Source organism: Coffea arabica, chromosome 1c (assembly GCF_036785885.1).
Source record: "Coffea arabica cultivar ET-39 chromosome 1c, Coffea Arabica ET-39 HiFi, whole genome shotgun sequence".
NCBI lineage: Eukaryota > Viridiplantae > Streptophyta > Magnoliopsida > Gentianales > Rubiaceae > Coffea > Coffea arabica.
The window spans coordinates 50,792,523-51,057,379 of NC_092310.1; the positions used below are offsets into that span (position 1 = coordinate 50,792,523).

General features: G+C 35.9%; 22 protein-coding genes, 2 long non-coding RNA genes and 1 pseudogene across 40 annotated transcripts; 13 read left to right on the forward strand and 12 right to left on the reverse strand.

The window, feature by feature from the left end:
* Positions 1-16,764: 16,764 nt before the first annotated feature.
* LOC113726158 (uncharacterized) lies at positions 16,765-19,298 on the reverse strand. 2 transcript variants are annotated; one of them, XM_027249835.2, is made up of 5 exons: positions 19,126-19,298; positions 18,959-19,042; positions 18,722-18,853; positions 18,513-18,567; positions 16,765-17,015 (listed from the first exon to the last, which is right to left on the reverse strand). In XM_027249835.2, the coding sequence occupies exons 1-4, from the start codon at positions 19,276-19,278 to the stop codon at positions 18,514-18,516; spliced, it is 423 nt and encodes a 140-aa protein (XP_027105636.1). In that variant the 5' UTR covers positions 19,279-19,298; the 3' UTR covers positions 16,765-17,015; position 18,513. The 2 variants fall into 2 exon arrangements, with proteins under 2 accessions (XP_027105636.1, XP_027105558.1); XM_027249757.2 differs by having other exon boundaries at positions 16,765-17,040.
* A 53-nt stretch (positions 19,299-19,351) lies between these two features.
* LOC140035363 (uncharacterized) lies at positions 19,352-19,614 on the reverse strand. The gene is made up of 2 exons (XR_011839501.1): positions 19,509-19,614; positions 19,352-19,431 (listed from the first exon to the last, which is right to left on the reverse strand). It is a non-coding gene; the product is annotated as an uncharacterized lncRNA (long non-coding RNA).
* A 6,423-nt stretch (positions 19,615-26,037) lies between these two features.
* On the forward strand, positions 26,038-28,137 carry LOC113742017 (cytochrome P450 94C1-like). The gene has a single exon (XM_027269697.2). The coding sequence runs from the start codon at positions 26,188-26,190 to the stop codon at positions 27,712-27,714; it is 1,527 nt and encodes a 508-aa protein (XP_027125498.2). The 5' UTR covers positions 26,038-26,187; the 3' UTR covers positions 27,715-28,137.
* Positions 28,138-38,833: 10,696 nt separating this feature from the next.
* Positions 38,834-39,635, forward strand: LOC113726286 (uncharacterized). The gene is made up of 3 exons (XR_011814365.1): positions 38,834-38,909; positions 39,002-39,070; positions 39,564-39,635. It is a non-coding gene; the product is annotated as an uncharacterized lncRNA (long non-coding RNA).
* A 4,592-nt stretch (positions 39,636-44,227) lies between these two features.
* On the forward strand, positions 44,228-46,572 carry LOC140005921 (uncharacterized). Its single transcript, XM_072047231.1, has 2 exons — positions 44,228-45,636; positions 45,726-46,572. Exons 1-2 carry the CDS (start codon positions 44,228-44,230, stop codon positions 46,570-46,572), a joined length of 2,256 nt encoding a protein of 751 aa, XP_071903332.1.
* Positions 46,573-77,308: 30,736 nt separating this feature from the next.
* LOC113726700 (uncharacterized oxidoreductase At1g06690, chloroplastic-like) lies at positions 77,309-81,778 on the forward strand. The gene is made up of 9 exons (XM_027250563.2): positions 77,309-77,752; positions 78,881-78,965; positions 79,082-79,198; positions 79,656-79,720; positions 79,808-79,896; positions 80,377-80,456; positions 80,633-80,744; positions 81,119-81,238; positions 81,366-81,778. Exons 1-9 carry the CDS (start codon positions 77,389-77,391, stop codon positions 81,549-81,551), a joined length of 1,218 nt encoding a protein of 405 aa, XP_027106364.2. The 5' UTR covers positions 77,309-77,388; the 3' UTR covers positions 81,552-81,778.
* Positions 81,779-89,217: 7,439 nt separating this feature from the next.
* On the forward strand, positions 89,218-90,730 carry LOC140005922 (UPF0481 protein At3g47200-like). Its single transcript, XM_072047239.1, has 2 exons — positions 89,218-89,985; positions 90,077-90,730. Exons 1-2 carry the CDS (start codon positions 89,218-89,220, stop codon positions 90,728-90,730), a joined length of 1,422 nt encoding a protein of 473 aa, XP_071903340.1.
* Positions 90,731-97,373: 6,643 nt separating this feature from the next.
* Positions 97,374-106,865, reverse strand: LOC113742040 (replication protein A 70 kDa DNA-binding subunit B-like). 2 transcript variants are annotated; one of them, XM_072076062.1, is made up of 11 exons: positions 106,244-106,865; positions 106,003-106,021; positions 100,082-100,237; positions 99,496-99,766; positions 99,319-99,406; positions 99,111-99,235; positions 98,940-99,018; positions 98,714-98,846; positions 98,463-98,620; positions 98,256-98,376; positions 97,374-98,160 (listed from the first exon to the last, which is right to left on the reverse strand). In XM_072076062.1, the coding sequence occupies exons 1-11, from the start codon at positions 106,336-106,338 to the stop codon at positions 97,666-97,668; spliced, it is 1,740 nt and encodes a 579-aa protein (XP_071932163.1). In that variant the 5' UTR covers positions 106,339-106,865; the 3' UTR covers positions 97,374-97,665. The 2 variants fall into 2 exon arrangements, with proteins under 2 accessions (XP_071932163.1, XP_071932169.1); XM_072076068.1 differs by lacking the exon at positions 106,003-106,021.
* A 1,654-nt stretch (positions 106,866-108,519) lies between these two features.
* On the forward strand, positions 108,520-112,709 carry LOC113742061 (uncharacterized). The gene is made up of 6 exons (XM_072076076.1): positions 108,520-108,828; positions 109,715-109,864; positions 109,949-110,022; positions 110,158-110,276; positions 111,024-111,107; positions 112,206-112,709. Exons 1-6 carry the CDS (start codon positions 108,822-108,824, stop codon positions 112,300-112,302), a joined length of 531 nt encoding a protein of 176 aa, XP_071932177.1. The 5' UTR covers positions 108,520-108,821; the 3' UTR covers positions 112,303-112,709.
* LOC113726710 (DNA polymerase epsilon catalytic subunit A-like) lies at positions 112,637-136,477 on the reverse strand. Its single transcript, XM_072076072.1, has 49 exons — positions 136,147-136,477; positions 135,982-136,047; positions 135,814-135,873; positions 135,607-135,702; positions 134,283-134,443; positions 134,018-134,106; positions 133,698-133,915; positions 132,272-132,358; positions 132,055-132,189; positions 131,091-131,213; positions 130,508-130,591; positions 129,892-130,056; positions 129,441-129,617; positions 128,532-128,645; positions 128,129-128,233; positions 127,216-127,334; positions 126,988-127,129; positions 126,810-126,904; positions 126,565-126,670; positions 126,324-126,403; positions 126,044-126,220; positions 125,766-125,853; positions 125,515-125,595; positions 125,251-125,394; positions 124,134-124,229; positions 123,753-123,953; positions 123,256-123,310; positions 123,032-123,174; positions 122,486-122,958; positions 121,636-121,783; positions 121,360-121,557; positions 121,194-121,268; positions 120,154-120,344; positions 119,358-119,541; positions 119,214-119,278; positions 117,337-117,469; positions 117,141-117,242; positions 116,983-117,066; positions 116,708-116,782; positions 116,482-116,541; positions 116,126-116,388; positions 115,992-116,040; positions 115,574-115,734; positions 115,417-115,483; positions 114,885-115,031; positions 114,560-114,730; positions 114,256-114,462; positions 113,828-113,934; positions 112,637-113,547 (listed from the first exon to the last, which is right to left on the reverse strand). Exons 1-49 carry the CDS (start codon positions 136,306-136,308, stop codon positions 113,178-113,180), a joined length of 6,699 nt encoding a protein of 2,232 aa, XP_071932173.1. The 5' UTR covers positions 136,309-136,477; the 3' UTR covers positions 112,637-113,177.
* Positions 136,478-138,999: 2,522 nt separating this feature from the next.
* On the forward strand, positions 139,000-140,839 carry LOC113726728 (large ribosomal subunit protein P2-like). Its single transcript, XM_072076096.1, has 4 exons — positions 139,000-139,158; positions 139,304-139,393; positions 140,285-140,514; positions 140,606-140,839. The coding sequence occupies exons 2-4, from the start codon at positions 139,306-139,308 to the stop codon at positions 140,630-140,632; spliced, it is 345 nt and encodes a 114-aa protein (XP_071932197.1). The 5' UTR covers positions 139,000-139,158; positions 139,304-139,305; the 3' UTR covers positions 140,633-140,839.
* A 766-nt stretch (positions 140,840-141,605) lies between these two features.
* Positions 141,606-150,370, reverse strand: LOC113726735 (peptidyl-prolyl cis-trans isomerase CYP71-like). Of its 2 annotated transcripts, none has more exons than XM_072076088.1 (14): positions 150,156-150,370; positions 149,336-149,421; positions 148,473-148,561; positions 147,527-147,766; positions 147,296-147,417; positions 146,919-146,994; positions 146,601-146,708; positions 146,337-146,513; positions 145,974-146,191; positions 145,356-145,488; positions 144,618-144,841; positions 143,467-143,620; positions 143,117-143,291; positions 141,606-141,900 (listed from the first exon to the last, which is right to left on the reverse strand). In XM_072076088.1, exons 1-13 carry the CDS (start codon positions 150,332-150,334, stop codon positions 143,208-143,210), a joined length of 1,890 nt encoding a protein of 629 aa, XP_071932189.1. In that variant the 5' UTR covers positions 150,335-150,370; the 3' UTR covers positions 141,606-141,900; positions 143,117-143,207. The 2 variants fall into 2 exon arrangements, with proteins under 2 accessions (XP_071932189.1, XP_071932184.1); XM_072076083.1 differs by having other exon boundaries at positions 141,606-142,202.
* Positions 150,371-155,471: 5,101 nt separating this feature from the next.
* Positions 155,472-160,065, reverse strand: LOC113726718 (protein kinase G11A-like). Its single transcript, XM_072076090.1, has 2 exons — positions 159,187-160,065; positions 155,472-156,315 (listed from the first exon to the last, which is right to left on the reverse strand). The coding sequence occupies exons 1-2, from the start codon at positions 159,846-159,848 to the stop codon at positions 155,508-155,510; spliced, it is 1,470 nt and encodes a 489-aa protein (XP_071932191.1). The 5' UTR covers positions 159,849-160,065; the 3' UTR covers positions 155,472-155,507.
* A 9,580-nt stretch (positions 160,066-169,645) lies between these two features.
* LOC113726743 (serine/threonine-protein kinase D6PK-like) lies at positions 169,646-175,159 on the forward strand. The gene is made up of 3 exons (XM_072076103.1): positions 169,646-170,198; positions 171,033-172,956; positions 174,135-175,159. The coding sequence occupies exons 2-3, from the start codon at positions 171,248-171,250 to the stop codon at positions 175,000-175,002; spliced, it is 2,577 nt and encodes an 858-aa protein (XP_071932204.1). The 5' UTR covers positions 169,646-170,198; positions 171,033-171,247; the 3' UTR covers positions 175,003-175,159.
* Positions 175,160-175,762: 603 nt separating this feature from the next.
* Positions 175,763-180,943, forward strand: LOC113726753 (uncharacterized). Of its 7 annotated transcripts, XR_011839532.1 has the most exons (8): positions 175,763-176,400; positions 176,547-176,682; positions 176,920-176,987; positions 177,062-177,148; positions 178,099-179,497; positions 179,637-179,924; positions 180,030-180,092; positions 180,548-180,943. XR_011839532.1 is itself a non-coding variant. In XM_072076138.1 (5 exons), the coding sequence occupies exons 1-5, from the start codon at positions 176,008-176,010 to the stop codon at positions 178,192-178,194; spliced, it is 780 nt and encodes a 259-aa protein (XP_071932239.1). In that variant the 5' UTR covers positions 175,763-176,007; the 3' UTR covers positions 178,195-180,606. The 7 variants fall into 7 exon arrangements, 3 of the variants coding, with proteins under 3 accessions (XP_071932239.1, XP_071932249.1, XP_071932246.1); XR_011839528.1 differs by having other exon boundaries at positions 178,099-179,924; XR_011839533.1 differs by lacking the exons at positions 179,637-179,924; positions 180,030-180,092.
* Positions 180,944-181,387: 444 nt separating this feature from the next.
* On the reverse strand, positions 181,388-186,843 carry LOC113742072 (neutral/alkaline invertase 3, chloroplastic-like). The gene is made up of 7 exons (XM_072076119.1): positions 186,466-186,843; positions 185,535-186,242; positions 184,017-184,182; positions 183,700-183,911; positions 182,900-183,393; positions 182,769-182,817; positions 181,388-181,901 (listed from the first exon to the last, which is right to left on the reverse strand). Exons 2-7 carry the CDS (start codon positions 186,210-186,212, stop codon positions 181,578-181,580), a joined length of 1,923 nt encoding a protein of 640 aa, XP_071932220.1. The 5' UTR covers positions 186,213-186,242; positions 186,466-186,843; the 3' UTR covers positions 181,388-181,577.
* A 639-nt stretch (positions 186,844-187,482) lies between these two features.
* Positions 187,483-193,315, reverse strand: LOC113726762 (histone deacetylase 9). Of its 4 annotated transcripts, XM_027250634.2 has the most exons (14): positions 193,130-193,315; positions 192,915-193,027; positions 192,699-192,816; positions 192,217-192,291; positions 191,912-192,131; positions 191,051-191,114; positions 189,824-189,916; positions 189,548-189,656; positions 189,365-189,414; positions 189,187-189,277; positions 188,822-188,892; positions 188,487-188,585; positions 188,055-188,121; positions 187,483-187,921 (listed from the first exon to the last, which is right to left on the reverse strand). In XM_027250634.2, the coding sequence occupies exons 1-14, from the start codon at positions 193,164-193,166 to the stop codon at positions 187,836-187,838; spliced, it is 1,293 nt and encodes a 430-aa protein (XP_027106435.2). In that variant the 5' UTR covers positions 193,167-193,315; the 3' UTR covers positions 187,483-187,835. The 4 variants fall into 4 exon arrangements, with proteins under 4 accessions (XP_027106435.2, XP_071932254.1, XP_071932261.1 ...); XM_072076153.1 differs by lacking the exon at positions 193,130-193,315 and having other exon boundaries at positions 192,699-192,826; XM_072076160.1 differs by lacking the exons at positions 192,699-192,816; positions 192,915-193,027; positions 193,130-193,315 and having other exon boundaries at positions 189,534-189,595; positions 192,217-192,357.
* Positions 193,316-194,465: 1,150 nt separating this feature from the next.
* LOC140005923 (uncharacterized) lies at positions 194,466-198,251 on the forward strand. Its single transcript, XM_072047242.1, has 3 exons — positions 194,466-196,494; positions 196,633-197,375; positions 197,490-198,251. The coding sequence occupies exons 1-3, from the start codon at positions 194,466-194,468 to the stop codon at positions 198,249-198,251; spliced, it is 3,534 nt and encodes a 1,177-aa protein (XP_071903343.1).
* Positions 198,252-205,784: 7,533 nt separating this feature from the next.
* Positions 205,785-208,514, reverse strand: LOC113726769 (uncharacterized). The gene is made up of 3 exons (XM_027250643.2): positions 208,356-208,514; positions 206,156-206,312; positions 205,785-206,060 (listed from the first exon to the last, which is right to left on the reverse strand). The coding sequence occupies exons 2-3, from the start codon at positions 206,309-206,311 to the stop codon at positions 206,013-206,015; spliced, it is 204 nt and encodes a 67-aa protein (XP_027106444.1). The 5' UTR covers position 206,312; positions 208,356-208,514; the 3' UTR covers positions 205,785-206,012.
* Positions 208,515-221,771: 13,257 nt separating this feature from the next.
* On the forward strand, positions 221,772-229,618 carry LOC113726779 (pleiotropic drug resistance protein 2-like). The gene is made up of 20 exons (XM_072076178.1): positions 221,772-222,427; positions 222,649-222,769; positions 223,146-223,234; positions 223,385-223,469; positions 223,558-223,848; positions 223,931-224,021; positions 224,265-225,165; positions 225,262-225,422; positions 225,597-225,700; positions 225,812-225,968; positions 226,076-226,153; positions 226,492-226,640; positions 226,768-227,100; positions 227,231-227,521; positions 227,601-227,684; positions 227,782-227,915; positions 228,019-228,246; positions 228,353-228,524; positions 228,639-228,893; positions 229,041-229,618. The coding sequence occupies exons 1-20, from the start codon at positions 222,051-222,053 to the stop codon at positions 229,311-229,313; spliced, it is 4,374 nt and encodes a 1,457-aa protein (XP_071932279.1). The 5' UTR covers positions 221,772-222,050; the 3' UTR covers positions 229,314-229,618.
* A 594-nt stretch (positions 229,619-230,212) lies between these two features.
* Positions 230,213-237,048, reverse strand: LOC113726788 (uncharacterized). Of its 2 annotated transcripts, XM_072076185.1 has the most exons (4): positions 236,744-237,048; positions 233,943-236,471; positions 231,659-231,963; positions 230,213-230,872 (listed from the first exon to the last, which is right to left on the reverse strand). In XM_072076185.1, the coding sequence occupies exons 2-4, from the start codon at positions 236,408-236,410 to the stop codon at positions 230,532-230,534; spliced, it is 3,114 nt and encodes a 1,037-aa protein (XP_071932286.1). In that variant the 5' UTR covers positions 236,411-236,471; positions 236,744-237,048; the 3' UTR covers positions 230,213-230,531. The 2 variants fall into 2 exon arrangements, with proteins under 2 accessions (XP_071932286.1, XP_027106460.2); XM_027250659.2 differs by having other exon boundaries at positions 233,943-237,047.
* Positions 237,049-244,960: 7,912 nt separating this feature from the next.
* On the forward strand, positions 244,961-246,897 carry LOC113726803 (uncharacterized). Its single transcript, XM_027250683.2, has 4 exons — positions 244,961-245,342; positions 245,835-245,945; positions 246,227-246,307; positions 246,422-246,897. The coding sequence occupies exons 1-4, from the start codon at positions 245,085-245,087 to the stop codon at positions 246,494-246,496; spliced, it is 525 nt and encodes a 174-aa protein (XP_027106484.1). The 5' UTR covers positions 244,961-245,084; the 3' UTR covers positions 246,497-246,897.
* A 1,863-nt stretch (positions 246,898-248,760) lies between these two features.
* LOC113726814 (flavanone 7-O-glucoside 2''-O-beta-L-rhamnosyltransferase-like) lies at positions 248,761-250,475 on the reverse strand. The gene has a single exon (XM_072076189.1). The coding sequence runs from the start codon at positions 250,289-250,291 to the stop codon at positions 248,939-248,941; it is 1,353 nt and encodes a 450-aa protein (XP_071932290.1). The 5' UTR covers positions 250,292-250,475; the 3' UTR covers positions 248,761-248,938.
* Positions 250,476-253,733: 3,258 nt separating this feature from the next.
* Positions 253,734-255,116, reverse strand: LOC113742091 (flavanone 7-O-glucoside 2''-O-beta-L-rhamnosyltransferase-like; annotated as a pseudogene).
* Positions 255,117-256,069: 953 nt separating this feature from the next.
* On the forward strand, positions 256,070-261,055 carry LOC113726823 (tRNA dimethylallyltransferase 2-like). Of its 4 annotated transcripts, none has more exons than XR_003457635.2 (11): positions 256,070-256,388; positions 256,511-256,565; positions 256,675-256,754; positions 257,907-257,975; positions 258,241-258,313; positions 258,412-258,518; positions 258,721-258,795; positions 259,140-259,541; positions 260,098-260,232; positions 260,315-260,423; positions 260,533-260,604. XR_003457635.2 is itself a non-coding variant. In XM_027250704.2 (11 exons), the coding sequence occupies exons 1-11, from the start codon at positions 256,188-256,190 to the stop codon at positions 260,650-260,652; spliced, it is 1,419 nt and encodes a 472-aa protein (XP_027106505.1). In that variant the 5' UTR covers positions 256,071-256,187; the 3' UTR covers positions 260,653-261,055. The 4 variants fall into 4 exon arrangements, 3 of the variants coding, with proteins under 3 accessions (XP_027106505.1, XP_027106513.1, XP_071932302.1); XM_027250704.2 differs by having other exon boundaries at positions 256,071-256,388; positions 260,098-260,173; positions 260,263-260,423; positions 260,533-261,055; XM_027250712.2 differs by having other exon boundaries at positions 256,071-256,388; positions 260,098-260,173; positions 260,266-260,423; positions 260,533-261,055.
* Positions 261,056-264,857: the final 3,802 nt, after the last annotated feature.

The following is a 264,857-nucleotide window of genomic DNA, read 5'->3' on the forward strand; positions in this document are numbered from 1 at the left end:
AAAATTTAGCTTCAATTTAGGTTTTGACAACTTGTTACCATGAATCCATCATGTAACCCATACATAATCATATTTTGGGAGCAAAAAGGTTAAATTTCATTTGTTGTTAAACAAATTACCTGATCCATGATCATTTTTACCTTTAAAAAAGTAGGATCTTGTGGGGACTCGCAAAATTTACTTATTTAAATTTCTTATTTCTAATTTTTTTAAATTATTTAATTGCCCGTTTGCTCCAAATATTTTATTTCAATCTTTTTATACCCAATTACATGGATTTATGACTTGCATATATTTTTAAAATGATTTGTTTCCAAATTTAATATTTGGAAACTCGTTAAGCGAGAATAGTGAATACGTGTTTGGAAGCAATAACCGATTTGAGAGTACAATGAGCCTGGAAAATTGGAGACTTGTACATTAGTCTTAAAATAGGTATTTTTATGTTTAATGTTCAAGTGTTAGATAGTTATACTATCGTTATAAGAATTTCTTGAAAATTTCACTTTATCGCGCACAAATCAAAAGTACGCGTTTTTACGTGCGCAATTAATTAAGGGACTTTAGACCTTTATTTTTAGACTATTAAGAATGAATGATAATAATATGAATGTAAGTGCATTAGAAGTTTAGTGTACTAGTGTAACAAACTTGAGGGGAATCGAGTACAAAACGCGTACGTGCGCGCGGGAAAAAGAGTTGACTTTTGAATTAATTAGAGCCATACATTTTAGCTTTTCTTGGAAGCTTCATTAGACCCCAAAACACTCTCTTTTCTGCTCCATTCCAGCCGTGCATATCAAGAAGAAAAGAACCAAATTTCTCCTCCAAGTTCTTCTTCATTGCATCACTAAATTTCCACCAAATCACCTTAAACTTTAACCACACTTTGCTATCTATTTGGAGAGCAACTCAAGCTACAAAAAGAGCTTCAAATCCACGGTTTTTCTTGAGCAAGGAGGACCTAAATTTCTGCCTTAATTGTCTAAAAAAGTAAGTGACGATCAACCTCGCAAATCTTGACTTATGTAAGTTGTTTAGCACTTATGAGTTCATAATTTCTTATGGATAGCTTTAAATTGTTGAAAAATTGGTGAGTGAGCTCTATGAACTCCCACTATGGCTTGATAGACTGATTTTGTGAGTTTTGATGTTAATAATGTTGGATTAGTGCTTAAATTAGTAGAAATGAGTGATATTATGGATGAAAGCTCAAAGGAAGTGAAGGGGAGAATTTTTCCATTTCTGCCCCTATGAATGCCGTGACCTTTAGAGCATTTTTTTGAAGTCCTATTGACTTGTTTATGATGTATATATATTGTAAGGGTTGTGTGGAAGGTTTCCACAAAAAATTACATGATTTGGTTGATCAAATGTGGTGATTTCGAAAGTTCATTCAAAACTGTAATTTTTCCCGTATTGCACTGGCAGTATTTTTCAAACAGCTATAACTTTTTTCCCTGATGTTAAAATCGAGTGCTGTTTGTGGCACTGGAAACTAGACATTCCCAGCTTTCCAACGGTATAAAATGCACATTCTGATTCCATCTGAGTAATCCATACCAATCGTTTGAACGTGACTATCCTGTTTCGCTAATTCACTGAAAGCTCTGTTTTGAGCAGCGAATTGATGCTCAAATGTGAACTAATTGTGGATAGATTTTGAAAACGATTTCTTCTGAGAAATTGTAGCTTTATGAATTTAGTTTTCAACACCACCAACCACGTTCAATTCCAAGTTGAATTGAGTGAGTTGTGGCTGAAGTTCGAAACTGATTCAGGGATTGAAAACCCTCTTTTGGCTAGTTGATGCCTTAACCTTGATTGGGACTTGTTGTTTCAAAATTCTTGGTGTTAATCACCTACCAAACACATCTTGGATGCTTCTTAGACAATGTCTATACAAATGAACCATATTTAAGATGTCTTCATTGGCCAAACGTTTGCGAAAAGGAAAACTCAAGTACAAGGCAGATTTGCTTTAGAAATTTGGAAACTTTAGTGATTTATTTAATCAACTTTCCGTACGTATTTTTCTATGAAATCTGACAGAGGAATAGCCCTTATATGGTAGTGTAATACCACTAATTTTGGTACCATTCCAAGTCCGTTTTTCGATGTTCAACCAAAGTCCCAACGTTCATGAATTAAATCTGGAATTTAGCCTAACGGTCTCACTTTTTAGTAACTTTGAGCCACCATATCTTGGTGCTCAAAACTCCAATTCTTGTTTTACTTATTTTGTTTTAAACTCTGATTGTAACTCTAATTGAGTTTCAATTTGAGAGACTAGTTCAAATTTTGTAAATTTTACCGAATTTTCAAAGTTGGCAAAAAAAATCAACCCCGAAACTGCCTTGATAGCCTAAAATAGTAACTTTGAGCCAAATTTTGAATATCTTTCATTTGGAATCATGAAAAAGTGTCTTTTAGTACTTTGGAAGGAGTTTCCAACGGTACCAAGTTTTCTAATTTTGGACTTGTAAAGAGTGAGATACGATTTTTCAAAAATCTCGTATCAAAACTATAATTTTTGAAATTTAAGAAAATGGAGTTTTTTGAATTCTCATTTTCCCTTCGATATCACATGATCGTTTTACACTTGAATTTAGAGATGAAAACCAGATTTCTCTTGTACTTTAAAACCCCGCCTTTGAGTCTCGATTTACGAGTAAATAGGGCTCATTTTCATTAGATTTTCTTAAATTGTAATTTAGTACAATCTTCTTCGATAATTAGGGTTATGAGTGATAGATTATTATTAATTGTTCAGGTACTCAAGAGGATCTCACAGGAGACGCCTAACTTATCGCTTGTACTTGCTACTTGAGTCATTCAGTGAGTGTCAATTGTGTGAAAACGTGTTAATTGCTTTGATAATAGAATATTTTGAAAATGCTGAGTCGAGTGTGTACTTTATCACACTCGTTCTCATTTAAGTGAAGTATACTTGAATTTCGTGACATGAAATACTTGAATTGCTTGAAGTGACTTGTTAAGTGAATTTAAGTAAAGTATTTAAGTGATTAATTATGCTATGGCTGCATAAGTCGATGGGAGTGAATCTCCTCGACTCTTAAGTGTTAAGTGGGGGACACCCAAATCTCATTGGCTAACCCTGAACTCGAGCCTACATGGGTTTGGTCGGACTCCTTGGCGAACCATGAGAAAATAAAAGGTTGGCCTATTAAGAGGTCTTGCTTGGCATACTCGAGTAGTATCGCCTCAAACAAAAAACAGGAGGGCCCGATACAGGGATATGTAAGGTGAAAGGGGACATGATAAGTGAAGCTCTACGGACTAAATCTACCCGATTGACGGAATGTCGACTCATGAAGGTTCGTGATCGCACAAGTGGAAAATAACTCTTGAGAGCTTCTATATTCTTGAATTGTTTCTGTTTACTTTTCTCGCTCAAATTGTTATTTATTGAAATATTATTGTTCTATTTGTTAAATTGGGATTGTTATTTGAACAACGTGCCTGCATGTGTGTTCTTGACCTCACAAGCGTTTTGCTTACCCTATAGTTTTGTTTTTCTTAACAGGAAAGGATCGGAAGTGAATTTCGGAGAAATCCCTTTTGAATGTACTTTTGTGTTAGGGTTTTCAATGTACTTGACTAGACTCTGGATTATTGCATATTTTGGGATTTGATGTAACTTTTGTGAACTTGATGTAAGGATTAGATACTTGATGTATTTTGGAACTCGTGATGTAAGTTTGAATGTTATTTATGGGAGTGACATTCCTTTCTTACTTATATCGTCGTGATGGCTGGTATTTTCATTAAACTTGAACGAGATTTGTCTTGAGTCCTGGCGAGAGTTGGGCAGGCGTCCCGCGGATACCCTTTGGTTCGCCTTAGGGAGAAGTGGGGGCGTCACAGATCTAACCTAAATTATGTTCATTTTTCATTCATACTGATTCTTACTTCTAAAAATGTGGGATTTGAACCTTTTGTATATAAAAAATGACTGCACATAGGTCACATGGTGATTTCAAGCAAAAAAGTAGTCAGAAACTTAGTTTGGGTAAAATTTTGCTAATTTTAATGTGTAAGGGATATAAAATTAATATTTTTAGAGTGAAAAACAGAAAAATTTATTTGACGAAATGTGAAGGATATTTTAAACAATTTTTCCTTCTTTTAACTTAAAAATAAATGACTCAATTTAGACATTTATTACAATATAGTAGATCTTATATTTTAATATTCTAGGAGTAACTAGTATATTTTGATCCTAAGGTATATTTTGATCCTAAGGGCCTGTTTGGAAGCTAGGTTTTTGGACAAGTTTTTTACCTACTAGTTTTTTAACAAATTTTGCTACAGGAACCCCAAAAAACTTCCCAAAGTTTTTTACCTACACACTTGAAATATCCAAAACACAAAAAAAAAAAAAAATCCCTTCCCTTTCTTCTTCTTCTTCCTCCCCCACCCCAACCCACCACCACCTTCATCGTCGGCCACCACCTCCGCCGCCGGTTCCGACGTAGATCACCTCTTCCGGTGCCGATCTTTTTTTTTTTTTTGCCCTTTTTCCCTCTCCCCCTCATCCTCCCCTCTTTCTTTTTTTTTTCTCTCTGCGCTTCTCCTACTCCCCCCCACCACTCTTCCCCTTCCTCTCTGGCCAATCTGGTCGCTAGACTAGATTGCATGGAGGAGGGTGAGGGTGGCGGAGGAAGGGGAGGAGGGAGAAGAAGGAAAATTGCCCAAAAAAAAAAATTTCATTTCGCTGCTTCATTTGCCGGCAAGAGCAAGGAGAGGAGATGGGAGGAGAGGGCGAGGGCGAGGGAAAATGTAAAAAAAAAGAAAGGGGTAGAGGGAAGGTGAGAAGCGGGAAGGGGAACAGGGGAGGGGAAAGGGGCAGAAAGGGTGGTGGGGGAGAGAGGGAAGGGACAGAGGGGGAGGCCGGGGAAGGGCGTGGCAAGGAGAGAGGGGTGGTGGGGGAGAGGGGAGGAAAGGGATGGTGGGCATAGGGGGTGGCAAGGAAGGGAGTGGGAGGGGTGGCGGCCCAAGGGAGTGGCGGGCAGAGAGGGGAGGAAAGGGGAAGGGAGTGGGAGGGGGTGGTGGGGGAGAGGGGAGAGGGGCGGAAAGGGGTGGTGGGGGAGGGAGAGGGGAGGGGGAAAGGATAAAAAAAAAAAAAAAAAAAAGAGATGTGGTACTGGCGGAGGTGCTGGAGGTGAGAAGCAGAGGTAACGGGGAAGGGGGAGGGGGAAGGAAGAAGGAGAAGAAGAAGAGAGGAAAGAAAAGAAAAAGGAAAGAAAGAAGGAAAGAAAAAGAGAAAAAGAAAGAAAAAATGAAAAGGAAAAAAAAATTTCACCTTACAAAAACTTCTACAAAATTTTTCACATTACAAAAACTTCTATAAAAATTTTTCAAAAACTTCTACAATGTACTACAATAAAGTTTTAGACAAACTCTCAAAAAACTCAGGTTCCAAACAGGTCCTTATAACACACACCATCTTATATTTGCCTAACGGTATCGCATATTTTCCCAGGTTACGTGTCAATATATTCGATTCGCATCGTGGCACTAATGTAGCACACACTTCACTTATCTTCTATGGAGAAGGGGTAAGAGGAGATAGTCAACTAAGATCAGCCACATATTGTGGCAAATTTGAGGGAGGTAGGGGTAGAACCCCTGACCTTCAGCATCACCAAAGAGGGTGATGATCACTGGATCAAATGGCCAGGGTGATGACCACTTATCAATGGATGACAATAGGTATTAAAAGAGGTGGATTAAAGGACACCGACAAAGCATTCGACACCTGTTTTCTTACTCATGGATGTGATAATGATCATATGCTCTGGTTATTATCTTACGCAACACATCGTCTTTAATATGATGTAACATATACTCTAGATATTATCTTATGCAAGGCCTGACAAATTCAGTAAAGTAGATCTATCAAGTGAAGAGATCGTACTTACAAGGTTATAGTTTATCGATGCCCTTAAGTTATTTTCTGACTTTAGTACATCAAGTACACAAACCTGTTTTCTTTGCAATCAATTAAAGGTGCATTAACAGGATTTGGTGGGATTGGAAGTTTACCAACATTAAGCGTTAAGATTGCTACGTAGCTGAATTATATATTGATTTTCAATAGATTGGACTGGATTTGTTATGCCTTAATTAAGGAATAGGTTGACTGGGGTCAGATCACTTGGATTGACACTACAATTATTTGGCATGGCCACAATTAATGCAAGGCTTGTCCATCTTAAATCCACACATTAAGAGAGAATTGGCCTCAAGATGCACTGGAATGAATCTAATATATGAATCTTAAATGACACCGGCCCAAGGAAATTACAATATGAATGATGGATGGTTATCCACGGTTTAATTAAGTACAGCCTCATTTTTAAGTTCGCGTCTTGTTCCTTGAATGATGAATCCTTGTCAAATTAGTATAAATAAATGGGTCTTAAAAAGGTGAAAATGCCGACTTAAAGAGAATGAGTTTCAATTAGAAAATTCTCCAGCAATGGCGGAGTTAGAAAAAATTCTTAGTAGGAGCAAAAGAAACATTAAAATTTTTTACCTACTCTTTTTCTAATTTTTTAAGCAAAAAAAATATTCACCAATAAATTAAAAATAAAAAATGTTTTATTTTAGCTTATTTCAAATGAAACTTTGTGGCCCACGTATCCTTTTAAAATATTAATTCATAAATCAATTTAGAATATCATTCCTTCATAAGAAAATTTCGACGGTGCATTTGAAATTATATTAAAGTTTTATGTGTACTATAAGAATTTAAAGAGCCCCATTGCCCCCACCTTAAATCCACCACCCTTCTCCGGGGCAAGGTTGCATGGTTGGCCAAACACGTACTTTTTCTCCAAGGCAATGGGAGCGATGCTTTTTGAGCAATTCGAGGAAATACTCAAGGGGGTCATTGTACGTCCAACAATTGTCACTAGTACTTTCAAAGAGCCCTTTTCCTGGTTGGATTGAAGGGATTAGGTAACACTTTTTGCTATTTATCTATTGCAGTTGATTAATTAGATTGATGCAAAAAAGTTTTTCAATCAAATTGCGCACCGACATTATAGCTTATTTTACTCCGATTCCCTCGCCTGTTTATATTCGCCATTGTCATGCTTTAGCTTTAATCACACTATATATACATTGTAAAAAAGATGTGGAGAGTATGGATTTAATTAGCTCATTCCTTTAGACCTCTTGTACTTTTTCATATGTGAACTATTTGTTGCCATCAAGAATGTCTTAGCAATGTTGTAGATGATGGGATGGTAAATGCAATTTTGATATCTTGATTACTAATAATTGGATGGATGGAACTTTAGAAAATATGGACCCATTTGGATGGTATGTTTTTTTGGGTATTTATCTAAAAATTTGCTGTTGCTTATTGTAACTGTTCTAGAAAAAATTTTACCACCCATCACCGGCAACCTTCATCACTCAGTATCAGTACCCACCTCTACCGCTTGTACCTGATTCGATTGTTTTATATTTTTTTATAAAACTAGTCGGTGTTTTTGAGTGAAACTGTAGATGGTATTCTAAACAAGTTTTATTATTATTTTTTTTTAAAACATGCAAAAATAGACCAGTCAAACAGACCCATTAGTATGTTTAAATCTCAAGTGTATTAGCAAATTTAGAAACACGGAAAGCAGCATACTTTGATGTAGGAAATAATTAGTCAAATTGGAAATGTAATGCACTTTTCTTGAGAAATTTTGTGGTGACCTCTTTGCCTTTTTTTTTTTTAGTAATTTCTTAAAGACTAAAATTAAAGGGAAAAAAATGGCTCCAAAATAAGTACACAATTAAAATCTGTCTGCAAGTGCTTGGATGAAGAGTCACCACAGACTTGTACATAAGGTGTATGCATTTGTATGTACCTTTTATCCTGAATTAACTATGTCCAGTTGAATTCCCCTCATAGGTCTCTGGATAGCCATCTTGTTGCTTATGGTAAAGGAAAACTGAAATGTTTTCTCGGGGATCCAAAATCAATACAAGATTTGGTAGGTCATGGCCAGTAAATTTTGTCACCAGACTAATTCATTGGGACATATATTCCTTGCTTTCTTCACTTTCTTTTTTAACTTCTATTTTCTTTTTCTTTTTTTTTTTCAAAAAAAAACCCACTGCTCCATGAAATTCTGATGCAGTCTACTAATTGAATTGCATGATGGATCTTCAAAATTTCCCACAGATACCAGGCGATATATATGGTGGTGAACTGCATCCTTGTTGCGATTGTGGTCCATGCAAATCAATCATGATGGTTTTTCCCTAAGAAACCCTCTCAAATATGGAGAAAATTCCAAATTTATGATGAATTTCAAAAAATTTCTACAAATGGGGCATTTTTGGTATGGAATTCTGTCCAAGGGGACATCACATTCAGCAAATGTGAGACCCACAAAGTCCCAAAAAAAAAAAAAAAAAAACAGACCTCGCAAATTTGCTCGAAAGAGTGGAACTTTGAAAGGAACTTTTGTGGAAGTCATTTTGCTAAACGTGAGATGTAAATTTTTTTTTTTAATGTTAGAGCTATCATGATATAAAAATATTGTTCCATCCGAGAAAATAATTATTTTTTAAATATTTATTGTAACTGCGATCATTTTGCTCTTTTTGACCACTTCGCATATTGTCATTTACTAAATGCGAGCTCCTAAAAAAGTTAAAATTAAATAATATTTGTTTTCTTCTAGCGAGCTTCTACAAAATTAAATTTAAAAAATATTTGTTTTCTTAGAGTACTAAACGCGAGCTCCTAGAGAATTAAATTTTGCACAATATTTGTTTTGCAGATCTCTCATTTACTGAAAGCAATCTTTAGTAAAATCTTATTTTTTAAAAAATAATTGTTTAGGCATTCATTAAGTGCGAGGAGTAAATATTTTGGATCTCGCATTTGATAAATGCGAATTCATAGAAAACTACATTAAAAAATTGCTAACTTTTTTATTAAGGAGCTCACAATCATTTTTGTTTTCGAATTGACATTTATCATAGAGGGAATAAATCCTTTTTCTTTTTAATTATAGATTTGTGAAAAAAATCTATAATTTGAACATAAAAAGTTGTACGACAACACTACAAAATTTAATTATTCAAAATCAAAATATAGTTCTTGCAGATAAAATAATCAATCAAGACTAAGTCCAAAACCAAATTAGCCTCGATTGGAGTGCTAATCGCGACTTAGCAAGGAAAGTGAAGAAAACGCGACTTAGCAACACAAGTGGAGAAAACGCGACTTAGCAAAACGCAACTTCAAGTCGCTTTTTGTGAAGTCGCGTTTTCATTGATGCAAGAAAAGCCAACTTAAAGTTGCGTTTTGTGAAGTCGCATTTTCATTTCTGCAAGGAACTTGAAGAAAACACGACTTATCCGATTATGATATTAGATCATATTGAGGGATTGTATGTGAAATTCAAGATCAATGGATAATGACCTAAAAATTCATTCTCCGTAATTTGATAAAATAAAAAGCAAAACCCACACTCAAAAGAAAAACAAAAACAATTTGCTTGAATTTATAAAAAACAAAAAAAAAATGATGAGCTTGAATTTATTAATATTAAAAAACCAAAAGGTCTAAAGCAAAATTCATTCTGGGATATGTTTGCCTTAGGGCTGCAAATTAATCGAGCCGCTCGCGAGCCGAGTCAAGCTCGAGTCGAGCTCGAGCTCAGAATATTAAGCTCGTTAGAGCTTGGGTATATATATATTTTTTATTTTTATTTTTATTTTTATTTAATAATAAAATTACGTATATTATATATATTTTTTTTATTTTTTATTTTCATAGTAAAATTACGTATATATCCTTAATATTTTTATTATTTATTAAGAAAAAAATATTATTTTATTTATTTTTTAAAAAATAAAATAATTATTTTTTTTTCGAGCTCGAGTTCGAGCTCGAGCTCGGCTCGACTTGATTCGAGTCGAGCTCAAGCTCGAAATTTGCCGGCTCGTCGAGCTCGAGCTTGATAAAATTTAGTCGAGGTTCGGCTCGATTAGCTCAAAACTCGACTCGGCTCGATTAGTTCAAAACTCGACTCGGCTCGACTCGTTTGCAGCCCTAGTTTGCCTGACCTCGCATTTGACAAATGCGAGGTCAAATGCGAAGTCTGAAGCAAATTTTTTCTTTTTAGATTTTTGCAAAACCAGAAATTCAATAATAAATTGCATTTGTCGAATGCGAGCACAGTGAGCTAGCATTCGGCAAATGCGAACTACCTATTCTTAGAATCCCCAACACAAACAACCCCTCAAATAGAAAACTTTTTTTTTTCATAATAGTTTTAGAATTTTCTCCTCAAATATGCTGATATTCACTATATAGTCTACTCTTATTTCATCAAGAATCCTTGGGTAAATGATCATGGGAAGCCTGTAATGGTAAAAAGGATTAAAGTATTGACAAGCTTCAATAAATACATTACTATTCGCTACTTACTACTCTTGAAGGTTAGTTCCTAATCTTTCACTAATATGTCTTGCCTTGTTTATCAAGCAAAGGGCAACAATATTTTCCCTTTGTTTTTGACTAGTTATTTTCTTGCCCATATTAGTTCTTGTTTCAGAAAAATGGTTTTTTTTTATTCGGTGCGAGAATCTCAATTTGACATTCATATATAACCATGGATCGCCATCCCGGGTCGCGGTCGCGTCGCGGTATTGATTGTTCCACATCCGTCACGGCATATCGGTTGAATATCGGGTGATACGCATATTATAGCACTTGAAAGTTTTAAAAAATTTTGAAAAAATTATTAAAATTAGAAAATACCAAAAAATGCACAATTTAAAAAAAATCCTAGTCGACTCCGAGTTGACTCGGATATATAGGCCGATATCATGTATCATGGATTCGAATCAGCTAATATCGGCCGAGTCAGAGCTAGTCATCGCATATATGATAATATGCGCAATTCGGGGATCAATATCGTACCACTCCCTTTCGTTCCGATTACGACTCGGCCGATATTACGAACCATGTATATAACGTGATTAGATATTTGCAAGTCAGATCTGTCATCGATTTTTTCTTCTTATTCTCGATTAATTTTTATTGATTACTCGACCTGGAAATTGTCGTTTTTTCCTCGTGTAACAATAATGTGTAGGATATAAGATTTTTTAAGCTGTAAAGACATCTCAATACAGTCAAATATTTATGCAATACAAGACTAATTTTTATGTCAGCATTAATTAAAGTTTATTGCAGTTTATAATAAACACCTAAAGGCGATCAAGCACGAATTGTTTCCAGTTGGGCTCTTCATTCTAGGCCGAACTCTTGTCAGCTTGAGGCTTGGCCTTATATATATAGAGTTAAAAGGCTGAACCGGATGTATCGGCCCAGTTCTGTGATAAATGAAATCCAGTAATATTTTGTTGTAAAATCAATTTTTCTCTATGTCGTTTCTCTTATTTTCTTTAAAGGATGAGGGGCCATTTTTTTATTTTTTTGCGTTCTGTTTTTTCGGATAGTTAAACTTAAAATTTCACTAATCCTATGTAGCAAAAGTTTGTGAGGATGCTTTACTTTTATATTGAGATAATGTGAGTATCTTTATTCTCGAATTCACCCTCGTGAAAATATGATATGCATGGAGGATGCTCAATATATCATGGGGTTATTAAAACCAACCCGAGCATCAACCCGGCAGGAGGACCGAATTGGCTAGTCAGTGGTTCAACCGACGAGTCACCGTCGGGTCACATTACATAATAAAACAATATAAAATATAATTAAATAAACATATAAATTATAATATAAGTACAAAAATGCTTAAATGTTAACAAGCCATAATCTATTCATATTTCATAGTTCATACACACAAGTCATACCCATACGTGTTCCTTAATTCATTAATTCATATTGATTCCATACACAAATATAAATGATAGATCTAAATGTCAAAGAAAGAAAGAAATCCTAATTCACAAATTCATTTTCAATTTTTCTTATCTAATTGTCAAAAAGACGACAATGCCGAGCTGATGCGGTAGGTCAAATTAAAAAATTGGGCAAAAAAGTAATTTCAAAAAAATTTTCAAATTAAGACCGCTAGGTTTAGCGGGTTAGCGATTCGACTGTCCGGATCAAACATTTCAAAGCGAGTCATCTGCAACTTCGATCCAATTGCTAAACCTGCCCAATTCCATGGTCGGTCCATCGGTTTGACCGATTTAACCGCCGGCCGGGCTGGGTATAATACTGCAATATTGAGCACAGTCTCATGTTGTCGAACACGTAGAAACTGCAGAACTTGGACATTAATTGGGTTTTAAGTTTCAGTGTATGGACTTGGTCCATTTTGGCTGTGGATTTGTGGCAATTTAAGACGGTAGAACCTATACAAACCTCATTGGCTTTTACATATTACTTTCTTAATTACACGGATGTAGCAAAGGTTAGCCTAATGGTATAGCACATTTTTCTTTTAAGTATATCAAAATTTGACTCCCGTTATGTCATTAATATAGGGATCAACGTTCTCTAGTGACAACAGGGTACAGTGCAGACTCTAATTCAAGGGATGTAAACACTATTATAATAAAATATATATACTAGTATACCAACATGTATAAACGTAACAAAATTTTTGGATACAAATTTCAATGAGAGAAAAAATTTATTGTGTTTTTTGACCTTACTGTGTTAGTGTGTACAATTATTATATCAGTATCCACATCTATTATAAGTAGTGTCTATAGGCCCTGATCCTTAATTTAGTACCCATTCCTGGTCTTAATTTTCACTAAATAAAGAAGTAATGCATTCCTTTTTCCTTTTTTTTTTTCCGAAGCCATGCATTCTAATTTTATTTTAACTTGACAATTGTTTTGTGGTCCATGAATTGTATTGCAAGTTCACCACTCCAAGTTCAAAAGTCTGTTTTCATGCAATCAATGGGAACTGCATTATCAGCAGAAGGTGGGATTGGAAGTTTTCTCATTTGAAAAGTTAAAGATAAATTCAAACGGGCCATTAGTTATTTGTACAAAACGCTAGGCAGGGAAGCCCCTTTAGGGCTTGCGTCTATGGCAGATGAAAATTAAATTCCTTCAAAATTCGAAGTCAAATAGTAGAATTAGTTTACCATAGGTAGTCTTTTTTTTTTTTTTAAATCTAATTCGTTTTCTTGTAATTCTTTTACTGCAAAATATGAACAGTTTTTCACTTTTCATTTTTTCTTTTTACTTTTTTCTTTTGTGGGGTGGTCAAAGTTTCAATTTTCTTTTATCTAGGTTTCGTTTTCTAAACTTTAGTATTGGATCTAGAAGATAAATTTTATTCCACTTATAGTCTTGGTCTTATGTAATTTTTTTTCCCTTTTTCTTTGTTACATAAATGTAAGTGCAAAGAAAAGTTACACATGGAAAAACCAACTAGGCAAGAGCAAATTATGTGACCGACATGCAAGCCGTGTTCAATTTTGTCTGGTAGTTGCATGTGGCAGCATAAAGCCCAATGGTTTGAGCTAACAAAGTCCAAAATTGATTAGATAACCTTTATCTGCACGGCTGCGTAACTACTGCCTAGAACGAGTCTCCCTTATCCAGCTCAATTTTGGATAGTATTCTTATCTTGGGGATTGACTCTTGAAGTCTTTCTCTTTTTGGCTTTTTTTTTGAGCGAGATTTAGGTTGCATCTGATAAAATTGAAGTTTGAAATTTGAAATCTGAATTTATTAGATTGTTGAATTATAAATATTGATTTCCTAACATTTTGAGCGCATTCTGTAATAAGTGACAAGTGAATAAATTACCACTTATTTTTTTAAATTTTGCCTACACAATTAAGAGTCAATTAATTAATTAAAATGCTCTGTTTTTAGTTATCAAACACGTTTGAATATATTAAGATTTGAATCGATTCACTTAATTAATTAAGATGTTCTGTTTTTTGTTATTAACACATTTGAATATGTTACAATTTGAATATATTAATTTTAAATGATAAATTGAGTTATCAAACCGGGTTTTACAGTTTCTCTTCAACCAAAAATCACAAATTAATTACGAGTCTTTTCGCATTTGTGTTGTGTCACTAAACACAGAGTTAAACATGTTTATATGAAAAAAAATGTTAAATAGCCGCAATAGTCCCTAAATTTCTGCAAGAATGTCTAGCTTCTAATCTTTTGGGTAATTTTGTATTAAAATCCTTAAAATGAAGCAATCAGTCAAATTTTTGTTCACATGGCAAAGCCAATATAATCGAAAATGAAGGAATCAGTCGAATATTTTTTTTTCACATTGATAGGTTGCATTTTTGTCATTAATTCTATGATTATTTTCCTCTTTTATTATACCAAATATTGTATTAATTGATAGATTGTACTTATATTTGGTATTTGATACAAATTGTAGGAAGGTGGAGCAAAAAGAGATAAAAGATGTGATTTTTTAAGAGTTTCTCAATTCAAAATGGAGTCTACGAGGATTATTGGCGGAAGATTAGGAGGAAATCTATTTAATTTCAAAAAGCTAAAAATTAGGAAAATGATAGGATGGCCGGCCCGTGTGATTAATACTCGAAGGAGTCAGCTATTACGTGGACTAGAAACTTGGCTTTCATATGACCAGCAGTTGTTTCCTTAAACAATTGATCTTTCTTTTTACTAGAAAAAAAAAAGAGCATTGTACTTGGTCTGGACTTCTCTCCTTTAGCCGACTTTGGGGAGGAACGCGGGGAAGAAAAGGACGGCCGTCACTTGCTGCGGCTGATTTCGGCTTGCTCTTAATTAGTTTGTGGAGAAGGAACCAATGGTTATCAAGAGAGTCCTGTGGATTCCCCTTGAGAATGTGTAACTAAATTTCCGTTTTCTAGGGAAGCCAATATAATCTACCAACTGGCATCAACAATTGCCAAGTAAAGCATCAAAAACTCTTTTAGCAGACGACTGAGGAGTTTAATTACCAACCCCTGCTATTTCAATCCCAGAAATTTAGACAAGAAGTACTCTAGGCTTGCGTTTCCCTGTAAGCTCAGCTGGGTCACACGAGGTTAAGTTAAAAACTTAGAATAGATGCTGGCTTGCTGCATTTTTCTTTTTCCTTTTCGTCTTAAAATATAACTTCTTGTTGGTAATTTACTGCACACATGGTTATTAGATCAAGAGATAATTTTCTCAACGTAAACGTGATAAATTTCTCTACCAGGCACCCAATTGCAAATCGCAAATATGAAAAAGTTTTGAAAACATGGATTGGTGGAAATTTACATATAGTTACTCTATATATATTTAGTAACACGGCTAACGTAAACTCATAAATTACTAATTAAAAGTGTATAACTTTCACCGATGCTCAAACTCTATGTATTCTATTTTTTAGATAGACAATATGATACCAATATTTTTTGAATTAATTTTTTGTACATTAATAACATACGTTAAATGAATGATAATTATGTAAAATTTAAGTTAAAACTTTTACATATGTATTACGATCCAACAAAGTGATCACGTATGTACTGTAAATATATATATGGGTGATGTGACATGTAGAATATTACAGAAACAATTTTACGATATTTTGACAGAATATTTATGCGACATAACACGTCACATCCACTTCAATTCATTGTATTATAGTATCACAATCATAGTCCTAGCTAGTCTAGTTGTCAACATCTACGACTGGCAGCTGACAATGTCTCATTTAAAACGTGCAAAACATGTTTCCAAATTGTGGACCTAATGCTTCGTTGTACATCCAATCCCAACAACACTATGAAAGCAACTCGACTTGTTCTCTACTTTTTCCCGACATCGAGATGTGGAAATTCATCTTGATTTTTCTCCCCATTGGTTTATCTTTCCCATTGGATAAAAAGATGCACACGGGATGGCTGTCTGTGGACTTTGTGTAGAACGGGTGTCAAAGTTGGAAAAAGATGGTGCAACATCAATCCTGATTTGTAAAGGTGTAAACCCTATTCAAGATATGAAAATATATTTTTATTTTTTTATGTAAGGTGTGAAAATATTACTTCTATCCCTAAATTCATAGTCTATTTTTTGAGTAGTAAACTGGTCTCTTCATTATAGTCTATGCCATGCAAATAAATGCGGGAGTTGATTCTTCGTTGTACCGTCAATTTCTAGTTTTGCACTCTAGACTTTACAGACACGTCCATTAGGCATCATTAGGCAACAGTCTAGCTTTATTTTTGTTTCTTCTGATGTAACATACGTACAGGTAAATGAGTGATCTCTGTAATAACATTGCGTAATTATATATATATATATATATATGTTGCTTTGCTAGAGATTGGAATGTATTACCAACTTCCATCTGACAACTAAATAGCTATTGTTTTTAGGTAAATATTTCTCAAGCGTTACCAAAAAAGCAGTACCACACATTTACAAGGGCTGGCATCATCTTTTTTTTTTTTTTTTGGGTAAAATACACTTTGCACCCATGTGGCACTACAAGAAAACTGACTTTTCACGACGCCAGAAATATGCTGCAAAAAGTCCAAAAACCGCCGCGAAAACCTTTTTGCGGCACAAATGCGACGGAATTAAATTGTGTCACAAAAGTAGCCGTTACAAAAGAAAACGACACAATTTTTCAACATGTCGCATGCATTTGCATCACTCTACTTGCGGCACAAAAAATGCGCTACAAAATATCCACAATGTCATGCGACAAAAACTTGCGTCGCAAAAAAGTCACCAATATAAAGACCAGAAATCAAATTTTTCATGGTACAATAATTATCATGCTCAAATATCCTAAAATCGAATATTATAACAAAATATAGTTCCACAATACACTAGAATAAAGTACCATACATTGTTTTAGTCAAATTCTACAAACTTTATCATTTAATATTGTTCGCTCCAATTACAAGATATTTCATATATTCCAAAATGTGCTTGTCTTCAAAAGTACAACACTTCATCATACATCTCTCAAAAACATCTTCATATCTCCCAATCCGCATGCTTCCAATGTACCATCAAGTCCAGGGCTGCAAAGTGTATTCTATTAGTCCCCTGCTCATATAACCCCAACCCATTAAGCATGAAGAAAACGTTAATATAACAATAGATACTGAAACGGAATTTGTAATTCAACCTTTTCACAGACACTGAAAAGGGGCAAACAGTTACTATTATAAAGTACATGCTGAATTAAAGAAGTACAACTAATTTAAGTATGTGGAAGACCCAAAAAAGTGTATGGTCACAAACACAGATGCAGAACCATGAGAGTTGCTTTCAAGAACTGTGAATGGAATAAAGGCAGCAATCCATGGCATCATTCATATGTGCGACTTGCCAAGTTTAATATGTTAATTAAGGCAAAAAAGTAGGCTCACGAACACATGCACAAGAGTGAGAGTTGCTTTCACAAAATCTTGGTGGAGATCCAAGAAATTCAGCAATCAAATCTGTTCTTGATCAGTACTAGCCAAGCCAGGATTTCCGAGACACCTTGACTTGCCAAACCAATAACCATGCTGTCTCTGATTAACTGTGTGTAACTCAAACTCAAAGTCCATAATGACTCTGTTCTTTTCGTAGATGCAACATAAAAAGCAGGTTTTTAGTTAACAGCACTGATCATTTTCTTAGTTGGAAAGACACGAACAGGAGCAAAAGTTTTTCTCGTGAAAATGACATATTCCTAACAATGATCACTTTCCACTCGAGACTAACTCAAGAATCTATTGCACCCTTTTAACTCAGCTTTTATGGTGGATTATAAAGGTCAGCAATTTTACTTTTGCAATGTATTTGTCTTTGATTATATGGCTCTGCTTGGATTATGGAGTTTTCCATATAGTTATTTTTGTTTTTGGAGTGTACAATAACACATTTCAAATTTACACAATTTCAAATGCACTAAAAAAAAACTATTATCTCTTTCTTCTTACACCCGCCACCGTCATCCCCGATCTTCCTTTCTCCTCAACGCTGCCACCCCCTCCCCCTCCTCCTGCTTCATTCTCTCATTTCCTCTCCCTTCCCTCTTTCCTCCCTCCTCAAAATACATTTCAAAAACACTTATTCCAAATGGACCAGTAGTCTTTCTACATTCAAGGCTGTGACCCCAAGTGATCACAAGGGGCCATAAAAGACAAACGAAGAAGGAACCAAAATCTAGTTCCTCAGTAGAAATGTCCAAATGTAATTCCACTTAATCAAGTTAACAGGCATATTCATTTCCATTTAAATGCCTGAGTGGACAGAACTCTTGGTACAAAGTTTAGACAGTCATTATCCTATTTTCCCCACTCTTGGACATTGATATCTTGAATTACCAAGACACTGCCTAGCTTGGTAGCTACGCTAGTTGGCTGCCTGAGTATGCTAGTGTACCAGAAAGTCTTAGGCCACTCGTACGCTAAAAAGTTCCCTAAGGAAACATGGGGGATTCTTCGTAGTTCATACCAATCCATCAAATTGTTCAACATTTGGAAAACTTGACAGAATAGAGTTATTTCCAGAAACTTTTCCAGTACCTCAAGCAAGTCGTTTGCAAGTAGTCCTGCTCCTTTTCTTCTTTGTATGATGGTTCTGGTATAACAAAAGACTAGTCAATTAAATATCAACAAGGAGCTTATGCACAAATAGTCATCAACAAGGAAGTCATGCACAATTCAATATCAACAAGGAACTCAGCAAAATTGGTCTTCTATAGAAGGACCAACTCAAAGTACGCATACTATACCTCAAGAATATCAGCAATTGAAGAAACTTTTTTATTCATTTCACACTTGTTTATTTCAGCATCATTTGTTCCAACTTCCTTGTACATTTCAGCATCATTTGTTCCAACTTCCCTGTTCATTCTATCACCAACCTGTTACATTATCAACAAAGTGTGAAGAAAAGAAAATCAGGCCATAGCTGCTGATATTTCAGAGAGTTTGAACACAAAATCGAATTGTATGAATTAATATACAACCTCTAATGAGTCCGAAATTTGAGATTGTTTTGCTGCATTCATTTCTCTTCTTTGGAGTGATGCCAAGTCACATGTGGATGCCCTCTGGAAGAACAAAGACCAATAGTAACTAAAGCAATAAAAAAATTAGAAAAACTATAATATTTAACAAAATAGTTATCCCAAACCATTCTTGCTTCAAATTGAGCAATCAACTCCTCCTTAAAATCTGCCAATTTCGAATTCATTTCTTCTCGTAGTTCACCACGTATGATTTCCACTTTCTCATTCACTGCATCCTCAAATGCTTTCTTTTGTCCATCATTCATGTTATCTGACATCCTATACACGTCTTTTGGAGTCGCACATACCCCATAAGTTCGAAGACGACCTGGTTTTTCAGGTCCAAGAATATTTTCATAGAGTATATCTTTCACAAAATTATCATCCCTGGATGTCTCTGGCAGTTTTTGTATTTCCTCATTCATAGTTGCCTAAATTGAAAAACAGACAGAAGAAAGAATTATTTATGAAGTAAAACCAATAAAAAGTGACTAAAAGCTATTCTTACAATTGTTTGTGAAGTCAACTCATCCATTTGTTTTCCTTGTCTTGAATGAATAAAAACGTCTAGTTTCGAAGGCTCTTTTCCAGTTTTAATCCGAAGCTGCCACATATTCAATGTACAAACTAAAGTGTTAATATTTCTAAATAAGACTATGTAAATGAGTGATCTCTGTAATAACATTGGGTAATTATATATATATATATATATATATATATATATATATATGTTGCTTGCTAGAGATTGGAATGTATTACCAACTTCCATCTGACAACTAAATAGCTATTGTTTTTAGGTAAATATTTCTCAAGCGTTACCAAAAAAGCAGTACCACACATTTACAAGGGCTGGCATCATCTTTTTTTTTTTTTTTTTGGGTAAAATACACTTTGCACCCCTGTGGTCTAGCAATTTTTGACATAACTCTCCTATAGTTTCAAAAATTATATATGACCCGCTCATAGTTTGGATTAAAATCAAAGTAACAGAAATAATCATTTATAACGAAACACATAAAAATGTCGAAATTACCCTTGTTCAGAAATTGAAATGATTGAATTGACCAAATGATATAAATATAATATGCATGATACTCTATTACTGTATAATTTTATATTTTACTATATAACCTCCTTATGATTTAGTACTTTACTATAACCTCCTTATAGTTTTCAAAATATATACATAACCCTCCGTAGTTAATAAATAATTTTCAACTTTACATACGAATACTTTTGATATTTTAGTTGACTCCATTATAGAATGCAAATTGCATCATTTTGACAATTTAATCCAAATCATGAGAGGATTATGTATAACTTTTGAAATCATAGGAGAGTTATGTGAAAAAACAATAAACTACATAGGGTAAAGTGTATTTTATACTTTTTTTTTTAAATGTCTTTCCTTTCTAGCACGCAGTGCAAAAAGGCATTATAACTCAATTAAGTGCCCCCCTCAGGAATCTCATTTGTTTACGTATCAGCTCTTCTTGTTAGTTTTAGTTGCAATGGTCCCCAGAAATCTTTTCGCGTGAAGGTAATCTTGTTTATAATTATCAATTGAGATGGTCCAGGAAACACTGGCTTGTACGAATCTGATCACACGAGACTACATCGTCTGTTAACGTGTCATTTTTCCACTCCAGTAATAGCAAATGAGGACTCATACCCCAAATCGTGTTGATGGAGAACCCTTTTGCTGACACAGTCCAAAGATGAAATAAGTATGTCATCCCGTTCATTTAAACATAAACGTTGTTCCAACAGGTGTTGTATGTTTCAAAATTTAATGCAAACGCAGAGTTACAGATTAGCAGCATTTTCCGTGAGTGAAACTCATCATAACATATTTCTTTTGTCAAGAACCCAAGAAAAGTTTTTTGGGCATGACATCTCATGAAAACCCAAGATTTTTTATAGACATCTCATGAAACGTTCAAAGCTCCAACACCACAAGCTAAGATTGGATTGCACCACCAAACATGATATTGCCATATTTTGCGTGTGTGAAGAAACCTTGCTAAAATGCTACCCACCAATTTTTGATTGCGGAGAACAGGCAACTGGACAGGATGATTCGAAAATAGCAATGGCTTAATTTGATGAAGTTACTGAGCATTGGAAACAGATTATATCGCTTGCCCCATATGCATGAATGAAGCCATTTGCCTCACATGCCCATTTCTAAGTTGTTTTTGAGACTAAAAGTTTTCTAGACAATCCGAGAAATCTGCCTGTGGAGGGGAAATTTAAAGGAGAATTACGTCTCGGGTTAATATGAATTACACGCATCTAAGAGAGCTCTATTGATTTGATTTCTAGACAAAAGAGGATTCTACCAGCTAATTCTTTTTCAAAAATTGATCACTATGACAAGTACGTTTAGATGGTGGTGTGGGACTTTGAAAAGAACGGGAAAAAAATTTTTATTATGCTTTTTCTCAATTTTATTAAGGTTAATGATGTAACATCTATGGACAATACTGGTTTTTAAAAAAAGAGAGGTACAATAACATGGTATAATTATTTATTAAGAGTGGTAAGTAGACGCCCGGTTTGGTTTTGATGTATATGGAGGACTAAATCATCAGAAATAATGTGCAAATTTGCTTGACAGATGCTATTGTTTTGTGGTTGCTAGTTTGGTATCATCTTGGTGCTTACGACTAGATCTAAAAAGCAATTACATTTAAGAATGTGAGGCAACTTTTGGGAGGGGAAGTTTACGTGGTTGATGGTTCTCCACGATTATCTATGAAAAGTATATTGTTATCACAAGAATCAGGCTACTCCTCTTGCTTTTCAAACCTAGCATATGAAATTTGGAGAAAAAAAGGGGAAAACATGCAAAATATGGTTTTGAACGTTTCTCCATTCTCCTTATCATCTAGAAAGAGAGTTGATAAAATTTACCAAAAAGTTTGCTATGTGGGATCCTTACATCTATTTTATACATCATGTTCAATACTATATTTTATACGTCATGGTCAATTCTCACTTGGGATCCTCGGTGACATGTTTTCTATGCCAATCCAATGCCACCAATAGTGTTCTGCCAAGTGTCTTGTTATTAATTACACTTTAATTTTCTAATAATTCAACTTGACTTGATTTAACACAAATGTAAATAATAACATGACACTTGGCGCAATATTATTAGTGTCATTGAATTGGCATAGAAAACATGTCACTGAGGATCCCAAGTGGTCAATTCTATACGTAGTTCGAGAAAATCAAACTTTAAATGCAACTTAATTACTCGCAAAAGAAAGTCTTTGCACATATTCTTGCCAATCAAAGTTTATCGATGATTTGTAACAACAAGCTTCTTCATTTGGAAGTAATTGGTTTTTTTTTTTTGTTTACTTCTCAAATCATGACAAATATTTTGGAATGGATTAAAATTTAAAAAAAAGTACGATGACAAATAAGATGGATAGGAAGGAGTATAAACAGCAAGTCTTGGTACGGGTTTATGCTTTGGTTTCATTGTTCCATCAGAATATGTAGATGAATATCATTGTCGTATATAATGTACGTAGGGGTTGGGTATTTCACACTGGATATTTGTTCAAAAGTGTAAGAGATTAAAAACATATTTGATAATCCAATTCAGTATTTAAATTTAATGAATTTATATCTTGATATACTCAGACACGTTTGATCACCAAAATAAAAACATTTAAATTCATTAAATGGTATTGAATTTACTAGGTAAAATTTGCTCCAAAAAATTAATATTAAGTTATTTACTTATCATTTAATGTGATATACACACAAATGTATCAAATTTAGTATTTAACAATTCACCAATTTAATGGATTCAAATTTTAGATTTTAATTTTATCAAATGCACCTTAAGAGTTAATCCCATCAGAAATCTCATAAAAAAAAAAAAAAATCTCATCAGAAATAAAGAAAAGGTAAGATTTAGACAACGGTTAACTATTTTTGCCTTTTCTAGATCGCAAACCAAATGGCAGGTTTTGACTAGCGTCAATCCCTTCCATGTGTCCCCCTGCATTGTATCAACGAATGATACCCCACAAATTAGTACTGTATAATCTGCTGCACGTCCATGTTTTGACCAAATGCATTATGAAATGGGGGCTGAGACGTTAATCAGTATTTAGATTTGAAGTTCAGTTCTTGACCTGATAAACGTACCTAGATTCTTCGTTTAAGAAACTTTCAATGTTTGAAGTTCTCCGCCAAATGCGAATTTTTCCACAGCATAATTAAGATTCAGCAAAGAGCTAGAAGAAGTCAAAACCGAAAAGTACCGCTTTCTTTGCGTTTGATCAACACATCATTATAATGTGAGACGTGCGCAGTCAATCATTTCACATCCCTACCTTGATAGCATTTGTCGCAAACTTTGATTAATTAGGGCAAACGTAAAAGAGAGTTCCTTTCATATTTACAAACATATTTCTGGGAATTGACAAATTCATCATGGGCATGCACGTTGTCCCCACTTCAAGTTTACATTTTCTTTTTCTAAGTAGTAACATACATGCATAGTTATTAAACTTGCCCCGGAAAGGAACCCGACAGAAGGATCGAATTAATGGATCATTGGTTCAATCAATAAGTTACTGGTTTAACCGATGTGTATTAATTTAATATTTATAAATATAAAGAATAATTTTAATATACATAACTATCTAATAAAATATTTTTAGATAGTAATTATTGTACTTAGAAAGATGTATAATGAATTTATAGATATTAATAGAATATTTAATTTCATTTATCGTACTTTTACATAAATAAATAATATAGTCAAATATAAAATAAAATCGTGTCACCTGTTTTAAAAAAACATACAGCATTATGTTTTCACTATTTTATTTTTAAAATAAAATAATTTTCTAACGACTCAAATATTTTTAGTTTGAAAGTTAAAAGGATTAATTGTTTAATAAAAAAGTAAACAAGTTTTTTAAAAAAAATTTTAGTTATCAAACAAAACTAAACAAGTGGTAAAGTCTTATATATATTTAGATGGAGATCCAATGTATATATACATTTTGTTTCAAAAAATAAAGACCCACAATTGAAAAAAAAAATTAGGATCAATTGGAAAACTCGGCGGATTCCAATTGAACTAACGGGTCAAATGGATTTAATCTGATCTATTTCTTATCTGATCAAACTAAATTTTCCGACTTGACCTAATGGCCAGGTCATCAGATCGACTAATTCAACCATCAGGCCGAGCCGATTTAATTACTTTGCCGACATGAGGACTTGTTCTTCATACCCAAGCGCTTGAGAAGAATTACAAGGAATGCTAAAGCAAAGCGTCATATCCCCATACATGCAAAATTCTGTGGCGTACACAGTATCACTTGATTAAATTAGCAAACATTTTACTAATAAACTTATTTAATATTGGACTGGTAGCGTAAGTTCGAATCTTAACTTCTACAGCTAAAATCGACTGTTAATGTGATAATTAACAAGTTCATTCGTGCATGGTTCTTCCAAGGTACAATTGTTTCAAAGATATTAAAATATAAAATTAAACAGGACTCCACTAAAAAAAATTACTTTAAAAAATTTAAAGCCAAAAACTCAATATAAACATATAATGTTAATGTGAACTTCTCTTTATCAATTTATGGATACGTTATTGCTCCTATTTGCCAAAGATCCTAACTCTGTCACTGAATCACACGACTAGGGCAACAAACGAATCGAGCTGCTCGCGAGCCGCTCGAATCAAGCTCAAGTCGAATTCGAGCTGATTCGAATCGAAATCGAGCTCGAACTCGAGCTCAAAATATTAAGTCCGTTAGCTCGTGAGCCGGCTCGCGAGCTCGAGTATATATATATATATATATATATATAATATTTTTTATTTTTTTATTTTAAGTATATATATTTTTTATTTTTTTATTTTAAGTATATATATTTTTTATTTTAAGTATATATATTTTTTATTTTCTTATTTTAATAGTAAAATTACATATATATTCTTAATATTTTATTATTTATTAAGAAAAAATATTATTTTATTTATTTTTTTAAAAATAAAATAATTATTTTATTTTTTTCGAGCTCGAGCTTTAAATTGCCGGCTCGTCGAGGTCGAGCTCATTTTAATAGTAAAATTACATATATATCCTTAATATTTTATTATAAGAAAAAAATATTATTTTATTTAATTTTTTAAAAATAAAATAATTATTTTATTTTTTTCGAGCTCGAGCTCGGCTCGAATTGATTCAAATCGAGCTCGAGCTTTAAATTGCCGACTCGTCGAGTTCGAGTTCGAGTTCGAGTTTGGTAAAATTTAGTCGAGACTCGACTCGATTAGCTCAAAACTCGACTCGACTCGGATCGTTTGCAGCCCTACTCACAACTAATATTATTGGTGCAACAACTTGGTCTTTAAACTACCATAATAGGATGCTTTGTCAATTTTTTTACTAGAAATTAAACTAATAAGATACTTTATCTGCACAACCAACAGATTATCATCTAAACATATATAAAATATTTCACAATCTTGGCCGACTTGCAAAGTAGAAACAAAATGGAGGATGCAAAACAACAAGAAAGTACCAAATAAAAAATAATTATTTATCATTTTTCAGTTATTTGTAAATGTAAAGAGAATCAGAAATCCAGCGGAGTGACAAAACAAAACAATATGTCAGCGAATATGTTGAAAAAGAGCAGACTACTAATTACTATTATTATACAGATACGTGACATAAAGCACGTGATTGAATTGAATGCCTAAGTCGACAAATCGGCACCCCCCGTTAAAAAACGCTGTTGTGACCCGGGACCCGCTTTTTAAATTCGGCACGCGTTTTTTATGCCAGTTGATCCGTCGAGCTCGTGTTCTTTACTTTTTGACGTGAACTAGTTGACACTTGACAAGGTGCCAGTTGCAGTTCGCAGTAAACTTTTAAACTGGAAAATGTCTGAAATCAACTAACTGTCTCTTGTTGTCTCTTTGACTCCACTCGTAAGCCTACCAATCAAGTTGCCCATCCAACCTACTCTATATATATGTGTGTGTATATATATATATATATGTGAATTGGAAACTGAAAGTTGAAACCATCCCATATATTTCCAGCATCAATCATCTACCTTCTTCTTGCTTATTCATTTTGCTCTCCATCATATATCTTCTCGTCTTTCTAATATTATTTTGGTCATATATGGCTTCTGTTGAATATACCTTTTGGTTGCAAGTTCTGCAAAAAGGGTTTGGATTCTTGTTCTTCGGTTTCACAATCTTGTTTTCATTTTTATCAGTTTTGGTCTATATCTTGAGATTGAAGCCATGGTGTAGCTGTGATTCGTGTAGAAGTTATCTGACTTCGAGCTGGTCGCATGAGTTTAACAATCTTTGCGATTGGTATTCTCATCTTCTGCAGAAAAGCCCAACTGGGACAATTCATGTTCATGTTCTTAGCAACATCATCACTGCCAATCCCAAGAATGTTGAGTATATTATCAAGACACGGTTTGAGAATTTCCCAAAAGGAAAACCTTTCTCTGCTCTTTTGGGTGATCTTTTGGGCCGTGGAATATTCAATGTTGATGGCGAATCGTGGAAGTTTCAACGCAAAATGGCCAGTTTGGAGCTGGGAAGTGTCTCAACAAGGTCATACGCGTTCCAGGTTGTTGCAAATGAAATCCGGACAAGGCTTGTACCCCTCTTGTCATCAGTTGCAGGTAAAGAAGGCAAAGTTTTGGATTTGCAAGATGTGCTTAGGCGATTCTCCTTCGACACAATCTGCAAATTTTCATTCGGGATGGATCCTTCTTGTCTTGAATTATCCCTCCCGGTTTCGGAATTGGCAAATGCATTTGATCTGGCTACACAATTATCAGCTGCGAGAGCAATCTCAGCTTCCCCCTTGATTTGGAAGCTGAAGAGGTTTCTCAATACAGGAAGCGAGAAGAAGCTCAAAGAAGCCCTTAAATTGGTGAATTCCCTCGCGGAGGGAGTCATCAAACAGAAGAGAAACATGGGTTTTTCTTCCCAGCAAGACCTCTTATCGAGATTCATGGGCAGCATTGAAGATGACAAGTATCTAAGAGACATCATAGTTAGCTTCCTTTTGGCGGGGCGAGACACGGTTGCTTCTGCCTTGACCTGTTTCTTTTGGTTACTGGCAAAGCATCCAGAGGTTAAACAAGCAATTCTTGACGAATCAAATCATATCATGGGTGAAAATATTTCAGCAGACAACCTCGCGAGCTTCGAGCAAATGCAGAAGATGCATTATTTGCAAGCAGCAATTTACGAGAGCATGAGGCTATATCCACCAGTTCAGTTTGATTCGAAGTACTGTCAAGAAGATGATGTTCTTCCTGATGGTACTTTTGTCAAGAAAGGCACAAAGGTGACTTATCACCCTTATGCAATGGGTAGAATGCAAAGCATTTGGGGTCCTGATTGCCTTGAATTCAAGCCAGAAAGATGGTTGCAAGATGGGAGATTCAAGCCAGAAAGTCCATTCAAGTATCCAGTTTTTCAAGGTGGCCTCAGGGTTTGTTTGGGCAAGGACATGGCCCTGGTGGAGATGAAAAGTATTGCTCTCTCATTAATCAGGCAATTTGATATCCAAGTTAACGCCCCAACAAGTGATACGCCTAGATTCATGCCAGGATTAACAGCCAGTGTTAGAGGTGGACTTCAAGTACAGATTCAAGAAAGAAGAACGAAATCCAGCTAGGCAGACCATCTGGTCCATTTTAGCCTCGTCAAGAAAATGATCGATCTTCAAATTAACGTGCCAACCATTAATCGGCCGAACATCTTGCAACACAAGTATCATATCACCCCCAAAGCAAAATCAAGATCTTTTTTTTTTTTTTGGGGGCATGAGATTTAAGGCGTGAGATTGTCCTTGAAATGGAGATTGAAGGCCAAATTAATGCTCATTCTGGCCTTGAAGAAACCTCTGAATTTCACACCACAAAGACCAGAACGCGAGTTGTAGATTTAGCAGGAGCAGATTTGTAACCAATAGACATGTTGACATGGACTAATATTTTACGTATTATGCAATGGGTACAAAAAGAATATACTAGTATATAATCTGTGCCATTGTGGATCTGGGCATGACTTGATCATTACCTATAAAAGAATATTACAATATTGCGGGTTTCGTATTGGGTGACCTCATAATTCTTGTACACGTCCGAACAATTTATGTGGCACCTGCCTGGGTTGTGTGGTACAAATTTATCGAAGCCTGTCATTTGTTTTTTTTTTTGTTTTTTTTTGTTTTTGGCCTTTTGGCTTTGTCATTTGTTTTTATGGAAATTGTCATCATGTATACATCAAACGAATAATGGTATGAGGACAAATGCCCATTATCTGCTGAACTGAATATAATAAAATTTGGTTGGAAGAATGCCCGCAAATTGTCTATCTATCTGTCAGAGTTGGAAGAATATGATAAAATTTGGGATCATAATTCATGTGGGATGAAGATGCCATGTACTGATCTTGAGATTCTTGAAGATTTTGCTGCAAGGCAACCTTTGTTTATTTGGATTATTTAATTAAACTTTATAGACTTGACTTAATGGTTTGAATTCCATTGGGTGACATTGTACAATGGACTGCCGCCTCCGTTATTTAATTTCTAGAAGTAATTGTTTATATATATATATATATATACTCAATACTGGGTTAATTACATTTATCTCCCCTGAGGTTTGATCATATTATCAATCAATCCCTGTAATTTGTCCAAATAACGGTCTCACCCTTTGAATAATCAAATATTTAACAAAAACCCCCTTAATGTCGAAAATGCCCTTATTGAGGCCATGTTACATTAAAAAAAGAACATATTTTTATTCTATTAATCCTGAAGCAATCCAAAAAAATAGGAAAAAGTTTTTGCTTATTATTTTATAAAAACCATCCATAAATAGTTTTGAATCAATAATTATTTTAAATCTTAAAAATGAATATTAAAAATTAGATAAATTAAAAGAAAAATAAAAAAGAAGCAATTATTTTAAATCCTCAAGTATGGTTCGAATTTGTGGTTCAAGGCATGTTACGGAGAGCACAAGGCATGTTTTCCTCAATTTGAACCATACTTTAGGAATTAAAATAATTTCTTCTTTTTTTATTTTTCTTTCAATTTATCTAATTTTTAATATTCATTTTTAAGATTTAAAATAATTATTGATTCAAAACTATTTATGGAAGCAAAGATATGGTTTTTATAAAATAATAAGCAAAAACTTTTTTCTATTTTTTTGGATTGCTTCAGGGTTAATAAAATAAAAATATTTTCTTTTTTTAATGCAATATGGCCTCAATAAGGGCATTTTCGACATTAAGGGGGTTTTTGTTAAATGTTTGATCATTCAAAGAGTGAGACTATTATTTGGACAAATTATAGGGATTGATTGGTAATATGATCAAACCTCAAGGGAGGTAAATGTAATTAACCACAAATTTTTTAGTGAAGATGTAATAAAATTCAAGGGATAATTTCTGAAACCTCCCGTGAGGTTTTTGATAATTGTAACTACATCCCTTGAGATTTAAAAAATTACAGAAACCTCCTTTAAAAAGTGTGTTTTGATTTTTTTTAATTTACCTTTACACCCACTTTTTAGAGTTGTCAAGGCTATTATAATCTTTTCACAACATCAAGAAAGGTAAGTGCAATATTTTAAATCTCAAGGGAGGTGACTGCTATTATCGGAAACCTCATGGGAAATCTATCAACTTGTCCCCAAAATCAATGGTCCACTTTAGATCAACAATTCCCAACCACCAAAAATGGGGGCAGCCTGGAATTCACGAGGGTCGGCGTACAGATGATGTCGGTTGGTTTATGGTATTCTTTTAATAAGCATTCGTGTTTCAACTTTCAACCTGTGAGCTTTCAGAATGGTGCTTGGCGGTGACGCAGTCGACAAGTCAACTGAAGATATTTATGTGTTAATCATGACTAGGCTGAACCAACAAGTGTAATTAATGATAAAATAATCCACTTAAAAAAGGTACATTACGCACGTTAATGAGAATCATTGCTCTTAATCTATATCAGAATTAAGAAAAGGCAAAAACCATTTTTCCAAAAAAAAAATAAAAAAATCAATTTGGTATGCGAACAGAGGACTGCTTCCCAGATCTCAAATTGAGTCCCAAAAAAAAAAAACTTTTTTTATTTCATTTGGCAGTTGCAGAAAATTAAAATTTTGAGAAAAGGGATTCATATTTAGGTAAATTTAAAAGTGACAAGGCTGATTTTTTTTTTTTTTTTTTGCTGTGAAGAGGACAGGAAATCAAACCTTGGAAGGCAAAAATGTATTTGCATCCCTAATTAATTCTCTCTGTCTGCTTCAGACGTGATTAAATTAATGAGCCACGTGTGATTAACTAGCCTTCCTAGGTAGGACCTGTGTGAGATTGAGTGGAATAGTTAGATTTACGACAAGAATAGAAATTGGTTTTAGCTATTTATAGAGGTATGGTACAAAGGTTAATTGTTATTATTATTATTTTAACAATGGTTAATTGTCACTTTTGGTATCAAGTATTAGGGTATGGGTGGTTAGTATCAAGTATCAAGACAAGACATCAGCCTAATGCACGGGGGGTATGGGTTCCTATTTAGGGTCTAGCAGGCTCCCTTGTGGAGGTTGATATCCCACATCGGGGTTGAGAGGGTTTGGGTGGTTAGTATATTAGTCTCCTGTGAGACCTTCAAAAGTTGCCGGCTTTTGAGGGTTCTCATGGGGTTAACGGTTAGTAAAAAAGCGTCCAAAAGTCTGCTGACTTTGACAAAAAAAAAAAGTATCAAGTATTAGGGTCCTACTGGTGCAAAGATAACATACTTTTTGCACAATCATTGATTGATTTAGTAGTAGGAACAATAATAAAAAAAAAAAAAAAAGGCTAAACACTTCCACAAGATTGATGCTTTGATATTAGCATAATGTTTTAGATTAGCATAATTTCTAAAACGGCATAATGTTCCTAAGAGGATGTGTATTTTCTTTTCGTGGGAAAGCACATGTATGGAATGAAAAAGAAAGAAGAAAAAAAGTTGCTATAAGTATAGGAAGAGGCAAATGACATTGGCAATTTGTCATAGTTAAAATTTCAATAGTACATTAAAAATGAGTGAAAATGGCAAGACAACCTATTTCAAATCAATTTTTGGTGGTATTTGGTTTGAATTAAAAAGAGTAACTTTGTGTTTTATTAAAAAATTATTGTAATATTAAACTTTTGAATTTTGGTAGACCTGGGAAATGACAAAGGATTGCGAAATTAGGCCTTAGAATGAATTAAATCTAAAGGGGGACCGGTTGGGTCACCAAATTTGAGAAATCTGTATTTGGGCCATGAGGCCTCCCAAATTGGATCTTATTTCTTTGTGCTCTGGGATTGTCAACGCACGTTGGTACGTCAATGGATAGGGTTTGAATTGGATCATTTTGATACAGATTAAAACCTATTAAATTTAGTTAGATCCAGATCTAAATTCGAACCTTTATGGGTCTGAAAAAATAATTCTAGTCTTAGACCCTCATAGATCTAAGTATCCAATGGATATCCATTGCATTTTTCTAAACGTATTAAAGTAAAAATATTTTAAAAAATATAGAGTTGAAAAAATAACAAGAATACCATTCAAATTTTATTTTCAAATAATAAATTTAATATTTAAAAAGTTGAATGCAATATTATGAACTTAAAAAAGAATCATAATCGACCACTTCTATTTATTTTTAAAACTTTAACTGTATCCACGTCCAATCTTTCATTTGTTGCCTTTACTTTTTCTCCTTTTCTTAAAAAAATTTATACCAATTATAATGACAATTAGAATTAGTTTGACAAAAGAAAACAATCATAAAGTGTTGGTGCATTCGATCCAACAGTCATAGAATATTAAACTATTTTATAAATTTACTAATATACATACATGCATACATATATATGTCTATATGTGTGTGTGTGCATGTGTGTATATACACACACACACATCCATACATACATATACACATGAGTCTGAATAGAGACTGATATGGAATTGGATCTTGGTATGAATTATAGAAAATTAAACCCTACCCAAACCCCTAATTTTCTTACGGGATTTGAGTCTGAGTAGAGCCTAGGTTTGAAAAATCAAATCTAAACCTTATTCAAGTATACTAGGTTTGGGTTAGATTTGGGTAAAATTTGACGTATATATTGACATGCCTAAACTCACAAGCTGCATAGATTTCAAATTGATCCATGGCCTATTTTCAGACAAATGCTTACATTTTTTCTTGAAACAGTAAGTTGACAAATGTCAAACGCACCATTTTGTATATTTCTTAGTTTGGATGATCACTAATTCCCCTAGCCCTCTTGCCACAAACACCATACAAGACCAAACAAGGTCCAATTTATTCAAAATTTATACTAAAAAAGAAAAAAAAAAGAAGTTGACAATAAAATTGAGCTAAAATTCTCTATCCCTGCAAGTTTCAACTTGTTCCTCTGTGACTTCAATCTTCTGATTTCTGGGAATGGCATTTTAGATACATACAAATAAGCGCATTTAATTCAAATGATACAAGAAGAGATACACAGAAAAATAAGCACCCACACACACACATTTGGACATCCAACATTTTCCTTGCTCTATCTGAACATTTTTTTTTTGTTTTTTTGCCTGTATTTAGAAGAATATGGTAGATGATATAGAAGAATCGACTCTCATTCTTTACTCAGTTGAATAAACAATTGAACTCCATTTTTCCGTTCTTCAGTTCACGTATTTGAAAAGGTAACAATCAATAATTACAAACTGAAAAGATAAATCCATAAATCCGTCAACACAGTTTCTTCTCCTCCCCCATCCTTCCCCCCCAAAAGAACGCTGAAACATTTCCATTCGAGTTTGCTTCACAAGCATGAATTCCTATTTATGTATTTAGGTACATGAATATTATAGAGAGTAAAAATCTTTTCTGGGAAGGTGTCAAAAACTAATCTTTAAGAGCTCAAGTATCATCAATAGCCAGTAAAAATGTCAAAATACTAGACATTCATCGTGCACTTTTTTTTGCAAATTTATCCAAAACTAAACCCAAATAAATATATAATTAACGAAACAATAAAATCATTATTTTCTTAGCATAATAGATTTTATTAGAAAAATCCACTTAAAATGAGTCTCTATGGGATACTTTTTATCTAATTGTAGGCTCCAACAAACTATTATTATTTTTTTTTTTGGATGGACGCTCCAAAAAAAGTTAAGTGGATTAAGAAAACAAAATGCATACATAAAAACGATGATAAAGATAAAGCCTTTCAAAAGGGCATTGTGATGAATTTGAGCGCCACTTAACTAATATTCTTGTTAGCTAAATTGGGTTTTGATACCACCAAATCTCACCTAAACATTCTTACCCCTAAATCTCACCCTAGTTCTTATTAATGAGACATTGGGTAAAGTATGAAGATTGGATAGTGAAATTAGATTCACTAAAGTATACAGTGAGAGTGCCAATAACAACATTAACTAAAGAAAATTCGAAAAATGGAAATAGGAAGATTCCAAATTTCTGAAAAGAAAATAAGTTTTAGAAAATTTATAAATGAAGCTTGGAATATACTATTCACAAATTATTAGAAAATTAAAATTACAGACGAAATCACGAAATTACTCTTATGTAAACACACTGGCACTCATCATTTGAATATACCCATTTGCACCTATATCGATTGAGATGTACATATTTGAATATTTGTATATGTTCAGCCAAGTGTAAATTTTTAATTCGTTATCTGATAAGTGCACATTGTATGGTCGGTAGTTTGTTCATTTAATGGTCTAGTCATTTAGTAGTAAATTTACTAGTTATTATCAGTAAAGTAAATGGTACCCCATTCACAAATTAACCAAAATTTTCACGTTACTTATGAATTTTGAATCTTTTTACTTCCATTTTTTTCTTAAATTTTCCCTTCTAACTATTAGACAACCTTTTTTTATACGTATAGGTTTGAACTGATTTTGTGACAGATTCTGCTTCATTCATGTTATCACTACCATGCTTGCCAGTTTGAAAGTTTCTTCGATTCCATATACCAAAATATCTTGGGCAAAAGTTTCAAGCATACCATATATGGGAAATCCATGTCTTTTGGTACAAAGACATTTATTTTCTATCTATACTCCTTTTTTCTTATTTTGATCATGTATAGTAAGTGACTATTTACAACTTATTACCATTTTCATTTCTTGTCACTAATGTTCCATGTTATGTAACTATTTCTTGTCACTTATATGTGAAACACTTATGAGTTTAGTTGGCTGAATGTTTGAGTGTCTTCCTTAACTTGTTTCATGGAAATTTCAGGAGTGCTACAGCATTAATGAGTATGAAGAGTGCCTTTTGCAGGCTTCAATAGAAGCTTGAGAATTTTTTAGGGGTATATGATAAATCACTTGATATTTCTTCGACCATGTTGCTATTTCTATTTTTTTTTTTCGATTATACCTCATTATCAAATATCAACATATTGCGAGAAGTTACTCTTATTCTTTGTCTACGGTTAAAGTGTGTTGCATACACTATTTACGAACAGTTAATTTGATAACTGTCCCTAACCCCGTCCCATTTCACATAATGGACACATTTCGCTTTAAAAAAAAAAAAGTGAAATTCTTTTAGTTAGAATAACTCAAAGTAAAATATGTCAAATAAATCATTTGATATTTCTTCGACCATGTTGCTATTTCTATGTTTTTTTTTTCGATTATACCTCATTATCAAATATCAACATATTGCGAGAAGTTACTCTTATTCTTATGACATAGTTTGTCTACGGTTAAAGTGTGTTGCATACACTATTTACGAACAGTTAATTTGATAACTGTCCCTAACCCCGTCCCGTTTCACATAATGGACACATTTCGCTTTTAAAAAAAAAAAAGTGAAATTCTTTTAGTTAGAATAACTCAAAGTAAAATATGTCAAATCTGACCTTATATACTTGGCGTAAAGATCGATGAAAATATAGCTTTTGAAGGATGTTGAATTTTGCCTTTGAAGCTCTGATCCATATATTTCCACCAAGAGCTTATTTGGTAAAATTAATGACAAAGCAAATTCTGAAATCTGAAAACTAAATTTTGATTGTTGAGAGTTTAATTTTTCAAGTGAAAACAAACTTTCATAGTGTTCAATGAAGGTGAATCTGAGCGTTAATTGATATATCTCAATTAACAAGCATATTGATTGATGCATCTAAGTCCTTCAGCATGATACGATTTGAGCTAAAGAAATTTCATTTTATGTTTATTCTTTTCTTTCAACCATCCTCTTAAATTTTCTCAATGTTACATTGACATTGTGCCGTTTATGTTCAGTTTCTCCTATGTATTTTCATCTTAGGCTTACAACTATTAATTGAAGAAGCTATATTGATAACTCTTAGTGATAAATTTGTGCTTAATTTGAGTAATCAACAAAAAGTTGACTAGAGAAGCTCCTTATCTATTTAGTTTCATCACTAACTAAAACATGCATTAAACTGCTAAACGTACCATCTTGTTTTGTATTCTCGTATTAATTATGTGAACTAATCAAACAAATGCAATCCATTTTCTAGTGCATTAATCCATATAGTAAGCACATCAGCCAGGCCTGAAAATTGGAGATCTTATCAGCAAAGTTTGATGTATATCAATGTTAACTCAGGAACCACATCATGATTTTGTTTTTTTTGTTTTTCTTTCTTTTTTCTGTTTGTTTTTTGGTAAGTGCCATGTAAAGAGTCATTACTACATGCAGGCAGTTGTAGACCATCCATACATATTTTGTCTGCATTCGTACCTATTTTTAACGTTAACAAGCCAGCCAAGCATCATCAATCACAAAAACTTCTTGTTTTGCTTGAAAAAAACACATTAGTGTATGTTGCTCCAGTCGGTGCTTACTTAAGCCTGCCCCTGCCCCTCTCTTCAGTCAAACACAGATCAGTAGGTGAAATTCAAGGGCTGAGAACTTCAATTGAGGTGAGAAACTCACTTAAAACCTCGATCAAATTGTTGAAATGGTGATTCTCTTGATGCTATAGATACATTCTTTCTTTTTCATTGATGGGCAAGAAATTTGTTTCTTCTGTTTAGGTTAAGAATGATTTTTATGGTTTGGCTACCCTAGAGATTTTTGGAAGAAATGCTCTCTTTGCTTTAGTTGATCTTTCTGTTTCAATTTTTATTTTGGGTTATTAGTGTAGGCATGTGGATGCATCCTCTAATTTCTATAAATTTTAATCTTTTCCCAATATTTTCTAATTTCTAATCAATCATGCATGTTAATACATCCTTTAAATCCTATTGATTTTAATCTTTTCCCAAAATTTCCCAATTTCTAATCAATGCTAAAGAAGAAAGTAAAAGCTGAATTGATCTTGTATTTCATAGGCATGTTGCTGTTAATCAGAATCGTTTATCCTTCAAAATTATTTTTGGCGTGAGAAACAGTGTTTGCCCCAACATTTTTCTTATATATGTATGAGATCTTTGGTTGGTCATATGTGCTTTTCAATTTGACGTGGCAAAGTATTATTCATTCTATGGATGTTGTTTTTCCAGCCAGAAAGATTCATATATTTAACAGTTTTGGGTATGTTTTGTTAGCTGTTCAATTCATAATCTTCCTCCCTTGATGTATTTATTCCCATTTCTCGCTTGCTTTTCAGTGATATAAATCATTTTTGAGTTTGCAAACAAAGTCATTTCAACAACGTATGACAATTTCCTGTCTAGTTCTTTTTTACCAGATTTAATTGACGGTGCTCAATAAGGGTGGCAATTTTCGATACGACCTGAAAACACGATACGAATCTAACACGAAATTAATGGGTTTGGGTTGAGGTTTCGGGAATTCGGGTCAGAATCGGGTTGATCCCGATGAACCCGAAAAGAAAACATGTCGATTTCGGATCAACCCGTGGTGACCTGATATAACCCGATATGACCCGTTTACGAATTAAAAATAATTTAATAAATATAAAAATAATTTTATCTAACTAAACTAAGTTATTCTTTTTTTCAAAGGCATTAATTACTTAATCCTAAATGAATTTATTTAATTTGTGTGAAGTTGAAATTATTATATTTGGACAAATAATATATTATATTATTTTTTACTTTTATACTGTTTTAATTTATTTTATATTTTGTTTGGGATAAAACACTTTTACGGTGTTTAATTTATTTTAGATTTGGTTTGGAATTATTTATTTAAATTTTTATTACTTGATTATGTAATTAGTTTTGTGAGAAATTAATTTTATTAGAAATTACAGTGATAAATTAATAAATTAAAATTAAGTTTCGAGTCATTTCGGGTCGACCCGCCAACCCGTCAACCTGAAATTTTCGGGTTTGGATCAGTATACCTGACCCGTCACGGGGTTGGCGGGTCGGGTTCGGGTCAACATATTTTTAGTGGCAATGAGGCGGGGTTGGGGCGGGGGACCCTCCCGCACCCCCGCCCTGTTGCCCATTAATTCCCCCCCGCCCTCGCCCCGCTTCCCCCCGGGGGCACCCGTGGGGTTAAAAAATTTTATTATATAATTTCATTATAATTAAATTTTAGCAAATAATCAAGTATTAAAATATCAACACATCATCAAATTATTATTTATTGCAACTTCACAATTGAAACTCATAAAAATGATTCAATGAAAATTATTTGAATACAATCTAATATGATAAAACAAATATAACTAAAATAATCAAATTTTTACTTTTGATACATATACAATCACTAAATTATTATTGTATTTTTTTTAGAAAAAAATGTTATTGTATTAAGTATAGTTAGGAATTTAATATAAATGTATTAATTAATTTAGTATAAATAATTAATAATTTTTATTAATGGACATGTATAATTAATAGTATAATTGATAATAACAATTATATTACATATACTAATATACATTAAATGATACATATAACTAATAATATCATTATTATAAATTTATAACTAATTAAATTAAATATTATATATATAATTATGTACATATATATATATATATATCTTTATTTTTTTAAAACGGATGACGGGGTCCTCCCGCCCCCTGCCCCGTTTTTAAGTTTTTTCCCGCCCCAATAGCCCCCCGCGGGCCCCCGCCCCCATTACCGTCCTTAGTGCTCAACAAGATATGCCTTATGCAAAGTTTCTGTTTATGGTTCACAGCAATTATAGAGTTATTTAAATAATTTTCATTTGCTTGTTTCACACTATTAATTGAATCAACAATTTTGGCGTATTTTCCTATTCTATTACTAGATATATATGTTTGGATTCGATGTGCCCATAAATCTCATAAATGCTAAGATTTTACAGGTAACAATGAAGATATCATATCCATGTAGTCTTTATAGATTTTTTTAAAAAATGTAAATGTCTAAAAAATGACAGAATAACTTTTGTTCAAAAACAATGAATTTTAAGGTCAAAGCTTATCATAGACACCTTCACGCTTGTGTTAAATCCTGAATGACTGTGATTAACAATATCTACCATAAATCACATATTTATGATTTCTTTTTTCTCATTCTCTGCAATTGCTTTCCCAGCTAGCCATGAATTTCAAAAGGATAAATGAAGGGTTTCGACATGGCCAACTCCTTCAGATGATTGATGAGGTATAAGTTTAAAGAATCTTTCATACTTCAATTCATGCAGTGATGAACCAAAGTTAATTCCTTGTTTTCATTTTTTATTTTCAGGGTTACATAAACCTTGACTTTTGTGGGACTATGCGCGATGCATCAGCAACTGATCCTTCTTCTGTTGTGCAAATAATCCATATTTACTGTGCTGAAATGGAATCCCTGCTTTTTCGACTTAACAGAATGATGTAATGCTTAAACCTTGACATTAATTACTTGAATTTATTTGTTTTTTATTCAACTATATATGTTGCCTCATTGATTTTTATTTTTCCCCCAGTAAGGATGATTCTGCTGATTTAGCTGTGGTGACTGAACTATCTCGCACTGCAAAACTGAAAAGCGAAAGGTACCTTATCTTCTTCAGTGGTATGTATATTCAGATGTTGATGAAACCTATTTAATGATTATAGAAATTGTAACTAAAAGTTTTGCTGGTGAACTTAACTTTTAGTCATGTATGTATAATGCTAAAATAACACCCAAAAAAAAGGACAAAAACAATCTCCAATATAATCTAAAACTATATTATCACAAGGGTTTTCAAATTTTATACTTGTATGCTGAGACGATTAATTTATCGATATCATTTTGGTGTTTTATACGTGTGTATGTTTGGTTATAAACGTAGTCTCTATATGTATTTTAGACTGAAATTGGAACTCAAATGGAGTAAAACAATTAATTGCACAAGATTATGTAACATAGCAAATGCACCAAGTTCCTCTCTATCTAGTCTTTTCAAAGGAACGTCCATGCACGCGCTCGCACACACACACAGAGATATGTATATACAATGATCACGGTTTCAAAATCTTTTATTTATTCTTTTGAGTATACAGAATTGGTGCTGAGCGTGTGCTGCTTGAATGCTCGAACCTCGTTCAAGCTTGTGAGAACAAGGACATAGATAAGTAAGAAATTCCCCCTTTATCCATGTTAAAAGTTGATATATTTCAATAGCTAAGGTTTCTATTGAGTAAATATTCAGAACCTATAATTACCTTATTCTTGAGTCTTTGTCAAGCTATAGTACATTTGAATTCAAATGTTTTAAAGAGAAACCCTATCTCAATTGTTAGCTTTAGCTCAGACAGATGTTATTGATAACAATAGTTATTGTACTTTTATTGATACTACCTTTTCTTAGCATCCATGAGGCCTTGTTTTATGTGAAGAATGAGTTCAAGTACACAAAGACCAAATTGTTAGATTTTGCCAAGGTAAAAAACCACTATCAATTTTGTCAACTTAAACTTCGTTTCTTGGTATATAATGCTACGCTTCAAAACTTACGATTTATGCCTGTTAAGTTAACTGCTCAACTACTTACTTCACATATTCAATCTTTCCGTGGCATTTGCAGCTGCAGAAACGAATTGTCAACCTGGAAAATGAGGAGAAGAAAAAATGATCTCGATCCCAGCTTATGATGCTTTTTTGTACCTACAGTTTCTGGTGGTGTGTCGCTTATTTGGTCATGATGGACCCTAATAGGAGTTAGACACCTGCTCAACGCCACAAAGATTTTCACTATTCACTTCTTAATCAGAACAAGGCATGCGCATGCATGCATGGAAACAATGGTAAAGGACGGCCAAGATCGGAACCTCAGAAAATCCAATGCCTTTTGTTCTTCTTGGCATCTGTGATTTTGGCACGAATCTCTTTAATTCTTAATGGGAAAGAGGTTGAGAAATTTTAATTCTAGACTTGCAATTGCTTGTTTATACGTTTCCCATAATGGACTCAGCAGCCAGTTGGCTCGACCTGTTCATTTTCTCCGACCAAAAGCTCTAGAGATGGTGCTAAATTCAACTTCTGGGAGAGAACTCGTGAAGACTTCTTTTATCAAATTGAACCGAACGAGAGTTGATGAGATATATCGATCTAGCACAAGTCAAATATTGGAGCTTCTACTATTTTGCTCGTACGTTAACTGGATTGTCGGCTATAATTTTTTGCACGGTAATTTGACTGTCAGATAATTGTGTTAGAATCGGAAGAATGAAAAGATTTCACGAAATTTCTCTAGGATACGCTTCTAATGGTACATGGCTTCACTTTCCCTTCAATTCATACATGACATGGGATTCCATTAATCCTTACTGTAGTCTGGTCTGAAGACTGAAACGCTGATCCTGTTCATGATAAATCACAAACAGTCAAGTTTTAGTTTTTTTTTCACCTATATATAGTCTGTAACTTTTGAATTGTGGTTATTTGATCCCGTGTACTTGGATTGAACTGTGTGCGTCCATGATTAGCTATTAATTATGATTACCTTGAAAAAAGCTGCCTGTCATGTAGAAGAGTATGAAAAAGTATATCCTGTATTACATCCATATCCAATGCAAGATAATTAACATTTGCTCCAGGATTGAAACTTTGTTTTGCTCCAAGCATTTCACGCAGCTGATAGCTTGAGCTTTCTTTTTCACAAACTTATGATTGGCACAATTTATTCTTCACAAGAATCACAAATTAATAAAATTCTATTATATTAGCATAATGTTTCGATGAGGGCATGATTTTCAAAACTAAAAATAAATAAAGGGTTTCTATCAGGGCATAATGCTCCTAAGAACATGTAACAGGACTAGCTTAACAGTCTTTTCATTTCGTGGGAAAACACATATATGGAAGAGAAAGAAAAACAAAAGGTTGCCATAAGTATAAGAGGCGGCAAATGATATTGGCAAGCTGCCATAGTCAAAATTTCAATAATACAGTAAATACGACTAGACAGCCTATTTCAAATCAGTTTTGGTCGGTGAAAAAGTTGGGCAGCCTCCGACCCGCAGAGGATTAGTTGGGTCATTAGGTATTACCAGTCCGAAGACCCAGCTACCTCTGTGTTGACAAAAAAAAAAATCAGTTTTGGTGGTATTTGATTTGAATTAGAAAGGGGGGACTAATTAGTTTTCTATGAAAAATTATTGTAATATTAAAATTTTGAATTTTAACAAACCCATCGAAAAATTGGGCCAAATGATTGAAATATTGATGCTTCCCAAAATTAGCCGTCAAATGTGGTTCTTGAGCTGGGTGGTATAATTGTATGCCCGTCGCTCCTACATGGCGCGACGGGCAGCAAAATTTTTTTTTTTTTAAAGTTCTTCTGGCCGTCGCGCCATGTTGGAGCGACGGTCAGAGGTGTCAGAAATTTCTGACCGTCGCTCCAACATGGCGCGACGGTCAGAAATGTTTTTTTTTTTTTTAAAATCCTCCTCCTTATTTTGAAAAAACAAATTTTCTCAAGCATCTATAACCTTTGACCGTGGCTTTATTGATAGCTTTTTTCACGTGAAACCTTTCCGTGAAACCTGTGTAAGTTGCCATTCGTTCATCATTGTTAGGTTGATGCATGCAATAGACAGACAAATGGACTCGATTATTGATCTTCCTCATTTAGTATGGCCTCTCCTTGTAGACATGTCCTGCAGGACATCTGCCAGACGTATACAAAATTTATTGGGCAGAAGCCTGCAGCCTTTGACCGCTTGGGACTGCAGCTTTATTTTTTTGGCTTGTTTTGTGTCAGGAATAGGCGTAGACAGCTTTTGTTTTATTTCTCAATGACACTTTAGTCACTTCAACATGGAGCAACGGGCTAGAGAAATGCACAATTCCTTCGCTTATAAATTGTTCTTCAGAGCAACTCCCAATTCCATTTCCATAAGCACAACTTCAGTCGTATCTTTTTTTTGCTGAGACTTTCGTTTCTCCCTCTTCCCTCTAATCATAAACGGAGCTCCGCATCTCCATTTCTCATGTCGATAAAGCCTCTGCATTCTGTTCAAGCTTGGGTGTGTGAAGTGAAATAAATATTGTTTGAAGTTACAAACAATATTTGGACGGAGACAGAGATCCTTGAAACTTAGCTACATTCTGAAGGAATTCTGAAGGAGCTCCTCCAGTGAAGTCTGAAGCTATAATATTTGAACGGAGATAGAGAGCTTGGGATTCGGTCAGTAGAGGGCCTTTGATTTGAACAGTCGTGTTTGCAAGTTTCGACAGGCGAAATTCTCGCAGAAACTCCATCATTGACTAGGGAAAAACAACAATAATCAAGTAAGTAAAATACTTATCTATTTTTTTTAATTATTATTCATAAATATTGTTTACTATAATTTGGAACATATCATTCATGATTATTAATTGTATAATATTATTTGTTATGTTTTAATGTGAATTCTATTTTTGTGTTATATTATATATTATTTGTGAAATCTAAATATGACATGACATTGTTTATATTTTATTTCGTATTAGTGTTTTTTAATTGACATGGTAAATTAGAGTATTTTTTGTGTTGTAGCATGGTGATTAGTTCAAATTAATGAATGTAGTATTAATGAATTGTATAATACTAGGTATGTGGAAGAATATGTGATAACCCAGTAGAGTAGTTAGTTAGTGATTAGTTTAATTAATTAGTAAGGTAAATTATTTGATTAGATATTAATTAACCATATCACTAATCATCCTATTAAAAAAGGATAAATTTAAGTGTTGTTACCAATTAATATACTTTTAACACATGATTAAAGTTAACAATAAATTAGTATAGTTTTATCACGTGATTAATACTTTAAACAATAGGTGCAGACATATGGATATGTTAATAGATGCTATTAATTTTTTTAATATTACATGTATATCGAATTAAAGGTAATTAGTGTAGATATTTTACAAAACTATTTATAGTTACAAATATATCTTAATATTTTAAATTATTTGGAGAGAAATTTTTTATGATTAATTTATCAATAAACTTTTAGACTCCATATTAGTGTTGTAGCATGTTAAATACATGCTGTTGAACTAGTTCGTAATACAAATATATTAATTAGTTTTAAACGTAATTAACTTAACATAAATATGTTAATTAGGGTTGAACTTAACATAGATATATCACTCGACTGCTTACGTAATTTAAATAAAAATACAAAAAGTTGTAAATTCTATGCACTGATTAGGTATAATAATTATGTTAAAATAATATTAAATTATATAATTTACTCCATTTTTATTATATAATTTACTCCATATATTATATTAACGTCTTTAGTAGATTAGGTGAAACATGTCAAGCGGTAATTGTCTGATGATGCAATTCTATTGGGGAGGAAAAATTGTGTATGCTGGCGGATCAATATCATATGATCCACCGTTGCCCAAAAAGGTCATGTTCCTCACAGAAAGGGTGAATTTTGATGGATTGGTGGACATTGTATATAATATGATGGAGTTAAACCGAAATACTCATAAAATTAACTTGATATTTCGGAATTGCATGTAAAATGGTGTGTTCGATGCCACGCCCTTGGTAGATGATAATGGAGTTGATGGAATGTATTTTTTGAAAGCTAATAGTGGTCATGGGACAGAGATATATATCGAGGTTGAATCGATTCTAAATTTCAAACATGATGATATGCAAAATTTGCATATTACAAGTTTGCATGGTAATCAAGACCCAAGCATATATGGATCGGAACATATGGATGTGGTGGGGACAATTGGCTTATATGAGAGTCAATTGACCCAAGTAGATTGTGAAAATGTTCGATCGGCTCGAAGATCTAGGAGAAAGGGTAATGGACGCCGCATGGAGGCTAATCGTCCCAGTAGTAGTCACCCAGTGATGGACACGGAACCCATTATAAGTTATGGTGTGGACATTGATACGTGTACAGTTGGGGGATTCGGGGAAAATAACGACATTGAATTTGTTGATGTTGATGCTGATGTTGATGTTGACTCCGAACCCGAACCAGATGATGATTCCGATGATGACAACCCTGTGTATGGTTCATTTCCCCATACAGGGGATCATCAGGATCATAATAGTCAATGGACCTTTGATGAAGGACCACAACTGCGATATAAAGCCGGTGTTGATGCTGCATTAACGTTTGATCCACTGGATGCATGTGGGGTTGAGAAGCTAAAATTGTGGAATGAACGCACGAAAGAGTTAGAGCTTGGCCAGCTATTTGAAACCAAAGACCATGTAAAGCGAGCAGTTAAATTGTGGTCTATAAAGGAAAATAGGGAGTTTAAAGTCCGTGAAAGCACTCCCACAACTTGGTATGTCAGATGTCGGGCTCGCACCTCTGTACCTTCATGCAATTGGCAACTTAGGGCAACCCTACGGAAATCTCACAAGATGTGGATGATCGTTACACTTGCTGAAAAGCATACATGTGTCCGTGTATGTGGCAACAACGATCATAGGCAACTGAGTGGCGACATAATAGCTGAGCACATTATCCCCCACATAATGAACGGGCCAGTGTATAGGATCAAAGAAATACAAACATCAGTGAAAAAAGAATTTCACGTTGACATTTCATACAAGAAAGCCTGGTATGGCAGGCGTAGGACTATCGATATTGTTTATGGCGATTGGCCTACGTCCGTTGCACAACTCCCAACATATGTCCAGGAATTACAATATACCAATCCGGGTACGGTGGTTGTGTGGGATCATCATCCACTGAGTATTTCGAGCAGTCCGATATTTGACTATATCTTTTGGGCATTTGCTCCTGCCATTGAAGGATTTCGTCATTTAAAACCCGTCATTTGTGTGGATGGTACATTTCTTAAAGGCCCGTACCGTGGAAAGATACTAACTGCTGTTGCTTTCGATGCTGACAATCATTTATTTCCTCTGGCTTTCGCATTAGTAGATGAGGAGAATAATCGCAGTTGGAGTTGGTTCATGAGACTATTGCGTATTCAGGTGTGTGGTGATATTCAAAATATATGCGTAATTTCAGATCGCCACCACGGAATAATTAACGCAATGAGGACGCTCCCAGAATGGAGAGAACCACTAGCAGTTCATCGATTTTGCCTGGTTCATGTGCGGAGCAATTTTACGCAGAAATTCAAGAATCAAAGGTAACATTATTTCTCAACTTGTTTAGGGCTTAATTTTGTTCATAGAAAATGAAATACTTTTAACGCTTTTTATAATCACCAATGCGTAGGCTTAAAGAGCTTGTGTGGGCTGCTGGATCAGCAAATCAACCTCGAAAGTACGAGGAATACATGCAACAAATATTCACATTAAATGCAGAGGCATATGCATGGTTGACAGGAGGTTCAGTTAGACCCGTACAGTGGGCCTTATGCAAAGATGGGGGCTATCGGTGGGGACACACATCTACAAATATGGCCGAATGTTTTAACAACTTAATGAGGGATACTCGGATGTTGCCGATCACAGCTTGTATTCGGTTTACACTGAATCAGACAGTTGATCTATTTGTCGAGAACCTAAAGATCACAAAGGATCAGGTGTACCCACTCCCAAAAAAAAGTTGGAAAAAATATTTGGCTAATGAAGAAAATGGGCGAGCACACTCCGTTAGAGTGTATGATCCCGTTAGGGGAGTGTTTTGTATTACTACTGCTCATCGACAAAGTCATCGGGGTGGCAATGCGCAAACTGTTGACCTTACAAATCAAACGTGCACGTGTGGAAAATGGAGGGAATTACGATTTCCGTGTTCGCATGTGTTCGCAGCTTGCTTTAGGTCCAGAATTAATCCGATGACTCTTGTGGCGCCGGAATACACATTTTCTGCATACCAGTCTACATTTGCAGGCCATTTTTATCCGCTTAGGGACACAAAATATTGGTCGACAGCAGATTTACGATTGCATATCCTAGATGATCGTTTGAAACAAAAGACTCCGGGGCCTTTGAGAACGGCTAGAATCCGGAATGAGATGGATCGAATGTGTCCTGATGCTCCACGTCGGTGTAGTAACTGTTTGCAACCTGGACACACTGCACCTAACTGTCCATATTCTGGTTACTTTTATCAATAGAATATTAGGATTAATTTGTTGTGAAATAAACCCACCCATATTTGTGTACTTTCTGAACATTTAAATGAAATGCATTCTTCTGTTATGAATATTAATGTTCTGTTATGTTGTATATGCTATTTTTCTCTTGTTGCTTTTTAGTGGCATTTATGTATTTTGTAGGCCATTTTTAATAATGCACGCTTAATTCGACTAATAATAATTTAGTTGCAGGCAGAATTGTCCATGGATTATTGGACAAGTGTGCAACCCCCGAGTCAAGGGCCGATTGACCCTTCTATATTATATTTACAGCCACACCACAGGTCTGCTGCTGTATTTCATGGCGCATATGGCGACCTAGATGTCAGAAGATGTGACAAAGAATTTTTTAAACCCTTTATGCATATAGACCCTCGAGTATCTGATTACATCGATAGGGCTGGATTTGGCGGGGTACGTAGAGCCGGTTACGTTCATGTGGATCATGGATTGATTACTGCACTTGTTGAGCGTTGGAGACAAGAGACACACACATTTCATCTCCCTATTATAGGCGAGGTTACCATCACCTTGCAGGATGTTGAGGTGTTGTGGGGCCTGCGTGTTGATGGCCTTCCTGTTACATTAAATCATATTAGGCGGAGTCCCTTACAACGCCAACAAATGGTTTCTGATCTTTTAGGAATTTGGCCAGAGAATAGGCATTTTCGAGATGGCCGACTGAAGATGTCATTCATAAAGGCACGATTACGGGTAGCATTGGAGCCCGATGCCTCTGAGGAGATAGTTCGTCAATATGCTCGGATGTACATACTGATTCTATTGGGAGGCCTACTATTTGCAGATACCACGGGCAATGTTGTTAGTACAAATTGGCTCGATTATGTACAAGACTTGGAGGCCATGGGCGAATACAGTTGGGGAAGTGCAGTGTTGGCCTGTTTATACTCGCGGATGTGTATTGCTTCTCGAGCAGAAACTAAGAGTACTGGTGGTCCTTACTTATTACTACAGGTAAATAAAAATATATTACATACATTATTTTTGCTTAAACACACATCTTATTCACTGAAAATTACCTTGATATTGAGTAGCTTTGGGCGTTGGAGCGAATCCCACTTATTCGTCCTGATATATATCCTCGATATGAGGTTGGAGATTACCCAAGAGGTGGGAGATGGGCAGATGATCGTTTAGATTATGAGCCTCCTGGTCGGCCTGTTGTGTATTATCGAGAGCAGATAGGGTTACTAAGAATGGATCAGGTATGTAATTATTTTGTGGATAATTATTATTTACATTTTTTTGAATTTCTATTCAAAGCAAATGAGGATTGAGTATATCTTTTTCCTGTTCTATCAGTTCATCTGGATGCCATATAGTGGTGACATACTGCCATCTCTACCCGCGTATTGCAGACGGGGAGAGCGTATATGGCGAGCAAAGGTCCCGTTGATATTTTGGCACATAGTTGAGTTTCATTGTCCAGATCGGGTGATGCGTCAGTTCGGCATGGTGCAAAAAATTCCTGAAGAAATTGACACTGATCAAAAGGGTTTGCACCAACTTGGTCTAGCTGGTTTTCCTGGAAGAAATTGGACTCAGTTTCATAGGAGTTGGATAGTTTATTGGGATCGACGCTACGAAGCTGAGGTCCCGGGACAGCCTACAAATACATTTAGACCTTCAGAAGAGTATCTCAGATGGTACCACCGTCACACCATCTTGTACATTACCTCTCCTATCCATCAGCAGACGCAGCCCGGGCACATGCTCTACGGGGTATCAGGACAACTTGAATTTCTGGTCATTACTACTCCTACAATTTTTACTCCGTCACTATGTATGTTTTGTGCTAACATTTCTTAGTCAATCTTGTACACTATATTAATTTGTCTATTTTCTTTATATCAGATGGATACCATGCAGCGCATTGGACATCAAGCGCATGAAGCCCTCAATGTTGAAGAGCAACGATATGCTCTTGACCCGCGTCTTTTGACAATCATGGATGGTGCATTTGGGTCTATGCAGCACCTTCAACAATACGATCGTATGAAAATTGGTGATTGGGACCCATTTGAGACCCAAACACAGTGTCAGCACGTTCCCTATGAGAGGCCAATTGGACGTGTCCCTCGTCAAGCTCGAGCATCTTCCAGTGGAGTTAGACGACATAGGCATGGCTTGCATGATGAGGACAACAACGAGGCAGAGCATCGTGACCCTGAAGTGGACCCTCAAAATTGCACTAGGTCGACCGGTACACATTTTTCTACATCACTACATACACCGGTTTCGACTTTGCCACAGTTTACACCATTCACTCACTTTCCTTTTTATGGTACACAATTCACTCCTTCCCCACACGTACCTGCGTTTGGTTCACCATTCACGCCTTCGCCACATATACCTGTATTTGGGTACGATGCCACTACATCTGGGGGTTCCTTAGATGCAGACTTTAGCCAAATAAATGATTTGCTTGGTGCCACGGGAGGTGGTTCTACTACTGTAGATCTTCCGGATTATAGCACTCTTGGTCAGACTATGTTCATGCCTACTCATACCCAACCAATGGGCATGTCAGGACACACTGTTCCAGGAAATTTTAACGACTATCGTTCCAAAGACACTGATGACAGTGATGGGACAGCTGAGTCGACAGGCGAGGATACCCTTGTCTCTGATAACGCAGATGAAGATTATGGCCCATCTACTGCAGTTCCACAAGTTCCTGCTCTAGTTATCGGAGATCGAGTGCAACGTAATCGTCAGAGAAGGCCTGCTACTAGATATTGTTGTCCCCCGACGATATCTCAGGAGAAGGATAAGGGCAAGGCTAAGGGCAAGGCTAAAGGTAAAGGCAAGAAAACTGCGAGACATTGATATTATTTTGTCTTCGACGATATTTTATATCTCATCCATTTAATTTAATGCATTTCACATGACATTTAATTTAATTTTGTTGTCTACTTTTTCTGTTTAATCCAATCACTTTTAATTTGAATAACGTTAAACATTTTCAAAATAAAGAAGTACAAGTTATTTTATTAAACCCTATAATTGGATAGAAGGGTCCCTATACGATAATACCTACAAAACAAATAAATACTAGTCGTTTTATAGCTATTTTAATACATTAAATTATTAAAACTAATTATCATATATCAAATAATGAAACGCAAAAAATTCTTCATTTCTACAAATATGTTATTAATATTTTTATATCATTACATTTTATATGAAAATTCAAATATATAAATCGTAATTCATAATATAATTTTTCATTTTTTTATACAATTACGGTTCCTTTAACATTTTGTGTGCATGATACATAATAAAGTTAAAATTAACAAATCATAATAATATTAAGCAATACTTTCATCCATTACGCAATCACTTCAATTTAAATCATATTATTAAATTATTTTTTAAATTTAACAAATCATAACAGTTACGCATGTTATATAACTTAAACTTGATAAAATGGTAAACATTAATTCTTTAACAATTCCCTAAATCCTTTAACAAATGGATCAAAATTTTTAAATCTAATCTCCTTTAAAATACTTGTTTTTAAAATTTTGTCAAACTAAATGCATTGTTTTAAAACTTTTCATTTTAAATAATTTTTACAAAAAATTTTTTGAGAAATTTCCAAATGAATTGGACAAAGATTTAGAATATTAACATTTCTAAATCACTGAGTTGAAGGATTTTTTATTAAAACAAATTCTAAGTTATCTGTAACGTAAACCCTAACCCTAACCCTTACCGTAAGTGTAACCCTAACAAAAAATTTTCTTTTTTTACTGAGGAAGAGGATTTTTTAAAAAAAAAACATTTCTGACCGTCGCGCCATGTTGGAGCGACGGTCAGAAATTTCTGACACCTCTGACCGTCGCTCCAACATGGCGCGACGGCCAGAGAAACTTTAAAAAAAAAAAATTTTGCTGCCCGTCGCGCCATGTTGGAGCGACGGGCATACAATTATACCACCCAACTCAAGAACCACATTTGACGGCTACTTTTGGGAAGCATCAATATTTCAATCAATTAGCCGAAAAATTGGGACTTGAAATGAATTAAATCAGGGGGGGGGACTAACTGGGCCACCAATCTTGGAAAATCTATGTTTGGGCCGTGAGGCCTTCCAAATTGGATCTTATTTCTTCGTACTAAGTTGAAGTGATGGCGGAAGCGTACAAATTGGATTTGTTTTACTGACGAAATCTACAAAAAAAGAATAAGCGTCGATTCACAATCAAGTCCAAAAATAAGATCGAAATAGAATCTAAATCCCAGGGCGTGCTCAAAGAAACGTAGCAAAGCCCACAAACGTCGCATGTGTTAAGAAAATCGATACTATCATCAAATATCTGAATTACAATAGTCTTAATAGCCCATTTATAGAGTTGAGTTATTTCTAGTAAAGACATAATAGGAATAGAAAATCTATAATAGAAGGTAATTATCCTAATGAAAAAAGCTCCTAAAACACCTAATTAGGACTATAACACAAACTAGTACTAAAACCCTAAGAAAATACAATAAAAAATAAGAAAATAACTAAAAAATAAAACTGGTGCGCCGATGACGACCAAACAAAGTCTGGCTCTCTATTGAAAGATCCGTTTGTGAATCTTCAGAAATAAAGCCTTGGAAACTTGCTTTCCGCTACGCCACTTTGCGCTCCACTTAGATGTGAAAACTTGTTCTACACCAAACTTCCCCACTTGAAAAGAACCCATCCTCGAGTTTCATGGAGAAGCTTGACGGATGAACCATGAGACAGAACAGCCAAGACCCTTCAGCGGATCTAGTAAGGACAATAATGGCGATGAAATCTGAGCAATTCGTACTAGAGATATAGAGGATTTAGTCCCTACTTTAACTCGTGATGATTTCATAATTAATTTTCCTTGAAAGTAAGTAACACAAAAGAATTCATTTGAATTCAACACTTTTTGACTTTTCATTTGGTACATGTACCAATAGTAACATGAAAACATGAATTTAGTACTTTAAGTGCATGAATTAATAGTTCCATAAATGAACTAAAGAAAATACATGAATGGTACTAATGAATCTTGTAGAGAGATGAATGTTCTTATGTATCGTGGAAAGATATATGGGCATCCACATTTATCATTTCATTAATTTCACAACAAATCAACAATTTTGGTGTATTTTCCGATTCTATATATATGTTTAGATTCGATGTTACCATAAATCTCATAAATGCTAAGAATTTTTTACAGGTAACAATGAAGATATCATATCCAAATAGTTTTTGTAGATGTAAATGTCTTTTTTTTTTTTTTTTGGTATTTGTAAATGTCTAAAAAATGATGGCATAACTTTTATTCAAAAATACTGAATTTTAAGGACACAGCCTATCACAGACACCTTAATGCTTGTGTTACATTCTACATAGATTATTAAGTCTTGAATGGCTATATGATTAGCAATATCTACCGACACTCCCGTACTGACATACTTATGATTTTTTTTTCATTCTCTTCAATTGCTTTCCTATAGCTAGTCATGAATTTGAAAAGGATGCTTGAAGGGTTTTGATATGGCCAACTTCTTTAGATGATTGATTGAGTTTAAATAATCTTTTGTACTTTATACAGTGATGATCCAAAGTTAATTCCTTTTTTGAATTTTTTATTTTCAAAAATACACAAACCTTGACTTTTGTGGGACTGTGTGTGATGCATTAGCAACTAATTCTTCCTTTGTCGTGCAAAAAATCAACGTTTACTGCACTGAAATGGAATCCCTGCTATTTTGGCATAACAAGATGATTTAGTGCTTAAACCTTGACATTATTTACTTGAATTTATTTGTTTTTATTCAACTATGCTGCCTCATTGTTTCTTTTTCAGTTTTTTTCCCTACAGTGTAGAAGGTTATATTGATTTTGCTGTGATGAACAAACTATCTTGCACTGCAAAACTAAAAAGCAAAAGATAACTTATCTCCTTCAATGATATATTCAGTTATTGATGAAACCTTTTTAATGATTATAAAAAGAGTAAATCTTACATGCACTGATAGTGTATACACTATCACGATTGGATGCACGACACATATGCAAAATTTTGGGTTCAAATTCAAATTTGAATTATGTGTCATGCATTTAATGGTAAAAATGTATACACTGTCAGTGTATAGAAGATTAATCCTTATAGAAAGAGTTATAGAAATGGTAACTAAAAGTTTGAACTTAACTTTTAGTTATGTACATATAATGCCAAAATGACACTAGAAGAAAAGGGCTAGAACAATCTCCAAATTAATCTAAAGCAACATTATCACAAGTGTTTTCAAATTTTATACATGTATGCTAGATAATTAATTTGTCAAAATCATTATGTTGATTTATACATCTGTATATTTGGTTATAAACAAAATCTCAATATGCATTTTAGACAGAAATTGGAACTCAAATGGAGTAAAACAATTGATTGCACGGGATCATGTAACACAGCGAATGCACTAAGTTCCTCTCTAGTCTCTCAACACACAGATACATACATAAATACATACATATATACATATACATACATATATATATAACGATCATGGCTTCAAAATCTTTTATTTATTTATTTATTTTGACTGTACAAAATTGGAGCAGAACGCGTGCTGCTTGAATGCTCAAACTTCGTTCAAGCTTGTGAGAACAGGAACATAGATAAATAAGAAATTCCTCTTTTTTCCATGTTAATAGTTGTTCAATTTCTATAGCTAAGGTTTGTATTAACTGAATAGTCAGAATCCAATATGACCTTATTCTTGATTTTTTTGTCAAGCAAGAGCACAGGAGTTCAAATATTTTAAAGAGAAACCCTATCTCAATTGTTAGGTTTAGCTCTAGGAAACACGAAATTTCTCTAGGATACGCTTCTACTAGTACATGGCTTCACTTTCCGGACGTTCATACATGACATGGGATTCCATCCCTTAATGTAGCCTGTACTTTGGTTAAAAATGAATTGAAGGCAATGCAGTGAAAATGACTAAGTAAAAGCCAATGTGTATCAGAGGAATAAATTTCAGTCAAGTTTTACTTTTTATTCCGCCTATGTAGTCTGTAACTTTTAATTAAATTGGGGTTACTTGATCCCGTCTACTTGGATTTGAAATGTGTGTTCATGATTATTTATTATGATTATTTTGAGAAAAAAAAAACTGCCTGTCATGTGGAAAAGTATGAAAATGTATATCCTGTATTTTATCAACATCCTATACAAGAGAATATTTTTCCATCTTTGATCAACCAAATAAATATAAAACTACAAATTCTCAGAAAAGAAAGAAAAACAAAGATGTACAAGTTTGCAATGTTTATAAACTTGCACAAATCTTGAATCCATCAAGTCAACCATCCAAGAAATGGATGACAAAGTTAACGACCTATGTATTCACGCACGGGCAACCCACCGGGGAATTCAACAACTACTGCAATCCTGCGACCATTGGCAAATCGGCCACTATTATAAGGACCTCCAAAGTAGCCTGTAGAAATAGTTGTTGTAGCTGGCCTGGGAGCTGGTACGTCCTCCAAATTGCTGTAACTAGGATCTCCAAAGTAGCCTGCAGAAGAAATTGTTAAAGGGGTAGCCGCCCTCGGAGCTGGCCTGCCCTCCAAATCGGTATTAGGACCTCCAAGGCCTGCGGAAGTAGTTGTTAACGTTGTAGCTGCCCAACCGGGAGGTGGGGTGTCCTCCGAATCGACATGATGCACTTGAATAGGAGACATTTTCCTCCTCAGCCTTTGAAGAATGCTGACTATAGAACCCTTTGTGAATAGAAAGCATCCCTTCATGCAATACCAAAGGAGGATCAAGTAGCCCGGTCCAAATACAAGTATAGCCAGAATAGTCACTGCATCCAGTCCGCCCATTACCTTCCTCGATCTCAAAGATTGCAAAATGGTATTAAAGGAAATTCAAACGTTAATGAAGCTTACAAGTGTTCGTCGATACATTATATGAATGGGAGATCTAGTTGCTACAAGTTGGCTAATACTTTATTTCAACTAGGTTTGGAATAATAAGAATAGAAGAGTCAAGAAATTAATTTTGAAGTTGACTTAGGAAAATGAGTTTCAACTCATTAGGCAACTTCCTAACTTGTTCCTTTCTTTCTTTTTCTTGTTTGGTAATTAAAAGGAAAAAAATAAAATTCAATACACCGACTACTGATAATTAACCTAGTTTTGGGCATCCGGAGAAGGGATTACATGATACCCAAGTGGGCAAATCAAGGAATAGAGTTAAAATCGGACCAGCCTCTAAAAAGAGAGAGTCAATGCCAGGCAAGAAGTGAGGCTACACCACATATATATATATATATATATATATATATATATATGCAGATGTCCGATTTCGCATGGTAGTCTTTCTCTATATGGCTAGGTGGGCTTGGTAGGGGTGTGCACTGTGTTTTAAAACTCGGACCGGACCGGGCGGTCGAACCGAGAACTGGCCAAGTGTCCGGTCCGAGTCATGCTTAAAAATCGGATAAGTAAAAGCCTTGTTAAATCCGGTCAAAAATCGGGTTTGACCGGAAAAAACCGGATTTTTCCGGTTCAAACAACATTTTAAAAAAAATTTTCAAACTTTTTCAATATTATGTTTTGACCCCTAGATTGTTAAAAATTATTAATATACCTCAAATATTTCATACTTTATCAATATTTTCTTAAAGTTTGGTATTATTTTTCAATTAAGTCCATAATTTTAATTCTAAACTTGTTAATGCTCATTAAATAATATAAGTTGTTACTTGATTGTTATAATTTCTTTGTATTTTCTTGTTAAATATATTTAAAACATCAAATATATATGAATATACATTTATTAATATTTACATGTTATTAGGTATTTTACATATAATATTTTAATTTTTAAATAATTTTTATTTATGACGTCATCCGGTTCAACTCCTATCGAATCTGGTTCAATCCATTGACCCCTGACCCATGAGTTTGACCGAGTCGATACCCGGTCCGGTTCTGAAAACATAGGGTGTGCAGGCTTAACCTAGCGATCCGAAAAATTCTGTGATCTGACCCAAATCCGATCTGAATTAGCGGTTATTCAATTCGTCTAATCATATGTGAATGGGATCAAATTCAGATCAAGAACTTATATGGATTGAATTTAGATATCATTTTTTTGTCATCTGCAGATATCCGATCCAACTTGCATAGCATTTTTTTAAAGAATTTTTTCATACATTAAATCCACTAATTTATAATAGTTTTATCTCTTGTTTCTTATTTTTATATCTATGTCCTTTTTCAAAATAGACTTTCTTTGTATATGGTGTTAAGTTTTTAAACATATTATTATATAATTTGTTGATAAAAAAATTATAGATGAAAGAATAAATCTTACTCGTTTGAATCAAAATAAGAAAAAAAATACGAAACCTACTTTATATTGCAACGAAAAAAGATTAATTTCAACTAAAAACTCTTTTTTTTTTTTTTTACTAAAACTCATATTCAAGTACAACAAATCACTTACAGGATATTTTTTGAAACTTTAATACATTTAAATTTCATTTTATCTTTGGAATTTATAATTTTTTAAAGGAATTTTTAAAATTAGATATGAATAGGATATCCGATTGATTTGATCCGCATAATGCAGATATCCAAATATCCAAATATCCGCATTATGTATATCTGAATACGGAACACAAAGTGACTAATCCGATTTTTTTGCAAGTTGGGTCAACATTATCCGACCCATGAACACCCCTAGGGTTTGATAGTTCTCTGAAATTATCGATGATTAGACTGTATTGGTTCATTTTTTAAATATGTTTCTGAAAAACTCAATTGACTTAATATTAAAAGCTAAAGGATTAAGTTAAATTTAAATGTAATAGGAGTATATCAGTTACTAAATGACAAATTTTCCTCCAATTACCTCGTCCTATTATAGAAACACGTTTTCACGTGACATTTTGTTACAATTTACCTCGAGAAAAGCAACATTTCACGATACACAAAAATATGACACAAAAAAAAATCAATTAGAACATATTCGTATTAATTGATGATATCAATATTCAATATGCAAGATACCACCGTTCCGTCTTCACATTTCATTCCTGAAAAATGATTTACTACAATTAATTCCAAAGTAGCACCAAAACATAATCAACAATTTTTTTTTTTTTTTTTTTTTTTTTGTAATCAACAAACTTTTCTAAACTTACATACACGAATGGAAAATATTCTAACTAAGAACTATTCATATGCGCACAGGCTTTCCAATAACCACCGCTAAAGTCCAAATCAACCGCCGTTGAGGTAGCTAAGCCAGCAAGAATTCCCACCTTTTGCCGCCACTCCACCTGTTATCAACGGCCGTCTGCAGCAAGCAGCTGGCCGCCTGATCAAGTGTTATTTGGTGCATCTTCGGCCGGGATAGCCACTATATGCACCGGTCCATTTGTTTCCGGCGGGGTGTCGCTCATTTGGACATGATGCACCCGAGCAGGAGTAAAACACTTCTTCAATGCCGCAGCAGTTTTTAATATACAGTTCTTGATCAGAACATAGCATGCAATGAAACATAAGCAGAGGACGAACAAGATCAGAAGTCCTGTACTTAAAAACACTGCCGTAAGAATCACTGCGCGGCTAGGCTTTTTCCCCGGTACAAACCCCGAAGCTTCTGACATAGTGCTAAACTGAACTTCTTCATGACTTCTTCATTTATATATCAGAAAAGAAGAAAGCTCGTGAAGGTTTGGTTTAACAAACAAGAGTAGTTGCTTAATATAGCATAATTAAAAGGGTTGGTGGCTATGATTTGGCAATTTCGTTTAACATACTTGTTTGAAAATGATGTTTTTAGAAGTAAAAGAATGAAAAAGAATTTTTTAGGATGACTTCAGGAAACACGAAGTCGGTCGAAGATACGCTTCTAGTAGCTCAAAACTTGACTTGCATCGTATATATGACGCGGCATTCCTCGTTTGGATTAAATAATTTGATGAATGATTTGAAATCCGCTCGAATCACTCTAATATTTTAGATTGTTTAAGAGGCATTTAGATTTATAATTCATCAATTATTAAAATATATTTTAAAAATTAAAATAATTGATGATTTTTAAATTTAAATACCTCTTAAATAATCTAAACAACTAGAGAATTTGAAGAAAATTTCAAATTTTTTTTTCAAATCTCTCAATCCAAACAGAATCTAATTTAACTCTAGTTTGGTATTGGTGAAGATAATCTGGCTATAGTTTGGTGAATATGGAATAAAAGCGATGCTGTACGTGAAAGTGTCTAAATGAAAATTCATATGTATTTGAGAAATAATTAAATGGATTAGTTTTTAGTTTTTGTTCCACCTTGTCCGTGACTTTCGGGTTCGGCAACTTTGTCAACTCTAATAATTGGGTTAAAACTTGTCAATCTCGATCGCCTCAATTTTGTCAACTGGACGATTTCCAGCAAATTTCACACTAATTTTTTTCTCTTTTACCAATAAGAAGTCTGTTACTTTTGATTTCTGATTATTTTATTCCACGTACTTGGAATTAAATGTACATGTACCATTTTATTAGAATTAGGGCAAATTACACTTTATCTCTCTGTGATTTAGCAATTTTTCACATAATTCCCCTTATAATTTCAAAAACTATACATAACTCCTTCATGATTTGTATTAAAGTGTCAAAATGACGGAAATGATCATTCGTAATGGAATTTTTAAAAATGTCAAAATTACCCTTATAAATACATGACATACTAACCCCTTATGATTTTATGTTTTACCATATAATTCCTTTATGGTTTAATACTTTACCATATAACTCCCTTATGATTTTCAAAATATACACATAACCCCGCTTGATTAATAAACAATTTTCAACTTTACATAAAGATATTTTTGACATTTTAGCTGATTCTATTACGAATGATCATTTCCATCACTTTGACACTTTACTCTAAACTATGTGAGGGTTATGTATAGTTTCTAAAACTATAGGAGGGTTTGTCGAAAAACAGTAAACCATGGAAGGTAAAGTGTAATTTGCCCTTAGAATTATCTTGAGAAAAGTTGCATATATCATGTAAAAGTGTTTACAAAAAATATATTGTGCATTACGTTCGTATCCAATACAAGCATTATCCATATCCAACACAATATATTTTCCATCTTTAATCAATCAAACCTTGAATAAATTTTTTTTTTTTGGACATATACAGTTCCGATAAACCTACATCTTATAACAACGTATCTGAACTTGCACGAACAAAAGAATGTCCAGTCTGGTAGTCTTTCACCGCCCATTTCTATCTGAAATTTACAATCTCAACCACCACTGTGGTGGCCGGTGATGCACTAATTACCACCCTTCTGCCACCATTCTGGCTGTTTCAGGCCATCTCCACCAAGTTGGCCTAGCTAGCTACCTCCTCAAATAGTAGCTGCTGCCACTGCCGGCATAGCAATTATATGCATCTCATGGCCATTGGCATCTGGCCAAGTACTGCTGCTTATTTCGACATGATGCACCTGAACAGGAGAGACCCTCTTCCTAAAAGCTGCAAAAGTTGTAACTATGCATTCCTTAATAAGAAGAAGGCAGCGACGGAGGCACTGATACAGGACGATCAAAGCAGGAACTCCGAATACAACTGCAGAGACATAGGTCAATGGATGCATTTTCTCAAAGCTTCAGAACCAGCTAGGAAGTACTGAAATTACGAGAGGAGTTCTTGATGATGATAAATCTTCCAATTATTTACTCATACAATTTGGCAATTTGCATTCCTAGCTGGAATTTTTTAGAGTTGACTTCAAGGAAAAGACGAATTAATTTCCTCCAGTGTACGTTTCTGTACATTGTCATTGACTTTCCGATCAGAGATGGCCTTGTGGGTTGATTGTTTGAGAGTCAATGTTTGGACAAAATCATACAATGTCGGCGTCCAGCTTCTGTAAAGACATAATTGTTTTTGTTAATGTTAATTTTTCATGTATTCTCATTGTTTATCTTTGAAAACTTCATAGAAATTGATAATGTCTGACAATATACCATTCGACAATTGCTTTCTGGAAATTGTAACCTAAACAACAAGAACTTATGAGAAAGTAGATTAAAAATTAAAACCATGGCCATGCTCCGGTCTATCTCCTTTTAATCTTTTTTTTTTCTGTTGTTTCCCTGTCTAATTCAATCGAAGATAGCATTGTTTCAATTTACCTTTCAATCAAAATCTTAAATAAAAATTAGGGCAAATTACACTTTACTCCCCTATGATTTAGTATTTTTGTACATAACCTATCTATAGTTCCAAAAACTATACATAACTCCCTCATGGTTTAAATTAAAGTATCAAAATAACGGAATTTGCAATTCATACCGGAGTCACCTAAAATGTAAAAAATACCTCTATATAAAGTTAAAAATTATTTATTAATCGCAGGTGGGGGTATGTCTATATTTTGAAAACTATAAGAGAATTATATGGTAAAATATTTAACTATAAGGGGGTTATATGATAAAATATAAAATCATAAGGGATTAGTGTGTCATGTATATTATGTTTATTTATTTTGGTCACTTCAACCATTTTAATTTTTAAATAAGGGTAATTTCGATATTTTTAAAAGTTTTGTTATGAATAATCATTTCCGTTATTTTGATACTTTATTCCAAATCATGAAAGGGTTATGTATAGCTTTTGAAACCATAAGGAGATTATGTACAAAAACACTAAACCATAAGAAGGTAAAATGTAATTTGTCCTAAAGATTAATATGTAACTAATCTTACTATTGATAAATTGTGAAAAACCTTATGGTGTTGTTTCGTTTGATGTTATTCCTAATTTACCATCAATAAGTTAGATGTAAACTGCTTACCACTAATTACGCTTAATTTCTACTAAAATATTAACTTTTCTTTCTCTTTTTCTTTATATTTTTTTCCTTTTCCAGATTATCTACTGTATATCCATGAATTATAGTTACCTTTACTAAGTAGCAATCATGATTATAACTTAGTTATACACAGCTATCCTTCCACACATTTTTATTTTATCAAATTATCTAAATATTTATGATCAAATCTACAATAATTTTTTGTGGAAAAAATTCTAAAAATTCTTTTTATTAGATGCAAACATCGAATGTGTCATACCAAACTAGTTGCAATTATGCTACAACCCAAAATTTTCGCAGGTAAAACTAAAAATTAGAGCTGTTAATTCTTTACAATTAAATACAATTGAAAAAGAAATTAAAAAAAAAACTAAATATAATTTAGACGCAAGTCAACTCTGAACATTTACAAGATATCGATCTCTTCTGCACATTCTATTTCCCTGGCCTAAAACACCGGTGGTGGACGCAGCCGGTGTGGCTGTCGGTCAACCACGACCGGCGGCTTCCCCCGGGACCGCTTTCTGGGGTGGTGATTCATCGCTACCTTCTTCAAGCTGATCGCCACTTGCTGCGGCAGCCCTGATAGCCATTACATAAAACATCGCCTGTCCATTTTCAACATCACGATCCACTGGAGAAGTGGGCTTACGGCTCCACCTCTGCCTAAACCATGCAACAGGAGTATCAATAATACATGCCTTCAGCAACAAAGCGCATCCGTAGAGGCAATAACCGAGCAAGATCCACACCGGAATTGCAAATATAACTGTTGACACAATTGTTAGTGCTTTCATCGGCTTCTAGCTGGCTGGCTAGCTTTAGGACCACCCAAAGAACTTGTGAGTCTTTTTTTTTTTTTTTTTTTATGTTTAGTAATAAAAAGACAAATGTACTGGGAGATGGTGGGGATTCATTTTCTGTTCAGTGAAGACTCTATGCCTCTAAGGCTTAGTATGGGAGATGAAAATTCAAGGAGAAACGAAAGGAAAGGGAGAGAGAAATGAAGAGGCACTTGTTTGAGAGTTTCCTAGGGACGAAAAGAGGAAGAGAATGCGGCTGGTTTGGAGCGATACTCTCTCCATGCTACCAGTACTAAAAAAAAAATTCGCCCAGTGGTGGGCGGAAAACGAAGGAAAGCTTGCTCTAGCTTTTGAAAATTTTCCAAAATGCCAACTCTATCCTTGAATGCTTATTCAACAAACTTTTAATTATTCCGTTTCTTCCCTAAACTCCTAATACATAATATTAAAATCTTTTCCCTTCTCTTCTTTTATTTCATAACTTTAAAAATCCCTTCTTTTTCTTTTTGTCCTAAACTCCCAAACCAAGCCTAGCCTTTTAAAGAGGGAGAAACTAAAATGTAAGAGACCTGAGAGTCAAATTAATCACCTCAACGTGATTCGACTAATGTCTTTACCAATTAAAATGACTCTTGGGAGGTTTCTTGTTGATTAAAAAAATAAGGTGGCGATGCAATTTTTTAAAGGTGGCAATTGTTGAGGATGGTTTAAAGACTAGTTTAAGTGCAAATTAGGGACTTCATCATCCTAGAGTTGACACTTAGAGATAAAAATGGCGCTTGAAATCATGTGTTCGGAGTTTCGTTTTTCTCTGTCCCGTTTATCCCGTACATGTTTAACTACCAAATGTATTAATTAATAACTATTTGATTGTGGATAAATCCAACAATCAATAACTTTTAGAATTCTATTGAAAGATAAATTCAGCAGTACAATACACATGACAATTAAATAAACATGAGACAAACACGACAGAAACATAAAATAGACAGGACAGAGACAAAATTCGAAACAGATGATTTGAAGTGATAAAAAATGTGGGTTAAGGGGTGGACGGATGAAAAAAAAAGACCATATCACTTCAGCTCAATCTAAATTGTCAAATACAATTTTTATATAAAAAGAAAAAAAAAGGAAAAATTAATGTAAGACAAGTTGTGTTGGCCTATTTAGGGCTGTGAACCACTCTCAGTGGGCGAATTTCTTGCAATATTGTCAAAATTAAAAATCATCACAAAATTGGAGCTGCTTGAAGGGGGTTTCTAAATGAAGAGTCGCCGCAAATCGGACGTGAGGCTTCCAGTAAAAATGCTTTTAATTTTTATTTATTTTGGGTTGCTTTAGTTTTCTTTTTTCATTTTTTTTACATTTTTTGCAAAAGCTTCGCCGCTCATGCAGGTTTTTCTTTTTTTCAAAAGCTTTAGTTTTATTTTTATTTTATTTTTTCGCAAAAGCTTCGCCTCTCATTAACTCATTTCATGAGAGGCAAAGGTTTTTCTATTTTCTCATGACATCAGCGGCGATACATTTCTTTTTTTTTTTTTTTAATAAAACTAACCAACGAGGAAGCTTTTTTTTCATAAAGCGTAACCTTTTTTTTAATTATGGTTTAGGGTTTAATGTATTACCTAACATGAAACGCTAATTTCCAAGCCGTCACAGCATAACCCTTAATATAAATATAAACCTTTTAACCCAAATTTTAAAATCAAAATCCCTAAACCGTATTACTAAAATCCTATTATAAACCAAAATTGTCAAAAATTTAATATATGATATTATGTTAATTTTATAAATTTAGTAAATAATCAAGTATGCTATTAAAATACTAATAAAATTTGCCTAAGTCATATTTTTGAAATCTTTTAATGTTAATGTTAATTTAAATAATGATAAATAATGCATAATTGAACAATATTTGTAGGATGTAATAATTAGCATATGAACTTAAATGATAATAAAAAGAGAGGTTCGATAAGAAAAATTCGAATAATTTAAATATCACCCATCAATGCACATCTTGCCCTTATCGTGCAAAGTGGTTGAACAGCCACATTTCCAATGAATCCTTCCGTGTGATAGATTTTGTCCTAATTGGAGTAGTGCTACTTTGACTGGAAATTGTTTTTGAACTAAATAAGTACCTTTGATTTTGTAGATCTGGTGGATAACTAAAGTCGCAAATTCAAATTGTGGCATTAGTTTTTTTAACAAAAATTAGTGCATCGCCGTCACTTTTTTTTATAAAAAATAAAAAAATTAATAAGTTGTGGAACTACAACCATTGGTTATGTGATCGATTGTGGGAAAACTATCGCGGCAATTGAGATTTGCAGTTTTACTTAAAAAAAAAAAGCATAATCACTTCCAAAAAAATTGTGATTTCACTTTAAAAAATATTATTTTGGCCACAATCTCTGCAATCATGGTCCATGGAAAAAAAAAAAAAAAACTTACGCCACAAATAAAAAAAAATGGCTATGGTAAATGCTTCGCCGCTCATCAAATGAGCCGCGAAAGCTTGCAAAAAAAAAAAAAAAAGAAAGAAAAGAAACTCCAGCCAGCCAGGAAAAATGAATGCAAAAGCTTCGCGGCTCATTTGATGAGCGGCGAAGCTTTTGCAAAAAATAATTTAAAAAAAAGAAAGAAAACTAAAGCGATCAAAATAAAATGAAAATTAAACGCATTTTTATTGGAAGCCTTGTATATCGGCGACCCCTAAATTAGCAACGCCCCAAACTGCACTAATTTTATAACAATTTTTTATTTTAACAAATATTCTGAGAAACTCGCCCTCTCAGCACTGTTCTCCCACAAAAAAAAAAGCAATATTCGATAATGGGGTTTGACCTTCCGTCCTTTGGGCTTTGGGGTGCAGCGAAGTGCATGAAGCTTTTCTCTCAATTTTTAAGAAAAGTCAAAACTCACCTTGTATTGGGCTTGTTCACAAACATTTGATTTTTATAAACGCAAATTTTATAGAATAAATTTTTGCAAATCATGTTATAACTGGTGTGATTTTGTTTGCTGTGGGAAAAAGGTTATTTAAATAAATTCATAGATACTTTTGACAAAAAAGTTATAAAGATAATTTTGACTAAATAGAAATTACAAAAGATAATTTTGACTAGTTAATAACGAAATTTGCCTTAGATTATGTGGACTTGGGTATTTTGCTAATAGTCTTCACCTTTTTAAGGTATTTTTGTCCGCATCCAAAAAAAAATTGCTCCCAATAAAAATTCAAAAGCAACATAACAATTGTTTTTTATTTCAACTTTTTTGGTGCCCCTAAATCTAAAATCAAGATAAGAAAAGTAGTTCGGAACACAATAATATAGATTTAATGAATATCAATACCAGAATCAAGCTTTAAAAAAAATTCAGTTAAAAGCAGATGATAATTTGCACAGAACCATCCCATAATTTTTTCCCGTTATTTTGAAAAATTTTATTGAAGTTGAAATTTTGCATTTGCGATGAATCATTTTTCTTACTCTTTGCATTATCACCTATTAATACATGGAACCATAATTTTTCCAAATATTTAAAGTTAGTATCTAAATTGATGAATTGAGAGAATCCGAAATTTTAACAAAAGAATTTTTTATCATATCGAAATTAGCATAGTTAATGGCACTTCAACTATTATAAAGGGGATAATTTCAATAACCTCCTCTAAGGTTTATGATAATTTCATGAAGCTTCTTTGAAATTTATAAAATTACACTTGTGAGACCCCCGAAAATTTTCTTATTTTCATGGCATTTAATTTGGGCTTTTGGGTCTAATTTTGGGGCTTTCTTTTATCTGTGGATTTTCTGGGGAATTTTATGAGAAAATATGAATTTTGCATCATTTTCTGGGTTTAGATCAATTTCTGTGCTATTAAGGGTGTACAGTGGTTGCGGGACCCACTAAGGCGATCGGTACAGTTAAATGTAACTTTGGAAAATTTTATATACGGAAGCTTTATGACCTAGTGTTATGAGTTAATTAGAGGTTAGTTGGTTTAATTAAGTGTTGTAAGACAAAAGGAAGAGATAAACTTGAAAGACAAATGTTGCAATTTCATTGGACCTTGGATTTTGACTTTTCCTACACCTTTACTAATTCAATTTTTGACCAAAATTCCTCTTCATTTCTTACCTTCTTGGCCGGCTGCTCTAGAGAGAAAAAGAAAGAGAAGCTCTTCAACTTTTGCTTCACTTCCTTGCCAAATCTTGTAAACCAACCATTAATCTCCCAAATCTTTCCATAAAACTTGCTTGCTAGGAGTGTTTGAAGTACTTGGTGGATTTTGTTTGAAGAGAGGGACTTTCATCTACCTTGTATCAAGTATTTGTAAGGTAAATAAATATGGAATTGTTTCTTTGTTGTTTGTAAGATGGAATTGATAGGTGATAGTGATTAAAGATGCCATTTTGTGGATTATTTCAAGACTTATGGTTGAGTTATGTCAATTTTCTATTTATTGAGGAATTTTCTGGTTTATATGATATCTCATGGTTGAGTTGAGTGTGATGGATTTATATGGTTTGATATAGAGCCTTTGTGTGTTAATGGTGGTTAATTGTGGAAGATTTTAGCATTTGTGGGAAAATTTCGGTTTTAGGGTTTGGTGAAATTGGGGTTTTTCCATGTATGGTTTTCATGCTAGCAATTGATGTGTATTTGATTGTATTGTGTTTCAAATGAGGTGAATGGACTAATTTATGACTCATAAGTGTTTTGGTATAAGTTGGGTGTTGTTCCTTAGGTTGGAAATGTGAAGAAATTAAGGGGAAATGCCGCCCAATTGGTTAGAAATATGGGTGGTCTTGAATTGAGAAGGAAAGGAATAGAAATGGAAGAATTGGGGAGTTTGTCCCCATTCCACACTTTAGTTGCTCTACTTGTTATTTTGAGTAATTTGTATTAGTAAGTTTAACTTGTACGTTGACTCGTGATTGGGTCTCAAATATGTTTGCTTGCTTGTTTTAGGTCGTACCGGTGGACCGGGACCTACTCCTGACTCGAACGTGTGATTTACTTGATTGCTTGGTGAGTGTACCATACAATGGTTAAATGTACTTGCTATGTGATTTGAATAGGTCGAGGGTGTATTTTATCGCTCTTGACCACTTATGTGCATTACTGTTACTGTTGAACTATTGAATTTCATGTGTATATGGGTTGATAATTGCTAGGGCTATGCCCTATTATTACTGTGAAAATTGAGCTCATTCCCTTAGACCGTTATTCGAGTCGGGCCGGCAAGGGCTTGGGCGATTCGTTAACGAGCCTTTGGGACACTAATAGGCGAGTGGAGTGTTAACTCCTCGACCTTGTGGTATACTCGAGTATTACCTTTTGAAACTATGAGGTGTGCGGGCCCGATTAGGGGGTGAATGGTGGAAGGAAGCGGTGAGAAGAGGTGTCTACGGTTCTTGGTTATCTTCAATGGTTGACGGAGTGTCAACGAATATGATCAAGTATGGAAATCGGAAAACGGCCCTTGAGGGCCGACTGTATCCTTTTATACATGGTTGAGTTCAGAAAAACACTTATGTGTGTGTTCGATGGATTGTATGACTTACTTGTGAAATTGGTACCTCACGAGCGTAAACTCACCCCCGTTGTTTTGTTTTCCTTACAGGGACACTGTTGGACTCAAGTTTTGAAAAGGGTTGAGCTAGTTATGTAGTTAATTTTGAATAGCTCCTCGTACATTTGAAAACCTTGGTGTATTTGAATTCAAGTACTTTTGGAATTGTATAATGAAATTCCCCTCATGTGTATATGACATGTATATATACCTATATCAGGTCTTGGATTGATTGCATTGTGTGTTGGAAGCATTTTATACAAGAACTGTTTTCGAACAAAGGTAGAAAAGAATTTTGACGAGGTTACTGTTCACGAATCCGGCCGAGAATCCGGCCAGTTTCTGGCCGGATACAAGGCCGGATATGCAGGGGAAAAAGAAAAAAAATTGGTTTTTGGCTTCGGGTGGCAATCCGGCCGAAGCAATCCGGCCAACTTCCGGCCGGATTGACAGGGGAATTTCGACCCCTTTGGGGTCTAGCCTCGGCCTCCTATCCGGCCGAGAATCCGGCCGGGTATCCGGCCAGATTCTGGCCGGATAGTGACGTGGCCGGTTACTGTTCATCCGCGGTAAATTTTCGTTTTTCGTTTTCTTGTCCGATTGAAGTGCTCGAGCGCTATACTTTCTTGCATAATGATATTATGGTTATAGGAACAAGTTAATGGGATAAATCGTTCACTTTGTTGAATTTTCCTTTATATATTAAACGAAATTCGATTTGTTTGCGACCCGTAGTCCTGGCGAGAGTTGGGCAAGCGGTCCGTCGACCCCTCTGGTTCGCCTTAGGGGAAGATGGGGTCGTCACAAGTGGTATCAAAGCCTAGGTTTAGATTTACCTGGGCATGGGAGAAATTTCTTGATTTGGGACTTGTATTTGATTGTTTTCCTAAGGGTGTTTGAGTTTAATTACGTTTTCGTGTAGGATGGACGCGCATAGTGGATCTAGTGAGATCCCGACCGTGGAGCAGGGCCGTGGAGTACTTCCGGTGATCAAGTACCAGATCCGGCTGAGAGGGTCAGCGGTACGCTGGAGTCCGGCTAGTCGCCTACGGCGTTGTAAGTGCCGTCACAGGTTTGCCTACCCCAATACATTAGTATTGGCCGTGGACAAAGAAAGGAAGGAGTTGGCCAAGGATTGTGGAAGGCTAGAGGCCGAAGTAAATCAATTGAGAGAGGCCAACAAGAGGCAAGCCGAGCGAATTAAGGAGTTGGAATATGACCTGGGTGAAGGTCAAGATAGGGTGGACGACCTGTATACGCAATTAGGAGAGACACGTGAACGAATGGTCAAGAGGGTGAGGCAAATGAAGGAGAAGGCCGGATCGATTCTGAACATGTGTGATGACCTATTAGGGGACGAGAGTGACGAGGACTCTTGCGTGAGGGGTTCGGTCGGAGTCGAATCCGCTCAAGCGAGTAGGTCCTCTAGTCCCACGGTAGGCTAGGGTATGGATTTTAAGCCATTTTGGGAAGATTTTGACTTTGTATATATAAAGGGCACGGAATGGTAGGCCGGGAAGGACTCTTAGCTAGTCGCGTTGTATATAGGACTAGTTTTGTATATATTACTTTTGTATCGCCATTTCCGTAAGACACTCCCTGTTTGTACCTGACTAACTATTTTGGTGTAAATGTTTGATCTTGTTGTGAATGCTATGAATATGTGGTATGTGTTTAAGAGTTTTATGAAGTACTTGTTTGGCTGAGTGTTCATGTTTATTGTTATACACAAGGGTGTGTACACTTTCATCTTAATGCTATATTTATGTGTATATTTTGACCCTAGATTGACCTGTAACGATGGAAGGCACGCGTAGGGGCCGAGGTAGAGGACGTGAGGGTAGACAACCCACGACTGAACAGGGTACGGGAACTGAAGTGCCCGAACCAACACCTGAACCCCAAATCGATCCTAATGTGCAAGTAGCCGCTGCTATCCAGCGGATGACTGATCTCCTGGCCCAGGTGGTGCAGCAACAGGGCCCCAACCCTAATCCACCCGTTGGCAACCCTGGAAACCCTGGAAATCATGTCGAGAGCGAAGATCGAGCTCTCGAACGATTCCAAAAATTTTCTCCACCTAAATTTCTTGGAGGAGCCGATCCGGACGTGGCGGAGCAATGGTTGGAGAAGATGATAGACATTTTTGCCGCCCTACGTTACTCGGAAGAGAGGCAAGTGACCTTTGCGGTTTTTCAACTCGAAGGGGCTGCACGCTCTTGGTGAAACATTATTCGGACAAAGTGGGAGCGAGAACAGACACCAAGGACATGGATGAACTTTGTAAGGGAATTCAACGCCAAGTATTTTCCACCATTAGTTCAGGAGAAAAAAGAAGACGAATTTATTCGTCTACGTCAGGGTACGCAAACGGTGGCCGAATATGAAAGTCAATTTACACGCTTGTCCAAGTTTGCCCCTGAGCTCATTCTGACAGAGCAAAGGAGGGCGAGGCGTTTCCTTCAAGGGCTTAATGTGGAAATCCAAAAGGATTTGGCTGTAGCCCAAATCACCACTTTCAGTGATGCTGTGGAAAAAGCATTACGATCCGAAAACGCAAGGCTCCAGGTGAGGAATTTCCAGAATAGGAAGCGGGGAGCTGCTGGGAGTAGCTCAACTCAAGGGGATAAAAGTACCCCTCCTAAGTTTGGAAGGGAAGCTGGAGGGGGACGGTTCGCGAGTCCGACCCGAGGGGCTCCCTCTCGAGGAAGCCAACCCGGACGAGGCCAACAGAGGAGTGCCTCACAAGGGAGTTCCGCTACTGTTACGCGCAGGCCGTGTGGCTTCTGTGGGAAACCAAACCACACGGAGGACGACTGTTGGAGGAAGCAGAACAAATGTCTGTGGTGCGGAAGTGCGGAGCACCGGTTCGCTAGCTGTCCGGTCCAGGCACGAGACATGAGAGGAATTATACTGACATCTAAGGCTACTTCAAGTCAATCACGGGTAGATAGTGCCAAACCGAAGGTGCCCGCACGTGTGTACGCCATTGAACAACGGCCAGTTCCTGATTCCGCCGAGGTAGTGGAAGGTACGATTCCTGTCTTCCATCGCCTAACTAGAATTTTGATAGACCATGGAGCCACCCATTCCTTTGTTAACCCCGAGTTTATGTGTGAAATTGATATAAACCCTGTCACTCTTCCTTATGAGTTAGAAGTTAGTACTCCTACGGGGGACCACTGTTTGATTTCTAGCAAAATGTACACGAATTGTGAGATCTGGGTAGGTGAGCGGAGGTTATTGGGGAATTTGATAAGTTTAGCCATAAAGGGATACGATGTGATATTAGGCATGGATTAGTTGGCTCGATACGATGCCCAACTGGACTGTAGGAGGAAAACTGTTGAATTTCGTATTCCGGGGGAGGCAACTTTGAGGTTAGATGTGAGGGGTAGTCTAGCCTCATCCGCTATGATTTCGGGTATTCCAGTTAGGAAATTATTGAGTAGAGGGGCACAAGGGTTCCTAACTTTTCTTATTAATACTCCTGCCGATAAACTGAAAATAGAAGACGTCCCAGTAGTGAGTGAATACCCCGATATTTTTCCTGACGAGTTAGTAAATCTGCCTCCAGAAAGAGAAATTGAGTTTGAAGTTAACCTATGCCCAGGGGCTTCCCCTATTTCCAAAACTCCCTACCGAATGGCACCTGCGGAACTCAAAGAGTTGAAATTACAGTTGCAAGACCTTCTAGAGCGAGGGTTTATTCATGAGAGCGGATCACCTTGGGGGGCACCTGTTCTCTTTGTTAAGAAGAAGGACGGGACCTTGAGACTATGCATCGATTACCGAGGGTTGAACAACGTGACCATTAAGAATAAGTACCCCCTACCTCACATTGATGAGTTATTTGACCAATTACAGGGTGCGGTGGTCTTCTCGAAGTTAGATCTTCGACAGGGGTATTACCAACTGTTAATTAGAAAGGAAGATGTACCTAAAACCGCCTTCAATTCTCGGTATGGGCACTACGAATTTGCTGTGATGCCTTTTGGACTGACTAATGCCCCTGCTGCTTTCATGGACCTCATGCACCGAATTTTCAAACCTTATCTCGACCGATTTGTTGTTGTTTTTATCGATGACATATTGGTTTATTCAAAAACCCGTGAGGAGCATGAAAAACATTTGAAAGAGGTCCTACAAACCCTGAGGGAGCACCAGTTGTATGCCAAATTTAGCAAATGTGAGTTTTGGTTAGAAAGAGTTGCTTTTCTGGGGCATGTGATTTCAAAGGAAGGGATTGCTGTGGATCCGGCCAAGGTAGAGGCGGTAACTGAGTGGAAGAGACCCGATAACCCTACTGAGATCCGGAGTTTTCTAGGGTTGGCAGGTTATTACCGGCGATTTATTAAAGATTTTTCGAAACTTGCCAGTCTCTTAACTGATTTAACCAAGAAGGGTGGACGATTTCTGTGGAGTGATAAGTGTGAAACCAGTTTTCAAGAGTTGAAGCGGAGATTGACTATGGCCCCTATTCTAGCTTTACTTAACGGTCCGGACGGTTTTACTGTTTACACTGACGCCTCCAAAGAAGGTTTGGGGTGCGTATTGATGCAACATCAAAATGTGATAGCTTACGCTTCAAGGAAATTGAAAACTCATGAGCAAAATTATCCCATTCATGACCTAGAATTGGCCGCAGTTGTCTTCGCTCTGAAAAAGTGGAGACACTATCTGTACGGAGTGACTTTTGAAGTCTATTCTGACCATAAGAGCCTTAGATACCTCTTTTCCCAGAAGGAGTTGAACATGAGACAGCGCCGTTGGATGGAATTCTTGGAGGATTACGATTATACTATTAACTACCATCCTGGTAAGGCTAATGTGGTAGCTGATGCCTTAAGTCGAAAGGCTCAAATTTCTGGATTGATGGTGAAGGAGTGGGAATTACTGGGAGCTGTTGGAGAATGGAATCCAATGCTGGAGCATAATAGAATAACCTTTGGGAATATCCGAGTGACGTCCGTGTTTTTAGAAAAGATCAAGGAAGCTCAAATTAAGGATCCGACAGTTCAAAGGTGGGTAGAAAAGGTGAAGAAAGGAGAAATACCCGATTTTAATTTGAGCCCTGAAGGGATTTTAAAATTTTGAAATCGAATAGTGGTGCCCGAGGATGAAGCGTTGAGAAGAGAAATTTTGGAGGAAACTCACCGATCTAAGTATACAATCCATCCAGGAAGTAACAAGATGTATCATGACTTGCGACGATTGTACTGGTGGGACAGGATGAAGAGAGAAATAGCTCAGTACGTACAAACCTGTTTAGTGTGCCAGCAAGTTAAGGCTGAGCACCAGAAGCCTTCGGGACTACTGCAGCCTTTGGAGATTCCCGAATGGAAATGGGAACATATCACCATGGATTTCGTTTCTGGACTACCTAGAACTCAAAAAGGATATGATGCCTTTTGGGTAATCGTTGATCGATTGACCAAGTCGGCTCATTTCCTACCTGTGAATATGAAGTATTCCATGGATAAGTTAGCTCGGGTATACTTGGAAGAGATTGTAAGATTACATGGAGTACCCGTGAGCATCGTTTCCGACCGAGACCCTCGTTTCGTGTTCAGATTTTGGCAAAAGTTTCAGGAGACCTTGGGGACGAAGCTGAATTTGAGTACTACTTATCACCCTCAGACAGATGGACAATCAGAGCGAACGATTCAGACCCTCGAAGACATGTTACGAACGTGTATCGTAGATTTCGGAGGTAATTGGGGACAGCACATGACGTTAGTAGAGTTCGCCTATAATAATAGTTACCACTCATCAATCCAAATGGCACCGTACGAAGCTCTGTACGGGCGAAAGTGCCGTTCACCGATATACTGGAATGAGGTAGGAGAAAAGAAGATCCTAGACCCTACTATCATCCCTTGGATGGAGGATGCACAAGAAAAGATTAAGTTAATCCGTCAAAGACTCCAGACAGCCCAAAGTCGCCAGAAGAGCTACGCCGATAATCGAAGGAAAGACCTGAAGTTTGAAGAAGGAGACCAAGTATTCTTGAAAATTACCCCATTGCGGAGTGTCACTGCCGGCAGAGGAAAGAAACTCCAACCCAGATTCGTGGGACCTTTTCCGATCCTTCAACGGGTTGGAAAAGTAGCATACCGACTTGAATTGCCGCCGAGCCTGTCACGGATTCATGATGTATTTCACGTGTCGATGCTCAAAAAGTATTACCCCGATCCAACTCACCTGGTCCAGCCGGAAGAGATTGAAGTTGACGAGGCCCTTTCTTATGAAGAAAAACCTGTGCAAGTGCTGGATAGGAAAGTTAAGGAACTGAGGAATAAACAAATTCCACTGGTGAAGGTTCTGTGGAAAAACCACGGAGTCGAGGAGGCAACCTGGGAGATGGAGAGTGAGATGAAAACCAAATATCCCGAACTGTTTAGTGATTCAGGTGAGAAATTTCGAGAACGAAATTCTTCAAGGGGGAGAGAGTGTGAGACCCCCGAAAATTTTCTTATTTTCATGGCATTTAATTTGGGCTTTTGGGTCTAATTTTGGGGCTTTCTTTTATCTGTGGATTTTCTGGGGAATTTTATGAGAAAATATGAATTTTGCATCATTTTCTGGGTTTAGGTCAATTTCTGTGCTATTAAGGGTGTAAGTGGTTACGGGACCCACTAAGGCGATCGGTACAGTTAAATGTAGCTTTGGAAAATTTTATATACGGAAGCTTTATGACCTAGTGTTATGAGTTAATTAGAGGTTAGTTGGTTTAATTAAATGTTGTAAGACAAAAGGAAGAGATAAACTTGAAAGACAAATGTTGCAATTTCATTGGATCTTGGATTTTGACTTTTCCTACACCTTTACTAATTCAATTTTTGACCAAAATTCCTCTTCATTTCTTACCTTCTTGGCCGGCTGCTCTAGAGAGAAAAAGAAAGAGAAGCTCTTCAACTTTTGCTTCACTTCCTTGCCAAATCTTGTAAACCAACCATTAATCTCCCAAATCTTTCCATAAAACTTGCTTGCTAGGAGTGTTTGAAGTACTTGGTGGATTTTGTTTGAAGAGAGGGACTTTCATCTACCTTGTATCAAGTATTTGTAAGGTAAATAAATATGGAATTGTTTCTTTGTTGTTTGTAAGATGGAATTGATAGGTGATAGTGATTAAAGATGCCATTTTGTGGATTATTTCAAGACTTATGGTTGAGTTATGTCAATTTTCTATTTATTGAGGAATTTTCTGGTTTATATGATATCTCATGGTTGAGTTGAGTGTGATGGATTTAGATGGTTTGATATAGAGCCTTTGTGTGTTAATGGTGGTTAATTGTGGAAGATTTTAGCATTTGTGGGAAAATTTCGGTTTTAGGGTTTGGTGAAATTGGGGTTTTTCCATGTATGGTTTTCATGCTAGCAGTTGATGTGTATTTGATTGTATTGTGTTTCAAATGAGGTGAATGGACTAATTTATGACTCATAAGTGTTTTGGTATAAGTTGGGTGTTGTTCCTTAGGTTGGAAATGTGAAGAAATTAAGGGGAAATGCCGCCCAATTGGTTAGAAATATGGGTGGTCTTGAATTGAGAAGGAAAGGAATAGATATGGAAGAATTGGGGAGTTTGTTCCCATTCCACACTTTAGTTGCTCTACTTGTTATTTTGAGTAACTTGTATTAGTAAGTTTAACTTGTACGTTGACTCGTGATTGAGTCTCAAATATGTTTGCTTGCTTGTTTTAGGTCGTACCGGTGGACCGGGACCTACTCCTGACTCGAACGTGTGATTTACTTGATTGCTTGGTGAGTGTACCATACAATGGTTGAATGTACTTGCTATGTGATTTGAATAGGTCGAGAGTGTACTTTATCGCTCTTGACCACTTATGTGCATTACTGTTACTGTTGAACTATTGAATTTCATGTGTATATGGGTTGATAATTGCTAGGGCTATGCCCTATTATTACTGTGAAAATTGAGCTCATTCCCTTAGACCGTTATTCGAGTCGGGCCGGCAAGGGCTTGGGCGATTCGTTAACGAGCCTTTGGGACACTAATAGGCGAGTGGAATGTTAACTCCTCGACCTTGTGGTATACTCGAGTATTACCTTTTGAAACTATGAGGTGTGCGGGCCCGATTAGGGGGTGAATGGTGGAAGGAAGCAGTGAGAAGAGGTGTCTACGGTTCTTGGTTATCTTCAATGGTTGACGGAGTGTCAACGAATATGATCAAGTATGGAAATCGGAAAACGGCCCTTGAGGGCCGACTGTATCCTTTTATACATGGTTGAGTTCAGAAAAACACTTATGTGTGTGTTCGATGGATTGTATGACTTACTTGTGAAATTGGTACCTCACGAGCGTAAGCTCACCCCCGTTGTTTTGTTTTCCTTACAGGGACACTGTTGGACTCAAGTTTTGAAAAGGGTTGAGCTAGTTATGTAGTTAATTTTGAATAGCTCCTCGTACATTTGAAAACCTTGGTATATTTGAATTCAAGTACTTTTGGAATTGTATAATGAAATTCCCCTCATGTGTATATGACATGTATATATACCTATATCAGGTCTTGGATTGATTGCATTGTGTGTTGGAAGCATTTTATACAAGAACTGTTTTCGAACAAAGGTAGAAAAGAATTTTGACGAGGTTACTGTTCACGAATCCGGCCGAGAATCCGGCCAGTTTCTGGCCGGATACAAGGCCGGATATGCAGGGGAAAAAGAAAAAAAATTGGTTTTTGGCTTCGGGTGGCAATCCGGCCGAAGCAATCCGGCCAACTTCCGGCCGGATTGACAGGGGAATTTCGACCCCTTTGAGGTCTAGCCTCGGCCTCCTATCCGGCCGAGAATCCGGCCGGGTATCCGGCCAGATTTTGGCCGGATAGTGACGTGGCCGGTTACTGTTCATCCGCGGTAAATTTTCGTTTTTCGTTTTCTTGTCCGATTGAAGTGCTCGAGCGCTATACTTTCTTGCATAATGATATTATGGTTATAGGAACAAGTTAATGGGATAAATCGTTCACTTTGTTGAATTTTCCTTTATATATTAAACGAAATTCGATTTGTTTGCGACCCGTAGTCCTGGCGAGAGTTGGGCAGGCGGTCCGTCGACCCCTCTAGTTCGCCTTAGGGGAAGATGGGGTCGTCACAACACTTACCTTCCTTGACTTGATAGTTTTAGTAACCGAACCTTAAAATAACATTTGACTTGGTCAAAATTTTAAATGAATATCCTAAAAAATTCTTGTGTAATGAGTTTTAATTTACTTCCCTATACAATTATAAAATTATCTAGCACAAATTATAAGGAAAATGTGCCAAGCTTTTCAAGTCTGTATTTATTATTTGAGAAACAACTATAATTACAACTTTATTACTATGATAGAATACTTTCAAAGGTATTTTACCATGGATTTAGATTTATAAGATAGAAAAGAAAGTGTTAAAAAAATTCTTTTAGATTTTATGAATTTTTGGAATAGCAAAATTACCATAGTTTAGTAGTAGTTTTGGGCTATTTCTTTTGGATTTATTATGGATCTTGATACCCAAAAAAGAAAACAAAGATTAGTAAAAGTTGGATTACATATAAAGTTAATTCATCAAAAAATCACTAGCTTGACATTTTTTTTTTGTCAATCGTCACTTATCTATATTAAACCTACTCCTACTTTTACTCATACTTCTACTCTAGTCTATTCTAGAGGAAGGGCTCAACTGAACCTATAAAAGAATCAATGGGAACTAAACCACTATCAGATACCATGCATCCATATGGATTTAGAGGAAACCACTTAAAGTAACAAGCCACATATAGTGTCAAGTGATGAAAAGTAAGTTTTGAACCTAACCTTCTACCCCACCAAGTGTTAAAGACTTTGGTAATGAACAACAACCAAATGACTGTTGGTTCTAGCTCAACATTTATAGTTACAATAGAAGTTAGGGAGAATAACGGTAGTTCTATAGTAGTGGTGGAGTCAGAAAAAATTTCAGTGGGGGCAAAAGTAATGCTAAAATTTTTTACCTAGTCTTTTTCTAGTTTTTTAAGCGAAAAAAATATTCACCAAAAAATTGAAATAAAATTTTTTTTTTTAAGTTTATTTCAAATGAAACTTTGTGACTCACATATTCTTTTAAAATATTAGTTCATAAACCAATTTAAAGAACCACGAAAACTTTTCACTTCCTTTCGTAAAAAAAACTCTGAAAGCACAGTTGAAATTATATCAAAATTCTACAAGTATTGTAGAAATTTAAGGAGGACAGCGGACTGAGCGGAGCGGTGCCCCCACCTTTAATCCGCCACTGTTATACAGTATAATAATATGGTGACATTGCCAAAGAATATGGTGACATTGCCAAAGAATAGGAAAAAGGGGACAGAGAGAGGGTGGAGGGGCAAAATCGTCATTTAACAAGTAACATGCTATCAGTCACACAAACTAAATTCATCTTATCTCTGTTGCATATATTTTCGACAACAAACGAAGAGAAACAGAAAATAAAATAACGAAAAAAAGAAGTAGAAAAAACAAATGGCAGCAGCTTCGACCACAGTTTCATTGCAACACCCCCAAGCCATAAATCCCGCATCCACTTTTATCAGCAACACTAATTATTTCAAGGCTCCGGCGCGTCGGAGTTGTGGTGGAGTGAGGTGGAGGCTCGGAGGAGCTGTGCGGTGCGAGGTGGCGGCGGAAGTTGGAGGGGTGGTGGCGGAGAAAGAAAAGCGGCTGTCGACTTTAAAGAGTGGGAATGATTATCTGGAGATATGCAGAGTGCTCAATGGGATGTGGCAGACGAGTGGCGGGTGGGGCAGAATTGATCGAGACGACGCCGTTGAGGCCATGCTTAATTATGCTGACGCTGGTCTTACCACCTTTGACATGGCTGACCACTGTCAGTTCACTCTCTAATTACTTTGTTACTGCTACTTTTGTCAAATTACATTTCTACCCTTCAAATACTCTTCCTCTGATTTTCTATTGCTAGTTTTTCCTTTTCTTTAGAAAAAATTTTAGTAGTTGATGGGATTTATGACTAGGTAGGTATTATTTTAATTGAAGAAAAAATGCGTCTGTCTTTTTGCTATCTTTTTTTCCCCTTGATCTTTTTTGATCATTTGGTGGTCTGAGTAATTAGCAAGGGCAATATAATAAAATCATAAGCACGAAATATGCCATGTCAGACAAAGAGTAAGAAATTAGATAGAAATGCATATAATATGGATAAAACTCCAGTAACATGAACCAAGACAGATGCACTCGATATTTCCTTTCCTTTTTAAGAACTCGGCTCATGGGCAAAAGTGTAATTTAGACAAGAAAACACTCCAGGTGGTGGTTCGGAGCTGAGACATAGATGAGACAGGATTTATTCCAGTTCCACTGTTCCATTACTACTTCTAGAGTGTAACAGCAAAGAAAGAGTTTTTACAATTTAGCAAACAAAGGTTTGTCTATGACATAAGTCAGCTACTCTGGAAGCCAAGGCTAAGTACAGAATCACGATGGCAGAGTACTTGAGCCACTGCTTTACCCAATTTAGCATAAACTCAATCAAGATAAGGTCTTTCGGAGTCACTGAGGCAAGAAAAGTTTTTTTGAGCTCAGTGCAATGTGTCTTGACTGAAGATAAAAGGAGGGCTGTGGTTAAAATCGGAAAGATTCATTGGAGATTTGCAGGGTAGTTAATGGGATGTGGCAGACTAGTGGAGGATGGGGAAGAATTGAACAAAATGCTGCAGTTGATGCAATGCTTCAGTATGCTAATGCTGGATCAAACACCTTTGATATGGCTGACATATGTAAAGCATCATAGACTAGGACTTATATCTTTTCTTTACATTTGTATCTGGTTGAACCATAGTCACAAATCTTTGCCTTACACACCGTTCTAGATTGACTACTATCAGTGAAATGGTGCACTTATCAGAGATCTACTTGTTTCTTTAATGGGATAACAGCATATGAGTTATTGTCACTCTGTATTTGAGTATGTAGTTCAGTGATTATGTCTATGTTGCAGATGGACCTGCCGAGGATCTTTTTGGGATCTTCATAAATAGAGTGCGTCGAGAGCGCCCTCCTGAGGTTCTGGAAAATATCAGAGGGTAAGTCACAACCATTTTAATGTTAAATTGCTCATGGATAGCATTGCTGAGATGAGAAGTATTACTTGCTAATAGAGCAATGCAATCTGAGTGCACTTGTTTCTTCTTCAACGCAGCCTAACGAAGTGGGTTCCTCCACCGGTGAAGATGACTAGTAGCTTTGTACGTGATAGCATTAATGTTTCGCGAAGGAGGATGGACGTTTCTTCTTTGGATATGCTGCAGTTTCACTGGTATCCAATATTTTTCCTTGTGTTCCTTCTTCATGGTACTTGAGATATTAAACCTTTAATTACTAGGTCTAGGAGACAGGATCATTCTCAGGCTTAGGATGCTGAAGGTGTCTGCTGAGATAGAACTGAGTTAGACAATATGTACAATGAATATTTACTCAGTCCAGTGAATGTCTTTGATCTCAGGAATAGTTTGTTTTTGGTAGTTTTTAAACCTTTTAGCAAAAAGCCACCTCAATCTTATATACGGTACTGATAGCTCATTTCTGATTGCGCACTTTTAGTGAAGACAGTGATGTGTTTAGTGTAACTCATCTGTGAAGATTTCTTAACCTTATTATAGATAATTCAAAATGCTGTACTTTAATTTGAAACAAAGCAGCAATCTTAGTATCGATGACACTGGTAAATATCTTCCAAATTGTTGTTGACCCTTTTTCTGGACTTTCTGAACCAGGTGGGACTACTCTAATCCTGGCTACCTTGATGCACTTAAACACCTTAGAGACCTGAAAGACGAAGGTTAGTGTCAGACCAACAGCTGTACAGTCTCATCTTTGAAGTGAATTCCTTGTTTAAAATGGGATTATATCAGTGATTCCCATGCAGGTAAGATCAAGACTGTTGCTTTGACCAACTTTGATACTGAGAGATTACAGAAAATTCTGGAGAATGGTATTCCGGTAGTAAGCAATCAGGTTAGCCTAGTATAACTTAAAGATCTCTTCTTGTTTTTGTATATTTGTGTATACATTGATCTCTAGGGGCTATATACACCAATACTGCTAATTTATTCCAAACTAAAGAAATATTGAGAGTTTTATTCAGTTTCCATACTTGAGAAGGTGATTTCTCAAAGTTACTTTAAAAGTCAACTTCAAAGTTGATTCCATGAAATGGGCTTCTCCTATGATGCTCTGCTGATGCCTGACATGTCTAAGGATGTTAATATGAACTGCAAAAGAAGAAGAAAAGTAACGCAAAAGGAGGTGTAGGCATAGGAGAATTTAATTTCTTAGATACAAGACTTTAAAAGTCAATTTGTGTAGTCGACTTCCATACTTGTAGAGGCCTGAAAATGAGCACCAATATTTCTTTAATTTGGAATGAAAATGGCAATATTATTGTCTATACCCCATGTCTATCTTACTAAGTTCCAGAGACTGTTGTTTCTTCAGGTACAACATTCAGTCGTTGACATGCGTCCTCAGCAGAAAATGGCAGAGCTTTGCCAGCTTACTGGAGTAAAACTTATAACGTCTCTCTCTCTCTCTCTCTCAGAAATGAAAACGTATTTCTGGACCTAACAATACAGTTTCTGAATGTAGAAGACAAAAATGACTTGAATGAGTTAAATACTTAGCATTATGGCTTTATTGAGTTACATATTACACTTCTTTAGCCATTTCTTGTTCTTATACAGCTAATGTGCAGATATGGAACGGTAATGGGTGGCCTATTATCTGAGAAATTTCTTGATACCAACCTATCAATTCCTTTTTCTGGCCCTCCATTGAATACCCCTTCACTGCAGAAGTACAAAAGGGTATGTCTTCTTGCTTCCAAATTTCCTCTTGAATGATGCCAAATTCCAATAGTCAAAACAAATATTAAAAAATGGATCTGGAAATTCAACTCGGGAACATTTTACCTAAGGCACAATGGGAGAATTGCCTGTACAAATTGTTAAAAAACAAAAAAGCAAAGATCTTCCAAGGATATGCCACTAAATTACTTTGCAATTGCATTCTGAATACTTCTTTTCCATGGACACAAAAGAATTTTGTTCCTTTTTGAATGATGGGAATTTAAGTAACTCTATTAACAGATAGGCAAGCAGGTATTCTTTAAGTTTATTCGTATTATCATACGCCTTCTGATTCCCATGTTTAATTTACTTGTACGCATTAAAAAACATAGATGGTTGATGCATGGGGAGGATGGAGTCTCTTCCAAAATTTGTTACAGACACTAAAACAAGTAGCTTCTAAACATGGAGTGTCAATTCCAACAGTTGCTGTGAGATACGTACTAGATCAGGTAAGGTCATTCCCAAGTTTTGAAGTTGGATATCTATGTTCCAAAGCTAAACATAGAAAATGTCTCTCTTAGAACTGTTTAGATCCTTGTCTCACATATTTCCCCTTCCGCTTCTCCATAATTGCAGCCGGCGGTGGCTGGATCAATGGTAGGTGTTAGGCTTGGCCTAGCAGAGCACATTAAAGATACCAATGCTGTTTTTTCACTCGTTCTTGATGAAGAAGACTTGAGCAGCATCCGAGAAGCTTCAGAGAAAGGGAAAGATCTTCTAAAAGTGATTGGGGACTGTGGAGATGAATACAGGCGTGCATAATAACCGTAATGGAGTTGTAGCAGAAAATACATTTTCCGACAAACATGATGCAGTAATTTATATTTTGTACATCAGAATCATCTTCTGTTGGTCAGAGGAGGTATAATCTACCATTTGTAGCTAATTCCCTTGTAATTGTAGCTTAACAAATGCAACTCTTCCATGACAATCGATGCTTTAACTGCTCTGGCTTCATCAATCTTCAATATATTTCATTAAAAAACAAATAGATCATACTCCATCTTTGGGTATCTGCCAGTTTTGCTTGGGAAAAAGTTCCACACATTTATCTAGCTAATAATCAAGTCGGCATCTCATAATATTGTCAGGTTAACAACACATGCTTCCTAACAAAGAAAAACACGCTTTCTAGCAGACGTAGGATTGACCAAAGTCTCAAACGCTTGCTAATCCAAAGCTGATTAGGAAACGTCTGCTTATCCAAAACATGCTAGGATTCTGCCAAAAATTGGATTTGGCTATATATATACAAGTTATACCTGACCCAATTGCTAAATAATCATCATCATTATTGCTTGCTAAAGAAGAAGTCCGAAAGGATTCTGAAGAAAGTCCTTGATCAATAATTCGGGAGCAGCAAGAAGTTCTTGATCAATAATTCACGAGCAGCAAGAAGTTCTTGATCAATAATTCACGAGCAGCAAGAAGTCCTTGATCAACAATTCAGCAGCAGCAAGAAGAAGAAAAGTAAGAAAGTAATCCTACAGAAGTAATAGTTTCAATTATGCAATCTCTTGGAACTATGCATCGTCAGCCAGTTATTTTTTCCAACCAAACAATCGATGACCCTCTCCACTTCAACCATCTGATGATGGTTCAAGAACGCTACATGCAAGAAAATCGTCCACACAACCTCCGATCAGCTTGGGATGATGATGATGATCATCCAGAAAACTACTCAATTCCTCAGGAGGATTCCGAATATGGGCGAGAAAACATTCCACCCTCCACAGAGGATGAGGTTCAGAGGGAAAACTTTCTAGCCTTGGATAACCATGTTGAAGAAGAAGAATCTGACGATGATGAGCCACAGCCGCTATCGGTTCTCTTTATGATCTTGCCTGTTGGGGATGAGGAAAAGCTGGATAATTTGGATGTAGAGTTCATCAGGATTTCAGAGATGTCTTTCCTGGAAGCATCGGAAAGATCGGATCAATATAGCAATTTGAAAGAAGAAACCATCTTGGAGCATCTCAGAACAAGAAAATATCGAAAGACAGCTGATCACGGTGCAGATGAAGAGGGTGAAATCTGCGTTGTATGCCAAGGGGAATTTGAAGATGGGGAGACAATAGCAGAGCTTGAATGCGGACATGAATACCATTCTGATTGCATCAAAAACTGGTTGCAGCGGAGGAACTTTTGTCCAATGTGCAAGCGCACAGCAATTGAACAAAAAGCTGCTAAGTAGTCTATAGTTTGTTGGACGATATGGGGTCTTCTTACAGAAAATTTATTCAGTATTGTAATTCTAATTTCTTTGTACAAGCATTAGGAATTGCTTGTAAAACCGATTACCTTTGGTGGTGATAAAATTTGAATGTTTTGGCTAGTTAGACGGGGAATTAGAAGGATCCTAAATTTACAATTCTAATTTGTAATACAAACTTGAATTACTGATTGAAATTTCTTCTAGTTGCAATTCCAAGTATATAGTTAATGTCGTCCAATGTCTTTATCCTCCTGAACAGTCATGGTTCTCTCTGTTTTGTGTTTGCTCATCTACCACTAAGTATTCCAGGTTGGATAATCCCAATTCTCATCAGGGATCTTCTTAAATTGGAGAACCAACTGCCTTTTCTCGTCCTGAAGGAACTGTTTCGCCCGTCATGGCTTCCAGAAGATAAAACTCAACTCACTCCCTTTTCTAGCCTTGAAAGTTTTCGACCTGTTCTTGCCACTGCCCTCCGAATCTTCTTGAAGTGCATGGCGTTCAAACCTTTGCATTTACTGGATTTGTTCTACTTTAGTCTCTTACCCTCAGATCAAGAAACAAAACCAAAACACCTTGATGCATATCGTCCATCATGTCAATCAATACAAAGTGTAACAGAATTAAGGCCATCAGGGATCAAGTTGAAGCCACGAAAAGCCGAGAGTTTCTTGGTCATCAAGTTCCACAACCCGGTCCTGGAAATCCCAGCGATAACTGTGAATGATTTCACAAGCACCCTTCTCCTGAACTGTGTTGCCGGGGAACAATGCCAAGAAGATAAACCAAGATACTTAAGACACTATATATTTCTTTCATGAATTGTCCCATCCATCGGCCAAGAGATGCTGGATTACTGTGCCTAGATGGGATTATCACAAGATGGCATATATGTGGCTGATTTGTTCAACAATCTCGGAAAAAATGTTGTGATCAATGCCCCTAGTTGTTACCTCTACATGGAGTTCAACGAGCTGGATGCATAGTTCAATAGCTATTGGGCAACTATGATGAGGGCTTATTTCAGAAGTCCATGGTCATTTATTTCTGTTTACTCTGCCTTCCTCATCATTGTTCTTAATTTTACACAGACCATCATGTCTGTACTAACTTACCAGCGCCAATTTGGATAAGATTAACAAATTTGCCTACGTTGTGATTCCATCATCATCATCATTGTGGTTATTTTGATTATCATTCTTGTTTCTGATCAGTAGTTGAGAATTTTGTAAGGTGTATTGTCAATTTAACCTTCTAATGTTCTTTCTGGATAATATATTGCATCATGTGAGTGTGGCCGAAACAAAATGTTTATTACCTTTTACAAATGAATCTCGGTCTTAATAAAATAGATTTAAAAATAGGAGTTTAAAAGAAGTAAAATAAAAGAAAATATGGATTTGGGTATGCCAAAATATGGCCGTAAACACTTAGAAGCAGCATAGTGAACTTGAAATTTTGTAGTATTCTTTGGCACAAGATTTGTCAATTTTGGTGAATTTTTTTTTTTGGTCAAATTCAAAAGTCATCTTTATCATATATTTCAGTAAAAGGATAATCACAAGAATCCTTATACTATATAAGAATGAGTTTGGGTCAAAGAATGGCTTTGAATTTCAACCGCAAGAGTAGGGGTATTTTGGGATTGTGAGGTTGTTTTGAATGTAGTTATAATATTGGGTACTACTTTAAATAGCATGTGTATTATTGTATTTACTGAAATGTCCTTGTATTATAAAAGATGCAGTGATGATTTGTTCAAATGTTTGGATAGTTTGGGAATGTGAGATTATTTGATTATCTTTTCTATAATGGATACAACCCATAATAGCTTCTTTATTGGTGTAATTACTTAAATGTCCTTGTAGAGACATTCATTTTGGTTTGTATCAATTATTATTATTACTTTGCTATTATAACTTGAAGAACTTCAAACGTCATTTTCATCTCAATTAAAGCAAGGACAATGTGGTTTATTAAGGAATTTATGATTGAGCATTAGTTTCAATTTCAATTCTTCAAATGTCTGCCCCTTCATATTTTTCTATTATGTTCCTTTCGTTTTCCGGTAAATATTTATTTGTATTGCCATTGTACTCTGGATTTCAATAGGTTTCTCTGGTAGAATTATTCTTGGTGGTTGAACTTGAGGTGAGGTTTCATTCTTTTTTTTAATGGTATGATTTGCTTTGTAAAATCGCAATTTCTATTGTTAGCTAAATGCTTTCATTCCAAAATTGGATACTCTGTTAGCACAATTTAATGTTGATATTATTGTTTCCCCACAAAGTTAGTTGTTCTATATAATTTAAATGGTGTGGTTTTGTTGGAATAGGTTTCAATGAACAAAAATGTTGGCTACTTTGATAAAAAAGAATGTTGGCTACTATGATCAAAAAGCCTCCACTATAGTTGACTACTTTCATCAACAAGAATGTTGTGTAGATGCATCTTTAAGTAGATAATCACTTTGTTTATTGCCATTATCTAAATCGTTTGGGTATCTGTTTAAAGTTCGTTTAGTCTTGTTAATGAAAAGCTTATCTACAAGTGTTTGTTTCAAAATATATGAACTGAGCAAGATAGCATGCATGATTTCCTTCTCCATCTCCCAGTATACATTAGATATTTTATTACTTCATTGTGTTATTCAATATGCGTGAGTTTTTTGATATTCACTTAAATTACCGTAAAATTTTTTTTAACCACAGGCACCAAACACTCGCGCGATGCACGGGCATTCCCCTCCTAGTAATCATATAATAATAACAACTAGTATAGAACTATTATCATCAGCAGAGAAGAGAACAAATTTATTCAAAAGTTCAATGTTATCTATTACTACATTTAAAGAAGAGCTACCAATGCATCCATGATTAATTCTCTATCAATTAACACATTCCTTTCAGAATGACTTGATGAAATTGGCTGCCGGAAGTTTCAGTTTAGAACAAGATTCATCAGCCACCATTTTTGTGAGTGTGAGGGAAAAAAGGGCCAAAGAGAACGAAGTTTTGCAACTCCAAGACCTTGATCGGATGGTGATTTTAAAAGCACGATCCTCACGTCAAATTCTAGTTCTCTACATGTCCAATTTCAAATTTCCACTTTGTGTGGTAATATCCTTCCAAACTCAATTCTTAGAATGTTGTAGAATTTGGGAGATGAATTTGTAGTAGATCCACTTGATTGTTGTGGTTGATGTTATTGCCATGCTGATGCTCCGAATAGGCTCGTATAGTCCCATTATTGTAATAGTAGAGATTTTTATTAGATTAGTTCTCGCAATTTTTCCCAATTTGGGTTTTTACTAGATTTGTAATGTGCCTTTACTTTTCTATATTTTGCTGTTGCTATTGATATCAGTGATTTGATTTGTTCTTATTTTAATTGATACTTAATAAAAGAGCAATTGTCCTGAATTAACTCTAATATTGTCTGCTTACACCGGTACCCTTTCTCAACAAAATTATATGGGAGCAGAGTATTAACTTCTATTAGTTAACACTAAATAAACATACATACATGAGTTATTACATACTAGAGGATACATGCAGGTTTGCATCTAAAACTATTTTCCCCATCTCAAATCAACATTGCAACAACAGGATCTTTCACTCACTGAGCACTAACCATCTTGAAATTTTTTCTTTACTTACTGGCCCTTCTCTTATCCTCCTAAATTGTTCATGTTCAGCAGCTGTTTTCCTTCATGCTTGGCCTTTTCCTTGCATTGATACCAAAATTTTTTATGAATCGAAATGAGTATTGGAGTGTTTAAGTACTTACGTGGGTCTTGTTTGTGAAAGTCTTCAACATAGGTCTTTTGATGAAAGCAATCATCTATACAGTTTAAGTAGAATTCAAAAGTGCCATCAGTCAAAAGGAGAAGGATTGTAATGGAAGATACACAAAAAGGAGAAATTTTGGAGTACCTTTGGCTACTGCACCGCGGCACAAGACGTGTAATCAATGGAAACAGCTACATGGCTTCCTTCGAATGTTCATATTTGTGCTCTTTTTGACATTGAAAGAGCCATCTTGGTCCGCAATGAACATTGGAAAAGGGGTCCAATAACTATGAACCAGTAACAACAATCTACACAGTTAAAGTCTGGAAAAGCAGTCTTCTAGATTGGTAGAATCTGAAGCCTGCAGAATATGCTAATTTCCCAGAATTTCAATACCGGTGTTTTCATCAAGTTTTCCCATGTCACCTACAAGAGTAATTCTATTCTAGCTATGAGATATTTAATCTTCCCAGCACATGTTACGCTGCTAGACATTTTAATATGATTCACATTGTTCTAAGAATATAGTTATTCAAGTTCAAAATCCATGAGGTCTAACTATTTAATTCTATTACTATATAAGAGAAAAAAGTTGACAGGCGACAGGGAGCCTCAACTCATACAACTTATGAATTAAAATTTAAGATCTAAGAACTTTCCATCCTATAACCACAGCCAAAAGTTAAAGAAAATGGAAAATATGTGCTATATGTCATTTACAATGGCGATATTCTGCCCTGGTCTTCGACTAAATTTGCTTTCCTAAAGGCATGGTGAGAGCATAGTTGTCAAAATCGCGATCCGGATCGTAGGATCGTACGATCCTACGATCCGGATAATCAAAATCGATCCGGATCGTATATAGAGTCGCAAATCATATTAACGATCCTACGATCCGGATAATCAAAATCGATCCGGATCGTATATAGAGTCGCAAATCATATTAATCTGTGCAGGATTGCGTAGGATCGTAGTAGGATCGGTAGGATCGTATAGGATCGTAGGATCGTACGATCCTACAATTTTTTATAAATCTGTGAAATACGAGCTCCAGTTTGCAAGTAAATGAAAATATTTGTGGTATATTTGTAATTTATCAAAGAATTGCAGCCTTTAATTGCAATTAAGAGCTTTTGGTAGGATCTTAAGATCCTACGATCCGATTCTGTGAAATTAAAATCGATCCTACGTAGGATCCCGATTTTATAAACCTTGGGTGAGAGGCAAACGGTCTGTCCAATTGTAGTCTTTGAAGTTTGAATAAGATGTAATGCATAGTCCAAAAGTGCAGAGTAAACGCGACTGACCACGTCAAGAAGGATCTTTGAGTCCATATACGCCTAACTGCGAAGTAACTACCTTGAAAATAATGCTTGATGCTATCCAACAAAGCAAAAGCTGTCTTTCAAGTTCAATTCAGAGCATGGATGCTCAAGAAAGCAACAAGTTTTTTTTACCTAATACAAAGGAAGAAAGACACGAGACAAACTTCCATAATATTTGTTAGGTTCATGAGTAAAGATTTGTTAATCTGACATTGGTTCGAGACAAACTTCCATAAGATTTGTTAGGACATATAGCTTAATTGATAATGGATCAGTTGTAATGAGATTGCACAACCACCTTGAATCCAAAACTAACCTAATTGCCTCCTTAGCATGCAAGAAACTATATTCAAGTACATTTGTACGTACATGTTTCTTTAGAGTGTGTTTGGATTGCTACAACGTTTTTCGTAGACATATTTTCCAATCATTTTTTTAATTCACATATATCAAATCGTTACAGTAATTTTTTACAAAAAATCCAGAAAAATGCAATCCAAACAAAACTTTAGTACGAGACATTCTAGTTATTAATGAAATATGTCTCTTTTGTAATATTTGCAAAAGACATGAAGAGAATGGAATGCCATTAAGAGACAATAGAGTGCCAATAACATCATCGCCTACTGTCAATTTTGCAACTTTTTACTGCCGCAATAATTTTACTTTGTGCAGTCAATAATTCGTTCGCCCATGGTAATACAAATGCACTAAGTGATTGACATGCAGGTCCCTTGATAGGGACTGAGCCACGGTGTAGCTGTTTTCCCACTCCAATATACCTCAAATCAGTAGCCTAGAACTATAAAGGAGATAGTAGCTAATTTTCCAAGAAATTTGAGAAGCCCCCCTGGAAACTGCTTGAAAATTGCATCTATCTTCGCTCATACCTTGAATATATATGTTGTTAAGTAGGAATCTCATAGTTTCAGATTTGCAAGTTCACCAAATTTTGTACTCCAATTCCTTTCTTGAGTTCTAGCTTCCAACTATGGATAAACTGAGAAATGTTTTGCGGAAGTGAGAGGCAGAAAACCAAGAAACCATGGAGTATCAAGCTATTAATATAGATGAGTCTGAGCAGGAGAAAAAGTTAGATGAAGATAAAAAAAGGCAAGAGGGCAATATCACTGCCCAATGGAAATAGTTCAAACGAGATAAAGGCGGCAGACCACAAGGATGATAATACCCTTGAAAGAAGATCAACTCATGAACCTGAATCAGGCTCATGGCGCTATCATGAATATGCAGATTCTGAAGGACTAACAAGCTGGAAGCAGCAAGATCAAGCTCACTTTGAAACAGAAGATCAAGCTTCAGTTGAGTATTCCCTAAATCTCATAGAAGGAGGCCTGGAGAAATGGCGTCAAGTGGCAAGAGAAGAAGGCAATACCTCATCCATATGCATATTCAAACTTCCATGTGGCCTAACAGGTACAAATGAGAAGGCTAAAGAGCCTGAGCTTGTGTCAATAGGTCCTTATCACCGCGGCAAAAATCATCTACTCAAGTTTGAAGAGCACAAATGGTACTTTCTAGACAAGATTCTCTCTAGAAATCACAATAATCATTTTAGTGGTCTAAGCACTTACCTTAGATGCATGAGGAACTTAGAAGCCAGGGCGAGAGCTTGTTACTCTGATAAATTGCTCATGTCTAGCCATGATTTTGTTGAAATGATGTTATTAGATGCCTGCTTTGTTGTTGGTCTCCTTCGCCATCTTGGTTCTAGTGAAGATTCGGTTGATAAAGATGATCCAATTTTTACCAAGCCATGGATAATACCAATTCTCATCAGGGATCTTCTTAAATTGGAGAACCAACTGCCTTTTTTCGTCCTGGAGGAACTGTTTCTCCCCGTCATGGTTACCAGAAGATAAAACTCGCTCACTCCCTTGTCTTGCCTTGACAGTTTTCGACCTGTTCTTTCCACTGCCGTCTGATATCTTCTTTGAGTGCATGGCTGCTTTCAAACCATTGCATTTACTTGATTTGTTCTACTTGAGTCTCTTACCCTCAAATCAAGAGACAAGACCGAAATATCTTGATGCATATCGTCCATCAAGTCAATCAATACAAAGTGTAACAGAGTTAAGGCCATCAGGGATCAAGTTGAAGCCGCAAAAAGCTGACAGTTTCTTGGACATCAAGTTCCACAACCGAGTCCTGGAAATCCCAGCAATGACTGTGAATGATTTCACTAGCACCCTTCTCCTGAACTGTGTTGCCTGGGAACAATGCCAAGAAGATAAACCAACATACTTCACAGACTATATTTCTTTCATGAATTGTCTCATCCATCGGCCAAGAGATGTAGCATTACTGTATCTAGATGGGATTATCACAAGATTATCACAAGATGACATGTATGTGGCTGATTTTTTCAACAATCTTGGGAAAAATGTTGTGATCAACGTCCATAGTTGTTACCTCTACAAGGAGTTCAAAGAGCTGGATGCATACTTCAATAGCTATTGGGCAACCATGATGAGGACTTATTTCAGAAGTCCATGGTCATTTATTTCCATTTTTTCTGCCTTCCTCATCATTGTTCTTAGTTTTACACAGAGCATCATGTCTATACTAACTTACCAGCGCCAATTTGGATAAGATTAACAAATTTGCCTACATTGTGATTCCATCATCATCATCATCATCATCATTGTGGCTATTTTGTTTTTTATTGCTGTTTCTGATCAGTAGTAGAGAGTTTTGTAGGATGTATTGTCAATTTACCTTCTATTGTTCTTTCTGGATAATGGATTGTACAACGAGAGTGTGGATGAAACAAATTGTTTATAACCTTTTACAAAGGAACCACGATCTTATAAACAGATTTCAAAACAGAGGCGTTAAAAAAGGAACGGGGAATAAAAGAAAATATGGGTTCAGGTATGCCAAAACATGCCCGTAAACACTTAGAAGTAGCATGGTCAACCTGAAATTTTATAGCATTCTTTGGCATAAGGTTCGTCAAATCTAGTGATTTTCGACTTTGAAATGTGGAGAAAGGCTTGAAAACATTGAATAAGAAACAGTGTGGAAATATTTGTGACAGTGTCAGGCAGAAGAAAGACCAAATAATTACTTTTCAAACACTATTGCAAGCTGATCCTTGTAACATTGAGTTGGGCAAGGTGTAAATGTTGGAATCCAACAAATGCACAACAATTTAATGATAAATAAACCATAAGTATAAAAGGTAAACAACATACAATATTTAACATGGTTTGATTGCATCATTGAATCTACGTCCACGGAGAGAAATTCATTCTTTATTATGAAAGGAAAACTCTATACAAGAATATAATTTGAATCTAAATCCAGCTCTTGTATACCATTTCTCATCTCTCAAGAACCCTATTTCATCTCCATGTATAAGGCTACATGTTACCCTTGTATGCCCCTTATGTGTCCCTTATATAGTATGTCAACCCACCTATTTATGGAGAATATTATTTGATCAAAATCCAAATAACAACAGAAAATCAGTGCTAATTTCTAAATTTGTAAAGAATAGAAAATAACTTCTAAATTCTAAATGAAACAGAAAATTTCTTGATTATTATTTCAAATAATTAAAATCAATTAGAAAACTAATTATTTTCACAAAAAATAAAAAATCTGTTTAAAAAAATTAAGTTAATTTCCTAATAAATCGTCACCTTAGCAAATATTTCTTTTAGCAATTATTTGCCTTCACTACATGATACTGAACTACACATCCGAATTAATACAGTTCTGATACCAAATTGATTCGATCGACAAATGAACATGTATAATTACTCCGAATCTAACCTCCTGGTGACTTGCGAGAAGTTGCCTCAATTCACCATTTTCTTTTGCAGGATTTCTTCTCACCACCACTTACAACTCGAGATCCCCTTTTATGAATTCTAACCCTAATCAATAAAGCAACTAAGTAGTAAAATCACCAAATTTTTTTTTCATTCTCAGGACTGTCGCGCCACGTATGGTTTCTAAAACTCCACCTAAAATAAAAAATTCATAACTGTTAGAATCAGAATCTTCTGACACATGAAAATTATATCTCTTTATTTTTTTTAGGACATGTGTCACACCACCCAAAGAATATAACAGAGATCTAAAAGTTATCGGGATAAAGTATCAACCGTTGGAGTTGTGAGAAAATCTTCATCGATTCACGTCCAAAATCAACATTAAACCTTACCTTTTTCTTGACTCTTAAATCACCTGTCTAGATTCACAGTCAAGTATCTCCTTATTTTTTGACTTTTCATCCTTTACTATCAATGCTTTTTACCAAATCATTGAAACAAAGATATTACTCATTAAATTATTTAATTGGTAACAGTCACCAACCCACTTGATCTCAATAATTAACCAGGATTCAACTATGAACAACAAAACTCTTGATCTAACCATTCAGTTTATTGGGATCCAAGTGCTTGTGAGCAGGTCAATCTCACAATCTGACTCTGATGCCAGTTTATTTGGATCCAATCATTGAACACACAGCTATTAAGACATCAATTGCCCAATAATTTAATGATAAATAAGCCACAAGTATGAAAGATAAACGACACATAATATTTAATGTGATTCGACTCCATCATTGAATCTACGTTTATGAAGAGAAATCCGTTCTTTATTATGAGAGAAAAATCATATATAAGTATACAATTTGAATCCAAATCCAACCCTTGTTTACAATCTCTCATCTTTCAAGAACCCTCTCTCATCCCCATGTATAAGGCTACATTTTGCTCTTATGTGCTCCTTGTGTGTCTCTTGTCTAGTATGCCAACCCACCTAGTTATAAAGAATATTATTTGATCAAAACTTAAATAATAACAGAAAATCAGTGCTAATTCTTAGATTTGTACAGAATAAGAAATAACTTTTAAATTTTAAACGAAATAGAAAATTTCTCAACTACTATTCAAGTAAGTAAAATCAATTAGAAAACTAATTACTTTTACACAAAACAAAAAAGTTATTTAAAAGAAATTAAACCAATTTTCTAACAGTAAATATGCCACTGGTGAATATATACAGCATTACTTATAGCAGAGAAATGTTCTTTTAAGAATAAGTCCAGGACTAAACCGTTAAAAAGAAAGTGATAGAAACATGGCTTCCTTTTATAGAAAAGTCCAGGGGCATAATGCTAGAAAATAAATTCTATCTTTAACTACTGAATCAGGAGAAAAGGTGGAGGACTACAATCAGATCAAGAATATAGCCGTTCAATCTTATCAGAATTTATTCAGCAAACAATAGTGTTATAGTTTCTCAAAAGCTAGTAAGCTAGAGTCGATACTCACTACCTTTTTTTCTGAAGAAGAGAGGTGTCTGACAAAAACGTATAACAGATGAAGAAATAAGAAACGCTATTATTATTTTTGAGATGAAAGCTGGTAAAGCGACTGGGCCTGATGGCTTTACTGCTGACGTTTTCAAAGGGTGTTGGAAAATTATTGCTAATGAGGTGCTGAATCTGAATGTAGGCAAGTACTGTTTTAAGTAAGAGTATATGTACTTTCCTCTAAATAGTACATGTTGGAGTATTTTAATAAAATAGTTAAATTCTCAATTAAATGTGTAAGTTACAAGAAGAATAAATTATTTTTTAAAAAATTTATTAGTGTTTGAATGATCTTTTACCAAAGATTAATTATATGAAATTATGACTTTTCAATTACAATAAATTTTATAACCTACAATTCAATTGGGATGTGTCTCGAATAGCTAATAACTTTCAATATTTACTTAGCATATTATTACTATAGTGTAGGTTATATTTGACTAATTTTTTTCACCTATAAATATGTGTAGTTGAGATAGGAAAAAATAATATAACAACTTATATTTTGTGAATTACAATTCATAAAAGAAAAACTACCTACTCTTCTATTATTTTTCTATCTCATAATTTGGCAAGAAAAATCAATGTTAATGGAGTTATACTTTTTTAGTTGTGCAGACTAATGAGAGTAATAGCACATGTGACTGGGCGGTTGTATTTTGAGGGTGACAAGTCGGAGAATTTGCTGTACTGGAGTTGGTTGCTTTGTAGAGATTTGAATCACCTTAAATAAAGTGAGATATCCCTGTCTCAACTCTACACAATTGTATATTATTATATTATCACTTTAACTATTTTATTATATTTAATTTTATAATTGTTATAATTATTGTTATAACTATTGTTGATTTTGATATTTAACATTTGATTTTTGTTCTAACGGAACAACAATTTTAAGGGTGATTCAGATCAAGATGGAGTTTAACTTACAAGTCCTTACAATCAACTCAAGTGACTTGAATAGTCTACCTATGGACCGAAAAAAATGAGACGATCTCAACCAATGAGAAATATGAAGTATAAAAGAATGCTTGTGAAAAAAAATTTAGGAAAAAAGGAAGTTGTTGAATTCCATTACTAGTATTATAATGACTTTTATAGTTTTTATGAAACTTCCTATCCTAATACCAAAATTTTGGAATGCTTAATAGGAAAATATGGCGTCAGAGAAGTAGATTCGAGAGAGTTTGAATTATTGAACAATTACAACTTCTTGTTGCACTAGACAAGTTACCATCATGCGTTTCGGAAGAAATTTTAAAGGTGCCTTCTAACAATTAAAAATGAACTTCCAAGGGGTATGATTAATTGAGTTATTTAGTTTAATTACAATAGATATATACACTATTGCATGTTATAAAGTTGTGACAAACAGTGGGGATTCATAGTAATTTCCTATGCTAATATGCATAGGACTTGTTCTTTGAATGTGAGGATATGCATTTAGTTGTGTATGATTAAACCACTAAAATAGTGGGATTTTTTTCTTTGCTAAAAATTAATGCAAAGAATCTGATATATTATTGAAGATTCTCAGTAACATGGATTTTTATTGTGAATAACAAAAAAAAATATTTACAAATCTCATGTGATACTATGTTATTTTTGCAACTTGTGAGTATGAATTTTAAAGTTGCAATTAAGTGCAATGTTAAATGACATTGAGTATCATGGTTTTGGATTTCTTATTTCTTTCTTTGAGTTTGTGCAAATGGATACACACTAAAAAATGTGAATATAATGTGAAGATACTTGAATTGAGTATTTCATATTCTTAAAAAATGAAGTTCTATAAAAATTTCATGAAGATGGCAAAAATGGTTCCTAGTAAATTTATGGACTACTGGTCTACTAGATGAAATTGAGAATTTTTAAGAAATAAAGTAGCTCCTAGTTGCAAACTAATGGTCATCTATATTGATAAATTTCTAGTGAGACTACTGGCTACTAGGATGGAAAAAAATTGAAAAACATTGAGCCTTCACTTGAAGTGGATATAATTGCGTGTATGGCAATTATGTGAGAAATATTCTCACAAAATATTAGTATTATCACTGCATTATTGTGCTACTTGATGAAATATTTTAACTCGACTGTGAAATCATATCTTTATTTATGTTTTTGTGAAAATAGTAAATAATTCAAGATTGAGGCAAAGATATGATAGACCATGAGAAGGATGTGATAAAAGTTTATAAATTCTAAATTACATGTAAGGATACCCAACCTACTGATTGGAGATCCTAAGAGTTAGGTTCAGAAGAAAAAATGAATTACATGGTGATTTAAAAAGAAGTATGCACAACTGTTGGTAATTATGGTCTATCCCTATGGCATATGTGCATACATCTTGTAACAAAAGAAAGGTTAAGTTATATTTTTTTTTTCCAAACGATAACATCAAGGTTAAGTTATATTGCACTTAATAAAATCTGTAGTTCCTATGAGTAAAATGTTTAAGTTATAAGAGCACTTATGTTGATTTTGTTCACTAGATATCCTTTTTTTGGACAAAATATACTTTACTCCCTGTAATTTAGCACTTATTCACATAATCCTATATTTTCAAAAACTACACATAATTCCCTTATGATTTGGATTAAAGTGTCAAAATGACGGAATTTACATTCTATAATTGAATTAACTAAAATGTCAAAAGTACCCCTATATAAAGTTAAAAATTATTAATCACAGGGGGTTATATGTATATATTTTGAAAACCATTAAAGAGTTATATGATAAAACACTAAATTATAAAAGGGTTATATGGTGAAACATAAAATCATACGGAGTTAAAGTGTGATGCATATTATATTTATATATTTTGGTCGTTTCAACAATTTTAATTTTTAAACAAGGGCAATTTTGATATTTTTATGGGTTCTATTTCCGTCACTTTGACACTTTAATCCAAACTATGAGGGGTTATATATAACTTTTGAAACTATAAGGGGATTATGTGAAAATTTGCTAAATCACAGGGAGGTAAATTGTATTTTGTCCAAAAAAAAATATCTAGTGATTTTCTTTTTTTTTGTCAAAGTCATCTTTATTATATATTTCAGTAAAAGGTTAATTACAAGAGTAATTATATAATAAAGACAAGTACTATAGAAATATTATGTGCCTCTTTAACAAGCCAGACAAGAAAATAATCATTTCATCTAACATTATTAACAAAGTTAAACGGTAAACTTTAGCAAACCAAGGCTATAAATTTTGAGTTCCCTTTCATCATGAGAAGCTAAGGGAAGAAACAATGTCAAATTTATTCAAAAGTTTAATATCATCGATTACCACATGTAAAGAAGAGACCAATGCATCCATGACTAATTCTGTCAATTAACGCCTTCCATTCCGAATAAATTAGGATTGAGGTCTAACTGGGGTTTGTGGGGGGTAGTTACTTCTTAGCAGCAGCAGCCCTTGGAGGTAAAAAAAGGCCCAAGAGGCTTGGCCCTTGTCGGGGTTTCCATCCCACATCGGTCTTGAGGGAGTATGGGTTTGGGTAGATAAGTCTCCCTGGGAGCCTTCAAAAGTTGCCGACTTTTGAAGGTAATCTTCGGGGGATTAGGTTTGTTTGCCGAAATTCTTACTTTCGTAAGAAATTGTAAGAAAAAGGTCTAGTTCTCATCCATTGCTCTGAGCATTGCAGTCCGAGCTTTGGAGAGAGATGCGTTGGTCCCATTTGGGACTGGCATTGATCATGCAGTGGTGAGTCTGTCAGGAGATCCTTAGCATCTTTTATATATACATATACTAGCATGGTTCTGGCCGTGATATGCAGCGGCCTATCCACTAATATGATCAACTAATATCATATTTATCACAACAACTCAATCACAGTTGGGCAATCGAGACCATATATCTATATGACCAACTGAAAAATGAAGAGGTAAATAATGAATATGCAAATCACAACCATAGATTACATAAACTCAATCATTCATGTCTTAGCAGAACACACACTTCAGTTCAAGCCACAGTTACATATTAGGGGGTATAAATAAGCTTCATTGCCTATTGAATTACAACATTGATGGTTAAACCATTCATAGATATATTAGGATCCATTACTTTATAAGTCAAAAGAATAAGGGATCATAATATAATTCAAAAGGTATTATCTAAGCAATCAAGACAGTCATCAAGGCAATGAACAAAAGATATAACAAAAGTACAGAATTAGACCATATCAGTCTTCCTTTGCTTTAGCTTTCTTTGCTGGACTATCCTTCATATTGCCAGGTGGGTTATATGATTTTGCATGTTCTTTGGCAAACTGTTCAGCAGTCTTTGTTGCATGTTCAGGAAGTGTGTCTGCTGGTAAATATTCTGGAAAGTCAAGACTTCTTTTTGCTCCACTGGTTGTAGACGTCTGCCCTTCTTTGTAAGAACTGGCTCCAGCAATTTCTTCAAGTACCAACTTTGTTGTTGGTGTGAACATCTGATCCTTTGATGATTTTTCTGGATACCTTGCTGATGAACTGCCAAGTGCAGAAGAAACTTGAGTGTTTTCTGGAAGTGCCAGTGGAAGGGGATGGTGCGATAGTTCAGCTGCAATGTAAGCCTTGATGACAGTATTCTTTCTCTGCAGTTGACCTTGGAAGAGAGTCTCATATGATTTCAGAAAACAGACAACTGTGTATTTTTTCAAGGCATCATTAAGTTCAGTATCTATTCCAAAGCCCTACAGCAGAAAAATTTTTAAGTTAGGTTCTGTGAATTCTTGTCTATGTATATTTGTATTTATGGCTGAATATAAGACATGAAATTTGTACTTACATCTTCCTGTGCTTGCTTAAGTTGTAGTGGAGTGAACTCAATCATTTTTTCAGCATCTTCTCCAGATATAATGCAATGTATTGAGCTCGAAGGATCAGTTATTATAATTGGAATGCGAGCCCTTTAGTCAAGTGAAGGAATTAAGATTAATATATGGTAATAAATGCGAAGAATGTTTAATTTAGAAACATAAGTTTATGGTCTAACCTCAGTTCAACTTCACTTTGCTGTTTGCATAAAGGACAATGAATGATCCAGTCAATGTCAGCATTCACAATTTTGTGACAATTCACACAAGCAGTAGTCCAATATTTGGTGAATCCATATGCAAGTTTGACAGTTCCTTGCACCCAAGCTGCCTTTTGCTGAGTCAAGCAACCAAGAATGGTATTTGAATGTCAATTAGAGACAAAAAAGTTATATTTAAGCAGAATTTTAAAATAACAAATAGCTCTTACAATTGGAAATGATGCTTGAAAAGTGCTGATTGCTTTGATATCCTCTTCATTTGGAGGAGGAAGTAAACAGTTAGCATCACTGTATGTTTTAGCATTAAGCAAATTTTGGATTTCTTCCTTGTTCAAAGTAAACCTGAATAATTATGTTTAGAACACAAATTAAAAATGTACCAGTAAATTTAATTGATAATTTAAGGTAAAAAAATTTTAAAAAAAGTAGACTTACCATTGCTTGAAAGAGAGGTCATCTGGGAGTGGAGGACTAATCAGAATTCCAGATGAATACCTTGTAGTGAATGACAAAGCTGTAAAAATGATGAAATGGTTTAGTAATTATAACATAAAGTACTAAGAAGCCAAACAATAGAGAAATCATAATGCATAGTGAAAATTTTACTATTGAATGTGGTCACTTTAACACGGAGAGCTATGATTAGAGGGGCAGTGCTAATCATGTCTGCTATTTTGATCCCTTCATCATGTTCAAATTCATTCCAGAGAGTCATAAGCATGAGTTTCTTCCTGTCAGGTACAACAAACAAATTGTAACTACTACCATTAATCTAAAACGACTTAATAAAATGATAGTATTCAGGTTTGATTACTCTTCATTCACTATTATAATGTCTCTAGAAGTACAATCTGGATCTGCCTGTTTTACTGGGAATGCGTGAATGACAAAGCCTCTAATATCTGAAACAAAAATATTGATATGAATGTAAGAAATCAATAAAATGTCAAATGACTGTCAAGTAAATTAAAAAATAATTAAGAAAAATTACTGCAAAGGTTATCTGAATCAGCATATTTGTGCAGATCAGAGAAGTTTGTTAGCTCAAATATGCAAGGCAACATAGGTGGCACAGGTTCAGCATAATTTTCAATCAAAATCTTGTAGTTCAAAATCCAGGAGCATTCATAACTCCCAACTCTGTATGTTGGGTCAGCAGGAACCACAATTGCATTAGAAACATAATATCTTTGATAAGGCTGCAGAAATTTGTTGAAGATCTTGATGTGTTGTTCATAAGTCACAACAGAAACTTTTGTTCCCTGATTAGGATTAGAAAAAGTTAGTTTTATATATATTATGAGTTAAAACATAACTGTCATGTTAATGGTTAATATCATATTTATCACACAGAAATTAAAATTATATATATGAATACTTTAATAGTTAGGTGAGTATTCAGTTGCAATGAAACTATAGTTCTAATATTGTAGTATGTATACAGTTACATGAATACTATGGATTTTTCCTTGAGCAAATGTAATGAACAGACAAATCATGAAATGTACTTATACAAAATCTGAAATATTCTCATAGATGAATTTAATGAGCTGAGAAATAGAAAATCATTTGCATACCTCAGTATCTGTGAGCAGAAAGCGCATAATTCGCCTCGGTGGAACTTCACGAGTCAGTTGATTGTGCCCTTTGTGAACAACTTGTGCGAGAACAGTCCACTTTTCTGCTCCTTTCTGAATGTCTAGCACTGAAGATATATGTCTAAGCATGATGACCTATATTGGTAGAGAAATCAGAGTCAATTAAACAAAATAATAAATTTCTAAACAAAAAAGGCCATGAATGTTAAAACCCGATAATGTAATCTGGGAAACTTTAAGAATTTCTTTATATACTATATTTTTAGTATGATCAGTGCATGATTCATCAAAATAAGTTGGCCTGATAAGGACTTTTACAGCTGAAGCTGTTTTGGCTCTTGAAAGTGCAACATATAATTGGCCATGTGAAAACACAGGTTCTTTCAAATATATACCAATAAAATCTAAAGTTTGGCCTTGTGCTTTATTTATTGTCATCGCAAAGCACAAACGAATTGGAAATTGTGTTCTCTTATATGGAACTGGATATTGTTCATCACTTGGTGGCTGCATGGAAATTCTATGTATAAAAATTTCTTTGCCACAAAAATCACCAACTGCAATTTTAGCACAAATAACATTCTTGCTCAAACTCTTTATTATCAGTCTAGTTCCATTGCATAATCATTCAGCAGGATCGAGATTTCTTAAAAGAATTATTGGGGCATTGAGTTTTAACAGTAACCTATGTGGAGGCAAATTGCTAGGCGTAAGAGTGTTCAGAAGATCAATGTATTCAGATTGATGATTTTCATTCAGTGTTTCATCATAGCTTAGGTACTCAGCCAAATCTCCTGGAAATTTTTTGATCAATTCATCATTTATTTCATCTACAAAGTTATTCTTTGTAGTTAGAATTGCTCTATTTTGTGAGCAATGCAGTTTCTTTGAAGGATCTTTAAATTTAGGATACACAATATTGATTAGCTTTTCAATTGCATCAGTCTCTTATTATAGTTAACTACAATTGAAGATGGAAGTTTTACTATGTCATTCTCATCTGTTTCCTGTGTTCCATCTCCAATTTTTAAGAGAAACTGCGTGAATGAAGGATCTAATTTTGCTCTCATGTTCTCTGTTAATTGCAATTTCTCTAATTTGTGCCATAATGGAGAATTTATCAAACATGCATTTATCATTTCAGCTTTTGTTCCTTTTCTAACAACTGGTAATGTTTGTCTAAAATCTCCACCAAGTACAACTACCTTTCCCCCAAATATTTCTCCTGAATTCATTAAATCTCTTAAGAGATCATCTAAAGCTTCAATTGCTGCCTTTTTAGACATTGGTGCTTCATCCCAGAATATAAGCTTTGCTCCCTTGATCATTGCAGCTAAAGAAGTTTGTTTACTTACCCGACATGTTGCACCATCAAAGATATCTATTGGAATTTTAAATCTGGAATGTGCAGTCCTTCCACCTGGTAAAATGGAAGCTGCAATTCCTGATGTAGCTGTAGCAAGAGCAAGATAACCTTTAGATCTAATATCAGCTAACAAAGCTCTATACAGAAATGTTTTTCCAGTACCACCTGGACCGTCAATGAAAAAAACACCAGGTCTATCTGAGTAAATTCTCTCAGATATGACTACAAATGCTTTTTTCTGTTTTTCATTGAGTAGCTGAATTGAATTTAAGTCAGTTTCTGAAATGACAATGTTTCTTTCTGCTCTTAATTCTCGAGTTTCATTCTCTATATTTTCATAAGAGAATCCAGTAGGAATCAAATTATATGAATGTATACTTTTTCCCATGGCTTGCAAAAATCCATCAATTTGTTGCAAGACATTTCTTTTCACTTGTGCAGATGTCATTGCTGAACATTTGGCAAAATCTTCTGACATAGAAGATTCAAAATTTTGCCACAATGCCTTTGGGTCATTAGGGCAAGAATAAACCAAAAGTGTTGCAAAAAGTCGCCTCATTTCGTAGGGCATATGAAAAAGTGAGGCTTCTTGTAAACAAATTTCTTGGCTGTTATCATTTTGTAACAAGTCTCGAATTAATGCTGCTTCTTGGAACGTTTCTACTTGAACTCCATTAAAGGTTTTTAAGTCATCAAATGAAGTTGGACATCGAACCTTTGATAAGAGTAATCTCAAGTAGTATCGTTCTCCTTTAGAAGGATGAGCAGTCATTATTCGGCCTATTGATTCACCTCTTTCTCTCAATTTCCAGTATTTTTGATTAGGTAACCAGACAAAATGATCAGGAAACTCTACATAAGTACAATTTAGATCCTGAGCTGCTTTATCTGTCCTATTCATGTAAAAAAATTCAGTGAGCATTGTTTTTTTCAAATGATAGTTATTGACAACATTTTGAAGATTAGCTGTTTTTTTGAAATTCATTGGCTGATAATTCTCCAAATGTAATTGTAAATGAATAATAGATGGCTTTATTTCACTCATACAAAATCTAAAAATTCTCCAAGCTGCTTCAGGTGGAGAAACCCATCTAGTTGATACATATTGTTTAATTTCATCAATTTCTGAATCAGATTTATTATTTATTACACAGAAGTTAGTTCTATCACGACCTTTATAAATATACTTGTAAATGTACTTGACTGCCTTAATTGTAGAGCATATTTCAACATTAAGATGGCAATCAAATTTAGCAAAAAGATATGGATTGTATGGTACAACCCATCTATTATCTAAAAGAACTGATTTAATCTTAATTTGAACTCCATCATCTCTCCTTCGATATTCAGGATATGCATTCAGAGTTTGAATAGTTTCCTCACAGAAATTTTTAGGAAAATTATTCTTGCAAGTTCCATTTTTTTTCATGCATACACTTGTTGGATCAAGTGAACCACATGGTCCATGAAGCATATGTTTAATGACCAAATTATATATATGTTCATTTTCCTCTTTATTTGGCATCTCAGCACAGACAATTTTATCATATTCTTGAGGGGTATACATCTTGAATTTTGACTTTAAAATTAGCAAGAAATGTGCATGTGGTAGTCCACGTTTTTGATAGTCAATGACATAAGTGTAAGCTGCCACTTCACCAAAGATGCATTTTTTCAAAAGTTCATCTTTAAGCTGCTCTAACTTAGCATGAAATACTCTAGCAAGCAAATCTGGTCTGTTTTGTGCCTCTTCTTTGTCTATTAAGTGTTCTTTTATTTCTGGCCAATTAGGATTGCAAGTCATGGTCAGAAATATATCTGGTTTACCATACTTTTGTACTAATGTCATTGCATCCATGTATTTACGTTTCATATTTCTTGGCCCTCCAATAAAGGATGGTGGTAATATGATACGCTAGCCAACATTACATGCTTGACTCTCACCGGATCCTAAAGCATCTATTATGCCTTTCAAGAACTCTCTCCTAATTTCCTCTTGTTGTAATCTATAGAAGTCGAGTCTTTGTGTCTCGAGCTTCACATATTGATCAACAATATATTGTTGTAGAAGTCGAGCAAAATGTAATAACCAAGATTCATCATTGTCCCTAATCTGAAGTTTATAACAATAATATTCTCGAAGGGACACAAAATTTGGATCTTCATGTATGCTTTCCATTGCTGTGCAAATAATAATAGTACATCATTAAATGTCTAATCATAAATATTAAATATGTAAAATGAAAGATCATGGTATATAGTTATTGTACTAACCATGTTCTTCATTTTGGATTAATTGTTCTGCTGTAGCAGCATTTGCAGGGGAAATCAAATCTGCTACAGGTTGCTTTTTTTTCCTCTTTCTTCCATATACTTTTGCTCCTTTCTTTGGTATTCCTTGGTGCCAGCCAAGATCACCAAAAGGAAAAGGTATTGGATATTGGAGTGGATCATAACATCCATAATAGTACTGTATATTTTTTGAAGCACCACTATGGGTATGAACTCTAATATCACGCCTGCCGGTTTCTCCATTTTCTTGCCCCTCAACCCACAAACCAGCAACTTGTGAAGTTGTTGGTCTATTATAAACTCTTTGATCAACACCGGGCAGAGTTTTTAACACAATGTAGTAGTTATCTAAATTAGGTACCTCTCTCAAATTTCTAAAAAATTTTGCATATGGATTAGACTCAAGAACTTGCATAATTTTTCTAATTACACTTTCAGATAGTCTAGAACAAGCTGCTAATCGATTGCTTACTTCAGTTTCAAAATCATTAAAATATAACTGTAAATTATTACTATGACCATTGCTTGAATTGAAATCATTCAGAAAATGATATATTTGTCCTTGAATTCTAAAAGTGTAAATTCCTTTATTCCTTTTTGAGAGAGTCAGATCAGTTTTAACACCGAAGGAAGTGAATCCAAAATGATTATTATACGTTCTAATAAGAGTTCTAAAAGATTGTGCCTCTTGTGAAGATGAAGTCAATAGCACTTTAAAGATATCTGGAATTTTGTTTTGAGCTAAAACAACTTCACCATCTTGACAACAAAAATATGCTGTCTCAGAAAAAAACTTCTTCACTCCACAATGAGGACAATCTAGTTGGGTTGGTAGGATATCAGCTTTGTTAGGAATTATATCCAACAAAGCTCTTCCTGTTTTGCACCCTCTTCCTAAAATACAATTATTTTACAGCATTTAGTAATCAAACCATTCAATTGATTTTAATGGCAGTGGAGAAAAACATGTTAGAAAACTTGAAAAGTATTAACTCTAGACCTGGCTGAGTTTTTTTCAGAGATGATCTGCGATGCTTCGAACGACATTGAGAACTACGCTGAACATCAACAACTGAGGAACAATGATTAACAATTGTGGTGCTTGTTTGCTTTTTAATTATATTTGTAGAAGCAATTGATCTAGACTTTGCTCTGAATCTTTTCTTTTTCCATCTAAAGTAGGCCTGTCTTCTATATTCTTTCTTATTTATCACCTCTCCAGCATATATGTCAATATATTCCAGAGGCCTGTTATTATAAGATATAATTGGAGTACTACCTATTATAGGTATATGTTTATTCACAAAGAGGGGAGGAGTATAATTAGTTAGTTGCATGTCTAGATTTGGTATTTCAGAATAACCATTTCTCCCTTTAACATTTGTGACTTGCTCACTCTGAAACTGACTTCTTATAACAAATGATTGCTCATTGCAGTTGACTTGTGATGAACCAGCAGGCTGAACATCAGACAGATTGATTAAAGATGAATTCATTGCAAACAAACAATGATTGTCAGTAGAATCAGAGGTATAATGAATTCCTCCAGCATTTTCTGGAGGGAAGCAAACATATTTACCTCTGCAATCAGTTGGCAGAATTAGATTCCTATCGATGTGATTTTGTGAAACACATGTTTCAATAAAGTGATTTTCACAAATGTCATTCTCATTGTTGATTACAAAAGGAGAATATGGCTGAGAAACAGAAGAATCGACAGTAAACTTCATATGCTCAGTCAGCATATTTAAGTTTTTCTTTTTGCTTCTTTCTAACATGCTTAGATCAAAAGCATCATCAAATATCTCATCTATCAGTCTAAAACTCGAACTAAATTTTCTTTTTTTCTTCATTATGAAACACAAAAGATCAAAATCTAATTTTACTATAAATACTATAAAGGAAGTAAGATACTAAGCGAAAAGCACATAACAATGACAAAATCAAAGCATCCTAGAATAGCTAAAAGTAACTAATATATATAGAATGACTACCTTAATAACCCAAACTACAATAACACTAAATTATGTAATTTTTCAATACATAAACAGGTAGCAACATCATGCAGCATTTGAAATTAAAAAAGAGGCAAAAATAAACATAAGCTAGTCCGAAAAATAACCATCATAGCATAACATGAAACACATGGAGGTCGTTAATTAACGAAAGGCAATAGACAGATGCAACAACAATGAAAAAAAAATTGCAGTTCAAAATGGAAGGAGAGAAAATAGAAACATACCTGTATTTTCTTTGCTCGGCTGAATGTTGGCAAAAGTCGGGCAACATTTGAAATCAATAAAAACAGAGAAAAAAATTAACATAAGTTAATCGATAAATTACATCATAATCATTCTTTTATGCATAATATGAAACACATGGCAGTGTCTAATTAACGGAAGCCAATGATAAACAGGAGGGAAGAACATTCAAAGTAAAAAAATTGCAACTCAAAAATAAGAAGAGAGAAAATAGAAACATACCTAGATTTTGTTTGCTCCTCTTCTGAATACCGGCAAAAGTGGGAAACAAATGTATATATAAGGTTGGAAATAATAAGTTCTGAAAGCTGTACCATGGATGATAACTCGGTACAATAGCCATACCTAAAATGAGCTGTTTTTGGGGGAAAAGAAGAATTCACGTGGATGAGGAGGATTTTTTGGAAGTGAATCGAAAGGAAGTACAATTAGTTGCTGGAACAATTGGCAGAAAACTGAAAATTTTGCAGGCTCACAGATTTTGGGGAAAGAAATTTCAGTGACCTAATTTTTTGGGGAAAACAAAAATTCACGTGCGTGCGGAGGAATTTGTGGGTTGCAATTAAAAGGAAGGACAAAGTTGTTGAAGGAATTGGCTGAAAACTGAACATTTTGCAGGCGCATATAGCTGGCTACTAATCGGCAAAAAGGAAGAGGCTATGCGACGCAAAGAAAAAGGAAGGAAACTCTGCCTAAATGAAAAAAAACTTCAGTGACTAATAAGACCATTTATTTGACTTCGTTGGTTCCTGTCAAACCAAAGAAAGGGGCCGAAACCTTTTCCTTTCCTCACTGTTTTTGAGTACAAAAATGGCCCACAGTTTGGAACGAGAAAAGACTGAAGTCACGTGCTTCGTCATAGCTCTATAATGCAGGGAACAGAGACGTGGAGAAGTAATCTTTCTTTGGAAGACTTTGGCTGTCTAACGGCTTTTACATTTGGAATATTTAATTAGAACCCCATGTGATAAAAGGACACCCAAATAGTTTACAACTATTTACATTTGACCAAAGAAATATAAAAGGAATAATTTAAATGGACAAAAATAACCCTAAATAGTTAGCAACTATTTAAAAAGCTATTTTTCATAAAAGGATTTAATTGACCTTTCTCACCAATTAAAAACCAAACAAAAGAATCAAATGAAAATAATTCAACTATTTTTACCAATTAGCCCCTAAATAGTGAGGAACTATTAGCCCTTTGAACTTCAATACCAAGGCTCAAATAGACATTTCTCTCTCATTAATGTCCAAAATAAAGAAATGATATTTGTTTCCTCAAATGAGACCTTGACACTTGGCATCAATGGAGAACTTGAGTTGTTCTCTTATCTAGTTGGTAGATATATATATATATATATTTATTTATTTATTTATTTATTTATATATATAAGTTGAAGTTTAGGTGAATTCAACTTCAATCATCAGTGCAGGTGAAGGCATGCTCTCGAAATTATAAAGTTTTTACAAATCATTCACTAACAAAATCTTCACATCCGTAGTGGGAATCGAGCATACAGTATTTTGTGAAGAGGTGTCTCGTTCTTATTAATTGATCCAATTTGGATTAGCAAATCCTTAGCTGCTATGCCAAAAGGGGTGCAATATTGAAAGCGGTTTGTTTAGAAAATCAAGAGTCAGAATGCATATTTCTATTAAGGAGTTCAGATTATAAATTGAATTTAATTTAGCTATAAACACAAAATTAACTCAAGTAGTTTTAAAATAACTCAAATGTTCAAGATTGAGATTATAAGAAATTAGAGGTTTTGAGTTTAAATCCCATCTCTCCTCGTCAAAATTTTTTTTAAAATTCAAGTAATTTAAATCAATTTAATACTTGTACAATTTAGTAATAAAACTTAATTCGATTGAGAGTTTTGGAATTCAATTTAGTACATAAAATTTTCCTAGTATCTTTCCATATATAAGTTTGAGTAGAATTTGGTGTAAAAAAAATAATGTTATTAATTAGTTTACCAAATATGCACTTCCAATATTCATTATTATCTATCCACATCTTATTTGTTAAACTATCTCTACATAACTATCACTATAATAAAGATGCACAAACACTCACATACCCCCTACTTTATTAGCCTAACAAAACTTCTAACAAGGCAATAATTGCCATCGCTGAGTTTTTCAAAAACTAGTTTTTTAAATATTATTAAAATTTTTAAAAAATACTCTAAAAAATAATCTAAATTTTCTTAATGTTTAAAAAATATCCCAAAATATATTCTAAAAACTTTTCTACTCTTAAATATTCCAAAATATTTTCTAAAATAACTCCAAAATACACTATAAAAATTCTACTACAGTAAACTTTTTCAAAAACACCCCAAAAAATGGCTAATCCAAACTCATTCTTCCCAAACTCATATTTCTAAGGCAAAACCTCCGATAACTACTAAAAATTTTAACAATTAATATTTTTTTTTAAATTTTTTTCTTTCGGATTTACCACACATAGGTGTGCCAGTCCCTAATGGTAAGACATTGTCAAAACATATAAACCGACGGCCACCCCAAGCTGCCGTCTTTCTCTCTCCCAACCACTGCCGGCTAGGCCAACCTCCCTGCCAAATTGACCACAAACACAGCCCAGCTTTTTCAAATATCTCTCTTTTTGGTGACTTCATACCATTTATTTTTGTCATTTTAGTTCTAATTTGCTATGCCTCAGAACTTTCTAGGCATTAAAGAATATCACTAAAACTCCTCGTCGGAGTTTCAAGAATCAATCAACCCAGCTGAAAAAGCTAAGAAAGAAAGAAAGAAAGAAACCCATATCATGGATGGTTTGCCCCTGAGCCCTCTTTACATTAGCAACTTGATATCTTTGTTTTGAAATTAAACTACAGACACAGTGGTTTGCAATGTTCAATCTAGAAAAAAATAGTAATTCTATTGGAGAGTATGGATGATGAGACGATGGTGATACTGATACAAGTTCTGTTGAGTGAAAATAGTTAAGTTCTTTGTGGAGAGAATTTAAACTTAGCCTCCGTTGTAGCATGCATGTATGCACTTCTGTTCAACTCTTTGTAGGTGTTCGAGGGTTACGAGGCTTTGGGGAAAGGTTCAGTGTTGTTATTTGCTGTTCCATTTCTGTATATTAGATGTATCTGTGTACTATTCATTGTCGGCTTTGGAGGGTTGCCTGTTGTTTCAGTTGGCTGAGGAAGGAAGGAGAAATGCACTTAGCTAAGCCATCTTTTACTTGTGATTGTGCGAGTCCGTTTAAAAAAGAGCTATCTAGTTGATTATTTTTCTCTTTCTTTTTTTATTTTGGTTTAAACTGGTTGCAGGGAAAGGAACAATGCTGGTATTTTGAATATGCCAATCAACTTAATTTGACAGATAATTAGACAATGGAGTATAGAAATGGGAATATATCCCTTTTTCTTATGTATATAGGACTTGAAACTTCAAGTGGAAAGCTAGTTTTGGTGATAATAGTTATGATGCTAATCATTATTATCATTGCATACTCTTTCTTTTTCTTTTTTGGTTTTAAGTGGTAGAAGTATCGGAGTTCATAAGACTTTGGCTGGGGCCTTTTATCTTCTGATGGCAACGTGCTGTTTCTTTGAGCATTCTGATCAATGCGTTGCATGTTTGACTGTAATGTAAATGAAATGGAGTAATGCCCCTGCTGATTGACTTTCTCTGTGGGGCTTCTAGTTGATGCACAGCCAACTATGGAGGAGACCATTCTGGTTGGGGATGACTTGATGATGGGGCCACCATCACCACTCATTCCCCCAGAAATCTCATCTCATGTGCTCGAAGGTGTGGATTTATGTGATGGAATTTTGAGGAACTTATTCTTGTGTAAGTTTCGTCCTGGGCCTTTCTTTTAGGCATTTGAGCATGTTCAATGATGTTTATCCTCTATCATTTGATTTTATGCTATAGGCTTGCAGATCAATGATATTGAACCTTTCTGTCAGGATGAGATTGCTCTCTACCGGCAATGTGCAGAGAAAAGGGTGAGTATATTTGACTATGTGCTTGATTTTGTTGCTTCCTGCATGGTATAGTGTTAGTCTATTAGAAATAAATGTCTGAGGTGTTTTGCCTGTAATATATTTATGAACTGCTTCGATTGAGGTTTCTTTTTGCAGGACAAGGAACTGAGACAACGGCTTCAAGATAGTGAGCGTAAGTTAGGGATGTCAATGCCCTCACAAGAAGCTAAGGAAAGATCTACCCAGCTGGAATCAGAAGTGACATTGTTGGAGAGGTAATATACATCTAGCAGCGAATGGTTTGGTTATAGCGAAGAACATCTTTGTAACTTGTTCCTTTGGTAATGGAATTTTTTAAATTTTATCAAAACATCAGAAGTTCATATTATTCTGTAAATTTTCCGATGTCTCCATGGTCTTTTGGCAACTGATGGGGGCAGGACTGAAGTATTGTTCTTTTACCAAGGATGGTGACACTCTGTACATAATTATGAAGTCTAGTATTGAGTAATAGATTGTGTTTTGGTCTAATATTGAACAGGGATGTGGGAAAGAATGTAGCCTTCTCAGTTAAATATGAGGCCACAAATTTGAAGTCTAAATTTGTTTTGGGAGAATGCGTTTCAATTAGACTCGTGTTTGTTGTCAAACTAGCTTTTGGACTCACAATTATATAGATGTGATTCACCTTTGACTTGGATCAGAATTTTATAAAGAAAAGAGCCATTATGAAATTGATTAGCACCTGTCAAAATTTAGCTATTTTCCACACTACCTTGTCTATAGTTGTTTACCATCTGTAACTTCTTCTGCATGCCTTCTATTGTCTCTAATTGATTGACTTGCTCTTCCACCACATTGTTTTCAAGGAATGGACTTATCACTTATAGCTCTGAGGAAAATGAGAATAAGAATACAACGGGAAAGAAAATGAAATCAGCAGAAGCCTGGCTTTTTAACAACTTTTACACATTGTCAAAGAATTACTTGTAGATCCTTATTATTGTTTCCTTGTTTTTTAGACGACTGATTTTGGCAAGTGGAACAGAAGGCGTGGAAGGGTTTCGTGAGAGATGGAGTCTACATGGTCGCCTTACTGATACCAAGTAATGAGAATTACTTTTCCATTTGCGCAGATCAAGTAATTTAGAGCATTATACTTGCTTTTGGACTTTACATTGTAGCATGGTATCTTTTTTTTTTTATTTTTTTTTTGGTAGAGGTCTAAACCACTTAATTGAATGACAAGACCACAGTTATTTGTCTTCTGGGATCTTTATAGTTACTAAGTGGACTTGCATGTTTGGATGAGGGTTAGACTAGCCCGAGCACCACTAAATGTCGATTTCATTATATAAGAACTGCGTTTTTATGACTTCAATTCTTTTAAACTGCAAACTCGTCATTCTTATGACGTATTTTGTGGTTTCTGTTATTTGAGCATTTTGTATGTGGTTCTTCCTTAGGGTGCATACTTCATTTCAGATGCTTTAACTGCTAATGTAGTGCTTATGAGTTGGTAGATTCTTCACTTCATTTGTGCTGGCGCATGCTACATGTGTGTGCGCACGCATGTGTGTATGCTTTTCCCGGGTGTGTGTATGTGTTTGTCAACGTGTCCGTGTGTCTGAGAGAGGGAGAGTCTGTAAAATGCCCCCAATTCTTAATACAGAAGAGTCAGATGGAATGTAGATATTGGTTAAGGCACTTTTAGAGGTGCCCAAGAACTCACCTAGCCTTGTATGTGTATTTTTTTCTAAATAAAACAATATTGTGCCAACCGTAAGCTAGCACTAGCCTTGTACCAAAATTTTGTTTTAATAGTATGGCTACTGTTAACTAGCACTATGAGATTGTGGGGATGGAAGTAAAATCAAACTGGAAACTACGTCCCTGAACTTCTTCCAGATACATGTGCTGATAGGTGAATTATATCACACGTTTGGGATGGTTCCTCATCTGCTTCATCTATGGATTAGATTTGTTACCCACCATCCCCTGTAGCTTGTGGCCTGATGTTATGTTCTTTCTTTATTTGGGTTTAAGAATGACTTTGGCCTTTTGCTTCATTGTTTCCAGTCATTTGCCTGCTATTGTTTTCTTCTCTCCGGGGTCATACTGACTTTTTTGAGGAGCTAAAGCACATAGTTTTGTCTGATCTTTTCTGTTGAGTGACCTGTAAACTTTTTCTAAATTGATTGCAGGAAAAGGCTCGAGGCACTGAAGCAAGGAATGGAAAACCGGGACAAGAACGAAATAGTTCCTGATTCAAACACCAAGAGAAGATGGTTTTTCTGGTGAAATTCAAAGCAAATATTGTGCATTTGCTTTGAATGTGGAATTTGACTTCCTTGAGAATAGAAGGATCCAATTGCTGTGAGCATCAAAATCAAAACAGAACAATCTCTTGCACGGGCTTAACTTGCTTTTAGAACCTGTGCGTGGGGAATTATTCCGGGGGACCCGTCCTAGCCTCGGTGACCTTTTCCGTAGGCATCAACTTAGTTGTAGCTATGTAAACTGGCGACGTTAACTCGTTATTCATACTCTGGAAGGAAGGCCTTTATTTTCTCGAACCAATTTTTAGTTAAAAGCGTGCAGCTTTTTTTTTGTAGGGTAGTCATATGGAGAGGAATTTATTAGCAAATAGTGGTGCTATTACTCTTGTATCCAGTTCATTGTTGAGAGATGCATTAATTGATGCTCTATTCGAGTTGCCAAATCAAAAGCGTATATGGGTGGATGCATATTAATTCTATATACATGAGAGCTCTGAGAAATTATTTACATGCGATTCCTCTCCTCCATCCCTGGCTGGTCCTTCAATACCCACATCTCAATGGTCTCTCTGACTTCCGGGCATTTGGCTTTACCAGCAATAATCTGCTGTAAAATGCAATGCTACGAAAGGTGCATAAATAAAACTGGTAGGAGCCAAGTAAGCCGAGCACGGAATTTAATTTATTTCAGAGCAAACCTCTGCACGCCATTCTCTGGACTTTTGGTGGAAACCCGATACCACAGCCTTAGCATGTCATCCTTGGGCGCTGCTCCTGTCGCATGAAAGATTGCATGTCCCAGAAACCAGCAATTTCCTTGTAAATCTCGCAGGTTTCACACGTATTCGACAGTTGCTTTGCATCCCAAGTTTGTTTCACAGGATAAGGTACATCTCATCACCAAAACTGACTGACTTCCAAGATCCAGGAAGTACACTCTTGAAGTAGCTGAAATTTCTGATCCTGAGCGATGTTTAGAAAAACTTGCATCTTGTTACGGAACTCTGAGACATCTTCCTTGCACCTAAATGACCCAGCACATGAGCAATGCTCAGCCAAGTGTGCAGCTTTAATCTGGTTGCACTTGAGGCACACCAAGTCCTGCAGATGGTAGAGTCGCTCTCTCTGCCTTACGATCTGTAGAAGAGCATTCTCCATTAGCTCGCGATCATAAGGTTGCCCACATTGAGGCACGGCACAACGCCATTCCTGACCTAGTAAAGCTCTGTCACGGCATAAATCTAAGTCTCTGCACTCGTTGCAATAGCTGGCAATATTGGTAGAGAAATGAGAAACGTATATATAATTCAAATGAGAAAAGATTGCACAGAAAATAGCACATAAACCAACATTAACAAATAAAGTAAAAAAAAAAAAATACGAACAGATAAGTTCTTTACAACTGAATTGTTTGTTTATGTTAACCTTGCAAATCAATGCTTTCAACAGAGACTGGTCTATCGCCACACATGCCAAAAAGTTCACAGAAATTTTCTATTCAGCCCCATGACCGATGACTAGTATATAGATACTCTTACTGTTTATACCTGCAAATGACATTTGGTAGAGTGAAAGATGGAGATTGATTGTAAAATTCAGCCTCTGGTGCAAATTCTCGCACACGGACAAATTTAAGCAGATTCTTCCTCATGATCTGCTCAACAGTGATTACAAGATTCGTCAGAAAAAGGCTCTTACTATTGAGAACATCAGGGAGCAGAAAATAGTGGGAAAATAGCTGGTGCCAGATAGCACACTACAATTTGAAAAGATCACTTGTGCATGAATGAAATCAACAACAATATCTAATGCCTAAACCCAATAATTTCAATAGTCATGGATAAATTAACTAATACTTCAAAAAAAAACATGGAAGCTTTCCATCTTTCGAGCAGAAAATAGACTTAGTAAACATAAACAGTAAGATTGTTGTGATGATTACTGCAAGATTGGATAATTGAAAGATATGCATTACCAGAACCTCATGCTGAACACTCTGGTCAAGAGCCAAAACTGTGGAAACATACTTAATGAACTCTAATGCAGGATCGCCCTGATGGCAACTCTCCAAAGGTTGTGTATTTGTATTCATGATGTTCTGTTGATCGCGAGACTTTCTTTTCATGAGAAGACTGGGATCGCAAACAATTTTTAGAAGCTTGTCCGTGAAGTAAGATCTAATCTGCAAGATATACAAATAACTAAAGTCAATCTGATATCTTTTTGGACATTGAACCATAAAATTTCACCACCAGTAAGACTGAATGAAAAAGTTATACCTTGTTCTTTAGATCTTCTGTCATCTGTAAGTCAAAAGTTTCAGCAGCAGCAGCTGTGATTGATGGAGTGCACAAGTCACCATCCGCCAGACATGCTCGTTTAGCAGCTTGCTCTTGTGCAAATTTCCATGGCATATACATAAATTCAGAAACAATCAAGATGAAATGGTCCTGCCAAAAAAAAAGGGAATATAATGTATAACAGCATAGAATATCAGGAGATGATACTGTATGCACTGAAAAGTTTAACAGTATTACAAAATTTTGGACCAGTACTGCTAGAATAATTAATGCTGCAGTCAACTTTAGATGAAAACAAACCTACCTGAGTCAACTTTGGCAAGTTTTCTGCAATATTCCAACTTGACACAATTTCCACCTCAGATTCCTTTTGTATGGTAACATCACTTGGTCTTGCTTTGTCATTAGACGACTCATCTTGAAAACTAGCTTGAATTCCGCCATAATTGTACTATGACAGCACAGTGAACAAACAGAAAAAAGAAAGTGAAAAGAAACTCAGCAGCAAGTTCGAATGAAAGCTTCCCTTGACAACATATGTTTTAGTGCTATCAATACTCTTCCTTCGTTTTTGGATAATCTTTACCAATTATGTCCCATATATCCCTTATCACTACTTGGTTCACGACAAACTCTCTTTTTCATCTTCCCTTATAGATCAGCAAGCAGTGAATTCTCATGGTTCTCATCTTGAAACTCTCTTAAGACTATGAAACTTTGTTCCCACTTTTAAGGAAAATGATATGCATACAAAAACAGTAGACAATTCAAAAAGGCAACAGCAACAATGACAATCATGATGACAGTCTGGGGCAAGATCCAGAGTTGGGAGCTACCTGATCCATGAAAAGGAAGGAGTGCCAGAACTGCAAAGGCTCAAACTCTATCCACTCAAATAAGTCTCTGTACATAGAAATCCAAGAGAGGTACAAGAATAAGCAGATAGCCAACATCAATTTGGAATGTGAATGCAAGAGTCTAAGACCAACCAACCTAGTCTGCAGAGTCTTGAGCAAACTATCACAATAAGCTTTTGCTGCTAATAGATCAGACTTTCCGGTATCAATAATGACTTTGGAGAAACTAGCAAACACAATTGTTGCACCCAGTTTGCGAAACTCAGCCACTAGTAATGCAAAAACCTTTTGCATAACCTGAAATGCATAAGAAATTAACTTTCCTCATCAGCAACTTAGGCTTCGATAAGAAATATGTTTCTTAGACCTGAAGCTTAGTTTTAATACAACTTATGGGGGATAAGCTTAGAGAAATGGAAAGACAATTGCAAAAAGGGGCCCGGGGGGGGGGGGGCAATAGTAAATGAATTTCTGGTGCAAAAGAATTGTTGAATAATGGACTCCTTCGATCGCACCTCTAAAGAATTCAAATATGTTTCTGTACCGGTGATTACCTTATGTAGCATGCGATAGATAGCTGGGTCATGTAGTTTAGACTTTGGGCTGCAGTGTAAATGAACAAGGTTTTAAGAAACCGTAAAAGCGAAAAAGGGCAAAAAGGAATGGCCCAATTGCAACAAGTATATACCTGCAAAGCCATCTGTATAAATGTTGCAGCATTGCATCAGCAAATACATTTCCAGATGTAACTGCATCTGCCAGACATCTTTGAATCAACTGTTTGAGGACACGAAATGCAGGTGCACATGAAGTCACCTCATCAAAGCAATATTGTTCATCTGGAAATTTAGTAGCAGGATTCAGGTCTTGGTCCAGTCCAAACAGAGTACCTCCTTCTATTTCATTTATTTGGTTGCTCTTCAGAAGAGCATTAACAGCCAGGTGATGAATCTGAAAAGCAATAATAGTTAAAACAACATATAAGAGCGTGACAACAAAAAAAGAAAGAAAATAGAACAGAGTATAAACAGAGATCTTATGGACCTTAAGCTCCACAGAAACTTTCCTATACGCGCCAGGGTAGTTGAGAATTGGTTGATTCACCTATTTTTCAAGTAGTAGTATTTAGCAGACGAAAGCACTGGAAGGAACTTCACAACTTTGCAGTGACATTAAAAATGGTGGTAAAAGTCCCCACCCCCACCCCCAGAAAACCCTTGGAAAAGGAATTGAAAGGAAGAGAAGAATAGACTTTTTATTGCAAACTAACTTCATCAATGAAGCTTGACATTTCTTCATTCACGCCTCCAAGGTCTGGGATGCCGTTATCAGATATCCAAAGAACCTAGAAGATAAACAGGAACACAAACAGCTTAGGTAGCTTAAATTCAACCAAGTACTATTGACACCCAGTACTTGAAACACAATGTGGCAAAGGTTACATGTTCTCAATTTTAAGAAACATTAACTACAAAAATATCATGATAAGAACTAAAAGTATCGAATCAGGCACAGAATCAAAGAATTATGTAAATCAAGGAAAACCTGCTGCTGATCACGTAAAGCTCTTGAGAAGAAGATATCTGCTGTATGTAGGAGCCAATCCACTTCCAAGTTTCCAAGTGGTACCTGCTAAATGTGACTTTTAAGCACTTCTATACAGATGAACACAGTATAAATGCTAAATGGTAAAGACACTTTACATGAGCATAACGTGAAAGAGTGATTCTCTCATTCAACCACTGAGAAGATGCTGCACATCGATGCATCCCAATTTTTGCAGCAACAATTTGCCACCCAAGAGCCTAAAGAGAAAAGCATCAAACATTCTTTGTTAATTGAATTCTAGCAATAAAGTCACCAAGAAATGTCTACTGAAGCAACAACTCACTGTGTTACCTGATATTGACTATCACGAGCATTGGAAGGAATGTTCACACAAGGAAAATCATCTAATGCTTGTATATTAGACTTCAGCAAATCAGAATTAGGGCACTCAATCACAGCAATTACAGGCCCATGATGTCGATCTCTACCAATTAGTTTCAAAACACGAACCAAATAGTTAAAGCATTTGCAGCAGTAATTTAAAACCATCCAGAAAAGAGAAATGAACTGCTAAATCAACAGATAGACAACCATAGGCAGATGAAAAGATGGCATATGTAGACATGACTTTATTAAGTCCACCAGCATGAAAGTAGAAGGCTTTCCAAAGGACCAATTCTATTCTTCGGATCCGTCTGCTCATATTTTATTAGCCGTAAGCGTCCAAGGACCATAGAGCAAGTGTCATAGCACTGAAGGATGGTGAAGTACTTTTTAATGTCTCGTGTTTGCTTTATCAAATGCAACACATGTGCATGTTAGGGAAATGATTCAGCTCATTAGACCAATCAAGTAGTGACTCCATATAAGCATCTACCAGGTTACAATACTAGTTACAAGCAACAAACTCAGAAGAAAACATTTTAGGAATTTAAAATGGGTGGGTGCAACATAAGCGCCTCCTGTGCCAGGCTTATGCACAGATGTATGCACCATTACCAAATTATGTAATACCACATCCAGAGGCACTTCAAGTGCATCTTGGGGCCTGGATGCATGTTCTTACCCTTTTGACAACTTTTAAGCATATGGCTTTGAACAAGCATAGTCTAATTTCTCAATGAGATACATAACTGATCTCAAGTAGGCATCTTCTTTAGGACTATCCTGATCAAGTATTGAGCAATCAGTCAAAGAAGGGGAAACTTGAGTAGCTTGGATCTTTTACACTACAATGGATCTGCTAAGTTTTTCTAGCAACAATGCCAGCCAGACACTAAAATGTACTAATCCAGTTTATAAAATTGTGGACAAACCAGCAGCAATTTTCTAAAACCAAGATTAATGAAGCTCTAATTTGCCTAGTTGATTTTGTTTTAAAACTTATGTAGTGTACTAGAATTAAAGTAGACGGAGGTCAGCCAACTTAAAACTATGACTCCAAACAAAAGAAAGAACCACCGAGATTCCAAGGCATTCAAGGGCTTTGGTTGTTGGGGGCGGATAGAATAGGGGCTTGGATGATGAGAAGAATGATGAAGTACAAGAAAAAAAAAGTAAATTCTTCTAATGCTTTGTTTCATGTTCCACACACCATGTTACAGGCTAAGTTATACTCTGAATATGGACATAAGTTACCATGCTAAATTAACAGGATATTCATTTCAGATTCAAATTGTTATGCAAAATAAGATGATTCAAATAATAGATAACATCGATACAGCATAGTTTTTATAGCTTAGATCTCCAAAACATTTTATCTAAATGACACAGCAATTAATCTTTTTCTAGGAACCTCCACACATTATGGTGCAAAATGGTTTTCAGTATTAATGCTCTTCCTTCTATAACGGACTATTATTAAACCTCATAAAAGGTCTAAAGAAAACAGAAACTTTTTATGATGCATCACCAGAAACAATTTTATACACATTACAGAAGGTACTCAGAATAGCTCCTCCCAGACAGCAATCACTATCAACTTTTAAACTTCCATCCAACACTAGTCAGTATCTAGTGTTTTGTGAAAGAAGCAATTTTACTAGCTTGAATTTTCGAAAACAACTCAAACATATAAAGTTGCAAAAAGTACTCTGAGTTTACAGAACAACCTACACGCAAGAAGGTGCTAGGATTAGAAGATTGAGCAAACAAGACACTAAGGATTAGTGGGACAATGAACAGAATTAAAACAGAAAGAGGAAAAATAATAAATAATAAAAAGAAACCTGTAGTCATTTATCATTCTTTGCATGTTCTTCTCAGCATCCTTGACATGTCCAACATACTCTACCTGAATGAGAGCACACATTCAATGATGATAATAGTCAGATGCAGAGAAAGATTATCATATGGGCAGAAAAGAAGTTCACCTTGAAACTCATTCTTTCTGCTGAGTTAGGGTGTTGAAAAGATAATGCCTGGCAAGCTTCTCGAAATAGTCTTTCAAGAATTTGAGGTGATAGTTCTTTGTTCTGAAAGGGATTAACCACCAGTACTGATATTAATCTAGATGCAGGAAAATACCCAACGTATATTGCTCTTGCCTCAGAAATACTGAAACACGATATCAAATAAATTGTGTGAATATTATAATATAGAGGTAGTGCACAGATAACAACACATATGAAATACAAGAGGAAATGCATCATGTATTCCTTTAAGATGCAAAGCAACCACAACAATGACCAGAAATTATCATTTGATATCTATCATGCTCTTCAAGTTAAAGGCAAACAAACAACCATAAGATTTTTTTTCTCCCTATAAAAGACTAAGTCCTAAAATCATAGTCATATTTGGCTTCTTCAAATTGACTGCCTTTTTCAAGCAACTATTGCTACTAACAGACAGCTAGATCAATTATCAGCTTTCTCATGTTTGCAATATTCTTTGTCCTTCAGAAAATATTGAAGCAGACAAACAAAATTCCCTGTGCACATACAAGAAGAAACCATTGACAAATACTTTTACTACACCAGCTTTTACTACAAAATTAAGCCATTGCAGCAGGTTAAGTGCAACAGACATGTCTTTGGACTTGATATATTTATATAAGCAACCTATGCATTTCTGAAAGTACAACTCCATGTTCATACTACAATAGTATGACCTTCAGATATATACTTTAGAGTAGAGCAGCAAAACATGTTAGTGTATAGCAATTACCTGTGATACAAGTAGAAGAAAGACAGTGATTGTTCTAGATATGAGCACTCAGTTGTTGTTTTCATGTGCAGTTCACTCATACTCCAGCTATCTTGACCATTTCGCCTTTTGGCTTTCTTATCTACTTTACAGACACAGCCAAGCTGAAGGATAGCGTTAAACTCCAAAGGCACATTTGTTTCATATATTCCCTGTTACATATTCCATTTGGAGTTAGTGTATAGAATGATATTAAACTGATTATAGGTCCTATGAACATGAGCAGATCAAGAATGAGGAAAGAATCTAAGAGCTAGTTCCAGCTTGGGCTTAATTTGTGTCGCTAGACCAATTGCTTTGACACTGTCACATTGCAGAAACACCAAAAAAGATGCTCCCCGCAAACCTCCCAGGGAAAGGAGAAAAAAGAAGAATATAAGGATCAAGACATGTTGATAGTCAGTAAGAACATCTGACTCCATTGGCTTGGCATTTTTCGAGGAAAAGAACCATGAGATAAGATAGCAGATAACCTTGTATAGTAATCGTATCTGAAACATACAAGTTCATTAATGGCACGAAGAAGCGATTCTAAAACTATTATACACCTTTTCCATTCCCTCTACATACCACAAAAGCAAAAGATATCAAATTGAAGGATGAGCAAAGTTCCACAAACTAGTAACAAGAGCAGATAAATTGTTTATCAGCATAACATTAGATGAAGTTAAAAGGTTGCAATCTTAGTAGCAATCGAAATGGAAGTGATGAAAACACTTGGATCATATTCTTATCATTATATTCCAAAATGACCTTCCCATTCATTAGCAATTATGTATCTACCTGAATTTGTAAATACCAGGAAAAATGAATTTTCAATGATAATCAGTTGCACTGTTCACAAATAAGTAAGTCAGTCACCCAAGGTTCATAAACAATGGCATCACTCAGGTCAAAAGGCTTCAATAGAAAATCCAGCCAAAAAATCATAAAACCTGTACAGCAATAGGCTCAATTTTAGCAAGGTGTAAACAATTAAAGCTTATCTTTAGTAGGCTGACCTCCACTTCAGGATCTGCAAGGTGAGCTGCAAGCTTCTTGCTTTCTTCCTTGAACTGTTCTTCTTCAATTATGACCTTGAGGCATCAATTAAATAAATTTTAAAAAAAACTACAAAAACCCAAAACTTCTATATTGGGACCATTTTGTTCATTGGACCTTCTGTACCTCGATTAAATTGTAGCTAGTATGCCCATGTGGTAGAACTTTATTCACACGCCTTCCAGGAAATTCTTCTGTTACTGGATCTTTAGAGTTGAGGAAAAATACCCTAGGAACAGTAATAGGAATCTTACGCATGACTCCTTCTATCACTACCCAGGCAAAAAAATGTCCATGCTGTGGACTTGGTATGAGCTGGATTATCTGAATGGACATAGATAAACCTAAGCAAACCATTAATGTTGAAATGTCATTTTGTTAAAAGCATGAGATCTGAATCACCTGCCAATGGCTGCGGGTGAGTGCCATCTGATGATTCTCAAAATAAGAATTAACCCCAACTCGGCTTTTAGCTTTTCCATATTTGAACATGAAACCGGGAAGTACATCAATACCATTCTGTTTATTAGATTTCCTTGCAGCGTCCAACCTACAACAGTCACATCAATGTAGTTACTGGCATGCATGCGTGCTAATTTAGAAGTTTTATAATTGAGACACCTAAATGGTTGGTAAACTCGTCAAAAGCGAGTTTCTAGCACTCAAAATCATTAACATCTAACTGAAGAGATCTACATATTTCAGGATTAGAAGAATAAGAACTTGATGTAAAGCACAAAAGAGCACCTAAAAAATTAGCAAACTTCAAAACACAGCGCCATCTTAGAAAAGTTAGGATACAGGTATTAATCCTTATTGCTGAAGTCAAAGCATATTTTCAAGCATCTAGTGCAGCAGAAGATCCTGGTAGGGATACATGAATCATAGCAAAATTCAAAGAAGAAATTTAACAAGAGTAAAAACTCAAAACAACATCAAATATTTCATGACAGAAGGCATTGCTCAATCCATAGCACCAGTTGTGGTTGTGTAAAGGACCTGCACTGCTTTGGATGGGTGAAAAGAAGTTGGGAAACCTTCCAATATCAGTTTGATAGTATCTTAAATTCTCAAACTGCAAAGCTAAATCTATCTCTGCGGTCCAGAACACTTGAATAACTTGAGATCCAAGATAAAGTAACATGAGCAAACAGTCATATTTTATCTTCATCAATAAAATCACAGTTTGCCTTTAACAGTATTGCCCCTTCAAGATTATATAACCTATATTCCAATCAAAGAAGAATGTTACCTCTGGCGCTTCCTTTTCTCCCGTGTCTCCCTCCATTTTCTTTTCTTTAATTCTAGCCATCCTCTATAATCTACATTCCTGTCAATACTTTCCTTAGAAATAGCAGCTTCTTGTGGAGATGTCCATAGTTTTGGAGTGCCTCCATCACGAATACTTTGTTGTGGGGGACAATCCAATTCAGAGCTTGTTTTAGATAATTGCTGCACTTCATTGGCATCAAAACAATGAACAACAGGTCTAGGTCCAACTCGAAAAGTCCTACTAATTTTCCCAAAATCCTCCAGATCTGCAGCATTTTGTTCATCAACTCCCTGTTTGTTACTGATAACATCACTACTTCCTTTTAAACCATTATTTTTACTCAGGGAACCAAAGATATCAACCAATTTCCTCTGGCGATATTTGTCGTCCTTCTCACGAACCTTCTTATGGAGCCAGTCGGGATGAATTACCCTTGGGACAGGATTGGCCACCTTAAACATTTTCAAATTGACTTTAGACATTTGATAAAAGAAAGAAGATTCAATTACCAATTCGATCCAGTACCTTCTGCATTGCAGCCGGAATGGTAATTGTTTTCTGGATAGCTGAACTCAGACGCTGCTTGTAATAGGACCAATCAATAATGGAACGTATGCCACCATCTGATGAAATCTTGCACCACTTCCTTACATAAAACTTCATAATCTCTGAAATGAGAAAGCGTAAAAGCAGTCATCAATTTGATCAATAAAAGTTCATCATATTAACCAAGTGAAGGAAACTTTTACCAGGTTCAGTTTCAAATATGGCAACTGGCACAGCACGCTCACTTACAGGGGTTCCCTGCTCAAGACAGTCCATAGCTTTGAGATGATCTCATTCAAAGGCAATTTAAAAACAATAGAAGAATGAAAGAAGGATAGGAACAAACAGCAAAAAGTCAACATCACAAAAGGGAGACACTAAGAGATCTCATATCAGCAGCCTGTGTGGTAAGTTTAGGGTCTACAAAATTTGAGCACTTTCTTATCATTGATTTCTATGCATAATGAACACAAGCTGAAGGACCAGTATTTACAGCCTAGTAGACCGTAAATCCACAAGTGTGAATTAGAAAACTGGATTGTCATGATACTTTCTGTACATTGTATCTAGGATGGAGAATATTTCAATGCATATAGAAAGCAATAATCTAGTATTCAGAGTTATCCATAATTTGAATCAAGCAGACAAGGCAAAAGTCAAAAGCCAGAATCTCCATTTGCCTAGCTAAAGATATGGATACCTTTGGTTCGCATGCAACAATATATTGACAACGCAATCCTTTGTCTTTAACCATTGTATCCCCCAAAAAATCAGCTAGTCGCTTTGCTGTGGTAACAGCGCAAGACTTTTGTTCACCGTAGTCTGCTAAGGACTTGCTCATTGTGCTTGATTCTGATATGTAATCAAGCAGTTCACTGTCTGCAATGTCTTTTCCTTGATTCTGGGGCATTAGAATAGTTTACAGTATCACAATCTGAATCTTTAGCTAATGCAATACAGCAAATTATGTTAGCTTAAGAATTCCAAAAGATTTCTATCTACAAAAGAGTTAATGACTATGGGATCCATGGCAACTTTCAAGCTTTTTCTTCCAAATGATATCAGAATCTGTTCAACTTACATCGAGAAGATCAAGCCATCGATTTGCAACAGAAGCAACAGCTGAATAGCACTCCTCTAAGGTGCACCCATGCAGAAATTTATCAAAAAGTTCAGCCTGCAATTATAAGGTTTTTAAGTACGCCAAACTTATAACATGAGGTTCTGAATGAGCATTCATTCAAAATCAAGATGAATACATAAGGATAGAAATAGGCTCTAGCTTACAAATTAATTTATTTTTCAACCAATTAATTGCCCCTCTACTCGCAATTAAGTTTCTGCAAGATTCAGAAAGTAGGAAAGATTTTATTTCACGGAATTTTGAGATGGTTTTCTCTTGTTACATATTATCGTATTAAGAGAGTAACAGTGAGAAGCGGAAGACTTGGAAAGCATGGGTACCCCATAGAGCATCTTCTTTCACAAGTGAAAGATAGGCAATCATAGGAAACATTCTCATAATGCATATACTTGCATGACATGATAGTTTTATTGGAGAGAGACGTTTGCTAGGAGCCTGATAAAGCAAAGGATTTTACACCCCATTTATAGATACATTTCTTCTGTACAAGTTCAACTTCTGGAATTTGAACCGACCAACCAAACATGCCCATCATTTATTGCTTAAATGGGTACAAAAATAACCACAGTTAACTCAGAACATGGACAACAAACATTGCAAAACGTTTACTTTTGTGTATTCCTTGGAACAGAAATTAGCAACTTCTGCATGTCAAGCAAATAACTACAAAAAGTACATTGTTCGTACTTTTTGTCTGCTATTCCATGGTGCAGCATTGCATATTAGCAGAGTCCTTAAATCTACTCTTAAAAATTGTAACAAAAGATTAAAAGATAAAATAGGAAAAGATAGGGAAAAAGAATCGCAATGGTGAAATAGATTTGGTAACCAACTACTAACACAATTAGATATTGAAACCTAAAGGTCATAAATGTAAGTTCATAAATGTTTTCAAATTGATCTTAGTTTAATTAAATTGGTAATGCAAATGATGCTAAGCATGTTTCTATCCATCATGCATCAGTAACAGAATTTGTACATCAAACAACTCTTGTTAGTTGATCTCCTACTTTAATTAAATGATGTAGGCAATTTAACTGTTTGAGGAAATTACCTGGAAAACTTTGATGAGCTTTAGCTCTCCACGCCGTTTAATCTCAAAACCTTTCAGCTCTGCCAGGGTCCCATCATCATTAAAAACTGCATAACGCTTCTTTATCAAGATTCCTTCTTCCTTGGAAGCAGGAAGAATCATAGCCTAGATGCCGGGGGGAAAATAAAAAAGAATTCAGACTACATAAAAAGGTAGATACTAATCAAGCTCATATAGAAGTCATCATTTCATTTCATCTTGCAAATGAGATATCAAGCACTGCACCTTATAGGGTCCATCAACTTCAAACTCAATTGAGCATTCACTGTGCGTTGTATAGGTCCTAGTTATAGGATCTTTCAGAGTCTGAACGTAATTTGAGTTAACAGTCAGTTCTATCTGTTCAAAAGGACTACTGCTTAAAAGAATATAAAAGAGAAAAAACAATTGCAGTTTCTTTGTCAGTTTACAGTATGCCATATGGCTGTAGTAGACTTACAATTTTTTGAGAGACACAACATAGGTTTTCTTCTTACCTGGTATTGATCGTTAGTGTTGTTTCTTGCCACATCGACATTAAGCATAACACATGGGTATGAGATTGTCAGCTTCTTCTTTGGGTCTCTGCAATTGAATGTGTTCCACAGAAGCATATTAATTTCTCCAGAAATAATGCAGCAAAAAAGCATTAATTTTGACAATTGAGAAGCAGACCCCCACTGCCTAAAGGAAAATGAAACAATGTGCTTATCAAGCATTGAAGAATGAAAACTCTGTAAAATAAGATTAAGCCCATTGCATATCAGAAGCATACTTTGTTTTAAAGGTAAAGTTCTCTGGAAAAGACCCAGGCAAGGCACACCAGATTCCGTCTGTATCTAGTTCAAGTGGTCTTCCAATTCTTTCAATCAGCAACCGAGCATTCTGAATAATTTTTGCTCCTGTATATGTAACAGCTCCAGCCATTTCCATAGAATACCATCTGGCACCCCTATAAAAGAACTAGGACGTTGTAACGACTATCCAAAGGGAACAAATACCAACTTGGGAAGAATTATCTAAAGTCAAATGAGAAGAATGTGTCTGATTCATACTTTCGCATGACATATCCATAGAAAGAGTTGAGAATACACTTATGAGCAAGTTGTAAAGAATCATATAGAACAACCATGTCCTGCCAAAGTAGGAAAAGAGGCAGCAGAGTTAGTTAAGCCTGATAGCAGCTCCATACTAATTGTAATTGAATGGTGCATAAAGGCAGGCACGTGCAGCTGTGTATATGTGTATGAATGCTTTTCAGAGAGGGAGGGTGAGAGAGAGAGAGAGAGAGATTACTTGTGCTTCCTGGATCCTCATAGGATTTCCACTAGCTTTGGCTTCGGACAACTTTCCCTTCCAGACTTTATTAAGACCTTTGTATTCATATCTTCTATCTCGAAAACTAATTAAAACAAGACAATTATTAGTTCACGTCTTTGCTCATTAACAAATTAATGAAATGCCCTACTACAACTGAGTCAAAACCAGCAAAGACGAAGGAAAAATGGCATGTTTACATGATAAAAACTACTAGAGCTTACCTACGGACAGTGTCAACATAGAAGGAATTTTCACGCATACAGATCCCTGCTTCTCGAAGCTCAGTAACTGGTTTGTCAAGTACTCTTTTATAAGCCTGCTCAAGTAGAAAATCTTGCTGTTCAACGTTAGACTGAGGCAAATACCTGTATTGAACTGGCATAGAATGGAAAAATGTACCTTTTGGCAATATTTCCTAAGACGGTCTTTCAGTTTTGATTGTTGCTCTGCTTTCGGCAATTCAAGAAAAGTTTTTGCTGATTGCCCATCCGCACCTTCAACAAGCTCCGACTCAAGCTGCCTCTTTAGATGATGATAATCACTGATATTTCAGGCAAGTGAACAGCAACTATCAGTGACGAGATCGTAAAGAGTTTATCCAATGATAAGAACAATGCAAAAATAAACCTTCTCTTTGCCATGTAGGTCTCCCCTCGCCAGACCCATTCAAGTTTTCGTAGACAATTTTTTCCTGGGCGATTGAAGTCACATGCAGTGCAAATTTCATCCGTGACAATTGATGGTGGCTGGCATTCAAAAGAACAAGCACGAGTCAATAATATACAAATCAACTACTTCTAAGTTGCATCAAAGAATTGCATATAACTTGCTAAAAGTAACATAACATGACATTTGAGAGAAGTAAAAAAGCTCATGACAGTGCTCATATAAACGGAAACTGAGAACTGGTGAGAGCAAGAGATAGGAAACGAAGAAGCCTGAGACAGGAGAGACTGTCAAAAGGTGCATAAGGGGCAATGCAATCTCATGAGATTGTTAAAAAACCTAAGAATCCAACAGAGTATCAATAGCCAAAGGGTGGAGCTGCACTGAACCAAGATTGTATTGGCACATTTGACAAAGCACATAAATCAAGGGAGTAATACTAATTATATCGATCATTGTAATTTAGTCAAAATCTACTAAATCACCCTCAATGTAAACATCTTGCATACAAAGTCATTAAAACAGAGCACATAAAGAGAATGATGTTTTCACATAAAGGGGATGGGATGGCCACTAATTATGTCCTAAAGAAAAATGCTTAAGCAGATTAACTCATACTTAATGCCTTCAAAGCATCAGCTAACAGCAAAAGGAAACATTCTAAGATAATAATGCAAATTCAAATGCTATTCTTAGTAGTCCAGCAGTGTCCAAGAAGATAATATGGCTGCACCAAAAGGATAAAATGATTAAAAAAGGCTGTGATGTATCCAGCTGCATGTAAAGAGTTTGGCCCTTCTGCTGATTCTCCAACTCTATGTAAATCAAAGATTGTCAAGAAGATGCAATAGTTGAAGTTGCATAATCTGCATACCTGGAGCCTGTTTGTCAATATAATGTTTGGATACATAGCAGCCACATCGAGATGATATATGAGAGGACATTCTTCATGTACAGGGTCATCTCGCAACCTTATAAGCTGCAGATATGGTAAAGGTAAATAAGAACTATATATGAAATAGAATCCAGATGCAGGTAACTAGTCATGAAAGAAAACCATTGGTAAAATTACAGCAAAACTATATGTTACATTTGCCTTTAACAGTAAAAAGTTAATAATTTTTTAGTTAGGAAGGTAACAAAGTTGCAGTAGATGACAATTCATTGCATGTTAAGGGAGAAGCAAAACAAAAGATCAGATGGAGACATATCAGAATGCATTTCTCATCGAGTTTTCCATCCACAATTCAGTTTCTAAGATGACAAAAAAGTGCTACCTTTTCACTGATGGCATCTTTTATTTCGTAGTAGTTTGAGATTGATTCCAGATCCATCTTTCCCTCTACACTAATGGCATATTGTAGATCACGATCAAGGTTGTCAATTAGTTGCTGGACATGTAAGAACTAGGTCAATCTTCGGTCAAAATTTTTAGGCCCTGAGCAACCGTGGGCCAGAAAGAAAAAACAGTAGCAAAACTTGATGAAACATTAAGAATCATAGAAGCAATTCCTTAACCCACTTATGAAAATCCAGTCAAACTCATATTGCCTTTTCCATCACTTCATGGATGAAAGGTGAGACAAGAACAACTCATTTAGCTTATTTGTTGGAATGCATTAGTTGTCATTGTATCCTGACAGTCTTATAGATCCCAACCATCTTTCTTGTTTATTATAAATTCTACTGAAGTTGTCATGACCTTTTAAGATAACCGACACACTCACTATACAGTTCCCCCAAAATCAAAGTCAGGAAGCTATTAGCGAATGAAATGAATAAAATATCAACTACTATTCATAAAAATACACCAAATACATAATGCTCAAGTAATGATGTAGAGCAGGAAACTTATGATTAAAGTGATAGTGAAGTGGATTTGGTAAAATTTTTACATGTCTCGCTGAGAGTATGCTAAAATTTATTCTTCAATATAAGATGATAGCAAACTGTTCATGAAATAGCAAACACATAGCATCTTTTCGATCATAAATATAAGCACATAGGTAGCTAACAGAAACTATCTGATTTTCAATTTAAAAGACATTTAAGCAACTTGGTAAGATATAGGACAAGCTTATCAGCAGGAATGACTTTTGTGCCTCTATGACCAAACCAAGGTACTGGTTGACTAATTAAAATCAAAATTTTTGAAAATGCTCATCTAAGAATACCAAGAAAACTACCTCATAAGCAGATGGATCAAGTTTAAAGCTAGTTGGAAGATCAGATCTAAAAACACCACTTTCTAGGCACTCGACATGGCCACCAATGTATGTCTCACTCTCTAGGAGCTGATTATTGTAAAACTTCTCTGGATCAGATTGGTGTTTGTTTGGACAGATAACATTTGCTTTGTAAGCCTGCAAATTTTGAGGAATAAGATTTGGCGATCAAATTGGCATGCACTTAGTAAAAGCTGTAGGGGAGATAGAGAAAGCAAAAGAGGGAAACAAGAGCAACAGATGGATAATGTGGCATAGGTAAGTTCTCCATGAATGGAATCAATCTAAGGCTATTAACAAGACTAATGTGGCATAAGTAAGTTCTCCATGAATAGAATTAATCTAAGGCTATTAACAAGACCTTTACAAGATAAATTTAAAATAATAATAATAATAATCTATAACCACCCACCTCGACCATAAGAAGCATTTCACATAAAGTCCCACTTCCTTTCCGCAATACTTCATCTGGAGGCATGGGTATAATGGTTGCAAGAGAGAAAATGAAGGGATGTACATAGGTCATATATAAATAATAGGTTGCCACAGCATCAGAAACAGAATAGGAAGCCATCATCTGAAAAATTTCAACAAACAGAAGCACTATATTAAAACTATTACCACAAAGAAAATGAACAAAGATGCAAGTTTCTCATGCAATCACGATACAAGCAGTAAAACCCTCTAAAGATAAGTCCAACCCTCAGACTTTGAGATGACAGTGAAACAGTTAAATTAAGTATCACTGGTTCAAATTAAGAAAAGAGATCCAGGCACAAAGAAGATACACTTCTGAAAACCAAAATACATTACAAAAGCAATAGCAATGTTTTCATGAAAATATAGGTAAAACACCAATAAGCTGGCCTTTAAATTATTCAATGCATCCTCTATGGTCCAATCCTGGTTTTATTTGGTTGCCTACAGTTTTTCACAACCTAGTGCATTCTGCTGAAGCATAGATTTTTTATTCTTCAATTTGCAGCAATGCTGTAAATGCAACGGAAACATATAGACTCAACTCGTACCTGGGGCCTTTCCTTTGCAAAGCGAACCATGTCCTCAGGATTTACCTCCAAAGGGTCATAACCCAGTTTGGCCTTTGTAACAGCCTGACATTGTGAGAAAATTTAATATCTGGACTCACCTTCAAAGTTAACCAAGTAGGAATGAAAAAAAACAAATATGGTGGGACTGAAATAATAAATGTACAACAAAAGTTTCATTTTGAAACATAAGGCTCTGGGAAACATTAGTTGCAGTTTTTAAGTTAACAAAAAACGCATCAAGCAGCCATCTCCACCCTTTTCAACAGTAAGTTCAGAAAAGCAATCAGTACTTGAGCAACAATGGAAGGAAAAACCCAAATGCTGAGATTCTTCTGCATTCTTCTAATTTTCAAGTTAACTTTGCACAATTAACAGAACTTAAGTGCCATCAAAGGGAATTCTGACGATTGAGTTACCCAAAATTTTGTTCTAATATCAGCTGGACTCTTACAGGTAGCAAAAGAGTTTAGTAACTTTCAACGCACAATTTGAACAACAGAAGGTATAAGAAAAATAAAAATTATCCAATGAGCACTGACGAAACAAAGGCAAAGGATTTCACCTTCAGGCCATGGCTTCCCTGAGGAAGATAACTATCACGTTTTACCCAAGCAAAGCAATCCAAATGACAGGCAAATTTAGCACGACATTCGCCTTGATTCTTGTCACACTGAAACCCAAGCTCCTGCAAAACAAAAAGAAGGAATGACCAGATAAAACAAGACAAACAATATGTAAACTTGCACATTGGACCATATATAAAAAAACCACATTGAAATTCTAGGCCAGCAAATATGTATGCCAACTTGGAAAAAGCAGAAGCATGCCAGCAGCCAACGCTCAAATCAAAATTAACCATAAAGCTCAGAAAATTTAATTCAACTAAGTCTAGCACCATGTAGTTGATTCCACCAGAACCAGCCCCCCAACCCCACTTTGTGCAAGCCAGTTCATTTCTTGAGTCTCAACTCTTCTTTAAAGAGCAAATCCAAAGCCTCACCCAATGGCAGGAGGTGGGAAATATCCTTATTTATGCAAGCAAATAGACAGATCCTCTTTATTTAACTATTGATCTTACAAGTTGCAGAATTAGCCTTGCGGGGATATACAGCGCAATGCAAAATTAAAATGAAGAAGACTCATCAGCACATCTAACCAACAAGTGGTAGCAAAACTCCTCTTTGTTAGCCGAACAAACTCAATGTGCCACTGAAAATATTTGACTTGACAAGCTGTTTTGTATGCTTAACACCTTCCATTTAGTAACCCATTTAAAAATTGCAATTTCAATCCACTCAGCAAACAACCCAACATTTTGCAGGGGAGGGAGGAGAAAGAGGACGTTGACTACAAAGTTCAATTTCGCGAACTTTCCCCTTAACATTTTATTCAAATTGCAAATTAAAATGCACATTCACAGCTTCCAAACTGCCTAGTCAAGCAATCAGTACAAACCAAAAATAAAAATAAAAAATAAAACCATGACAAAGTGCTAAAAAAGGCCAAAGGACAGTATCCATTCATACATCATTCATTCTAAAACCATGATGAGCTGCTCTGCTCTCCAAGAATGGCCAGTCAAAAAAATCACCATTGTATGTGACATATATCCCCGGCTTCACTTCTTTCATATGTGCAAACCACTCTCTAAGAAGCCATTCCTGTAAAAGAAAACTAATCAGATGCTAAGAGAGTATTGGAGGAGAATTCCAACAGAGCTACATAGTAAAACACATCAAGTACCTCATTTTTCACATTGGAAACTTTAAAGTACCCCTCAAATTCTGGTTTTGGGGTGTACTCTAAGTCCTCTATATCTTCCCCAACACACTGGAAGATACAAGAAACAAATATTTAACTCAAAGGTGATGTACTGGATAAAAAGGCAGAAGAAATGTGCAAACAGAGATATTCCAGTCTTAAAAAGGAAGTCTCACTTCCTATAAACAGTGGCATTAAATGGAATGTTGAAGGTAAAGTAGATAGGGAGATTCATGGTTCCCAGGGAATACAGCAAGTGGCTTTTAAGGCACAACATTTCCAAGGTCCATTGACACGAATGCCTATGTTCTATCAGATTAAGCTAAGAATATTAAGATGCAAAAATCCGTCATGAATCTGGAAAAGTAATATATGCTTGTCAATTGTGGAATTGATGGACAATAAAGGTTTCAATCAACCAGGTTAACTCATGGACCAACCCAGAAGATCTATATTTGTTCACAGCTCCTCTCATTTTTAGACTAATAAAACACAGAGATACACATAAGAAATTGACAGGGCAGAATGCAATGGAGATCATTACATCAAAGAGTGATGAAATTAGTGTGACAGTAAATGAGGAATTCATTGACTCAAACTTGACGATCTTTATGAACACAAAATTTCAACTGCCTTAACTTTTTACCTTTATTAAGGCATTTTACTTCAACCTTTTGTCCAATTCAATCACATGAGCTTGATGCTAGTACTCTTCCATGTTTCATTTTCTCTTGATTTCTTCTGATGCTATCATTGCAATAGCTATCTGAACTACATGGTGACCAAGTAATGTATTTGTTGATTATAAAGATTTTCAATTGAACAACCATGTTGCTAGCTACAAACTATCCTGCTTGAATCTTACATGTGGATATCATGTGTAAAGGAGCTCATGAAACAAAATCTTGCCACTGTTTTCCACTCCCTTCTCTTCCCTGCTTGTTTTTCCTTTCTTTTCACCTCTAGATTCCTACTATGATCTTGATAAACAAAATTTTGAGCAGAATATTTGCGGCTAACATGTACTTCAAAATTCATTAGTATATAGCCAGTTGTTTTTATTAACAATCATTTCCAACTATTATAGTCAAAAGCAGTCAGAAACCAACTAATTAATCAATTTATTCCATGAATACCAAACAATGGTTTTAAGAGTTTCAAATCCAATTAACAACCAAAGGAATCTTAAAAACAGCCTAATGCATTTAATTGATAATCTGAGCATTGTATAAGGACTCGTCTCAGAAACATGCTTATCATCATCATGATAGTCTATATTCCCACGAACCTTTGAACTACTAAAGTCAAGAAGAACAAAAGGAACTTGAAAGGCCACAGAAAACAAAACTTTCATGCATTTCAATCTAAGAAAAATCGAAGAACAATTTGATTGTTATGGTATAAGCACCTCTCTGTTGATAATCAAATAACCCTGTCCATCAACCATGTAGGAGATCATCATTATTGAATCATATTCAGCATCTGGAAATTTCAAAGGCAGCTTTGTTGTTTCAATATCAAAAGCACAAACGTGAACTTCAGCACGTTGCAAGAGATCTGTCCTCCTCTGGAGTTCAATTCCTGAACTGGATACAGTAACATCATACCACTGCCCACTTTTTACATCTGAATAACACAAAAATCATGAATGAGACAGGAATAGCTCATAAATGTGCAGTTGAACAAACAACACCATCTATAAGTCCAGAAACTAGAAAAAAGAATCACCATTGTCAATTGCAAAGCGTACGTGATAGGGGACATCATACTCCCGGAGGTCAGTAATACAATCTATAAAATCTTGAGGCCTTTGTTTACTGCATGTCTCAAATACAAAATGATTATCTATACACTAAGATTGGGAAGAGATCAAATGCATATAAATGCAAAATTACAAATGTTTAGCTACATACATATGCACAAAGCTTCTATAAAAACAAATACAAAGTTCAAGAAAGGTAGAAGAGCAGAACCATACATCATATTTTTTTACCTCTTTTCTGTCAAGATGAACTCATAGGCTTCGCTAGCATCAAGCTTTTCTTGGTTTCTTTCTACAATATGCATTAGGTCATTCTTGACACTCATCAATTGTTGAACAGTATCAAAAGCTATCTTCAGATAAGATTTGCATAAGCCAGAGAGGTGATTTTTCTGTAAGGCATATAAACGCGTAAGAAAAATTTCAAGCTTTAGGTCAATCATGTAGAACTAGCAATTCACAGATCAGGAACACTTTTCAAGCCTAATTTCCATGGAGTGGGTAAGTCTATATCTTAAGGAAATGAAGGAAAGTTAGCAAAATTTGGTCCCTTGTGAGAATTCTACATCAGAGTCCCCTAGCCCAGTCAGTTTTTCACTTTCACTTTAGGGGCATGAAGCATAAAGTAACTTCACTGCTGAAACCATTCTCAGACATCCTCATAGAGCATTAGGTGTAGTAATATGTCCATGAAGTTCCTGAGCTCTCCCCATTCCAGTTTATTAACAAGATAACACTGAACCAGATGAATTTTACTGCTTCAGCAGTAACACCGAAGCTCAAAGATGGACCAGCATGTTTAGCTTATTATACAGTCCACCCTTTTGACAGGAAACAGAGATATGAATATAAACTTGATTAAAATAAATTCAAGTCATCAAAGTTTCCCATTCCAGACAATCAAGAATTCCAAGTAAGGATATCAAAATTAGGGACGTTACTATGTAAGCAAATGATATTAAGCAAATTTTTTGTTTTCCACAGGTCAACGGAACCTCTTTTAGCTTTTTTCTTTTTCTTTAATAGAATTACAATTAATCCACAGTGATGGGACAGAATTACGACTCAACATCTCAGCAACACTACAATCAATACCCACAGATTACAACTCAACTATTCAGCAATATTACAATCTAACCCACAGTTGGTGGGAACAATACCAAACAGATGGATAGACTACGACTCACATTCAATGAGACTAGAAACCAAGGCCTCTATCGATTTAATTAACAACGAATTTCAGTTTAATATCTTTTTTTTCTTTCTTTCATTCTTTCTTTCTTCGAAAACACTAAATATCAGTTTTACATGGAAGCCATCTTTAGCCTTCTGAGTCATAGTATCAAGTTCATCTCATTTAGTAGCATAAAACCTTTCCTTGTCACCAAAAGTTTCCAATAGTTACTCGTGCAAAAATTCACACATAAGAGTTCAATGATGCAAAATGATCAAATACGAATGGGTAGCTACGGCACGTAATACTCAAAGTACCTTATTAATTACACAAATACTATAAAAACAAAAATGTGAGACACGAGATAATTTTCAAGCTTACAAGATCGAGATCCTCTTTCTCTATAATTTCAATATCTGCAATTTGACCCTCATATCGTCGTCTCAAATATGCCTCCACATCCATTTCCATTTTTGGCTATAATCACATCGAATTAACACCAATACATTAAAAAAAGAGTACAAGGCCCAAAGAAAGTTTCAATTTACAATGTTTAATGCTAAAAATTTTGAGAAGTAACTCACTCACCTTGGTGGCCGCATAAAAATATGGCCTGTACCTGTACTTTGCCTTAAACGTCGAACCATCCTACATTAAATCATAATGACAAGAAGTTCAAAACCAGAAAGTTTATCCTTTTTCTCAAATTTATAAATTAAAGCTCAATATATTTCACTTGTCTCTTTTCTTTTTTACCTGGCAAACGAAATAAAGGTCGACACAACTGTAGACTTTACGAGTCCCTTGATCCTCCCAAGAAGACTAAAATTCCAACGAAAAGAGCGAAAAATTCGTCATCAGTTATCCGGAGTCAAACGGCAAACGTGCAAAAAAGCGCATTAGGGAAATGAAATACCATACCGAGGCAAAAGTGAGGAGCCAGCCAAGGCGTTTATCACCTTCGGTAAAGAGATCGAAGCCGAGTTTGGACTCGAGTTGCTCCTCAGCATTGAGAATTAGCTTCTGCTTCTTGGAAATCCTTGTATCTCTGCGATCTCGCCGTCTGTTATCGCTGCCGTTCATTTTTTTATAATCTGGTTCTGTATTTAGCTGTTAGAAGAAATTGGAAGAAGAAGAAGAGGACGGTAACTCAGTTACTGAGTTAGCGAGTTAGTGGATCTAAGCCAAGAAAGGAAAACAGAAAGCCGCCTTGAGAATTAGGCTTTTTTTGAGTGAAGAAGATGGGGTTGAAAGAGGCGGGACCGTGACAGTGGGTGGGGGAGTTTCCCGCGCTTTTGTTTTAACGTTAACAAACCTTTGGGGTGACGAAATTGCCCCTCTGCTTGGAGGTGTTTGTGGTAATTCTACTTTACGTTTACATAAAATCAAAACAAACGGTCTGTTTGGATTGTAAGTTATTTGAGATTATTTGAGATATTTTTACTGTAGCACTTTTTGTGATGTGATGTATGTGAGATAAAAAGATATTGGGAAGATAAAAAGGTGTATTGGAAATTGTAAAGATGATGTAAGCAAATAAAATTGGAGAAATATGAAACAATCCAAACAAACGTTGAACTCGATTTTTGACTAATAGTTAGTTTGGGAGTTTACAATATGAAAGAAAAGAAGAGAAAAAAAGGAAAGAAATTCTAACGTTGTTTGGAAGTTTTGATAAGAAATGAGATTATTTGAGATATGTATGTCAATAAAAATTTGTTCTTCCTCAACTTTCCTTCCTCGCATTTGGGTGGAAAACTTTATCAACTATAGATTATTCGTCCAAATCACGTGGTTTCCTTCTTTTCGATCTCTCTTAGAGTACAAACGGCAGCAAAAAAGTCATTTGTTTCACATTATTTTCTTATCAAATTTGAATTCCCAAACTAACTATAAACAAAGGGGTAAAGTAAGGCGTAATGCTACAATTAAATTTTCAATACGTCTTTACAAATTCCATACTGATGATGCTTTAATTGATAAAATTATACAGGGCAAGAATGATAACTAAAGTAATCAAATCAACAAAAATACGTACAGCTCTTTTTTGTTTACTTGGAATTGTCTAGCACAAAAATGAATTAGCACAATTATTTTGTTAAATAAATGATTGTGATCTTTAGCAAATTGCAATGAAATACTAACTTTCTAGCAGATTGATTTTTCTTTTTAGTGTACACTCTCTACGAAGAGATTTCTGTTAGCCAAGTGCCAATAGTGCTCAACCACTGGGCCTTTGGCTCAGTGGCCACTAGGAGTATTTCGCGAATCGAGCCGCTCGCGAGCGGCTCGAATACGAGCTCAACTCGAGTTCGTCAATATCGAGTTCGAGTCGAGCTTGAGCCAATTAAGTCGATCTCGAGCTCGAGCTCGAGCTCAAAAATATTAAGCTCGTTGGCTCGCGAGCGGCTCGCGAGCTCAATTATATATTTATTTTTTATTTTTTATTTAATAGTAAAATTACATATATATCCATAATATTTTATTATTTATTAAAAAATATTATTTTATTCATTTTAAAAAATAAATATTTATTTTTTATTTTTAAAAAAATAAAATAATAATAATTTTTTTTATTTTTTAAGCTCGAGCTTGACTCGAATTTGACTCGAGCTCGAGCTCGAGCTTGATATTTTGAGCTCGTCGAGCTCGAGCTTGATATTTTGAGCTCGTCGAGCTCGAGCTCGAGCTCGAGCTCGAGCTCGAGCTTCACAAAATTAACTCAAGCTCGGCTCGAGTTCGGCTCGTTTGCACCCCTAGTGGCCACCACCTACTTGGTGAGGTGGGAGGCAAGATCCACAAAAAATGCCACATTTCTGTGGCTTGTTTCCAAAAAATCCAGACGGGTGTGCTGTGCACCCGCCTGATCCAATGGTGGTTCAGTCTCCTCCGACTTATCCATGGGCCTCCTTAAGCCCGCCCATTTCTCCTTAGTGTAGGATATATTAAGTTTATCATCTCCGGCAAAAAAAAAAAAAAAAGTGCCAATAGTGCTCCCATGTTAGCGTGCATTTACTAGCACTGGATTATAGACTTAGCACCTTAGTAGTTTTTACTAGCATACAATTTGTAGAAGGATCGGGTTTGTTTGGATTGAGATGATTTCAAATAAAATAATTTATTTCATAAATTTCAACCACTTTTTTATTTTCTCAATCACATTTTTATTTCACATATATCATATCACAAAAAATATCATAGTAATTATCTAAAATAAATCATCCAAACAAACTCAGTTATTCGCCATAGACTATAGAGCTCTTTGGGCCGGTATTCTAGGGTGATAACGAGGTTGAAACTTTTTCAAATACACCACGGGATTTTGGTGTTGCGTTTGATAAAACTGAAATTTGAAATATAAAATTTAAATTCATTAAATTATAAATATAATAAATTTGAGTATATATTATATCAAGTAAAATAATTTATTGATTATTTTGTAAAGCAAATTTTGCATAGTTGAAATATAAAATATAAATTCATTAAATTATAAATATAATAAATTTGAGTATATATTATATCAAGTAAAATAATTTATTGATTATTTTGTAAAGCAAATTTTGCATAGAAAATTCAATGTTACTTAATTAATTAAGATTTGGCTAAGCATGTTAAATTTAAATACTGAATTAAGTTATCAAACCGGGCCTCACCACAGCTGTTGGTTGGGTTATTTATTGGGCCATAAAATTGGAGCCCACGTTTAGGAGTGTTTGACTGGGTACCTTCGGAAACTTATAGAAAATGGAGGGCCAGGATTTAATCAAAACCCCAAAAAACCCTAGTGATAAATAGTCCAAGTGGAGATCCATGTATATTAAAGCCGAGCCCAGGGGTTCTTCTTCACCTTCCTCGCGTTAAAACCCTAGCTTCGGGCGCCGCAGCCGATCAGCAATCAATCTCTCCATTCTTCCGGATTCCACTGTATCTCAGGTAATCTATTCTCTGTCCATCTGGATACAACCACTGGCATGCACGATTTGAACATTTTTTCTCACCTTTTATATGGGGTTTTGGGTGAATTTCTTGATAAGTGTACAAGTATTCTTATTATTATTTGCTTTTTTCTCGATTTCAGAGATGAAGGTGGTCGCCGCATATTTATTGGCCTTGTTGGGAGGAAACACCTGTCCCTCTGCCAAGGATATTAAGGCCATCCTTGCTTCCGGTACTTTTCTTTCTTTTCCCTGTTTCTTATTGGTTTTTTTTTTTTCTGGAAATTCTTTCATTACCGTTCTAGTTTTGCCCCTATAATGTTACCAGAGTAAGTATTTTAAATTTTGCTTAAAACATGTGCTTGAGAATTAGTTTAAAATTTTGTTTCTAATGGAGAAGCTCATGCTATTGATGTTAATTGGGGTGCTTATTCCTATATGGGGATTTAAAGTTATCTAGTAAAGATATATTCTTTTATTTATGGACTTTCTCTATCTATATCTATATGTTGTTAGTTTCCATTGCACTGTTTGTGAGCAATGGTCTATTTGGAGACTGGAGGGAGTGATTCCAGTGTAGTTTGACCTTGGGTTTTGGGTTCTACTTGAGAATTTCAACCTTAAGGGTTGTATATGATTTGTATTTGATTATATTATTGTGAATTCCTTGTTTGATATATTTCTGGTTTTTGGTTTTGGGGAAGAATTTCATTATGGGTTCCTTTTTCTGTGAGTAAAGTTTTCATTATACTTGACCCATCTCGAAATTGATTAGGGTTGGCGTATGTGTGAGCACGGTGCTACTATCCTTTCATTTCTTGAAGAATGTGAAGGAATTGAAGTACCACTCGCCTAATTAGTTTTGTTACCGTAGACATTGCTTATGAATTGTAGCTTTTTATAGAGGAATATACGTTAAACATTAATTTAAGATCTTGGTGCTTGAGCCTGAATGCAGTAGGTTTTGGTTTTTTCTATTTTAGGTGGGGGGCATTTGAATCAATTAGTGTATTGTTGTAGTTTTTCGGTTTCATTATACAGTTAGGGTCAAATTTGTCCTCTGTTGTACTTGGATTCTATTTAGATGTCCCCACTTAATGGTCTTTTTGGTTGGTTGTTCACAGTTGGAGCTGATGCTGATGATGAAAAAATCGATTTGCTTTTATCTCAAGTGGATGGTAAGGATATCACAGAGCTGATTGCAGCTGGTAGGGAGAAGTTGGCTTCAGTACCCGCTGGTGGTGGTGCTGGTGTTGCAGTTGCTGCCGCTGCTCCAGCTGGAGGTGCTGCCGCTGCACCTGCTGCTGAGGATAAGAAAGAGGAGAAAGTAGAAGAGAAAGAGGAGTCTGATGACGTAAGCCTCCCCCACTTGCTTGTATACTGTGATTCTCCTTTATTTTTGTATCAATAGCAAGTAATCTGACAAACTTCCGAATTTTTTGCAGGATATGGGCTTCAGTCTTTTCGACTAAGGAGTATCAAAGTGCTGGTCTTTTTCATTTAGAAGTTTTGTTATGCTTTTGTTTCTGTTTAGTGTTAGTTGGTGTCCCTGATTTTGTTTAGGAAATGAGTGACAGAGATACGACATTCTTGTTCTGAAACATGCTTTTTTCCATCTTATTGTTGCTTCAAGCTCCTACATTTTGGTTGTTATAATAGTACCTTGGGTATTGATCTGAGTTTGCGTGAATGAATGATCCACACATATCAGAGTGGGTCCAAGTTGAAGCTAGCATTTGACAGTAGTCAGGACACATGCGGATGTGGTTCCTTGGCCATTGATATCTGAAACAAAACCGGAGAATGCTAGCTAGTTGTTGTTACTTCTTTAGGTAGGTAGCAACTGAAAAGAAACCTAAAGTGTTAAGATCGCGGTAGTTAAAGAAAGAGAACTTTGATGGATTCAATTGTCATAGAATTTAGCGTGACCAACCTAAGCATAAGTTGAATGATGGAAGCCTCAAGACGTATTTGTGTATCATGAAGGAAGACGAGGAGAAAATCTTCTTGCAGAAGTGTGCAATCAATCATCTGGCGTCAGCTCATGGATGATTGGACAAAGTATGACTGGATTATCCAACTTTTCATCATGTGGAGATTGATGGGCTTAAGAAAATTTGCTTACAGCTTTTAACAAAAATCAAAAGGAATATGTAACAAGGATTTTTTTCTTGTTCCAAGCTGGTTGGAGCAACATGCTTTAGAAACTAAAGAAGCTTCAATTCCATGTGTAGGTCAAGCTGCGGAAGCTAGCAACTTCATGTGCCTCGTCTAAAGGTGCATTGAGGAAAAATTCAGTGGGGAGAAGTAGAACTATGTCCTATAAACTAGTATAAGAGCATTCATTCTCTGTGAAACAATTTTGCACAAAACCAACCGAACCTAGTTGTTTGTTTTGACTTACTTTTTCTTGCCCTACCATCTAGTGAATACATGAAAAAGCTATTAACTTACAAATTTATAACGACCATTTATAAATGGGTCTTGTATAATGGTGTGGACTCTCAGGCAAAGTCTCCAATGTCCTTGTATCGAGTTTATTGTTCTATTACAATAAATGTAACCTTGCAACAATGCACCAGCAAACTAGTACCATAAGAATGCAGGATCTAGTCAAATTCCCAAATTTAGTCAGCGTCTTAACCTAAATTAAAGCCTTAACCGAACTACAACAAACAACATGATGGTTACATCTCCATCGTTTCAGTTGACAATCACCCAGAAAGCAGAAACAGTGTACCTGGCAGAACCAGAGATTAGATAATTCTACTGATAACATATTCAAATATAACCCTTCAATAAGAGAAAGTATAACACTACTGTTAAGTCATGCCATAAGAAAACTGCAGATTTTCCACAGCATACAAAGTAAAGGGTTTGAAAATTCAAATTTTCGTCCATCTGCTCATCCTCCCATCTTTTCCAGAGTTGAAAAAGTTTAACTCATGCTAGTTGTTGAAATTGATGAATAATCAGAACAAATCAAATGTCTGGAAGAAACACCCCTCTTCCCTTCTTGTGCAACATTCACCACACTTAGGCCTGGAACAACAGTGGCGAGATCGGCTCAGAAGTTTATAAGTATAAAGAAGCTAGGTTACAAGAGGTACATGGATGATGGGTTGGGAGGAAATTAAAGTATGTGTCAACAGAGGTAGTCAAAGATGAGAGGCATAAAGAAGCCAACAAGCTGATTACACCATGTAATGCAGCGACGATTTACCTTTCAGCTGCCAAATTTGGATGTGAAGGAGTTGACCCCAAAAATTAGCTATGCCAACTTAATGTTACAGGACTAGGATACTAAACAAGTGGAGCATGTAAACAACAAAGAACAAAAATATATCATTTAACACTAACAGAAACACCCAATAAAATTTCAAAAAGTATGTGATGCAGACTGCTATTTGCTAAAAACTACACAAGTATTACTCTTCATACAAACGTATAGGTGCAAGAAATCTATATCTTGAACCTTGCAGAGCTTAACATCCAGCTCACTAGAAAGGTCTTAATGTCATAATATCTAGCTGGGTTCTCTGTACTATTGTCTACCTAGTTTTCTTCTGCTAATACTTTTCCTCCTTTTTCTTCACTTCTCTTGCTAAGTAAGGTATTTGATGATCATCACTTCAGTATTTGTTTAATCCTCAATAGTCAATGAAGTCTTACTAGTACACTAGTGGTGCCATTTTGTACAATTTGATCAAAATTCGAGTCAGTAATTTTGTCCAGAGAGAAATCTGCTTTAAATGAATTTTTACGACCAACTATTTGAAACTTGCAGCCAAAAATTTCACATTGGAACAACCAGATTGAGCATAGCTTCCCCTCCTTTTTGTGCCTAATCAACATTCTGAAGTTGCTGATGGTGTTATGATGCATGTAGCAAGACGAAATTTCAAAAGAAAAGGTCAAAATCCAGCTGTATAAATGAGCATCTCAGAGAAACATACCATGCGATTATACGAATTAATGTTCTTCGTACTGAGAACAGGGACCCAGGATCATCAACAGTGTCTATGAAAAAGAACTGTCCAATCTAATCTAGGACTTTGGAACGGTCACATTCAAAATCTTTACATCTTGGTATGGCTTGTCTGCCTTGTCAGTCTTTACTTTCTCTATAGCCTGTTAATTATGAAAAGTTGTTATTCCATAGTCTCCAGGAATAGAAGTTTAGCCGATATCTCAATTATACAATTGAAAATCAATGTCTTGAAATCTACACAACTACCATGATACTTCCACAGAATATGATGAATTATCAAGGTGCCATGCATCTGAATGATTAAGCAGTGCATACCTGTACAACATCCATTCCTTTTAAAACTCTGCCAAAAACTGTATGTTTGTTATCCAACCATGGAGTGGCAACAGTGGTGATAAAAAATTGAGAACCATTTGTGTTCGGCCCAGCATTAGCCATTGATACTGTAAAAGGCCTATCATGCCGCAAGCTGCATGAAAGTAAATGTATAGATGTTTTATGCAAGAGTAACAGACATTCACAATGTCATGGGCATCATGAAAACGTTATCCAGCAATGTTAACAAATTAACATACCCAAGTGTATGTAAAACGGTCTCGATGTGGGTGCAAATGGGTACAGACAATACTTTTTAATTAAGACATAACTAACAAATCCACCAGTAAATGCTTACAATAATTATAAGACCACATTCAACCACACAACAGGTGCATCATTGATTCAATACTTGATCAACGTCAATGACAAACACTTAGAATTCACGCCATCCAACAACTTCTTTTGTCTAAATTGAGAAAAATCTGTTGATACTTAGAAAAGCAGAGAATAAGAAAATGAAAGTGCAAATTGAAAATATTTCAGTAGAAAAATAAGCTTTCGCATAATATTTGACAGCTGCTGTGGCTTTGTTGCAGGTTGCATGAACAGTTGAATTGTTTGCTCAAGCTTGCTAATGCTAACACAACAAAGTTACTTATAGCAGTTGACCTTTTTGGGAAACAGAAGATGAGCCTTATGTAACAACTGGGAAATAACTGGACATACTGTTGAGATGAGCATTTGTTCTATTCACAAGACCAATCTCTTTGGGAATCCTGAGAATCACACGTTCAACTTTCGATGGAGTTTCACAGAAACATACTTAACACAAAGACCAAGCCGGATACGAACCATGCAAGGGCAGGTCATTGACAAAGTCATAATCATGCCTGTAATCCATAAACTCGGAGAACCCCATCAACTGCACGCTTTTGTTTCTAATAAGTTGGCTAGTTAAAAGATCAGTTTTACTGTGGCAATTGAACTAAACTTCACAAGTTATGATCCACAATCCAGCATTACACTGGCAAAGAAGTATAAGGAAATAAATATAATATATATGTATGTACACACACACAGAGATTGGATAAAACTCACCAAGAACTTTGGAGTACAACAAATAGGAAAAAATGCAACCCTAGCTTTACCTTTTGTGCAATTCATCCTCAAACTCCCTTCCCCATATGGATTGCCCGCCAGTACCATCTCCCAATGGATCTCCAGTCTGTACCATGAAACCTTTAATAACCCGGTGAAAAATCAGATTATCGTAATAGCCATTTCTGCAATGCGTTGTAAAATTCTCTACAGTCTTTGGACACTCTTCAGGGTATAGCTTCATATGAATGTCACCCATAGTGGTGTGAAGGATCTGAGAGATAGACATAGATTAAAAAGTGAGCAAGCTACAAGGAGAAAATCCATTCATATTGCAGACAATAATGCAACAATTTCATGCAATAGTAAGGACCAAATAGCAAACATTGGCCAAAACCAAGTGATATCAAAACTGAAACCTCCATAATCTTTTTTTCCCTATTAATTTTAAGTTCAATCTTGAAGGAAAAAGACCTAATGAGCTATTCAAAAATCAGTTTCTAAGAGTTTCTCACAGGAGGCAAATTTGTTCAAAACCTCCAAAAATAGTCCAATCGGGGGGAAAAACTACTACACAACAGTTCACCTCCTTATACAAACCTGTAATCCTTTTACAAGCAGTAAGATAATGACGAGAATAGAAGTCAGTTTGGACTTCACAAGGTTCTTCATTCATTTAACAAAGATTCATTAGGAACATACATTCCCCGTATATAGAAGTTATAAGCAGTAACAGGCTTCACCAAGTGGCAGCTTAGCAGAGGAAGAATGAAGATGAAAGAGCTTACCACATTATCTGGGAGGGATGTTGTGACTGCCTTTCCAAGCTCTGATACAGCCAGAAGTTCATCAGCAGGTGGCTTTTCATTGAATACATCTCTTCCCTTAGTTGGATCTTCTGGTTCCTCAGGTTCTCTCCGACTGTAAAAAGACAATCAAAATAAATATGTGTTTTACAAATGGAAAATACAAGAGAGTTAGAATCTACCACTTCCAGTCTAAATAGTACATACTCAGACAAGCATAAAATTATTTCTGCATGAAAAAGTCCAGGAAAGATATTCATGACCAAAAGATACACAAATACATAGAAGTCAACTATCAAACATGTTTCGGTAGCTTCAAAGAACTTTGCCTATGCCTACCATATATTATAATTTTGCATTAAGAGTTTTAAGTAGTTTCAATAACAGTTCGCAAATATAGTACTTCAGCTACTTTTCCTAATCCTGACATGTTGATGAACTTTGTGCAGTTCTAGGTACGTGTACAATTAGTCATCAGCAAAGTGAATAAGGCAAACTTCTCGAATGGCACTGCTAGTGGCAGAAGTAAAGTTGATTCGAAAGAGACACAAAACTCAAAAGACAAGCAGTCATTCTAGACATGCCAAAACATCTTACTACCTGAATAAATAGATTCTATACTTCTTGAAAGCACAGCATAGGAGAGTGGGATCTGTCAGTGGGTCCTTGCTTTCATTAGCATTTACAGCAGCAGAAGGAATCTTCCTTACTTTTTTACTGCCTCGATCACCTTGATACAAGGCAATTCTCAAAAATCTGTCATTACTTTCCACCTTCCCTAGGATTCTCGCAACTTTATTTGTTTGTAGATTTATAATCTGACAATGCAAAAAAAAAAAAAAAAAAAAATTCAGAGATATTCAAGGAATGAACTAAAAGCCTATGAAAAATTACAGAAAAATGCTATAACAGATGCTTAATCTATCTTCTTGTTCTCCATAATACAAAAATTCGAAATCTTACTTTAATCCCTAGAAGTGTCGCAAAAATAAGGAAATTTGAGCTTTCATCAAAAACTGCATTAGGCTGAGGTGCATTTTCTGTTTTTTCAAATTCTTTTTCTACAGCCATGCGTCTGCCAAAATCAATAGCTTCTAGCCTGTAAAGAGGGACATCTCTCCTCTGGAGATCTTGGGCCACCTGCAATAAGAGTAAGACATCAAGTTATTACATCGATATTAAGAAAATAAAAAATTCAATGAGAAGTTCTTTAGGCTAACTTGTCACCTCAAGAGATTCATCATAAACTCGTCGTAGTTTCCCTGTTCTGAACCAGAACACGCGGATCCTACGATCAGGTGATGTAATGGAAAACTGCATACCATCAGGGCTCACCTGGAAAAATTATATAATGCAGCGTGTGCATCTCAAATATGGAGTAACACAATTTACAACTAAAGAAACTTAAATTCTGATTAATTGGAGATGTCTCAGTTGAAAAAAAAAAAGGAGAAATTACTCATAAAAATTCATATTCAACAAGAACATCATCTTAATTTTGACACAAATGAATAACTTTTCAAATATATAAGATTTTAATATTACCTCTAGAGTAGAAACTGTAGTCTTGCATTTCACGATTTCAAAGAGATTTGTATCAGTTTTCAATCTAAAACCAATCCTGCATCGTATAAGAAAAGAAAGAAGAAAATATTACGTGCACATTGAAATGATCAGGAAATCAATCCCTTAGACCAAGGACAGTCCACAAGGTCAAGCACAAGAGGTTCTCAACTAAAACAAGCAAAAGGAAAGGCTATGTACAACTTTCAGAATTTCAATTGGGAAGACCAAACAAAAAAATTTCAATTGGGAAAAAAAATCGTGACAAATACATTCCGGCCAAGGCATGAGTCCAATCACATTGTGGATGAGTTGTGTAAATTCGTTTATTTGTAAATGTTGATACTCATAGACCATACCCATCCTCAGGGAACTTTAGTGTGCCAGGATTCCAGTACTCAATAATTCCTTTATCATCTGCAGAGATGACGGCGTCAAAAACCTGGTTGAACTTCATTACTTTAATGGGCCCTAAGTGTATCTGGATGGAAAAGTTAAAGAAACCATCAATAATTTCTCCCAATCTTTTTGAGTCTAGAAGAAGAATAGCAACATAAAATTCAAGTCAAAGTATAGGATCAGCCAATCACCTCTCTAGATATGATGGGCTCATTTGTGCCGGCTCTGGCATCATATATATGTACAGATGAGGAATTACGGTCACTGATAGCCAACTTAGCCTTGACATCCCCTTGTTTGTAAACCCATTCGGCACAACCAGGTATGAAAGGGAGGCGTACCATGGCCATCATGTCATAATTGACTACATCATATATTTTAACTGACCGATCATTTGAGATTGTACAGCAAAGCATACCATCCACACTAACCTGCAAAGATGAAACAGGTCAAGGTGACAAATGTAATTTGTAATTATAAGAATATAAACAGTAGTAAATGCAGAAAACATAGGGTGGAAAAGAGGAGGCAAGGACACATATCATGTAGATAAATTTTGCATAATGACATAAAGTTGACAAACCTCTGAGTAAAGTACAGAGGTCTAACCGGACAAACATTCAATACACTTGAAATCCACCTCAACCGCAAGCCAAAAAATAGAGTTAATGATATTAAAGCTTCCCTTATGTAATAGACAACTTCAATACAGTATAAGTTGGATTCAAAAGGTTAAAGGATAGGAATTTCAAGATGCAATGACAAATGAAACTACTAAGAATATATAAACCAACAAAGCAATCTGCATATCAAAGACAAACATCAAAAAACCAAGTTACCAAGATTTGGTAAAAGTAATCATCAAACAAGTTCAGAAGATTGTGAAATAAAGATGGAACAAATCAAACTTAAATGCTTTTTTACTTCTGATCCTTGAAGGAAAGAAGCAAATTTCAGATAGCCACAAGAAAGTGAAGCTAAAGTTTCCAATATTACAGCATACATTCACACTGTTAGATCTCATAATGTCATATTCTAAGCATGATCGAAGATGGAAAGGTTTAAGTCAAACACTATTAATGATGAAGAAATCAAGAAGTACACAAGATACATGACAAAATGGAAGGCACAACTCACAGCTAGACCTTCGATCGGTCCAAGGTGAGATCTGAAATGCTTGGCAAACTCAATTCCAATAGGCTTTTTCTTCCAGAACTTCAAGTGACCTGAGAATAAACAATTGGTTAGTAAGGGCACATTTAACCTTATATACAACAACCTTAACCTCTACATACTTCTTACAAGTTAAATGGAAATCCTTATTCCATATCCAATATAAAAAGTCGATACATTCATCATCTGGTTAATTTTTTTTCTTCCATAGGTCAAATGAGAGGCCATTGCTTACAATAAAGGATAAAGGAAATGGCAAGTAAAGCAGCTCTTTCTGATCTGTCCAATCTTTTCACATGTAATCAATTACTCCCTTCATAACACCTTTCATGTTTTTTAATTTGTTAAACCGCTGAACTTATAAAGAAATCTTTTACAATACTTAAACTTATCAAAGTAAAAGTTCCCATAACAATTCATTTAACTTTACTACTACCATTAGATGCTTTTCTATACAAGTCAAAATCATACACAACACAATTTGTTTCGACTTAGTCTTTCTACCAGGAAAGTACAAAAGGCATAGCTTTAACGGGAAGTGAATATAATTTTCTTAATCTCCATAGTAAAGAACCCTTATTGCACCACAACCCACTTGTCACCCACCCCCACAAAATGACCCAGAGGAGATAGAAAAAGAAAAAGAAACTAATGCAAAGAGTAGAAAAGAAAATTATGGCGAAATAAATCCCATATTAGTCATGCTCACTTACTTAATCTGAAAAAAGAATCAACAGAAAATTGCAGGGTTATCAACAAAATTAGTCAAATGTTAAGACCAAAATGTGCAAGGACACTTCACACTAAGGACTTGTTTTTCATCTTACCATCGGCACTTCCAGTGATGAAAAATTCAGCAGGTGAGACAGCAACATGAGTGACCACATCACGATGCATATAACTCTTTTCATACCTGCATATGGTTATTGTGATTAGAGCACCCCAATTTTCATTCTTGATTTTTTACACATGTAAGAGAAAATCATGCAAGTGGAAAATAAAATACTTCTAATGAAATTTTTTTTCCATTATGTTAGCCAGGCGAATCCTAGTTGTGCTAGAGTCTCACTTTGACTGAAAATTTTGATTAAAGAAATCATTCTTGAATTACATGCAACCTTTAATATTTGTTTCTTTTAAATTAACTCTAGCCAAGAACTTAGCATGTTGGCTATGTAATTAAAAACAAAAACAAGTCCAAGAAGAAAGATTATTGTAATTCACAAAAATTAGGACATATGCATTGAGCATGAAGCATTGTATAGACTACTTGTATGAAGATGCTTAATCTTCGACACCTATGAAATACATTCTGTTAAAGCATTTCCATGAAAGAATTGCTAGGTCTACGTAACACAATTCCTAAACCTATCAGTCCCATAAATCAATAGTCCAAAAATTTGATCACTAACTTCAGAGTGAACTACGTTAAGTTATCAATAATTGCATAGAACTGTAAAAGATTAGATATTTAACAGAAAGGGGGAAAAAACAGAATAATAAGTTGCTGACAAGCTCGAATTGAGTAAACAGGTAACCAAGAATAACTCAATTTACGATTTTTGCCAACTTAACACAGCTGAAATTCAAGAAAAAATGATTAATCTGAAGCCCTGATATTGAATATTCTGCAGTTTTGGTGCTTACATGTTGGCGGAGGGCAGAGAGTCGAGATAAGCCTTCTCGAACTGAAGAGGGCGCTTGCGTCGTGGTTGTGGGGCCGGACCAGGACCGACCATGGGATCATCGTCGGTGGCATCCACCGTCGTCGGTGTCGGCGTGTCTGAGCTACCATTATCCTTCTGAGCTCCTGCAGCTTCTTCCATTTTTTTTTCCCACTTTATTCAGGGGAAAGTTCAATTTAAGGGTTTAGGAGGTTTTTGATGCTGCTTGAGTACATTGATTTTGAAGAATTGATGTTATAGTCCCTGATATTTTTAAAATATTACTTTTCACCCTTGAAATTTGAAGGTTAAAATAACTTCACCCCAACAAAGTTACAATCTCTCGTTAATAAAACTCAAATTCCACCTGGATTCTTCCAATGAGCCATTAGTTGATATGGATATTAAAAACAGACATCGAAGATGGCAAGTTTAAACTCATTCTACCTTTAGGTTTACTAGAACAAAAAATGCTAATTATACAAGCAATAGTTTCTTGATGGAATAAATTATATCTTAATCAGTGTTGATTTTCATCAAATCAATGATTTTTGCCAATTTGATTTATCACTAGTACTTTAAGAACAACGTTGTGAACTTGTTAAAACTTGGACATTATTGCGCGGTTCATTATAAACTTTGTCTAATAAAATGAAATACTTTAAGACTATATTTAAGCTTGATGCGATTTGAGCAAGAACTCTTACAAAAATTTTTATTTTTCCTCTCTTTTTTTACATTATTTATTTGGACTATTGAAATCCAAAAAAAAAAACGGTTTAAAGATTGTGAAATCGCAGCACACAATTAACTTGTGAAAATAACAACACAAAGTGTCCACCATACATACATACATATATATATATATATATATATATATATATATATATATATATATTTGTATGTGGTGTTACTTGTATTTTTTGTTCTACTGTTCATCTTCATTTTCAAAATGTTTAGCGTGTTTGAACAGGAGGAGATTATTTAAAATAATTACAATAACACATTTTTTATGATCTACTGTAAATGAAATAAAAGAATAATTGAGAAAATAAAAAAATTGATTGAAAAAAATATGTTTATGATGCAATACTGCAAGTAAATATTTAGCATAAAAGCCTCAAGTTAGACAAACCTATTCTTTCATACTTTTAGGATTGATAATTCTCAAGAATGTTAGGTGCGTATTTGAATAGTTTGTAGTCATCGATGATTGATCTCAACTCCGTGAGAACACTAAACGATTAATGACCTCAAACAAAACCTTTTTTGCTAATTTACAACACAAAGTATTAAGGTTGGTAATTTGCATTTCATGATAATAAGAAGTACAAATCCTTATGCTTTGAGCCTGCAGGGATAACTCTTTCAATAATATTGACTAACCTTGCCTCAATTCTCAACTCTTTCACAATCATTAATTTGTCAATTCGAATGAAACTAGTATAGGGAATATAGCTGTACCTGCGCCTAGCACCGCAGGTACAAAAATGTGATGATTCTTTTTTCACGGATTCAAATATTGCTTGTAATACAACTCAACTTAATAAGGGCTTAAGCTGCACATTAACACAGAACTAAAATGAAATCCAAAAATGGAACAACTTGACACTAGGTTGTTTGGATTGTAATTTTTCAGGATTTTTTGAGAAATGTAACACTTTTTAGAATTTGATGTAGCGAAGTTGTAAAAAGGTAATTAAAAAAATGTATAAAAGGAATATTTAAGTAAAACAAATTTTTTTTTTTTTTGCCAATAAATAGCAATCCAAATAAAAGGTATACAGTTTTCGCATTCTCTTAATTTTTCACAAGAGGGTTTAGTTTCTTCCGAATTTATATAGCATTACCCTACCATTACACCCCAAAAAAATAAAAATAAAACAAACATCTTGAAAACTCCACGATCGGCATGCCTCAAGTTCTTTTTTTAAGCAAAATATTGCCAATTCCGATTGTCATTTTTTTTCAAAAATTATTTTGGAATGTAAATATATCATTTGTTCATATGTCTTTTTTCCCCGGGGGAGGGCCAATTCCCCGTGACATTTTTGTGTGACTTTACACAATGGACCAAAGTGTATTAATAGCATCTAAGTAGCTAAATACCGTACTGAGGCATTCAATTTAATCTTTTCCGTTTTGGTTCCTTCCCATCTCATTGTCTAACATCCACAGCCAATCTGCATCATAATCCCCTAAACAGCCTAAGTTGATATAGGTCGCTTTCTTCTTTATATTTTCTTTTGAACAATAAATTAGAAAACACGGCTGGTTCTCTTTATTAAACAATTTTGTACGACGCCTTATTTACTTCATGTTTTGCCTCAAAAGTAGATACGTATCCAAAACAAACCTTTTTGTGTTTATAATATCGGCCCATGATAAATTGTTTGATTTAGCTGATAGTGAATAAAAAAAAGATTAAAAAAATGACTAAAAAATGTATTTACGGAAAATGTAAAAATTTTTTGATAGAAAAGTCAAATCCAAACACTACTAGTACTGATTTTCATGCTTATTTTGCTAGCACGTTTGGATTGCAGTTTTTTAAAGTTATTACAAAAAAAAAATATTGCAACGATTTGATGTGTACGAGGTAAAAAAATAATTAAAAAATATATTCATGAAAAATATAATAATTTCGGAACAGAAAGCTCCAATACCACCACTCAACAAGTATAGTTACAAGTCGAAATTCTTCTAACATTCATAGGACGAGATCCTTGAGTTTGTCAGAGTTGCAGTTACATGCAGTCGCGTTGATTCAAAAAGTAGACCGTTCATGCTAAAATTGACTTCAAAACCTATTTACCAAACACTCCCTAAATACGCATTCAATGTTATGTGCCACATCAGCATTATTAATGAGTGTAACTACGTAGTTTTGCATTATACAGGAAAAATGGACGGAGGAGGATCCTGTCTGCATGGGTCCACAGGACTGGGGTACTACAAAAACATGTCATACGAGTAGCTTGGGGGGGTTTGGGGGGTTTAGTAGTTAAGTGCTGCGGAGCACTTCAAAAGTTGCCGGCTTTTGAAGTGTCTTCGCAGAGTCCATTTATCGAAACACTCATACAAAAAACTGTGAGTTATGAAAGGGGAGTAGCTGAATTTCAACTATCAAATAAATTGTTGGACAAAATATGTAGCAAAATTAATAATGCAAATAATTTTTTTTTTCAAAGATGTGACCATGTCGTGTCATAAATGGTTCTAAAAGCTAAAGTACCAACTATGGAGACCACTCATGCATGGAGAATCGATCCCAAAAAGAAAAGAAAAGAAAAGAAAAAAAATTGTGATCCCTTGAACCACCCCAAATGGAAAACCACACAAAGAGAAGAAAGCAAAGAAGACGTCAACTTTAGCCTTTAGGGGACAGCCCTATTGGAGAGCCTGCCATGAAGCAACATATCCATTAAACCACTAAAACAGAAGATTGAAAAGGAAAAGGAGAAAACAAAAGGAAGCTAATCAATCTAGGTGACAAGAAAGCACAACTAGACCATTATAATAATATTTCTATCATTAAGTTAACATAAGTTGGTTCAATTAATTGGAGCAAATTACTTTTTCAGAAAAGATCGTGTGTTCTAATTTTGTTTATTTGCGTGAAAAAACTATGTTGATAGATAATCAGTAAGAATACAAATGACTTGTGATTTGAAGTGCGCACGTAATCGTGATTAAAGACGAAGGCATCCAAACTTTTTATCTACTCAAGAAAAAGGATTCCTACAACTAAAACGAGAAGGGCTCTTTTGTTGCTGGTGCCTGCAGCACAAGGCTCCAAACACCAAGTCAATCCATGCAATAAACAATCCATGTGGGTGGGGGACATGCTTTAGTCTTTATGATCTCATTAAGCCATTCCCATGCAGAAGGGGCCCTTCACAATATTTCCGATATCATGATGACTTGAATTTAGAAAATTCTCCCTATTTATTATATCATATAATTTAATAAATAAAAATTATATAATAAAAATGTAAAAAGATTGATTTAGTGTTGCCCATGTTGCACATAAAATGTAGCTTGCACTCCTTTCAGCAAGGGCTCGTTCGCATCCGATTTTTTGACATGTTTTTAGCTTCTAATTTTTGTAAATGAATTGTGCGACACGTTGAATAATTTTCTCTTCTAGCTTTTCAATTTTTGAAGACTAAAAAAAAATATTTTAAAGTTACGGGATATTCCTTTTTAAATTCTGATTTTTGCTTTCTAAAAATCAGAATCCATTGAGAGCATATTTCGGGCGTACTAAATATTGTCCATAGGCTTCATATGTTACTACAAACACAAATTATCGTCTATGATGAATTTTGCTTTGCATACATACACATATTTGTTTTCTTTTACGTTGTCGAGAATGGAGAGCCGGTGCGTGCTTCCGCCACCGGCATTGACTTTTCGAGAGAAGAAAATGAAATTTGCTTTGGAAGAAAACTCTGAAAAAGAAGTTTCTTGTGTCGCTTGCAGTTGTATTATTGTAAATGAACGGACAATTGTGCACATGGTCCTATTATCACCTCAATTAGGATGTCTCACCGTCATTTTCATGCTGTTGACAGGATCTTATGAATATCCCGAAAAACACTCAATACCACAAACAACTAATTTGATTCAATCTTTCGGTATGAACGAACATGACATTATCTCATTTTTTGTTTGACATTTGTCGTGTGCGTATATGTTTGTGTTCCAATGGTACCGAAGCAGAGCTATATATCTATATATATATATATATATATATATATATATATATATATATATATATGTGTGTACGCGCGTGTGAAGCAGAGCTACCGTTAAATTTCTTATATATGTATATATATATATATGTGCTCGCGTGCGCGTAAAGCAGAGTCACCGTTAGATTTCTTTTTTAACATTGTGCAAAGATTAATCTTAAAGAATTGGGATTTATGATTAATCTTAAAGAATTGGGATTTATGACATGATATTCTCTAGTATGCTCACAATTACTGGTTCGTGATGAATATGACAAAAAGGGATAAAAAGTTTCAATAGGAATGCATTGGTGAACGTGAAATTTCCACAAAAGCAAACTTCTAATATTGCACAAACATAAGGAAATTTACCAAGTGATATAAGCTTCATTTTACGTGAGCGAAATCAATCCTATCTCCGTACATATCCATCTATACATGAGAGTAGAGTTTTTATTCATGTGGAGACTCTAATCTACATAGCTTTTTTCAAAGGGGGCCCCGGGGAGAGAGAGAGAGAGAGGCCCGGGGGTGGGATAGGAGGATAGCCCTTGAAATGAGCATTAGAGAAATTTTTTTCTTCTCATTATTCATAGTAATTAGTAATAATCCACGGGGGCATTATTGTCTTCTGAACAATTTTCATCCGATATTACATCTCTACTAAATGGAGGAGGAACAAAAGGTGGAGATGTACATCTTAAAAGCGCCCAATTAACTCCATGGAAGAAGGGATGGTGTTTGATGGCTGATGCACCCATAGTTGATCCCATCCGCCTTGCCGGATCCTTCACGAGAAGCTGTGATATCAAGTCCTTCGCGCCGGCCGGTATCCCCGGCTCTTTTGGGAACTCAAGGGCTCGAGCTACAATATTAGCCAGTGTGAGCTCATGGTCCACTCCCCTAAAGGGCGTCACACCGTAGAACAGCTCAAAAATGAATATCCCCAGCGTCCACCAATCCACTGCACTACCATGACCTTCCCCGGAGACGATCTCTGGCGCCAGGTACTCGTGTGTCCCGACAAACGACATTGATCGGACGTCAATAGGCTCGGCCACGAACTCCGGCCTGTTGTGTTGCCCTGGCTTCTTCTTTCGCTTACGCTTAGGATGGAAGCAAGAAACAGCAGGGACAATGCAGTTGGGAAGAATGCATGAAGTTGAGGTAAACGCTGGTGGATCAATGCTGTACTCATTTGGTGCAGGCGCATTGGGTGGATTTTGTTTGGAGATCACTTGGGCCGGTGTTGATGTAGATGTGTCGCACTTTAGGGATAAATCAAAATCTGTCAGCATAATATGACCGTCTGATCGGACCAACACGTTCTCAGGCTTAAGATCACGGTAAACGATTCCCAACATGTGGATGTATTCTAAAGCCACCACCACTTCTGATGCGTAGAACCTGGAAACAAACACATGAGATCATAAGAACTTCTAGTCAAAGACAACTATGGCCGCGTCTTTTGGTCAAGTTTGTCTGTTACAAATTTTTTAACAACTTTAGGTACAATAATCTCAAAAAACTTCTCAAAAAATATCCAAAGATTTACATACTTCAAAAAAATTTTCTACGACTTCTATAGTAAGTTACAGTAAAATTTTAGACAAACACCCAAAAAACTCACTTGCCAAATGGAGCCATTGCTGACTAAAATTAAATAGGAACCATATGCTTTTTGATCACACCATAACCAGCTCATGAAAAGGGTACAGTTTTAATCTTGCTTTAATCATATTTAAACAATAATTATCTCATTCTGTCTATGAAACTAATTAATGGATTGGGTGGTGTGTGATATATATATATATATATATATATATATATATATATATATATATATATATATGTGGATAGGGACCAATATGTTCCCTCGTGGGAAGACTTTAATGCAAGTCATGTCTGTAAGACTCGAATACTTTTCCTAAGCAATAAAGCAACTTAGGGAGGGGGAGTTCAGCAAATTGGTCCCCGTATTATGGCCTGTAGGCATCAAATTTTTTTCTTTCTTTTTGTTCTCTATCTTTGTTTGCTTTCCATCAGCTGTGCATAAATGCATCCACATAATACAAAAACTATATAATAAATGATGACAACAACCTTGAATTGAAAAGCAATTCCACCTAATCAAATAGAGATGGTTGCATCAATGATGTAACAGCAATGCGTTTTTGACCTTGATTTCTATATAATTTACCAGCCTTTCTTGCTTCCTAAAGTCACAAATGAATTAGGTCATATAAAATTGCGGTAAAAGACAAAGTAAAGAAACATCATCAATATCAAAATGTAAGGTTTTCTATTTCAGTTGCTATTTTTTGTGGAGTTTTTGTAGAGAGATGTAGTGTGGCGACTTGCCGTATGTTTGGTAAAATGATGATTAGAAAATATATTTACAGAAAACGTAAATATAATTTGCTTGGTGTGCTGATTTTTACAGAAAAAATTTTACGATATTTTATATATATATATTTTTGAATTATCTTTTTATCTCATATACTACATCAAATCGCTACAACAGTAATTTTTTTTTTAAATATAAAAACTATTAAAAATAGCAAATTCAAAATAACTGTCCACAACAATTATGCATGCAGCTTGCAGAGGAATGTCAAATCAGAAAAAATAATTACAAAAACTATTCCTAACTTTGTGTTAAATCAATCACAACCCACAAGCAGTATTCCAAATTAAGCTAGACAGATTAGAGGCAAATCAGGAACACTGTTCATGCAATTCCTAGTAAGAACCGGATGCCTGATTGACCAGCACAGTAACAAAATATCACTCAAACACCCAAAATTTTCAAGCCCCCGAAATTCCGGAGAAGTTAACGTAGCTGAGATTTGAGAAGCCCCTCCAGGGTTCTTGACCAATAGCAAACAAAATAGAAAATTCCCAAGAGAAAAATTTTAACTCAGATAAAAACTGGGATCGAAGGTTTGTCATTTTCCGAGTGAGAAAATTGAGAGTAGATCAATGAACTAGAAAGAACAAGAGGCCCACGTGACCAACTCTTCCGCTCTCACATGTCCTTAGCAAAGTCAACCATAAACACAGCCCTTCCTCTTCTCCCCAATCCCCAAACTAAAGACTTTAAAGTATTCTTTGTCTTCCATCCCAACCTCAACTCCATGCGTCAGTGATCAAAGCCCCGTCTCTTTGATCTGGACTTTCATTTTCATATTAAGTTCCTAAATAAATTACTACTGGTACTTTTGTACGATCCAAATATGCAAAAAAAAAAAAAAAAAAAAAAGAGGATACCTTTCAGATACTTGTTAGATCATAGAAGGAAAAATGGCTTCAAGTATTATCCGGACTAACCATTATAATTTGGATAGTATGCAAAACAAAAAATAGAGCTAAACCAACATTTTTGTTTGTCAAAGGACGTTCTTGATCTTGATAATTTTATCACAGAAAAATTAGCTTTGTTTGGATTGCATTTTTCTAGATTTTTTTTTTTGTAAAAAATTTATTGTAATGATTTAATATATGCGACGAAAAAAGATAATTAAAAAATATGTTCACGAAGAAGAACACAGCAATTTTTTTTTTGAAAAATTGTAATCCAAACATTTCTTAAAATTTTACCTAAAAGAGTAGTTACTATTGCATATAGTATCTAACATGATATTAAAAACCCCTCTACTACTGCTCTCTAAACTTTTTGGTTCTACTACAATCTATGGCTACCTAAAATTTTAACTTTCTATCATTAAATATACTAGTAATAATCTAGCATAAAACAACTTTTTAGCTACAATTTTTTTTAATCAAAAAAAAAAAAGGAACAATAAAAGCTATTCTGATCAAATCAGAATAAAAAAGCCATTTCACCCACAAACAGACAAAGAAAAAAAAAAATTTTTTTGCAGCCAAAAGCAAACAACCCCACTGATGACTGAACTGAACAGAAAGAAAGCTCTGAACTCTGAATTCTGAACCAGCGAGGGTAAAATGAAAATTCCCACTTCATCAGAATCACCGGCCCCAGGTAAAAACACCAGAAATAGTTTACTATCTACTGCTACTGTTGCTAGCAGTAAAATTTAGTAGGGGTGATCCTCATAATATAACTGACTCCCCATCACCTCCTCCGCCAGGACCAGGTGGTGGGGACCGCACCACCACCCCCTGTTCATGATCCATCACTTTCTCTGCTCTCTCTCTTTTGTGGAGTCGTCGCCACCGTCATCATCACCATATCCAATATTCAAATGTTCAAAATCCAAAAAAAGTATGTACTCATTAGCCCAGAATGTTGCGTACCTGACGGCGGATTCAGGGAATCGTTTCAACGGCTGGCGCTGGCGGAGGACGTGGAGGTCGCCGCCGGGGCAAAACTCCGTTAACAGACACGACCATTTCGGAGAGTCAATGGAGGAGTAGAGCGTGGGAAGAAATGGGTGGTCTAGCATTTCGAGAATTTCCTTCTCCGTCCTCGCTCTTCCTTCTTTATTACGGCCCGCCAGCTCTCTCTTGTCCATTACTTTGGCGGCGAAAAGCGCCGGTTGAGTAGAGGAAGAATGCTGAGCAGGAGGAGGAGGAGGAGGAGGAGGGGGCTCGGGAGATTTGATCTCGGAGAGGTAGACGGACCCGATGTCGCCGGAGCCGAGGCGGTGGAGGAAGCGGAGGTCGGAGAGGGAGAGAGTGGAGGAAGGGGAAGAGGAGCGGGCGCGACGGATGGCGTCCCAGCAAGGGTCACCGGAGGGAGTGGAGGAGTGAGGCTTTTGGTGGGCTGTAGGGGGAAGAGGGAAGACGTGGTGGGCGGAGGAGGAAGAGGAGGAGGTTGCAGTCCAGGTGGTCTCCGAACCGGAACTCGTGGAACGGTGGATGTCGGTGGCGGTGGTGGTGGTGGTGGTGGCTGTAGTGGTGGAGTTGAAACTCATGCTTTGGAGGTCGTCGGCTAAGTCGTCAAGCCATGGCTCCATTGCTTGGCTTGGCTGGTTACTTTTTCCGGTCGCTAGTTGGCTATTCCAGTGGAAGAACACTGAAATGGTGGGAGTGGGTGTGGGAAATAGGGGTTGTGGGGATTTTGAAGGGGGCGATGGGGGGGCTGGATATCGGGGCAAGAAGCTCTAAATGGGCCGGGAAATGTGGGGACTTTGGGCAATGAAATGTAGTGAGAAGGGAAGACGTGGTTTTAGGGAACCGGATTTAGTGGACAAATTGGCTCTTCATTGGGCCCCGAGTTATACGTCTTCTTGCGTATCTATATGTTGGGATGGGACCTGGGACTGGGAGTCCTTAGCTTGGAAAATTGGGTTCGTTTTTATTTTATGTGAGGGAGAACAAAAATTGTAGTCTGCCCCCTTGAACTTTATGGTTTCATCAAATTGATGGAATTTGGTGCTTATGTGTTGAGATTAAGCCCTTAATGTGGATGGATGTATGTGACCAAGTGTTGACACATTTTTTGATCTTGGGATGCTGTCAATGTAAATTACGAAGACTGAAAACGAGTTGATGTGAAAAATTACTATGGGTAATAATTTAATGATGGTACAAGTTAAGAGGAAAAGTACTAGTGTTACTATGTCCATTACTAGAGTGTGTTTGGGCAGAGGATTATTTGAAAAATAATTTAGAATAAGACTCTAGCATTTTTTATGATGTAATTCACGTGAGATGAAAAGATAATTAAAAAAATAAAAAAATAAATTAAAAATCGTGTTTCATTTTTACTTGCATTCAGTTTGTTTCACGTGAAAGTTTTCAGAGGGACAAAAGTCCCTCCTTCGATGTGGGTAAGGATTTCGAAACCCTTTGCTTGCATTTCTCGTTCAAAAATTTTTTGGAACATTTTTTGAGGTAATTTATTTCCTTTTGAATTCTCAATAATTTAGTTGCGTCCATCTCCATCTCTTTTCCTCCCTCTTTCTAGTATAAGACTGCTCGTAAAATGCAGTACCCTAGACTTGAAAAAAAAAATGTAAAGGTTTTTAAGATTTGAATCGTTTGACTGTTAATGTGCTAGTAATTATACATGTTATATGAGTATGTTGTGTGCACGTGTCTTGTTATTGAATTTGCATTTGAGGTCATATTGATTGGGCGGTTATATTGTCGCTTTAATTTTGCATAATTGCCTCGCGAATACTTATCATTCATCTTATTTGGTTGGACGGAGAAAAATAAACCATCAACTACGCCTCTTAAAATTTCCAAATTACGATCTATATGTTTCCAAAAGTTTCAAAAAAACATTTTAATAAATATTCCTTGATGATTTATCCATAAATTACATGAACTTTCATGCATGTTCTAGATTTTTTTACATTCATCTAACAAGTTAAGTAAATAATAATATGGCATTGGGAAAAATAAGATTTTTTCTTTTAGCTAAAAAAAAAAAGAAGCATTTTACTTTTGTTTTTGATACAATGCATTTGTCATGAACTAAAAGATTTTAGACAATGTTGTATTCTTGATTTTTCTTTTTTTTTTTTTTTAGTACAAGTAAGAGATTTCGAACTCATAATTTTTCATTTAAATTTTCTCCCCGAATCCTTGACTCAATAAACCCTGTTATCGTGCTATCCAAAATGCATTGGGCAAGTTGCAATTTCCTCTTTTAAATTTTATATCAGTGCGAAACAACTATTGGACATGCCCAGTAGTTGATTTAGGATCAATAAAAAAGTTCTATTTGAATGTATAAAGACCTCATTTGCTAATTCACAAAGTTAAATGGAGTTCATTTGACATGTTAAATGAAATCAAGTGGTGATTCCCATATGTTCATATAAAATTTTTCATTGGTTTTGGAACGACTACATGCTTAATAGTTGCTCTGTATTGAGATAAAATTATCCGTCAGTGAGTTGAGCACTTTAGATTTTTTGCAATAGCCCTCCAAATCATAGTTTATGTTATTTGAGCCCCAATTCATTACCATCTCTAGCCTGCCTCCTCGAATGTCAGAACCTATTTCATTCTTGTCCTTCAATATTCTAATGACCAAATTCTACACCATCATACGAATAACGAGAATAACAATAGAAACTATTAAATCTCACGAGTTCTAAGGGGGAAATCACTCAAAATTATCTGACAAGTTGAGGAATATTAGAGTGGTTACGGGGTTTAACCACTCTTTTCTTTTTCTTTCTAACAACACGAATTCTTTCTTTCTTTCTTTCTCTCTTGTTGCCAATATAATTATTCTGTGTAGTTTATAGAGTTTCACCAAAAATGTTATTGCATTCTGATATTGCAGAAGGATTTGCCACTCTAGTCAGTGCATTACTCGAAGGGTGCCTTCATTTACACTGGACCCTTTCTATTGAATTAACCGTAAGCTTTGAGTCACTACTCTAAATGCTCATGTTATATTTGAGGACCAACTAATCTTTTGTTGCTATGTCTAGTACTTAATGAGAGGCTTCAGTTGAATTTTACTTGGATTGAATACTCCACTGTTTTTTAGCAGATGAAATATCCTTTCTCGTTACGTGACACGATCTATGTATCTTCTGTCATCAGTACAATTTTCTTTGTCAAACAAATCATCGTGTTGGATGATTTTCAACTAATTTATTAATAATATCGACTTTTATTTTATCCAAAAAAAAAAGGGATTCTTTCTCATTGACAACACACATCTTTCCTGTTATGGTTAACATGTTTTAAAACTGAGATAAAATCATACCAGTGGCAAATTGTTTGAAGGCAATTTTTTCAAGTGCCGGAAAGCAGTCTACTGCAATGTTGAAAAACTAATAATGAAATATGGAGAATGAGTGTCCAAAAGGATAATTATCAATAACTATACGTTCCTTAATGGTGAAACACTGATGTGGTGAGTGCTAATTGGTATTTTTGGCAATGCCCAATTGAACAGTATAATAAGATTCTTGTTCCAACAGTTGAAATTTCTTCAATCCCATATTGCGTTGGAACAAAGACAGTTTGTTGATGTGCAGTACAGTTTCTTGCATCAGTTGAGAGGAGCAAAATAGATAATATGCACTTGCCAACAGATACTACTGATTGCTTTTTTGCCACGGATAGTACTTCTGTGTTCTTTTCTCTGTTCAAGTTTTCACAATATTGGCCCAAAACGTTTATAATTGATCTTTATGGTCTAATCTGTTTCACTGTTTGGACAAGAAAACCCAAGACAGGTAAAACAAATTGCTGTCCTATGGCCTGCAAGGAACTTGATTTGCTTCTTGAAGCAATTGGAAGGTGGTGGTATAATATACAATCTGTCAAGGACATTAGGACAAAAAGTCGAACTCTTGTATAGCTTATGGTTGAGAAAACATGTGAACGCATTAACGAGAATTCATGATGGCAGGCAGGACATGCAATTCTATCAAAGAAAAAAAAATTTAGTTGATATAACAATAAGTTGGCACTTTAATTTTTTTTTTTTTTTGCAATTCAAGAAAATGAGAAGTATAAATATTCAAGACCAGATGTAGCCAATTGGTATGGCTTTTTATCCCATCTTAGAATGAATGAAGGATCGTTGGTATGGCTTCTAGGGGTAATAATGAACCAAATAGTTCGACTCGATCTCGTAAGCTGCTCAGGCTCGACGAGCCTAATCGAGTTTTTTATAATAAGTATATTTTTAAATTTTTGTATTTATTATTATGAAATATCAATAATGTCCATTATTTAAAATTATATGTAAAATATTAATTTTTATTACGTGAGCTTGATTTCACTCGAATAGACTCGATTAAGTTCAATTACACTCGAATAGGCTCGATTGAACTTACTTTGACTCGATTAGATTTAATTAAACTCGAAATCGAGTAACATAAACTGAAGTCAAGTTCGAACTCGAGTTAGTTATTTTACCTCTAGTCAAGTTCGAGTAGTGCACAATTTGATATCGACTCGACTTGAATACACCCCTAACGGCTTCTATCATTCCAAGCTCTCTTTGTCCTCGGCCTTCCAGAAAAAAAATGAAACAAGATAACTTCTACCATAAATACAAATTTTAATAAAATTACGATGTTTTTATCAAAAAGGATAAACTAAAGCATAGACAAGAAAGTCTTGCCAGCTTAAACTTTAGACTCTCAAAGTTTACTATTGCTAAGAGAAGAGGGATCCCTATGAAAGTTCTTTTCTCTGATTTGATTGCTTCCAAATCCTAGCGTCTTTTGTTTGACAAGCACTAAAAATTAATCCTCCTCATGCAACAGTAAACATCCATTATTTCCTTAAATAAAGTACTCAAGAGCAATTGATTGTATAAGTTCCTTTTAACTTCACTTTTTGGGACGCCTGCTAGTAAAAGTTGAAGAAGTCCTATTATCCCATTATCATGTGACTTAATAATAATTTTATGACTTGCCTTGCAAATTCCATATACAATTTTGGTAACTAGGGATCCACAGATAGTACCTTCAAAGGAGGCTCTCGTTTCTCTTAAGAATTTAAAAGCATAACCTTCAGAAAGAGATCGGCAACGACATTAATTAGTGCTCCAGTCTGCACTAACCTATAGGTTTTGTTTATTCTCTTTCCGTAAAGTCTATAGTCTTTTTTTTTTTTTTTTTCTTTTCCGTATCGTATAGGTGGGAGGTCTTGAATTTAGGACATTTTACTTGTAATATCTCCCACCTTATCATCCAACCGATTATTGAATGCTTAATTTAATTTGGATATTACACATGACTATTGAATGATTAGGAATAGGGAAACAAATCCTTACATCATAATCTGCTAAAATGGCACAGTAAATTCTTCATCAATCGTCAGATCTTTTATTTCTTTCTCCTAATTTGTATTCCCACTTCAACAATTTTCTGCCTGCCTGAATGCACCACCATTCAACTACGTGGTACTTATTGGCTGCAGGCAGCCAGTTATACATAGATTCATATCATGGCAATCCTCGAAGAGGGCAGTGGCATCTTGAACGTGACAACCAAATTAGCATCAAATCGTCTCAAATTAAGGCCAAAGAATTAGAACATTTTATGGTCAAAACTCAAACCACCAAAGGAGCATTTGTTACTGGGCAACCAATTGAATTTGAATCTAAAAAGAAAACTATTTGTATTCATGCATGAAAGCTCTGCTGGAGTTGTAATCATTAGCCTTTTCTCCTTTGATCAATCATAATAATAAGCTACAGAAACCAAACTATAGAGCAAAGTAATAGTGCTGATATTTTTAGGTAGACAAGCTTTCCAATTACCCCTTTTCTAGCCCAACCTTTTACTCCTGTTCTTACATTCTAAACAAAGAGAATAAAGAATTACTAGATCCTTTTTACTAAGGAGAAGTATAAAACCATATATATATATATTTTTAAATTTTGTCATCGATCCATAGTGCTTAGAGCCATAATCTTTCTTTGTGATCTTTAACACTAGAATATTGCTGATTGAAAGACAACCACTTGTGAATTGCAACTTTGCAACTGAATTGTTTGGGGGCGTTTAAAGTCCATCATAAATAGTATGACCCCTCCCAAAAGGCAAAAGGTGACAATGGAGAGTGTATATGCAATGAGAAAGTCAACAGGGGCTCCAACAACCAGAGTAAAAGAACTCTTTTACTGGTCTCTTTTGACTGTAAATACCATCTTGTAATGCTTAACTATCATTACATTTTGTTCTGTTTAGGGACTAGAAGACCAACTAGGGTAATCTTTTCTGCATTATGACACATGAGAGAAAAAATAAGTGGTCCTACATTGATGGACTGATATCTTTGTGCAAATGATTTTCATTTTTTTTCCATAGAAGAGTTGGAAAATGTAAAATTTGAATGGCTTCTGGCACAGTTAGTAACCTTAATATCGAAAGCAATAAGATCAGTCTCCAATGGCCCCCCAGGGCTAGAGCTGGTGGTAGTAGTCTAGTTAGGTGAGTACCACTACCATCGCAAAGGTTTGAAATCTGGGTGCTACGATCGGTGATGTTGGGCAGCCTCTCCTGACCCGCAGAGGATTAGTTGGGTCGTACGGTAACCAATTCATGAATCCAGATATCTTTGTGTAGACAAAATAATAATAATAACATCAGTCTCCAATGGACCAATACTAGCTAGTTCATTTTTTTTTTAAGAAAAAAGTTTGGATGAGCTCCGGTCTAATGACTATTATAGGTTAAAACATGCATCCGAGAATACAAATTGCCCACCAATTTGATGATGGTTCGTTCTTACCAACTGAATTAATTTATAGTGACTATACTAGCAAACTGAATTCTATCATCGTACCATCAACTTTTTTGTTTTCATTCTTTTGTACCAAGAGGTTCAGTTAACAGCTTAATTAGGTAATGAAACAAAACCATTAATAATGAGAACAGCCGAAATATACATACAAAGAATAAAGACTTGAAACATTTCGACCAACACGTTTTGACATAAGAGCTGCAATATTGCATTTCTCGAATAACGGGGAGGGAGGGAGACAGCATGAAGAGCTGTCGTTTGATCATGTTCATGCTGTCGTTCTGTGTCTAACTTGGGTTTATTATCTTGAGGCTGACACCGTCGCAGCCATGCACCAAATGTCTAGAATTCGAGGTCCGACCAAACCATAGTTTTTTGTGTGAACGTTTTATGGTTACAGAAATTGGAAGATGGCATTTTTAGACTGTATTGTCATCTTTAGGAGAGGAGGAAACCCTATGTAGAGAAACATTCAGGACATGAACCGTCTTAAGTACATGTACGAAGCTTTACTGTAATGTTTTTCATGCAATCCAGTTATTGTCGGTGAGAAGAAAACCTTTACGCTCAAGCTATGTAGGTCTGATCTTTTTTTTTTTCCCTCTCCTTTGGTCATCTATTAAAAAAAAAAATCAAACATCTATGATTGGCTATTTGTTCTTTTCATAATGAAATAATTCACAATATTTTTCTTAATTCATTTTTGAGAAGTGGAAGACAAAGGAGAAGAGAATGGTAGCATTGAGAACTTGATCCTTGGCTAGGCTGAAAAAAAAAAACCCTTTCCCTAAGATATAATTTTATTGGGCTTGGAATGTTAAACTTTGAATTTTTTTGTTTTTCATGCAACGATGACCTTCGCTAGGTCAATTTTATTAAGGGTTGTGTTTTCATAAATCTTAGTAATAGTTATTATTTATACAACAAAAGTACCAAAATAAATTGCTAGAGTTACTTCCCAATTTTTTTTAGGAGATAGTACAGAGAGCGGTTAAAATCTACGTAAAAAACTGCATTAATTGTTTCACTTTGCAATTGTCTACATATTTCCAACGCGTTTGAATGTAATATTATTTAAAATAATTATTATTACACCTTTTATGATGTGATGTATGTGAAATAAAAAAAAAGAACTTGAAATATAAAAAAAAGTGCTTTAAAAATATGTTTATGATATAAGAAAAATAATATTTGAGAAAATATTTGTATCCGAATACACACAAACTTTCTCAAAGCTTTGTGGCATGTTCTCTACTTATTCAAAAAAAAAAAAAAGCAAGTATCTTGTAACTTCTTATTTTAGTTTTTTCTCTTTTAGTTTAATAAAAAAGTCAATAGCTAAAATGAAACGCACATATATTTGAGAACGACAAAAAGCAAATAAATCAAGAAAAATATCTCAAAGTAACGTATAATATATATTCATACAAATTCAAATGAGCAATTCATCTTGTTTTCATCGGGAAAAAAAAAAGGTTCATTGTTTACTGAATTCTAAGTAGACAATTCAACATCTACCATTAATTTGGCCCGTTTTTGTTTGGTTTAATTAGTTGAATGCCGATAAGAACGGGGGCACCCAATCTGTCTATCTTTTTAGCGTAGCCAAAAAACTTTTGACTCCTTTTGACTTTCCTGCATTCGTGGTCGAGAAGTATATACCTTAAAAAAAAATATTAATTTTTTTTACACTGATAATGTATACACGATTAGCATTAGCATTGGATGAATGACAATTATATAAAATTTGGATTTAAAATTCAATTTTTACACGCATGTTATGAATTAAACGATGATACTGTATACACTGTGAGTGTATATAAAATTTACTAAACAATAAACTAGTTTTTAATGAAATGTTCATGCCTTTGTATGCATGCAACAAACTAATCTCAAACCATCCTTCCAATAAATAAATAAAATAATAAATAAACAATGAATTTCAAAATGTTTAAGGGAAATTTTGAAATAAAAAACTTCTAATGCTTGGACAACATTTACTGTGCTTTGTTTTATGAGCATGAAAATCAACAGGTGATTTATTTCGCGAGTATTCAGTATTGGTAATTTAAAATTTTCACAAATTCAATGACGAGAAATTTTTTATATTCATTTTGCAAGAAAATCACCTTGATTTGGGTTTTTCAATTCCATGATCTTAAGAGGAAAAATTACATGTACACAAAATATAAGGAAGAGTAAGAAGAAAGAAAAAAAATTAATCAAAGTACTAAAGGAATAGTAAGAAGAAAGAAAAGATTGAATGTTGAACAAATGAATTATGAATTGACAAATATAACCTTGAAAAATATGCAATAAGAAACTCGAAATACCAACTCCAACTGCTCTCGGGGTTCACATGACCCTCTTAAATTTGTAGTTGCTTTAATCCTCAGATATATGTGTACATTAGTTTTTGGCAATTTTGTATTTTTCAAGTGTTCATATTACGCAACCACACGTCTCTTGGACTGTCCGAATGTTAGCATGAAAAAAAAAAAACCAAGAAACTCGCAGTGAAAGGAATTGGCGTACTATTATAGATTCAATTTCCTTTTTCTGTATGCTTATTTTAGCTAAAACGTTTCAAAATGCAAAATCTAATATTGGTTAAAGAAGACATTAAAAAAAAGAGAGAGAGAGAGAGAGAGAGAGAGACAGAAAGAGGATTAACTCTTGTAAAGTAAAGTAAGACCCTTGTTTGGATTGCAATTTTACAAAAAATTTACATTTTCGGTGAACATATTTTTTTAAGTCATTTTTTAGTACTTTACATACGTCAAATTACTATAATATATTTTTTGATAAAAATTTCAAAAAATAGCAATTCAAATGAGAATTACTTTGGAGCCGAATAAAATATATTATAGTTTGGGTATATTTTGTCTAGTTAATTACGTTCTGTCCTACTGCTGTATCTGTTGCTACATGTGACGTACAATCATATTATATTATTATATTTACGTGCACTAATTTTTTCAACCATGTAACAATAAATATTATATTTTTTGATTTAATGCTTTTTTACATATCAAATAATATAAAAAATATATCAAATTATAGGTGTAAACGAACCTCAATAAAACGAATATCCTAGCATTTTGACGAATTTGAAATTCGGTCTGTGTTTGATTTTTTCAATTCTAGATCTGAGTTTGAACGAACCTTTATCGGATCGAACTCGAATAGATTGAATTTTTTTTTTTATAAAAATTTAACATCGAATTTATCAAATATAAATTGCTATTAATTGAAGAACTACGTTCGAATGAACTCTTACCGATTAAGTTGGATTCGAGTATTAAATAGCTTAATTCATCTTATATCCTCGTATCAAATAGAAGAAAGTGGTTGTTCATTCAATTCTTTTTTTTTTTTTTTGTTGTCAAATGTTGTTCATTCAATTCAATGTTCACAAAAGAAGAGAGGGTGGAGTCAATGCAGGCAGGCCAGCCACCAAATCACCAAGACCTCTCAAGTTTCGCGTGTACACTGTAGCTGCCACCCCCCCCCCCCCCTTTCTCTCTTTCTCCTTCCCCTACGCTACACCCCCTACACTACAACCAACGTACAATACAGCCTACGCAAACAAACTCTACCTCTGCCCTCCCCTTCCCTCTCTCTCTCTCTGCCCAGTTGCTTCTTTTCTCTGTTTCCGCCAGTTGGTGGTAGAAACTAGAAACCATAGTAGAAGAAGAGAGAAAAACTGCAAAAAAAAAGGAAAAAATCTTAATTCACAGCATTCAATTCTCAAGCTAAAATGGCTATTCAATATCCACCCAGACATGGGATAAGTTGGCGAAGACCAAGCCCAACAACCATTTCTTCTTTCTCCTGTGTCCTTTTTGTTCTCTGAAAATCTCATTTCTCCATAACTTAGCTGTTTTCCAGTACAAAACTTTTTCTCTTGCTTTTTATTTCAAATACAGTAGCACTGAGTACTTTGTACTTTTGTAGAGTATTTTCGCCTTTTCAACTTTCACTAGTCAAAAAATCATCCTCTTCATCATTTTCTGATTTTCTCCTTCCCCTGCCTATGTTGTTTTGAGTACTTTCAAACGAGTTTTGAATATATTTAGCTCAATAGTGCTCTCATCCCACATAACTTCTCTGCCTACTTTCATCAGGTTTGCTTTTCTTTCTTCAATTGAGTTCTTTTTTTTTTTTTTTTTGTTTTCTGTTATTAAGTTTAGTAATCACCCTCACCACAGAATTTTTCTTGTGTTTTGTTAAATTGTTTAGTTTTGAGTAAAAAAAAAAATTATCGTTGGATTTTTGCCTATTTCCTTTGATACTACTTTTTTGTTATGATCTCATTTTTCTAGCTTTCCTGTTGTTTTAGTTTTCGTAGCCAATAGGCCCCTTTTTGTTGATTAGTAATATCTGTTTTGCTTCTGTTGTTGAATGATATCTTCTTTCGAAATTAGTTTATAGATCCACTGATAATAAACATAGTTGTAGTTTCTCCTTACCTGAAAATTTTGCAATCCTTTTCTTAGTATTAGTTTTTGAATATTCGTTCTCGTTGATAAGGTGCAGTTATTATCATTTACTTTGCCTTAAAAGAAGACGTAAAGTAGATATACAGTGTATAGTAGAAGTTTAAATGAAATTGGGTTATTGTAGTTTGGAAATTGTAATATGGTAAAATAAGATAGAGTTTATGTTCATAAACAAAAGTTAATTAGTCATTGATTGTCGAAGTTAAAGTGGTCGTTGTTCCATTGTCGAAAGCCAATTGGATGTTACCTGGCTTTAAAATTAAGTTAATGCGGTGGTTGTGTAGGATCACATCATATAGCCCTCATTGATATTTACCTTTTAGCAGCAATTCAGGAAATAAAATGATGCTTAAAGAAAACATCTGGGAATGGGGAGAATATTTTGATTGATGATATTTCTGAGCAATTACTTTACTGAGTGCTTTTCATTTACATTTTCCTTGTATTGATTGTGTACAGAAGTTGGATTCTGCTGATTGTGCCATAGGTAGAAGATCTTGATCAATAAGTGAATTCGGACTTCAGTATGGCTGAGCATTCCATCAGAGGCTTTGAAGCGTACCTGGTTGAATGCGGTGGTCCTTTCTCGAATGCTTTGTCTGAGATGGGTTAATGTTAACTTTTGACACCATATCTTTCTTGAGTTTGTTTAGGAGGAGATAGGAGTGAGAAGTATGATGGCTGGCACGAGTGAAATTGTTCAGTCCGTGGAAGAAGTTGATTGTGAAAACGGATTAGATGAGAATGGTTTTAAGGACAAGGTATTGAGAACTGGGCACAAGTATTCTATAGAGGATGATATCAACAAGCTTTTTGAGGCAATAGATATTAAGAATTCTCGTAGGGCTTCAGGTCAATCGGAAGGCCATTTTAGAGATGGATTAGATAAGAGTGCCATGAAAAGACCAATGCGAGTTGGTTCTGCTCAGGCATCTGGTATTGGAATTTCGGAGTCCACAAGTTTGAAACAGGCACTACGAGGATTATGCATCTCTCAGGCATCAGAGATGGCTGCTTTGAAAAAACGGCTGGCAAAAACTGGTATGTCTAGGCACTCAGAAGCAGGAAATATAAAGAGACTTTACAGGGCTGTAGTTGTTGAGGCCGGTGAATCTGGTTATCCACTTAACCAGGGTCGTGGAAATTTGGTGGAGATATCTCTTGTTCCAGAAAGCAGCACATCATTGAATCTTGTTGGCAACGCACACACATCTGAGCATATGAACAATATTGAACTTTCAAATTATCATGCTAGCTCCTCTACTCTTTCAGCAGATGAATTAAGACAAAAAGAAGAGTCGACTGAAACACCAGCTAAAGGTGAGATGGTTCCTTTGTCAATTTGCAGTGACCTTTCTAATGCAGAATTAGAAGAGAATAAGAAATTGAAAGTGGAGCCTTCACCAATTGGCCCTTCTGGTAACAAAAAACTTCAGATGCTTGATGAGCTTGTTCCTGTATCAATTGGAGTTCCAGATGCACCGTTTTGTCCAGACAAGGAGCAGGAAGAAAAGTTCCACTCTGCTTCTTGTTCATCAGTTTCAAGTGCAAACAAGGCAATCAAATCAGCAGCCAATAGTCCACGCTTAATTAAACCACTTTTTAGGGGCAAAAATTTTGTTATGAAGAAACTTATGTCCAACTCATCCACTCTGTCCAGTGGTTCCTCTCAATGTAATAGTGAAGAAGTTTGCCGGACCCCTGACTCTGCTTTTAGAAATGGGCCTGAAGAAAATATGGTTTCCCTAGAAATATGTAGTACGAGTGCAGAGGTGAGCTCAAAGTACGTGGACTCCAATCCTACAAATTCAGGTCTCGCTCTAAACAATACTAAAAGAACTAAAAGTCAATTTAGGCAGGCTGATGAAAGATCAGGGTCAAGGGAGAAGGGAGAGATATCACAAAGCTCGAAAAGTAGCATTGGAGACTACAGCAGTACCACGAGCTCTAGTGAAGAAAGCTATCTCAGTAGATCAAGCCGAAGTGGCTATCGGCCTCACATGTCAAAGGACTTGAGATGGAAAGCTATTCATTGTATTCAGAAGCAGCATGGATACCTAGGCCTCAAACATTTCAAGCTGCTGAAGAAGCTTGGTGGGGGGGACATTGGGAATGTCTACCTTTCTGAACTAATTGGCACAAACTGCCTATTTGCTGTAAAGGTTATGGATAATGATTTTCTAGCCAGCCGTAAGAAGACGAATAGAGCTCAAACTGAAAAAGAGATATTGCAAATGCTTGATCACCCATTTCTCCCTTCCCTCTATGCCAATTTTAGAACAGATAAATTCTCTTGCCTAGTTATGGAGTACTGTCCAGGTGGAGATCTGCATGTGCTCAGGCAAAAGCAATCCAGCAAGAGTTTTGCTGAACAAGCAGCCAGGTACTGTGTCAATCTACATAACTTTTGACTGTAAGTATGTATATGTTAATGGGAACCATGGTTTTGAGAGTGTTTTCCTGGCTGAATACTTACTAACTTGATGCTCTGAAATGTTGGTTTACGTCCCCATTCGTACTTCAAGCCATATCCCTCACTTTATAATTCTCATGAATGGGGATAAATGAAGTCATTTAACTTGTCATGGAGCAATCTGTGTTAACAGGCCAGTTTTGAAACTTTGTCTCCAGCAAGATTTTGCTTCAGAATCAAGTTTGGTATACTTTGTGTCGGATCTAGTTGATGAAAAATAATACTACCAAGAAGACTTTTGCCTATTATATGGGGGACGAGTTGTTTTTTATAACATTCAAAATTCTCAACTCAGTGATTCAACCAATCTCACTGCAGGGATTAACAGCTTTAGGATTTGATCTGGAGTCATTGATTCTTATGTCTTTTTCAGCTCTGGAAGATATGAAACTGTATGAATCTGAGTAATGCTCCTACAAGTATGTTAACTTTGCATCCAAATCAATTTGGGAGCATTAGTTTCTGGAATGTGGAGGACTAACTAAGCCATTGATTTCCTTTCGAGATTCAATGACCAAAAGAAGTATGAGTACCTCATTAGGAATTAGCAAAATGTTCAGGAAGCAATAGACACAATGGATTATGAGGTACCAAAATCAACAAATACTCAATATTTGCCGTCTCAGGACCTTTGAAAAGGATGTTTACCAACTTCGATAACCCGACAAATACATTAAATTGTCATACTTGTGAATGATTTTGCTGTTTCTTGTGTTTACATGAAGTATTTAGGGATACTAGCTAGTAGTAAGCTTTTATTGAAAAAAACCATGACTTTTTTGACATAGAGCATGATTATTTTAATATAAGGCCAATATGCTTCTTAATTTTTGGAGATCTGCTCCAATTTTCATTAAATTCAAAATCAAAAAGAAGGGAAGGATTTAAAATGGCTAACTGATGCAGTTAACATGCACTTCTCAGTATGAACCTACAGGAAATTTTAGCTTCTGAAGGACATGACAAAAATCTTATCAAGTCTTACTGGCCCTTTTACTCCTTATGTGGTGTCCTTGTTTAGAAAGAAGCACATGCAAAAAGCTTCATATATTATTTAACAGTAAGTTTTCTCGTGGTGCATGATGCAGGTTTTACATTGCTGAAGTTCTTCTTGCATTGGAGTATCTTCACATGCTTGGAGTTGTGTACCGTGACTTGAAACCTGAGAATGTTTTGGTCCGAGAAGATGGTCACATTATGCTCACAGATTTTGACTTATCGCTAAGATGTGCAGTAAATCTCACATTGCTTAAAGCATCGTCACCTGTTGTGGAGCCTCCAAAGAGGATGCCAAGTCCTCCCTCAGAATCCAGCTGCATAGATCCTTTCTGCCTTCATCCATCCTGGCAGATGTCCTGTTTCAATCCCAGATTTCTATCTGCTGCATCGAAAACTCGTAAGCTAAAATCTGAGCTAGCTGCCCAGGTGAGTCCTCTACCACAGCTCATAGTGGAGCCTACTAGTGCACGATCGAACTCCTTTGTTGGAACACATGAATACTTGGCTCCAGAGATCATAAAGGGTGAAGGTCATGGGAGTGCAGTAGATTGGTGGACCTTAGGAATTTTTGTTTATGAGCTTTTATATGGTAAGACGCCTTTCAAAGGGGCAAGCAATGATGAAACATTGTCCAATGTGGTATCTGAGTGTCTCAAGTTTCCAGCAGGTCCCATGGTCAGTTATCATGCTAGAGATTTAATCAGACGGCTATTACAGAAGGAGCCGGAGAACAGGTTGGGTTCTGAGAAAGGGGCAGCTGAGATAAAGCAGCATCCGTTTTTTGAAGGCCTGAACTGGGCTTTAATACGCTGTACTACACCTCCTGAGGTGCCTAAATTTTGTGAGTTCGGAAGTTTGACTCCTGACATGGCATCACATGATAAGGAGATTAGCAAGTTTGTGAAAGAAAAAGGATGTAGGACGATAGGAGAGGATATAGTGTTTGATATGTTTTAGCACATACATATTTATAGGTTTGGGAAGCAATAGCGATGGTTTTCCTTTTTAACGGGGCTTTCTCATCTTTGTTTTAACTGACATATAGCATATACTGTACATTCATATGCAAAAGGATTGTTTTCAGGTATATTGAAGTATGATACATCTTCCAAAACTGTTGTCCCTGTGGTTCTTGTACCATCTCTATTGGATTTTAAATTGGAGAATTGCCTGACTAAAGCTAAAGATCAGGAACATATAAAAATGATCGTTTAAGCATCATATAAATTCTGTCTTCGTATAAACATGCATAGGGCAAAAGAGAAGTCTACCTTGTATTCACACAATCCAAACAAAAAGATCAATACCTTCATTTTGCCGTGTTTCTGTTGCTACAGAAATTGTGATTGTGTTACAAATGCTCTTGATAGAGGACAAAACGTCTTCTTGTCTTGAAACATTCTTATGGAAGCAATCACCACATACGCTCCAGGAGACCTTGTTGAAATTATATATTCATTTAGAAACATAGAATTAGAAAAATACCAAGAGCCCATTTGGATTGCTATTGTAAAAAAAAAAAATTACTATCTTAATTTGATATATGTGAGATAAAATGACGATGGAAAAATGTATTCATAAAAATTTTCTGAAAAAAAGAAAAGAAAAAGGCAATCGAAACAAGAGCTTGATCTCAAACGTGCCAGAGCTTTTAATGGGAGGCTCTCAGCCAACCAGATCAACTCCCATTGCCAAAAATCTAACATGGCTATACCCTTTCTTTTTTGGGTTTTCTCTCTAGTCCTCTCTCTTCCTTTCTTTGTGTACTTTTTATATGACAATTGGCAAATTTTCTTTCAAAATTTTGGCAATTTTTGACGTGACCTCAAAAAATTTTCAAATCTTGAAATGGCCCACAATTACTAGCAAGAAAAAGAGAAACTGAATGCCTGTCCCTCCTGACAGAAGGACAGCAAGAATCTCATCACCAATTCACCATTCCAAAATCACAGGAAAAAGCTAATGAGGGCCTTGTACTACTACACATCATTGGCTGCAGCTTCAACAACTCCAAAGTTACCATATTGCCACTCCTCTCCCACTCTTCTTCTGCCCCCACCAAAATCCCAGCTATTACCACCCGTTCCGAAAAAATTCCCATTTCTTGAAAGCCCCATAAACAGTTTACAAAACAAGAAGAAACCATTGAATCTAATAATCAAAGCAACAATGGCCTCCACACCGTCAGCTGCAGCAACTGACTCAAGCACGAAGCCTTTTTCAGTTCTTTTTGTTTGCCTTGGCAACATATGCAGAAGCCCAGCTGCTGAAGGTGTTTTCAGAGACTTGGTGAAAAAAAGAAGTCTTGATTCTAAGTTCAATATTGATTCTGCTGGCACCATCAATTACCATGAGGTAGGGAAAAAAATTACCCTTTTCATATTTGTCTAATATAGTGATGTTGGTTGGAGTTTTCCTCCTTTCTGTTTTTAACTTATACAAATGCATTTCTTTTTTGTGCTATTGTTGAAATTGTTGTTGTTGTTGTTGTGTATTTTAAGGGTGATCAAGCTGATCCAAGAATGAGGGTTGCCTCTAAAAGCCGTGGAATTGAGATAACTTCAATATCAAGGCCAATTAGGCCCTCTGATTTTAGAGAATTTGATCTTATTTTGGCAATGGACAGAGAAAATAGAGGTTAATATACACCACTTTGACTTATCTGTTGTCATTCTTTTATTTTAGTTATTGGATCATCAGTGCTTCGGTAATATGCCCATGGTTTAGGCTGATGATATAGTCTACATCCTGCAGAAAAAAGAAATGAATTTAGTAGAGTACAGTCAACCTGTGAAAATTCTTTACAACTGGTTGCACTTATGCTAATATGAAATGAAATTTGTTTATCTGATATGTATGCTGTATTATATGTAGAGGCTATACTTTCAGCATTTGAGAGGTGGAGGCATAGAGAACCTTTGCCTGCTGATGCTGCTAAGAAGGTTGGTTGAGGACGTGTGTTCAAAAAATAGACGAGGGTTTTGTAATTATTTGATAATTAAGGTTGACTATGCAGGTCCGACTAATGTGCTCTTATTGTAAGAAGCATGAAGAAGATGAAGTCCCAGACCCCTACTATGGTGGACCACAGGGTTTTGAGAAGGTAATAGATATAAAATCTTTTGCTGAAGGTGCAATGATGACTTTGTTATTGTTGTCATTTTTTTTAATATATTTTTTTGTTGAAAGGTGAAATGAGATCAGGTGCTGCAATACTATTTTGATGTTGCCATATAAGAGGTTTTATGTACTAGATTGGTACATATTCAATACCTACTTTAACACTGTTACAACTTCTGTTGACGAGTGTCACACCCTCATACAAATTTCACTTTATCCACATTGGTATGATGGACCAAATCGAATCACTATGAATACACAATTCAGCCATGTAAACACTAGGATGTCCTTGAAGGCACATGGATCTTTACATTCCCTAATGGATGAATTGTAGGAAGCTGACAACGAGGTTACTATCATATTGATATCTATGGTTCCTACTTTCCTTATTAGCTTCCTTGTATCTGTCTCGGTTGGATTTTGGAGAATCATGAAAGTGAGAGGAAAGCCAGAAGCAGTGAAAATTACAAATGTTGTGTGTTTTATACATGCATTAGGTTGAATCCTGTTATTGATAAATCATTCATGAAGCCTGATGTTGGAGAATTACTAGCTGATAACCCCTTGTATTTAAACTGGCCTTATAAAGTATGAGGTACTGCTTTGATTGACTGCAAGAGTAATTGATGTTTCATGAGCTAGGACAACTGAATCTGGATCCACCTCTTTTACGGCTGCTGTAGAATGCATTTATCAGTATGTTTAAACTTTTATGAATGCCTCATCCAAGCGTTCTCTTTGGGAATTCTGCTTTCCTCATTGTTTTTGTAGTGCCCGCTCTTAATGCTTCTGAGTGTCTTTCTTTTTGCTATATGGATACCTTTTATTTTTTTTTCTTTTTATAAAAAGATGTTTACTTCCTTTACATTGTTTAGTGGTAGTCCTAGTTGCTCACATCCTAATCATTGTCCATGAATATTTTGGTCATTGCAGTCCATCATTAGTACAAGAGATTTTGAGTTAACTAAGGAGTTGTTAGACCATTCTGGATTTCATTTCTCTATCTTGGCTGTGGCACTCCAGTTATGAGATAACAGTGTGTTGGGTATTAGAGCAGAAAAAGGTAGAGCAAGAGTGAATATGGCAGAAAAAGGTAGAGCAAGAGTGAATACGTATTGCAGAAGTCTGATTTTATTGAGGCATAAGCCATGCTTTTATATAGCATAAAGAAAACAGAATTAGAGAAAATCTGGAAAAAAATCTGCTAGAGATAAGATCCTAGAATCAGAATCATATCACGTACTTGACTTATCTATTGCCTAAAAATAGCAAAGTGAATAACTAACTGCTGCAATCTGTTAGCAGTTCCACAAATCATACTATTCAACACTCCTCCTTGGTTTTGGAACTGCATACTCCAAGTTTTTGCCTCAAGAACTCAAATCTTTCCTTGGGAAGAGCCTTCGTGAAGATATCAGCACTTTGATCTTCTGTTTTACAGAAAATCAGCTGCACTTCTCCCTCCTTTTGCACTTCCCTCAAAAAATAAAGCTTTATCTTGAAATGTTTCGTTTTGCCATGGAACACTGGATTATTGGAAATAGAAATTGCAGCCTCATTGTCAACAAATATCTGAGTGCAATCTTCCTGTTTCATGTGTAGATCAGTCATGAGTTTTCTTATCCATAGTGCTTGATTCACAGCAGCAGCGGCAGCTACATATTCTGCTTCTGCAGTGGATTGAGCTATGACATCCTGCTTCTTTGAACACCATGAAAAAATTCCAGACCCAAAAGTAAAACAGTAACCTGAGGTGCTTCTCATATCATCAGCACATCCAGCCCAATCACTATCAGAAAAACCATGAAAATTGAAATTTTTAACTTGACTGAACCTTATTCCATAATCAACAGTACCTTTAACGTATCTCAAAATCCTTTTTGCTGCTTGAAAATGAATTTCGCTAGCACAGTGCATGTATCTTGATAACAGACTCACTGCCTGCATGATATCTGGCCTGGTTGCAGTCAAATACATTAGACAGCCTATTAAGCTTCTATACAGCCCTTCATCAACTTTTTCAGCTCCATTTTCTTTGCAAAACTTCTCCTTTTGATTCATTGGAGTCGCAGTTGATTTGCACCCTTCCATGTTAAATTTTTTCAGGACCTCCTTTGCATACTTTTGCTGGCATATAAACACTTCATTTTGCTTCTGTTGTATCTCCATACCAAGAAAGAATGACATCATACCAATATCAGTCATTTCAAAGACATCTTCCATCTCCTTTTTGAACTTATCAATCAACTCCTTGCTGCTTCCTGTAACAAGAAGGTCATCAACATATAAAGATATCACAAGTATTTCACCATCAACCTTTTTGATATATAAGGTAAATTCACTCAAACTTTTTTCAGAGCCTAAGTTCATCAAATGTGCATCAATTCTGCTGTACCAAGACCTCGGTGCCTGTTTTAAACCATACAATGCCTTTTTTAGACGATACACCTTATTTTCTTTTCCTTGAACAGCAAATCCTTCAGGTTGCTCCACAAAGATTTCTTCCTCCAGGTATCCATTTAGAAAAGCTGACTTAACATCTAATTGATGTATAAGCCAGCCCTTTTGTGCAGCAAGAGCCAACAACATTCGTATGGTATCCAATCTGGCAACTGGAGCAAATGTTTCGGAGAAATCTACTCCAAACATCTGAGCATATCCCTTAACGACGAGTCTTGCCTTGTGCTTGTTTATAGAACCATCAGAATTTAATTTGGTTCTATAAACCCATTTGACACCTATCACCTTTTTGTGTGTAGGTCTGTCCACCAACTCCCAAGTTTGATTTTTATCTATCATTTTGAGCTCCTCCTTCATTGCAACTATCCATTTCTGATCAGTTGTAGCTTCTTTAAATCCTGCAGGCTCCATAACAGCAACATTACATCTCTGATAAATATCAGAGAGTAATCTGGTTCCTCTAACAGGTTCTTCATCTACATCATCATTCTCTACCTGCATTTCAAATTTATCTTCATTTTCCCAACTCCAGCTGTCTGACTCAAGGAATTTAACATCCCTGCTCACAATTATTTTGTTGCTTACGTATTGCAGAAGTCTGATTTTATTGAGGCATAAGCCATGCTTTTATATAGCATAAAGAAAACAGAATTAGAGAAAATCTGGAAAAAAATCTGCTAGAGATAAGATCCTAGAATCAGAATCATATCACGTACTTGACTTATCTATTGCCTAAAAATAGCAAAGTGAATAACTAACCGCTGCAATCTGTTAGCAGTTCCACAAATCATACTATTCAACACAGTGTCTCATACATACAGCCCTCTTGCTACTTTCTGAAAATGCTTGAATATTAAGCATAAGACTTCGGAGTGTATTTATTTTGAAACGGATTCTTTATAATTTTCATCTTTGATGGCAGGTTTTGGATTTACTTGACGATGCCTGCGAGTCACTGTTGGAGAGCATTTTATCAGAAAATACAGAATTAGCTGATTCTTAGATGCATACTGCAAGCCGATTCGTCAGAAGATGAGATATCTGAGCATCATTGCGAGTCCAAAGATGCTTCGCCAACTAATCAATGTGAATTATTTATTACAAATTTGCTTACTTTCATCACGGGGTAGATGAGACACTGATTACGGTCAAAGCTTGATGAAGTAAATTCATAAATTTGCGTGTATGAAGTTGGCTGTCAAGCCAAACCAGTAAATTCATAAATTTGCGTGTATGAAGTTGGCTGTCAAGCCAAACCAACATTATCGAAACCTGCAGTCTGGAATGGGAAGTTTTTTCTTCTTTTACATGGCTTAAACATTTCTGGACTTGTAAAACTTTTGATGGTGAACCTTCCTGTTTGACGATGCTGGATTGTTGATGAAAAGGGTTCTTTGTACCCCTCTTGGTTTTACAAAACAGGGATGCTACATTTGAGCCTCGAAATCCTCAATAATGACTGTAAAAGAGGAAAGAAACAAAGGCGACGCTTCAATGCATGGTCATTTTCTGTAGAATTCCAATCAACCTGTATCAAGGAAATGCCACAGAAAGCATTTGTGCCAAGAAAGAAATGAGGAAACTATAACAATAACTGCAATTGTGAATCCACTTTAAATGATCTCATGTGGCTTATCTTAATGGATGCGGGAATTGGATGCTTCGTGGTAGGGATGGCTCCAATGTGGCATCAGCTCACTTCTTTTCTGTCATACGGCAAACACTTCATCAACTGAACTGGTTTGGTCACAAAGATGAGATCTATACACAAGCGGGACAAATAGACCCGTGATTTTTACTTGTTAAGACTGTTATGTACATGAATACGTAGTAACACAGGATAAAAGCTTTGCTCGAGTGCCACAGATTCGTTGTCACCAAAGGGGGCTAAGCTTTCGGCATATCAAAACTCTTCTCAAATTACGAAGTTGTATGGTCCTTGGGGAGCTAAATCATATGATGTAACTCTGCTTCAATTTTCTCCTTGGACGCTTCTTTGGATTAGCACTAAGCGCATATGAGAGTGCATTTACCAATTCCGAATCTTCTACGTTGATCAGCTTCTTCGCTGCCTTCGGATTGGAAATAAGGAGCTTTGCGACGAGGTATCCAGCAATAGACCAGGTTTGAAACAGTCGTGCCTGTTTACCAATAAATCTTGCTCCCTTGGTGTCATAATATTCGGGCCACTTGTCTCTTGCTATCCGTCTCTCGGCAACTTTGATAGCATTTTCAGCAATCTCTGGCCGATTCATCTTTATGCATGCAACGGTCAACTGAAAAAAAATAAAAAACAGTAATTTTCATGCCATCAACATATAAATTACGAAAAGCATTCGAGATGAGATGGTTAAGAAAATCTTCAAATGCCAGATTCAATTGTTAAATGGCCAAATGCCGACTCAACTATCAGTAACGTTATTGGACAGGCAACCCAACATCTATTACATGCTACGAGGCATGAGATTTAGAAAAAGCAGCAGTTCTTCCTTTAGTGAGGGGCACAAGGTATCCATCTAACGACAAACTTGTACAAGGAGATTCTTGATATTCGTTGTCATCTGCTAAATGAGAAAACCATAATCCAAAACCCTCTCTTTGTCCCACTGAAATCAATTGAAGAACGTTTCTGAACTAATGCATGACTAATAGAGAAAATACACGGTAGTGCGTGGTTAAGCTTGCTCAGCATATTGCAAGCTTGAGCTAACAAACTTGTTTAGACCCCCTTCCTTTCTCCAATTCCTTGTAAAAGATAAACACATGATTTGTCATCCAAAAGGTTCCAGTACCATTGAAGAGGAATCTTATCTCTCTTCAATATCAATCAAGTATGTAGAGCTCCTAAGAAGACACAAATTTCATAATGCTACATCTTCTTAATGGTTTATCCATCTGAAAAGCTCAAATCTGAGTGGATTGTTTTCAAAAGTAGGAAATGCATGTGTAATCAACACTAACTGATATAGCTGCATCTCAAAACAAGCAAGATGCTATCTAATGTCTGACAAACTTTGAGGCAAAATCATGAATTAATTTTATTAAGCTCCAGAACACAAAAAAGCACTGGTGGACTGCTGCAGGACAAGTGGTATGAAGAAAAGTGGCACGAGTATTAAAACAATAATGAACATAATACCAACCTGCCAGAGCAGTGTCGGCCATGCGCCTGCATTGTGGTAAGACCAAGGCCTGCATCAGAAATTTCTGCTTTGAGAAAAATTCAACAATTAATAAAGAAGAAAATAGTATCACAAACGACATGGATAATTACGTGTTCTTTGGATCATAGCCCGTAATTATTTGCCACTCCTCGCCCTCAAGAGCTGGGTAACATATCTTTAATGGCATATTAGCTACAATATCTTCCCATTTGGCTTCAATAAGATCTAGTATGGCATGCGACTGGTCAGTGGTGGCGAGACTACTAATAATAGACCACAAATTTCCAAGAGAGAAGAAACGAAAATCCATGTGAGCTGGCTGCAGGTTTCCAATGAAATAGCCTCCTGTGGTGGGCATCCATTCCACCAACCATGGAGGTATCTGATCAGGGTATATGTTGAACTTGTTAACTGCATCATAAGAGTATTCTTCAGTTGTATAGCGATATATTTCATTGAGTTTCCTCATATCGATCCAATAATACTCTCTGATGTGAAATGATAATGCTACGAGACGATTATTGAGTGCTCTAATAAGGTCAGCCGATGCTTCCTCAGGAACAAGCATCTCACGAGCACAAAGTAAGGCAGAATAGAACAATGCCTGAAGAAATCAATAAATATCACATGTCGAATTATGCTAAAGCTCTGAAAGAAGGATATTCAACTACATACAAAGTGATTTAAATAAAAAAAGAAAAACAACGTTGAGTCCTAATTTTTGTGATAGTTTCAGAAGTATCTACATTGCTTAATAGTCGCAGAAGTATCTACGTTCCTTAACACCAATAATCACACCCCAAAAGAATGCACTCATAAGCAACTGTAACTGACTGACGGTAGATAAAGGTGTTGCAGATGATATAAAGACAATAAGTGTGGATCCAGAAATGGATATAAAAATGAAAACCTGAATTTCCAGAGGATGGCCATGAATTCCCATGCGGCGATCTATCATGCAAGAACCATCAGTAACTAACAAAGTAGGAAACATGTCAAAACCATCTGCAAGACATAGCTTCAAAATCATCTTAATCCCTGTTTGAACATCAACTCGCTCCTGAACTGAAAGATCACCAGAAAACTTCCCATAAGCTCGTAGCAATATGATCCACCACAGTCCTTCAGGGACAAAAGAGGAAAACAAAAGAAAATCAATGTTAATACAGATTACTTAATCTAAAAGAATCTTTATTTTCTACAAGCCACGCAAGAGAAACTAGTTACCAGAGTCAACTGGTGCTACCCGACCAATTGCTGCCTCTCCAAAATCTGGGTCCAAGACATCTTCTGTTGCAGAATCATCACCATCAAGTGGAACAGTCCGCACTTTAAAGCTGGCAGGCATCAATCCTTGACCTGGACTATGACAATCCATAGTTTTCTCCCAACTCTATTTATAACAGGAGAGATAAGTTACTTAAATTGTCAAACACAGTTTCTCTGTCAGAGATAATAACAAAATTTAAACAGTTCCTTAACCTACTGGATTCATAACCATTCCTCTAGCTTTATACCTATATTATTTCACGAATAATACGTACCAAGATCTGACTTAAGAAAGAACATATAGACTGGCACCATATTCATTTCAGGTACTTGTGTAAATGACATTGAAAAAAATGAGCAATCGGGCTGGCTGAAAAATGGTGGCAAATCCCAGATTTGAAGCTTCCCACATCCCCCCTCCCCTCCCCTCCCCTCCCCTCCCCTCCAAAAAACCCCCAAAATAGGAAGGATGTTGCAAGCTGTGTACAGCTAGACCTGGAGTTACTTTTTGATTCAAGAAACCTTTTAGAGAATGAGGGGACCTAGTTTTGCAAGTAAAAGCACTTGTCTAACAGTGACATGAAAGCTGTGGAAGCCTTGGCAAAGCAGTCCTTGATGTATAACCAAGAACCACAACAATACTGCAAACCCAAGAAAAAGTGCCAACCGATTCAAGGAACAATAGCTACTATTATCATGATACGGTCTCAGCCAATAAGTCAATGTGTTAACAGCTTAGACTTTGAAAGCATGACGCATGTATTCCAGTCTAAACTTTGTGAAGAACCAACATAACCAATTCAGCTTGTAGCATCCTAGCAAAGGTGTTTGCAGATGAAGAAACAAACTTCACATATCCAACTATATCAATTTCATATGATTTTTAGGGTGTGCATAAGACTTCTCACTCTTAAACCTTTATTAATCACTATTGAACTTCTCCTCTGTTATCACAAACTCAGCCATTATTCCTACTACACCAAAAATACATGATACCATTTTATGTAAAATTGTACAGTTTTCTACCAAAATCGTCTTATGCATAACGAAGCTAGTGGCAATCATAATAGGCTTCTATAAATCACGCCAAACGAAGGAAAAGAACATGCATACAAAATTTGCTCGCAAGAAGAACACTAGGAGTACTATCAAATACTTAAGTTCGCAACATGAGAAGAGGCAGTGATGATATGAGAAACGGAAGGCATACACGTGCTATTGCTCAAGGATCACCATGTACCTAAGAATTTATTCCGCCAAGATAGAAAGAAGCAATTTTCAACAATCAGAATCAACACTTTCCCCTCTTTTCTCATTCTTTGTTCCTCATCAGTTAGTCTGAGAGTCGAGAAACTGTTCTTCATAGACTATGCACGTTGTTGACTTCTCCAATACAATTACATGCTCAAAATATCTCATACATTAACTGGTGCAGATACATAAGGTGTGAGAAGTCTCAAAGTGTTTGTAGTTTACCTGCAACTGAAGGGTGTGAAGAATGAAATTCCGAACAATATCATACTCTCCTTTAAGCAGAAAAGCCATCCCAGAAGGTATGAAGTCCCTGATAAATATCTGATCATAGTTGAGAATGTTAGCAGCACTCGGATCATTTGCAGCAATTGTTCCTATAGGATTACCACAATAATACACAATGGATGCTCGCAACAAGTTCCATGCTTCATCCTCAATAGAATTAATTCCAAAACCCTGCAAAGTGTCACTCATTTCCGAAGCTGCAGCAATTTCATCATCAGAACTAATCACTGTCTTCTCATTATTCAGCAGTTTAGGCCCTTCCAAACTTTGCAAACTCGAAGGCTCCGACATGCCATTCACTGATTTCCCGCTTCCAACCTCAACGATTGCCTGACTAACACTCTCAGTCCTCTGGCATTTACAACTTAAAGTCTCCAAACGCCTATTAGGTTTCCCCACACTGTATAATCTGCTGATGGCACCACGTCCTTGGACCCTCAAGCATCCTTGAAAATCTACAGGACCCTTTAGCTGTTCACACAGAATATCCTTATCCCATTTGCCTTTCACATAGTTCTTGACTGAAAAATATGAACTTGATCTTGTAAAATATGACTTTGCAGTAGTATAGTGGCAGGGCACGGCCCCAAAGACCAATTGTATCGAACTTCCCATTTGCGCTACCAATTTCAGAATATTGTTCCTCTGGACATAAGCACAAGTATGGGAATAGGCAATAGAAATTATCAGCCTACTCTAATCAGCCAACTTAGTAAAAACACAAAAAGCAGTACACAAGCGCAGTGGCAAAACCGAGTAAATCCCATTATACATATCAAAATTGTCAAAAGGGAAGAACAAGAAATGAGTACAGAGAGTTATTTAACAAAAATCTGGACTGGTAAATGGAGTGAAAGGCTTTACTTACTTGAATACAAAAAGTTCGAGTTTTTGACTAAGCAGACACTGTTCTGAATGCTCTTCTGCTGGAGATAATTTCAGGGTTTAAGTGAGGGTGTGGATTAAGCAGCGGGGATGATGGTTTGATGGGGTTTCTTTCAGACAAAACTCCAGGGGCCAGTAGGCGGTACGCTGGGGCCAAAGAGAAGCCGAGGCGAAGATTCTACAGCAACTAATGGAGTCGAGCTTGTGATTGCAGTTGTGGGTCTAATTTGTTCTTCCGTGGAATTCACGGCAGGCACTTATTACCTGCTAAATTGCTTGATTCAGTAGGCTCTGAGCTATCCCCATTGTCGTCTTGTCTTTGAATTCACATTTATTTCCTTTTTCAGTTTTTTGGTATATAGGCACATTAAGGTGGAGATTCCTAGAATATATCAATTAGGCTACAGCTTTTTCTTCTTTTTTATTGGAAAAAAATGTAGCCTAGATTTAAATAACATTTTCTAATTATATTTTTCCTTTTCTTTTGTTTATAATAACACGGTTTGATATAAATTGATACAAAAAAATAGTTTTTCTACAAATATTTTATTAAATCCGTGCATAGCATAGAGTCAAAGTGCTAGTAAAAACATATGAAAAACGAGTTAATATATTAGCCTAAACATGCTTGCTTTTCTCGAAGTTTCATCAATTTGTATATAAAGCATAAAATATGTTTGTTTATTTGCGCTTTACCTTAAAGTTTAATTCTCTGTCAAATTAGCATGTGTTTTTCACAAGCAAGTTTATAGTCCTACACCAATAATTACAGATTTGATTAAAATTTTCTCTACATAAAATTTTGGCAGGTGATCATCCTCACATAAAATTTCTATCTCTAGGTCCTGTCGGACCTCTCCCTAGTGCAGGTTAGAATAGAAGTAAATTAGACTAAATGTTACCGTCTGATAAAAAAAAAAAAAAAAAAAGACGATTATCCTCACATTCGAGTTGTCTAGCCATTTTGGCAAAATTATGAAATATTGTAGAGATATTGGTCTTATGGACATCAACACATAGATTCACATTCTGTGTTCAAGATCACCAAGCTTTAGTACCACTGCATTAACATATTGTGTCACTATCAACTGCTTCCTCCAATTACAGCAAAGGCATGAGAATTACCTACCCATCTCAAACCTGTCAATACTTGCAGCATAAGAATTACAAAGGCATGAATAATTTACAGAACGTTGCGCACAGAACAAACAAAAGAACAGGTGGAATGCTCCACCATCCCTGGCACGTCTGAGGAACCTAACATCTATCTTCTGTGAATGCCTCTCCCCGAGCTGACACCTAATCCTCCCAAAAGAATAGAAAGTTCCTACAGTTAATTCTACAATTTACACATCACATATCCTCCATGTTATGATCATTGTCATTGTCACCATCATAATATTCATCATCACGCTGGATTTGCTTGTCTTGGGTATGTTCTGCAAAGCAAGTACAATAGAAAACCTAGCAGAGTTAAAATCATCTTTTATTAAGAGGAGATCGCAAAACCATGCGCAGATAAAAAGTAATTGCATTCTTTAGTGATTTGTTTAGCTTGGCAGTTCCACTTACGATCCATGCGTTCATCAGGATTCTGCTCATCTTCATCAAAATCAGGCAGGTAAAAATCTGGAGGTACCTGCAAAATGAAAGACTAAGTTTGGTCCTTTAATGGCACCATCATGTACTGGATACAGCGTACAGTCTTTCTCATCAACCAACAAAAATATTGAGTGAAGGAGGTAACAGATAATTAAAAACTACAATCAAAGCTTTACATCACCAATCAGATGGCAGTCAGAACCCACAACCGCAAGGGTCTGTGGAACCATAGATCTACAGAATGTATTGGTACAATCTATGGTTCAACCATCGATCCAAAAGACATAACTACCTACTCACTATTCTTGTTTCAATAGAATCGTGCATTTACATACAACACAAATGGCTCATATTTTCTTGACAAGATGGTAACCAAAATTTTGAAGTGTCCTATCAAGTTACCTCTTGCATCTGGACACCAGGAGCATGTTGTATGTAACGAAGATTTTCCAGTACATTCATCTTTATTGTGCCAAGATAGGACTTGCTATTAAGGTTTTCCTGCTCAATTAAGAACATAGGAAAAAAAAATTAATGACCATTGAGGAACACTGGTCAAATAATTGTAATGTGAACTGCACCATATCAATCAGAAAAACTGATCAATCAAACTTTCAAATCGGAAGGTCAAATGTGACTGAAAACAGTCTTAGGCTTTTTCAAATAACAATTGGAAAGATGCCCATTAAACAACAACCAATCTCAGGCACCAGCAACCAATGAAAAACTTCACGTACTATGTGTCCACCAGGAATCTTCAGTGAATAGTCTGGTTCAAAAAATTTGATGTAATCATTTTCTGGGATCTCTGCAAGAACAGGGAAAATTCGAGTCACTTTGCCATGCGGTAACATGCAATATAAGGAGTGCTTCCCCTATCAGTAGTCTCACTACCTCCAGTGTATGCTGGAGGATATGAATAGCTACCCCAGAGAAGAAATCTAAACCCCCAGAATAAAGTAAATTCCAATCCGTAGATGGACCATGTCATAAATAAATAGCAACAGAAGTCTTCCAATTCTAGGATAAGCCAATCAGAATAAATGCCAAAGGTACAGCACAAACTAGCAGAATTGTGAGGAAACCATAATTGCACGCATACCATTAGGAAGCTCCGTGTCTAAAAGAACTCCAGTTTCAAAAGCCCAGCATCTAGCAACATTCTCTTTGGTGTATCCTCCACCCCCAGTTATCTGCAGGAAGGATTTCTCCCTATAAGTGTATTCTATGGGACTGCATTATTATTTAATTTCAATTTAACTATCCAGAGACAAACTTACCAGAAGGGGCAAATTGAATTTCTTCACAAAGCGAACGCATTCAGCATGCCCTATTACATGCATAGATATACTAAAATTAAGATTGCAGCACTTAGCTTACAAAAAGAGAAGATGCAATAGGATTCTAAACTGCAGACAAGACTGGCAGGGAAAAAACTATTTCAATTACAAGTAGAATAGCACCATCTATAGAAAGGTTGAAGCAGCCCAAACGATCCCCTGCGAGAGAATCTGCCCCACATTGGAGAACAATTGCCCCAGGTAAGTATGTTTCAACAACCTTCGAAATAATCTACAGAACATAGCGCAGGAGAGAGGTCCATCTTAACAATATACCACAATTTTGAAGTAGTCCAGCAATGCAGAGTCATTACAATAAATCACAATTTTTAAGCAGTCCACCAGTGCAGAGTCATTGAAACAACAAGAAAGTATAAATACAACATTTTCGTCACTCACGGTTTTGAAGAGTCGAGTAAAGCTGTTATCATCTATTCCATCCTTGAGAGGGACATTGATGGCATAAAATTTTCCTTCTCTTTCTCCAATTTCCTTCAGAATACATGCAAAATGTGAATATCACTCATTAATAAATATATGAATGATAAATAAATTGGTAAAAAAAAAACCCAATAAGCCCATCCAAAATAAAACAGCAAGACTTAAATTGGTGAAAGTCAAATTTAATGAAAGAGTGGCATAGCTGGTGGTACTATATAGATGACAAGCAAAAAGACAGCTAAAAGTATAAAATGAAATTGGAATACCTTGACATTTAGAACATATATGACTATAACTATCTTCTAGTTATTTGAATGCAGTATCATGATCTCCAAAACCATTCTACTATACCAAATTGCAAGGAGTTCACTACATTAGATTAAGTTAAAAAAGTACATGAAATTAGAACAGCTTTGCATATTAAAATTGGAGGATTCAGGCATGAATAAACAATCATTATTTTAAAAAAGGAACAGAAAGCAATCTAAAAGAACTGAACAGCAGAATGGCACAAATCTCTCACTGTGCCCGAGTACAAGGTAGGTCATTCCCCAAAATTCTTCCAGAAGAAGAAACTGGTATAATGCTAATAGACTTAATGTTTTACTACAGAAAAGTTCCATCTTAAACTGCACATAAGCACTCCATAGCTATAGACAAGTGGATTGAAATACTGACTGGGGTTCTGCCTTCAGAGGAAGTCCTAAAGTAAGTCATACACAATGGACACTTGCATGCATCTGCCATCTCAGGAACTACTTCTCTCAAAAGTCGGTTTTGTCCTCTTATGGGATTTATTCTTCTCGTCAGTGCCCAAGGTAGAAGAAAGCAATACAGAAAAGGGGGAAAAAACCAGTTTCTCACAGTAAAACAATCTATCAGCTACATCATTAATTTCTTAGTTACCTAAAGACAAGAAGACCCGCATAAAGGTTAAAAGCACAAAGGCCCCAGAATCAAGAGCTAAAATACATGTAACATCTATGATAGTAAAGACTTAGATTTATTGCAGGAACTCAATGGTTACAGAAAAAATTTTCCTGAGATGTGCATGTTTAAGAGAAAACCTTTGCATGTTAACCAAAACGTGCTCACAGATAGAAACTAATGATGTTACATGAATCTATGAATTTTAATAGCTCATCAACTGTTCCTGAAAAGCAAAAGATAGTTAAAAGCAATTACCTTGACATCACCAGTTCCAGGAAAAAACATATCGCCATACTTGTGGAAACTAACAGTCATAACCCTGCCAAGTAAAAGTATTCTAAATCACTCGAATAAACAAGTAATGAGTCATGTCACATGTTCCATCATTAGCAGCCATCTCTCTACAAAACCGAAGTGTATTCAAATGTATAGGTTAACCGATATCGTGGGCTTAAAGGGTAGACAACAATTCCAGCAACTAATGGCAACCAGCAGAGGTAGCAGATATCTAAACCTAAGATCATAATATGAAATACACAGATGTTATCCCTTAGCAGTGAAATCTGAAGTAAACTATACATGGATGATGAAGGTAAGATGCTATCTTATCCATTGCAACATATACTGCAATAGCAACTTACATTCTGGTCCATGGTAACACAGCCAGTTTCAGTGGTAGATAGACACAAGAACCAAATCCAAGGACTCATTCTGGTAATAGAATGTGTACAAACAAATAAGGATAGGGCATTCAACTAGCTCTTATTAGCTGAATAATATTGAGCTATCCAAAAACAGGGAAAAGTGAAATTCATTTTTATCCCCTGAAGACATATGTATAGGATTCAGCAACAACCCTAATAGTAGATTCTCAGAGTTAATATGATCTAATTACCATTACCTAAACCAATTCATTAACAAATTACTACATATTAAAATAATAGAAAAAACCCCCACTCAAACAAAATATCAAAATGGAAAAACTAAATATCTAAACCTTCCTATGGTATTATGCTAAATTCCTTCCTGAAGTAGATAAGATATAAACTTTCCTCAGAGCCCCAAAAGAGGCGAAGGTAAATAACAATCTTTAGACACAATAAAAAATTTTATTACCTATTAGTGAAGTAAAAGGCCTCTTCTACACCATCCCCATGATGCACATCAATATCAATGTACAGCACTCTGGCATGATGCTTAAGAAGCTCCAAGATTCCAAGAACTAGATCATTAATGTAACAAAATCCAGATGCCTCACACTTCTTGGCATGGTGCAATCCACCAGCCCAGTTTATGGCAATGTCACAAAGCTCATTATTCAATCTGTGTGCTGCATCTGCAAATCAACAATAATTTAGAGTCAGCAATTGTACAACAACTAAGCTCAAGTAAGGAACAATCCTAAATTATAACCAGATTACCTATTGTTCCTCCAGCATAAATTTGGCAAAACTCAAACAAGTTTTCGAACACAGGGCAATCTTCGCCGAGATTATCTGAAACAAATAATAAATGAGCCTAGTAAAAATAAAAATCCTCACACAATACATGGTACATGAAACAAATATATGAGAAAGAATCATATCTGAACACTCTGAAGAGCTATCAGATTTGTAATTTCAGTTGACCTATAAAGATAGAAAAAGTTTTAAGCTTTAACCAATTGCACAAGATAATGGACAGCTATAATCGCCCTTTCATTAGCCTATAGGGGGAGAAAATCAAAACTATGATCAAGCAATCAACTGCAGTTCAGCCCAAATAACACTAAACCCTCAGATTAAAGCCAAAAAGTTCCAATTTTGGTACTCCACCAGCATACTATAGACCATAAATATCCATAAAAATATGAACTTGCAAACAAAATCCTACAAAATGTTGCGTGAATCATCACAAGTCTTACACTTCGCCAATTCATTAGGGAACAAATGCTCAGTGCTGGGAGTAATCCTATGCAGAAACTCCACATAATCAGCCGAATGAAACTGCGCTAGCTCCACAGGATACGCTTTGTGCGGCCTCTGCATTTCACTCCAAAAAAATAAACTTAATTCAAAAGATCAACAAAAAAAAGGGAAAAAAAGAAGAAGAAGAAGAAGGGGAAAAACAAAAAACTAACATAAATTTCCATCTTCTTGTGGAGTTGATAGGCGAGAACTAAATGATGGGTCATACATAAGCGATGCGGCTTCATCGGATGGTTCGGCCCAAAGTATACGTTTCCCACATCCCCTGTACCAAAAAATTATACTGAAAAATATGAAAACTTTTTGTATAAAAATGGGTACTCTAAGCATACTGAAGACTAGGGTTTATGGTGAATCTTTTTCTTACCGTCATAAAAGTAGGAGATTCTGTCCTTGGAGCGCATTTTGATGGCGGAGAGGGAGAGGTAGAAGGAGGGGAGAAACAGAGGATTATTCCTCAGCGGGTTTTCATCATCACGAGGCTATCTGCCATTGAAGAAGCTCCTTGGGACCGTCGAATTAGTCAATACTAGTGAAAGTAGTACTGGTAATTTCCTTGATAACTCGATTTCTCACGCCCTTTTTCAAATGGGTGAAAAAAGCGTGTCAGCTTTAGAAATTGTTCAGGGGATGCCCCCTCACCCTGACCCCGCCTTTAAGAGACGGGAAAACGCTAACGAAGCGCTTCCGTTTAAAGCCTTATTTGATTTGGTTAAAAATGTTGGTAAATTTAAGCTTGGGATGGTACTCTCCTATTTGTAAATGACGGTACTTGGGACATTTTCTTTGCCTGAAAAGTTAGAAGGAAAAATGATCAATTTCGTCTCTAAACTTTTTTTTCTTATCAATTTAGTTCATGTATAATTTTTTTGATCAATTTAATCCCTATACTTATTTAACGGTTCCAATTCAGAAACTCCGTGGCGACTCCACCATATAAATTCAATCAAATCACTAATTGAATAATTAAGTAGGGGTATTTTGGGCAGTTCACTGTTGGGACAGTAACAAAAGAAGTAAAATTCTTGAAGGACCCAATTCTAAACCTCTGGGGATGCCCTCTCACCCTGACCCCGCCTTTAAGAGACGGGAAAATGCTAACGAAGCGCTTCCATTTAAAGCCTTATTATTTTTTTTTTCTGACAGAGTGGGTATTCGGGTTTTTGGTCCGACTAATCCCATTCCGATCCCGAGAGGAGGCCCTACTCCACTCCGAACACGGTAGCAAGGGGGTTTGAACCCTAATTGTCCAGGTAAGTCTAATTTACCCTAAAGAGGGGGAGCTGACCGCTCGAGCTAACCTTGGGAGCGTTTTGTCAGGCTACTAATCAGGCCTTCAAACGAATAAAGGCCCAATTTGGACATTAGTCAGTTAGTTCATCAGAGTTAGCAAAAACGGTGTCGTTCCAATTACCGTATTTCCGGAAGTTAGCCCGTTAATTAGTTAGCTGTCAGATTGTTAGAGTTGGTTATAAGGTGGGTCCCACTTGATGAATGTAACAGAATACGGATATAGAGTTCATTCCCTACTTCTGATTCTTTCCCTCTCTTTCTTTCTCTTCCGCTTTCACTCTTTGGTTCTTCTCCAAATTCATTGATCCTCACGAATCCTTCAATCTAATTTCTACAATTCCAAAATCAGTCTTAAGTTCGTGACAAATTGGCATCAGAGCAGTTGATCCTTGGAATCTATACCACGATCAATGGCTGAAAGCACCAGGTTCCGTACCATCGAAGAACAGGTGAGAAAACAAGAAGTTAAACTCCAGGAACTCATGGAATCCTTGCAGGAATCTAATTCTGAGCAACAGCAAATCAAAAAAGACTTGAAGATGGAGCTTGAAGAAAGCAACAGACGAATGGAAAATCTGTTAGCAGGAATGGAGCAGAATTTCAACCAGGTCCTGGAGCAGAAATTTAGTGAGCTGCTACTTAAGATGAACCCTGGGAAGGATAAGGCAACTGAAGGAGGCAGCCGAATGGTAGATCAGACACCACTTCTACCAACTCCACCAGCTCATCAGAGGCTGCCAGTAGATTATGAGTCTCAGAGGATCTTCAGGAAGGATTGGAGTAAGTTTCAGATTCCAAACCCTCCTAAGATTGATTTGCAAATGTTTACTGGAGAAAATCCTAGGGAATGGTTACGAAAATGTAACAAATACTTCCTCAATTACCAAGTTCCTGATGAACACAAGGTAGACGTAATTGAGATGTACTTAGAAGGCAAGGCTGACCGATGGTTTCAAGGAGTCAAAATGGAAAAAATTAAGCTTAGTTGGGAAGAATTTGGGGAACTACTCTGTTGCAGGTTTAATGACAAGTCTTGTAGGGATATAGTGGAAGAATTTAATAAGTTGCAGCAGTTAGGGAACATGAAAGATTATCAGGAGAAGTTCGAAGTGTTGAAGGCCTTGATGCTGATCAAGAATCGAAACCTGGATGAGAATTACTTTATTTCTAGCTTCATTAGTGGTCCGAAGGAGAAAATCAAGCCTATGATCAAGATGTTAAAACCTGTTACCCTGACTGAAGCATTTGAATTGTCTCAGTGGCAAGAGTACTCATTGAAATTGCAGCACAAGAGCTATAAGGAGAATGTCAAACCTCTGGGAGAAAACAGGCTAGGACTGACAAGGAGCACTACAACCACTCAAGGGACTGCTGCCTATAAAGTACCATTCTACAACAGCCACAAATCTTCCAGGACAGGGAATCTACAGGAAGGTACTAGGGATACTAGGAGACTTTCTGCACAGGAACTGCAGTTTAGGAGAAATAATGGATTGTGTTTCAAATATGAAGAAAAATATGGGGTAGGACACCAGTGTAAGATTGGCCATGCGAACTGCATGATACTAGAAGAAAAGGAAGAAACCACATTTGAAGATGTTGTGGGAGAACAAGATGAACATACTGAAAATCCTAGTCAGACCATGGAAATGTCCTTACATGCCTTATCTAAGGCCTTAAAGAGGAAAACCATAACACTCACAGGGGTTCTGAATGGGGAAGAGGTACTCATCCTAGTTGATACTGGGAGTTCTGACAGTTTTATTAGCAGTGAGTTGGTTATTGGGATGGATATCAAATACCAGTGGGTGGATCAACCCTTCTCTGTTATCATGGGAAATGGAACTAGTGTCACCAGCAATGCTGTTTGTCCTGGGGTGCGGTGGGGTATTAACCAACACCAATTCAGGTTCGATCAGAAGGCAATGGAACTGGGGGGATGGGATATCATATTAGGTGTGGATTGGATGACACACTTCAGTCCCATCACATTTGACTTCCAACAGCTTAGGATCTCCTTGCACCATGAAGGAGGGGAAATTCATCTACATGGACAGGCAGATAACTGTGATTTGGACCTGATCAGGGGCAAGGACTTGAGAACCTTCATTGAATACAAAAGACAGATGTGCATGGCCATGAGCTCTCAACAGAGTGAAGAGAGCAGAACAGAGTCTATACCATTGGCAGTACAAGAATTGTTGCAGGATTATGAAGATATATTCCAAACACCCCACTCATTACCTCCAAGCAGAAATGTGGATCATGAGATACCTCTTAAACCAGATGTTCAACCATTCAAACTAAAACCTTACAGATATCCTCATCGTCACAAGGAGGAAATAGAGAGACAGGTGACTGATATGCTACAGAAGGGCATTGTCAAGCACAGCAACAGTCTATTTACTTCTCCTGTGTTGCTGGTCAAGAAGAAGGAAGGCACCTAGAGATTCTGTGTGGACTACAGAAAGCTGAACGAACTCATTGTCAAGGATAGATTTCCAATACCCAATGTAGATGAGTTGCTGGATGAATTAGCAGGATCTGTATTCAAAACTAAACTGGATTTGACTGCAGGTTATCATCAGATCAAGGTCAAGCCACAGGACACTTACAAGACAGCCTTCCAAACTCATTGTGGTCACTTTGAATTCCTGGTAATGTCCTTTGGCCTTACCAATGCTCCTGCAACTTTTCAGTCATTGATGAACCAGGTATTCCAATCTTACCTGAGGAAATTTGTTCTAGTTTTCTTTGATGACATCTTAGTGTATAGTCCCACACTGGAGGAACACATTCAGCATTTACGAATTGTGATGAATATATTGAGGGATAACCAACTCTATGTGAAGAAATCCAAATGTACATTTGCTCAGAAAAGAGTAGACTACTTGGGGCATACCATTACTGACAAGGGAGTTACCATGGATGAATCCAAGGTGAGTAGTATCCTGCAATGGCCTGTACCACAATCTGTCAAGGAGTTGAGGGGATTCCTGGGGTTAACTGGCTACTATAGGAGGTTTGTTAAGCATTATGGACAGGTGTGCAAGCCTCTGACTGAGCTGCTCAGAAAAAATAGCTTTAGATGGAACACAAAGGCACAAGAATATTTTGAGCACTTGAAGGAGTTGATGTGTTCAACTCCAGTTCTTAGATTACCAGACTTTAAGAAGGAATTTGTTGTTGAAACAGACGCCAGTGGAGGAGGAATTGGGGCAGTTTTGATGCAGGAAGGACACCCCATTGCTTTCCTGAGTAAGGCACTGTCTTCCAGGAACTTAGGACTGTCAGTTTATGAGAAGGAACTCCTTGCCTTGGTAATGGCAGTCACCAAATAGAGACATTATTTGGTGGGGAACCACTTTGTTATCCGAACTGATCACCAATCCTTAAAATATTTGCTGGATCAAAAACTGAATACTGCTCTCCAGCATAAATGGATGACAAAGCTCATGGGACTGGATTATGAGATACAATACAAAAAAGGAGCTGAGAATCAAGTTGTAGATGCCTTGTCTAGAAGATATGTAGCTGTTTCAGACCCTCCACTCAACTCCTGCCTAGCTATTACTGTTGTGAGACCAGGGTGGATAGAAGAACTGCAAAAGAGTTATGAAGCAGATGAACAATGTCAAGACCTCATCGCCCAATTACTTTTGGATTCCACTACTCAGCCTGACTATACACTGGTAGATGGAGTGCTGAGGTACCAAGGGAAAATCTATGTGGGAAGTGCAGGTAACATCAGAAATCAAATTCTTCAAGTGCTTCATGCCTCAGCGCTAGGAGGGCATTCGGGACAGCATGGCTGTTGGCAGAAGGTCAGATCACTGTTCTACTGGTCAGGGATGAAACAGGAGGTGATCACCTTTGTAAGGAATTGTGACACTTGTCAAAGGAGCAAATCTGAGAATGTGCCTTATCCTGGTCTGCTACAACCAATTTCAGTTCCTACACAGGCTTGGACTCACATTTCTATGGATTTCATAGAAAAACTGCCTAAGTCACAAGGTTTTGATACTATCTTGGTGGTAATTGATAGGTTCACTAAGTTTGGGCATTTTATTAGGCTTATGCACCCCTTCACTGCCAAGGTGGTTGCACAAGTTTTCTTGGACAATATATACAGGATGCATGGATTACCTGAATCCATCATCACTGACAGAGACAAGACCTTCACCAGTGGCTTTTAGAAGGAGCTATTCCGGGTGATGGGGACAGAACTACACTACACCTCCTCTTACCATTCTCAATCTGATGGGCAAAGTGAAAGGCTCAACCAGTGTGTGGAAAGCTACTTGAGGTGCATGACCGGAGAAATGCCCTCCCAGTGGAGCAAATGGCTGCCTATGGCTGAGTGGTGGTACAATTCTACCTATCACTCCAGCCTCAACATGACACCATTTGAAGCATTGTTTGGTTATAAACCAGTACCACTGCCATTAGGGCCTTATCTAGACTCTGTAGTGCCGGCAGCAACTAATATACTCCAGGAGAGAAACAGGATTTCTATCTGCATAAAAGACAACTTGATCAAGGCTCAACAAAAGATGAAGCACTTTGCTGATCAGCACAGGTCTGAGAGAGAATTTGCCGTGGGAGATTGGGTATTTCTAAAACTTCAACCTTATAGACAACAAACAGTGGTAGTAAGAAAATGCCTCAAACTATCTGCCAAATATTTTGGTCCTTTCCAAGTGGAGGAAAAAGTTGGTTCAGTAGCTTATAGACTGAAGTTGTCAGCAGGCTCCAAAGTACACCCTGTGTTTCATGTTTCGTTACTTAAAAAGAAGGTCGGGCCAATGCAAGGAAGTTCCACCAAGCTACCAGAATTGGACACACAGGATCAATGTCCCTTACAACCAGAAGCAATCCTGAGCAGAAGAGTCATTTTACGTAATGGACAAACTGTCATTCAGTTCTTGATTAAGTGGGAGCAACTGGAACCTGAAGAAGTTTCTTGGGAAGATAAATCCTTCATTGAGAGCCAGTTTCCTGCATTTCAGACTTGAGGACAAGTCTATTCTTAAGGGAAAGGGATTGTCAGGCTGCTAATCAGGCCTTCAAACGAATAAAGGCCCATGTAGACACCAAATTTTGAATAATTTGTGTGTATCATCTATTTCATGATTTTCATTTTAGATTGCTTGCATTTTAGTTCGTTATTGTACGTTTTGCACTATTAGTTGTTATGATATTTTAGTTTTATTCATTTTCGCCCTTTTAGTTGACCTATTTCATTTGCTTTTTATTTACTTTTAGTTTTAGTTTTTAGTTTTAGTTTTTAAGTTTAAGATTAGCATAGAATTTTTAGAAAAAGAAAAGGAAAACATCAAAAATATGTTTTAGTCATTTTGTTTTTATTCAATGTTTTCTTGGAAAAGGAAAAAAGAGAAAAAAGGAAAATCATAAAAAAAGAAAAAAAAGAAAATTGTTCACAAAAATACGTTCAAATTCAATCTTTTGGCACTTTAGTTATTTTTGTTAAGTTATTTTGAGAAAAGAAAAGAAAAAAAAAATAAAAAAGGGGAAAAATGAAGAAAATTTGAAAAATGGACATTTTTGTTGTTTAGTTTGTTTGTTTTTTTTTATTTTATTTTATTTATTTGTTTTCATTATTATTACATAGTTTTGTCATTTTGTTATTATTATTATTATTTATATTATGTATTTATTAAGTTAAAAAAAAAAATAGAGCCGATGCATGCAAGCTGCATTTTTTTGCAGTTTGCAAAGGAGGACTTGTGCGGCTCCTTAAGCTGCAAATATGGTGGCAATGTTTTAAGGGTTTAGGAGGGGGGTTGATGATATAAATAGCAAGAGAAAGGGGAGCCGCAGGGGAGAGTTTTTTGGTCTGGAAAAAGGGGGAAGTTTTGGGAGGAGAGAGGACGGCTGATTCTGTGATGGTTGAAAGGCCTGGGAGAGAAAGCATCTAATAACGGCTAAGACTGGAGTGAGAGAGAACTAGGACAGGGGAGGAGAAAAGAGTGGACGGATCAGTGAAAAAGCTGAGAGTAGAAAACCAGAGAAAAACCAGAACGGAAAAAAAATCTGAGGAAAACCAGAAACAATGAACAAGAAAAGACAGTGGAGGAGGAAAGGAAGACTGGAACCATTAGCGAAAAGCCGAGAAACAGAGGAGGATCTGGAGCTGTCGTCACTCGCGTGAATCAGCCGCCATCGTTGCCGTCATACCTTGCTGGATGGACACTTCCAAAGTTGTTTCCTTTTGACTGCTTATTTGCATTTTAGGTATGTTGGTGTCTGCTCAGTCCCTCTAGAATCTGTTTGGTGTTTTTCCTAGAATCTGTTCCTAGGCTGTAGTTGGCGTTTGTTTGTTGGTCGATTGGTATATCATATACATGAATTTACCGCAAGTTTCTTTCTTTATGACTCTGCTGTATTTTCCAACTTTGCATGCTTTTTTTGTTCTGAATTTCTTCTGGCATGTGTAGATCTAGAGTTTGGTTCTGTTTTAACTTGGGTGTAGGCAAGAAACCATAGGAAGTCTATCTTGGTATATCATTAGCAAGTTTGGTTGGAGTTCATGATATGGTTAGTTGATTTGCCTGCTTAAGTCGTGCGATGCTTGCTGAAAATGAGTTCATGAAACACGCCAAAGCTTCATGGGTTTGCTGCCTTTTGCTGTTGCCTGTTCTTGTGTGAATTTAGCGTTTGGTTGAGAAAATAAAAGGCATAAGTTGCATGATTTTCGTTAGCTTGGAGACTGATTTGCATGACCTGCCTGCCTGGTATGAAACCCAGAAATTTGCAGCTTAAGAAACCAGCGAAAGAAAAGGAAGTTTCTGCTAAGAATGCATGAACTGCCGAACCTTTTGCCTAGAATTTTCTAGCCTTTGCATGATTTTTCTTCTATGTTTTGGTTGGTTTGAATGATAAAATGGTTGTTATGAGGCTTGGATTGGTTTTGAGTGTTTGTGTCTAAACATACTTAAGCTGGAATTGAATCTTGCTGGCCAAAAGTTTCTTGGAGCTGCAAAAGTTGTCGAATGAAAAGTGCAGCAGAAAACAAGAAAATTCTGGATTTTCTTTGTATGTAGCATTGCCGGAACTTGCAGGATTGCATTTTAGTTATGGGCCTTGTTGCTTAGTTTCACGACATTATTTTGATCAAAAAATTGTGTTTTTAGAGCAAGCTGCATTTGGAATTTGTTTTGGCTGCTGAAATCTTAAGGGCAAAGTGTTGCAGAAATTTGTTTTTCTTTGTGGATAGCCTGAAGTTGCATTAGCTTTCATGTCTTTGATTCATGTAACGGGCCACAAGAACCTGGGTTTTATTCATCCAATTTGCTAGTTAAATCTTGTGCAAAATGATTGACGAAGTTGCATGTTTTGATCCAAAGCATCAAAGAAAGTGGCGGCAAAGCTGCAGCTGGAAAATTGCAGCACTTTACTCCTTTCTTTGGTTGATACTTCTTGTATCTCTGGTAGCCACCGATCCAGATTTTCTGTTTTAGTCTTGTAATGAAACTGTCACTCGAATTGGTTGATGATTAGGAGTGATGTTTTGTGGTTGTTGATGTTTGTTTGGTGATGCATTTGGTTAATAATGAAACACGGCATATCATATAGGAAAGGAAACCAGAATTGCAGAAGGCTTTCTACGTGATTGCATGGTTTTTGCATGAAAATAATTCCAGAAAATTGCATCCTCACCCCCCAAGTCTCTATTTGTTCCACTGTGGCCCAAGTAATTGAAAATCAACCACAAATTGACCCCTCAAACTTCCTTTTTTCCTTTCAATTAAGCCCCAGCTTGGCGAACATGGATGTTTAAATGGTTTAAATGCTTTAACACTTATGTGATTATTTGTAATTATTTGATCCTTTCTTGATTTTTGATCTTTAAAGTTCCTAAAATGTTTCAAGGGGCCTTGATTGGTTGATGGTTGTTATTGAGTCCTTAGTCATTTTCTATCTTAGAAATTTGGGTCAATGACTCACTTTTGCTTGGAAATTGTGCATTCTTTTGATCTTTTACATTGCAATTGGAGAATGATTCAATGTTTTGATGGATTCAATTTGCTTTATTTACATTTTATCAATTACATTGGTGCATTAATCCGTTGCTTTGGATGGTTTTAGCCAAATTGTCCAGTTCCTTGGTGACTTTAGCCCATTTTAGGCCTTGTCCACTTTATTAGCACCACAAAAGGGGGAGGTATAATTTCTTTTATTTTTTTTTGTCTCTCCTATGTGATCCAATGTGCTAAGTGAATTGCATGCCTACTTTGCTTTCTTTACATTTCCTTTCATTCCTTTCATTCACTTTTACTTTATTAAGTTTTTCCTTTTATGGGGTATGTGTACACCTCTTGGCTTGTAATAGATAGGGCTCGGCGAGCATTTTGTCCATTTTCCCTTTCCCCTTTTTGTTTTAGTTAGCAAATGTAATAGGCTCTTTTAGTTTCGTTGTTTGTCTATGTGCTATGTGTTATCGCTTTATTAGGTTCTTGCATCTAGTCAAGCATGCTAAGTGTTATGTGCTGCATGTTTATAAGTGATTCGCATGTCTACTCGCTTTTTATAGTGTGGATGAATGGAATGGATGAATGCACGTCACCACACTAGTCCAACGCTAGTTGTGGCTTCTTTTATCGTCTCCACTAGTCCAACGCTAGTCGGAATTCATAGGAGGGACTAGTCCAATGCTAGACCCAATAGGTTCTGTTTTCCTTTTTCATTAAGTGCATGATCACCACATATCACGCATTTTTCCTTAGTTTATCATTTGGTATGTTCCTCAAACCCCTTCCCCCTCACTTTAGGTTTTGCATCTCATGCTAGCTATAGGGTTCATCTTGCTTGAGTGTCCCCTTCCGATAAGGAAAACGAGCGAGTGTGGCTACTCGATAGCCTTAGCACGCTAGTCTTGCCTTCTAATCAAAGGGAAAATAGAAGTCGAAAAGTTAGGAGTCAACCCCCGTACCCGACTTGTTGCATTCCTCTAGGGTCATACTTTCATTTTTATCACCTACATACTCTTTTAACCACATTTTTTCACATTTCTCAAACCATACTTTCTCACTACATGTTTCCTATCACGCGCTCATTTTCACCTCACAAATGGAATTCCACTTTACCTTATATATCTATTATTCTATTTTCAAACACTTGCACACAAACACTTGGATTTTTCATACAATTTCACACATGCACCTTTTCATACACTTGCACACAAACACTTGGATTTTTCATACAATTTCACACGTTCACCTTTTTATACACTTGCACACTTGCACTTTAGCCATCATTTGCATTAATCGACCTCTATAAGGTTTTCCTTTATTGGCCGCCACAATTCATGTGGTTGGGACCAAAAACCTTGCAAGAGACATTTTAGAATTTAGGTTTGCATTTTTTCTTCATCTTGCATTCATGTAGTGCATCCAAATGTAATAAATTCTTTGGTTAAAACAAGAAAATCTTTGATTAAATAATGCAACTAGCTTTGGCTAGGTCAAAGGGGTGCCTTGGATTTTATCCTTGCCTTCCCCTTTGTCAAATGTGACTCCCGAACCTTTTTCTTTGGTTTACGTGGACTAGGAGTCGTTTAAAAGGGGTTTCTTACTACTCTTTCCCATTTTTTCCTTTAAAAAATTCATTTTTAGGTGACTTGGTACACCTTAACTCATTACCAAGTGGCGACTCCGTTTTTTATTTCAAAAACCCTTTTTAAACCATAATTTTTGGGTCAAATCGTCGCACTCTCAAAACCCCCATTTAGACCCATTTTCCTTTTAAATCACAATTCATTTTTCAAATCACAAATTGAATCAAAAAAAACATTTTTAAACCATTTATTTATTTATCAAAAAATGGGGCGCGACAGCCCAATTTGGGCATTAGTCAGTTAGTTCATCAGAGTTAGCAAAAACGGTGTCGTTCCAATTACTGTATTTCCGAAAGTTAGCCCGTTAATTAGTTAGCTGTCAGATTGTTAGAGTTGGTTATAAGGTGGGTCCCACTTGATGAATGTAACAGAATACGGATATAGAGTTCATTCCCTACTTCTGATTCTTTCCCTCTCTTTCTTTCTCTTCCGCTTTCACTCTTTGGTTCTTCCCCAAATTCATTGATCCTCACAAATCCTTCAATCTAATTTCTACAATTCCAAAATCAGTCTTAAGTTCGTGACACGTTTAAAGCCTTATTTGATTTGGCTAAAAATGTTGGTAAATTTAAGTTTGGGATATTACTCTCCTATTTGTAAATGACGGTACTTGGGACTTTTTATTCGCCTGAAAAGTTAAAATTTGCCCCTAGTTTTTTGCTTTAATGAAAGAATAAAAACGTTGCAACTACTCACTTTCAACAAAAAGGATGATTGTTAAGTTTAATTCCTTTTGGATTGGCTTAGTTTTCAAAAACTAACTTTTTCAAATACAATGCTATAACAATACACAAATAAAAAATTTCAAAAAACATCTCATTCATGTAATATATCCAAAACAACTCACAAATATATAAAAAAATTGACAAAAAAATAAATTTTACAACATTTTCTTTCACCTGGTATAGGGTTGCAAACGAATCGAGTCGCTCGAGTCCAGTTTGAGTCGAGCTCGAGCTGGCTCGAGTTGAAATCGAGTTCGAACTCGAGTTCAAAATATTAACCTTGTTAGGCTCGCGTATATATATATATATATATATATATATATATTATTTTTTATTTTAAGTATATATATTTTTTATTTTCTTATTTTAATAGTAAAATTACACATATATTTTTAATATTTTATTATTTATTAAGAAAAAAATATTATTTTATTTATTTTTTAAAAAATAAAATAATTATATTTTTTTTCGAGCTCGAGTTTTAAATTGCCGGCTCGTCGAACTCGAGCTCGAATTCGAGCTTGGTAAAATTTAATCGAGACTCGGATTAATTAGCTCAAAACTCGACTCGATTCGACTCGTTTGCAGCCCTAATTTGGTATCACCACTCCTCCCTCCTCCCTTCCCTCTCCTCCCTAATTCACATGATCAACAGGCCAAAAGAGGCGCAATTGACAAATTATAAAGTGCCATTAACGTTTCAGTTTGTTAAGACAAAAACAAAAACCAATTCAAATAAAGCTTATTATTCTGTTCAATATGATCCTGCCCTATAGCATTAGCATTGATATGCAAATCTCCAATATTAGCAAAGTCCGTCGTTACTGTTTCGCAGAAACATAACCCCTTATTATAGGTAAGGGTTGGATTGAATGACAAGATGAGAGGGATTGAAATTAGGAAATCTGACCTCAAGACCTCCCATATGCCCAAAAACAAAAAGAAAAAAAAAAGAAAGAAAGAAGCAGTCCCTGTTACTGCATTACATCTTTTTCAGATTTTGCTACAAGTTTATGAACACTTAAATGGCAAATGTGTGGTAGCATCCTATTTCGGACAAGTGAGAATTGCTTGCAGTTTGCTTCACTCCGCTATACAAAAGCATCACATCAAGCTAAAATTACCAGAAGATAAATGAGTGACCTCATTGGAAACTATCATGCCCTTGCATTACCAATCCGGCCCTCACTTTGCCTGCCAAGGCACAATTTGCACTTGCAGTACCCCCTGAGGCTGAGGATTTTACTGAAGGGGTCACACAATACGAGTTTGGCATTTCTCCGTGCACGATACGAGTGATAGGCCTCATAAGAAAAATGAGCTGTATCATTGCGATGCTGTGATAAGAATTCTAATAGTGCCATAACTGAATGCCAAAGCAAGCTTGATTACTTAACCATGTATTCAAAGAAAGCCACAGAAAATTGCACTGAATCTTTAAAAGAAGAAGAAATATACTCAAACAAATTTGCAACTCAACAAATTATTAGCATTTGAAAGCTAAATACTTCAAGAACAAGTAACAAGGTCCAACTCAAGTTTTAATTTGAAGGTCAGCCACTTTCATAAGGGACCCATTATCAGAAGAGGCATGTTTATTCCTTCTTTCCAATCCCATGAGACATATTGTAGATACCTCTTGCCTGGACAACACATGGAGGAGAAAAGAATGCAAGGCCTGTTAGTACTCACAATCCAGAAAATGGAAAAACAATCTCGTGGTACAGAGTTAACTTACAATCATAAATGAACAGGTCGCCGCCAAAGCGAGAGGAATGGCAACAGAAGTGATCTTATCCATAGGGTGTTTGAGATATGTGTGCTTGTGAATACTTTGGAAATACTTTTGCTTCTCAATAAGCTTTTCTCTTGGCCTAAAAGGTGCTTCACTCATCCTGCATAATTAAATAAGGTAGACAAGTGAAAAACTGTGGAAAGGAATGTTCAACGACGTACTCAAGGTAACAGATCAATATTGGTAATGCAATGCTATCACTTTTTGATGAAACTTGTCAAAGTCATCAGCATATTCAAGTTCTCTGACACAAATAACAGGAGCAAAATAAAGGCAGAGCCCAACTAACCACTATGACATACATCAACAAGCCGCCATCAGAAAATCTTTTTGTAGCTTGGATCATGAAATCTTAAAACTGTTCAAAATTTAATGTGCCAGTAAATCTGACACTTAAAGGTTTAGTTCGATCAACCTACTTCCTTAACAATTTGGACTGTTACAAGGACCATCAATGACAATTCAGGACAGAAAATCTCCAACTGAGAGATCATCCAAAATGAATGGGATCACATAACTGTAAAATTGCTTTCACCAGATTTTTATGCTTGACCATAGCAGGTCTAACACAAGGGTTTTATAAACATTGAATCTTCCCCTCCAATATCTCAATATAAACCACCAGTACATGTTTCCTGCCAAGTAAACATTTATCTCCCAAGTCAGAAATGACTGGAATATGCCGCTTCAAACAACAGATTACATATAGCCTGACATGGCAACCGCCCAAATTATGCCTAAACTTGCTAACCTTAGCAACACCGCACTGTTTCATTTAGATGCCACAAAATGTATGCACCTGTGATATTCCTGGAACTGAATTTAAAGACTAGTCGAATCATTCATGGTAAATACACCCCTGCTCCATTATTAACAAACAAATGCTTCCTACATTAGTCATGATACAAAATTCTTAATCATTCGAATTGTTAAAAATGCCAAATATCTAGGCGGTCAATTTATCTCCTCAAACAAAGGACAAAAGAAAATATTTCAATGCTAATCAACCCAATGGACAGTATACTCAAGATAGCCATTAAGGTGAAAGTTATTTCCAGCTAATAGTTTCAGCCTTATGTTGTTAGAATTATTTGCCTAATATATATTATTTGAATTATTTTCAACTAAATTTAGCTTTAAGGTATTTGAATCATTTTCAACTAAATAACAGCCTAACCTTCTGACAATTGAGGTTGGGATAACCGAGGATCAACTTAAGTGTACACCTACCTGACCTATAGTGCCACACAGACAAAATCTTCTTCCCTAGAACTATTGGTCAAAGTACCATCCACTCTATAAATTCTAGTCGCATGCTCTCTGTCACTTGATCAAATTCTTGTATGAGATAAGCACCTTCAATATTAACCTGCCTCGAAGAATCACAGGCTACCAAAACAAGGATACTAACACAGAATTACAATGTCCTTGGAATGCAACATATTTTATAGACTGGACATCAGGTAGAAGATAAAGAAGCTTGCATCCTTACTAAACACCGATATGATTATTAACTTTGAAAATTTAAACTCCCATGATGGCACCCAACACATTTTGATTGAGCTTTATCCACTACACTGGTAGGCAGTATCTGCTTGGTCAAAGATTTCTTATCAAAATTGAAGATAAAGAAGAAAATGGTAGCATATATGACAGAGATAATCAAAATTTTCAAGCAAAATAGTTGAATGAAGAGAAACCGTAGACTGATGGCAGTATTGCCGACGTTACAGTTATCATCGATAGCACTTACCCAAAAAAAAAAAAGCACTAATTGATGTCCAATAAATGCAATTTCACTAAAATCATCCCTCAATAAGCTTATTAGTAATATTTCCCACAGAATTAGATTAACACAAATAGAACCTTATTACTACAGCTACAAAAATTCTACACCAATATCAGAGAATCTAAATTTAGGGTACAATAACAGGAAATAAAAACTAATAATAATCGTATTCACTATAAAACCAGATCCATTTAACTAAAAGCAGAACAACCAATTAGTCAGGAAGAAAAATTGTCATCGGAAGATGCAAATAACAGATCAGCTAATGGAGAATTAAAAGACAAATGAGAAGGTAAATTAATGAAAATCCGATGAGTTGAGGCATTGAAATAAGGGGTTTTTAAGAGGGCTTACTTGAGAGAAAGTGGGGAAAGTAGAAAACTCCGGTGAAGACGAGGGAGGGGAGGAGCAGCCGCCGGCCGGGAGGGAGGGTGGAGAAGTGATTAGTCAGCCGCGTTGTGGCGAAGACTAAAATAGTAAAATGAGTGAAAGGGTGGAAGATTGGCGAAGTTTGTTTCTGCCGGCCGGATCTGACGGGTGTTGAACTGGGAATGGGCCTGTCGTTCAAGATCAAAGAAACCCATGTTTACTTTGTCCGTAGTTTGAGTGGCTTTGCTACTGGACCCAATCATGCTAATGGGCCCAAACTTACTAAGAGATTTATTATTTGTTTCAAAATTAGAGCCTTTTTGAGTCGTCAAATTAATCAAATAAGTTTTTTTTTTTTTTGTCGTTGACTTGTTCGAGCTAGGCACACATATTTTGATAAGACAGAAGTCAGTATTATAAATAAATTAATTGAAAATCGTTCAACACGATTTGTTTGATAAAGAAATATGACACTGATGCTATGCAAATTTGTTTGTATTATATTTGATGATATGTATTCTAATTTTTCTAATATAACACTACCTTTCTTTTGTTGGTTCCAATGCAACTTACCTTATGTACTACTAGCCTTCTTTTTAGATTTCCTTGAAAAAATCCCTATTGTCATCTTTCTTGGGGAAATGAGTACTAGTGGTACATACATTTGGGTTGGCCCAAGAAGAGAGGACCCTGCTGAATTGGAGGACTTTGTCTTTGTGGTTAAGTCCAACAAAAAAGAGAAGCCGAAATATCGAATCTGTATTGTGTTGTTTACCCTCCTCCATTTGCTACTGTGGAATACCTTAAATAATTAATCAGAACTTAAGTGCGGAGAAGCTTTCCTGTTTGTACACTAGAGAAAAACAATGCTTGCAATTAAATATTAGTATATGTTTGTCTTGGCTTCAGTTTTTGTTCGTCATGGCAATAAATTGTAATCAATCAGAACATTCCTCCTTGAGTTAACCAGTTTCAAGGTGCAAGCTAGCTCTGCACATTCGACAGATATGGCTATTTGCTTCCAACTCCCCCCTTCTCTTCTTTCGGCCTCTCTCAGCTGCATCCACTTCTCCTTGGCAGTCTTGCATGTGTTAGGCCGAAGACGAAAAGTGTGAGTTTACGTGCTTAGTTAGGAAAACTGACAGAATTGGACATGGAATAAAAGAAGCATATTGATAGAGTTGTAAACGAACCGAAACGAATCGAGTATCTCATGTTTGAGCTCTGTTCGTTAAGCGATTCGAACTCCGTTCGTGTTCGTTTGTTAACTTTCGAACTCTAAATCTGTGTTCGTGTTTGGCTCGTTAAGTAAAGTTCATGTTCGTGTTCGTGTTCGTGTTCGACTCGTTTAACATAAACGAGCCGTTCGCGAACACGCTCGAAAAGTTCGAATCCAGATTATTCTAGGCCTTAAATATGCCACACAAATCATTAATCATCCTAAAAAATAATTAAAATACTAAATGACTAAATTCCATTATTCAATAACTGCATAATCAACATTAACATAAAAACAACAAATAAAACAAAGTAATTTGTCCTTCAAATATAAAAATTCAGCCATAAGACAAGTGAAAATTTTCAGCAGCGGCCAATGGGGAAGGAAAACAAAAGTAAGGTTGGAAAAGGAAGGGGAAAGTTTTAGAATTTCTTATGAGTAACCCTAAAATTTATCAAATGACAATTATGTCCTTGTTCGCGAACGCTCGTTAAAATTCACGAACATGTTCGTGTTCGCTCGATTATTAAACGAACACAAAAATTCGGTCGTGTTCATTCGTTTAAGGCTTTCGAACGAGCCTTTAACGAACACGAACGAGCCGAAACGAACCGAGCTAACGAACAGTTCGGTTCGTTTAACAGCTCTACATATTGATTTGGGATAATTTCAGAAACCTTCCCATGAGGTTTCTGACAATTTCACTGAGCTCCTGTGAGGTTTGAAAAATTACACATACCTTCCTTGATTTGATTGTTTTAGTTATAAAACCTTAAAATAATAATGACTTAGTCAAATTTTTAAATGAATATCCAAAAATGCCATTGTGTAATGAGTTTCAATTTATTTCCCTATAGAATTATAAGATTATTTATTGTAATTTTAAGGAAAAGATGCTGGATTTTTCATGTCCATACCTACTATTTGATGAACAACTATAATAATAATTTTATCACTATGACAGGATATTTTTTATGGTATTTTATTATGGATTTAGATTTATAAGATAGAAAATAAAATGTTAAAATAATTCATTCAGTGTTTATGAATTTTTTGAGTTGCGGGATTATCATAATTTAGTAGTGATTTTGAGCAATTTCTTTTGATTTATTGTTAATTTTAATACCAAAAAATAGAAAACAAAGATTAGCAAAAAACATCAGATTACGTATGAAGTTAACTCATCAAAAAAATCATTAATTTGACATTTGGTTACAATAGAAATTAGAAATAATAGTGGTAATTTTACAATTTTATTGGCAAAAAATTAAAATAAAAAGGAATAAGAAGGAAAAGAAATGAAAAGATAATTTTAAAAACATTCTAAGTATAAGCATACCAAACAAGGGAATTCATTAAAATATTTAACGGTAGTATTGTTATTTTAAATGACAAAGGAGATATGTGTAATTTTTCAAACCTTAGGAAAGCTCAGTGAAAATGTCAGAAGCCTCTGGGAAACCTGAAATTATCCCTATTGATTTTGATGAAACTTCATGAATAGAACATGCCTAGACTGTGGTGGCATCAATGGTTTCTGCTGGTATAAACTACAAAGTATAAAGGGCACAAGCAGTGGTGGATATCCTTAGCCATGAAGGCGGTTGGCCGCTTCTTACCGATGACCATTTAAAGAATTGTATCGTATAATTTGAGCCCACATAACGTTAGAGTAAATACGTCCGGAATCCAAGAAGATGATCAACCTTAATCCAAGAAAATAGGACCAAATGTTGTTGCAGTCCCAGCGTACTCAGTCTTGCTGATACGTTACGCCAAGACTGCAGATTACGAATAGTCTGCCATAACATTTATTTTGTATTTGGTCGGTCATGATCTTACTAATTCATTCCTAACCAAGAAAAAAAATAAAGAATTTTTTTTTTTTTTTGCATTTTCTTTTCCAAATGTTTAAAGCTTCAATGGGGATTACTGTTCCGAGGTTAGGGCTGATAATGAGGTAACAACATGTTTAGCTTAATTAATCTTTGATCATCTTGATTGTTAATTATCCTATGAATGGTTCATGATTCTTCAAAGGACTGCAGTTCCACCGCCATGGCCATTATTATGTACATAGAATAATCTTTAAGGCTGTGCTACTTCGTCAAACAAATGCATAAAAATCAACACCTTCTGTATCGATTGCCAACATAGTTAAGCCTTCAAGTATGATATGAAGCTGGGGAAAACCAGAAGGTTTGGAAGAAGACTGCAGCAATGACCTATTTTTCATGACTTCTGTGGAAAAGTAAACTGAAGTTAGGGTTCTGGAGCTGAGACTTAGAGAGGTACTAAAAAGTCTCCGATCAATATAGTACTACCGTCTGTACTGGTGCTTTAAAATTCAACATGAAGCTGGAAGCCTGAAAGTCATATGGAAACTCCTTGGAGGCTCTGCCGCTCAACATGAGAAGAAAAATGCCTGGATATTATTAAGATTGCAGTCAAGAATCACCTTGTTTACCACCACAAAACTGAAGTTTCAATGCAATTATGGTCCATAGGCAAGGCAAGTGTATGTCGTCAGGTGGACTCATTAAAATCAAAAGCCCCTCCATGTTGAATTTATCAAAGAACCATCTCTAGTGGGGACGGATGAATTTGGTGGTTTGGGCCGACCTTTGAAATTGATGGTTCAATAATTCGGCAACACATTTTAGACATGGGGAGATAATACTACTGTCTTGTGCTTATCTGAATTGTAGCTTCACAGGTTCTATAAACTTGACCACAAACTAGTGTCCTTTAGCCAATTTGCCTTGCTTTTTTCACAAATAACTTCTACGATATTCCCAGTTCCTCCTCCGGTAAAATCAATATATTGCATGCATGCCTATGAAATCGAGCAATTGTTTCTTTTCACTGCTTAATCCTCCAGCATCCTTCGTATCTTTTACCTCAAAATACAGCCAAGATTTCTACTCCTCCGAATGTTTCAGAAGAATAGTGGCATATGCGTGGGATCCTTTGGCTTCATGTTTTGTGCTTTGACTTCTTCTCTATTAATAACAACACACTTGGAATTTATGGATGGTGGGCAATTTCCTTTAGAACTTATAAATATCACTTTTGAGACCAATCACCTCTTAATTGTTGAGAGAAAACGGTGCGGAAATTACTGACCAAGGAAAAATAGTGTAATAGATAATCTGCCAGGGGGACAAAGCCGCAACGGATCTTCTGTCCCACATCCTGTGCCACTCTCTGTCCCACTTTTTATTATATTACTATTGCTCATTCATAAACATCATGTTTTAATTCTTTTTTGCTTCCTTAAGATCCAATAACTATTAATTTAGTAAAAAATAAATATAACAGCTTCAAAAAAGCAATATATAATAGAAAATTAAAAAATACAGCAGAAAATTCATAAAAAATCTCATTTTTTATGCATTTTGATTTTTTGAGTGTGTTAAATTTTGTGTATTACTCAATAATAGTTATTGGATCTTAAGGAAGCAAAAAAAGAATTAAAACATGATGTTTATGAATGAGAAATAGCAATATAATAAAAAGTGGGACAGAGAGTGACACAAAGATGTGGGACAGAAGATCCGTTGCGGGACACTGCCCATAATGATGGGAACGTGGTTGGCTTATTCAAATATCATGCTTCAAATTTCCCTTGCTATTTTACATGTCCCTTTGCCGCAGAATACTTTATCCAAAGGATCTATCTTAGAAATTTCTGCTAAAACTACTAATTAGTCTGTCGTGCTGCCCTTGCATCGTGGGAAACCCTAGGATCATTGGCGTGAAAAATATGTACAAGTACTATTTAGGGAGTCCACCAAAAAGCCCTTCTAGATGAGACTTGGCCCTTAAAACTGAGGTGCTCCATTGTACGGTTGTCTGCTGTAGTCAACGCTGAAGAAGGCTTTTCCAAGACAGACATTTGGTAGTTGGACAGAAGCTGAAAATATACAGCCATGCTATTGCTAACCAGGCAGAAAACAGCCAAGTAACTGAGGCTATCAATTCTTTCATACAAGGACGCCTCTTTAGACTTTATAGTTTATTCCCACTACATGTTTTCACATGTAATGGATTTGGTTCTCGGGTGTCATCCCATCCTTGGTGACAGTAAGATATAGTAGTATTCAAAGGACGTAGAATTGTAGATGCTAATATAACAGACAGACAGACGTAGATACTAACACAATAAAATGAAAAAAATACCATAGAACCTTGGTCCCGAACATTGTGATGGGATGGGTAAGACTCTAATCTAATAATTATTTGTTTATCCAATGTGGGCTGATATTGCTACTAATGCAACCGCTGTTGTCTGTAAATCTCAAGAGATGTATGAGGTATCTAACTAGAATTAGGTTCATCCTGTAAAAGATTATGTGGTGAAATTCTGAGAAGTACATCAAATCAAACAAAGGTTAAAAATTTCTTGCTTAAAATTAAAAAGAATAATGAATTGAGGAGTAGTAAGAAATTCTTAATTGACACATTGTAGTTTTGGCATGCATGGCATAGGTGGCTGGCTCCTCACTCTATTTACAAATTTTGTATGATGACTGTCAACGGGGAGCAGGCAATCCATCCGAGCCATACAATACCGGTATTATAGATGGAAGAAAGACCTAATCATTTATAACTATATTGAAATATCCCATTATGATAACCTTAATTTTAATAATAATAATAATGTTACATTTTGTATGTCACACCAATAAATAACTGAAATAGACCTAAACTCGTAATGTAATGATCAGTTTTATCGATCGGTCTTCATTTATCTCCTCTTTTTAATAAAATAAAATTAAACAATCAAAGTCCAAATTGAAAAAGAAAATAATAATAATTCTAACGTGAAGTACGTACAGCTTCACCTTGGGAAAACCATAGCCTACGAGTTACTGCTATAAAACTTTGAGGGATTATGGTGACACGAAAGAAAACTTCATTTGTTGTGCTGACGATTAGGAACTCTTCATTCAACTACTAGAATTGGGAGTGGTATTTATATATGGTTTTGAACACACTTTCCTTGACTCATTCTTTAACCGGATGCAGCAACACCAACCGGTCAAGCTTAAAGGAGTACGTAAGAAGGGAACCCTATGGCCATTGGTCAAACTGCATTGCCATTCCCCAACACACTTCCACAAATTCCACTATCATGTAATAATATTCTACAAATGATGCCATTGTGAGTTAGTTACACTCTCATGTAAACTACTCCTATTGAGTGAACGGCCACCTAGTGATGCGGTTGAGCACGAGGCCCATGGTGTTCAAATAGACCCTGTGAAGGTGCCCCAAGACTCAGTGACACAAGCACGAGCTAAGAGATTCAAGGAGTCCCTTCAAGCCTTGGTCCGTGCCGTCCAAGCCAAAGAAAAACCGGCCATTGAAGGAATTGAGTTGGAAGATACTTGTACGACTACTAAAATGCTGCTTACAATTGAAGATGCAAGTGTTCAAGCTCCAAACGGCTGGTTGAGCCGCAGTTAAGTACCCTCGCTGAGCCGTACGGGGTCTGGCTGAACTTTCCTTGTTATTTTTTCAGTTTATTAGGTCTTAATCACGGCTATAAATAGCCTCAAGTCGCATGTTACATTCAGTTTTTGAGAGTATTGAATAAATTTTCCAGAATTTCGTCCATTCCTTGTGGCAAATTCCCTTAACTTGTGAAAGCTAAGTTGAACATCCTAGAGTTGATCCTAGGCTGTTCTTGACTTATCAATCAAGCACACACACTTGGTTGTGGCGTCCTCTACCGTTAAATCTGTTCTTGAATGGTCCGAGTTCGGGTTCAACGCCATCAAATCTTCAACGTGTTCCTCTATATCCGAAGTAACTTCCGCGTCTCGCATCACATAGTTCGCATAATGGATGAGAGCATGGACCGTTTCATTTAGTCAATGGCCACTATTTGGATAGTGATTATTTGTTAAATTTTGTTTATTTGTATTATCGAAATATTTTTATTTCACACAAATCAGATTAAAAAAAGTGCTATAATTTTTTTTTTCAAAAAATTATTCTAAATAATCTACTATCCAAACTTAGCATATTAATAATATGATGAGAAATGTCTTAGAGGATGAAATTTTACTGTACTTTTAAGTTAATTGTTCCACCAAAAAGATGTCAGTTGAATGTCTTAGTGATTGTTCCGATATATAATACTAATGAAAAGTGCGTCCTTTCTTTTTAGATTAAGTACCACATTTTCTCGACATTTTACGAGGCAATAAATAATACAACATGTACTCCTCACTTAAGAGGAGGGCAGTATCGGAGAAGAGAACATAAGAGGAAATTATTACTCCTATAATTAGGCATTTTAATATGTATCTTGGTCTGGTTGTCAAAGTCTGCAATCTATATATTATCTACAAAGAAATCTTTTCTTTTCTTTTCTTTTTTCAATTCCCTGCACAGAACTTGAGATACGTGGAATTTCTTGCTTTTGACTTGTTTAAACAAAGCAGTGGTCATTAATTACATTTATTTTGGCACACATCTGCTTACAACTGACCAGGAATGTCGCAAACATTAATTTATGTTTACGATAGTTTGCAATGCAATACTGACGTACCATATCATATGGTCCTCTGTTTGCACTTTTGGAATATCTGATTTGATCGACTGATGTTCAATCCTCAACCAATCAGTGTATTTCCTCCTTTATTTAATATATAGGATAAATTATACTTTATCCCCCTATAGTTTAGCACCTTTTTATGTAACTCATTATAGTTCTAAAAGTTATATATAGCCTTCTCATGGTTTGAACTGAAGTGTTAAAAGTGATAGAATTTGCATTTCATAATGAAATCAACTAAAATGTCAAAAATACCTTTATATAAAGTTAGAAATCATTTATTAACCATAGAGGGGTTATGCATATATTTTAAAAACTATAAGGGGTTATATGATAAAATATTTTAATTCTTGAATAAGAGTAATCCCGACATTTTCGTGGGTTCTATTACAAATGATCATTTTCATCAATTTGACACTTCAATTCAAATTATGAAAAAGTTATATATAACTTTTAAAATCGTAGGAGGGTCATGTGAACAACTGCTAAACTATATATAGGGGGTAAAGCGTATTTTTTCCTAATACACACACACACGCATACATATGTTTATGTGTGTGTATCAATTATGACTCAGTGTACCTAATGCTGTTGAATTTTGAGAGGGCAGTATTACAAAAGATTTTCAATTGTTCATCCCTTTTCTTTCCTGGGTCAACTACCCTTCCCTTTTGAACTTATTTTGTAGTTTCCAACTCCAAATTACAGTAATGTATCCCGAATCTTTATGTTTGTGTCGGATGTGAATGAACCATAAGTGAGAAATTTTGAATTTGAACCTTTAAAAAAGATATATATGAAACGGTAAAATTAATCTACACCTTTTTTCTGATATGAAAAATAGGAAATTCATGTTCACTAAGGCACAGTTAGAGACTGTAACTCAACGCTTAGTCTCTACTATAACTAAATTAAACTTTCAATTACAAGGCATATTGTACTTAGAGAACAATTCAAGATCAGCCGATCAAAATTCAAAAGTCTAAAAGAAGACCAAGCAAAAGTGCATATTGACTTAATTATCAGGCCAAGAATGAATCTCATAATGTTTAATATGAATCCTTTGTGCAGGGGGTTACGCATATATAATATGACGTTGACTTCAATCTGATCAAGAATTGGGCAGATGTGGAATTGGTCAGTTCCTTCTCCACACTGATTAATCTAATCACGGGAGCATAATACTGAGCTCTGTTAAACAAACACTTTCGATTATGGAACAACATCTGACGAATGAAATGCGACCTTTTAACACATGGTCGGGGATGGTGAATGTCCATAAAGTATGAGTTTGTTATATCTCCAAAACCATTGGTGGATCCCTAGCTGCAAACATTAGAGTAATCGAATTTGACCTTAATTAGGTAGGGATCCATGGGACTTGGAGTCATCAATTTTCTGAATTTTGGCAGCTAACTTTTATGTTGCACTGTATCCCACTTGCACAGACAGTTGGGGATGCCCGTCTGGATTGTTATTACTACTTATTAAAGGGAGTTTTTTTTTTTTTTTTTTGTAGAAAAATGTACTGTAAAAATTCGATACATACGAGATAAAAAATGATCTGAAAAAATAGCAATCTAAAGTGGGATAAGCCTCTCTATCTCTATTCTAAATGTCTTTTCCTAACCATCAATCGTTACATCCCGTGATCTTCTTCCCTTTTTTTTTTCCTATTTTTTTTAAAGGCTAGCTACAATCTATAATGTCTTCAAATCAGAAAAGAAAGGGAGCCAGAAAAAGATAAAGAAAAACAAAAAGAGACAGCAATTGTATTTCGTAGTAGAAGCGAAGATTATGTGGGAAGTATCAATGCTAATTATCCTTGTGTTATCATTCATTATTATAGTATCATTTTGTTTTGGAAAACCAAATTTGACGCTGTCCCGGAACGACCCTGTGGACTTCAAGTCAATCAACACACACTAGAGTATTAATTAATGGCACTATGTAACCTCAAATACATAATTAAAGCAGCACGCCCGTTGGAGTGACTGCTGTATTATATATATATATATATATATATACATATACAGTACTCCCTCCGTCCCATTTTGATAGTCTCATTTCTTTTCTCATACAATTTAAGAAAAAGTAATTAACTTTATTGGAAAAGTAAATTTAGATTACTATTTTTCTAAAATACCCTCACATTAAATATGATACAACTTTATGGAAACTTGAATTGATGGTAAAAAAAGAATCAATTCTCATTAAATGGGGTAGGTTTATAGTAACAACAACTTACATTGAATAAGGATATTTTAGAAAAATTAAAACATAACTACATTTTTCAATTGAAAAGTGGACTATAATTTGGGACAGACAAAAAAGGAAAACGAGACTATCAAAATGGGACGGATGGAATACTAAAGAATTGAAGAAGAAATGAGACCCTATTTCCTGGACACATCAATTGGATGCATTAATAGTGCAGAGTATTAAATTCTCAGCAGCTAATTGGCCCCAACAATTCTCCCTTTTTTTTTTTTCATTTTTTGCCACCAAAGCAAAAAAAATAAAAAAAATTCGTTCACCAGCTTTTATTTTATACTCCCTCCGTCCCGTTTTGTTAGTCTTGGTTTTTTTTTCACACAGATTAAGAAAGTGTAATTAATTTGGTTGGAAACATAAATTTAGATTAATAATTTCCTAAAATACCCTTATGCTAATCACGAAGAGTGCCAATTAATATCAGTTACAGCTAATGGGTTAGTATTGGAAAAGCTCAATGTATTCAATGTAGTGGGTTAGTATTTAATAACAATGTATTAATAACAAGATATTTAATAAGGGTATTTTAGACAATTTGAAAGATTACTACATTTCTTAATGAGAAAGTGGACTACAATTTGGGACAGACGAAAAAGGAAAACAAGACTATCAAAGTGGGACGGAGGGAGTATTAATTTTTACTATACCGATGGGATATACTCTTGCAACACTAAAAACATACCGTATTTGTAAATTTTAAAATTTAAATTCAAATTTACATAACTTATCATGCATACAGACTAATTATTCGGTTAGTGTATTATATATTAACTTTTTATCGAAAAGATTAATCTTTTCATTTTACACATTATACATAGTAAAGTTGTGTACCATTACTACTACAGTTGGTGCCGTTTGCTGAACAAGTGTGTGATGCTTCAGTTGCATCAACACGCAATATGTTAAAGGTACCAATGTTGTCAAATTCAGATCAGAGCGGGATCCACTTGAAAGTCAAGCAAAGCTGTCAAAAATAACAAAACCACGTCTTAGATTTTGTTTGGCTTTTGCTTTCATACTATAGCTTAGCTTACTTTTTTATTTATTTGGTCGGTTTCGAAGCTCATGCCTTGCAAAAGCCGACACAGTGTTAAACATGTCTGCAACGGGGGTGCGAATTCCACCCGCAATAAATTTTTTTTTTTAAAAAGTGTCAAAACAGTCTTCTGATTTGATTGAATTTGTGTATCTATTAGTGTCTGATATCTCCTTTAATCTAGTTAAATCTATATACATGCTAATCCCTAATATAGTCTCTTTAGCCTTTTTTTTTTCTGTAGAATATGATATATTAGCTTATAAAAATATTTTCATCGTGACAAAAAAATTCTTTTATTCAACTTAATAAAATTTAAGCTTGGCATCCTTTCCCCCGTGCAAAAAAAAAAAAAAGTGTCTGCAATGCAACCCTGAAGGTCAAGAATTATAGCAAGTGATGATTTGTTTAGTTAAGACAGTGGGTTATTTTCTCAAATATATTTGTTTACATCACCATTACAATTTTCAATACAATTTTTTATCTTCTCAATTACCTTTTTATCTCACATACATCACGTTACAAAAAGTGCTACAGTAAAAATATCTCAAATAATCCGCTATCCAAACACACTTAGGCATTGGGGAGTGATGATTTGTTGGAGAATTTCTTGGTAATTTGACAGTACGTTAACGGTTTCGATTTGGACCAAAAATCTTCAACCTTTTCATACCGATGAATCTCATAACATGTCGGCCGCTTTCAGTTCACGATTTTCTCGTCCGAATTTTGTTCTTCTAGAAGGCGATTAATGAGAACCACCAGGTACTAAAGGGGAGACATTAATGTGTGTTTGAATTTGCTGCTTGCTGCCAACTCATAAAACAATTGGTAATCTTGCTTTGCTTCTCCATAAACATATTCTAGCGTCTAATAATATGCAGAAAATGGCCTCTTTCGGAGACGCCCGTTTTTGGTGGAGAGTAATTAAAGAAACGATAAAATTTTCCTACAATGACAAAATATACACAGTATGTTAATGTGAGTGATGCTTTAAGGAAAAGCTTGTGAGATTACTGTACCACTAATCCCACTTTTGTTATAAGATGGATTATCCAAGTTAAAAACGTAATAGTACATTTTATCTGTTCTGCTGTAAAGTTAATGCAAAATACCGTCCTACCCACATGAAAATTGTTTTCCCAATAATTTTTTTTTTTGTCATTCATTCAAGAAATTCTTGTCATTTCAAGGTTGCGAAGATTGTGTTAGAGCGTAATGTTCAATTAAATAATTTGATGGTAGTGTAGGATCACTAGACACAAACAGTTTGAGGAGGTAAATAGCGTAAAATAATATAATTTGATGGGCTTAAAGTGCAATGCTGCAAGGTCGAACGAAAGACTAATTGGTTTTGACTTGTTACATGATCTCTTGGTCTTGTCAAAACAAGAAAATAAAGACAATAAATTGCAACCTACTTGGTAGGAAAATTAAGACATTTTAATTGTAACTAATAGATTTGAATTATTAATGGGATAAGTGGAGAATCACCGGTAATCTTCTCAAAAAAAAAAGGGTAAAAAGTGCATTAAACATTAATTCAGAAATTATTCCCAAAAAAATACAAAAGATTAAACCATTATTTGCTGATATTTTTCCCTTCTCTTGAAGATTAATTAGCTAACACAGACACACACGCACAGAGAGGGAGAGAAAGAGCGAAAAGAGAGAGAATATTCACATTTAAAGACACCAAAGCAAATTATTGTCCAAACAATAATCCTAACAACAAAAGATCCCCATTAAGAATTAATACTCATAGCCATTATATTACCCTAGAAACAAAATTTAAAAAAAAAAATCCCGCAGGAATTTAACAATACAGAAACGCCCCACCCCGCACGCGCTTTCATGATATAAACAACTTAAAGCCGCAGAGAAGCTTCCCAAACTTGGTCAAAAGATTACAACAAAAAACCACTTTTGCCCAATTAAACAAATTTCTGCAATTATCAAGTTAAGAAACCTCACCCAAAATGTTCCCCTACTCCTCACCACACTCCATTCCCCTACATCTCACATCACTACCGTTCATTGTCATCTGGTGGTCGCTATGAATCCACACCACCAATTGCTGCCCCTTTTTGAATTTTCAACGTTCCTTCATTTTCAACCGCGGGAACCTAACTGCTGGAAGTGCCCTCTCTTTGACCAGGCCTTGAGTAATGAATACAGTACTCGAATTCAAACGCTTTGCGAAATTTTTTTTTTAATTTTATAATTCGCCCAGAACAAAGAAGAGTTCTTGCTTTATTGCTTACCTTAACGGTTAGCACTTAGCACCCCACATTGACTATCTAAGTGTGTATATATATAGCTTTCTAAACGAAGAGTCTGTTAAACACAACATCTCAGTTTCTCCTTTGGCCAAAAGGGCTGCTAGAGAAACTGACTGAACACGAAGAAGTTGGGAATCAAGATTCAATTCGTTCATTCTTTGTGCACTGTTGGTAGTCTTGTAGCGTGCAGTTTTCTGTCCCTGGAGTTTTATTTCTGATTTTTGTTGTATAGTTTGAGGTGAAGAAAAGAAAAGAAAAGAAGGGGTCTTGGAAAGGAAGTTATCAGCGAGAGTTGGAAACAATGGCTGCTTTTGCAGGGGATGATTTGTCGAGGGCGACGAGTAGTAGGAGGAGTTGGGGGTCAGGGAGTGTGAGGGGGAGTGTGAGGGAGATTTGGCAAGGTCCACCTGATATTTTTGCGAGGAATAGTACTAGGAGAGAAATGGTGGATGATGAAGAGGAGCTCAAGTGGGCTGCTATTGAGAGGCTGCCTACTTATGATAGGATGAGAAAAGGGATGCTTAAGCAAGTGGTGAGTAATGGAAGAGTGATCTCAAATGAGGTTGATGTTACTCATCTTGGTGCTCAGGATAAGAAGCAGTTAATGGATAGTATTCTTAAAGTTGTTGAAGATGACAATGAGAGGTTCCTTACAAGACTCCGAGATCGAACTGACAGGTGAATGTTCTCTCAGCTATCTTGCTATTGTCATCTCTTTGATTACTGTAAAAAAAAATGATGTTACAATTAGCTGTGGGCTTCACAATTTTGGAACTTAATAGGTTTCCTCTTTGGATGCTTTTATATGATGATCAGAACAATCTTGTGAAGGTTTTTGACAGCAGCTTTTGTTGGGATTTGGAGATAACTAATGTTTTGACTTGTTTGGTCGAGTGCAGGGTGGGTATTGAGATTCCAAAGATTGAAGTGAGATTCCAGAATTTATCTATAGAGGGAGATGCATATGTTGGCACCAGAGCACTTCCAACTCTGTGGAACTCCACCCTCAACACGCTTGAGGTGATTAGCTGTTCTGTTCCTCCCGTGCGTCTTGACACAGTTCATGGAACTAATATTTAGTTGAATGGGATTTCCCACAACTTAAGTTTCTTAATTCTCCGGTGTTAGTTTTATTGGTAAATAACGGTGAATGCTTAATTAGATCCACTACGTCGAAGAACTGCAATTTTCGTTAATAATCTTATCAAGGGGAACATAGGGAAATGGTTGAAATAGGGAAGATAGAGCTTTTTATACAGTTTCTGAAGTAGAAAGATTGAGGGGTTTTACATTTAAGCGTCCTGTTATGGTTCTTTTCCAGAATTTATTTTTTTGTCCGATAATTGCTGTATCCTAGTTCTGAAGTATTATTCCATTCATTTTTATGTTTGATTAGGCTGCTATTGGATTGATTGGACTTGCTCAATCAAAGAAAAGAGTTGTTAGAATTCTTGAAGGTGTCAGTGGAATTGTTAGACCAACAAGGTATGCTTCTCAGAATTTCTAATTAGAACTCTTTTTTTTTTTTTTAAACTAGTTTATCTAACTCTTGGGTATTGTCTTTTAATCTAAATTTTAAGATTAGCTCTTCCATCATGTTCTTACACTTCTGCTTGAAATTTACTGCTTTTTCAGGATGACACTACTGCTTGGGCCTCCCGGTTCAGGAAAAACTACCTTACTCAAAGCTTTGGCAGGCAAAGCTGACGATGATCTGAGAGTATGTCCCCTCCCCCCACCCCTTTCCTTTTAGACGTTTTCGTTATTTGTCATTCTTGATGAGTTGCTGATTGTAAGTGAATGAACAGGTCACTGGAAAAATCACCTACTGTGGTCATGAATTCCATGAATTTGTTCCTCAGAGAACAAGTGCTTATATCAGCCAGCATGATCTTCATTATGGTGAAATGACAGTACGTGAGACAATGGATTTTGCTGGTAGATGCTTGGGAGTAGGAACCAGATATGATATGCTGGTGGAGTTGTCAAGAAGGGAGAGAGAAGCAGGTATTAAACCAGATCCTGAGATTGATGCGTTCATGAAAGCCACAGCCATGGCGGGACAGGAAACCAGCTTGATTACTGATTATGTGCTGAAGGTCCGTTCCTCAGAACCCTTTTTTTCTTTGGGGATTATGATGTCATTCAGACAAGACTAATGTGCTCATCATGTTCCAACAGATTCTTGGATTGGACATTTGTGCTGATATTATGGTGGGAGATGACATGAGAAGAGGCATTTCTGGTGGTCAGAAGAAGCGTGTTACTACTGGTATGCACGCATCAATTACCGAAAGCTCTAGGCAGTATATAACGATTCAAGTGTTACATATTTGAATAAAATTCTAATGTGCAGCTCCCGATTCATTATGCTTTTCAATTAGAAGAAAGATACACTACTATGTTTTGAATTGACATTTTGCAGTGTAAACAGGCTTATCATCTTTTAGTTTTGAGTGATTTTTCTTCACGCATCAAATCGTCTGGACTGACGTTGTGATTGTGTCGAATGCAGCTGAAATGTTGGTAGGACCAGCAAAAGCATTTTTCATGGATGAAATATCAACAGGACTGGACAGTTCCACCACTTTCCAAATAGTGAAGTTCATGAGACAGATGGTTCATATTAATGATATAACCATGGTCATCTCTCTCTTACAGCCAGCGCCCGAGACATTCAATCTTTTTGATGATGTCATCCTACTTTCTGATGGGCGCATTGTCTATCAGGGTCCACGTGAGAATATTCTTGAGTTCTTCGAGTACATGGGATTTAAATGTCCTGAAAGGAAAGGAATTGCAGACTTTCTGCAGGAGGTTACCTCAAAGAAGGACCAACAGCAGTATTGGTACAGAAAAAACCAGCCTTTTAGATATGTCTCTTCAGAGGATTTCGCAAATGCGTTCAATTCCTTCCATGTAGGACAACGACTTACAGCAGACCTTAGAGTTCCTTATGATAAGGCCAGAACCCACCCTGCAGCATTGGTTAAAGAGAAGTATGGAATTTCGAATTGGGAGCTCTTCAGGGCATGCTTTGATCGTGAATGGCTGCTCATGAAGCGGAGTGCTTTTGTTTTCATATTTAAAACAACACAAATCACTATCATGGCCTTAATTGCCCTGACGGTGTTTTTAAGAACAGAAATGAAAACTGGTCACGTGAATGATGCTGCTAGGTTTTGGGGAGCATTGTTTTTCAGTCTTATCAATGTGATGTTCAATGGAATGGCTGAGCTGGCCATGACAGTTTTCAGGCTTCCTGTTTTTTTCAAGCAGAGGGACTGTTTGTTCTACCCAGCTTGGGCATTTGCTCTGCCAATTTGGGTCCTCCGTATTCCCATTTCAGTCATGGAGTCCGTAATATGGATCATTTTCACGTATTACACCATTGGTTTTGCGCCTTCTGCAGCCAGGTAAGTTCAAGTTCATGCAATTTCGTTGAAGCTTTTAGTCAATTCTTGGCAGACATCTAATAAGGCTTTTCTTTATTTTTATCTTCAATGTATCAGGTTCTTCAAACAGCTCTTGGCATTCATTGGCATCCATCAGATGGCTCTCTCTTTGTTTCGTTTCATTGCTGCAGCTGGAAGAGCACAAGTTGTAGCAAACACGCTTGGAACCTTCACCTTGTTGTTGGTCTTTATTCTAGGAGGCTTCATTGTTGCAAAAGGTGAAAGCATGATTTAGATATACCACAATTTCCGGCATTGACATTTTGTAGTCTAGATATACATATTGTTGGTTGCGGAAAATCAGTTGCTCCATGCTTGGATCTGTATTGGCTGCTTTATTTGTAGCAATACAATTGAATTGCTAACCAATTTTATGGAAATGTAATTCACAGATGACATCAAGAATTGGATGATATGGGGTTACTATGTTTCTCCTATGATGTATGGACAAAATGCCATTGCCATCAACGAGTTTCTTTCTGAAAGATGGAGCAACGTAAGACCTCCTGATAATTGCCTCTAAATGTGTACATTCTTTCCAAGATCTGTAAAGCTAGAGGATACTCTATATTGATTTTGACCGTGGTTCTTAATTTTCATTCTGCAGCCCTCCAATGGCTCTGAACCTACAGTTGGAAAGACACTTCTAAAGGACAGAGGTCTATTTACCACTGAAACTTGGTACTGGATTGGTGTAGGAGCTCTTTTCGCGTTCTCCTTGTTGTTCAATGTTCTTTTTATTGGAGCATTGACATTTTTAAATCGTGAGTACAAAAGTCCACCATGTTACCTAACATTTGTCATCTATTATTCTATACTATATGATACAAGAAGTTCATGTTTTAATACGTGATATCGACTTAATTATCAGCAATTGGAGATACTAAAGCTGTTCTTGTTGAGGACGATGATGAGAAAAAGACTAGAAATGAAGCATCCAATTCTGCAGGTTTGTGGTCTATTAAACTACTCCTTTTTGTGGTCTATTAAACTATTTTTAAGCTTGGAGTGTTAAATTCTTAGCCTATTCCCTTTAATAACATCCATGTTTTTGACAATGATACAAACGAAAGAAAGTATCAAAAATTCTTTTGCTTCTTAAACTGTAAAATATGGTAACTGATGTGAACACCTTAATTGTCATCTATAGCCTTTTGTCATCTAATTTTTTTGTAAAAATGACAATTAAGTGTACCACTGAATAAATTCCTCTTTTCAAGGCTTTCAGTTATTAAAAATAATTCAGGACCAAAAAAATGCGTTTCTCATACGCTGTCATTGCTACAGGAATTCAAATGGGTGTAAGAAATTCTCAGGCAAATGGCAACTCAATGGTTAGTGCAACAAACAATCAAGCAACTAGAGGAATGGTTTTGCCCTTCCAACCACTCTCACTTGCATTCGATCATGTGAAGTACTACGTGGACATGCCTGCAGTAAGTCTCGTCCATCCCTGTCCTTAATTTTGTGAAATTGCCCACATCTCATTTCTGTGGTCAGACTCTCGGAAACAAACATAATATTGTTATTATTTTTCTAACTTGGAAATTTGATTCATATCAGGAAATGAAGTCACAAGGGATTGAAGAAGATAGATTGCAACTTTTGAGAGATGTTAGTGGTGCTTTCAGGCCTGGCGTTTTAACAGCACTGGTGGGTGTCAGTGGTGCTGGAAAGACCACATTGATGGATGTCTTAGCAGGTAGAAAGACAGGTGGCTACATTGAAGGAAGCATAAGCATTTCAGGCTACCCAAAGAACCAAGAAACTTTTGCCCGAGTTAGTGGTTACTGTGAGCAGAATGATATACACTCACCTTATGTAACTGTTTATGAATCGCTCCTCTATTCTGCCTGGCTGCGGCTTGCTTCTGATGTAAAGACAGAAACTCGAAAGGTAAGCATAGTAATTACTAGAATTATGACCTTTGACTCATTGATAAACGTAGTGCATTAATGTGCATGCCTTTAAATCAACAACGCTTTGTATGTAATTTGCTGAAGTTTCATTTTCTTTCTTACTACAGATGTTTGTTCAAGAAGTCATGGACTTGGTTGAGCTCAATGCTCTGAGGGACGCTCTTGTTGGACTTCCAGGAGTGGACGGCCTTTCAACCGAGCAGAGAAAGAGACTTACAATTGCTGTTGAATTAGTTGCTAATCCTTCCATCATCTTTATGGATGAGCCCACTTCAGGACTTGATGCTAGAGCTGCTGCAATTGTCATGCGTACTGTCAGAAATACAGTGGATACTGGTAGAACTGTGGTCTGCACAATTCACCAACCAAGCATTGATATATTTGAAGCTTTTGACGAGGTACACTTAATTGTCATTTTTCTTACACTAGATATTTTTGGGCACTCTGCATTTTTTAACACCATTCTTATACCTGCAGCTACTCTTGATGAAGAGAGGAGGACAAGTGATATATGCTGGACCTCTTGGTCGCCATTCTCACAAACTCGTTGAATATTTTGAGGTGAGGTTCTGCTCCTATTGCTTGGTTGCAAACACACTGTCTGTGCACTAGAATTGTGTGTCTGTGCACTAGAATTGAAATCCTACCCAACTTGCAGGCTGTACCTGGTGTTCCCAAGATAAAAGAGGGTTACAATCCAGCTACGTGGATGTTGGATGTCAGCACCTCAGCAATGGAGGCTCAACTTGAAGTCGATTTTGCAGACATATATGCCAACTCTGATCTCTACAGGTAAAAGAAGGGTTAACTTATACAGCGTAGAAAGTTTTCAAGCATCAAATGCCTCTATATGTGCTACAAGATCATTGTCCTGATACTTCGCTTATGTTTCCAGGAGGAATCAGGAGTTAATAAAGGAACTGAGCGCTCCTGAACCGGGTTCCAGGGATCTATACTTCCCCACCCAATACTCTCAGTCCTTTTTAGTTCAGTGCAAGGCTTGTTTTTGGAAACAACACTGGTCATATTGGAGGAACTCGCAATATAATGCAATTAGATTCTTCATGACTGTTGTCATTGGAATTATGTTTGGCGTTATCTTTTGGGACAAAGGAACTAAAATGTAAGTCCAAATTTTCCTTATCTCGCAACCTTGAATGATAAAAGAGCCTACTCAATTCAGTTACATAATGCTAACATTAGCTTCAATACCGTGCATCGGTTAACAGATTTAGACAACAAGACTTGCTTAATATACTCGGAGCTATTTATGCTGCTGTTCTTTTCCTTGGAGCTACCAATGCTTCTGCCGTGCAGTCTGTTGTGGCGATTGAGAGAACAGTTTTTTACCGTGAAAGAGCAGCAGGAATGTACTCTGAGTTGCCTTACGCATTTGCTCAGGTGAAGCATTCAGATCCCTTTTTTGCCTGTCTACTTATCACATTATCATTTTCTACTCGCAAATCAAATAAAGCCTTCCAGTTCTAACATCCCTTGTGCATCTTACAATTGCAGGTTGCAATTGAAACTATTTATGTTGCAATTCAAACTCTGGTTTACACACTTCTTTTGTACTCGATGATTGGATTCGACTGGACTGCCGAGAAGTTCTTGTATTTCTACTACTTCATCTTCATGTGCTATGCCTACTTCTCAATGTACGGGATGATGGTTGTTGCATTGACTCCTGGCCATCAAATTGCTGCTATTGTCATGTCCTTCTTCTTGAGTTTCTGGAATCTGTTTTCTGGTTTTCTCATCCCACGTCCGGTACGTGAATGCTAAGCTATATTTACCTTCGTATATACATTTTTTCAATTTACTCCACTCCACCACATGAAGCTCCAAATTGTACTGTACTGTTCCATTGAATTCTTGACTGACTATACCACCATTTTGTGTTAAAACAATTTGCAGCTTATTCCAGTATGGTGGAGGTGGTACTACTGGTGCTCTCCTGTTGCATGGTCAATTTATGGCATTTTTGCATCTCAAATTGCTGACAGAACAACTGGTATTGAAGTCCCTGGTAGTGACACAAAAGTTCCAATCAACCAATTCCTTAAAGAATACTTGGGCTATGACCATGACTTCCTCATTCCAGTGGTCTTTGCCCACGTCGGTTGGGTCCTCTGCTTCTTCTTTGTCTTCGCTTATGGCATCAAGTTCCTGAACTTCCAAAGAAGATGATCACTTCTCAGTTCACATGCAGAGTATTTCTTTAGGTTTATAGACCAACTGTATATCTTTGTAGCTAAGCAGACAGGACCAGCGATCTTTCTCTCTTTGTTTATAGGTGTCTTTAGAAAACTCCGACCAATGGTCCAATATTCCCATTTGAGCACAATATAGCTGCAAGAACGGCTCATATGATACGAGTCCCTAAAGGTACAAGTATAATACGAGACGGGTATAGTATGTGACATAATATGTATGTATTGTATGATTTTTTTCAAGAGTATAATTAAAAGTTCAGCGTAAAAATATTGGCAAAATTATGTATTATGTACACGCGTGTGTATGTGAATTCATAGGTAAATAATACGAATATAATTGAAAGTTACAAAAGTCAAAGTACGGATAAAATTACTGTAATTTTCAAAGATTTTACGACTACATTGGCACTAATTTTAACTCTTATAGATTTTACTACATTAGTACTAATTTTAACTCTTATCCTCGTGTATGAAACGTAAATTTATTAAAATGTTATCATTTTAGTTCTTTTAATGTGTAAATTTGCATAAAATACAACACATGTCATTACTGTTTTGTATATAATTCAGAAGTTATATCATTAGTTTTACCTAAATTTGAAAATTTTTCCAAAAAAATTGAAGTATAATACGTTAAAAATTTATAATGTGCTTCATACAATTAGTTCAACAAATGTAAATATTTTTAGAGTATTTTTGAAATATTTAAAATACACATTATTGTTTTTAAAACAAATTATACGTACAAACAGATATTATACTCGTATGTACTATAATTATGATCCCCAAACGCAACCCGCCGGTTTTCATGATAAATTCGTCCATCCGACCAACTTGTCAAGTAAGAAACATAAAACTAAGCGAAACAGCAAATGCAAAGAGTTAAATGCTAAATCGAAAGCATCTGAGTACTATAAGTTAATGAACCAGAAAGTTTGCAGTAAAGACCCTTTTCTCCACGATTAAACTTAAAATAGTAACTAGAGTATCCAAAAGTTCCATCCAATTTGAGGTGATGTTCTAAATTGCCAAGTCAAAAGATCCATCAACTTTCATCCTCATCATCATCATCATCCCAAAAAGAGTAACTGCATATAAGAAAGCAGCACTGGCGACAAGCAACAAAACGAATGAAAACGAGTTGAACTACACGTTCACACCCCCTAAAACATCCCTGCACTTGATTGCTTCGTCATTGTGTCTTTATGGAAGCCTCTGCAATATCCTTAATTGCTTTCCTGCTCTTCACGACACGACGTCTTTTGGCATCAAAATCCAGCTTATCCAGATCTTCTGCAATCCCCAGGTAACCATACAGAATATTTTCCATATTGTTCACTGGTGCAGATACTGTTTCCCCATTCTGGTTGATCCGCAATAACTCGGCCCTCCCATGATCGTTTCCAGCATAAACCTCGTGAAGCCTCTCAGCCTCTTGCAACCCCGACAGCCGACCAGCAAACTCAACCACCAAAACACTTTGATTTGCAGGTTTTCCACGGTACACCTTAGTCCCGTCTCCAAAGCCCATTTCTGGGGAAAAAAATTACAGGAGAATAAGACAAAATGAAATAAGACAAATGAAGACAACAGACCAATGAATCTCATTGTACAACGTGAGAAAGTCTCATGAATATGCAAGACTCTATCCTTGTTAAGGCTGCAAAATGGAGATGAGCATTTTGAACATAGAGACACAAACAGAGGCATACAGCAATACAAACCAAAGCCAATTCTGACACGACATCCAAAAAAACTTGCGCAGTTCTGCACTTCAAATGGTCTGTGGAATTGACAATTGTTCGGACAATTTGCAATCCCAGGGCCAAAAGGACATACCTTCATTGAACACTTAGGATTTATCCAGGTACAGACTCATCCACAAAAAGTGCACTCACATTTGACGGAATAACTATACAATCTGTGTGGTTGAAACACTAAATCCTCATATGTAATGGAAACTTACTTGCCACGTGTCCAATTATTCAGGACAATTGTCAAACAGAGACTTTCAATTGACATACTTCTGAAAATAATATAAAGATGACAAGCGGAAGTTAAAAGATAATAGTAACTTCGTCAATCAACTCAAGCAACGAAATTCTGTGTCCTGCAACAGTTACATCCAATGCCACCATATACCAGAATATTGCTCACAATGGGATTTTGAAGCATATCATGAGCGCCAACATGAACTTAAAGTAGACAAATTTAAAGTCTAAAAGCAAGGAAAACCAGAGCATATAACAGAATACCTACAAAAGTAATAAAGTCATGACTGATTATAATCGTGTTTCGTGTTCAGAGAAGGAAACGTACCTCTTAGTTTAGTTTCAAATTCTTCAATAGATATAATAACTTGCTGATCAGGGCTCTTATTTCCAATGGTACTGTTGTGGATAATCACCACTGGAGGCCACAAAATGAGGTCTTCCTTTAGTGTTAAATTTTCCACATCAGACAACTTTTCAGGTGACCATGTAACATTTGGCTTCTCTGCACTCTTCCATCCCATAAGTGCACAAAGTGCTTTATGAAAACCCAAGTGACGCGATCTTAAGCCAATTTCTTGAGATGTGAATACATGTGTTGCCAAACCCTCTGTGCCAACAAACTCTTCCTGGCTGCAAGCAAGCAAATCTCAAGTAGTGAAAATCATGCAATTCATCAGCAGACCAACTTCAGAAAACATCAAATCTACAATACATAAAAGACTGACTCAATTGCTATGAGTTATTTAGAGATAATGAACGTCCCGTCCTTGATAGCAGATGCTAATGATGATTCTCATTTCCAAAGTAAATCCTTTTCCTAAAGCTTATGCTCATACTCTGCCAGTAAAATTGTTTAGATTCTTTGTTGGGTTAATGGCAGACATGAGAGATCAATGTCACTATCTAAACATTTCTCATGCCAGTTTTCTTCTCTGTTCCTTTATTATCTTTCTTTTGGTACCACAACAGACACATCCATAATCAAACAACAAGAAAGCATCACAAGAGATCAATGTGACTAAATAATCTTCACACAAGTCTCTTCTCAGTTCCTTTGTTGTTCAGGTTCTTTTCTTTCTTTTGTACTGTAACAGACAATAACAATCAAACAACAAGAAACCATCGCACCACGCCTATGTTTTACACAGTCACATACTCCTCCACAGGTGTAATTATTAGTCTCTTGGCAACATTACACCAGGATCTTTCTCAGTGAACATTAACAGCACTAATCATCAAACTCACAAGCTAGAGGACTCGGTGGAAAATGACATCCAAAAAATAACAGTGTCTGTTTCATGATCAAAAGAAATTGAAATTAGCAAGTCAACATCACTGTATGGCTACTTTAAGTTATAAGACTACTAATTCTTATTGGAGTGTTCAACTGTATATCAATGAGTTTATGTTTCTCTCAGCCTAAGGAAAGCAACATGTTTCAGCCTAAGGAAAGAAACATGTTTCCATAAGGCAATCCAGTGAAAGCATTTTGGAAGCATAAAAACTTCAAGCAAAATTTTCAACAGCACAAGTTTCTATTATTAAGTATGGAGAGAGAGAGAGAGAGAGAGAGAGAGAGAGCAAAAAAGGACATACACAACTATTTGCATAAAAGAATATTCAGGAAAGGTCTTCCATGTGAAGTGCGTATTCAATGTTTAATTACATCGCTTGGAAATGTGGTGAGACTAAAAAAGGGCCCCAACAGTACCTAAGGACTGATATTTGCCTTCAAAACACAATCATTATTGTAAATAGCCTAATGTGTATAAAGTCCAACTACCAAACCAAAAACTTCATGAGAACTGATTCTAATCCTCATCAACCTAAACTTTCATACAAGAAATTCTTCTACTCTTCATTGCAAAAGAAACTTCTCTCAAGGCAAAAACTAATAAAGCTAGACTAGGCACCTAGATAGCTGATTTCTTCTCCTATAACTTGAAAAACCTTTTTGAAATTAATTCTATACACCGACAATTACTTCATGTAACTATGGAAAGAACTATAACTTCCTTTTCAGCAATACTCTTATATCAGAAAACCAAGACCATCAGACCAAAGCCACATCTGAGGATTTAACTAATGCTCCAATAGCACAACCAACACATTTAAAAGATTTATCATCTTCATTCTTCTGTCCCAAGCCACTCAAAAAAGTGACAATGAATTTTTATCTTTGTCCTTATTCTGTTCCTTTCTCATGATTCTTTTCTTGAGAATTGTTCACCTGATGTAACTCATATAGTCAAAAATCACAATCTGCGGAAAAATATAAGAATATCATGACAAGCCCTCCATTTGAGCAGCAATATCATAAAGTTTAAACTCTTCCAAACCAATCTCCAAGGGGACTATCATAATATTGAACAGAAGTCTACATATCACACTCTCTTTGAAGTCATGGAAGCATGAGACCAGTAAAGGACAGCAAAATCCAGGAGCTAGCAACATATTCTGGTAAACATTTGCTTGTCACTTCCTCATGAGCTGATGATTGAAATCAGAGGAGGATACTTCATGGTAGCATAAGAGCAAGAAAAAGTTCAATGAAAGACAGGAAAGAGTTTCTCCATCTGTAATAACATTTCATGATGTAAAACACAGACCTGCGGCACACGATGCACTTCAAACTACCAGAAATTGCCCGCTCCTTGTATTTTCTTCTTTTAGCCGGAGTATCATTCAATTGTTTGACAAACTTGAAGAATGCAATATTCACCAGCTGTTTAAAATCCTCGGACATTTCAGGAGGTTCGGGCTTTGCAGGAGTAACATTTTCTGCCTGGGGATCTTCCCCTTGATCATGATCACTTCCAACTGAACCATCTTGAATTCTTGGCAGATTGGCAGCATTCAGATTCTTCAGCCATGGGAGAGTAACACGATTCTTTTGAGGACCAGGTCCTAACCGTTTTCTTAGTGAAGGCTTGTACTTCTTTGCTAGACGTTGGGAAACATGAACTTTCTCAGCAACTGGCCCAAGCCGTTTCTTTATATCTCTAGGGCCAGAAATCTGGGTTTTTCTTGTATGAACGGATGAAGAGAATGTATTTGTGCCAGAGGGTGACTGACGGTGGGCTGTCATATTTAATGTCCTTCTAGACTTCCCATATCTGGAGTTACCCACTTTCAAACTCCTTGAAGGTATGTTTGAATCCACATTATCATCCCAAGGTTCACCGGCATCCACTAGATCATAACTCGTACTTCCATGCTGAATGAATTGCTTTTCTGCATGTTTCCGCTTGAGCCTGTTCTTGGACGGTTTAGACAAATTCATATTCCCCAAGACCAATTTCTCCTGAGATCCACCATCAGTATCATCTAAGAGTGGATCATATTCTCTAGATGGTAATACATCTGATCGCCTGTGATGAGACCGAGGACCACGAGCTATCTCAAGATCATGATCATGCTCTCCTACTCTGGAACTTTGGAGGCCATGATAAATTTCCCTTTCATACTTAGGTTGAGCACTTCCATAACCTTGATCGTCCACATCCTTCTTTCTTGCATGGAAGGATTGCTGTGCATCATAATGGTCAGAAATGGGGTGTCCAAGTGAAGCAGGATGGTGGTCCAGCATCCTGCTCCCTCTAGAATATCCTTGATGAGAGGATTCATCACCTTCCAAAATGCCCAACCTTGATGAATCTTGTGACCTGTAGTCTTCTCCAATGCCAAGACTCTTTCCATACGAGTCAATTGACCTGGGAAGTGTACCACCTCCATTGCTGCTGCCAACTAGAGGGTATGCATTGTCCATGCGGCTCTCTTCAGCAGCACCAAGATATGACCTTGAATAACTCTTAAACTCTCTTAATCTCCCTTCATGATCCACAGGAGACCTGGTTCGTGACTTCTGTCGACGCCCATCATAGCCAATAGAATTAGTCTCAACTCCAGTGGAGATTCTAATTCCACCAGAAGGATGGCGAAGTTCATCCCTCAATGCAGGTGGGATATCCTCCTTGAAACTCCCAAGACGCACTGGATCAAAATCCTTCAACCGTGATGATGGCACCATATAATCAGTATCCATGTTTGAATAGGTCAAGGGCTTATCTTTATATGATTCCCTTGCCAATGGATCCCTCAAGACTGGCCCATCTTTAACTAACTTCTCTGAATCAAACTTGGCGTGAAAATGGAAGTCTTCACCTTTGTGAAGACAATTAATTGAATAATGTGATGATGTTGACATGCCACTTCCAAATGTATCAACATGGCCAGAACTTTTGGTTGGGAAGCTGATATTCATAGGATAAGTGGAGCTAGAATAATCCCTTCCCCTTTCACCTTCTACCAACAGAGGTTTGGAATCAAGTACCAATCCATCATACCCCTTGTCAAAGTACTTATGCCTCTTATAATCGTACTCCAGATCAGTCCTTACTCCACTGCCAACAACCCCATTATCCAACGAACTTTTGAAGCCATCTGATTTTCTGGTTTCACTGAAGAGAGAATCCCATCTGAACTTGGAGGAAGTTCTTTCATTGGATTCATACACACGCCGTGTGTACTCCCCACTGCCACTTGACCGATGCATACTCCTTGAACGCCCATCATCTCTATCTCTTTCTCTATCACCATAATCTCTAACTCTATCCCTATCTCCACCACCACCACTGTAATCTGATATCCTCATCCCTCCACCTCCACGACTATAACTCCTAAAGTTATCTCCATCCCCATCTCCACGACTAAATCTCCTACCATTATCTCCATCACCACCTCCACAACTGAAACTCCTATCCTTGTCTCTATCCCCTTGGCTGAAATTCCTGTCATATTCCCTCTCATTCCCTCTATCTCCGCGACTGAAGTTCCTCTCATACTCCCTTCCTCCGCGATCAAAACTCTTTTCATAGTATCTGTCATAATCTCTCCTTGAATGTCCTCCTCCATCACGTCTCTCATCCTCCACATCCATATTGTGCCGCCTCCGTGGTGGCGGAGGGGAGTATCTGTGGTCCCGCAACCTCGCTGGGGGCCGGGGCGGAGATAGTCTCCGAGGCGGAGGTGTTGGTGACCGAAACCTATCCCCTCCGTATCTCCTATCCCTCATCATTTTCCCTTCTCCTAGCAATCAGCAATAGCTACTGATAATCAAAGCGAAAAGCTTTGCAAGTCTAATTGTGAAACGACCAGCGAGCAATCAGCAAATGATCATAAACATCAAAACCCTAACCCTAATAAAAGACAAACACCCAAGTCTACAACGACAATCCATGTGCTAAACAGTTTTTCCTTTTCATTTTTCTTTCTCTTTTGCGACCGATAACAAACAATGAGCCCTAGAAAATAGAAAAGGAGACAAAAAAAAAAGGGAGCGAATTTCGCGAAACCGGACTGCAAATACAACTAAATTAGTTTAAACAGTAGAAATAGTAGATTTTCGGACCTCTTGAATTGGAGGATTCTGATTAGAGAAGCAAAAGGAGCCAGTACAAATCGCAGAAGAGGAATAAGTAGAAATCATTTCTGTAGCTTGAAATTGTTTGGTTTTTGTGGGGAATTTAGCTATAAAGTTGTAATCCAGTGATGAATCAATGGAAGCAGAAAAAGGAAATTCTTCAAATCATCGGCAAAATTTGGATTGTAGCCGGCGAATTTGAGAGCGCTTTTTTTGGCTTTGCAGAATTTGATAGCTTGGATAGCCGCTGCTGGTGGTCGTGGCCCGGTGGTGTGGGGGAGGAGGAGTTGGAGTGGGCTATTTATGTACACGTGTTGCCTTTCTACTTGTCCAATTAGTCAACTATATAATTTTTTTGGAAAATTTGCTAAATTGGTCCCTAACATTTTCACAATAAACTTTTTTAGTCCCTACCATTTAAAATCAGTCAGAATAGTTCCTAACATACAAATTATGAGCCAATTTGGTCCTACTGCTTGTATTTGCTTTTTTTCCGGTTAAAAATAGCACACTGACACAATTTCAAGGGCAAAATTGGAGACATTCGTTAATCCATAATTTTGCATCCCTCAAACTCTTCCACCGCTTCTTCAATTGGTTCTCAGCCTACTGCTACTTCACAATTTCTTCTTTTTGCTTATTCTTGAATTCCATCTACAGTTTCCATTCTTCTTTTTGCTTAAATCCCGAGACATTGGGATTTGTCTGCGAAGCAGCAAGAGAAGGGAGTCAGCAAATTGTTAAAGTTGATACAACCAAACTCCCAAAACTCTACAGCAGCAATGGAAGGAGATTGGAAAGAAGCTAGTTGCCAATTTCGTTCCAATCAAAATGCAAAGATAGCAAAAATCTCCAACCTTCGCATGATAGCCCTTCATGTGGCAGCTAGCTGTGGCCAGTCAAAATTTGTACAGAAGCTTGTGAAGGAGTTAGCTAAGAAGCAGCTTGAAGCCGTACACCAACTTGGCCGAACTACTCTTCATCACGCGACCTTTGCTGCAGATGTGGACGCTACCAAAGCAATGGTGAGTAAGAACCCAATTTTGCCTTACCTTGGGGATGTAAACAACCATACTCCCCTCTTTTATGTTGCAAAATGGCGAAAACCATTAGAAAGAAAGAGAATGATGGAAAATTATGGATTAACGAATGTTTCCGATTTTGTCTTTGAAATTATGTTGGTGTGCTATTTTTAATAGGAAAAAAGAACAAATACGAGCATTAGTACCAAACTGGCTCATAATTTATATGTTAGGAACTATTCTGACTGATTTTAAATGTTAGGGACTAAAAAAGTTTTTTTGTGAAAATGTTAGGGACCAATTTGACAAATTTCTTGTTCGGTTACGGATTTCTTTTTGGGATAATTTCAGAAACCTCCCCTAAGGTTTTTTATTATTGCAAGAAGTTCCCTATTAGTTTAAAAAATTACACTATCTCCCCTATGATTAGCATTTCAGTAATAATATAAACCCAATATACTAATTTTCTCCTCAAAAATCCAAAAATACCCCTTTGTTGCTTAGAAGGGGAAAAACAAACTAATAAATTCTTGCACATTGTAACTATTGTAAACGACATAACCACCACCTTAACGAACTCAATAAACTACTTCATCTTAATTCCCATATTCTTACATTTGACAGCCTACAATTGCCGCCCTAAAACTTCCCATGCAAATCAAATGTGACAATTAAAGTCCACATTCAAGCTAATATTTAGCCTCATTTTTTTTTTGCCTAATTCATTGTTTCAATTGACCAATGTCACTATTCAACCTTTTTGTTACTAAAATAATGTAACCTACCAAGAATATCAATGTGGAGCAACCAAAAGCAATACTAGAGACCACATCCCATGTCTCTCAGCAAATCTAATTATTGTTTTTATATCTCAAAATTCTTTTTTATACAATTGGTATAATATCGTAATTTTCTTTAATCCACATTCCCTTTTTAGTTATCATTTTTATTTTCTTGTAAGTATTCTATATCACTGCCATCTTTTTCACTTTCATTTAGTTTGACAACAAATATGATCTGGCAACTTGTCATTTTGTAATTTCAATTCAATAATACTTATAAAAAAAAGAAAACAAAAAAGAGAGAATGGGTCTTTTTGCAAAAAAAAAAAGAGATGTAGGGGAAAGAAAGTAAAAGAATGAGTAGAACAAGAGTTTAGTTTATGTAACAGCAGTTGTTTTAGAATAAAAGACTAGTTGTAATTGTAAAATTTTTGTTTGTAGGAATTATTTATAAGTGAAAGATATTATAGTCATTTTATTACATGAAGGGAGGTTAGTGTAATTATTTAAACCTGAAGAAAGGTGAGTGAAATTGTCAGAAACCTCCCTTGAGGCAAATTATCCTTTTTCTTATTTCCTTAAAAAGGAGGTTATGAATTCTTGAGGCCAATTCGGCCCATAAATTTTTTTACTTGTGTCAATTTAGTTTCTAACATTTATTCATACCCAATTTGATACGTAAATTTATTTTGCGATTCTAATTAAGGAGTTTCGTAGCGACACCACCACCTAAAACTGGTCTGATTCCTAATTAATCAACTAAACAGGAATATTTTGGAAATATCACTCACAAGGCCATAAATAAATCAAGTAAATCATATAAAAAATCACAAGATTAAATTTTAAAAAAGTTTTATCTGATAATTTTTTATATGATCTAAAAGTTTGATCTGGTATTTTTAACACGATTTACTTGTTTTATTACAATATCATGAGTGATGTTTCCATAATACCCCTGTTTAATTAGTCAATTAAGAATCAAATCGGTTTTAAGTAGTGGTGCCATCATAGAGATCCTCAATTAGTATGGCAAAATAAGTTCAAGTATCAAATTGATTAGAAATAAAAGTTAGGGATTAAATCGTCACCAACAAAAAGTTTAAGGATGAAATACTAATTCTAGGAATTTTCAAATCTCAATAAAGCCTACTCTTAGAACTTCGGAGGATTCTAGGTTTTTGACTTTTTTCTAGTTTCAAAATCGTATTCTTTCTTTTCTTAAAATTTTTCTCTGTGACTTACACCGATTTTGCTCCACTTCCATCATCTTTCTATATGCATGTGCATTATGATGGAATTTGACCCATTAAAGTCATAAAAAATAGCTTTTTAAAGGGATAATTTTGATTGATATATATATATTTTCGTTAACTGCACATATGTTAGAGTGTGCCTTAAACAACTATCAATTGTATATACAATTGGTGCTGGCAATTATAGAAGCCACGGATCCATGGCTTCCCCTCGCGTAAGTTTTCTATTTATAACATTGCATTTTCAAGTCCTGCTTGGTTCTAATTATTTTCTTTGAATGAATCAGAGAATAACGATTAAATCAGTTTTTCAATGCAATTTTACTTAGGCTACACATCTTTTTTTTTTTGGTTTAAAATTAATTGGTTATTCTGCTAAACTGAATTTTTGAGACATAAGGCAATAAAATTTTTAAGAACTGTGGGAAAAAAATTGACCGTGAAACATGAACTAAAGTTTTTTCACAAAATGGGGATAATCTCATCATAGGTGGTGAAGTAGTGATTTTCTATACAATTATTAATTACCACAACCAAATTGAACTACTTAATTTTATGATTGGCCGGTCACATATCAACTTATTCTTTTGGTAGTCCCGTTCGGATTGCTCTTTTTTTTTTTTTTTTTTTTAGAATTTTTATAAAAAATGTAGCGCAACAATTTGATGTATGTATGTTAAAAAAATGATCGAGAAATGTGTTCACGAAAAATGTAAAAAAATTTTCGTTAGAAAACTACAATCCAAGCATAATAATGAATCAAGAAATCCACATATTTTCCCAACCAACTAAGTTGGCACAACCAATGGACATCAGTACTGTATGGAAAATTATGCACTTGCACTAAAAAGAGGTTATTTTTTCAGTTCTAAGTTTGCCTTTTATTTTCACAAAACCATTAGGTGCTTGATGCTACCTAAAATCTTGACTTGGCAATATACTTTCTAGTTTTCAGTTACAGGCTTCACCTCAAGCTATAGCTAACAAAATCTAGTGTTAATTCAAAATACATGGACAGGTGTAAACATTGAACGACAATATCTATTCCCATGTTGAATCTATCAAGCTTGCAATTGTTGTATTAACCAAAATATGGGAACATGATTGACAGGCTCACTCAGTTGTTGCAATACTCTTCAATTGGTTCACTTGCTTCAAGAAGTGGAAAACTAGACCTAACCACCTTTAATGTAGAAGCAATTAACCAACAGTAAAAGTATGGTCAGCCTAAATAATTTCTGTTAGAATCAAATACCAAGATGAACTTCAAAGTTAAAACGAGGACAAAGTTTAACTACTGTCACGCTAATCAGGACAATGAGGTTTTATTACCTCCAAAATAATAATCTGTTTTACAAATACGTAATTGGAAATTCAAAATCTTTTTTAAATTCTGCACAAAGAAGTAGGAATTCCAATAATCAGTTTGACAAATCCAGAGTTGGAAATTCATTACAATATTTCTAAATTCCGTACAAAGAAGCTGCAGGAATTCCAAGGCTGAATATAAAGACTACCCCAAATCGTACAAAGAACTGTAGCCTTCTTAGCTGCTGTCTTCTTCAATCGCCGTGCGCTTGCAGATTGGACAAACGTTCCTATGCTGCAACCATCTGTTGACGCAATCAGAATGGTATTCATGTCCGCATCCAAGTTTTGCAATTATCTCCTCGTCTTCGAATCCACTTTGGCAGACAACACAAATATCACCCGTTTCATCTCCATCACGATCAGCCGATGTTCGATATTGTCTGGTCCTGAGATTCTTCAATATGGTTTCTTCATTCAAATTGCTATATTGGCCAGATCTTTCCGATGCTTCCAGGAAAGATATCTCTGAAATCCTGATGAACTCTCCATCCAAATTAGCCAACTCTTCTTCATCACCCATCATAAAGAGAACTACTAGTGGCTGTGGCTGTGGCTGTGGCTGATCATCATCGGATTCTTCTTCTTCAACATGGTTATCCTCAGCGGGATAATTTTCCCTTTGAACCTCATCCTCCAAACGAGGTTGAATGTTTTCTCGCCCATATTCGGAATCCACCCGAGGTGTTGAGTAGTACTCTGGATGATCATCATCGTCCCAGGCTGATTGGAGGTTGTGAGGACGATTTTCTTGCATGTAGCGTTCTTGCACCATCATCAGGCGGTTGAAGTAGAGAGGGTCAGGATTTGTTTGGCTGCAAAAACTAACTGGCTGTCGCTGCATAGTTTCAGGAGATTGCATGCTGACTATTGAAACTATAATCCCTGAACAGATTTATTTCTTCAAGTCTTCTTCTTCTTGAACTTCGTTTTGCGGATAGCAATGGTGTTCAAGTCTTCTTGCTGCAGAATTATTGATGACGGACTCCTTTAATAAGCAATGAATAATGATTAGCAGGTCAAATCAACAACGCTGTGCACACACACATATATAGCTTACATTTACCGAACCCTATTCTGTTTTGGTGCAGAATCCTATTCTGTTTTGGTTTTGGCAAACGTCTTCGGTGTTGGTTAATCCCACGTTTGATTAGAAAGTCCTAATCTGTTTTGGTTTTGGCAAACGTTTTGGGTTTTGGTTAATCCTAAGTTTAATAGAAGACGTCTTTCTTTCTTAATCTTGGCAAATATGAAATAAAGCCCAGAAGTTACCCTGCATAACCTTTTTTTTCGCCCCGGGAGGGTGGGGGTGGTTAGAATTCTTGTGTTATCTTTACCTTGATTTGCTCAAGAAGAAAGAAAGAAGACTAATCTCCGATTGGACAAACCCCTTATCAATCTAGATATCTTGATTCTCAATAAGTGTACAGGCTACAAACTACATGGTTTTAAAATCATCCAGCCATCTAGTTTCAAACTTTCAATGGTCCTACACCTTTGATAACCAAACTTACACTCCAATCACATTTTATTTTTCATATGTTGCACACCAAAAGGCTATAGGCTACTACATTAGAGAAGCTGGCAAGGAATCAATGACATAATGACAGATAGAGGGGGATGGGATTTAATTACTCTTAGGTAGAGAAAGCAGCTTTTATTGGATTCAAGTAGTAAACAAAAGATACAGAGGAAAAGCGACAAATGATGCAAGATGGACTAGTTAAACTAAAAGCAAACCCGGACTGTGTTGGTGGACGACCTTGTAAGCGACCTATGGTCCTGAAGGCATGTTCTGATCCACAGTGATAATCGGAACCCAACCCATCCGAACTTTTTCCTTAAAAAGAAAAAAAAAACTCGGATCAAGTTGAACATAGCCCAACCAAGAATCCTAGTGGAATTTGCTGGACTGAACTGGCCTTAGCTTACCGCTTCCAGTTCTTGTGGCTCTGAGAACCCTGTACAAGGAACTCTCATTATGACATGGGACCTGCAAAAAAAAGAGGCGTCAAACTATGCCAACAATGTTGCAACAAAGTTAATAAGAAACTCAGGTCCAAGTAATCTGGGACATTATTGTATAGGCATCCGTTGAAAAAAGTGTTACCTAAAAACAAAAAAAAAAAAGTACATCTCACCCTGTAAATATACACATATTCGATCGAGTGTACAAAAAATACGGTTGAAAGAATATAATCAGATTGTCCCACCAATTGAATGTGCAAATTCTGTAAATCCAAATCTGCTGCATAGACGGTATAAATTGTTGCTAAATCAAACATCACATCCTAATAAACGTTGCAAATCACATGAAATTTTGGTACAGTTTTTGAGCAGTCAAAAGGTGCACGGGAATGTTGGTTGAATCGAAAATGTCATAAAAGGATTTTCTGCTGCTCCATCACCATCAAATTTTGGATTGCATGCAATCAAGGAATTTTCTGAAGCAGCCAAGCAGGAAAACATTTGTGTAAAAAGTCGAGGTGGGCCTGAAGAAACAGACTAATCATTCACTCCATAGACGTTAAGATTGCAAAGTAGAAGTTAATTCATACAATTGGCCATTATGCAAAAAGTTCTCTATGGGGTGCATAATCTAATTAAGGAGTACACAATCTTTTAACTTTTGCTGTGTTGAATAAAATAGGCATTCAGTCTACGTTAGACAACTGATCAAACCTGTCTCCACCTCAAAAGAAAAGCTTAAATGAGGAAAAAGAAAAAACTGTATCATTTGTTCTTGCTGACGAGAAACTTAATTTGAACAAGATCAGATATTCTTATATAGTAGCTCCACGAGGAAATTGGAGGGAAACTTTATCATTAAAGCCAAAATTAACTATAGCCAATACCAATATGGATTTACAACTTACAAACAAATTTTGGTACAAGCAAGCATCTCTTAGGGAAAATTTTGAACTGGGATACAAAATGAAGTGGGATATGAAAGCAGAAAATGGGAAAGGTGCTGGAGATTCTTGTACAAGCCCCAGCTAAGTTGGAAGGTAATGATGCCTGATAAAGTGAGCTACAAATTTTCACTTCTCTCCTACACATTCTTGGCCTCTAAGGCTCTCACTTTTATCTATTTCAGTGTAGGTGAGCCCTAACCATCAACACTCTTTAAAAAATTGCACATCCGTGCCAAACATTATTGCATTCCCAAATAAGTCTTCTATCACTGAACACTAAATTATTTAAGTGGATACAAACAATTTATAAACTGCATTCAGTATCCTTTCTTGTTACAGCATGCATTAATTAAATCAAACATGGTAGTACTAATTTTCCTACGTTTTTGGAGGACCCTCAATTGTTTAATTAAAAGCTTATATAATGATTATATAATAGTTTTTAGATGGAATAAGAAATTCTAACGAGGGTCACTAAATAGTCAATATAAGGAAGGTAACTCTGGATATTGCAGTATAAAGTGCATTTGGTTCAAATTTTCCAGTTTCTGTAGATGAACTGCAGTAGTTAGATGAGTTAGCCAAGATACCTACTTTGGAAAACGGTTGTTTTACCAGAAAGATCTCTAAGTTTCATGTTTGGCTGAGAAATTATCAAGGAAAAGGGCTGTTTTGGAAGATGCTTATCAATGATTAGGCAGGCCCTAATTCTGAAAGCAGCAACTTTCTTTTTCCTAGAAGCATAAAGAAAATGTCTCAACGTTCTTGTTGTAATCTATCCTGGGCACTATGGTCATTTCCCTCTGATTGAACTATTTAATATAGGTGCTTACTTTGGAGACAGACAGCCTTGTTTATTAGCATCTGTAAACAGGGAAAACTAGACATCATTTCAAAGCATAAAAAGGCAAAGTAAAGAGAAGGTAAAGGGAGGATTTGATTAGAAACTAGGAGTCATTAACAAGGATCTTTTGGCATTGCCAATATTGATGTCTACACAGATACCAGTGTTGGAGCAGCAGCAACAACAGTCTCAAATGATGCGCTTGAAGACTTCAGGAGTCCTGAATTACAGTGGAAGTCCACTGAATGATGACAAAGAGGAGGAGATGACAAAGTCTGCCTTGTCTGCATTTCGCGCAAAGGAAGAAGAGATTGAGCGGAAGAAAGCTGAGGTCAGGGAGAGAGTTCAGGCTCAGTTGGGCCGTGTTGAAGAGGAAACCAAGAAATTGGCTGAAATTCGCGAGGTAAGTTTTGGATAACTTAGCCAGAAGAAATTAATCAATTTTTCATGCAGAAGATAAATTTCAGATCTTATGATTTTTTCTCTTCTTATGCATATTTGGATAGTTTACTGAAGAACACATCATTCTTCAGCTATGAAACTTTGATAATTCAATCTGCATTCTATGACAAGCGTTAGAACCATACCATTCTAAGATTCATTCAAATGGGAACTTTGGTGAGGATGTTCTTTGTGAATAAGCCAAAATTTTCGTCCTTACACATCTGTTCCTTTTTTTCCTTTTTGCCCTTATAACTTTTGTTTATGTCACTTCTTGGAAAGCAATAAAGAGTTGTTAAATCAAGAAAATTGAAAGTATATAGTGATTCTTAAATTGATGCATATGAAACCATATAACACTTTTTAGTCATATAGCAGAATGGCTCCATTTATATATTTCTCTATTATTGACAAAATCAATCTTTTTGAACATGTATGGCTAAAAATCTAGTAGGAGCTTGAAGCTCTTGCCGATCCAATGAGAAAGGAAGTAGCGCTAATTCGAAAGAAGGTTGATCTGCTTAATCGAGAGTTGAAGCCACTTGGACAAACTTGCCAGAGAAAGGTAAAGACTACAGTTAATTTCTAGAATTATCATCTTTTATAATTATGATATTAAGACACTTTTTTATTATAGAAAATTATGTTGCATTAAGGGGAATTTCGTCTGGGAAATTGAAATCCTAGAAGGGCTAATGCCATATATCTTACGGAAGTAAACTGCAAACATGGTTTTTGACAGGGGAAATTGTCTTGTTTCTATTCCTAGCTTAAACAAATCAAGGTCTGGATGAAGTAGAAAATTGTAATTTTTTTCTCTGCCTAATGAGAGTGTGGTTTTTGCAGGAAAAAGAATACAAAGAGTGCCTTGACGCTTTCAATGAGAAGAGTAGGGAAAAGACTCAGCTGGTTAGCAAACTGATGGAGGTAGGTTTAAGACTTCTTGTCTGCAAAACATTTTTATATCACCAGAATAGAGCTAAAGATGTACAATGGCTTTTGCTTTATCTTTATTCTTTCTTGTATTATCTGTTTGGCCAGTTGGTTAGCGAAAGTGAAAAGCTGAGGATGAAGAAACTGGAGGAGCTGAGCAAGAGCATAAATTCCCTGAATTAAAAATTGTGCTAATATTACAAGCAAGATTCCTCTCTGCAGCCTACTTGTGACTCTGCTCTTGGATTTTTGGTTTATAGATTGTGGTCTTATCTATGTCTTTCATTTGTTCTCTAAAATGGGTGGTGCTTTTTTTTTTTTTTTTTTGTTCCTTTTCCTTTTGGGCTGCTGCTTAACTTTTACTTTTTAACATTGAATCACTCCTAGTCCCCTACATGTGTTGTTGTGAAATGCAAAACAATGACATGGGACTCCGCTTTGCTTTCTCTGTAAATGTGAGATATGTCTTCTGTCATTCTAAATCAGAATGTCCAGCTTCCAGTTAATGCTATGTATGTAAGATGATTGTTTATCCTTTTAACTACATACAAGACTTCCAATTGTCAATTAAGTATTTTCTGGTCCTTCACATATTTAGGTTTTCAATTTGGTGTAAGATTTGTTTCCCTTCAAGTCAAGGGACATTTGACATAATTTCAATATTAGAGGAACAACATGCATGGAACAATTCTAAGACTGCTCCAATGTACACTTTCTGAAGCCCATAAATACCAGCTGCTCCCACTTTAAAAAGTGCACTCAAAGCTTACAGTAGAAATCTTTCGGGCAGTTCTCTTCCTCTCCTCCTTCTCCCCTTCTCCTCTCTGATGGATTTACACAACGTTTGCTAGTTCTGATCCTTTTTGTTTATAACAAGAAGAAGACTTGTTTAATCTTGAAAAAATATTTCAACCTCTTAAAATAGTTTCTTAGGACAGTGCTATTAAGTACGACTCAAGCTTTATTTTTATTAATTTTAGTTAACATTGTTTTCGCTATTTTTTTTTCAACACCTTCCACAACATCGCTCTTTCTGCAACCCTTTTTAACAAATCCTTCAGGTAATAAATACTTCATCAAACTGGTACAAGCGTTTCCCTTCTGTGAAACCCAAGCACCCACAAGAAATTCATCATACTCAGCTCTAACCCATAAGCTAGCCACACCTCTTCAATTTTCTCTCTTGATAATAAATATTGACTCCCAAGTCCCAACACGTACGAGTCAAAAACAGCAGCAGAAGTATCCAATTTGTTCAGCCACTCCATGATTAAATAAAGAACCATCACTAGGTTCATTTCCATGATTGTAAACAAGAGGACCAACCGGATTCACCTCTTTTTTCAGTTTTTTGGACTCAAATTCAGTTTGTGCCCCTTATAGTTCTCAAGAGAATACACATCTTAAGAATTGGAATTGGCCCTTTCAATGTATTTATAAGTTTTTTTTTTTTATGTTAGGCTTTAATTTATATGTATATTAATTGACTGGCTCGAGCTTGTGAAGTCCACAATGTTTGTGATTGACTCTCATTGACACCCAACATGAATTGAAATTGACTGGCATTAAGGATTGGTTAAATCTTCATATACCTTCAATTCTCAAAATGCTGGTTGACTGTTTAAGTCTTCATCCTAAGTCTTCATCAATTAGTAGCAAAATAAATGTATATGATGAACTACCGATAGGCATTTTTAATTCTATTAGGAGCGTTCCCGTTGTTGGTCAATTGTCAACTACTTGGCTTGACCAATAGTAGTTGGTCAACGATCAAGATAAATCTTTGTTGTTGATTGGAATCAAAGCTTAACCAGCATTTTGGGACTTGGACTCTTTGTTCTGGTGACTGGTAAGGAAAATTGGAGCAACAGCAAGGGTAGCAACATAGTATATAGTACACTACCACCAACGAAATTTCTTGAACCATATTCAAATATGGGGTCTAAGCCCAAAATATTAAGAAGTAAAAATTACCAAATTAGCCCTTAACATTTTTGAAAATTTTTTTAGTCCTTCATATTTAAAATCAGCCAAAAGAATCCCTCAGTTATAAATTTTACGTATTTGGTCCCAAAGTTCTTTTTTTTTTTTCTGGGTTTTTCTGTCAAAAATGCATGCCTACCTCACGTGTCCATAATTTCAAGGACAAAATGGGAATAAAATTCATTTTCCTTGACCAAAAATTTAAAAAACACACAAATGATTTTTGCTACCAAAAACACTCGTTTTTTGGCTGGAAAATTGAGAAAAAAAATGAGCTCTAGGACCAAACAGGTAAAATTTCTATGTTTGAGGGACTATTTTGGCTGGTTAATAATGTGAGGAACTAAAAAAAGTTCTTTTTTTTTTTTCAAAAATGTGAGGGACTAAATTGACAATTTTTCCTGTTGAGAATCGTGTTTCGCTTTTGAGGTGTTCTGTGAAGTTTCATGGAGTAGCAGAGAATATGCGACAAGCCCACAACATTAAAAGCAGGGTTGTTTATCTGCTAATGGTGTACACAAATCGATTATTGTACAGTGAGCTATTCGATAATTCATGATCACTCCTTCACAAGCTGCAGAAGCCTCTCCTCTACATGATCACCTTTCTCCTTTATTTTTTGAGTTATTCGAAAATTCACGATCAATCCTTCACAAGCTGCAGAAGCTTCTCCACTACATGATCAATCTCTTGATCACCTTTCTCCTTTATTTTGTTACTCAATTCTCTAACTTTCTTTCTAACTTCTTTTCCTTCTTCTTGCAAGACAACTTGTTTGATCGCTCTTGCAATCTCTTCCTCTCTGAATTTCCCATTTTCCCTTCGTACTTCTATTCCTACACCAACCTCCGCAACCAATCTTGAAGTCAGGGGCTGATCAAGTTGCATAGGGATTGCGATAATTGGAACGCCAAATGCTATACTCTCAAGTGTTGAACTCCAGCCACAATGACTCGCGAATCCTCCAATGCTTGGATGGCTCAGTATTTTCACTTGTGGCGCCCAACCTTCCACAACCATACCTCTTTCTGCTACCCTCTTCTGAAATCCTTCCGGTAATACTTCCAGCAAACTGGTAACGTTTTCTCTTCCATGAAATCTAACCACCCATATGAAGCTCACCATGCTCAATTCTAAACCAGAAGCAATCACTTCAATTTCTTCCTTGGAGAGAAAATATTCGGTCCCGAATGAGACAAAAACAACAGAGGAAGGACCCCTTTTGCTCAGCCACTCCAAGAACACCATATCACTTGATCTATTTTCAGGTTCTTGAACAAGAGGACCCACAGGGATCACCTCTTTTTTGGTCATCTCAGAGAAATAATCCATATGTTTCTGTTCAATCTCACTTAAGGTCTTAACCAGGAAAAAATCTGTAGATTTCTCAATGCACTGGGAGTATCTTTCCTTGTTTGTAAGACCATTTGACACATTATACATGAACTGCACCAGTTCCTGACGCGTAATTTCTGGGAAATTCAGCTCTGGAATTGGATAATCCAAATCAGGATATTCAGTGCAGTGAAATAAGAAGGCACCAATGGATGCAGAACAACTCATAAAATGTACAGATGGGATGTTGTTCTCTTCTTGAGCAGCAGCTGGTGCCCAAGGTTGCAGAAAATCATAGATTAAAAGGTGAGGTTTGAGATCCTTGAGGATGTCAAGAAAACAATCTTTTGCTCCATCAAAGGCAGTTTTCAGGGCAGGCATGAGATGGGGTGGAAGATTTTTGGTGGAATGATATTCAGGAGGTAGTTCTGATGTTGAAGGAAGAAGAATATCTATGAATTGGATTGAAGAAGACAGCTCAAATTTTACAGCAAGATTCTCTCTAAATGGACTCAAATTAACAGGGGTGGAACATATGTATACCTGGAAATTCGAATTTCTGCTGGTAAGTTTCTTGGCTAGCTCCAAGAAAGGCGATACATGGCCATGCGCCAACCATGGCAACATCAAAATCCGTATAACATCCTCTTTTGAGTCCATAATTTGATCTCAAACGTCAACAGCGATGGATGATTTCTCAAAGAAGTGGTTAATTTCGGATTGGACTTTTCAAGGTAGCACAAAATAGCCACTATGATATCTAGAACGGTCTTCCCCTTCTACTGCTGATTGATTAATAGATGAGCATTAACAATTCGGTTCGGCGGCGGAGTGAACCAACCAGAAGCAGCAGCCGAAACAATGTGCCGTTGAACAGCCAGGACAATACAAATTATGACACGTCATTGCTTTCGTAAATTGTAATTTACCCATAGAAGTTCATAGAATGAGAGAACATGGCCATTGGGCATTGACTGGTACTAATTAGAGTGTGAACTAGACTATGGCCTTATTCTCGTTGTTTTAGATTTTGCAAAATTTAATTTTGGTAAGTTGTTATAGAAAATAATTAGAATAAGTAAAAGCTACTTTTTTGGATAATTATAAATTTTAGCTTTTTTTTTTGGTATTAAAAATCTATAGTCTAAATACAATATCAAATGAAAACATTTCAAAAATTGATTAATCATGATCAAATTCTGTAATCAACTAAAATAATCAATCAACAACAAACCTGATTAAGGTTTGGCCTAAAAGACCAATAAATGTTGCAAAAGATTGAAGTTCAGAATTAAAATTACATCATGTCCAAAAAAAGGAGGACCAGAAATTCATTATTTTTTTCCGCTCTCTCCTCGACAATTGTCATTTTCGGTCATCAAATTAATATTATCCCTTCTACCAATTTTCCAATGTCTCTCTTGCTTGTTGCAATTAATGTACGAAAAGAAAAGTAGAAATCTTTTTTTTTTCTCAACTAAAGAACTTCGAGTATCTTTTTTGAAAATCAAAAGGTTCCAATCTATAACTAATAGCAATTCATTAAACACAATCCGAGTTTATAAAAAGTACTTGAATAATGTAAAATGTTACGTAAAATAACTCTGTTACAAACTTGAAAATCTTTAAAATGATTCAAGAAAGCGTACAGAATAAAGCTCAAAAAAATTGTCGCCTTCAGTTGACAAACCTTTACATTCAAATTTCAACTACAATTTCATAAGCAATAAAATTAGTAAAGGATATCTTTTCTTTTCCTTTAAATGAGAAACTTAAAAGAGGACATTAGTACAATTTTAGAAAAGATTGAAACCAACATCATAAAAATAAAAAGGCCAATATTAGAAATACAAACCCTTAATTTTTTTTCTTTTATGACTTTCGACCCCTTGATATTTCGCTTTCGCCATTACTGCTTACCTCCAAAATGTTCTGCGCCGGCTGCGCAGAAGCAAGGGCAAGTGGCAGAGAACCAGAATCTCCAGAACCCGCTCCACCCATATAACTGAACCCGAACCCGGATTCAAATTCGGGTCCAAAGTCCACAATACTGGTAATCATGGGGAGTAACCGGGTCTGGCAAATCCAAACATGCTAAATCATCAACGCCGACTCCATGCAGGTAAGCACAAAACTGAAAGCTTAAATTTTTATTTCTGGGTTTCATGTAAAGCTTTATAAATTAACTCGTCTCTTTTTCTTTTTTGGTAAATTTGTTCTTTGGCCGTGTTTTAATAGGTATACAAGGGATTAGATGTTCTTACTAATAACGTGCCCGTCCAAGACCAAAAGGGTCTGTTTAGTTTTCATTTTGATAGTTAAATAGTTAATATATATGATTGCTAATGTGTTAGTTTTAGTATTCCCTGATTTGTATTTGTTGATATGGATCTTTGGCTAGGATTGCCACATTGTTTGTTGGGCACAATCAGCCCGAATGTTGAATTTACAGCTAAACATTTTTGGGATGCCGCTATTCCTGTAAGATATTCTTAGAAAAGTTAGCAATTTTTGTTGTGAGATTATTACTTCTATTGCAATGTGAATATTACTTGCAGCATTTTTGGCGGGATCATTGTGAATTGCGGATTATAAATGACGGTTGTAATTGATGTTTTGTTTTTATAATGTCTGCATGTGAATTAAATTGGTTTCAAGTAGGCCATTTTGAATTGAAGGTGCAATGTGGTTATGTTGAGCTGAAAATTGAAGTACAGGTTGTGCTCTGCTCGTATAGAATTGATTAGCACTTGAGCATGGTCAAACTAGTGTTCGGGGTAGTCAATTATTGCTTTTAATCTTGGGTGCTCAAGTGTACTGGAACTTGAGTTGGAGCTGGTAAATTTTTTTTTTTTAACCGAGCTTAATTTAGTAAGTATACCAGTAAAATATTTTTTTTGGAAATGTATAATATACATGAAGAAATTAGCTTCAACAACTTTGCTAGCCAAGTATCCAACTTGAGCTTGGTTAGAATATGCACTCAAGTGATTGGTTACAGCCAAGTGGTGTCAAGTTTTTGAGTGCATCAAGCTTGCTCGCGAGCAGCTTGGTTTTTTTGTGGAACTAAGCTGAAGTTTGCTGCAAAGCGGCACAATGCTTCAATCTTTTTTGTTGTTGGTTTGTTACAACTGGTAGTGCCTTGCTAGTTGGCTTTGGAAGTTCCAAAATGAGCCAGAAACTCTTATAATGTTTTTCCCGATCCATGTACTCCTTTGAGGTTTCGAAGCCAGACCTGTGCATGAGATGATACAATTTAATTTCACTGATTTTGTGAACTCAAGGGATGAAAATCTTTTACAGAGAAAGCCATAATATCATAAGCATAATTGACAAAGGACGAGAACCAGTAGGAACAGAAAGTTTCCCCCTTTTCTAATGCTATTTTGTACATCATTAATAGTTTCACTTTGTCTTATTTGTCTGAGAAGCTACTATTCTCAAGAAGCTGTATTAGTGTGAAATTGTTTCATTGTGCATCCGTTTTACTGGTTCTTTTTGGCCATCACATTCTATAACTTCATTCATGATTGATTTTCTAGATAATCAAGGTGATATGATCCCGTACACGATTTCCAGCCATAGTTGGAGGAGGAAGTAATTAATATATTCAGGTAAATCTTTATTAACTTTTATGTCAAATTGAAACTGCTCCTCAATCCAGCGTCTAGACAGTTGGACTCTGACAGCGTTCCGGTTATCTTGTTTTTTGCTGGCATGTTATAAGATATTACATGTCTAGGAGATATATATATGCAACTCTTTCCTCCTAAAATTGATATTTCACAGCGTTATATTCGTTTTTTTTTTAACATAATACTGTGTAGACTTTGATACTCCTGTTTCCTCCACCATTGTCTCATGTCTGGGCTCTTGTAAGTCCGTTCCTTGTGATGAATCCCGGGGACATGGAATGAAACTCTTCATTTGGTAATCCTGGTAAAGCTTTTTCTTTTAATATCTACATTTCGATTAAAAGATGGCCCAAATATATGTCTGAATGGTGAAATTTATGTGCGTGCAATGCTGCTTTTGACAGGCCATAATGTTCGCAATTGTGTCTCTCTTTTTGGGGGTTTTCTGAAGGTTCGAAGAGTTAAGGTTGGAATAAGAGCAGAGATTGCTAAGACATTAAAAGCCATGAAGTTTGTTGTAAAATGACACATACAAATCCCTTGTCTTACACTGAACTATGCAAAAATTGATGATCACTCCTTAACAAGCTGCAGAAGCTTCTTCACCACACGATCGACCTCTTCATCTTCCTTCTCCTTTATCTTTTTTTGGGGTAAGTACCTTCTCCTTTACCTTGCTACTTAAAGAGTTTTTTAACTTTTTTTCTGATTTTTCCCCCCTTCTTGCACTACAACTTGTTTGATCACCCATGCAATCTCTCCCTCTCTGAATTTCCCATTTTCCCAAGCTCCGCAACCAATCTTGAATTCAAGGGCTGATCAAGTTGCATAGGCATTGCAATAATTGGAACATCGAATGCTATACTCTCAAGTGTTGACTCGTGAATCCTCCAATGCTTGGATGGCTCAGTATTTTCACTTGTGGCGCCCAACCTTCCATAACCATACCTCTTTCTGCTACCCTCTTCTGAAATCCTTCCGGTAATACTTCCAGCAAACTGGTAACATTTTCTCTTCCATGAAATCTAACCACCCATATGATGCTCGCCATGCTCAATTCTAAACCATAAGCAATCACTTCAATTTCTTCTTTGGAGAGAAAATATTCGGTCCCGAATGAGACAAAAACAACAGGAGGAGGGCCCCTTTTGCTCAGCCACTCAAAGAACACCATATCACTTGATTTATTTTCTGGTTCTTGAACAAGAGGACCCACAGGGATCACCTCTTTTTTGATCTTCAGAGAGTAATAATCGATATGTTTCTGTTCGATCTCACTTAATGTCTTAACCAGTACAAAATTTGAAGATTTCTCAATGCATTGGAAGTATCTTTCCTTGTTTGTGAGACCATTTGACACATCATACATGACTTGCACGAGTTTCTGATGCGTATTTTTATTGGCAAATTCAGCTCCTGAAACGGGTAATCCAAAGTGGGACAACCAGCAGTGTTCGAAGAAGGCACAGGTTGATGCAGCACTAACTAGGAAAAGTACAGATGGGATGCTCTCTTCTCGAGCCACAGCTGCTGGTCAAGGTTGTAGAAAATCACAAATTACAAGGTCAAGAAAATAGTCTTTTCCTTCATCAAAGGCAATTTTGAGGAAAGGCAAGAGATGGGGTGGAAGGATTTTGATGGAGTGATACTCTAGGAGGGAGTTCTAAGGTTGAAGGAAGATAATGAATGTCTACGAAACGAATCGAAGAAGAATAATTGTATTTTTCAGCAAGATATTCTGTAAATGGACATAAATTAACAGGGGTGGAACATATAAATACCTGGAAATTTGAATTTCTGCTGGTAAGTTTCTTGGCTAGGCTAGCTCCAGGGTGATAAAAGAGCACCTGTCATATCTAGAACTGAATGGTTTCCACAACTGGTAAACCAACCAGAAATTAGGAAAACAAAAAGAGTAATTGGCAGCAGAACCCATGTGCAGATATGCAATAATGCAAACAAACAGAAATTAGGAAATTGGATAGATAGATCCACACCAAAACCCTTGTGCATATAAACTATTGACAGGCAAGACAATAAAAATTATGATACTTTACCACTTTTTTTGTTAAATTTCACTTTAGCCCAAAGAGATTCTATGAGCACCCCTAATAGGCTAATACAAAGTTACATATGGATGATGCTAAGATGAGTATAAACCAGAATTTTATGGTTTGACCTAAAAATCCAATAAAGGTTGCTAAAGATGAAGAAGTTCAAATTACATCATGTCCAAAAAAAACAAAAAGAAACTAAAGTAAGTTTCCCCTACTCTATGCTTACCATTTAAAACCATAATCTTCATCTTTGGGCTTCTGTCCGCACAAATTTCATCTTTGTTCATCAATTTAAGTATTTGTCCCTTCTACATCTTCAATATATTTTTTCTCTTGCTTGTTGTAATTAAGGTATGAAAAAAGTAAAAATCTTTTCCCTCAACTCAAGAATCGTGCAATTTTGTTTTTCAAAATCAAAAGGTTCATTCTATTACTAATAGCAATTCATATCAAATCCATTTTTTCTTAAAAAAAGAATACCTCAATTATTTGAGACTTTACGAAAAGGAAACAATAGAAACTTGTATAATTAAAGGGTTCAAGAATTCATTCAAAATAAAGCTTCAAAAATTTGTCATATTGAGTTTAAACAATAATATATGAGCTGTTTTTCTTTCAAATGAAAAAACTCAAAGAGGAGATTATATAATTTAAACAAATATTAAAGCCTATATCGTAAAAACTTAAAAGAAGTACCTAACAAAGGGCATATACTAAGAAAATACAAAACCTTTTCTCTCTTTTATTGCATTTCGACCCCGTGAAGTTCCGGTTTCGCCTCCCTCAAAAAAAAAAAAAAAAAAAGTTTCGGTTCCGCCCCTCACTTTTTTTACCTCCAAAATCTTGTACGGCGGCAGAGGAGCAATGGCTAGTGGCGGAGAACCAGAACCTCCGAAAACCGAACCCCCAACAAATTTGAACCCGAACCCACATTTAAATTTGGGTTCAAATTCCAAGCCCAAGGTACTGGTAGTCATGGGAGCAACCGGGTCTGGCAAATCCAAACTTGCTATCGACCTCGCCTCCCACTTCCCCATCGAAATCATCAACGCCGACTCCATGCAGGTAAATGCAAAACTAAAAAAGCTTCAACTTTTATTTCTGGGTTTTTTCTTTTTGAAGGTTTACAGATTTATTTGTCTGCTTTAAAACAAAAAATTATTATTTTTTTGGCTTTGTATTTATAGGTTTACAAGGGATTAGATGTTCTTACCAATAAGGTGCCAATCCAAGATCAAAAGGGTTTGTTCAGTTTTCTTTTTTTATAGTTGAATAGTTAATATATTTGAATGCTAATGTGTTGGCTGAAGTAGTGCCTGATGTGTATTTGTTAATATGGATGTTTGGGCAGGAGTGCCGCATCATTTGTTGGGGACAATCAGCCGGACTGCTGAATTTACAGCTAAATATTTTCGGGATGCTGCTATTCCTGTAAGATATATTCAGAAATGTCTCAATTTTTGTTAATGAGATTGGTACTTTCATTGGATTTTTTATATCATTTACAGCAACTAAGGTGGGATTATCACGAATTGTGATTTATGAAGGACGGTTGTAATTGATGTTCTGTATTTGTAAAGTCTGTATGTAGATTAAATTGGTTTCAAGTAGTTAAGTTTGAGTTGGAGGTGCAATGTAGTTAAGTTGAGAATCTGGCTTGTCGAGTCAAGCTCAGCTAAAAACTGAAGTAGTTTGAGCACTATCAAGCTCACTAGGCCGAGCTTGAGTTTGTCTCAGACCAGTTAATGGATGAGGTTGAGCTCTGCTCGCATAAGATTGATGAGCACTTGAGCTTGGTCAAATTGGAGTTCAAACTAGTGAATTAATTATCGGTGCTTAAGTGTACTGGAACTTGAGTTGGAGCCGGTAAATTAGTTAACCGAGCTTAATTTAGCAAGTATACCAGTAAAATAAATATCTGAAAATTTATAAAATAAATGAACAGAGTAGCTTTGACAACTTTGCTTGCCGAGCATCCAGCTTGAGCTTCGTTACAATATGCACTCAAATAGCTGGACCTGGCTCAGACTTGGCCACAACTAAGTGGTGTCAAGCTTTTGACATCATCGAGCCTTAGCTGCTTGTGAGCAGCTTGGTTTATTTGTGGAACTATATTGAAGTTCGCTGCAAACTGGTACGATGCATCAAGTTTTTGAGTTGTTGGTTCACTACAACTAGTTTTGCTTGCTGGCTGACTTTGGAATTTCCAAAATAAGGCTGAAACACTTAAAAATGTTTTTGCTGATCCATGTGCTTTTTTGAGGTTTCACACTTAAACAGCTGCATGAGATTTTACCATCTCATTTTGGTGATTTTCTGAATTTGAGGGATGGTATCTTTTATGTACAAAAGCTTTGTGTCCTAAGCATATCTGACAAAGAAAGTGCACCAGAAGGAACAGGAAGTTACCACTTTCTTTCTCTTTTTGTACACCATTCAATAGTTTTACTTTGTCTTCTTTGTCTGAGGAGCTAATGGTCTCAAAAAGCTATATTAGTGTGGAATTGTTTCTTTATTGCATCCAGTTTTCTGTTTCCTTTTGGCTATCACATTGTATAACTTGGTTTGTGATTGATTTGCTAGATAATCAGTGAGATATGGTCCCGTAAGCGATTGCCAGTCATAGTTGGAGGAACTAATTACTATATTCAGGTAAATTTACCTTTTTTTTTTCTGCTATTCCATATTGAAACTGCTGCTGGCATCCAGATGGTTTTGACTTGACAGGCTTCCAAATAGCTTTTTTTTTTCCTTAAGGATTTTACATTGTACGTGAAGTCCAGTTGAGATATATGCTATTCTTCATCCTAAAAATGTTCTTTCACGCGTTAAATTTGTTTTCCAACATTCTTTTGTTGTCTTAATTTTTTGTAGACATTTGATACTCCTGTTTTCTTCACGCTTGCCTCATGTCTAGGCTCTTGTGAGTCCTTTCCTTTTAGATGAATCCAGGGAGGACATGGAAGAGAACACTTCATTTGGAAATCCAGGTAGATCCTTTATTTATAGTATACTATCAAGGTATAAGATGGCCCAGATAAATATCTGAATGGTAGAATCTATGTATATGTATTATTGCTTTTTATAGGTGATAAAGAAGCAGATGAAGCAGAGAATTTTGCCTACACATATGAGAAACTTAGAGAACTTGACCCTGTAGCATCAAATAGAATTCATCCTAATGATCAGAGAAAGGTTAGTATATTGCCTACTCACATGTCACTGTTTTCTTCACTGATTTTGAAGTATAAGCAGGGAACTCAGTGTTTCAAATGCTTATTTCACTTTGTAAAAGAAAGGATGGAAAAAGAGAGAAAATTGTGATAAATTTGGTTTGCTGAAGGTTCGGGGGATTTGTATTTCCTGATTCTCTTCATTCTGTTTCACATTAATGCAGATAACTCAATACCTAAGTTTATATGCACGGTTTGGTGTTCTTCCAAGCAAACTTCTACATGAAAAGGCCATGGAGGTTTGTTTCTTTGCATGAAATATCTGCATCATTATAGTTGTCTCTGTATAGAGAGGATCTACATAGTATGGATACTGAGTTCTTTCATTTTTGGCATCTTACTGCAATGGATGATGACCCTTTTGTTGAACTTTTTTGGTATTCATCTAGATGTTCCCTTTTTTTGATGTAAGATATTTTGCTTAATTGTATGCTGTTGCCTTCCACGGTTAGCATGTTGTTCCTTCAGAACAGTGTGAAAAGAAGTGCTATCAGGAAAGAGCCATCTGATGAGTTGCAATGATATACATTGAGGTCTCCTCGTGGTTTTGAATAACTTTCCTACTCTGCTGGTGGCAGGGCAGAACTGGGGTCGTGTTGATAATTGCAAATATGATTGCTGTTTCATTTGTGTAGATGCATCTCTACCTGTACTCGATGACTATGTTGGGAAAAGGGTTGACTGCATGGTCAATTCTGGTCTACTTAATGAAGTTTTTGATATTTATAAGTTGCATGCGGATTGTACACGAGGATTACGGCAGGCAATTGGGGTCCGTGAGTTTGCAGATTTTCTGAGGTGTTATGTTTCTGAATGTGAAAGTCGTCATGGCAATGCCCATTACCTGATTTCAGCTGATAAGTCACTGAAAGCAGATATGCAGCAAATCCTAGATGGTACCAACAAGAACCAACAACTGCAAGACCTACTAACAGAAGCCATAGAAAGAGTAAAATTGAACACAAGAAGACTTGTTCGCCGCCAAGTAAGCCGATTTATGTGTGTATTTGCCTTTCTATAGAGCAAGTAAACGAGTTAATGCCACAGTAATGCTTATGGAGATTCCCCAGGATTGGCAATTTTCCTGTTTATATGATCCTTTCCACACCAAGCATGTTGCACCTCTATCTTGGATCATAAATTCTAATGGGTCGCCATCTTCAACATATGTGTCCAGTTGTGTCCCGTTATCGGTAGTGCAGCAAGTTTAGAAACTTGTTTTAGTTAATAAAGTAAAACTATTGGTCCATCAATAATTTTCTATAGAATCTGCTGTCAGGTAATTTATTGCAGCTTTCACCTGTAATCTGAACTTTTCACCGGGAAGAAAACAAATCCATGCACATTAAAAGTGAAAAAGGATAGGGGGAAAAGTAATTACACAAGTTCTTTATGCTAAGAGTTGATGCCAAATCAGTTCAAAGTTGCTCCTTTGGTGATAATTGGTTTTTTTTTTTTTTTAAAGCATCCCTCAAAATAACCAGGATATTTTTCCTAATATAAATTTAAAGATCTTACTATGCTGTCCTTGTTATCCACAGAAAAGAAGGCTTGGACGACTGCAGATGCTGTTTGGGTGGAACATACACTTTGTTGATGCAACAGAATCGATATCTTGTACGTCTTCTGATGTTTCAAAAGTTGCTTTTCTGCCTTTCTGAAAGCCACTTTACCTCGTAAGTATGAATTGGATTGCATATGCTCAGCAGGTGTTTCTGATGATTTATGGGCAACTCAAGTTGTTGAACCCTCTGGCAGAATAATCAGATCTTTTCTTCATGACAATGCTTGCTCAGACGAGCTCAGAAATGGTTCTGAAGAAATGAATTTGATTCCAAGGGACCTCTGGACCCAGTATGCGTGTGAGGTTAGTAATGGTAGTCAGCAAAGCTTGTAACCTTCCCTGCGCCTTCCCTCCCCAACCATCCTTTACCCTGGTTTTCTTGTGCGTAGCTGAGGTTTCTATTTTCTGCTAGGCGTGTGGAAATAGGGTACTCCGAGGGGCACATGAGTGGGAGCAGCATAAACAGGGCAGAAGTCACCGAAAACGAGTATCTCGGCTTAAAAAGTCTGGAAGGTCTGTCTCTGTAGGGTGACAATCAGCCAACGTTGTGCAGGTAAATTACTCGAACATGCTATGGTGTTTCATCTCCTTCTGAACGCAAATCCAGTTGCTTACTCGCTACGGAAACCCGTCGAGAGTTCTATAGCTTAGAGCAGTTGATGCCTACAAAATCCCGCACTGCATTAACCTGGTGGTTTGCTGGGCCGGGCAATCCTTTTCTCTCTCAGACAAACAACGAAATCGAAACAACCAATGCTTCAAAATGTAGCCGGCCTGCTGTAGTATTACTTGCTGGTGGAGTCGAGACCTGTTTCTGTAGGGAACCATTACCTATTTCTTAAGTTCATATCATTGTCTACAATACTATGTGTTTGGATACCCAAATTATTTAATTTTGAATATTATTTTACTTGCATGACGAACATGCTCTTCAATTGCTTTTTTATCTTCCTGACCATTTTTTTTGTTATGTTACATGTAGTGCATCGTTGAAAGTGTTACAGTAATTATTTTTGAAAGTAATATTCTATATAAACACAAATTCAGCGAAAAAAAAGGTAAGAGTTTAAGTCCTATTTATCTATTGCAAAGGCTTTCAAACTCTTTTGCTTTTCAAGTGCTATTCTTCTTTTTGAATTCTTGAATGGGTTTAATTCTTTTTAGGGATGGGCTGATTGTACGATTGTATTTTGATTTGTTGAGCATGCAAGCTGGAAAGGGTATTTTATATGATTTCGGAGGTGCAATCATTACTTGAATTTTAAAATTCACGAAAATTTCTTGGCTAATCTACAATTTATTCAAATTCGAGGGGCTCCTAAAACATAATATGACTGTGCCAAGTCATCACCACGTGTATGCTTACGTTATTTTTTAAATTATTTTTTTTACAACTTCTAATAAGTATGCATAACATATTATTTTTCTCAAATATTGTTTTGCTTGTATCATGATTACAATTTTCAATCAATTTTTTAATTTTTAAAAAATTTTGTTTATTTCACTTAGATTATATGATAAAAAATGTTACGGTAATTATTTTAAATAATCTCGTGTTCAAATTCGATGAACATTCTACTTTTATGCTGAAGATTGCTGTCAATATCAACGGCCTCAAAATTCTTGGGATGGAACAAGAAGATGAAAAAGTTTTACGACTTGTTCAACAATCGAAGATTAGCTCTAAGATTAGTGAGTCATGACGCGCTCCTCCGATTTGAAGTGCTGTGGCGCATTCTAAGATTAGGGTTCGAATTTTATCTTGGACTTGAACTCCCGTGACTCGCTCGGGGTCGTTGCGTGAGGCCGTGGCGCACTCCTCCAATTTGATGTGTCGACTCGGATCCTAAGGATTCGAAACGGTCATGTTCCGGTTACCCAAAAAAAAAAAGAAGATTAGCTCTAAGTGCCGATTCTTCGGCTTCATTTCATCGTATGGACTTTTCGATAAAACTTGCGTTATCTTCCGTACTTCGTGTCAGAACTCTGAATGAACGCAGTTCATTATTTAACCGGACAGGACTATCTTTTCATTTCTCATTTTATACGAAAACAATTAGATTTGCCAGCTGCAGAAAACATTTACCCTGGCCCTCTTTTTTTTTTTTTGGGGAACTGGCCTCACGATTTTCCCTCCTAAATCTGGTAATATTTCCTTCTTCAAAAAACAAACTTTTCTGCAGCTGTCGCCGTAATGTAGAGGTGTTCACATTCTTAGAAATTGAAAACTAATTCGACAAGAAATAATTGTAGTGGTAACTACTTTATAGTTGATGAGTACAATATAGATAGGGGTGTCAACGGATTGGATTTGGATTGGAATTGAAAATTTCGGACCCAGACCCGAACCGACTTGTATACTCGACAGGTCTTGACCTTAGAGTCCCGGAATCCAATCAGACGGGTTCGAGTGGGGTCCAGATCTAAAAGGTTCAAATTTAAATATTTCAAAATTAAATGCAAAATCAATCACAAATCCAATCTCCAAATTTAAACAAATCAAACTATAAAGTTAAATTACAAATAACTCACAATAGTCAATCCAAAACTAATTACAAATCAATCTACTGAGTCATTACTAAATTGTTAGTTTGGTAAAAGAATATATTTAGAATTATTTATATTTTATAATTATTAATATATTGTTCGAATCTGGGTCGAATACTGGTCGAAATCCTTTATTCCATATCCGATCTATTTTTTTTTGTTAGAGTAAATGGGTCTGGATCCGAATTCGTGTACCAAAATTATTTTTCAACCCAAACCCGAAAAAATTTATCGGATCTGAGTCGGGTCCGGGTCCAAACCCAACCCATTGACACCCCTAAATATAGATATTGTCAAAGATGTAATCATGCTTGGCATCAGATTAACTAATTAATGCTTTCTCATTTGGCAATCCAAAAGTTAAACTTGTGGGGATTGCATGCTCAGTAGATACTGTTAACATAAGCCAATAAAATGAACACTTTTTCGGCACCATAAAAAATGAATATCAGGTCGTGACTCACGAGTGTTGATTACGGTTTGAAACTATAGAATCCTGTTGAGTTGCTATCATTTAGAGTTTTTTGTTTTATAGAAAAATGTACTATAGTAATTTCATATATATGAAATAAAAAGATAATTAAAAAAATATGTTCATGAAAAACTTAAAAATTTTTCTTCAAAAAACTAGAATCCAAACATTAATTGTTGGGGAGAAGAGGGGAGGGGGGGGGACAATCATATATATAGAATAAAAAACAGTGTATTAAATAAAATAATAACAAAATTTATGCTCAACACTTGTAACACAATAATTGAATGCTTATAATATGAGAAAAAGTAGAGTAAACTCAAAAAAATTAAATTCATTAGGGACTGAAAAATGCCTGAAAACAACTTATATAGCAGTGAATTTGTGGTTTCCAAATCAATATGGAATCTAACAAAAGCATATGATTAAAAAGCTAGACATTAGACAAAATGACATTATTAAAATGAAAGCTTATAACTTTCCTCAAGTCTTCTACATGGCAAAAAAGAATAGTTGTACCTCTACGTCTAACAAGAAGAATTGTTTACATAAAAATTGATAAAGATTTGAAATAGAATAGAAGAAATTGTAAAGAAAAAAAAAACTTAACAATGGAGTTTGGAGGATTGGAGAAGAATCGACACGGAAACAAATTACAAACACATAAAAGTTGGTCCACCAGCTTTATATTTTACATAGGTTTTATAGTTTCATTGGCTAGTATTCTTAATTTTTCTAAGTTGATGTAGTACAAAGGGGATTATAATGGAGCTGTATTTCTTTTCATGTTTCACTTCCTTTTGACTTTATTTTCTTATATCTTTTTTTTTTCCTTATATCTTTTTATGTTTAACCTATTCTATCCTAATCTATAGGGAGGAGGAGTCTAAGGAGACTTGTGTATCAGCGGCTAGTAGATATACATACCTGACTATACCAAGGGGGTGCTATGGCACCACCCTTGAATTTTTTTTCCTGCAAGTGAGGTTTGAACTCCTCACCTACAGCTCATGGAGGGACTTTGGTGGCCACTGAGCTAAGCTCAGTGGTTCTTTATTTCCTTATATCACTAATTGCTTTCTTTGCATAGCAGTAATACCGTACAAAATAGGATATGATAAAGACTTATAATTGGTGGCCACCTCACCTACAGCTCACGGAGGGACTTTGGTGGCCACTGAGCTAAGCTCAGTGGTTCTTTATTTCCTTATATCACTAATTGCTTTCTTTGCATAGCAGTAATACCGTACAAAATAGGATATGATAAAGACTTATATCGAGGATCACATATAATTACCATCAATCAAAAGTTTTGAGAGGGCAAGAATAAACCTTCAAAATATTGCATACTATTTAAGATTAGGATAGAATCTTGAGGGCGGCTACCCTTCTGGCACCCCCTGATTTGTTCCTTGGAAGTGCTTTTATGAATGAGATAATTTCACAAACCTCCTCTGGGGTATTTGACAATTTCACTCAGCTCCCTTTAGGTTTAAGAAATTACGTTGACCTCCCTTAGTGTGATAATATGACTGTAATGTCCTTCACTTAATAAATAATTCACAATATGATACAAGGTTAAACAAAACCAAGAAAAAGGAAAAAGAAATCTTACCTCTTTTATTCTCCATCAACAGTCATTCTTTTTTTTTTTTTTCCTTTATCTCACTCTTGTAAGCAACGGTTCTTTTTTCATTTATCTTATTGTCTTTTTGCCT

What these genes read in the sequence shown, in the direction of transcription:
- LOC113726158 (XM_027249835.2), bottom strand. Translation starts at nt 19,278, where the DNA reads ATGTCAGATAACATGAATGATGGACAAAAGAAAGCATTTGAGGATGCA. An exon ending in AAATTTCGGACTCATTAGAG is followed by an intron (nt 18,854 to 18,958) that starts GTTGTATATTAA and finishes ATAATGTAACAG; the next exon opens with GTTGGTGATAGAATGAACAG. An exon ending in CAATTGCTGATATTCTTGAG is followed by an intron (nt 18,568 to 18,721) that starts GTATAGTATGCG and finishes TTGTTATACCAG; the next exon opens with AACCATCATACAAAGAAGAA.
- LOC113742017 (XM_027269697.2), top strand. Translation starts at nt 26,188, where the DNA reads ATGGCTTCTGTTGAATATACCTTTTGGTTGCAAGTTCTGCAAAAAGGG.
- LOC140005921 (XM_072047231.1), top strand. Translation starts at nt 44,228, where the DNA reads ATGGATGTGGTGGGGACAATTGGCTTATATGAGAGTCAATTGACCCAA. An exon ending in CAGAAATTCAAGAATCAAAG is followed by an intron (nt 45,637 to 45,725) that starts GTAACATTATTT and finishes ACCAATGCGTAG; the next exon opens with GCTTAAAGAGCTTGTGTGGG.
- LOC113726700 (XM_027250563.2), top strand. Translation starts at nt 77,389, where the DNA reads ATGGCAGCAGCTTCGACCACAGTTTCATTGCAACACCCCCAAGCCATA. An exon ending in TTCCGGTAGTAAGCAATCAG is followed by an intron (nt 79,897 to 80,376) that starts GTTAGCCTAGTA and finishes TTGTTTCTTCAG; the next exon opens with GTACAACATTCAGTCGTTGA. An exon ending in ACTGGAGTAAAACTTATAAC is followed by an intron (nt 80,457 to 80,632) that starts GTCTCTCTCTCT and finishes GCTAATGTGCAG; the next exon opens with ATATGGAACGGTAATGGGTG.
- LOC140005922 (XM_072047239.1), top strand. Translation starts at nt 89,218, where the DNA reads ATGAAGATAAAAAAAGGCAAGAGGGCAATATCACTGCCCAATGGAAAT. An exon ending in AACTGTTTCTCCCCGTCATG is followed by an intron (nt 89,986 to 90,076) that starts GTTACCAGAAGA and finishes ATCTTCTTTGAG; the next exon opens with TGCATGGCTGCTTTCAAACC.
- LOC113742040 (XM_072076062.1), bottom strand. Translation starts at nt 106,338, where the DNA reads ATGGTACAGCTTTCAGAACTTATTATTTCCAACCTTATATATACATTT. An exon ending in TTCTGCTCACAGATACTGAG is followed by an intron (nt 99,767 to 100,081) that starts GTATGCAAATGA and finishes AATCCTAATCAG; the next exon opens with GGAACAAAAGTTTCTGTTGT. An exon ending in CAAAGTGAAGTTGAACTGAG is followed by an intron (nt 98,377 to 98,462) that starts GTTAGACCATAA and finishes ACTTGACTAAAG; the next exon opens with GGCTCGCATTCCAATTATAA.
- LOC113742061 (XM_072076076.1), top strand. An exon ending in GGCAATGTGCAGAGAAAAGG is followed by an intron (nt 110,023 to 110,157) that starts GTGAGTATATTT and finishes TTCTTTTTGCAG; the next exon opens with GACAAGGAACTGAGACAACG. An exon ending in GAAGTGACATTGTTGGAGAG is followed by an intron (nt 110,277 to 111,023) that starts GTAATATACATC and finishes CTTGTTTTTTAG; the next exon opens with ACGACTGATTTTGGCAAGTG.
- LOC113726710 (XM_072076072.1), bottom strand. Translation starts at nt 136,308, where the DNA reads ATGAACGGCAGCGATAACAGACGGCGAGATCGCAGAGATACAAGGATT. An exon ending in GAGAAAAGGAAGCGCCAGAG is followed by an intron (nt 121,784 to 122,485) that starts GTAACATTCTTC and finishes TGACTGTTGTAG; the next exon opens with GTTGGACGCTGCAAGGAAAT. An exon ending in CTCGTGATAGTCAATATCAG is followed by an intron (nt 117,243 to 117,336) that starts GTAACACAGTGA and finishes TTTTCTCTTTAG; the next exon opens with GCTCTTGGGTGGCAAATTGT.
- LOC113726728 (XM_072076096.1), top strand. Translation starts at nt 139,306, where the DNA reads ATGAAGGTGGTCGCCGCATATTTATTGGCCTTGTTGGGAGGAAACACC. An exon ending in TAAGGCCATCCTTGCTTCCG is followed by an intron (nt 139,394 to 140,284) that starts GTACTTTTCTTT and finishes GGTTGTTCACAG; the next exon opens with TTGGAGCTGATGCTGATGAT. An exon ending in AGAAAGAGGAGTCTGATGAC is followed by an intron (nt 140,515 to 140,605) that starts GTAAGCCTCCCC and finishes AATTTTTTGCAG; the next exon opens with GATATGGGCTTCAGTCTTTT.
- LOC113726735 (XM_072076088.1), bottom strand. Translation starts at nt 150,334, where the DNA reads ATGGAAGAAGCTGCAGGAGCTCAGAAGGATAATGGTAGCTCAGACACG. An exon ending in TCTCTGCCCTCCGCCAACAT is followed by an intron (nt 149,422 to 150,155) that starts GTAAGCACCAAA and finishes AACCATATGCAG; the next exon opens with GTATGAAAAGAGTTATATGC. An exon ending in CTACAGTTTCTACTCTAGAG is followed by an intron (nt 146,709 to 146,918) that starts GTAATATTAAAA and finishes TAATTTTTCCAG; the next exon opens with GTGAGCCCTGATGGTATGCA.
- LOC113726718 (XM_072076090.1), bottom strand. Translation starts at nt 159,848, where the DNA reads ATGGAGCCATGGCTTGACGACTTAGCCGACGACCTCCAAAGCATGAGT. An exon ending in TTCCCTGAATCCGCCGTCAG is followed by an intron (nt 156,316 to 159,186) that starts GTACGCAACATT and finishes GTTTGTTTCCAG; the next exon opens with GTTCTACGCATCAGAAGTGG.
- LOC113726743 (XM_072076103.1), top strand. Translation starts at nt 171,248, where the DNA reads ATGATGGCTGGCACGAGTGAAATTGTTCAGTCCGTGGAAGAAGTTGAT. An exon ending in TTTGCTGAACAAGCAGCCAG is followed by an intron (nt 172,957 to 174,134) that starts GTACTGTGTCAA and finishes TGCATGATGCAG; the next exon opens with GTTTTACATTGCTGAAGTTC.
- LOC113726753 (XM_072076138.1), top strand. Translation starts at nt 176,008, where the DNA reads ATGAGGGCCTTGTACTACTACACATCATTGGCTGCAGCTTCAACAACT. An exon ending in GCACCATCAATTACCATGAG is followed by an intron (nt 176,401 to 176,546) that starts GTAGGGAAAAAA and finishes GTGTATTTTAAG; the next exon opens with GGTGATCAAGCTGATCCAAG. An exon ending in AATGGACAGAGAAAATAGAG is followed by an intron (nt 176,683 to 176,919) that starts GTTAATATACAC and finishes TATTATATGTAG; the next exon opens with AGGCTATACTTTCAGCATTT.
- LOC113742072 (XM_072076119.1), bottom strand. Translation starts at nt 186,212, where the DNA reads ATGGGAAGTTCGATACAATTGGTCTTTGGGGCCGTGCCCTGCCACTAT. An exon ending in TTCACACCCTTCAGTTGCAG is followed by an intron (nt 184,183 to 185,534) that starts GTAAACTACAAA and finishes TGTTATAAATAG; the next exon opens with AGTTGGGAGAAAACTATGGA. An exon ending in GGTAGCACCAGTTGACTCTG is followed by an intron (nt 183,912 to 184,016) that starts GTAACTAGTTTC and finishes TTGTCCCTGAAG; the next exon opens with GACTGTGGTGGATCATATTG.
- LOC113726762 (XM_027250634.2), bottom strand. Translation starts at nt 193,166, where the DNA reads ATGCGCTCCAAGGACAGAATCTCCTACTTTTATGACG. An exon ending in CTGGAACTGGTGATGTCAAG is followed by an intron (nt 189,917 to 191,050) that starts GTAATTGCTTTT and finishes TGTATTCTGAAG; the next exon opens with GAAATTGGAGAAAGAGAAGG. An exon ending in AATTCAATTTGCCCCTTCTG is followed by an intron (nt 189,278 to 189,364) that starts GTAAGTTTGTCT and finishes TCCTTCCTGCAG; the next exon opens with ATAACTGGGGGTGGAGGATA.
- LOC140005923 (XM_072047242.1), top strand. Translation starts at nt 194,466, where the DNA reads ATGGCTGAAAGCACCAGGTTCCGTACCATCGAAGAACAGGTGAGAAAA. An exon ending in GCTGGTCAAGAAGAAGGAAG is followed by an intron (nt 196,495 to 196,632) that starts GCACCTAGAGAT and finishes ATTTGACTGCAG; the next exon opens with GTTATCATCAGATCAAGGTC. An exon ending in AGAAGGAACTCCTTGCCTTG is followed by an intron (nt 197,376 to 197,489) that starts GTAATGGCAGTC and finishes ACTGCTCTCCAG; the next exon opens with CATAAATGGATGACAAAGCT.
- LOC113726769 (XM_027250643.2), bottom strand. Translation starts at nt 206,311, where the DNA reads ATGAGTGAAGCACCTTTTAGGCCAAGAGAAAAGCTTATTGAGAAGCAA. An exon ending in CGACCTGTTCATTTATGATT is followed by an intron (nt 206,061 to 206,155) that starts GTAAGTTAACTC and finishes TGTGTTGTCCAG; the next exon opens with GCAAGAGGTATCTACAATAT.
- LOC113726779 (XM_072076178.1), top strand. Translation starts at nt 222,051, where the DNA reads ATGGCTGCTTTTGCAGGGGATGATTTGTCGAGGGCGACGAGTAGTAGG. An exon ending in TATTTGAAGCTTTTGACGAG is followed by an intron (nt 227,522 to 227,600) that starts GTACACTTAATT and finishes TTATACCTGCAG; the next exon opens with CTACTCTTGATGAAGAGAGG. An exon ending in AACTCGTTGAATATTTTGAG is followed by an intron (nt 227,685 to 227,781) that starts GTGAGGTTCTGC and finishes CCCAACTTGCAG; the next exon opens with GCTGTACCTGGTGTTCCCAA.
- LOC113726788 (XM_072076185.1), bottom strand. Translation starts at nt 236,410, where the DNA reads ATGATGAGGGATAGGAGATACGGAGGGGATAGGTTTCGGTCACCAACA. An exon ending in AAGTGCATCGTGTGCCGCAG is followed by an intron (nt 231,964 to 233,942) that starts GTCTGTGTTTTA and finishes GCTTGCTTGCAG; the next exon opens with CCAGGAAGAGTTTGTTGGCA. An exon ending in ATTTGAAACTAAACTAAGAG is followed by an intron (nt 230,873 to 231,658) that starts GTACGTTTCCTT and finishes TTTTTTCCCCAG; the next exon opens with AAATGGGCTTTGGAGACGGG.
- LOC113726803 (XM_027250683.2), top strand. Translation starts at nt 245,085, where the DNA reads ATGTCTACACAGATACCAGTGTTGGAGCAGCAGCAACAACAGTCTCAA. An exon ending in GACAAACTTGCCAGAGAAAG is followed by an intron (nt 245,946 to 246,226) that starts GTAAAGACTACA and finishes TGGTTTTTGCAG; the next exon opens with GAAAAAGAATACAAAGAGTG. An exon ending in TGGTTAGCAAACTGATGGAG is followed by an intron (nt 246,308 to 246,421) that starts GTAGGTTTAAGA and finishes CTGTTTGGCCAG; the next exon opens with TTGGTTAGCGAAAGTGAAAA.
- LOC113726814 (XM_072076189.1), bottom strand. Translation starts at nt 250,291, where the DNA reads ATGGACTCAAAAGAGGATGTTATACGGATTTTGATGTTGCCATGGTTG.
- LOC113726823 (XM_027250704.2), top strand. Translation starts at nt 256,188, where the DNA reads ATGGCTAGTGGCGGAGAACCAGAACCTCCGAAAACCGAACCCCCAACA. An exon ending in CACTTCATTTGGAAATCCAG is followed by an intron (nt 258,314 to 258,411) that starts GTAGATCCTTTA and finishes TGCTTTTTATAG; the next exon opens with GTGATAAAGAAGCAGATGAA. An exon ending in ATCCTAATGATCAGAGAAAG is followed by an intron (nt 258,519 to 258,720) that starts GTTAGTATATTG and finishes ACATTAATGCAG; the next exon opens with ATAACTCAATACCTAAGTTT.